This window comes from Chroicocephalus ridibundus, chromosome 2, assembly GCF_963924245.1.
Source record: "Chroicocephalus ridibundus chromosome 2, bChrRid1.1, whole genome shotgun sequence".
Classification (NCBI taxonomy): Eukaryota; Metazoa; Chordata; class Aves; order Charadriiformes; family Laridae; genus Chroicocephalus; species Chroicocephalus ridibundus.
Window position 1 is genome coordinate 154,187,509 of NC_086285.1, and position 288,358 is coordinate 154,475,866.

At 43.3% G+C, this 288,358-nt stretch overlaps 1 protein-coding gene across 5 annotated transcripts; it reads right to left on the reverse strand.

Annotated features, from left to right (window-relative positions):
* Positions 1–26,689: 26,689 nt before the first annotated feature.
* Positions 26,690–212,492, reverse strand: SAMD12 (sterile alpha motif domain containing 12). Of its 5 annotated transcripts, none has more exons than XM_063327445.1 (6): positions 212,347–212,492; positions 192,860–193,038; positions 159,526–159,655; positions 118,121–118,261; positions 107,545–107,616; positions 26,690–33,745 (listed from the first exon to the last, which is right to left on the reverse strand). In XM_063327445.1, the coding sequence occupies exons 1-6, from the start codon at positions 212,357–212,359 to the stop codon at positions 33,723–33,725; spliced, it is 558 nt and encodes a 185-aa protein (XP_063183515.1). In that variant the 5' UTR covers positions 212,360–212,492; the 3' UTR covers positions 26,690–33,722. The 5 variants fall into 5 exon arrangements, with proteins under 5 accessions (XP_063183515.1, XP_063183516.1, XP_063183512.1 ...); XM_063327442.1 differs by lacking the exon at positions 26,690–33,745 and adding an exon at positions 33,819–34,267 and having other exon boundaries at positions 159,556–159,655; XM_063327441.1 differs by lacking the exon at positions 26,690–33,745 and adding an exon at positions 33,825–34,267.
* Between the last annotated feature and the right edge of the window lie 75,866 nt (positions 212,493–288,358).

Sequence of the window (288,358 nt, forward strand, 5' to 3'; positions counted from 1 at the left end):
AAGAGCACATTACTGACAGTAAATGAGGTTCGATCTTGTAGCTGGAGCCAAGAGAAGACAATTCCCTTCCAAAATAATTTGATCGTAGGGAGGGCTGTTGAAGAAAGGGGGCCAAGGCTTGAGGCAGAAGAAAGGAGTTGGAAATAATAATACGAAAAAGTCAGATTCTGAGAAGAAAGTCATATTTATGGCCGGCATAGATTTGGGTCCAGGGGGCAGAAATTTTGGCCGATGACCCCAATAGTGGGGAAGCAGGATTAAATATTAATGTGTTAATTAACCCTGTAATCCTTCCCTGAAACATTTGTCACAGCCCACATACCAAAACCGGGATGCTGTTCAAGAAAAAAGAGGTCAGCTTCTTGAAAGGTGAACCAAGGCTGCTCGCAGAGGCACCTTCTGTCAGACGCAGGAAGGTGGAATCCCATTACCGTCTGCAAATTAAGCCTCTGGGGACCGGTTTCAAACAGCAAAGGAAGCCTGTGAGCTTTGCTGCCTGTGCCAAGGATGGTAGCTGTTGTGAGCAGGTTTTGAGGATGGGGTGCTGATGAGCCCGTGGCACGAAAGTGCTGCTCACCGCAATGGAGAAGTGTGGGAGGGAAGCGAAAGCTGTTGGGTTTCCAGCTGAATGGCCCTGCGCTTGAGGTACCCACGTTGCAGCCCACAGCGCAGCAGCAGCAACTACTTAAGCTTTACAGTATTTGGATCTGGTCACAAGCAGTTACGGGGTCATTTTAGAGCACAGAGAAATAAACCTCTGCAGATGGCCGCTACCAGTATTCCTGAGTTGTGGAATGATTGCTCCAGACGGATCTTGATCCTGTTGTGCCAGGCAAGACTTACTCAGGGAGACGTGTATGTGCCCCTAACTGGGGGAAGAGGGGCTATGGGTGATGGGTTGCCTTTTTGGAGACCGCCTTTCTAAATCAGCTATCTCACCTGCTGTTCATAACTTTCCTCCGTAACAGAATGAAATCAGCCTGAATGACGTGTCTCCAGCCCATTTCGTTGCTGCTGCTTGGGCCCTGTGGGCAACACGGCAGCCGGCAGGAATCACACAGCCTGCCATCGGCTCTCCGGCCGGAGAGTGATCCGCAGCCTGGGCAGGCGCTGGAGGCAAAGCATTCCAGAAATGGCAGCCTACCTTTCTCTGCAGTGATAAATCTGCCTGCATCTGCTAGGAGGCAGGTGGATGGTGGAGCACAAACCAGCATATAATAGAAATTCTGCCTGGAGAAAAGGAAGAATCGGCAGTGAAAGGGTATTTCAACATATCCACGTGGCACATACACGAGTCTCAAGCCCCAGGTTTGGTGCCTGCTAAGGGTCTGCAGGCTTGCAGGTGGCTTTTGACCCTGGTCCATTACCCTTTGCACTCTTCCAAATAATTTATATCTTCATATGGCTGGCAGTTGTCTGGGAATCTGTCCAAGGCCTCAAATGAAAGGCCAGGAGAGAGAATCGGTTTTCTATTTCTGGCTTTGCAACTTAACACCTGCCCAATCTGTGGTGAGTCACTGGGGGCCAGATTTTTAAAGAGGTGGATTAGTGTGGACTCCTCATTTTGGGTTTTTCTCTTGGTGTCCAGCTGTAGCTTTAGCATCATAGAGTAGTTTGTGTTGGAATGGACCTTTCAAGGTCATCTAGTCCAACTCCCGTGCAATGAGCAGGGACATCTTCCACTAGATCAGGTTGCTCAGAGCCCCGTCCAACCTGACGTTGAATGTTTCCAGGGATGGGGCATCTACCACCTCTCTGGGCAACCCGTGCCAGTGCCCCACCACCCTCATTGTAAAAAATTTCTTCCTTATATCCAGTCTAAATCTTCCCTCTTTAAAGCCATCGCCCCTTGTCCTATTGCAACAGGCCCTGCTAAAAAGTTTGTCCCCATCTTTCCTGTAGGCCCCTTTTAAGTATTGAAAGGCTGCAATAAGGTCTCCCTGGAGCCTTCTCTTCTCCAGGCTGAACAACCCAAATCTCTTGGCCTGTCCTCATAGCATAGGTGCTCCAGCCCTCTGATCATCTTCGTGGCCCTCCGCTGGACCTGCTTCAACAGGTCCATGTCTTTCCTGTGCTGAGGGCTCCAGAGGTGGATGCAGTACTGCAGGTGGGGTCTCACCAGAGATGGGTAGAGGGGCAGAATCACCTCCCTCAGCCTGCTGGCCATGATTCTTTTGATGCAGCCCAGGATACAGTTGGCTTTCTGGGCTGCGAGTGCGTATTGTTGGCTCATGTCCAGCTTTTCATCCACCAGTGCCCCCAAGTCCTTCTCAGCAGGGCTGCTTTCAATCCCTTCATCCCCCAGCCTGTATTGATGCCAGGGATTGCCCCGACCCACGTGCAGGACCCTTCATTTGGCCTTGTTGAACCTCATGAGGTTCACACAGGCCCACTTCTTGAGCTTGCCCAGGTCCCTCTGAATGGCGTCCCATCCCTCAGATGTGTCAACCGCACCACTGAGTTCGGTGTCGTCTGCAAACTTGCTGAGGGTGCACTTTAGATGCCTCCAAAGTTTAATTCCTCAGAGTTCCCTGCTCAGCTGCCACCTAACTCTGGAGGAGCATGAAGTCCATGGTACCTTCCACTTTTTTTATGTGAAAAAATTCCTACTGCTTTGCACTCTTGGATGCACCTTAGTTTGGATGATGTTGAATAATGTCCTTGACTGGGCATTCCTCCATCTACTTTGCCTACAGGGGTCAAGCCTGAACCTCAAAATGTGCTTCTTGGATTGAAATCCACACAAAACATAAAATAAAATGCTGTCACACGCTCACCTGTGCCTACCCCCCCCCTTTTTTTTTTTAATCTGGTAACTCTGTGCTTGAAGCGTTTGCCCAAGTAAGAGACTTAGAATCACCCCCGTGCCTTCCAGGAGAGCATCCTCCCAGAGTGCGTGGAGTGGGACTCCCCTCCTGAGACCAGCTTGGTTTTAGTAACTACCCGGGATAATCACTCTATTAGATTACCTGTGGGCCTCAGGTTTCCACCTAAGTGGGGTTGATAATGCTTTTCTGGCTAATAGGACAGCCCGAGAGCTGGTTTATCACCGTTGTCAAGTGTGCCATGATCCTAGGGAGAAAAGCAGCATAAAAACACAGTGCAGCTAAGATGTTTGGAAGGGCTTGGTGACAGGCACATGTGTAGTTCAAAAATGTTACCCTGTTGCTGAATTAGCTCAAACCACCATTCTTTGTGCTGGGGACATGCTTTTCTGTGGCTAAGTGCAACAAGGATGTCCAAAGAATCAAGCAAAACCTTGCAGAGCTGACGGCCTGGAGCTCCAGGCTTGGCTCTTTATTTACAAACGTGAACGAAGGCAGCCCGGTTTCCGCAGATGCCAAGTACCCGCAGATCCCACTTTGATTTGGGGTGATTATACGCAGATTGAAGAGAGAAGCGTTTAGCAGAAGTCCTCTCCTGAAGGCCGCGGGAGAGGAACCCACTCCTGTGTGATGTTTGCCCGCCTTCTGGTGGGAGCCGAGAAGATCCCCGGGAGGCAGTCGGTGCTCTCCTTTTATTCAGTAGTTGAAAGTGCCGGATTAAACTTTGGAAAGTGTTTTTTGAAGTCCACTCCCCAATCTGGAAGGATTTCAGGCTGGCTTACAAACTGTCTCTGCCTTCAAATAGCCCTTGCCCAGGCTTGTGTTGCTTTATCAAAAACAAAAGGAAGAGGGGAAAAAAGGAGGGAAAGGCAGAACAGACTTTGAAATAGTTGTTTGTGGAACGGTAACACTCTGTTAAAATTATTCTTCAGGCTGGAGCAAATTAAAGTGATCTTTGCTCCACAAATTAATACTAACACCGTGGTTGTTTATCATGTCTTGGTAATATCACATGGGAATAAAAATATCAACTCTTACCCGTTCAGATAGCTGAGATGTAACTGTTTGAGCTTCGGCATTGCAACAGCTGTTTCTCATGTCCTCGGAAATAATTGGTTGTTACAGAGGCTATTTAAATGTGAGAAAATCACTGCGGTTTTATGATTAGTTTATTTTTAAGGAAAAACATAACTGACCTTTGCTAATAAGGTAAGGGTTTCAGGTGGGATTGGAGGGAGAGCAGTGTAGGCACCTGATTTACCGTGACATTAAACAGATAGTAAAACCAGAGGCTTATAAATATTAAGATCTTAATCTCACAGTAGAGGTCTGCTGGGGGAAAGCCAGAGACAAATAGGGCTTTGCCTGAAACTCGCTGTAGGGTCGGGGCCCCGGCGTGCAGCGTTACAGAGCAGGATGGCTGCGCTGAGAGGGTATAAATACAAGCAGCTGGCTCTGGCAGTAGCATCGTAGGAGATTCATTAGGGAACTTAGGCACTCTGCGGCTATTTTTAGTGGGTAAATTCATAGAAGTCTCTCTTTGGGTGCAGCCTAATTCAGAAACACCTTAAATCCACAAACATCTAATGTGGTGGGATTGGGAGAGCTCCCTGGCTGCCTGAACCTCTGCTCTCAGGTGTGACCAACGTTGCAGACGGCTTGGGAGCCACCAGCGGCAAGGTGCCTGGCTCTCTCCTGGCTTGTCCTGCACAGAGCTGGCGGCCCAGTTCCCCACCTGCCTTTAACTTTTCCCTCGATCTCCCCCGGGAAGAGACTTGGCCACTCTGGGGAAGGGCCTCCGCTGATTTGCACCATCCCGCTGGGCAGGAGGGTCAGCAAAGTGGGAGGTGACATGGGACACGGGCAGCTGGCAGAGCGGCCGGGCAGAGGGCAGCATCCCCCCGGCAGCCCCGCAGAGGTGCTGCACCGTGGGTTAAATCTCCACCCCCGGTTTTGGGAAAGAGCTGGCAAAAGCCGCTCACTTTGCGAGTGAGTCCGTGGCCGGGAATCCCCAAGGAGGGGAAAGGGAGGCATTTAATGACTGCGCGCGGCACAACCCTGTCCCCGGTATTTCATAAGGGCTTTTTTAATTAGCGCTCTGCCTATCACCTCGCCTTGCGTGTCCTTGGCTTTTGCTGGCCGTTCCCTCCCCTCCTGCGCTGGATGGGGAGCGCGTGGTGGCTTGGTCTGCATGTGGCCAGCTGGGCTCTGGCCCATGGCGTCACTGGGACAAAGAGTCGGCTCGAAGGGCTCCTCGGACACCAGCCGCAGGACTCGTTCCCGCAGCGTGTGCTTTCTCTGCACGCTGCCTAATGAAAAGCGTTCTGCGGCAAAGGCAGGCTGGCGGAGGGAGCTGTAGCTCTTAGGCAGGTGTGATCCCCGAGAGTGCCGGCAGTCTGAGCAGAGCCTATTTATTGGTGCTTCTTCCTTCGAGGAGTAATAACTTCCAGATTTACTCCCTTTCTAACTGAGCATCTTTCAAAGTGGGTGTAGAACTATTTAAATAGCTCCTGTGGAGGTGGGATGAGAAATTGCTCTTATTCCATAGTCTGCAATCAGCACCAAACAAGCACTTTTCTCCGCTGCACACACAAACAGGCGAGCATCTGCCAGTAGCCTCGGCACTTTAGATCTGATTTTCTGCTCGCTGGTGTAAGACACAAGGAATTCCACTGACATCAACAGAGTTTCAACAGTGTAGTTTTTGTTTTATTTTATTTTCAGTCTGGTTACATCTCCATATTTCTTTTACCCCAGGGACTCCTCAGTGGCGGGAAACCCCGCTGCGGCACGTGGGCAGTGCAGACCTGCTGCAGCCCGTGCTGCCTGGCAGAGTTGGGCCATGGAATGGTTCTTCACAGCCCTTCACCTGGGTTTTGGAAGGGTCAAGGAACAGCTCTGTGAGCTGCTTCTTCCTGGGCACCAAAGGCATCCTCCTGCACCAGCGAGAGGAGCTTGCAGCGTTCCTGGAGGAGGTGGAGGCTGCGGATGTCCTGGAGTGCCCGCCTGGGACATCTGAAATTGGTCTCTCTGCTTTGCCAGCTCCCCTGCGGGAAGAGCCTCAAGCCCAGGGGCTGATTGCTGTAGCAGAACAGACCCTGATGAAGAGCAAATGCAAAAGAGCAGAAGGCCCCAAACTCATCCCTGCTTGGATGGAGCAGAAATGTGGTGGGCAGCAAAGAGGACAAACAAGCCCCAGGCCTTCAGAGGTGGTGGAGTCAGAGGAGAGCCAGCCTCTCTGGTGGCTTACAGAGAGAGCCCATGCCCGTACCAAAGGGAAGTGTGGCCACTCACTCTGGCAAATCCCAACAAAAGTTTGGGTTGTTGCTGAGTCAGTTCTGTAGATAGCAATGTGTGGTATTTTCGTGCACTGCTTTTTTTTTTTCTTTTGGTGCAAACATGGGTGGCAATCTGATTAGCTTATGATTCATGATTTGGCTAATGGCCTTACTTCCCCCAGTCCCCACCTGTTCAAATAACTACTACTGAAATATAGGCTGTTAACTTGAAATAACTTTTCCAACCCCTTTTGTAAATGAGCTCTGGAAGCTGCTTTGATTCTTGTCCACGGGCAGAAGTTGTAATAATTTAATATCAATGCTTTTAAAACCAACTCAACCTGGTGCAAAACTCTATGCGGGCATTTAGGGAGACACACGTTCAGTTCAAGCTGTTCCTGATAACTAACGCTGTGATCAGACATGCTGTTCTGGGAGAGCCTGGTTTCCAGCCCGTGCTGCTCGACACTCCTTCTTGCCAAAGGCCACCCCCTCCCCAGCTCTGCCGCGCAGAAGTACTGCTCCTCGCCCAGTCCCGACAGCAGGAGCCAGGTGAGAGAACCCTCCTGTCCAAGGAGTCTCATCTGATGGGGAATATTGTGCTGGAGCGGAGTGGGGAGAGGCTGCTCCATGCAGTTTGAGTGCCAGACCTCAGCAGAGCAGAGGGAAAGCCTGCATGGGCAGCCGCGGTGGGTTGGGGCTGGTGACTTGAGCAGGCTCAGCTACTGTGCCATCCACGAGCCTGACACCGCACCTTTGGTCACCCGGTCCCATGCCTACCACTCATCGCTGCAGTTAAACCAACCTGAGCGAGTCGCACCAGGGGCTCCCTTTGCTCCAATTTAAACAGATCAATCAGGCTCGGGGTCGCTTCCCAAAAGACCTAAGTTACGTAAGCAATACAGTGCAATCAAAAAAAAAAAAAAAAAGGAAAAAAAGGAAATACTGGTACTGAACTCTCCAGAGGATTGGTTTATTCCATTCCCCAACTGGCCAAGATATTGCAACGAAAAGTTCAGATAATTTTGAAGCACACGTGCATTTCAGCCTCTGTGCTTGCCTCTTCATGAAGACCATTGGACAAATCCTGACCTTGCCCAGTCCTCTTCTGACCTGCCTCAGTCCCTGCACAACCCTCAGCTGCTGCTTTGGTGCATTGTAGCGTGTTTAGCTCTCGCATCGTCCATTGCAACAGATGTCTAATCCTTCTCCTGTGGTGTAAATTCACCCTTCACCAGTGGCTGGTCGGGCTTTGCACACAGCGACTGTGCCATGGGCAGGATGCAGAGCCTCTGGACCTCCCAAAACCAGCCCAAAGGCAGCAGGAGGAGGAGCGGTTGTGTGACCATGCTGCTGCAGTCAGGATCCAGGTTTTGCACCAGGGGAGGTAGATGCTTTGCCTGTGGGTAAAAGCAGTAGGTTCACCAAGGAAGTGCCTCTCCATCGGTGGTGTGCTAATTTCACCCCTGGCAAACAGCGTTAATATAATACATCAAGCTGGCTGCATTAATAGCAAACCAAGGGAAAGGATTTGCTATACATGCTAGCTACTTTTCAAATGCAAATGTCTGTTTTAAATCAGATTAAGACAGAAGGAAGCTTAGAGAATGCCAATAATTAATACATGATACAGGAATAAACATCCAGGGCATCAAAAGGTAAAATGCAATCACAAAGATGAAAGTAACCCATCTTCTCCACGCAGCCTGCTCTGACGCATGGAGTAAGTGGGTGTGAGTCCCCATTCCCATTTCCATAGGTAGGTGGTGAGTGTAAACCCAAAGCAGCTGCTGAGGAAATAAGAAGAATCCTTAAGCTGGAGGTGGAGAATCCCTGGGCTGGGCTGGGCTCAGCTCGGCTCTCCAGGCTCCCCACATTTTGTGAGCCATTGCTGCTGCAGAGAGGGAGCCTTTAACAGTCACTGCTATTCATTGGCATGACCTCGGTCCCTTCACGGTGGGCACATCTAGCTTCTGTGGCTTTAAGTCAGTGAGAAAGGTGGTCTTCAGGATCCCCACTGAGCCGTGAGTGAACCTCAGAAATATTTTGCCCTGACCTCCCTGCCTCCTTTCCTGCACATGAAAAGAAGCCCAGCTTCTCCCCTCGCTTCCCCAGACCTGCATGTTGAGTTACAGTAGAGGTTACAGCAGGATGTGTCTCATCTACCTTGAATCTTAAAAGAAGAGAAATTGGAAACTTGAGGGAAGATGTTAAGAGGCTCTATCCCCCTTTCATATTTCTTACAATTCACACAGTGCTGGCAGTGAACCCCGGCAGTGCCCTGTGGTTTTATTTCCTTCTTCAGCTGATACTGAAATAGCAGCACTTTCTCCAGCTTTATTAAGCTTGCATAAGGCACCCAACTGTAGCAGGCCTTGAATATCGATTGTATCAGGAGATAAGCAGGCCTGACTCGCACACAGTCCATGCGTGCGGGAAGCGAGCTCCTCTGAAGGCAGATAAACATCGCTGTTAATGTTTGAAAGCTGCTGCTCAGTGGTGAGCTCCATCAGAGAAGCTATGCGGCTGCTGGTTTCGCTGACTGGTCTATGTACTGGTCCCTCCCGATTTGGAGGGTACTTATCTCACCAAGCGGTTCTTTATTTTCAGCCCTAGATACCAGGAAAGAAGCGGAAGTTTCTTCGCAGACCTCTTAGGCATTGTGTTGCTGACTTAAAGGTTTGCAAAGTGCCCCAAATCAGAACATAGGACTTAAAAGTCAAATCATAGAACCACAGAATTGTTTGGGTTGGGAGGGACCTCCAAAGATCACCTAGTCCAACCCCCTGCCATGGGCAGGGACACCTCCCACTAGACCAGGCTGCTCAAAAGCTCAAAGCCCCATCCAACCTGACCTTGAACGCTTCTAGGGATGGGACATCCACAACTTTCCTGGGCAACCTGTGCCAGTGTCTCACCACCGTCAGCGTAAAAATATTCTTCCTTATATCTAACCTAAATCTACTCTCTTTTAGTTTAAAACTGTTGCCCCTTGTTCTGTCTCTACAGGCTCTGGTAAAAAGTCCCTCTCTGTCTTTCTTATGAGCCCCCTTTAAGTACTGGAAGACCGCTATAAGGTCTCCCTGGAGTCTTCTCCAGGCTGAACAACCCCAGCTCTCTCAGCCTGTCCTCATAGGAGAGGTGCTCCAGCCCTCGGAACATTTTTGTGGCCCTCCTCTGGACCCGCTCCAACAGGTCCATGTCTTTCTTGTGCTGGAGGCCCCAGAGCTGGGTGCTGTACTCCAGGTGGGGTCTCATGAGGGCAGAGTAGAGGGACAGAATCACCTCCTGAATCACCTGCTGGCCACGCTTCTTCTTATGCAGCCCAGGTCACAATTCGTTTTGGTGCACTTTGCCAGCTTGTAGTCATTGCAAATTATTACAAACTGAACAGTAAGGATACTCTGGGCTCCTCTCTCCTGATTTATGATCATCTGCATATGGACAAAACCCTCTTGCTGGCCCTAGGAAGGCCAGGAACACACTCTTTTAAAAATAAACTGAAAAAATAATACGGTTCCCACAAGCCTCTTTCACCTTTTCTTTCTGATCTTCATTCAAACCCCACATTGGGCTGAAAGGAGCCCCAGGCTCAGCCACAGTGTAGACAGATGGACAGTGTGGGCAGCCAGCCCTTCCCACCTGACATGGCAGGGATGGAGGTTGCTGCCTCTGTCACCCGCTGATAAATCTGTGCTCGCTGCCGGCAGAAGCAAAGGCAGTTCCGGTCATTCTGGGAGAAAAGCCCGCTGGATACCAGAGTGGCCACGCCATCATAGAATCATAGAATCACAAACTCATTTAAGGTTGGAAAAGACCTTTAAGATCATCGACTCCAACTGTGAACCTGACACTGCCAAGTCCACCACTAAACCACGTCCCTAAGTGACACGTCTGCATGTCTTTCAAATACCTCTAGGGATGGTGCCTCAACAACTTCCCTGGGCAGACTGTTCCAATGCTTGACAACCCTTTCAGAGAAGAAATTTTTCCTAATATCCAATCTAAAGCTCCCCTGGCGCAAGTTGATGCCATTTCCTCGTGTCCTATCACTTGTTACTTGGGAGAAGAGACCAACACTCACCTGGCTGCACCCTCCTTTCAGGCAGTTGTAGAGAGCAATAAGGTCTCCCCTCAGCCTCCTTTTCTCCACGCTAAACAACCCCAGTTGTTGTTGGCCTTCTTGGCCACCTGGGCACACTGCTGGCTCATGGTGGTTGGACTCTTAACCACGCATAATGACAAAAATCCAGCCAGCCCTCCCTGCCTGATACTCTCCCAGCCAGTCGGTGGGATCAATCAGAGGGATTGAACAACAACCATCCAGTCCTTGTCCAACCCTTCCTCACTGCAGAGGACCCTGGCAAGTGTATAGATCCAGATGTGATGGTACCATCTGTGCTGTCTGGATTGCATGAAGAGGAGATGTCAGAGCCACCAGCAGCATTAATGTAACAGTACTCATGTTACTGCCTTCCTGGCAGCACTGATAGGTCTGAAGAGGCCATAGAAATCAGCAGTTGTCCTTCAGAAGACAAGCTGAGCCAGCAGAGAGGACGGTCCCCTGGATCTTCTGAGTGAGGAGTACACCTCAACCAGCGGTTATTTAGGCTTGACTATACCCCTGTTGACGATATCGAAGCCTTCTGTTAGGTTGCAGGCATCAGCATGGACTCTGATCTTTGGCTGCTGCCCAAAGAAAATTATTAATCACTCCGACAAGCACTATCCTAAGCAAGTCTAAACAAGTAGTGCTCCAGCTACTGCTTGTAATTTCAGGTAATATCAAAGTTATGAAAGGTCTGAATTTCCATCTTGCCCGCGGGACCCCTACGGTTCAGTGCTACTAATTAATGTAATCACTGGGACCAAATATTGTAGAAGTGCTTACCAGCCTGGATCATGGGGATGTCTGAGATGGAAATTACCCAGGGGCGGTGTTGAAACTAACGCTGCTTCTGAGACCTGCATATAGTTACTTTATATATGAACCAGAAGAGGGTTGCCTCCTCACAAGGTGTAGGTGATTACCATGAGCTGGACTAGATTACACGCAACTCTTTACCCATGTATGTGTGGGAGGAAATGACCTTTTGAGATATATCACAATTTTATCCTTGGTTTCAGCAGGATTAAAATCCCACTTGGGCAAATCCTTTTTTTTTTTTTTTTTTTTTTTCAGAAAAAAACGTGGCTTTTTTGCTGTGTTTTCCTGTAATTTTCATGACCGGATGGAGCAAGCTGAGTTTCACAACATTTTAGGTTCTGGTTGGGCTTCCATCACAGACAAAGGTGGTATTTGCAGGTTGAAGTACAGCCTTTGTTTACCTTAGTGGCGCATTTCCCAGCAACTTCAACCAGGAAAGAGTTTTGCCCGCGATGTCTTTCACTGGTGGGGGTTTTGTTCCCATGGTCAAGTGATAACCTTCCCCTTCACCTCCGTCCCTGCGGCGTAATGTGTTGCAGCATCCTTGCCCTTCTGCGGCCACAACAGCTCTGCTCCCTCTCATAAACAACCACTTGCTTTGGGTTGATTTCTGCTCTAAACAATATTTTTTCTTATAACTTCATTTTTATTTATTGCCTAAAATTCTAGATTAAATGCCATCTCCTAGCAACTGGTATATTTTTGTCCCCAGTCTGCTAACTTTCAGTGCTTGGATATTGCTCTCCGTTCATTTTGCTGTCTCAGACAGAAAATAAAACACTACTTTCCAGATCCCTAGTTGTATTTACATTTGTTTGTTATATTTCTAAACAGTCGAGTCAGTTAAACAGCTAACTTTATATCCACCTGTTTGTTGCCTCTATAGATGTGCTCCAGAGAAACAAAAATATACAGTGTAGTCCTCCTGCTTGGTGCGTCTTTGGAAGAGACACGGGACAGGAGCTGCCTCAGTGAGGGCACCCCACCTGAGACGTTTTGGGATAGGGCTCTTCTTCCTACTGTGCAAACCCTTGACATTTCTTGATGTGTCCAAAGAAACATCAAGAAATGTGCTTACTACCTCTGCAGACTAAACCACGTCTGTCCTCCCAGCAAGCCACGGCAAAAGCACGTGGTGAATCTCGAGAGGAGGACAGGGCTGAGTTATGCCCACAGGGAACCTTCCACGGTAGCAGGTGCCTGTCCTATGGAATGGGTGCAAGAAAGACCTCGCGTTAGAAAAGACCTGTTTCTTTTTGGCTTTTCAGCTCAGATTCTGCAACATGACTTTTAATTGTGCGTGTGGAGAGGTATTTGCAGCTTTTTATCTTCGTAGGTAGCACCGCAAAGAAGGGCTCGTGCGCCGAACCAGGTATCTCACCTGAAATTCTCAAAATCGCTAGGGACTTGTCTATGAATTTGTCTTCAAGGAGCATTAGCAAGTAGGGTTCATCTCGCCTAACTTTAGTTAGTCAGTCTTTATCTGAGCTTCCTCTGATGGTCGACAGAGGGAAACGGCAGCTTTTAGGGTGTGCTGCATCATTGTAGCTGCCTGTTTTAGACTGGGACGGAGAATCCCCGGGTAGAGCCTGTGAACAGACACTGCAGATATTTACTGCTCGTCAGGTGTATCCCACTAAAATAACGGGGCAGAATCCATCCTTAGACTCGCAATTTCTTGTTCTCAAAGCCGTGTCACTTTTCTGTCTGTGCAAACTTGACTTTAGCTATTTCTTCTGTTTGTGATGGTTATAAATTGAATTTACGTGTAATAAAAGATGCTGTCCACAAGCATAAAAGAACAACTGATGATTCATGACTTTTATTTCTGTAACTTCTCACTTCCAGAATGTCTATTTGACAAACTGTGAATCATATACTTTGGCCTGGATGGATATACTTAGCTCTGATTTGTACAGTGAGATGTAAATAATCGGTTAGTTAAATGAAAATTTTCTCCGTGAATTGCTGCCTCCCCTCTCTCCCCTTTCCCCTCCCTTCCTTCTGCTTTAACTCACCACTGCTCAAAGGCATGATCCTGTCGCCTGACAACGCAAAATCATGCCACACACTTACTCCAGCAGCAGCATTTCGTTCAGGACCATCGGTAGGTATGAAGACTGGAGCTGCCCATGACTTGCTGCAGAAACATGGTACCAGGACTAGTTATGAGCAATGTGGCATTTAATTTTACATCTCTGCTAAAAAAAGTACTTCCTGCCCCATGCTGCAACTGTGCTGGCTCGGAGAGAAGGACACTTGCGACATTCTTTAATACCACTTTGTTTTCTTGCACAAGCCCCCGCCAGGTACCGGCCAAAGCTCTGCTTTGACAGACGAGCTTGAAAGGGCAGATTTGCATCCTGCTAACTCTACAATTCATGAAATATCTGTGTAAGGAAGGATGTGTGCGAGTCATCCCCTGACGGCTGAGTGCAGCTGTAGATAGCCGTGATCACCCCACGAGAACATGAATTTTGTCTGATCTTGCTGAGCTGGTTGGGTCTTGCCTGCTACTTGCTATGGTCTCATTAACACCTACTGACAGATGTTTTCCTCTCGGTTTGGCCAGGGGTGCCGGCTTGTCAATAGGCAACGCTGAACGCAGACGTCTGTCAGCTTTTGGCAATTTTATGCAGTTTGGCTCTAGAAGGATTAAACCCTGCTCGGAACACAAAGTAAGGTAACTGTTGTGAATTCAGATGGAGACCCGTTGTGCAGTTGTGTATTCGGTTAGAAAATTCTGAGCACCGAGGCTTTGTAAAAGAGGGTATTTGTCATTTTTCGTACAGCAGAAGCAGTGAAGGCAGTAGATTGCTTCTGTTTTTCTCATGGAAAAACTGGCTGCTCATGGCCTGGATGAGCATACGATCTGCTGGATCGAGCACTGGCTGGATGGACAGTCCCAAAGAGTGGTGGTCAATGGAGTTAAATCCAGCTGGCGGCTGGTCACAAGTGGTGTTCCCCAGGGCTCAGTGTTGGGACCATTTCTGTTTAACGTCTTTATTGATGATCTTGATAAGGACATAGTATGTATCAGTAAGTTTGCAGATGACACCAACTTAAGCAGGAGTGTTGATCTGCATGAGGATAGGGAGGCTCTACAGAGACACTTGGATAGATTGGACCAATGGGCCAACGCTAACGGTATGAGCTTCAACAAGGCCAAGTGCCGGGTCCTGCACTTGGGCCACAACAACCCCATGCAGCGCTCCAGGCTTGGGGAAGTGTGGCTGGAGAGCTGCCTGCCAGAAAAGGACCTGGGGGTTCTAATGGACGAGCGGCTGAACATGAGCCAGCAGTGTGCCCAGGTGGCCAAGAAAGCCAATGGCATCCTGGCTTGTATTAGAAATAGTGTGACCAGCAGAAGGAGGGAGGTGATTGTCCCCCTGTACTCAGCACTGGTGAGGCCACACCTTGAGTCTTGTGTCCAGTTTTGGGCACCCCAATACGAGAGAGATATCGAGGTGCTGGAGCGAGTGCAGAGGAGGGCAACGAAGCTGGTGAAGGGCCTGGAGAATAAATCTTATGAGGAGCGATTGAAGGAGCTGGGACTGCTTAGTTTGAGGAAGAGGAGGCTGAGGGGAGACCTCATCGGTCTCTACAACTACTTGAAAGGACATCGTAGAGAGGTTGGTGCTGGTCTCTTCTCACAGGTAATTAGCGATAGAACAAGAGGGAATGGGTTCAAGCTGCAACAGGGTAGGTTTAGGCTGGACATTAGGAAAAAATTCTTCACAGAAAGAGTGGTCAGACACTGGGATAGGCTGCCCAGGGAGGTGGTGGAGTCACCATCCCTGGATGTGTTTAAGACTCGTTTAGACGTGGTATTAGGGGATATGGTGTAAGGGAGAACTTTGCAGAGTGGAGTTGATGGTTGGACTCGATGATCCCAAGGGTCTTTTCCAACCTACAGGATTCTATGATTCTATTCTGTGATTCTATGTGCATCCTTTCTCCTCACTTCCCTGTTACTCCAGACGAAGCACTTCTCGCACACATAGGGGAAGGAGCTCTTCTCTAGAAAGCAAAGTCTGGGATGGACTTTTCCATAGTCTGACTTTTCCTCCTATGCAGCCCAATCCCCCACTGTGGGAACTCCTGTTCCTTGCCTCAGTTTACCTTTATTTACAAAGAGTCCTGCAGTATTGGTCTCCTGCACTCAATTGTATAAAGCTGGGTTCTTTTAGAAAGGAGGAGGAGCTTTAAAATACAGGCTTTGTCTAGATGCAAACTGTACCGTGCTGTTGGATGTCTTGGAATGATACACAGGCATTTAATAATTCACATGACTGATTTCTACCTGCAACAGAATTCAGGTCTGTCACTAATAAACTGAATTGGGTTTGCGTGGCAAGGTTTCATTAGCATCAGAGCTACAAGGGTGGCTTCTGTGGGAAGGTGCTAGAAGCTTCCCCTGTGTCCAATAGAGCCAATGCCAGATGGCTCCAAGACGGACCTGCTGCTGGCCAAGGCTGAGCATAGCAGTGACAGTGCTAGCACCTCTGGGATAACAAATTTCAGAAGAGGGGGAAAAACCCCCTGCACAACAGCAGCCGGAGACAGCAGTGAGAATATGAGAGAGCAACAACTCTGCAGACACCAAGGTCAGTGGAGAAGGAGGGGGAGAAGGTGCTCCAGGTGCCAGAGCAGAGGCTCCCCTGCAGCCCATGGGGAAGACCATGGTGAGGCAGGCTGTCCCCCTGCAGCCCACGGAGGTCCATGGAGGAGCAGATATCCACCTGCAGCCCATGGAGGACCCTACAACAGAGCAGGTGGATGTACCCAAAGGAGAGTGTGACCCCGTGGGAAGCCCAGGCTGGAGCAGGCTCCTGGCAGGACCTGCGGCCCTGTGGAGAGAGAAGCCCATGCTGGAGCAGGTTTGCTGTCAGGGCTTGTCACCCCATGGGGGACCCACGCTGGAGCAGCCTGTTCCTGAAGGACTGCACCCCGTGGAAGGGTGCTGGAGCAGTTCGTGAGGAACCACGGCCCATGGGAAGGACTCACATTGGAGAAGTTTGTGGAGAACTGTCTCCCATGCGAAGGACCCCACTCCGGAGCAGGGGCAGAGTGTGAGGAGTCCTCCCCCTGAGGAGGAAGGAGTGTCAGAGTCAACGTGTGACGAACTGACCACAACCCCCATTCCTCATCCCCTTGCACCACTGGAGGGAGGAGGTAGAGAAGCTATGAGTGAAGCTGAGCCCGGGAAGAAGGGGGGCGGGGGGGAAGGTGTTTTAAGATTTGGTTTTATTTTTCATTACCCTACTCTGATTTTGATTGGTAATACTTTTATTTTCCCCCACGTCTAGTCTGTTTTGCCAATGATAGTAATCGGTGAGTGATCTCCCTGTCCTTACCTCAACCCAGGAGCCTTCATTATATTTTCTCTCCTCTGTCCAGCTGCGGAGGGAAGTGATAGAGCAGCTTTGCTGGGCACCTGGTGTCCAGCCAGGGTCAACCCACAACATATGCCTTGGCAGCGTTCCCTTGATCTTGATGCACCAGTCCGGGATTTGGTCTCAAACAGCTGAAGACTGCAGGTGATGTCCCTGCAGTAAACTGGAGAAGCACGAATAAATGTCTCACATGTCTGTGGCTTTATCACTTTTTAATGTTCCATCTGCCTAGGATTTACCTTTGTACTCATAAATCCTGTGACAGTCTTGAAGACCAAACCAAGCTGCCAGGAAGATAAGATGTGCCACGATCTTCCCTCCCAGTTCCTCTCTCTCCTCCCAAAAGGTGGGGTTTCTGGGTACATTTTTCCTGCTGTAAACCCTAAGCCATAGAGCCAGTGGCATGAAATGGTCACAGCTTAGAAGTATGTGTGGCTGAACCTAGTCTGATGGGTGCGGATGCTCCCAGCATCTTTTAATTTACCAGCACGGATGTATCTTCGGGGTCTCCCCATGGACTGGTGCTACACCACATGAGCCTTGTTCAGAAAAAAAAGGAGATTAAAAAAAAAAATTAGCAAAGTGGGCCACAAGAGGCAGGAGTGAGCTGGTACCAAATGCGATGAAGTGGCAGAGGTAGGGACCAGGCTGTGAGGGGCAGGACACGTGTTGATGGACAGGCAGAAGGAAGAGCCAGCGAGGCAGGCAAGGAGACGTAGGAATGGCAAAGTGATCTTTGCAGCAGCAATTTGAATGGACATGTGCCAGGAAAGATTTCATTTGTCAGGGGTGGAAGGAAGGATGTTGCGGTGAGACTTGAGACGATGTGATGTTTAGCTGAGTGGATGGAGGGGAAAGGCCGTATCTCGGCCATGGTATGAAGGAAGAGTCTGGAAGGCTTCAGCATAGCCTGGAAGTAATTGAGGGATGCCCTGTGGCCTCCGTCATGCACAAGGTCAGATTAGATAATCACGGTGGTCCCTCCTGAGTTTAGCTTCTATAAATCTGTGAAATAGGAGCTTTAAACCACGATGATGGGCTGAGTCCTTGGAGCATCACACTGAAAGCCCAGAGTATCCTGAGATATTGGCCTTTAATACTGCGATTTGGCGGTATAGGAAATCTATTTCAGGAGTTTTTTGGGTTTTTTTTTTTTAAGGTTTATTTCATCTACCTGTTTTTACAGGAAGAGTCTATAAAAAAACACTAATAAAATATTTAAAGCTCTCTAAATATCGCTAAAAGAGTCTTTTCATAACATATGTTGCATAAACAGCCTGCGTGCTGCAGGGATGTGATATACAGACCTCATCGCTTTGATAGTTTCATAGATTTCACAGCCAGAAGGCACCACCATGGTGGTTTCCTCTGCCCTCCTACATAATGCAGACCGTGGAGCTTCGCCCAGCAATTCCCACACCAATACATGAGCTACATTATGTAGAAAGGCATCCACGCTTAATTTAAAGATCTTTTTGGGTGATGGAGAATCTACCATATCCCATGTCATCTCCTCCCGTGGTTAATTACAAGGTCATTAAGGAGAAAAATGTGCCTCGTTTTCAACTTGATTTTTTTTTTTTTGAGACTCCAGTCTCTTCCTGGCTTATACGCCTTTGCTAGATTAAGTAATCCTCTGATACTGCATTCCTCCTCCATGTATAGATACTTATAGATCTTGATCAATTAATCTCTTTTACTCCTCTTTGATAATATAAATGGATTGTGCTCCTTTGGGTCACTGTAAGATATGCTTTCAATCAGTCTTATAGCCCTTCTCCCAAGCTTTCTCAGTTTTTCAACAGGATTTTTAAGCGTTGACAGCTGAACTGGACTATTTTTTGTCTCATTAATGTCAGATATAGAGCTAATATATTTCCCCTACCACTCAATATTCCCATTTATACATCCTAGGGTCATATTAGCCCCTTTAGCAAGACGATCACATGGGGAACTCGTACTCAATTGTTTATCCATTGTGACCTCTAAAGTAAACAGCGAAGAACAGCTTCCTGAGTATTCCCTCTATAAAAACTCCCATGGGATCACTCTGCATTTGCAACTCCTCTTCGGAGACCTGACATTTAACTGCCTCATAATCCATTTAAAATGTGCCATATTGATTTTTTACAGTGCTACCATTCAAAACAAAATGAATGGCAGAACGCAACTCCCAGAATAGCTCAGATGCTTCCCAAGCACCTATTTCCGTGGAGATACATGCCCACATTTTCTGTCTCACCAAGTTATAGGCTGGGCAGTGACTGGCTTGAGAGCATCCCTGAAGAAAAGGACTTGGGGGTGCTGGTAGACGAGAGGCTCAACATGAGCCGTCAGTGTGCACTAGCAGCCCAGAAAGCCAATTGTATCCTGGGCTGCATCAAGAGAAGTGTGGCCAGCAGGTCGAGGAAGGTGACTCTCCACCTCTATTCCACTTTCGTGAGACCCCACCTGGAGTACTGCGTCCAGTTCTGGAGCCCCTACTACAAGAAAGATATGGACATGCTGGAACGTGTCCAGAGAAGGGCCACGAGGATGATCAGAGGGCTGGAGCACCTCTCCTATGAGGACAGACTGAGGGAGATGGGGTTGTTCAGTCTGGAGAAAAGAAGGCTCCGAGGAGACCTTGTAGTGGCCTACCAGTATCTTAAGGGGGCCTACAAGAAAGCTGGTGAGGGACTTCTTAGGATGTCGGGTAATGGTAGGACTAGAGGGAATGAATTAAAACTAGAGATGGATCGATTCAGACTAGACGTTAGGAAGAAGTTCTTCACTATGAGGGTGGTAAGACACTGGAACAGGTTGCCCAGAGAGGTGGTGGAAGCCCCATGCCTGGAAATTTTTAAGGCCAGGCTGGACGGGGCTCTGAGCAACCTGATCTAGTGGGAGGTGTCCCTGCCCATGGCAGGGGGTTGGAACTACGTGATCTTTAAGGTCCCTTCTAACCCTAACAATTCTATGATTCTAAGTTGTAACCCAGGCAGCTCTGTGCCTTGGCCGGGAGCAAGTGAACGTGCAGCCACCCCACCTCCCGTTTCTGATGAAGGTTTTCTGCTTCTCCAAGTCTATAATGGGAAGCAAAGGAAATTGGAGCAAAAATGTCAGCTATGAGCTCCAAAACAATCAGAGAAGCTAAAACTGGTTTACAGCTAATGCTTTCTGAGATGGTAGAGCTGTTGGTTTTGTGCCTGGATGCCAATGCCTCTTGATGGCTTTCAGGGAATATTTTGAGACAATATCCTACACTCAGGGGGTCCCAAACTGGCACATGGAGAAGTATCAGTCTGAAATTCCCATATAAATGCCCCGCTGCTAGTTCTTGAAACCACACTGCTTTTAGAGTGGTTTTAATTTAAGTTTAATGGGGAGGGGTGTGTGACTGCTGACCCAAGAGACACACTCAAGCCTGGGGGTGGTCCTTGGTCCAACGCGTTTGAGTAATATTCCAGACAATCTTGGTTTTCCTGTTGGTTGCCACATCTCTCATGGGATTAGCAGAACACTGACCAAAAGGTCCATATTTTGGGACCTGTTATGGGACTAATAACGCAGAGAAAGAGGGGAAGCACAAAGAAAGCTTATTTTTCCCTACCTAATATTGGACAACTCGGGGAAGTGGCGGAGGGGGAGAAGAGCTACTTCCCCAGGGTGAAATGAGCAGCTGTTGTCTCCAGGTGGAATTAGGCACTGGGAACCCAGGCTCCTGCAATTCCTCATGTTTCTGACCAAGTTTTACCTCCCAAGAACTGCCAAAACCAGGCCGAGTCGGGGACACCAGGGACGTGTACAAAAGCAGCTAGCGTAACAGTATCCTTCATGCTCCGAGTTAAAGCTTAAACAAAGGCACAAATAACCCTGCATTTTCCCAAAAGTACTAAAATTTCTTGCTGTAGCAAAAACAGGCAGGGGCTTATCTGGCTGTCCTGCACGTGGGAGCATTTTCATTGTGCAAACACTTGCAGCTGCCCTTTTCACATGGGGCAACTTTTGTGGCTAAATAAAATTGTTAAAATGAATTAACCAGCTTAGTACAATGGTTCCCAATATTTTCCATAAAGCAATTTGCCTCCCACATAGCCTGCGTCTCCGTCCCGCCATGCAGCACGGAGGAGAGCCGCAGGGCCCCTCGGGCTGAGCATCCGGCGCTCGGCGCCGACCACGCTCTCCCGTCTCGCCCTGGAAAGTGCCGGAGCGGAGTGTTCGAGCGGAGACTTATGATGTGCCCTGGAGTGCTTCATTTCTCCGCAGTAAAAATCCCCAGTGAAGGGAAAACGTTTTTCCTAATCAGCCGACAGCTTTTGGTGGAGGCCAGAGATGACCACGCACACCCTCTCACCCTGGCCTCTGCAGCGGAGGGCTGAAGCTCTCAAGGCTTTGGCCAGTTAGCTATAAAATGTTGCCTCTTTTCAGCTTATAAGTGGGCTAAAAATATTTTTTTTTTCCTGTTTTAACCCCCTCATTTCAAGGCTCTTCTCCACCTAGCCCTAATACCCAGATGGTGCCCAGCAAAGACCAGATGAAAGCCTGGATATTGGAGATGGGCTGAAGCGTGATCCTCACCCTGACCCTAAAGGGTGTCACCCCTTTTATGCTCTCAGTCTCACTAATTGCTGGTATTTGTCACTGTATAGCACAGGAATTGGACTCTGGATAAGCGTGGTGGTGATTTTGGGTGAGAAGATGGGCCTGGTCCCTGCTGTCACCCTGGGCTCTGCCTCTGCACCTGGACCGGCCGCGTCAGTGGATGTGTCCCAGTTTCTCAGCTGACAGCCTGATGTATTGACTTAAATGAGCCTGGAATTACCCACAGCTACATGGCAGTAGGTTTCTACCTTGAAAAGGTAGAAAAAGAAGAGCTAAATTTGGTTCCAGTTGAAATGTAAAGTAATGATAATTAACAAAGTTAACTCTTTGCTTCCTGTTCAAGTCTTACCTGCAGAAAAATTGGTCTGAAAGAGATTTTGGTAGACAACCTGGCCCATCCTCCTGCCCTGACACAGGGTCAGGCTTGCTGATGGATGCTTGTTGAAGCTGTTCTCCATTGTTTTAAGCAGTCCCTACTGTTTCAGCATCCCTGTTCCTAGAAAGCTCTTCCTAGTGTCCAGTGTTCATCCTTCTTGCTGCCGTGTCAGCCCATCACTCCAGCACAGCCATGAGGAACAGATTAATCCCCACGTTGCCCTCGAACAAACCTGTAGCAGTTTGTCCTCTGCTTTACCTCCTCCTAAAGCCGGTGCCTTGGTGCTGTTTAGTTAAAGCAAAACTGCTTCACTTGAAAGTGTGTTTTTCACGTGCAGCAATTCAGTGTATTTCCCACGTGATGTTAACAACAGTAGAAGGCAAGAAATCCCGTCAGGTGCAGAAAAGCAAGGAGAAGGCAATGACAAGGCAGTGACATGAATGAGACAAAGGAGTGCACAAAAGCGGAATACACCTCAGACAAACTGAGTCCGGGCCGTTACGACACCTCACCCATGAATGTGTCACACCATGTGCTGAGATTCTGACAGATCTACGCCTGGGTGCCGCAAGAGCTGAACATCAGAGAAGCACGAGCTGTAGATGGCATCTTCTTGTCTCCCAAATAAAGCGTGGGGTTTTTTGTACCAAGATGCCTGTTCTGTTCAAATCAATCCCACTTGCAACACCATCTTCTTGGAAGACTTACAGTTTCTCTGTTGAGTTTCAAGGTTTAACCATGACAGGTAAATGTAGTTCCTGTTTTACAGACAAGGAGGTGGGACATGAAGAGATGATGTGAGGGAACTTGCTTTTTCAGATATAGCAGGTCAATGGTGGGATTGGGACCTTCACTTGGGTTTTCTAGGGTTGTACTTCATTCACTGGACTTCATTATGGACTAAGGACATTTGCTCTCATCACAAGGCTTTGCTCAAATGAGCACAGATCTGCTCGGATTACAAGTTCCCAGTTCAGGAATCCAATTTTTGGACATGGCACTGGAGCCCAAGGATTCAAGCAGCATGACCTGGGCCTGTAACCCACGATAGCTGGCCAGGGTAAGGCAAGCTCTGACAGACCCGCGGGACATACATGGATATAACATGAGATTATGCAAGTTGCATGAAGGACTAACTGTCACTGGAAGGAAAACAACCAAAAACCCCAAATTGCACAACCGGTTGCTCCACCGATGACTTGTGAGTAACACACTGCAACCCCATTGGTGAGATTTATAATGCAAAACCCATACGCACGCACGGGGAAGCTCCTTCTTCGCAGCCTCAGTAGCTATTTTCTCTGTCTCCAGGGAGGAGTTTTTCATTATCACAGTAGCTGCTGTTTCATTATAAAGCAGATCTGATTTAGGTGGCGTATTGTTTATAATGGAAATAATCTTAGTGTGCAGCATCCAGAGTAGTAATAATATGGTGCCACTGTAACCCCTGTGGGGACCCCGATGGTGAAAAGGACACGTGACATAGAAACTGTTTTCTTTACTTGTATGATTGGTCTCATTTCCTTCAGCCCGAGATGTAACGTGCACAGATTTGTACTACACCGGAGCTTTCCCTCCTAACATGTTCTTCTCACTGACAAAGTTTATGGAGTAGAAAGCTTTTTAAAGATATAAACAGAATTTAGCAAATTGCAGCCCAATCACAAGATGTTACAATCAATAACATGATTTATGATTTTTTTAGATGACAATTTATCTCGACTTTGTCAGTTATACTGCACACTATATAATTTCATTCTATTATTTTGTATTAAGCCCAATATTTTGTGTTTGACCAAAACATGTCATCAGTCTCTACCTTACAAATGCGAGAACATTCAGAATAATGGCTGAAAAGAAAAAAACCACACATATAGGGGAGAGCATAATACCATGCTGGAATTCCAGCATTAGTTTTTCTGAAAAGTACCTTATCTACTGACTTAAATTACTCTCATGCCATAAATGCTGAGAATAAATGGGGAGTGGGGTGGGAACGAGATGCCATGCACCATAAACAGTCTAGTACCTGCTCCTTTCGTGGTTTGGTCCCCTTAGAAGATGCTTCACTGCTTACAAGGGCATCCCTCAAGTTTAGAGAAATAAAGGCAACGAAAGTAGAATACTTCCTCGCAGCGTGCAGTGTCTGCTCGCAGTGGCACCGCACTAAATCCTGGTAAATGGAGCCAAGTCAGCGCAGTCGGTCTGGATTTACACCCAGACCCTGGCGAGAGGAACACAGCCCTTTTCTCGCTTAACACCTTCTGCTACCCTTACGGATATGCTGCATTTACGCAGCACCTGCACCGCCGTACAGCAAACCGCTGCACTGACCCGAAGTGTCTTCATCCTGGAGAAGAGAAGGCTCCATGGAGACCTTATAGCAGCCTTCCAGTAGCTAAAGGGGGCTACAGGAAGGATGGGGAGGGACTCTTTATCAGGGAGTGTAGCGATAGGACAAGGGGTAACGGTTTCAAACTGAAGGAGGGGAGATTTAGATTGGATATTAGGAAGAAATTCTTTACTGTGAGGGTGGTGAGGCACTGGAACAGGTTGCCCAGAGAAGCTGTGGATGCCCCATCCCTGGAAGTGTTCAAGGCCAGGCTGGATGGAGCTTTGAGGAACCCGGTCTAGTGGGAGGTGTCCCTGCCCATGGCAGGGGGGTTGGAACAAGATGATCTTTAAGGTCCCTTCCAACCCAAACCATTCTATGATCCTACCGCAGCTGGGGAGGAGACGTGTGGGCAGGTGAGAAGATTTGCCCACCTTCAGGTGCTGGAAACCCCCCAGATGAGACCGGTCAGAGCGTCAAAGGAGAGGGGTTGCTGGCAAAAACCTCTTGGTTTTATTTTTTTTTCTCCTGTTCCTGCAATGGATCAAGACCTGACCTTGTTTAAACCAAACAAAATGCTTTTACTGTATAATAAAAATTCCATGTTTTAATACATCGCCATGCACAAATGAAGTCAAACAATGCAGAGTACAAAATTGTCAAATATACAAAATGATAAAGCAGATATCCAAAGCTTCCAGAGATCATGCCCAAAGATACCAAAAATTTGACATTGATTTTAATTTCATCATTTAAAAGAATTCCTCCCTCCCACCCAGGTTTTAATTTTTGTTGACTTTTGAAAACAGAAGGAATTAAAGAGTAAATATAAAAACCGTAGGGTGTTATTAACAGTGATGGCCACTTCATATACTAAAAATTAGATTGCATGATAATTTCTGTTTTGGGAAAAAAGCACTGCTGTACAGATGAACACCTTGGACGCCTGGGGAAATGCAGTGTACATCAAACAAAAAGGCACACTTTTGTCTTATGCCACCTCATTTGGCTCCGTCTTTAAAAAGTTCAGCCACAGATGGACTGGGAATAACAGTGTGTTGCTTTTTAACCGTTAAGAGTGCTGGCATTTTCCTAGATTTTCAACCAAGTTAACCTTAAAAGGAGATCACTGACTTAGAGAGTTATTTCCTTAGTGAATGTAAACCAGAGCTGACTCCAAAGGCAGCTGGACCAGACACAACTTGCCGGCTTTGGGAGACCGTTTTGACCACACAGCACGGCCGTGGGCTTGCACTCAGCCTTTCTGCATCCAGCCCTCCTGCACCAGGCCACCAAATCCCAAGACCTTGATCCCAGCTTCCCGCTCGCTCCCCGTAGCTCGTGTCCATCATCAGCTGCCAGTGCTGACCCACAAGCACAGTGTGGCACCTGATTCTGTGCATGGGCTAATGATTTGGGGGCAACCTTTGGAGACAACTCAGGTGTGGCTATAATTGCAGCTGTCCGTTATCTGCTCTTCTCAAGGTTGGGTTCAACCAACCTTAAATTCAGCTCCCCAAAGTAGAGAAGCCCAAATTTAGAGCCCCCTTTTGCTGGTTAACGCTGCGTGGAGTCAGGCAGGCATCTGGATGGGGTTTTGAGCAACCTGGTCTGGTGGGAGGTGTCCCTGCCCATGGCAGGGGGTTGGAACTAGGTGATCTTTAAGGTCCCTTCCAACCCAAACCATTCTATGATTCTGTGATTACCCCCACTTGTGAAGAAGAAAGAATAATTGCAAGGCAGGTCCAGGTAACCACAGTCCCAAAAGGAAACTGAAAACAAAGCCCAGCACATCCCAAAGCACGGCCATGCCACTTTCACTTTCTGCAGTAACTGTGAGAAAGTTAAAAATAAGCCTCTTGCGCTCACCAAGTATCCCAGCAGCTTAGTGCAAAGCAAAAGGGTCTTCTCCTCAGAGCACACAGCCTCTTTGGGGAAATGTTGGCAATTCCCACTGCCAGAGCATTGCCCCGTGCGGTTCACCTGTATTTTAGGGGAAGCCCGGGAGACAGCAGTGACCCCAGCTGATGCTCTGAAACACGGGGTCTGATTCTGCAAGGTAATGTGTCTCTTGCAATGGCTTCGAGAGAACCCTCAGCAGGGCAGAGGACGCCTGGCTTTGTTTGCGTGTTCACCCAGCACGGCCCATTCCTCCCCCCGGTCACTGGTGTTGGGCTCAGGAGGAGAAGGCTGGGCTCTGGGTCTCACGCTGAGACGCTCTGCACAGGCTGAAAGCTCAGCTCCCTCTGTGCTTTCTCTATGGCCATTTAAGCTCCTTTCTACCTTTCTCAGGAGAAAAGCAGAGAAGCCTCTTGCATACAGGGGATGCAGATGAAGTGGTAAGAGGACTCCAAACATTTCTTTATCTGGACTGGCCTTGAGACCAGAGCTTGGCTCAGTAGGGAAAACCTCTGTCTAGATGTAAAACCGTGCTCTCAATAAACAAACCAACCAACCAACCAACCAACCAAGTCCCCAAATCATCTGATGGGGCAGACTGGGGTTTGTTTTTTTTTCCCTCTGTACAGCTTCTTATTGCTTACATGCAGTTGCACTGCAATATCGATCTCCCTGCTTTAAAAAAACCCTGTGTATCGCTATTTAATTTGGTGACTCATGATATTAAATAGATGAATTCAAGGCAAGTGCTTAATAGAAGTAACGTGATTAGAGATGTAACAACAGCTACAGGGGATTTTGTTTTTCTGAAAAAGTATTTAGATATATTTGGAATTAAAATCAGAAAGGAGCTTTTCAGCTCATTCTCAGACTAAGCCTGGAAGTGTTATAATAATGCTGGCAATCCTGCTTTTATGGCAGAAGCAGATGTTGTACAGCCATCTGCAGGTTCAGCTTCTTCTCCCGTCCAGCCTGACCCCCGACGCGCCTGTTAAGGACCACTCTCCTCCAGAGCGGCAAGGTGTCTCAGCAGCAGGAGGACACTCGAAAGCCATCACGCACCGAAGCCAGCGACTCCGCAGAATTTATTTGACGGGCGGCTGGCTTGTACCAACGTTCTTTAAACAATAAATCTAGACCAAACTCATTTTCTTAGGATTTCACACTGGATTAGAGCAAGAATCCCCAAAGATCTTTATCTTCTTAGCTACGGCCGTAGCCAGCTCCCTTCTTGTTTCGGCTTCTCGATGTCGATTCAATACCAATTTGCAGTAAGTATTGCTTTTATGGTTTCTCCTGTCTGTGTGAACTGTTTACTCTTCAAAACGCACATCCCAGCTCCTGCTGTTCCCCACCGCCCGATGAAGCCTGGCAGAAGGTTGCTCTGATGGTTGGCACTTGCCTGGCACCCATCGACAGCGGTTTTGTGAAATCCAAATCAGATGCCGAGCGCTCCTTTGCTTATGTCTAAGGTACAATGTTCAAACCTGTCAACGGTAATAGGGCCCAATCTCACAAAACCCCACCGCCGGGAGCAGCGCTCATTACTCTGGGTAGTCCCGCTGAAGTCATTTCAGTTCTAGGGCTTTATTAACCGGCTCCGATGGGGCTCGTCATGATAGCAGGAACAGTTTGCCGTCTTTGAAGCAAGGAGCTCGTGCACCGTGTCCAGCTGCACAGCGATACAATATAATTCTCAATCAGCGCCACAGCTTCTCTGCCAGTTGTTGAAGGCAGGAAAATCTGTTTCTTGCCAGCAAGATGCTACCTCCTTAATTAAGAGGCAAACCCACAGTTGTTATTCCTTGCTCAGACTACCCTTCCACTTGGCCCCATCATTTGAGTCCATCATTTTGTCTCAGGCTGTTATTAATGAAAGACAATGGACTCTCTCTATATGTTCAAGGGTTTGCGTTGTCCTTTCTAGTCTCATTTTCTTCCTTTAATTACGCGCAGAAGGACTTTGCAACTGCAAGCAGACCTACCGATGCTCAGACCAAATGCTGGCAAGCACAGCTCTGTTCATACACGCTGTTTAAATTAAGACCATTTTGTGTGAAAAAATGGATATAGGTTGCCCTGCCTTCCTGTACTATTGGAAACTTTAAGATATTTTTAATTCAGAAGTTTACATCTGATGATGTAGTCTAATCCTTGCATAATACACACCTAATAACCTCATCTAGTAATTGCCGCACCGAGCCTGGATTTCACTTTGAGGTAGAGTTTATCGACTTAGAAAAATACTCTGCATACATTTAAGGACTTTATGTGATGGAGAGCATGCCAGGTAACTAAGTAAGTTGTCTCCATGGGTAATTATCCTCCCTGTCGAGCATTTGCACTTAATTTCTAGCCTGAAATCAGTTTCCAACCAGTAGAGCACATCATTCCCTTTTCTTCTAAATAAAAGAGCTACCTGCCTTCAGACAGCACTTCCCTGCCCAGGTAGAAGATTGCGGTTGCAGACGGAGATCAAGTCATCTCTTCAAATTGCCTCTGATAAATTAATAGCTTGAGCTTCATTAGTCTGACACTATAATAAAGACCCGATTTCCTGCCCTTGACTGACACTGGGAGCTATTGAAAATAATCTTTCCAAGTTGCCGATAGCCTTTCTGAAAGATGGGCAGTGACCGAACAAACTGGCAGAGCGTGGCTATGGCCAGGTCCTACGTCCCAGCTGGCGAGAGTGTCTCGGGGGTAGATGTAGAATGCGCTATTTATCAGACCTTCACAGCCACTATATTATTCCAGATGTACTCCCCATGCCTCCAAGCAGGACTTGCTTCCATCTCTCCTGGATGTCTGACTTTGCCGTGCTCCCAGTTACCCTCTACCACTGACCTGCTCCATATCGTTATCTACCCCACCCCTGTTTTTGTCATCTCTGGCTGTTGCCAACTTTCTCTTTCCCTGGGAGGAATACTGAAACTAGAGCATACCTTGGGAGGAGCTGATTGGAAATAGTCTTGCCGATGATAATTTCATATTTACAGTTATTCCTTGTGATCGGTTTTAATCCACTTAATATGGACTATATTGATTTTGCATTGTGCTATTTTGTTCTTTATCAGAATCAAATGATTTATAGGAGGCTAAGTATAGTATGTCAGCAGAGTCTCTTTTATCAGTGACCCTTTGATATCACAAAAAATGATAGTGAGTTTATTTGGCATAATACATTTCTAGAAAAATACCTTGGAGTTTTATCAATTTGTAATTGCTTTAAAGATTGTGTCATATCAGCCTTTCTATGATTTTGCCTAAGACTGATAGGAAGCTAATAAACCTGTATTTTTTTGTATCAAATCACTACTTCTTTTCAATTCTTGGAGGTTTTGGGTGCAGCTTGAGGCTTCTTTTATGCTTTCTGGTTCAGAGGAGTCCTAGGTAAGTTTTCCTACGCTTTTGGATTCAGTTATCTGCTTCTGCAAATTTAAAAAATATGTTTGGAGAGTTGCTGCTTAGTATTACCCGTAATTACTGATGGAGTAGGAGGAATTACATTTTATTGTGCAATCTGACTCCCTCCTTCTACTTCTTTCAAACACCGAACAAGAACATTTGTTGGGTTTCGCATGTGCTGTGAGCGATCACTGTGCTGTGCCTGTCTAACATCAGACTTAGCTGGGCTACGACTGTATTTATTAGGATATATGTAAAGCCTTTGGTCTAACTAGCCCTAATCTATTGGCCACTGACTTCCCATACAGTTTTTTGGCTTCCCTCATCAAATATCTACTTTTCCTACTTGCTGATTTATCCTCATGAGCCTGCCTAATCACCCATACGTTATGCTGGTGGGGTTTTTTGCACTCCTGAATTTCACTATAGGAGGTTGCAGGTAAGACTGGAAATACTTTCCCCCTCACTCATCAATTTCAATTACACCAGAGGAGCTTTTCTTTTTAAATTAAAATCTTATTGACCACAGTCTATATATACCAGGGTCAATTGCAGCACAGTCCTGCAGTGGGGCCTTTCAAGGAGACTCTGACGGCGGAGATGTTAACCGTTAAAAGGGGACTGATGGGAAAGATGCAGGATTTTACTTTGCTTGCCTGAGACAATTTTGAATAATTGAAATCTTGGGACTTTGTGGCGGGTGGAGGGAGGTTAGTTTTAGTGATGACAAAAACCCACCCCAGGCCTGGCTCCGTTACTGGCATTAATCAACACATCTCTGGAGACTTTGATGGAGTAATGCCAACGCGGGTCTGCCAGGGGTCTGGCCTGGGGTCTTCCAAAAATTCAGGGCAAAACAAAACCAGAATTTTGTCATTTTTAATGGTTTGCTTTCCTCAACGACGCTGCAGCTGCTGACGAGTGACAACACTTACCCTGAGGAACAGACAGGGAGGGATGAACGCACCGGCAGAGCATCGCCATGCAGCTGGACGGGCAAAACCAAAGAGCTCGCGGAGCTTTTTCAGACTCCCCTCCTGGAAGGCTACATTTCCCTCAACAGAATAAATGGCGAGCGTTCAGGCACAGAAAGCCACGCAGAGGAAACAACCCAAGGAACAGAACAGCGCAAAGGATGCTTTCAGCTGTGGCGTGTTTTCCGGGGAGAGCAATTCCTTCAGGTTTCTAGTGCAGGACTTCTCAGGGTTCAAAGTGCTTGGGATGGCCGAGCCTCTGTCAGCGTTTCTTAGCGGGGGCTGATGCTGCAGCCTTTCTCGACACGAAGCAGCCGGGCGAGCGGGGGGCAGGAAGGGGGAGCGGGCACGGGAGGAAGGCTGCGGGTCTGCAGGCGGGGAACGGTGTCCTGATGGCAATGCTGTTTTGTTTCAGAAATAATAACTAGTGATCAATGGAACAGTAGCACTGGCCTTTGTGAATTTATCTGTCTCCACAGGGCTGGTAATTGCTGTTTTATGAAAATAGCGTTAGTCTCCTACTCTTTTGCACTGAACTAATGGCTCTGAGAGTATTTAAATTCACTTCCTTTGCCGGAATAACTTATTCGCTCCCTTTCATGTTGACTTGGTCTTTGGCACTCTCGACATAAATGATTTATTGACTAGAGATAAAGCATTCTTTCCCCTGAACTGTTCCTGCGACCCAGGCAAAAGCGGATGTGTCTGCTATTAATAAGGTGTTCGGCATAAAAAATGCAATAGACTTGATTGTCTGCACTCAATAGCCTTTCCGAGAACACAGTACCTGCCCCCATTCATAATAACAAAAATCTCTCCCACATGTTTATTTATATTAAAAAGTTTTCAGAAGAATACGCTGGGATCCAGATAGTTGTTCAGAAGATGTAGAACAATTTCATAAATATCCCTGAGGAAGCATGGCCTACTTTGGGAGAATAACAGTGATTAAAAAAATCCAAACACGATGAATAGTTAAATACAAGCCAAAAAGTACAGTTATTTCCTTACGGCTCCGGCAGACAATTACACACGTGAGGAGTGTCACGGGGCTCGGGGGAACTCTGCTTGCAGTTATCCACATGCACAGGCTGGCTGTAGGATGGAGACCTACACCAGCTTCAAGGGAGATTTGTCTGATAGGCACCTACAGCAGACTTCTCACCGAGTCTGGCTACACAAGGGTCTGGACTTGATTTTCACATTTCTCAGGGCCTATAACACTGCTTTTCTAGGTCACCGTAGCTAAAATCCTGGGAAGCTTTTAAAACAAACTGTTTTAACAGGAGAAGTGCACACATCTAAATTCATGCCCATATACTGGAAGATGTTCAAAACTAACATTGATACAAAAAATGCTTCTCGTGGCTCTCTGCCTAACTCAACTTCTTCTCATATGCTGTTTTAAGATCTCTGATGAACTCTTTATCATTCAAATTATTCTGGATTTTTTTACTGGGTAGTAAAATAAGAGAATCCCTTCTGCAGAAGTATAGCATTCTCCTTCATTTTGAAATAACTTATATCAAAGTTGGTGTTTTTTAATTGCTGGACCAACATGAAATTGATGTCAGTTGCCAGAGCGCATTTTTAAAACCTGTAGCAGAAAAAGAGCTGTAAAATTTGCTGAAGCTTACAGTGGACCTGTGCCATGCGCACGGCTGGGTCTCTTGGTATCAGATTCCAACCTGCAACCCTATGAAAAGCTCTAAAAAGTGCAAATGTTGCCATTGGCAATGATTCTTATGTCTGAAGAATTTTTACACCGATTAATTTAAAATTAGGGACCAGGATTTTCAGAAAGAGAACGTAGAAGCTTACTGCTTTTTAATTCCTGGGAGCTCCATTTGAGAACCCATGGAAAGACACAAACCATTAGAAATCACTAGCGACTTCTGAAAATCTTGGTCATCGACAAAAATAATTTGCTTCTGGACTGAATACTATAGAAGTATCCAACATGCTGAATCTGAGATGGGTGGAGAGCTGAAACCTAAGCCCATACCCATCTGAAAAAAATTATGCCCTACAGACAGTTATCTGTTTGTTGTAGAGGCACTCTCAGTGGCTGACCTTCCATTCTCTAGCAATGAACTGTACAATAGTTTTTAAGAACTATAACCCAGGAGCTTCCTCTAAAAAGGTCCCTTTGACTTGATGTAGCTGCACCTTCTCTCCATCGCTGCATCTTCACACCAGTTTGGCGTCTCACGCACAGTTTGGCATACATGTTAACATTGACTCTTTAGTACCTGTCTATCAGACTGGAGAGAGTGATGGTCTTTAAATAGACAACAAGCTACCTTTGATATTAAAGAAAGAAGGAACAAATAGGTAGTCCCCTCAGTGTGTTGATGGCATCAGTTCATCATAAAGAGTGTGTAAAGAAGGTCCTGACGTGAGGGACAGACGCTAATTCCACTGAGTCCCCATGGAAGAAACAGTACCACAGCCAGCTGTGATACAGCCAGTGATGAGGCCAGCCATTCAGAGACTGAACAAAAAACGATGCTCAGATTGAATGCAACAGTCTTGAGCCTGCTACAGTATATTGAAAGGCTTATTGGAACCATTTGCTTATTCCCAGTTCCTACCAAAATACTGTTTTGGATAGAAAGTGGAAAAAGTTAATGAAGAAGTCTGCCCTCTCCAAAGGGAGTGTCTTGCTCCTTAGAAGTGTAGTCTTACACTTTACCTTATTCAGAGAGTTTGGTTTGGACTACGATTCCCCAGTCCAGCCCAAAACATAGATGGTGGCCAGCATAAAGAACCTGAATTCTTCCAGTTTATTCTGGTTTTACCATAGACCAAACCCAGCGTCACAGACATCTCTGAGAAAGGCTCTCTCCCTTGCCTCTCCCTCGACGAGTAAGAAAACACATTGGCACACTAGAAACGAGAACCTTTGATATTTGGCGGACGAGAGGGAGAGCAGACACAGTGTCCTACACCTCATTCAACCTACCCTGTTCTTGGCTACCTCTGTGACAGCTGGTCTCTAAGTCTCGATAAAAGAAGTCACACCTCTGCCACGTGCAAATCTATCTACACAATCTACTGTGAATCGGTGAAGGTACGCTAGTAGTGGACTTCAGTTTGGATGCAGTCTCAGCACAAATACTGAAACGTATCCTCAATATTTTTAAAAAAAGACCATCGTATATATATGGACTGTGCTAGTTCTGTGCAGAAAGCACATATGAAGTGCTGATATTGTTTAACAGAATACCATTAGACGGCAAAACTAACATATACAAGACGTTTACATTCCTATTGGGGTGTAATATTGTGAACATATCCACTGAGATTGGAGAATTGCTGTAAGGTTTTCCTAAAACATCATGCCATCTGCATACATAATAAAAGAATCCAGTAGTTGCCATGCTAAAACAGGACTTCTAGTGAAGGGCATAGACAGTCCCCTAAAGGGAACTCAAAAGTTATGCACAGTGATGAAAACTGGAAGAAATTTTCCAGCTAAAGGTCTGTCAATGACCATTTTCAACAAATTAGCACTGGATATTATGCACCACATTTTTACTCCAGAGCAAACCAGGTCTCCCCAGAATGCATCAACTTGAGTGGGCTGATTTTACTTCAAGTTTGTCTTCAGTCCTCCATGGTCACCTTCGGGCAGTGCCATTTATTACGTTGTTTTTTTCATGAAGGAAAGTTCACTTTCATATCAAGTGGCAGGACAGCAGCTTTAGAGGCTGGAAACGTTTATGGAGAGCTCTCTGCCGGGGCTGTAAGAAACAAAACGGAAAACCAAAACCAGACAGTGAGTACAGAACAGAGAAAAGGAATTTTCACCGTTTTATTTTCAACTAAAATAAAAAAGTCAGGTTTGGGCTGAGTGAACGTACTGCTGCACAGGCAAACTACTCCTAGAATATATATCATGACCCTGGTACTTTCTTTAATCAGCTTTACTCATCAACCAAAAAACTCAGCACTTAATCAATTCCTTAGATAATCCAAAGTGCAGACGGGCAATCATTTGTATGATTTAACAAATCCTACATTCATTTTATTGCCTCATGTGGAAGCACTGCTTACCCTCCCTCTAGTCTGAGTCCCAGAGAGCAGGCTCCTTGGTTTGGTTAGGCCTACATTAACTACTGAAGACACGGTAGCCAAATGCAGGAAAGGCTCTGCCAAATGCCGAAGTAGGGGCTGATGTTCCCTTACCATTTCTGCTGGCCAAGATGGCAAGAGTTGGCCATCGCTGCATAGCAGATGTGAAAACAGCTCACTCCCTTCAGACTCTGTAAGACAATTAGTGGGTTGCAAGGAATGTCTCCTTCCCTGCTAAAAACAGTAAAGCACACTCAATTTGGGCCGCTATTCCTTGCCTGAAAGCCCTTGCAAAGCTGTAAGGTGATCACACCACAAAGGAAGAATATGTGAAAGCTTCTTGTAATTTCTACTCCCCTCCACTCTAACTCTTCTTTGAGATGCACAGCAAAAGGACAAGAGGTAATGGACACAAGATGCAACAAAAGAGATTCCAGTTAGATACAAGGAAAAGAAAATTCTTCCTAGTGAGGATGGTCAAATTTTGGAACAAGTTACCTGACCAGGTTGTGCGATCTCCACCTACAAAGACATTTGCAGCTCAACCAGACAAGGCCTGAACAACCTAACTGGGCCCTGCTTCGAGCACAGTTGAGTGGGATGATCTCCAGAGGTCCCTCCCAACCTAAATTTTACATTTTCTGATGGTGATTTGTGTTCCCTGTTCTGCCCTTCTGAACAGGAGACGAGTGCCCGCGCAGGACTGCTCACACTGAAGCGCATTCAGTCATTTTATTCAGTCTGTAGCCACGAAAAGGCATGTAAACCCATCACAGGCTTACGCTGGCCTCTGGAGCCAAGCAGCCGTGCAGAGGCAAGTTCACCCTGTTATTTCATCGTGTTTGGACACACCTTTGTTTCTCACAGAGCCCTCACCCATCACTAGTTTTACCGACCAGATCCCTGACCAGGGCAGCGCTGGGACGGGACTTATCAGGGTGGGCTTTGCACCCCTTCCAGCTGATGTCCTGCTTCTTGCATGAATGTACGTGTCTGTGTGTGTGGGAAGAGCTGGATCGTTGGGTTTTTGGGGCCAGATTCCAAATTGTGAAGCTAATGGGATACTGACGCTGCCAAGGCAGCGTTCACGTCAGCTGAAACTCAGGCTGGCACTGGATTTCTGCTTCTCACCCCTTCAAAATCACGCCCTGCGGGCTCTTCTCTGTGGAGTGCGTGCTGACTGTCTCTGCCAAGCTATCAGTTTGCCCATATTTGCCTCTCCCAACCCCAAACCCTTGCAGAAATGGACATGAAGGTCTGATCGAGCAGGGAAAGGATGGGATGTCAAACCAGCAGGTGCCGGAAGAATGCTGAATAAGATTTTTTTAAAAACCCAACACCCTGCCATGAGCATTTTATCTCTCAGTCTAAATATGGCCAATGAAACAGAGGAACAATAGAAAAAAACAGTCTCCTTAGCTATTTCCTTCCTTATGTGGGCATGTTTGCCTGATTATGGTGCTACTTTTGATTTCTGTTTTTACAGCTTGCTTGCTTTTGCTCTCAAGGTTCTCTAGTGCTATGATCCCACCACCACCTACCGTCATCTACTATATGAGAGACCCATGTCAGTAGTGGCCTGAGAAAGAGGCGTGTTTGGGACGCAGCAACTGTTTTATTCCATGGAAGAATGGATGGAAAGGTTTTGAGCCTTCAGCTGGTCTAGACGGATAACTGACCGCATCCCCCAGGACAGCAAAGAAAGCAGTGGTGATATTAAGCAGGTATGAGGATAAAGGGGAAATCTGGGGGAGGTTTTAAACTTGGAGAGAAGCAAACCTCACCTCAAAAGAGTTTGATCCCAGGTGAATTGGAGGATCTCTCCCATCTGTGTAGCATCAACAGAGATGAGCCTGTCTCACAAAGGAGAAACAGGACTTTTTTTTGAGGTTAAACAGCTCATCTGCCGCAAAGAAGGGAAAAGTTGAAAAGCTCTCCCAAGCAATGGAAAATACTTTGCCTAGCCACAGAGTTCCAGGACTAAAATAAAACGGGTAAACTCACTAATTATATCAGGTCAGGCCTCAGCATTGCACTCATGCTGAAATTCCCCAATCATCCACGTTGTCTAAAGCCATTGGCTTGTACCCGTTCTTAAGTTTGAAATGAGCCAGCTGGCCCTTCAGGCAGAAACCCATGAATGAGGAGAAATGGGAACTGGTCCCAACCTGAGCTCCATCCACTCTACAGAGGGAGCAGAACCCTTTTGAGCCATGCAGGACACCTAGCAGAGCCAGGCTGGACACAGCCGCTGACGCCTGCCAAGGGAATTCTCTTAAGCTCTGCATTTAGAGCAAGCAAACTGAGGATTTAGTGGTGATTTAGCACATTTTTTCTCTTCTCACTATGCCTTTTGAGGCCAGGGTTTTAGAAGAGCTTATTCTTCCTCGTTACCTATATAATTTTTGGTGCCCAGCTGGAAACTCCTCTAAGGACCCTGGTTTCTAACAGTATGTACCCAGCGCTTTCTGAAAGTAAGATTTTTTTTTTTAAAAGGTATCAGAAAGGAGCAGTCGTCTTTGAAAACCTTGCCTGAGACTGTAAGCTCTTGGAATGAAGACCGCCCTTTGCAGGGGGTTCGTGCGCTTACCAACACAGCGGCGCACAGATCTAATCTCACATGACATTTTCAAGAAGCTGCTGTAGAAAGGCAACAATCGCTTCAAAGCCAGAGGTGTATTGCATTTCTTTGAGTACCTGTATTGTGTGATTTTTTTTTTCGAACTGGGAAAGAGACATTTTTTTCAATCATTTTTAACACATGTTAATTCAGCTCAACCTAGCGGTATTTGTCACTTTTTCATAATGGAGGTATTCTGATAAAGGAAACAAGCATCTGTTACCTTTGCTAGGTTTCTTCTCCTGGGACTAATTTTATACTGTATTTCTAAGGTCAGGACATTTTAAACATAGGATTATTATGAAAAATGCCTATTTCCTACATTCATCTACCGACTATTCCTTGGAGTCTGGTGAAAAACTGCATTCAGCTACATTTACTAGTATTTTTCCTGCGTCAGAAAGGCCACGGGTACCTCACTTGATGCTTCTCATATCACTTGAGACATTATAATATGCTGTACATCATTGCAGACTTGTTGCATCTTGCTACTTACTAATTAGAGATATCGCTACCTTTGAAGAATTTTGTACACTGACAAAAAAAATGGCTGGCAGCCCATTTGTAGATTTACCCTTTTCTTTATTGTGCATTGAATTATTATCACTGAGGTGTGAGAGCATGAGGTGTCTCTGTGAGGCTCATGGAATCTAATGTAAAAACAGAATATCCACTTGGGGATCTTCTGATCCTGGTCAGTCACTGTGGTGGAAGGAGGAAGGAGGAATGGGTCCAGAGGAGGGCCACGAAGATGATCCGAGGGCTGGAGCACTCTCCTATGAGGACAGGCTGAGAGAGCTGGGGTTGTTCAGTCTGGAGAAGAGAAGGCTCCGAGAAGACCATATAGCAGCCTTCCAGTACCTAAAGGGGGTCTACAGGAGAGATGGGGAGGGACTTTTTATCAAGGAGTGTAGCGATAGGACGAGGGGTAATGGTTTTAAACTGAAAGAGGGGAGATTTAGATCAGATATTAGGAAGAAATTCTTCACTGTGAGGGTGGTGAGGCACTGACACAGGTTGCCCAGAGAAGCTGTGGATGCCCCATCCCTGGAGGTGTTCCAGGGCAGGCTGGATGGGGCTTTGAGCAGCCTGGTCTAGTGGGAGGTGTCCCTGCCCGTGGCAGGGGGTTGGAACTAGATGATCTTTGATGTCCCTTCCAGCCCAAACCGTTCTACGATTCTATGATTAAGAGGGGCTGGGAGATGCTGCCGTGGGTCAGCCTCGGCAGGGACAGGAACCATTTGCCCCAGGTCAGATGAGACTTAAGTTGTACCAGAATTTGGTTTCATTTTATCACAAAACCATCCCATTACAGTTCTGGGTGGAGAACAGCAGCAGTTATTTCAACCTCTAGGTGAATACAGCTATTGATGCATAACCTTATTACCTAACAGGTCGCTGATTAGCAGAGTCAACAGTGCCAGAGATCCAAGGTTACCTCAAACGATTGCACGCTTGTAGCTGGCTGGAGTCAGCACGGAGTAGGTGGGGAAGCAACGCTGGCCAGGCTGCTCCGTCCGCCTCCCAGCCGCCTCCTCTCGGAGCTGCCCCGGCTCGGACAGGAGCCAGCCAAGCCTCAGGGCTGCACAAAGCCAGCGAGCTGCCTCCCGGCACGTGTCACAGCCGAGCGGCCTGAGCTAAGCACTGACACATTAATCAATGGGCTGAACGCAACACCCAGCAGCGGAGAGAGAAAACAGAGATTGGGGATGGTTTTTGAGAAGACTGACGATTTTGGTTTGGTTCCCATTCGGTCATGCCTTGGTCTGGCTTGCCTGATCTTCCCCTCATTACTAAGACCTGGTATCTGATAGAGTCTTGAAGGTTATTTAATGTTGTTTGTCAAATGCAGGGTCAATACAGTAGAAAAATACTGTGGGGGAAAGGAAGGAAGTCTCTTCTTGCTTTTGATTTTTGAATTTGCTTGCCAAGTAGGAAACCAAGATTTTAGTTTTGGAGTAGCCTGACAGAAAAGGTGGATCTATGAGCACAAGATGTAGAGCGTCAGACACAATAATCCTAATCCCAAGCATACAATATTCATTAATGAGGCCATGCAAAATAATTATAAAAACTGAAAATATACAGAATTCAAAAATAAATGTTACTTTCCCTTCACCCCTACTTTTTTTAGGACACAGTTCAAACATATTTGTCATGACCTATGAAACACAATCATGAAACAAGACATTTTTTGTTCAAATGATCAGGGACATGGATGTATCATCACAAGACTCCAGGAGAAGAGTCTTTAAAACAAACAGCAGACAACATGTGATTTGCTATTACTGCAAGGAGGAATTCAGGGTTTCTTTTTTTGAAGACACTTTTTCTTCTTCTGGACAACTTGCTCCCACAACCAAGTACTCTTAATCCCCCTGGGTATAATTTTAATATCTGTTGATACCATCACCATAAATACGCTACTGAATAAATATTCCCATATGAGATCTAGGGGAGAGAATGACGTTAACATGCCATGAACTCCTCGGTGCTATTTACGTATTGCGACAGTGCTCGCTCCGAGAGGTCCCAGGTCCACACGAGGGCTTTGAGGCAGCAGCTGGCGTACAGCTTGTGCACAGCCTGCTCGAGCATGGCACTGTGCGTGGCGCTGCCTTACGCAGTGTGAAAGCCCTAATAAGCCGTCACGAGTACGTGGGTATGCGGGATCCTGGCTCGCTCGCAGACTCGCTGTCTGGATCAACGGCAAATCTCGTCTCAAGGAAGGCTTCAGGGTGGCCTTCACCAGGCAGTTTAGACAGGATGCTCAGTGCTTCCGGACAGATGATGAACATTCAACAAGGTCGGGCAAATCCTCTCCCCTGTATTCTGACTCAAGAGAAAACTCACTTCTTGCCTGTGATGCTGGGCTCCATACCTTGCATCAGGCAATTCTGCGATGAAACATTTCTGGGAGAATGGATGTCATGGCAGATGCTCTCAGCAGGTGACCTTCTGAAAAGCCAATTAGTCAGAGGTTATCACAGCTGCTCTGTGGAACACAGTTGGTTCACACAGAATGGGTTGAAAATGTAGTTGTCCAAAATGTGTTTCACTAAGCTATTCAATGCCCTCAAATAGTCAGATTAGCCAAGAGTCTCTTCATGAGTCATGCACAACTCCAGCTTCCCTACCAAAGCAAATCTCTCAGCGACTTTACTAGGTTAAACAAAATGAGGACACATGTCGATTCTGTGTACAGATGACTTATGCAGGAATTTTGGTTCCTTGCCCCTTCCTTCAAAATTCAGAATTCATGATGGACAACTCTCTAAAGGGCTTGAGCTCACACTCCAGCCTTGTTCTGAAAAATATCTTAAAAGCCTTTTAGCATCTTCTGAGCTTGATTTCACAGTGTTAATGTGGAAACCTCAGAATAAAAATCTGTCCCAAGAAATTATGTCTTTTTTATGCCTAAGCCTAACCAGCATGTGAAAATTTCCCGAGCTTAAAAGTTTGGTTCAAAAATCAGGCAAAATCCTAGGAGAGACTCTTTCTTCTTTCAAAGTGATTCATTCATTCATCCCTACTCAAGTCGCTTCATACATCCCACCACCTACCTGCTGCTGGAAACATACAAAGAAAAAAGAAAAACGCTTTTGCATTCAACAGATCATGATGATTTCCTTGAACTAACAAGCAGTATTTTGAAAACGTGCAGGCAACCACTTCCTTAGTGTCTATAGCTTCTTTCAAAGAATTCTCTCGATCTGCTGCACGCTTGCCCATCACTGTGAACAGTGAACCGGTTGTCCGCCAGCATCCTTCTCTGCAGACTGAAATCATAGAAAAATGAAAGATTTAACGGAATGTGGTGCTAAGGAGCCTGAGAGCCTGAGCTGGTGCTGTCTGAAACTGAAAATGCGGACGAGAGTGGTGACTTTATGCCTTATCATGCATATTTCTCACTGCCTGCCTGTAATCAGTTCTTGATCTCACAAGTCCTTGTGGCGTGCTCTGCAGGAAGTGAAAAAGGTTGTCACAGATGAATAGTCTTTCACACTCTCTGGCCCTGAATAGCCACTTGCACTACAACGCGAGCCTTTGCATATCTATTGCTTTCCTCTCCAGAGACTGGGTTTTAATATGAAGCACCAGGAACTGTGCAAACCGAGCGAACTTAAAAAAGACATGGCCTCAAGGGGTATTGTCAGCGTGCACATAAGGTGCTTAACCACACAGTGCCTGGTGGCCCGCAGTGGTTTGGTGGCTGCTCTGATCATCAGCTGGAACTTGTCCTTGCATTTCTTCTGCAGCATCTGCAGGACACTTTGAAGCCTGTCCCGTTCAGAAGCGTGCAGCAGCATTTGGGAATCAGCGCTGACCATTATATCACCCTATCCCTTGCTTGAGGATCTTCAGTGAAATATGCATTAAGTTAAGAAGCACAACCAGACAAAACCAAAGACTCCACTAGAAAAATCAAAGTATTATAGCAAAAGGGTTTGGAAACTCTCTGGAGCTACAACTCCCTCGCTGCTTATGCAGAGCTTATGCAGGATTAAGAGGTGGAACAAACTATCCACCTTTAGGGAGATATTCACTGTGAGGCTCCCTGAAATGAAAGTTTCCATTCTGTGAAGTGATTAACCAAGCAAAAAGGGAAATTATACCTACTAAAACCACCTAAAAGACCGCACATATGTGCCCACACATTTACCACAAAACAAAACAAAAACAGATCACGAAGACTACAAAATCAGCCCCCTCTCCCCCCCTTCATTAGTTGCACAAGCAACTTTATATAGCCCTTTGGAGGAATTAATTAATATATACTCTTTACCTGTATTATCACATCATGTTATCACTGTGTTTTCCCCAGGAGCACCAGACAGACAGAACCCAGAGAACGAGCATTTCGGTACCATTCGGTACTTGCTTTATCCTGGCAGTTCAGCGTGTGGCCCATCACCTTTTTTAATGCACAATGGTCAGCCCCCATCTGGAAAATCATTATTGCTATCCTCATGGACAGCGTCCAACCATTTCACAAACAAAATGCTTCAATTTCAAAATACGCCCGTGAGAAGACATCACCTTATTTTACAGTTCCTTGTTAGGCACAAAGAGAGGTACAAGGCTGTACTGGTGCTGTGTCTGTCCAGCTCCTGGCTCTGGCACCAACAGCTGCAGGCTGCCAGAGCTCTGCGGAGCTCCTGAATAACGTGGAAAACCCTACGGAGTTTGAGGAGACTTCTGGAAGCTGCATCTGCAAGGAGGTGTACAAACAGGACCCTAAAGATGCCAAAGTCTGGGTTTGACCATCTACGCCGACTTCTCAATATGCTTTTAGATTATGCCTTCTTCTAATCTGCCCCAAAGTCCAATTTTATCAGGACACTGACCCTTACTGATCACTCATCTGAAGGGGAAATCTGCTGAACTGTCAAAGTTACAATCCAGCACGGCCCTCCACAGCCACGGGGTTGTCTGTGGAAAAAGCAGTCACCATTTTATCCTTGTCAATCTGGTTGTGACCAGACCGAGGAACTCTTCCTAGGCATCCTCAAAAAGATCTACAGAAAAATTAGCATGGTGCATACACCACTACTGTTTTAAAAATCAAATCAAATCAAATAGAAGGCCCCTGGTCTAATTCTCCCAGCTGCAGGTACCAAGCTCCGGGAGAGTGCTGCAGCGAGGGAAGGTCCTGTCCAAGGCAGAGGTCCTCTTCCACCCCGTGACTGATGCTGTGACAAGGCAGGCAACAGAGAGTGCTCACTGCTCTGCAAATCAAGCTTCATGTCTCTGTCTGGGCAGCTGGAAAATGAACTACAGAGATCAAAATGAGTTACCACCTTTGAAGAGTTCCCTAGGTGATTATTAAGACTGTATCTTGATGTATACCCACCAGAGACCCTGGATACCAATAATACTGCCTCTGCAGAAGGGCTTGATAAATGAAGGGTGGGCTGATTGTATCGAAGAGGTTCTTAAGTCAGGCATGAAGTCCAAGGCCTGAAATTATGTGGGCTGTATTGACCACAGAGCCAAGCAAAGAAGTCATTCATGAAAACATGACAGGTATGAAACAAAGAATATCTAACCAGCATTCAGGAGGCATGAGATGTTCAGTCATTCAAGTTTTTGGGGAGTAATAATTAGCTCAGGACAGGAACTGTCTGATCAGTTGCAAATTCTGCTTTAGTCTCATTTGCTCCTTTCCTATTATATTAGTTTGGAGGCTATCCAAAGCACCTGCATATTTTTCTGTCTCTTTTTCCATCACGCACATGTTCCTGAAAATACAGTTCCACAGAAACGTACGTAAATGGTTTCAGACCCCAGTGGCTGTTCAGTATGCCGTGGAGGTGATGCTAGAGTTTGTTGCTGCCATCCCAAGCAAAATGTTGGGTAATGTTCCCCTCGGCCCAAACTAAGCAAGATGAACCATGCCTGCAATGTGTCGCAGGTGGGTGCCGTGGGGCAGCTTACAGGATCTGCTGGAGTACTCCACGTCTGCCTGGATGCCTGCAAACCCAGCTTTCCTACAAGGGAAGGCCGTGCCCGGGACGTTGACACACTCCTCATCCTCACCCTCACAGGCAGTCGTCCCCAGCCAGGCTGGGCACCCAGCGCGTGGGGCTGGGACGTGCTCTCAGGCACCGCAGTGGAGGGATACCCAGTGTAAATCAAGGACAGGACCGACGTACTTAGTGGCAGAAAATAATTCAATACCAGGTAGAAACTGACCTTTAAAAGTCAGACAGAAGGGCATCGCCACACTTTAAACAGAGGGGTTTGGGGCTAAATGTCACATCAGGAAAAAGACTTTCATTCATCATTCGGATTCTTTGCTTGCAGAACATACCAGTACGGACTGGTGGATGGAAGGTAGTGAATTATGCAGCAGAACAGCAACTCGGTGGTTAAGGTGAAGGCCTTATCTGCCATATCATAGACCACTAGACTTCCCTTTGCTGTCTAGTTAAATAAATACATAATTGTTCTACACAAAGTGGAACAGCAACAAAAAAAGATTTATAGCCTATCTCCTTCCCAGCAGGAAGCTTGTCTTTAAGGTTAGAGATGTAAATAAATAAGCTTGCATGGACTTCTGAGATGATTCCGTTGAACTTCTCCAGGTAGCTTGATTAAAGCTAGCTGAATATTTCCACACATAACTGCAGAGCGCAACCCAGACCTGATGCAGCTCACAGCCAGAGGTGGGACAGGAGAAGGCATCCCTGCCGGCGCCGAGCTGTGAGAAGTAACTCCCTCTGCAGAGCGCCAGCTCACGTGGCTCTGAGGGTTGTGTGGTGGTTGCACGGACAAACTCATTTCACCCATCCCAGACAGGCAAGCTAGTTATCCAGGCTCCTTCAACCAGCAGCGGAGAAAGACAAGGCCCTTGGAAGAGTGACCCACCTACTTACTTGTCGTATTGGATAAATGATTCTTTGGCAGCTCCTCTCCTCGCTGATTATCAAGCAAGCTGAATAATGAGCTCAGAGTAGGTATCCAGCAATTAAATGGCAAACAAGAGGTGACAGGAATTGCAACTTTATGCTTAATTTGGTTGTTACGAATTCCAATTAGCATGTGAAATGTAGGTACCACAATGTTCAGGATTAGCATGTTTAATGCTTACATTTCTACTGAAATCAAGAATGAAATAGATTCCAGTGAGGGATAAGAGCCCTAAATTCCTTTGAGGCCTTGGATATTGGAATTTGACAAGGAAATTACAAACTAAGTAATCTTCTTAGAAATTCACACACACAACTGAGATAATGAGATGCTTCCTGCAAACAATCCACAAAGTACTAAAGTTTTTTAGAGGAATTATTTACTCAGCACTATTGGTATAATTTTGCAGCTGGATAATTTATTGTGTCCATGCTGCCAAATTGTTTCGATTTGCCACTGATTTGCTTTTCATTTCCACTTGCAATATATGAACAAATCGACATCACAGTCAAGGATTTCACATGGGTAAGTAAAATTAGTGTAAACAAAAATAATGCTTTGTTTATTATTAAACACCTTTCATATTTTAGCTATGGTAGGCAATTAGGCCGGTAGGAATTTGCAACCGGAGAAATTCTACCATTTTATCTCAGGCCAAACAGTTTATCACAATTCATGCGCAGACAAACTTCTGTGCTTCAAAAATCAGGGGAAAATATCTAATGGGATATGGTATTTCTCTTCCAGTGCCAGAAAAGTATGAATCCCAATTAAGTTTTTGCTTCAAGGAAGGAAGGAAGGAAGTACCTCTGCCACTGGAGCATGAAACAGATTTTGGCTAGAAAGAAGATGGACAAGATTTTCAAAAAAACCCAAGTGATTTGCACACCAAAGTCTCATCAGAACTCAGCAAGACTTTGATTTCCAAGTTACTTGTGAAAATTTTCTCTGATGATTCCTACAAGTCTTTTAATATTTATCCTAAACAAGTGCTGACACATCATTCAAAAGCAGATCTGGGGCTGCAACAAGTTCTGGTAACCCCTCAAGACATTTCTAAAGCCTCACCCGTAAGAGATTCGAAACTTCTGGCATGTCCATATGTCTGAAATCTTCAGTCTGCATCACGCATTTGTCTATTTAGGATAATTAAGGGTATGCCTCCCTGAACACATTACTGCGAGGTAACCGGCGTCTGGATTTACAGCAGAACAGATGCTCCGCTTTATCTGTCCATGTGTGTGCCCTTACCCCGCGGTAGACGCCAGGCAGCTCAGGGCACGGTCACTGAAGAAGAGCATGCAACACGTGTTCAGCATTCACACTCCATCTTCCACTTGCCTCCCTGTAACTCGCTCAGGTAGCCACGCCGCCAGATTTGTTTTTCAAGCCCAGCCACTATCACAGACTGCCCAAGAATAAATACGGGCAGAACATCTTTCGCTAAGCCGTTTTTTAGCCTGTTCACTGTCACCTCCAACCCACCTTAAATGCTTTTGTATTTGGTATTCATCCCCACTTTGGCTGCACCAGGCTGGGTGCATCATGAATATATGGATGCTGGCTCTGGTTAGCTAGGAGGATCCGTGCCCTAGGGACCCGGAGAGGCTGTTTTTAAACATTGTACTGATAGAATCCCTAAATGGAAAAAGACAAAGCTATGACATTGCAGAGAATGCAAAACTAAACACCAGCCTGGTCAGAAAAGCAGTGTGAGACCTTCAGGACCTGCCACTTAGTTCACCCCAGTAATGAAGGGGTTTTCCCTGGAAGAGTCCCAGATTTCAGGACTCGAGGTTGGTCACAAAGGGTGTGGGAACTGAGAGAACTGTAAACACGTTGAATATCAATTTCTTCACGACATTGTCATTCAGCTTCTACTTTCAATTTTGAGATTACAAAGAGAAATGATCTCACCTCACTAGGGCGTAACTGCAACATGCTGCTACAGCTCAGGCCTCCCCGCTTTTTCCAGCTTTCTCTGGTTAGAGGCTCCCATGAGATTACTGTATCTGTGGCCCTAGCGGAGCATCCTGGAGACGTCTCAGTGATCGCTGGATCACAGCCTGCCAACAAGAACTTTTGTCTTCAACCTCTTGGCCCAGATTCCAGATCAGAAATTCATTCTAATGTCTCAGGAAATTACGTCTTCTGACATAGCTGAAAGGTGTTTCTTCATTGCACATGGATATCGTTCATAGCTATTACACAGGCCAGTGAGCACTCCTAAATCCACTGCTGTAAATCCACCCCAACCACCAGTCAGAAATTAAGGAAATCCATCCGTTCTGGATTTTCACCTTGCAGATACTACTGGCTTTATGTAGAAAGCAAAACAAACCACCAAAACAAACAAACAAACCCCCGATCCCTTTTTTGTTTCTGATTCAAAGTTGCAAGAATTTAACCGATAAATAACCTGTGATATCTCCGGTAAAAAGGTAAGTCAGGTAGATATATCAAATTTGGTATATAATAAAGCTGATTCAATAGTTCAGCCCTTCTCTCCTGGAAAGCAAGTTTTTTTCTTTCTGTTCTAGCTTCTTACGCTAAAGTATATGGTTTATGCAATGCTGGGATTCTGAATATCCTTCTCTATGCAAACTCCACACGGCATTTTGGGAATATTTTGGAGTATGGACATTCTGTGTCCCTTCAGGATGCCTAATGGGAGTCATTCTGTTCACCACCAAGCTAGCTTTCTCTTTGCACCTTCATGCAATGGAAAGAGATTCCCCTTCTGCCCGTGGGCTGAAGACCACGGCTCTGCTTCCAGCACGCATGCAATTCTGGGAGCATGATTCTGCGAAGACAGGCTGAGAGAGTTGGGGGTGTTCAGCCTGGAGAAGAGAAGGCTCCAGGGAGACCTTACAGCAGCCTTCCAGTACCTAAAGGGGGCCTACAGGAAAGGTGGAGAGGGACCTTTTACCAGGGCATGTAGTGATTGGACAAGGGGTAATGTGGGGTTCCACAAACTGGAAGGTTCCACAAATTTAGGAAGAAATTCTTTACTCTGAGGGTGGTGAGACATTGGAACAGGTTGCCCAGGGAAGTTGAGGATGCCCCATCCCTGGAGGTGCTCAAGGCCAGGCTGGATGGGGCTTTGAGCAGCCTGGTCTAGTGGGAGGTGTCCCTGCCCATGGCAGGGGGGTTGGAACTAGATGATCTTTGATGTCCCTTCCAACCCAAACCATTCTATGATTCTCTGATTCCATGTGATGAATCCCACAACCACGGTCCTCCAATCTTTCCTACGCTTCCTCCACTGCCCTGCTGCTGGGCTAATGCTGCTGCACAGTACAGCAGGCCTGTGAAATAAGACCCTGAGAAACACTAGACCAAAGCTTTAAACCAGTTAATTTCCCAGATCTGCTTCAGAGCTCCAGCAGAGCGAGAGCGGTGCCGGCAGGGAGCGGGGAGGAACGGCCACGGGCAGCCACAGGAGCCGCTTCCGCCAGCTCCACAATGGAAGGATTCATATCTTGTGTCTCCCCGAATGCTGACTATGGCTTCCCAAAGAACACTGATGTTTAACTTGATTTAGAAAGGTAATAAAGAATGAAGCCAGCAGCCTGCGAATGGACAGAATGGACAGACCGGAGTGTAGACAACAGGCACGGCTAATTCTGGTTTTAAATAACAATAGGGACGGCAGACCCACTGGCAACAGCCAGAGCTTTTCTTCAAATTATGCATTCTCCGACTTTCCTTTTGCTACTGGAGGGCCCAACTCTGCAAGCTATTTTTAGTAGCGTTACTTTGTCAGTGCCCAGCCATGAATCAGGGTCCCACTGTGCTATTCAAACACTTAACTAAAGGCTGGTTTCTGCCCAAAGACTTTGAAATCCAACTTACAAAAATCCCATAGGTCTAAATGGCAGAAAGAACTACATTAGCAGTACTTTCTTTTATTGTCTTTTATTACTTATTTTACTAAATATTATTTACTTCATTTGTGGCAATCAGAGGAGAATAATGAAAAAAATGTTTCCAAGTGGAAGACTGGAACAACTCTGCAGTACTGCTGGTGAAATAACAAACCACTTCAATGAAAGAAACTGTAAGCATTGAACAGCCCAAAATGGCTTCTGCAGAGCCACAGCAGTATTGTATGCAAATATATAATTTAGTTGTTTTTATGTAACCTGGCTATTTTGTAATCACAGAAGTAGGGATTAGACAAATGGGCATATGCCATTTGTAAAGAAACTACATGGGAAAAACAGGCACCGTAGCTACAGTCCTGATATTTAAATTTAGATACTCGATAAACACATTGTCAGCTAACAGCAAATTACTTGGCTTCATTAATGATACTGATTTGGAGTTAAAGTAGAAGATACAGAAATTAAAGTCTATATGCGTACCCGATCTTTTAAAACAAATGTTAATGAATGGTGATTGTCTTGCTTTTATCCAGTGCCGTTCACCCAGGCGTGCTCACAAACCAACGGCACAATCGCATACTCATTTGCCCATGAACAAAGGAGTTCACCGTGTCTATCACTAGACAGCCATCATCTCTGGTGTGACAACATGAAGTGCTCATAAGCATGCACAACACCACTTTAAAAATGCATTTTGCACAATAAATGCAAAATATAGACAGGATCTATGTCTAGAATATAGACAGGCTATGTGTCTACAATAACTCTGGCTAAAATGTCATGAGAAACATATATATATCACAAAAATCTATCGTGACAATATATATAAAATAATCACAGGAGATTACGACTAAATCCCTGCATTCTGCAGATCCAGCAACTCATCCACGCCACCATGCTGAGATATCATTTGCAACGACCTTTAAAGAAAATGACCCCTATTCCCAGAGAGCAGACTGCCTGCAGGACAAGTGTCTAGGAGACGAGCCCATGATTGAGTGGCTAATATCTTTACACAACTCCACCTGATGTAACATGAAAAACAGTACTGAGACCATGGTTTTACCCTGTGTCTGAGATTCTGCTTCCAAAACCTTTGTAGCAGCCTCTAAGAGGTTTTTGGAGAGCTTGATAACCTTCCCCGTTAAAGCCAAGGCTAAAACACTGTGCTCCTGACAGGCACAACTTAATTGGGTTTCTCCAAATAGTCTTTAAAATCTGTGGTAAGGATCTGGATCCATTCTGAAAACACATCAAGTCACCCACCAAAGATCAGGACAAAAGTATCATTGAAGGTGACAGCAGCTAATTGTTTCAAATATCCATTTCCCATCACACACATTGTGTTACTCATGTTATACAGCACATTCAACCCAAAGTCTACCTACCACGCTTGGTATTTTTGGGCTGCTGTACCAGCAAAGGTCTTGCAAATGAAAGTGTGGCCCAGATTCATCCAACTATTTTTAGACACCTTCTGCTGTTACCTACATTACGCCTGCAGTCTCGACACAGTCAGTACAGAGACAGTCACCTGCCTCCTGTCCCCAGCCCCAAACCTCAGCTCTCCTGGGACATCCTGACTGCTGGCCACAGTGGGAACACAGAGAAATCTAGGAGTTACCCGCGGGTAGACGGGACCTCAAAATTTGATTTAGTAATGCAGAAGACCAAGGTTTTCATTGATAGAATAGTCAGTTGGAGGGGACCTACAACAATCACCTGGTCCAACTGCCTGACCTGTCCAACTTGTTAACCTCAGCCAACAAGTGAGAAAACAAACTCTAAGCTGTGCTGCACCTACAGAGCTAAGGGGGGAAAAAAAGCAACAGAACTATTTTAGTTAACCAAGGCTGCCTGCACGGACCTGAATACACACAGGGAACAGATTTTTTGAGTAAGGCGGTGCCATTTTTACATACTGATGAGTAATAACACACTCTAAAAATGTTTTATAGGATCTGATTGTGAGAGACGGAATTAGTTTGGATACTTTGCCTTTTGAAGACCATGGCAACCACTAGAAAGGTGAAAAACAGTCTCCCTGGGTCATTTCTATGGAGGTTTCTGATAGTAGCTTGGCTGGTGCTCACTTCTCTGCATGGCAGCAGAATTACTGACTTTGCTGGGAACAGCCAAGGCTCCTTGTTTAATAACAAGTTATGACAAATCACTGTAATTCTAGTGCTGGCTACAAACTGCGTTAAAATCTTTATTTGAGATTTTAAGGACCAGAAAAAGGATTTGGAGGACTGGAATGGAAGTTGTCCCCTCTTGACCAGTTTTCCTGTTAGTTCCACACAGGTGCCTTGACTCTTGGGCTTCTCCTTTCTCTAAATAAAAATCTGTGAAGGTCTGACACCAGCTATCTGCCAGCTGTTAAATCTGTCTGTGACTGCACAGCAAATCACCTCGGTCTATTCTGACTGGCACTAACGGAGCTCTCATCACCCGGAAGCAACATTCATCTTAAACGGAGAGTAGCTCCCAATCCTTCTAGTCTTTGGGACTTCATGGTGTTTCCCCTCCACCCCGTAGCAGTTGCTGAATGTAAGAAAAGACCAAAACTGATGCACAGAGATGAGCGTGTGCATATACATACACTATGAATGAGGAATTAGCAACTTCTTCTCCAGAACCTCTTGGGGACCTAAAAGCATCACCTGTAACCCTGCTGCATCAGGGGTTAGCCAGTGGCTGGCTTCTAGTGTCATCAGACACTGTCTCCCCTTGTTACAGTTTTGGAACCGTCTGCAAACTTTCAGCCTTTTAATATCAAACGTGAAATCAAATTATATAAACAAGCAGTCTCTCAATCCAGGAGAAATATTACATTAAATTGCAAGATAGGATATTTAGATTGGGGCAGATCCCATTTGTACCTTTATTGTTTTTGAGGTTTATTCTCCAAAACAAAGGCCTTTTTAGTGCTGATGATTTGCCCCAGTTTGAGTCACTGATGGCCAAGATGAAAGGGCCAGAACCAGGACAAAAATACCTCAGCCCTTCTGAAGATGACACCTGGGCCTATGGAATGAACATTGTCACTCATACAGACAGGCAAATCTGCCCCGTGGGGATGAATCAGGAAAACACCCCTTCTTGACATCGATCTGTCTCTCTGGATATCAGGTTTTTGTCTTGCCTCTCTGTGTTGGCACTGATTACTGCATACACCCACCTTGTCAGCAGCTCCAAACAAAAATATTTTTTGCGATTGCAGTTCACCCTCTGTGTGCCACGATGTGTGCCAGACTTAGCCCTTAAAGTCTGCATTTAAGCATTTCTGTTTTGTCTCTCCTTATTCTGAGTAACACTTACGGGAAATGTGCTCTTTGATTTCAAGGTAAGACCAAAATGGACTCACAGTGATACTTAACCAGGGATGATTTCTCTAAAATCATACTGTTGTCTCCATAACTAGTCCCCGCAAGCCAAACCCTTTAAAAAAATACTTTTGGTTATTACTAGTGCACTTGAAGCCTGCTGCCAATTTTTGTGGGGTTTTTTTTTGCCATGTTTTTTCTCTTTAAATAATCCCAGCTCAAAACAAAACAAAAAAACCATGGTAGGTACCCACGGAGTGGTAAGGAAAAATGACTTATCTTCCGATTTGCAGAGATGCTCAACTGTGGCAGCCTCCTTTAGATTCAGGAGAAAGGAATTGAAAAAAAACAATCTTGGGTAGCTATAAAGGAGACCAAGCACAGAGGTATGTATATATATATATACGAAAAAAAAGACCAACAACAACGCAGTTCCATCATGTAAGTTATAACCTAAACACACGCAAGCAGACAAATTAAGCAGATGTATGCTCTGTGTATACATTAATGTTGGTGTTAGACCTCTAAAAAATAACTTCCCATTACACACTCCTTACGCAACTATAAATTTGGTTGGCATCTGCATGGCAATGGAAGGACTGTAGCAGCCAGTGGTATGAATTGTTGTTAAACTCTATTTAAAACAATTATATCTTTATGCTAGCTGAAATTCTTCACTGTTCGTAATCAGCTTTCAGCTCTAAAACCCAAGTCACCAGGATACATACACACAACTTACATTACACTGTAAGACTGCGGTTGTAAAAGAATATTAAGGAGGAACCCTTGCCAAAATAATACTAAATAATTCCTTTCTAGTTAAGATTAAAATTATGGCTAAGAGAGCAGAGGCTTGCTAATTCACTTTAATGATTGGGACATCCACTGCAAATTACTGAATTTTGCAACTAAGTGAGAAATGCGTTAAAAAAGCAAGTGTAATTTATCATAAAATGCACTTTGCTCATTTATTTTGACAACTGTTGTTTAAATTATTTATGCCTCTTCATCATGTACTAGTAAATGTACTGTAGTCTGTTTTGTAAAAATAGTCATTGGTGAGATTAGAGTAACGTAACATCCACTATTACCCTTTGCTTGGAGGTGAGTAGAAATCAGCATTTTGTGCCTTACCAATGCAAAACAGGGTTTCAGAAAAGGGGGGTTTTGGTGGTTCTTGGGTTTTGGTTTTTTTTGTTTAAACAATGCTGAAGCTACAGCAGCTCCCAACCGTTTCAAACATCTGGACTGAAACCTGAGTGAGACAAGTTGGGTGTTTTTACCTTGAAATTGAGGCCACTTATTTAAGTGCCTTATTTAAAGGCTTAAAAATGTGGTATTAGGATTTCCCCCTCCCCCGCCCCAAAATCTTCATCAGCACCCATGAACAAGGTTCTGAACCTGAACTCAAAGTCAGTAGGAGCTTTGCTTGAACAGGCTGATGAACATTAAGGAGTACCTACTGCTTTGAATTGACACATCTTCTTTAAAGGAAGAGAAATTTTGCCTTCTCCCTATTCCTACTTCAGGCCTACCTGGAGGAACAAAGGAGGAAGCCACACCTTCCTCTCCTGAGCTGTGGTTTGACTTTACAAACTTGGATCGCGGGCATGAAATTGAGGCGAGTAAGTGCAAACGAGGAAGGAGAAAAGTTACAGCAGATTTGGCTCTAGTCATTCCTGGAATCAAGTTATGTCAAGACTATGAAACGCTCAGGGTGTTGGCTGGAGTTGCATCACAGTCAACCTACGCTGATGAACACCATGTACTCAGGAAACGAGGCAGTTGGGCATCCCATGAGGATTAGCGCAGCAGGCTTGCCAGTGCATGTGCTTCCATCCCTTCTATCAAGTGTATTGCAACTCTGAAGAGGGAAAAAACACCCCAAAACTCAGCTCCCCACCTCCCCAGTAAGAGATTAGCTCTTGTGAAAGATGCTGGACTGACAGCCTCAATTAAGGACGAGAGGGGTTTTGGCATCATTAGCTAAGCAAGGAACATTACAGGAGACCTTTGGAAGGGAGCTGGAGGACTTCTTGAGACCTCTTTCCTCCATTACATACAGAAATTGGATCAACCAGAGCCTGACTTTACAACTGCATTCACCCCACCTAATTTACACCTTAATTAATGATGATTATTAATTACCCTTAATTACTTTAGATCCCTAAATTAATGACGGTGCTTCTCAATTAGAAGGGCGGTTATCTGTGGTATTCGGTGCCTCAGCAGATGCTATGAATCCAGGCCCTACAGTATTACCTTCTCACTTAAACACGCATGACCGAAGGTACTGAATATCCTTTCTGTGGATGGCTGAAAAAATGGCCTTGAAAATGCTTATTGTGAAATCAAAGCTATTCTCTCCTGAATCTAATAATTAGCAAGTGAGCTTTAAAACATGTTTAGGGCTTTAAAATCCCCCCCAAGCCCACGGGGCACGTGGCTCTGTGCCTCGGCGTCTGCAGGGGGAGAGAGACAAGCTCTCCGCGGGCCAGAGGGAAATTTCGGGCTCCAGGAAAGTAATAAGCTTTATACCTATTTCACAGGGTGGTTTTTTTTTGTTTGGTTTTTTTTTTTTTTTTTTTAAAGCAGAGTCATTAAACTGTAATTTAGGGGAAGAGGGGGAGAGGAAAAGTGGGAAAAAAGATTTACTGATAATCTCACCAGTCATGTGCGTTAGCTTCCTGTATGCTGACTCACCTTTAGCTGTTTAAACGTGTTTCCTTCAACATTTTCCTTGGGTGGTGGTTTTGTTGTTTCTTTTTTTATTGGCATAAACTTTTCTCTACTTAATATGGTGAGATGCAGGCAAAGACACTCAGGCCTTCGGCCTCCTCATTTTTTCCTCCCATTTTCTTCTGCCTCCTATCTATGGAAACTTAACTAGAGAGTTTCCCCTCAGACGTAGCCTGTCTGAAGGGCACCCGCAGGCAGACGAAGCAAGTCTGTACCATGCCCTGCGAGTGTTACAGCTCGTCCAGCACCATCTTTTCGTCTGGAAAGACACTTTCAGATAAACAGGTTTCCAAGCAGGAGAGTTAAAATTAGCGGCACAGCGTCCCCACAGCCGGAGGATGGCTGCGGGAAAGCCTGTGGTACGAACCAGTCGTATTTCCACGTCCAACTGAGAGCAGCCTCATGAATGTGCTGCTCAGACGTGACTCACATTTCTGTGCCATTTACAGCAAAAAAACCCATCAGCTAATCCTTCCCCTGCCTCTTCCTCTGCTCTCTTCAGATGCGCAAATGAATGCAACGCGGTGAATACTTTTCAGATAACTTACACCTCTTCTGGACGGGGTGAGACAGCTGTGGGTGTCTCGGAGCTGTTTGCTTCCCCAGGTGGGACTCCTCTGTGGGTCCCTCCTCCTCTGTCCTCCCTAGGAGGACCTGCACAGAGACTGAGTCTTCCCAAAACAGGGCTGTTCCTAGTGGGAGCGTTTGGACCACACTATCAGATTAGTCTTGGGCCACGGACTGATGTTTCCCTCCAGATTTAGCTGGAAACACCAAAAACCAAGCAGTTTTTCAGCCTGCGTGGGTTTGTAGCCCTCTAAGATCATCCATCCTCTGGAGGTGAAGGTCCCGTGAAGGTGGAGGTGAAGGTGAATGTCTGGAAGCCTGCTGACCACAGTTGGTCTTGTCTAAGTCACCTCTCACCAGCCCCTCGCAACAAGCCCCAGCTCCTGGAGGCTGCAGCCACTTTCCAAATCCCCACTTTGAACAATAAAAGGGCCACATCAACGTTGCCGGATCACGTGTGTGTGCATGGAGGGGGTTTTGCTCTTTTCATTCCCGGCTGGATCTCATTGAGATCAGGGTAAGATCATAGTACAGCGTCTCTGCAACACCCCAGGAGAATAAAACAAAAAATGCCGTCAACTACCATTAGCTAAACCGGGACTGTAGTGGTAGTTCTGTGCACATAACACAGCAAATTATTAGACACATTTCAACTATAAATAATAATAAACTCAAAGAAGCAAATCTTCTTAAGGTCTGCGAAACTCAATCTTAAAATTTTAGGTGCAGTTCTCTAGTTAAATTACAAAGCACTAAACCTAAAATTAACTTGCTCTGGGCAATCTTAAAATAGTAGATTGCTGGATCTAAGCTTATGGGTGTTCTCAGTTAACTGCTTCTGAAGAAATACAAAAGCGGTTTATTACATCTATAATTACAGCAAAACTTTGCCCTGTACTTTTCTCTCCTGGCTGGAGGAAACAAGTTTGGATGTATCATGTGCAAGCGAGCGCTGAATATCAAAAGGACGGGAAAGCTAACCGGGTCTGAGCTATCAGAGCTCTTGAGATAAGCCTGATACAGCCTTCTGCAGGATCGTGCAGGTCTGTCTCTTCTGCAAGATCACTTATAGGTGTGTACAAACAGGCACACATATGCATATGTATATGCACTTATACGTACACACACAATTACGTATGTACAGATAAACAATCCTGCAGAAAAGGAAACTTTCAGGGCACATTTAAAAATAGATGCCCGCGCACACACACACAATTACTTTCCTAAGTATTCTCCTTTTTCCATATTTCTACCCTCATTTTGCCTATCAATAGTTTTATTTTCGTATAAAACTCGAGACGCTGATCTTGACGATCAAATATACTGCCAGAGATCACAGAATATTGACAATATTGTCAGTCTTGGCAGAAGAGGAGAGTCAGACCCCCCTCCACGAAACCATGAGGCTGGGTGAAAAAATCAATATGAGAGATTGATCTGCTTTCTGATTTTTCAGTTGTTAGAGTCACATTTCCAAGCTGTTCTCTCCAGACCATGAAGGGCCAGAATCTTCTTTTTTATTGCTTAATGAAAGCTCAAAACTCATAATGTCACATGACTTCAAGAGCAGTAGCTTGTAGAGAAATACCAAATATTGTCACAGTCATGATAAACCTTACGATTGGCCACAGTTTTAAGATTTTGAGGGTTGAAATGCTACCTTTGGCAGCAAGTCATGCAGACAGACTTTTAAGCAAGGCATGAGTTGTAAAAAAATCTGGAAAATCATTTTTTTTATAAGAGAAAAGACAGAATATTGCTATTCTATAAAGAACTCCAATACAGCGTGGACATTTTGTAAACTTTTCTGCAGGGACTGCAGCAATCACAATTTATTTTTAAATTCACCTGCTTTAACGCTGTACATGTAGAAATATTTTCAGGTAGAGGACTTCTCCTGGAGGAAGCAATGCATCTGATATCCCAGGCTCTTCCACGGAATCAGATGTAGTTCCTGGTTCTTGATTGCATTTACCACTGTATTGCAACATTTTATGATTGAGTCAGTAAACTTACCAATATTTAAGCTGCTGTTCTGATTAGGGAGCTTAAAATATGTGGAGAGTAGTCGGGTTACTTTCAAAAGCACTTGGCTTAATTTTTCTTCCACTGTATTAAAGGAAAATGACTGATTCAGAGCAGTATCACAGCAATACTGGATATTTAGATCTAAAAAAATCCAAACCCTCCTATAATTCTATTTGCCCTCCACAGCTTTTTCTACTGTTTTCCAGCCTACTGCTTTTCTTGAACTTTTTCAAATTTCCTCTCATAAATTGACAGCTTGTACAAAAGATTGGCAATATGAGAACAGGAAAAGCCAAACCCACAGTTATGCAACCCAGAATTTACTAAAAATTTCAATACTTTTCAAAGACCAGCAGACACTTCTCTTTTAACAGAAGTGACTTTTATAGCCAATACTGACGACTGGCCAGTTGTGGAAAAGTACCGTGTTTCTCTCACAGACTATTTTAATATAGGAAGCAAATCCTGAAATATTAAAGAGGAAGTAAAACAATAACAAGTGAGACATATAAAGACTCTCCTTTCAAACTCTCATCTAGAGAATGAGTCATACGCTCATTTACAGCTAAGCTTGGATTAAGTCGCTAGCAGCGAGTCTGAAAGCAGAAAAATAAAAAAAAGAACTACAGTCCAAAGATGAACTTTCCGTGTCAGAGAAAAACCAGAAGGATTTCAAAATACGTTTCCTAGCGTTTGTTCTGGTGAGCAGACTGAAATAAGAAAAGAAAATGACGGAATTTTAGAAAACGTGAAAAATCTAATTATTAAAAATTCTTTGCTAAAACCTGTTTTATGATGACACAAAGGCCCTCTGTTCCCTGCAATGTGCCAGCTGCTATTCATTATTTTACGTGCAAAAAAATGCATTCAATCACCTGTTCTACAAACTGCAATTTTGGGGAAGTAAAAGACCGAAAAGCATTCAATGCAGAAGTTCAGACCCCTTCAGGACTCTGCAGCCTGTGCCAGCTCTGGCCAAAAAGGTCCAGTGATGTCTGACTCATACAGATCTCAGCCTAAGATAAATCTAAATTATCCCCTGCTTTTCAGCAAATGGAAATTAAGTTAATCAAAATGTATGTTAAAAACCATACAATTTCAAAACTTAAAGAAAATACCCAGTTGCTTACAGAAAATAAAGGAATTCTTTGCTTAAAGAAAAAACAGGGATTGCTTGACTCATTTAATCAAAAACTTGCAGAATAAGAAGAGCTTGATCCAAATACAAGATTGCACATTTGCACAAGAATAAACTTTTTGTAGCACCAAGGTATTTTCCCTTTCCTCGTTCCCCTGCATGTTACAGGCGCTGCAGGCGAGGTTACAGCCCGTTTGCCGAACCCACTCGCACAAACCGCTCCCAAGGTTTCTTGTTTTCACCAGATGGTGTTAGGGTGGGATCGCTGGTGAGCACCAAACCTGCCTATTTCTGTGCTGACTCTCTTCTGAAAGCTTTGCTGACAGCAACCCGCGAAAAGCGGAGCTGTGAAGTCGTGCCTCCTGTGCGTGAACTTGGTATTTCACAGCGTCAGTCAACTGTCTGGGAGAGATAGCCATCCCCCGTATGCTCCCCGTCTTCTTCCCCGAGCCCCTTCCAAACAGTTAAAAACAAGTCCCAACGCCAGCCAACATTTTTTTTTCAATGTACATTATCATGCCAAGAAATCTTGATTCTTTGGGTTTTGTGTAACACTTTAAAACAATATACAGAAACAGAGGTCCTAGGACAGTCAACAGCGCATCTATTTTTTTCCATTTACACTAGTCTCGATACATAAGGATTTATGACGGATTTTGTTTAAAGGAGACTCAACAGAAAAGACAACCAGCTTGTCAACACTGCGATGGACTTGGTGTGTAATTTTTGGTGTTTGTAAACAGAAGGTGACATATGAAAGAAATCTGATTTTAACAGAAATTACGTGGAACAGGCAAAAGTAAACGCTTTGATGCATCATGTTCCACCATCATCCTGGGCTACCTTGGAGCTAAGATGAAGGCGTACTGGGACTGCGAGTGATTTTGAGCCATTTTATCATGAGAGCTTCCTTAAGTAACAGGCATTCCTTCATTCCACTTTCAGATGTCAAACGACCGAGTGCATCTGAACAGTCTGCAAAAGGGACCTCTTTTAGCCCTGCCAAACAGTTTTCTTGGAGAGCAGATATTCTTAGAGAAACATTTGGCCCTACTACTATCTAACATCAATATTAAAATCTTTAATAGCATACAAGGTCTATGTATCTTAAACTCTTTAACAATAATGATCTTAAATGTTGAGCAGATGCTTATTCATAACCCTTTTGACTCCTTTTCTCCTTTTTTTTTTTGTAGGCTTCTCCTCTGCGTCGCAATTTGGTTCATCAGTTTTCAAAATTCAGTTAAGCTGAAAGCACACGACGGAAAACTTGCCTGCACTTGCTCGGTGCTGTTTTGCAGCGAAGGTTAAGAACAATGAGAGGTCTTTCATTGTACATACAACACCTTCGCTCACACTGAACTTGTCAGACTGCCTTCGAGCACTGGCTGCAAATGCCAGGAAAGCTGGAGCATTGAGATTGCAGTTTTTGGAAAAGCTGCGCAACATTTGGGCTTATCTGGGTATGAACATGTATCAGCCAAAAAATGTTCTTTAAGCTTTTTGAAAGAAAAAGCTTGCAGAAAACTGTGGCAAAAATTAGGTACCCAGTCACATTATTTTTGCATCTAGAAATGACCCAACATTAACAAGGATGGATCACTCCCACATTCCACCTCATGGAATGACACCCACAGACTTCCAGCACTTCCAGGCTTAAGCTTCTTAATCAGAAACTGGCATCTGGTTGTGGGAGCCAAACGTTAGCAGTTCAGCAAACTGGTTCCTGGTCTGCCAGTCCAGAGAACGACAAGGTTTAACCATAGCATGGGAAACAAGTGGATCCTTTAATTTTACTTCACATTCAATGTACTCTGTCCACTCCTCCTTAGGAAACAAACTTGAGCCCCAGTGAGTCTCACAACCTGTTGTCTCAATCTCGTTCTCATGAACTTCAGCAAAGGGAAGCACAAAGTCCTGCCTCTGGGGAGGAATAACCCCTGGCACCTGTACACGCCTCGGACAAATGTCTGCAAGGCAGCTTTGCAGAAAAGGCCCCGTGGCTGTTCAGCCTGGAGAAGGGAAGTCTCGGGGGGATCTTGTGCATGTGTCTAAACTCGTGATGGGGGGAAGCAGAGAAGATGGAGCCAGGGCTCTTTTGTGCAGTGCCCAGTTGACAGGTCAAGAGGCAATGGGCATGCATTTGGCATATAGGAAATTCCATTTAAAGATAAGAAGAGAGTTTTTTACTGTGATGGTGGTCAAACACTGGAAGAGGTTGCCTGAAGTGGTTCTGGAGCCTGTATGCTTGGAGATATTCAAAACCTGACCACGCGTGGCCCTGAACACCCTGCTCTAGAGGACTCTGCTTCGAGTAGGGAGCTTGGACTAGATAATCTCAAGAGGTCCCTTCCCACCTCAGCTATTCTCTTCTGTGATTGCTTCTTCCAGCAATGGCAATTAATTTAAGATTTGTAGCTGTACTTTACTAGAAAGCCTCTAATTTTCTGTGTAAAACAGGGTAATGTTTTAGGAATAAAGCAGAAATGCATTTAATGCCAATTCAACTCATAACGTACCCTACTGTGTGCTTATGCTTGGAGAGTTTCAAATCCTTATTCTTTACACATCATCCTTCAACTTCATCGTCTAGGGTGTGTAGGCATCCAACCATCCAACTCAGCGTCTTGTCCTCAACGTACAGATTTGAAACCGTTTAGCAGTGTCCTCAGAAAAACTTCAGAAACAGAGCTTACGGACCCTGTGAGACCCATAAGAGGCTTAGGATGAGATCTGATGGTCTGAGAGAAAAGATGATGAAAAGTCAGCATGCAAATGTGGAATACAATGACCAGAACAACAGCCCAGACCCAGCCCTATGCTTACAAATTTGTCTGAACAATTATCACACAGACATACTGGCAAATATTAACAGTTAAATGCTTTTTTTCCCCCCATGTGTGTATGTAGCTCCTCACTCTTCTGCAGCCTTATTCCTGTGCGCTCCAGGACCACCAAGTTTTAAAACAGACTGCAATTGTGAAAATCAATGAAATCCCACCTTGACCAGTGCATTTAAACATCTTTTCATGCACAGTAGAACTGTGTTTTGGCTTAAATTCTGAGTGAATGCTCAATAAATGAAATATTTTTTTTTTGAGCCCTGCCCTATTAATATTCAGGAAAAAGCATTTTCCATTTATAAATGCTTTTTTGCTAATTCACTTGCTTTAAACAGTGAGCAACCCATTTTGTATTTTTAATGTAAACTCAAACCCGCAGATCTTTACAACAGGGGCTACAAAGATGATCAATGGACTGGAACATCTCTCTTATGAGGAAAGGCTGGGAGACCTGGGTCTGTTTAGCCTGGAGAAGAGAAGACACAGAGGGGATCTCATCGATGCTTATAAATATCTAAAGGGCGGGTGTCAGGAGGATGGGACCAGGCTCTTTTCAGTGATGCCCAGAGACAGGACAAGGGGCAATGGGCACAAGCTGGAACACAGGAAATTCCATCTCAACACGAGGAAAAACTTCTTTACTTTGAGGGTGACAGAGCACTGGAACAGGCTGCCCAGAGAGGTGGTAGAGTCTCCTTCTCCAAACCCACCTGGGCATGTTCCTGTCCAGCCTGCTCCAGGTGACCTTGCTTTGGCAGGGGGTTGGACTAGATGATCTCCGAAGGTCCCTTCCAACCCCAACCATTCTGGGATTCTGTAACAGCACTGAAAGTGACTTTATAATTAAGTCCATCCCAAACTTAACTCATATTTAGAAATTTGTCTTTATGTGAAATCATCCTTAAACAGCAAATGGATTAAATTCCAGTATTTGAATATCATCTGAAAAACTAACTTTAAAAAAGTAACCTTAGTCCTAGTATTTGTGGTTAAAATAAAACCTGTTACTCCACAAGTTAATGAATGTGGCTGAACAGCTGCTACAGCCACTGCTGGAGGAAATGCAGCAATTTAATAAAGAGTAAAGTGATAATTATCCAGCATCCTGATTCATTTTAAGATATGGCATCTTCAAGCAACAGAACACACATATTCCCTTTAATTGATAACTGAAAACATTTCCTTAGGCTAACTAAATATCTAGTTGAATGAATTTTCATTAAAAAAAATATTGTGATATGATCCCCTGGGGAGAATGTTCTTCAATTATAAACACCCATGTTTCATTTTATATTCTCCTCTCATACCTTCTTGAGAAGCCCACATTAAGCTCATGCCATGAATCTCTTTGGAAGCAGACAATATTTACTATCATTCGTGCTTTTTCCAGATCAAGAATAAATAAGAAGGCATTCTCCACATCTGGCCAGCATCGCATGCTATGTACTTCCAGCACTACTAAAACACAAATCTACCCTCAACGACTTTCCTCCACAAACGGTATCAGCCATGTTTCATACTCCTCCCCAGTGAACATAGTTGTTCCTCACCTTCTGAAAAGCTGGTAGAGGGAATGCTCTCAGGAGATGACCTCCCATTATGCCACTGGCATAGACAAAAGAAAGCTGGCTGAGAGGAGAGCATTTATGGCAAATTAGAGTCATTGTTCATGTTCTGGCTTCATCCCTCAGGATTTCTTCCTGGGTGTAGAGGGAACGTAGCACCGGCAGAGGAACTAATCTGAACGACCTCTCCCAGCCTCATGTTACCTGTGTGTACTGTGTGTCAGTCCTTTCCACTGCCGCCTGACTTCTTAAATTCCTGTTCAGCTCTCTCAGTGACAGTATTTAGTCTCAGCTCTATCAATGCAGCTCTATAGATTTGCATCTAGATTACTAGATCCTGCTGATCTATTAATCCATATGCTGTCAACACACTGAAATTTATCCTCCAGCCTCCAACCACATCCCGCATTTTCTGCCTGCCACCTGCTCCTCTTCCACTCTTGCTGCCCAGCCATTCCCTACTGCACTCAAAACCTTGCTGTGGGGGCCATCATCTTCATATGCCTCCGACAGCTCTGCCCTCCTACGCCAGGCATCTCATCCCATCTCTGACTTTCTCCTTCTGACCTGTGAAAATTCCCTCAAAGAGATCTTTCAGCTTAGACACACTCCCTTCATCCCGGCTTCTTTGTTCCCTGGCAAGAGGCTCGTGGTCTGAACAGAGAGAGCTCCTACAATTACCCAGCTTCAGGTCTCTTTTTAGCATCAGCCATAACACCTATTGATCGTTACCGTTTGATAACAGCTAGGCAGACGGTAACCGCCGTTTCTCTGGATGCTGCTCCTGAGTAGGTCCCTGCACGTAGCAACTCCATGCCCAGGGCTCCGCTCTCCCTTCCCCAGCCCTCATTCCCCTGATTCCTTTCAGGCTGCAGGCTCTCTACAGCTGCCATTTACTACTGATTTGCCAGTCGTTGAAGCTGGGAGCCCTTGGTCTGGTACTGGCAGCACCTGTGCGGCAGCTAATCCTGCTGAAGAAGGGAAAGGATGGCTGACAGCTATGTGACACTTGTGCACTGTGGGGAGAACTGGAGGGAGAAGAGAAAGACACAATATGGGCCAGTTCAGAAGACGGCCAAGAAATCATAAGGTGAAGAAAGCAAAGCAGGAAGAAAATCTATCGTTGTCCTTTGTGATAACAAAATTTTTGCTGATTTGTTCTATAAACATTTGAACAATGGACTTTGGGAGCAAAGCCAAGCATTAAACTCGTAATACCCTCTGTGTTGATCTATGCCTGAGGTGAACTATATCACCATGGCTCAGTTTATAATGTAGGGCAGGAACATGCTATAAAATGCACCTGACCCACAATTACCCTGTGTTCAGTTTGGGGCTCCTCACTACAAGAAAAATATTTAGGTGCTGGAGCGCATCCAAAGACAGGCAACGAAGATAGTGAAGGTTCTAGAGCACAAGTCTTACAAGGAGCAGCTGAGGGAGACGGGGTTGTTCAGCCTGGAAAAAAGGAGTCTGAGGGGAGACCTTATCGCTCTCTACAACTACCTGAAAGGAGGGTGTAGAGAGGTGGGGGTCGGTCTCTTCTCCCAAGTAACAAGTGATAGAATGAGAGAAAATGGCCTCAAGTTGTGCCAGGGGAGGTTTCAATTGGATATTGGGAAAAACTTCTTCACCGAAAGGGCTGTCAAGCACTGGAACAGGCTGCCCAGGGAAGTGGTTAAGTTATCCCTGGAGTTATTTAAAAGACGTGTAGATGTGGCACTTAGGGACATGGTTTAGTGGTGGACTTGGCAGTGCAACGTTAATGGTTGGACTTGATGGTCTTAAGGGTCTTTTCCAACCTAAATGGTTCTATGACTATTCCGCTCTGATGGCCCACCTGAGGAGCCCACTGGAGTATCCCGTGATGCTCTGCTACTTTCTCTGTGTTTCAACTGAGGTGTTAGGGACTACTGAGAGGAGGGAACATGTGGGTCTTGCACCACTGTGGAGCTAAGTAGCCAGGTGCTGAGGTGCTGGGAAGCAGAACTGGATCCCACAGTATGGACACAGCATGGACACAACAAACATTATTAGTGGGCAGGGAGGTTCGTATCAATGGATCGCATAGCAGTAACATAAGCAAAATGGTAATTAACAGACAACCCCTGTTTACTCCAAGCTGCTTGTGCAGTTTTTAGATGTGCTCTTTGGGATGGACTTGATTAAAAAAATTCAGCAAAAATAAACCCACTAATATTTGCAAATCATCTATTCAAACCATAAAACCATTTAAAATCTAACAGTAGTCTTTGTTCTTCCCATACTCTTTGATATTCAGATGCTTTAATCTCTGTTATGAAGCCTCCTAGGACATCCCCTTACAGATTTAATTTCAATACCATGAGCATAGTTATTTACTAAATGTTTTCAGGCCATCATTCAATCCCCTTAGGACAGGTTTCATCTAGCCAAGAGCAGATGTCTACAGAGCAGAACGGCCAAAATGTTGACGGCTACCCTCTTTTCTTCCACAATGGAGAGCAACAGACAATTCTGGTGTGCAGCACATCTCATCTGGAGGTAGACACTTAAATTAGGCAAGATGTAGGTCACATCATTAGGTCTACAGTTAGGAGAGAAGAGCCCAAACTCACTCTTCAGCAGATCCAAGCTCAAACATCTTTCCCTGTCCCTTGGCCAAATATTCCCTATTGAGTAGGAGCCTCAGAAACCATCTACTAGGAAATATAGTGCAGGCAGGAAGAATTTAGGGTGTCTCAGTCTGGGCTTAAGTGTAACACACCACTAACCATGTAACACAAAAACTACAATAAAACACAGTCTCTTCAGCAAGTTTTTGTCAGAAATGTAGTGGCATTGTTGGAAACATTACAGTCACTGAGGCTTGTAATAGAAAAAAAAAGTTATTTTTAACAAGATCCTGGAACTACCAAATACCCTCCTGTCATCCCTTTTGCGTCAACTGACTGCAGAGACGTGACGAAGGGGAAAAAAGTGATGAACTTGTGCCTCTGGAATACAAGAGCGGATCCTTTAGGACACTTGTAACGACAGAGGTAGCGCTGCCACCCAGACCTGCTTGTTCAGCCGCCCTGCCCCACGGCAGCTGGCACCGGCAGCCCCACGGGGCGTCTGCTGCCCGCCCAGGGGAGCACAGCGCTGCCCGTCCTCACCCTCCCTCCCACAGCAGAATCCATCACGTTCCGGTCACGCCGCATATCCCTTCTCCAAAGGTTTTTCCGAGTGCGGGGAAGGAAGCTCTTAGTTCTGGGGACTGCCATTAATTTATATGCTGTAGGTGACTATTTTTATTATTAATCTTCCGCACTTGTGCCCAGCATGTCGGATGGGTGAATTTTAAATAAATTAAGTTTTGCATACTCACTCCCTTTGTGATTTTATTATGCAAATAATGCTCATCTTTTCACCTCTGAGACCATCCACATACTACAATTTCAAAGTCAGACTGATTTATAAAAATGCTGAGAAAGGCAGATCTTTTTTTAAGGACTCAATACAATAAGAACTGATTTCTGTTCCTTTGAAATCTGGAGGGTAAATGGGAGAGCCCATTGTTTTTGCATGGGTTTTTTTTTTCGGAATACAGAAGTTTAACTGTAATTTTTTTCTACGGTTATACTCTGTCATCTCCAGATTTCTGCAGGTCATCTTAAATCCCGCCTGCTCAACTGGCTGGGGGTATCTTATAATTTTCTGTGACACAGACTGAAGCTCTGAAAGCGCTATCATTTCCTGGGGTGGTTGGGGATGGATGAATTCCCAAGGTAAGGGGGCACAGGCTGGGGAGCGGGAGCGGCAGGACAATGCGGAGGACAAGAGGAATTGCTGGCAGCTTTCGGAGCATTCGGATTGCTCTCCAGAGGCTTCCCTGGAAATCGGCAGAGTTCGCAGCAGGATGTATTGAAAAGATATTGAGCACATAATCCTCAGCTCCTTCATAAACGCTGATCCACAGCTGGGTCACATCAGCTGCTGCAGAGCAGGAGCAGGAGTGACAGATGCTGCCAATACAGAAATATGTCGGCTTTGTTAAGCCTGAGGTTTTGCAGAGGCAGACACGGGCTGGTCCCACACCCCATGCTCATTTTTGACTCTGTGAGCCTGGGGCGGAGAGGGACTGCCCTGGCCACCCATTTTATCCACCGGTTCAAACAGCAGAACCAGTTTTATCAACATTTGGGGCCATATTGCCTAACCGCGGGCATTTATTAAAGGCTCTCAATGTATGCGTACTGATTATTTATCACTCGGAGCAAAGGTTGGTCGTTCTTGGCTAGCAAATGATGAATACTGCTCAGTGCTTTCTTGACCTTAGCCTCAAAGATTAAGTTAGTGAGCTGTCTTGGTGGACTGAATACAGTTCTGCCCTGCTGGAGTTGGTCCAGTTCCAATTCTAGAAACTCTTGGAGGACGTTTTAGTGTTTTATTGGTTCCACATACTTTTCCCTTTGAGCCTCCCTTTTTCAGCCAGACTAGGAAAGCCAGTAGTCCATGTTTCTGGTTAGGAGTCCTTTCTTCTTTATTGTCTTCAGTTAATACTTTATCTTATGTTCTTTAATGAGTGCCCTGTCACCCCTGTATTATGCAAGACTTCTTTGGTGCATCCAAACCAACCAGTAACTACCAAGCCCAAAGACACCCACTCTAATGATGAATCTAACAGATCAGATAGAGAAATAATTCAAAGGAATCATTAGCAATCTTAGCTTGCACAAGAAAAAAAATGAAACACAATAAAAAGTGTACTTATTTGATCTGTTCACATTTAGCATCAATTACAGAGATAGCGTGAAGTAGACAGATCTCAAATTTTAATTACCTTGAAATTTGCATAGTGGTTTACTAAATGCCTTTTTGTTTAAGTCTGTTTAATGCAATATTTAATTAAACCTCATTCTAGGTCAAAGTAATTTAATTAAAAAAACTTATTGCCTGTAGGTCCTACATAAACTGCGTTGAGCACACCTTGTGCTTGGAGATCGTATGATCACCTACAAAGTTGCTTCCTTGCTCAGGGACAAGCTGATTATTTAAAAACCTCTATTACTGGAAATGGGGAAACAGGGAAATGCTTTGCGATTGGTAAATCCCAACACAAAATCCAGTCGTCCCACAGGAAAGCGTTTCTGTGCAGAAGGGCCATCATGGTGTAAGCGGGATCCTGCACAGCAAGCCCAGCACACATCCCTCTCTGAGGGGCAACAGGGGGAGGGAGGGGATGCAGTATTTTGAGTTACACTCCAAAGGATTTTACTATAAAACACTGAAAAATTCCCAAACACACACATGCCTCTTCTGCCAGGATGCAGCTAACACAAACCCGGTAGCTTTAGGATATCTTTAGGTACCTCTACCTGGCCCAAAGCATGTAAAATTTGATGCCCAACAATCCAGTCGTAGCTTAAAATGTGACAGTACAAACAGTGCTCAGCCGAGGACCTGGGCAATCTTGCACAGATTAAAAACATATTTAAGTCTTGGCAGTATTTCCCTCTTACCCTTACAAGATTTTTCATTTCCAAATGAAAATTTGTCTAAGCTCATGACTATCTTGAGAGCCAGGGTCCATCCGCTGTGGGCTGTAACGCTTCAGGGGCTCTCCCGGCCCTGCCTCCCCTCCACTCAAAATGCTGCCCCAAAGACTATTTTCTGTTTCCTTGCTTTGATGATAACGGAGTCATATTGCAACAGCAGACTCAGAAATGCCTGAAGACTTTCAAGGTCCCTCCAAGCAGAGCATATCTTTAGCCATCATTTCTTATTTGTTACTGAGCTATTGATCCTAACTCTGCCAGGGACACCAGCCTCTGCTACCCAGACAAAAAAGTCTCCGAAGACAATTAGATTTTCTCCTGAGAGGCTCCCACTTCTGGGCAGAGTTTGTTCAAAACACGTGGGAGGCCACACCTTACTGTCTTCTTGAAGAATTCTAGAAGAAATCTAGAAAGATATTCCTTTAGCATGACGTCTCCAAAAATTTGACAAGATTTGTTGAGATCATGACTTATTTTAAGAGAGCTACTGTCTTACTTTTCTCCCATATTTATTTGTTGCATTTACCTGCCGCTTTCTGACATATTTAGCGTGCAATCTTTTGCCGTCTTTGCAGTCCATATTCATAAAGCAACAAGTGCAGCGAGGTGTTGGCCCACAAGGAGGGCTTCTGAAATGCTGTCGTAACACAAATAAGCACAAAGAAATAACAACAGCATGTGGAAAGGATTAATTTTACCCTCTGCTTTTCATCAGTAAGAAAAAGAGGACTCTAATAGCCAGACAGAAAGTAACTAGCGCTTATTGCAGTCGGAACACACGGACCAGTTAATATGCAAGGAAGAGATTTCACAGGATGCCTCGTGATGACCTTCACAGGGAATCAATCCGCATATCTGCAGATGAGCTTCATTCCTCACGATGACACCACAAAAGAGAGTCCAGGCTGAAGCACACTTAGGTCCCTTGATGTCTGACTTGCCTCAATCTTGGCTCCTTCACCACTGCTCCCTTTCCTGGGAGTGGGGACACAGGTGTCCCAAAAGGCCACTCAGCTCCACATCTGGATTCGTGCTCTTTGGTGCAAGATTGTTTAGCAGCATATGCTGAGGATATTTTCATGAAGTGGCATGCACTATCACACAAACCATCTCTCTTCTCTGTTTATCCAATTCTAAAACTACTTAAAATGCATGAAAGAAGGGAAAATACGCGCTCAATAAGGTAGAACAGGAAGTTTTGAAGAAACATGATTGCTGCTTGATTTTCAGAGGTGTGAAGCCCCCCAGAAGCTCTGCGCAGGCCTTGGCTCTCTCAAAATAAACCTTAAAGTATTTAATTCAGATTTTTTGACACCTGTGGGCACCTTGTAAAAATCAGGTTATCCCAGGGAACACGTGTACAAAAGGAGTCGCTGTTTTTTGTAGGCTACACGGCCATGTGCAGCTGCTTATTTAAGGCAAGCTTTGAACTGTGAATGAGATGTGCTGATAGAAAATGTTGCAATGTCGCGGCAAATTATGTAAACATCACACACAAGGAAGCACCCTCAAACAGTGCTCTTGTTTGTGTTCTCTCTAAGCTTCCATCAGCGTGGATTTTAACGAAACCAACATTGTTCGTCTTGTGTTGTTATTTGGAGAGAGAACCCAGCGGGCACTGTTCTTCTTCTCTGAACCATGTCCTAGATCTTTCTAGCTTAAACCCACCACCACCCACATCCACGGACATTTCTACTTTCACCTGCAAAAATTAACCCTTAACTCTGCCGTATGTTTCCAGATCTCAAGGCAATCAGTTACTAGGCAACCATCCCCTATTTTCCCTGTCTTACTTGTTTAATTGAAGCCTGCGCTAAATAACACCGCCAAAGAGGAAAGGCACTTGCCAACGGTGAATAGTTAGAGCGGTAACTCTCTAAGATGGGCAGAACTTTGGTATGAGGAGGGTGGCTAGAGGTTTGGTGCGAGGAGGATGGGTACAGGAAAGCAGCCCCCTCCCTAAAATGTTCTCTTATCACCAGCAAAATCTGCTAAACATACACAGAAAGACCTTTTGCCTATATGTCTTCTGAGCCCGCAACAGGAGCCCTGCGTGGAGACTAGGTCCATGCTGTCTGGTGACCTGCCCCAGGGAGCACTCAGTGCTCGTCTCCCGTCCACAACACCTGATGGAGCCCTCCGGGGATGGAGGAAACCACCAAACTGCCCTGGGCTTCCTCCAGGAAGAGACCTGGACCTGTTTCTCCATGGCCAGGACGTGCAGCTCATCTACCCTGTCTGCCTCAGGAACAACTGGGGATACAGAGCACCCTCGGGGAGTAAACTGAATTGACAGTGCTCCCTGTGTATATGGGTAAGCAACTCCAACACTAGAGTTTGGGCCCACCAGACCCAAAATGAGGTCAGTCCCATGGCAAATATTTTGGGACAGATTTTCAAGGAGACTCAATCCAGCACACACTGTTCCCACACCAATACCTTGCACGTGCAGCAGGTAGGTCTGGAAACAGAGCTGGAATTTTTGCACCAATTCCTGAAAGCCCAGATACGAAAGGTGCTACCTTTCAAAAAGTACAGGCCCTTCTGCTTTCTGCAGTGATGTTGCTCAAAGGAAGGTGGAAACATGGACCAGAAAGTCAGACCTTAGTAAGATGCTACAGTTCCATACTCTAAAATGGAACATGAACGAGCGCGCGTGCTTGTGTGCATGGAGAAGGTGAGAACATATTTGCATGATGCAAAATGTGCTAATGTGAACGATGAGTGTCTCCGTGCAAAAAAACTCCTAGTGCTTTGGCAGTCATTAATGATTAAAGTGACTGGTTTCTGGCTGGACCGACTCACTAAATCAGTTCTCTACACTGCTGTATCAGTCCCAAGAGAGAAGTTAGCAACTCACAAGAAGCTGGGGAGGAGAAGCTGCAGCAGCCTCCACCCAGATGGCCTTAAAACTGCTAGAGAAACATCTCAGAACTGAAGCCTATCTACTAAACGTTCCTGGTACTAGGTTAGGTGGAAAGTTGTGATGGGCACCTGCCTGCCCCCATAGACACATCTACAGTGCTAGGTGCAGAGCACTTGAAAGCAGCTGCTGCCTAGACCTGCTCCAGCACCAGCCTGGCCTCGCAGATGAATTTATGTAACATTCACAACAAAGGGAACAAAACATAAATCTGTGAGTTTTCTTATTTAAAGAATGGAGAATGAAAGATGTACTTGGTTTTTAGGAAGAGCGTTTAACCAGAGAAACAACTGACCTAAGTCTTGGGCAAGGGAGAAACAGTATCAAGCTTTTTCATAAAGAGAGATCTGTGGAGTAAGGACTTCTAAAGAAAGCTCTGCCTGGCTTCTCCAAATAACTCCTTACTCCCTGGAAGCCAAATTCTTGTCCAAGCAAATTCTGCTAGGCTGCAGATCCAGACCTTATAGGTTAGCTCCATCCCACCTAGTTGAAAGCATTTAAATTAATGCTTTCCTAAGCTTAGAACCTAATTACTTTATATTCAGAGGAGGAAGAATATTGTCTTGAATTTGAACTGCCCTCTGGAAGCCTATCATCTGAACTGGTGGCTTGAAAGGGGTTTTTGGTGGGAAAAACCCAGGCTGTACTATGTCATGGTTGCAGATTTCCAGCATTGAGGAAAGAAACATCGCTCCATCATACCTAATTTTCTCCTTTGTGGCAAGAGAGATTTCCTAAGAGATAAGAATGAAACATTTCACTCAAGATCTTCAAGAACCCAGACGTAGTTTGTGATACCTGAAATAGCAATACTGATACACTTGCTTTATATCTCATCCTGACTCGTGACACATATCTTCAAGATACCCCTGCCAGCCAGCTGATAAGACTTGGTCTAGAAGCTCCAAGTGACTAATTGGTAAGAATATATCTTAAAGAGAATGCTTTTAATTATGTGTGTTTGACGTCTTTATATACATTTTGTGAGATGATAAATACATTTTCACCAGGTTTCCACTGATGCCATATGGCAGCTCACAAAAAGCTGAACAAATTAGGTGTAATGAGGCTCATTAAAAAAAAAGGAAGATCTGCTATTAAAAGGACTTCTAGAATTTGCAAGATGACTTTCAGGTGGAGGAGATACCCCGTACCTCCCTCCTCTGGTATTTCTGGTAGATGTGCAGAAATGCCTCTGGCCCTGTCAGAGGTACCAGCGGACTTGGGAAGAGCAGCAGTCCTGGGAACACTTGAAACGCGAATAGAAGGCAGAACAGAAACACCTTTCACAAAATCAGATGCAAGCCAAATGTCCTTAAAAGTGGGTAAACGGAGAGAGATGCCAGCTGATGGACGTGGTAATACCGACATAGAATCAGGTAACAGCTTCAGATCGACGGATGACTAGTAAGTCAAAGGTACCAGGCCCGAAGTCCAGCTGCAGTAGTAGGGTGAAAGAGCCACGGGCAAGAAATGGGAAGAAGGTTCTGCTAAGGGTTGAGATGGGATAGTCTCTGCCTGTCCTCTTGTGGTGGGTTGACCCTGGCTGGACACCAGGTTCCCAGCAAAGCTGCTCTATCACTCCCCTCCGCAGCTGGACAGAGGAGAGAAAATATAATGAAAGGGGTCGAGATAAGGGAGAGATCATTCACCAATTATCGTCATGGGCAAAACCAGACCAGACTTGGGGAAAATAGTTTAATTTATTAACAATCAAATCAGAGTAGGATAATGAAAAATAAAAAATAAATCTTAAAACACCCCACCTGTCCTTCCTCCTGGGCTTAACTTTACTCCTGATTTTTAAACCTCCTCCCCCAGCAGCACAGGGGGACAGGGAATGGGGGTTGTGGTCAGTTCGTCACACATTGTCTCTGTTGCTCCTTCCTCCTCAGGGGGAGGACTCCTCACACTCCGCCCTGCTCCAGTGTGGGGTCCTTCCCATGGGAGACAGTTCTCCACAAACTTCCCCAACGTGAGTCCTTCCCATGGGCCGTGGTTCCTCACGAACTGCTCCAGCACCCTTTCACGGGGTGCAGTCCTTCAGGAACAGGCTGCTCCAGCGTGGGTCCCCCATGGGGTGACAAGCCCTGACAGCAAACCTGCTCCAGCGTGGGCTTCTCTCTCCACAGGGCCGCAGGTCCTGCCAGGAGCCTGCTCCAGCCTGGGCTTCCCACGGGCTCACACTCTCCTTTGGGCACATCCACCTGCTCTGTTGTGGGGTCCTCCATGGGCTGCAGGTGGATATCTGCTCCTCCATGGGCTGCAGGGGGACAGCCTGCCTCACCATGGTCTTCACTATGGGCTACAGGGGAGCCTCTGCCCTGGCGCCTGGAGCACCTTCTCCCCATCCTTCTCCACTGACCTTGGTGTCTGCAGAGTTGTTGCTCTCTCATATTCTCGCTCCTCTCTGGCTGCAGTTGCCAGTGCACAGGTTTCCCCCACCCCCCTTCTTAAATATGTTATCCCAGAGGCCCTACCACTGTTGCTGATGGGCTCGGCCTTGGCCAGCGGTGGGTCCGTCTTGGAGTGGGCTGGCATTGGCTCTATTGGACATAGGGGAAGCTTCTAGCAGCTTCTTACAGAAGCCACCCCTGTGGCTCCCCCTGCTACCAAAACCTTGTGACACAAACCCAATACACCTCTATTCCCTTGAGAGGGAAGAGGGGTCAGAATATGTCTTGCTCCAACAGAAAAAAAAAAACAAAGTATTGTGGATCAGTATTAAAGATTCACAAAGGGATCACCAGGCAGCCGTGAAAGCAGCAGCCACGGTTGCTTGAAGAGGTTCTTCAGGGTTGGTTCACAGTCCACCAAACACACAACCACCTCACCGCCAGACCGCGTGCATCTTGGGGGGCAGGGGAGAGGGGGAACCTCTGAAGAGGAGGTCAACCTCTGCCATAACAGCCGTTTCCCAGTTCAGTCCAGCAGCGTGACTGGGTATCCTCTGGAAACAGAAAGGGCAGCCACTGGAACCTACCAGAACTGCAGCAGTCCCTACAAATGTAACGTGATCCCTGCCATCCCTGTGTGACACCTGCAAACAACCAGACAGCGCTGCACCCCTTCCACCAGAGATGTCCAAGTACCTACAGTGGCACTAAGGATGCTTCCGTGTGACCCCAGGAGTTATAACACGGATGCAAGTACCTCAGGTTTCATTTGCACTGGGGCCACTCTCATTTGAGCTATGCTAGTTAGAGAAGAGCATCTCGAGCTAATTCCGCAGTGAAAATCTGTCTAGAGGTTTAGAGAAAACCCCAGCTGGTATTACTGTGGGACACATCCACTGCCTAATTATTGTTAGAGCTGTGGCTCAGAAAGATTAGGTGGTTTATTACAGTTGCTGTCAGAACCAGCTTTTCATGTGCGAGGGCATGCTGCTTCTCTGACCTGGCTGGAGGACAAGCCCAACGACAGCAACTCACCTGCTTCTGGATCAAGAGCAGTGTTTTTTAATTTATTTTTTTTTTAAATGGTGAGATTATTCAAGAAAAGGGACAAAACCGGATCAGCAGATCAAAGCGATCAACAACGACTCTGTTGACAATTATTCCAAAGTAGTCTATCACACTGAACCTAACCTTACCCTTATCAGTATGATAGTAAAATCTGGTACCAGCATGGCACTTAGACTTTCTTCATGTCATTACATTTCCATTTCCATCTAGTTTTAACAGATTTGCCAGTACCAACAACCATTGCATCTCTAACCTCTGGCCATTTCTGAAAGCTTAGTGCCTCCACCTAAACCCGTCACACTGCAAGGCTCCTCCGTAGGATCCCCGTTTTAGACATTAACATCTAAAACAATGTCTTCAATAGAAGCAGCAGATGCATGAGGCAGAAATAAAGACATACAGAGCAGGAAAGAGGGAGGACAGCACTGATTAAGTTTTGCCGTGTTACAGCTTGTTCTTCCAGAAAGGCTTTGCCATCAGCTGTTCCCCGAGCGCTGTGCATGTGTCTCTTCTGGCTGGCAAGCGCCGCGTTGTGTGTCAGACGCGGCACGGCTTCTCCTGGCTATTGCTCACTGATTGCAGACCCACTTCAGGGTCATTCAGCCTCTCGGCTCAACAGGATGCAGCATTTCACATTTATAAAAAAATCCTTCCTGGGGCCTATTACGTAAAGGACCCTACAACGAGAGGCATGATATACTAATTACGCTACAACAGCTGTGTATTTTCTCCCATCCCACGGAAAAGAGTGGTGCACTTCTCTAAAACCTCTAAGGATACAAAATGATATCTAACCAGTGGGGAAAAAAAGGGCCCCACCTCTTCTGGCCATACATCCTTAAAAGGTCCTTTCACAAGGAAAGGGCTGTTAGGCTGGGAAATGGAAATAAAGCACATTGGCTCAATCAGGTCACAAATGGGCCGATAATAATAATAATTAAAAAATGTACGAGAAATTATCAAAATAGCAGAGAAAAGCCAATTTCTGTACTTATTTATAGCCTGTTCAAATATCCAGAGGGAACCCTGTGTAGCTCTATTTTTAAATTCCCCAAGCTGGGGAGACGTTTATAAGATTTCACTGCCTCAATTGTATTTACCCTATTTTATGTTACCACAAAGAGGACTTAAAGCTGATAAAATACACTTCCAAAGAGCACATTAGTCTCCTTTTGGAGTGATGAGTTTCCATTAAGACTGACAGGTATTTTCCATAATTTCCCATGGGAGACTATCCCCAGACTCCTCTAAAAGGTTTTCAAACCCCACTGCTGCTGCCATTCACAAGGCACAAGCAAAACACCCCGCTCCTGCTGTCCAACTCCAAGCGCTCTTCAAAAACAAATGACAAATTCTCCAACAAATTGCTGCTGAATACAATTTGCCTGCCCTCCTTGATTTTGCTTATAAGGAAGAGTGTTTTGTTCGCATTACTCTTCCTGCCAAAAGCATATTACCACAAGCTAAAGGGGGAAATTACTTTGCGGGAGCCTTTAATTAAAAGAGGGTCGCATTTCATTGCCTTTTTTTCTCTGTGATAGACATTGCTGTCCCTCCCCTCCTCTTTCTCCATCTCCCAAAAAACAATCCGGAACAGGTTGGCATGATGGTCTTTTACCAAATCTACAGCATCGCTGAAATTCGCTCCTTTTATACGCTGGCAGGATGCAGCATTGCATAATGCTATAAATAACTGTTTTATTCATCGAGGGCCTACCTGGCACTGGCTACCACACGGCTCTTTCTAGCACTGTGCAATAATTACAAATTACAATTTTCTCACCAGTGTGTTTACTTAGCATTAAGAAATAATTGCAAGGAGCACAGTATCACAGTCTGGCTTTTTTTATTATTATTTTCTTGTCCCATTAATTGCATCTGAATTGTTCAAATTTTAATGTGCTGTTGAGAACAGAAATTAATTAAGAGCATCTTTTTCTATATTGTTAACTTTCCTCTGGACTAGGAAACTAGGTTTTCGTGCCTGCCGTGACTCTACATGAACGGCTACGCTCATTTTTTTTCTCCGAGGAGAGATAGCGTATGTGTGAGTGTGTGTTTTTTGGATGATTAGACTCTTTACCTCTGCTTCACATCTATCTTCACTTCTATCTAACTGACTGAAGTATCAGTCAGAAGCCTGTACCAGACATACCAGTGCTATTTGTGATCAGATATCTTACCGGGATCTGCCGCCTTGGCAGACCATTGCAAGATTTTAGGACCTTCTGCAGTAATTTCATTTTTTTTCCTGGAAACAGAATTTTCTCCTCTAAATGGAGCCCTTCTTCCTTTTGGGGCTGATACACATCTATGAAGCACATCTTGCTTTCCTTGCTTAAAAACTCCTGGATCAGCAGAAGCGTGCGCAACAGTAGGTGTTAAGGGTTTCTCTGACAGCGTGAGGCATTTGGATGGCACATTCGTAAGCTCATTTCAAAAGAAACTACGGGGGTTTTATTTTCACTGTTATACAGCACAAATTTATCACAATTGGAATAAAAGACTTAGCAAAAAAAAACATAAGCACCTCCTTGTCAAGAAACCATTATCTAAATAGCCTCTGAGATGTATCACAAGCACAAAACCACATTCTTTCCTAAGGAGATGCCTTTCAAAGCCAAGAGGTAAAAAAGGCAGGATAAAATACAGAGTTCAGAAAAAGATGACCCAAGGTCTATACGCTATAATTCAGCATACAGGAGCTCCCATCCAAAACATGGAAACACTGAGGAAAATTAAGTTAAATCACCCTAAGAACGGAGGCACTGTGTGGGAGGTTGTGTCCCTTAAACCTACAAGTGGATGTTTTCATTCAAGCAGAAAGTAGTCATAACTCACAACATTGCAATTTTCCTTAGAGGATTTTCTGTGCTTTATCACAGATGCATTGACTTAAAGCATTAACAGATTTGGCTTATCCTTCCCCTATGTATTTGTGTATATATGGCCCTGCTTGGCGACGACCGATTCCAAAGTTGAGCTCCAATTTAACATGGCGATTTGCGCCGTTGCTATAAATCTCTCTCACCCAAAAATAACTGCAGGAGGGGTGAGGGAAGGAGGGAAGTCCTGAGCACAGCCCATGCTGTAAAAGCATCTCCTGAGCTCCACTTTGAACTGCATTTTAGAAATACTTGAACCACCTGAAGCTTTAGTATCTCTGTAACAACTCTCTCAGGCATTTCTGTGAACGTGCCGGGTTACAGCCGGAGGGCTGTGCCGTCTTGGTCATCCTGGTAGGACAGAATTGCCATTGCAGGACAACAGAAGCTAAGGCTGTTTAAGAAACGACATTATAAAAGGCATTTTAAGAATCTGAGTTATAAAAGCTGTGGTTCTAGTGTAAAGAATGAGTCCATTAAAGAAAGTGTCGCTAGATGTTTCCATGTTTATTATGTGCTAGTAACTCTGGGCTGAATGTGCTCAATTTGTGAGTACAAAGACATTTTTCTTCTAACAGCCAATCTTAAAAACTCAAGCTGGGATCTGAGAGGTGGAGTAGGTTTTTCATTCTCATACCTCATTACCAGTAAATGTCAATTAATATATACTTGCTTATGTAGCTGCAACTGATCCTTATTATTCTATTTTTTAACCTTGAAACGGTTTGAATACGAGAACCAAAAAATGCAAACCAGGCTACGGAGTTTACACAAGGATGTCCCAGCGCCTGTACACCGTAACTCAGCATATGTGAGCACAAATCCAAAACATCTGACTACAGCCGTAAATGTTGCAAAACTAATAACCAAGATAAACGGTGAAGACACCACAGTTTAGAGCCAAACCCTCCCCAGATGACCGCATGGGTTGTTACTGTCCTCTGAACTCCTGCCAGGATCTTTTCAGGAACGAGCTGCTCGGGGCTCAATGCGTTATCCTAGACACAGTCGCAAAAAGCCAGATAGGAAGGCTATTACCTCCCTATATTATCATATAGTATCTCTGTCATCACTCCCCGGGTGGCAAGCATACAGTACCGTGAATTTATAGTTAACCTATGGTTTAAATGCTAGAAGGGCAGGAGTTTATCAAAATGGCTTTGAGCAACAACTTGCACTCCACCCACACGCGTTAGAAGCCACCAGACCGGCTTAGATGAACCCGACTTGGAGCGGCCGCCTCTCCCGGGGATCAAGGCTGGAACCAGTTTAAGTCAGTAGCCATTCTGTAATGAAATGAGATTTTTAGAAGACTAGCCTAAATTACAATTAGTTCACAATAATTAGCAAGGAACAACAACAACAAAAATAGCATTCATTCACTGAAAATGATTTTTAATGTTCTAATGACTGGTACATAATTATACCAGAGAAGGGCTATTTAAAAGAGGGGGGAAAAAAGATAACTTCAAAAGAAGAGAATTCATTTGGTGTTTATTTGCTTCAGGGTTCTAATTACACTGGAAACCAGCAACCCTCCTGACAGGATTACTGACACGGACGCAACTGCAGCTGCAAGGAACGCTGAGCACATCAGTTTTTTAGCACCATTAAAACAGTCCTCTATAAATACCAGATGCATCTATCTATCTATTACTCTCCCTTCTCAGCGCTTATTAACCGAGCAGTCGCAGAGCATATCACAAAAATGAAATGTGTAGCTGTGGCAGAACTGGCGCAGTAGAGCAAGTAATTTGTATCAGGCTGTATAAGAGTTTAAGTTTTATTATTAAGTATATGTCACAGATATACTAGCACCAGTTCATCTTTTTCCCCCTTATAGTTCAGATTTATACACTTATTAATAAACTGCAGACGGTCATTTCAACACCCTCATTTAGCAGAATAAGCCGGTCAAATCTGGTCAGAGTCGCGTGGACTCCATGTGGCAAGGCAGAGAGCCCTGGCAACTTTAATTGTTGCCGTCTAGAGGAGATTTATGATGCTATCCATCCCGGTCCTAGCTAATAAATCACATCTTCCTCCAGTCTTCAGCGGATAGGTTGGACGAAAAAGGCTGGTAGGTCTCATTAGTGCTCCCAAAAGTGGCGCAGAGGTAGGAGGGGAGCCACAAGGCTCGGCATTGCTTTTGCTTTTGCTTTTGCCCACCTGGAATTCTCAGAGAATTGCTCTACCTGATGGGGTTTGAAAACCATTAAGAGGAGGATTTTTCAGGACTAGAGGCCGGAGGGACTTGGAGCCAGCGTTCAGTTCTAGTCCCAGCACAGGTTTCCCACACAACCTAAAGCGTGGTGTTCAGTGCCTCTGCGCCTCATTCTTCAAGGAGCAACCCTCAGATGATGCTTCGTACCATTTGTCTTGGTTAGCAGATGAGTTCTTTAGGGCAGCCACTGCCTTCTACTATGCAGAGAATCACAGAACCATAGAATAACAGAATGGTTTGTATTGGAAGGGACCTTTGAAGGACATCTAGTCCAACCCCCCTGCAATGAGCAGGGACATCTTCAACTAGATCAGGTTGCTCAGAGCCCTGTCCAACCTGACCTTGAATGTTTACAGGGATGGGGCATCTACCACCTCTCTGGGCAACCTGTGCCAGTGTTTCACCATCCATTTTTTTGTAAAAAATTTCTTCCTTGTATCTAACCTAGATCTACCCTCTTTTAGTTTAAAACCATTACCCTTTTGTCCTACCATTACTTCTTGCCTGCACAGGCAGCCATTCTCACCAGGGGCTGGCAGGTACAACAGCAATACAGAACAAAAGCTAAAAGAGCTGGAAACCATATTCGGTTGTCAAGGTTTTGTATTCTGTCCCTCCCTTTCACTTTTCTAGAAAGCTAATAACAAAAATCAATGTCGTAGAGCAGTTTGGCATTTCTCAGGTCCAATCTAAACAGCATCAAGGAGAGGAAAGTAGTTGTTTTCTGGTCAGCATCACCTCTGTGCCTGGCAAGATCATGGAGCAGATCCTCCTGGAAACTCTGCTAAGGCACATGGAAAATAAAGAGGTGATTGGTGACAGACAACATGGCTTCACCAAAGGCAAATTGTGCCTGACAAATTTGGTGGCCTTCTATGATGTTGCCACAGCATTGGTAGATAAGGGGAGAGCAACTGATGTCATCTACCTGGACTTATGCAAAGCGTTTGACACTGGCCCGCACGACATCCTGGTCTCTAAATTGGAAAAGCATGGATTTGATGGATGGACCACTTGGTGGATAAGGAACTGGCTAGATGGCCACACTCAAAGGGTTGCAGTCAATGGCTCAATGTCCACATGGAAACTGGTGACGAGTGGCATTCCTCAGGGGTCAGTACTGGGACCAGTGCTGTTTAACATCTTTGTCGGTGACATGGACAGTGGGATTGAGTGCACCCTCAGCAAGTTTGCTGACAACACCAAGCTGTGTAGCACGGTTGACACGCTGGAGGGAAGGGATGCCATCCAGAGGGACCTTGACAGGCTTGAGAGGTGGGGCTGTGCGAACCTCATGAAGTTCAACCAGGCCAAGTGCAAGGTCCTGCACCTGGGTCACGGCAATCCCAGGCACAAATACAGGTTGCGCCGAGAATGGCTTGAGAGCAGCCCTGAGGAGAAGGACTTGGGGGTGTTGGTGGATGAGAAGCTCAACATGAGATGGCAATGTGCACTTGCAGCCCAGAGAGCAAACCGCATCCTGGGCTGCATCAAAAGAAGCGTGGCCAGCAGGTCAAGGGAGGTGATTCTGCCCCTCTGCTCTGCTCTCGTGAGACCCCACCAGCATTACTGTGTCCAGCTCTGGAGTCCCCAACATAAGAAGGACATGGATCTGTTGGAGCTGGTCCAGAGGAGGGCCATGAAGATGATTAGAGGGCTGGAGCACCTCTGCTATGAGGACAGGCTGAGAGAGTTGGGGTTGTTCAGCCTGGAGAAGAGATGGTTTCAGGAAGACCTTATAGCAGCCTTCCAGTACCTAAAGGGGGCCTACAGGAAGGATACGGAGGGACTCTTTATCAGGGAGTGCAGTGATAGGACAAGGGGTAACGGCCTCAAAATGAAAGAGGGTAGATTTAGATTGGATATTAGGAAGAAATTCTTTACTGTGAGGGTGGTGAGACACTGAAACATGTTGCCCAGGGAAGTGTGGATGCCCCATCCCTGGAAGTGTTCAAGGCCAGGCTGGACGGGGCTTTGAGCAGCCTGGTCTAGTGGGAGGTGTCCCTGCCCATGGCAGGGGGGTTGGAACAAGATGATCTTTAAGGTTCCTTCCAACCGGAACCATTCTGTGATTCCATGATTCTGTGATTTATCAAAACATTCAGGAGACAGGGAAACACCAAACTGGCAGTTTCATTAAGAGATCATCCTCTAATGGCAGAGAAATTAAAATTCTTACATTATACTCTTAATAACTGTATTATTTTAAGACCTGCAAGAGAGCGAGGGAGCCTGCACTTACAGCTACGCTGCCTGTGTCCTGAAGCCTGGCACGACAAACCAGATGGGGCACGATCAGCACACTGGTGAAGAAACGGTGAGTTCTGATGATTTTTCCTGTCATTATAGGGCAGCTCTGTAATGTATACAAATATATTGCTTGTCTAAGTCATGTGAAAACATATTTGCCTATTAGTAATGAAAACATTCCTCTACTCCTTATGCCAAGCACATTCCCAACACAAAACAAAAAGAAGGTCTGTGTGCTGGAGCATAATGTAGGGTACAGTGATCCAAGTTTAAATGAGCTGGCTCAAGAAAAGGAGCTACGGTAGCAGAGCACAAAGCTTTTCCTCCTACAGGTAGATGACTCCGAGCTCCCTGGCTGGATTATGTTCTTCCACACCATGCTGCAGAAGGCAGACGTACCCGAAAACAAGACAAACACAGCAGATGTAGAGACACAGGGAAACATTGAGACATCGGTCGGCAAGACAGCAAGCAGTCTGCACACTTCAGTAGCTCAAATGCTGGCAAACTTTCAGCCAGTGAGATACAGTCATCAGGTGGGATCTGAAGAAGGCTGTGGGGTGACTCTCCGGTAGCTCTCAGGAAGCTCTTCCCAAGGAATAAGATAGGTGATACCATCACTTAGGCCTGGGCGATGCGAGGTGGAACTGCAACAATGGGGCATGACCTTGCTAGTCCATAAAAGCTGCCAGGGCGGGAGGGAGCCTAAGAAGGGCTGGAATGAAAGAGAAGCAGCTTAGGTTTCATATGTACAGAAGAGTCAGGCCTGAAAAGGATTCCCAACAACTTTGTGCAGGGGGAGTTTCCCGAAGACTGCAGAAGTTCACTTCGCTTGTGCTTGCAGGCATCACAGAGGCAGGTTCATAAAGATGGTAACACTGGCCTGAAGTATCTGAAGTCTTCACTTACTTGAGTTGCACGTGTAACAGAAGAAGACGACCGTATCATATCTTTGTTAATGGCCTCATTAATGAAAAGGGAATGAGACTCAGTGCTGCAAAGCCTAATTGCTAGTTAATGCTTAAAACGGCAAATAGTACCTATTTCTTGAGCAGTCGGTCACATTAATCACCACGCTTACTCCTTCCTCGCATTTCCGAGACGATGTTCATCTTTCGAAGAGGAAGAGAGGGAATGAGAATGCTGCCTGTAGTCTCATAATAGCTTCAGTTGTGAAAAAGACACAGCTTCATGATTTCCAAAGTTGCTATTTTTGTACATGCTTGGAGAAAGCACAGTTTAACAAAACTTCACAATCAGCGATCCTCACAAAATGTTCGGCATGTATTTGCCAGTTCCTTACTAAGCTAATTCATTTTTTAAAAGCAGCTTAGCAGAGATAACCACTCAGATTTAGATTTGCATTCTTCTGTATCACATTCTGCAGTAGAAATGAAATACTTTGGAGATAAAAACAATCATATTGTTTCATTAGCCTGAAATATCTCAGATGGGGACAGCAATAAAAATAGATAGCTTTTAGATATGAGCACAGCAGAAAAACTGTGTTTCATAGTGAGAGTTCAGAATGACTCTGGCAAATAACCTACTCTCCTAACAGAAGAAGTGCAAGTAAGGTCAGGTCAGCACATCGACTGACTCGTTCAGCTGATGAAGGCCTTACTGCTCTTTGAGGTCTGTGTGTTTTGCATCCTAATACACGCAGTTTCAGTGCTTCCCAGTGGCTGCTTTATCTCATAAGGAAAAGCAAACACAGAGGCAAATGTTCCCTAAACTCTAAAGACAGAGCCAACCTTATGATGTACACTCATTATTTTCCCTGAAGGCAAGTCAAGCCGGATGCCATTCACGTGTAGATGTCTCAGAGTGTTCTTCCTCCTTCAAACTTCTGATGAGACATCTCTCCTGATAGGAAACATGTATGATTGTCCCCTTCTCCAAGTCATCATAAGATTTAAGTAAGGTTGTGCAAATTAGTGAGAGTCCCAAACCAGATTTTAATCAATGCTTGATTGACCTCCTAATGCACTCATCTCTTTGTAGAAAAGCTAAAAACTACTTTCATTAGAAAAAGAGGCATTTTTAAAACAAAAGCACTACCATATAAAGCAGGCAGGAAAACTCCAGACAAAATACTTCTTAATTCTTTTTCATCCTGGAAAGTTACTAAGACTTCACTACAATAGAACACCACAGCCTGGCAAAGGTTTTCAGCATGACCAGCAGAATAACCTGTGGCAGCCTAAAAAAGTCATCTCGTTGGTATTAACATGTGGGAGACAACTTAGAACTGAAAAAAGAACTAAAACAATATAAATGATATACTGAACTTCAACAGCCTTTCAGATTCAAATGTTATTCATGTACATTGCTGAGATTTATTTTTTAAACTTCTGAGGTACATCAGAAGTTATTTTGGGAAGAACTTAACTTGAGCTATGAGGCAGAAGCTGACATTCTGGGGTATCATCAGAAAGATTACAATGAGATGTTAAAGAGAAGAGCTATTCCCTCTAGGCCAACTGAAGCAGGAATGGCACATCCTCATCTCTCCAAGTCCACCACAAACCCTAAATCATACAACAGCACACTTCAATTATTCGCCTGCTTTCAGTGTGCTAAAAATAAGACTGACATCATAAACCAATTTTAACTAATATTATAAAGTTAAGTGCATGCCAGCATCAGTAAATGAAACGTAAAATTAATTGTGCTGCAAAAGAGGAAAGCCTTGTGAAAGAATTCACTGTAGTAGTAAACGGTGAGCACTTTGTATGCCCTCAAGCTTCACTGAAGTCATTAACACTTAGATGCCATGAAGGCCAGTTTCACAAAGTCTTCTTCAACATGAAGTTCATAATTTATTATCAGATAGACACCAAAGCCAGCTAGCTAGCCAAACCCCAAGACGCGCTGAAGTTCGCTTCTCATGATTTCAAGGGGCAGTATTTGGCCTCGCACTTGCAGAAGGGAGGCTGTTTGTAACTCAAGTTCTGACAGAACCCAACATTGTCTACTCCAGAGAGACAAACGGTATCATTTTCTGAAATAAATACAATTGTCATGTTCTCAAAACAGGTGATCATTAACCCAGAGAGCTGAAACTTGAACATGAAAGTAAGCAGATGAGGGGAATTTTTGAAAACTGGCACTCAACATATCAGCCTTCTACACATCCTCAAATCACTACTGCTTACTTTCCTGGCCAAACAAGATTTGACTGCTGTTAGCAATATACTCCCAGTGCAACTATGGGCGGGCAACTTGACTTCTATATGCTACCTTCATGCCTTAATTGCAACACTGTCAAGTGGAGTAAGTCTCTTTTGGTGATGACTGCATTAAGAAACAGGAGGTAGGCAGTTAAGGTTGGCAGGACAGCGCAGACAGGGAAGAAAAAGGCAACTGGTAACTTGCAAAAACCAGAGAAAACAAAGATGGTGTTGAAATCCATAGGAGAGAACACATCCTTCTACACTTTTTCCTCTTTAAAAGTCACTTTTTTCTTACAACTGCATTTTTAAGTGGTTAATGAAGCAATACAGGAGTACTGAATTTGATGCGCAATAGTTTTAGGACCAGAAGCTGAAAGCACAGAGATAACTTGTTCCGTGCTCCCCGAGGGCATGCAAAATGCAGGTCTGAGTGAGTCACTGGACAGGCAGGGGAGTTCTGGGACACAAATGGCCAATTTAACAAGCATGCTAATGTCCACTGAAGGGAATGACAATTAGAAGCGCAAGCTGTGTCTTAGGGATGAGATGAAGAGACAATGAGGAGATGCAGCTGTTTGGAAGGAAATGTGTTGAGCTGGGACCGCTTTGTATCTTGTATCTGTGCTCTCTACCACAGAGATCCTGACTCCGCTACAAAAATATTGACCATACTTTTGTGGAAGATGGCTTCAAACCAACCTAAATATCACATTAATACATTTTTGTATACAAAACACAGTCTTTGACCTGACTGTGTCTTGGTCCTATTTCGTGGAGGGGAATTCTGCCCAATACACAGGGATGAACACTAATGAGTATTAGTAAAATGCTGTGACTAGCTGCTGCTGGAAAACAAAGCAGCGTTAACAGCCTTGTTCCAAACACTGCTCTTAATCAAAGGAGGTTACACCAAATACCTATAACTATAGCAGAGTTTTAATGAGTAAGTGTAAGGAAAATAATTTTCAGAACATCTGTGGCCACACAGATGATGAAGACCGGGCTGGATGGGGCTTTGAGCAGCCTGCTCTAGTGGGAGGTGTCCCTGCCCATGGCAGAGGGTTGGACCTAGATGATCTTTAAGGTCCCTTCCAACCCCGACTATTCTATGATTCACTCTAAGATCACCAGTTCCTCAAACACTTAGACAGTGAGCAACTTTGCTCTGGTAAGGTCACACTTACTCTGCGGTCTTTACATGCCCAGGTTTTTGCATATGCATTCACGTTTGAAGAACTGGTTCCTAACACCGTACCACAGAACTCAGTCACCATCCATAATTTAACATGGCCATTTGAAATTTAATTTAATATGCAAAGCAAGGATCACATGAAGTGATAAACATTTAATGTTAGTGGAGTTGAAGGTGACACACGACCATAAAACGAAAACATATAAAGCAGTATTTGTTCTCCCTGCCATCCTCTGCTAGACAACTTGATAACAAAATGACACACATGTTATTTCCAGACTTAATCTGGATGCACAACAAAGCCTAAAATTTAAACTAACAGGCCCCAAGGATTTGGATCCAAGAATAGACTATGCCAAGAGAAAACAGTGAAATCTGATGATTACACTTTTCAGAAGAATGATCCCTCAAATGTGTCATGCCAAGATTATAAATGTAACCGAATATCCACAGAAGCTACAGGCAAAATTTAAAATAGAAACCAGCCTTAAATACAAGATTTTCAATCTAAGCCAAAGCTTAGGTTATTGTTCTTTAAAAACAATTTTGGTAGTTGTTTATTTTCAGTGTATTAGTCATTAACATGACACTGTCCAGTAGCTTCTTCTTGCTTACACCCAATTTAAAAGAAATAATAACAATAATGATAATAATAATTAAAAAGTCTTATACCTACTGGAAAACCAACTTTCTTTTCCTACCAGTTTTGACCTTTTCTGTTTGGGAGACATTGATTTTTTTTTTTTTTTACCGCCTGTGTTTCTAATGGAGCTTGAAATTAACACGGCTTTTTGTTTACCTCCTAATTTGTGCACCACCATCATCAGTGCTGTCAGCACAGCTCTGGGAATAGGGCTTGTTTACTGCTTCTGCATAACCAGCAGAAGGAGCATAGGAGCAGAAAATAGGTTTGGTTTAGTGTTTTTCCTTTATTTATTTTTTTTTGCCCGGGTCCTTTTATAGGCTATATATTAATGACTGGAGTGATAATGTGGTCCATTTTGTCAATATGACTTAAATGGAATGCAGAAAGACTTGAGCTGGCTCAGGGGTATCTTGAATTCCACTGGCACATATATAATAAAAAGTTGGCATTATTGTTGTGTCAGTCCAAAGCCTCTGCCAGCCTTTTGCACAGGGCGAGTTTCAGCGAGACCTACCCCCACCTGTCTAACATGGAATACCACCTAGAGAAGTCCCACAGCAACGCACTCCCCGAGTAGCTGCTTTGCCACAGCGTCCCAATCGCCACATCAAGACAGCCTCCAATATCACAGCCCCTGAAGTGGTACAGGAACAGTGTCATCTCCTCTGAGATGAATCAAACGCTCGGGATCGGTACACAGGCTTGCGTTCTTGCAGATCTGCAGCCTTACCATCTCTGTAAGAATAAGCTGATTTCTCCTGGTTGCCACCAAAGTGCATGGGCCAGGGGCTAGTGACATACAAATTAATTTGAGTAAGTGACCATCCCATTATCATGTCCTTCAGTTAACGGTATGGTTGCTACATGATATGTCCAATTAGTATTATAATAGGTCATTGTATAATTGACATTTCTGATATGCTATCAAACCATTAGTATTGTCAACTAAAAATAGTTCTATCCATTTTCCAGATATGACTATAAATTCTATGCACTGATTTTCCTTCAGTGCAAAGGGATTGACTACATCATCTGTGAAGCCTTGTATAACTGTTTTTCATTAGTGCTCAGCCTAGACTTTTTTTTCCTAGGAAGCTTTGTGGTCCAAGGTGCGAGAGAACAATTCTGTTCCCACACAGCCCCACGCCACGCCATCATTCACTCTTCTATGAATGCTGGCATAATCTACACAGGTAAGAAAACTACTTGCTCATAAAAATATTCTAACGGTTGCTTTATTTTGTTTTTTAAACCAGATCCACCTCTTCAAATACTATACCTGCAAAACCATGCAAGTTTGCTGATCTTCCTCAGCATAATCTCAATAATGTTTCTTGTTCCTCTCAGAAACGTACCCCTCTTCCCCAATTCAGTGTAACGTTCTACTGTGCTCCCCAGTTTCCTCCTGCTTTTAATATACCATTTGATGATTCTTAGAATTTAATGCTGCATTGATTCAATGCCTTTGATGATGTGCAACATATCTAACTATTAGTTATGCCTTAATAAAAATCCTGCTCCGTTCCTTGTGAAGGATCAAGAGCTGTGTTTTAGATACAGTGATGCAGGATGTGGAAAATCATACCTTACCTGCTCTGTCAACTGTGCTTCTCTGTCAAAATAATACCTTTTAGTTAACTCAAACGTACAGTGTATTCCAGTTGTTTCTTTTTCTGTATTCTCCTCACTCCCCAGATGACAATCTTGTTGATTTCTGCTTGTATCTTCATGCCTAAAGCCTTTTTCTCCTACAGAAGGTCATTAAGTTTCAGAGGGGTTGTTGTTTTTTTTTCTGCATGAAGCTACAGGAATGAGTTTGTCTCTCAGCACCGCCCTGTTAGCATCCCAGAGACTAAACAATTCTGCTTCCTCCAGAGACAGGAACTCAGAAAGGTCATCTCCTGACCCAACCAGACTGTGCACGTGCTCTCTGTATCCCCTAGGTTGTCTATGGGCTCAGCATAAATCATTACCAAGTAGCAGAAAGATGAAAGCTAATCTGAATTTTAATATACAACTTGCAGAAAAAAATAACCCAACACACCCCAAAACAAAACGCCACAACAAAACAAAGCCTGGGGAATTATTTATTCTTCAGCTGAAAAAACCTGTAAGGTATGAGCAGAAAAGAAACCCCAAACAATGCAATTCCAAGCCTCCTAAATTGACCCTAAGAGGAAGCATCATATCCAAGAAGGAGGAGAGGTTGACTGACCTTGGAAAGTGAGTTACTTGGCCTTTTGAGGAGAGTGGATGCCCTGGTGGCACCTTTGCAGTGGGGAGTCTTGTCTATTACTGGGCATGTTAGCAAAGCATACTCATTTCCTAAGCCGTCCAATCTGATTTTAACAATCTGTTTACTTCTGGCCTCAGCTACATAGAAGCAAGTGACAACAAAGACCACTAAGAGTCTCCTGAGCAATCCAGACTCAGTGGATTTTCTCAAAAATACTTTAAATAAAAGATACTTGGACCGCACCACAAGCACAGTAGGTCAATTTGGGACCTAACTGTGTCTCAGAGGAGAAATTTGCCCACAGAAGATTAGGAAAGGATTCTCTCCTCTTCCTCTCTAATCATATAGTGGGAACCATTAATAGTAAACATTTGTCATCTCTTTGCAAATGAAATAAAAGGGCATCTCCTATTCTAACGACTCTGTGGTTAACACAGATGCCTGGAGTGATGGGATGCGGTGCTTTTCATTGTAATTGCTATAGCGTTGTACAGCTGGTTAACCAGCTCCTTCGGGCCACTGCCGAAGGCTGAATCTTGGTCTAAATGGACCGTGGTCTGACTGGGAAAACCAATCTCACATGTAGCTTATCCCTGAAGTTCAAAAGCAGGTCTCTAAGCATATCTTATGCTCATAGGATTCAGATAAATTTAGAAGTATGCTGGAAGGACTTCCGCAAGTGTTTAGTAAAGGTTTACTAAACTAAGTTTGTTTACAACAGCATGCGAGTATTTACCAGGGCACAAAATCAAAGGATCTTAAAGGCGTAATCTTAAAATAATGAAAATTATTTAAGTTTGTATTCTTATCCACCGCTATTACAATAATTGTCTTATAAATAGATTCATGCATTTGTCTGTTTTCATTTCAATTTTTGTCAAAGACTGATGTACCAGAATGCTAATGTTATATAATTATATATTCTGTAAATTAAAGCAGCATGGCACACTGGTTGGGAATAGCACATTTCACACTTCATTACTTCTGCTGCAACTCAACCAATATTAAGCTCTGTATTTTCTGTTTCCAGTAGTCAAGGTTTCTTCAGTTGCTACTCTTTTTAAAAGCATTTCTGTTCCATTGGTCTTTGCTGCTTATCCACAAGCTATACCGTCCTCAGCGACGGACATGTGGGTGGCGATGGTGGAAATCTGGTGGTTTCCTCTAGTAACGAACAGAGATAACAACGGGAGTGAATAGTAGGTTTGGGAAACGTATATGGGTATCAAAGCGAGCACTGGAGAGGGGACAGAACTGTCACCAGCACACCAAAGTTAAGACTACATGTAACACGGCAACGTTACAGCCAATGGACCCAAAAGCCTGACTATTCTATTTTAAGCCACAGCACGCGTTCCAAATTCATCAGATTAGGATAAACACCATGTTGCAAGATTGCTATCAGGTTGTGAAATTGTTAGGTGAATTTTTAAATACGGATGATCATTCAAAGTGATCTGCAGAAACATGCACAAAGAATATGCGTGGTGAATTAGAGAGTCCTGAAATACTATTAACAACTATCTCCTGCTTTGATGCTTCTGAAAATGTAATTTGTACCGGCCCTTCAAACACACAATAACCACCAAGGAGTACGCATTTTTGCTAATATAGCTATAAAAAGATTAAACCAAGATGCATGGAAATCCATGTCTTACTGTAACTCTTAGATTAAACCAAGATGCACCAAAATCCATGTCTTACTGTACATCTTAGCACATTTCCATGCTGATTTGGAGACAGTTTTGATACCAGTAGTGAGAACAGGAGAGAATAACTGATTTATGTTGATTTGTGCTGCAGAAGGAAGTCATAGCACAGCATAGACTTCTCATTTGTCTCTCAAAATCCAGATTTGCTGAGTGCAAATCAATAACATTGTCAGAGTGGCTGAGGTATTCGACTGTAAACATAAAAGAGAGTTTAAAGAGTTGTGGGTCACCTTTAAAAGATAAAAATCTTTGAATTTCTTCATACAGGTTTAAGAATTTATGAATGATGGAACCAGCCATCTGTAAGACACCAGCTCTAACCATGTCACGAATGGGAGTGTTGGGAGATCGCAACGTTAATGTAGTAGCTTAAAGCTGCACGTGTGGCTTTTGCCGGCAGCAGCAGGAGTGCCCTGCTCTCCCGCTGATCACCTCGCGCGGCCCGTGAGCTTCCTATCATACGCCAGAGCAGAAGCAACCTCACAGATGTGAATCTTCCCCCCGTCCAGATCACAGACAGCTCTACTCAGAGCCTTTGGTTTCAGTTGGGCTTCTAACTAGCAAGCAGATTGTACGTAGCGAAATCTGCTGCTTTCAGAGTCACGTGCAACGTTCACGGACGGCACCAGCCGGCAGACCACAAGGTCCTTCTCTGTGAAGCTCTCTGTGGAGCACTCCACTCTTTTTTCACTTTACCTTTAAACTCATTCTGAAGGAGAGCCCCTTACTGAAGCTGTGGTTACACTACGCTAACAACAAACAGATTCCCCAGGGATACAGCTGTACACGGTTTCACAATGCTTCTGATATTTTGAAGGATCTGAACTCTTTTCAATACAATAAACAAAAAGCTGCCATCGCTGCAATGCCACGGCAGCTTCTGTTGAAACAACAGCTATCATCTCCGTGTGCTTACAAGCACTATGAAATACCAAGACCCACAATACCACCATATTTTATATATGGACCATCAAGGCAAATAAGGGTTAAGTTTCTGGTCTTGGTATCACCCGGGAAGCCCAGAGCAGAAACAGAGCCAAGATGTCCTGAATGGCAGTTCTACGCTGTAACCCCAAGCACATCCTTCCATAAAGGTACTTTATTTCAAGATGAACATTTTTCTTTCCAACGCGGCAGTTTGGCTTCTTTTTAAGACCTTTAATTATAGCTCAAATTATGTTCAATTTATTTTTCCATGGTTGGTTTTTTCCTGTCCAGGGCTCCACTGTTTTTTCCTCTCTCCAGAAACGCCAAATGCTTTAAAAATCTCTTTTGTTGTTAGCAAGCAGGAAAGGAGGAGAATTTCTTGAGAATGTCTCTCTCTTTCTCCACTGAGGAAACAAAACAGATGTTGTGCTCTCCTCAGGGAGAAGGATCCTATCACACAGCAGGTGTGAGCAAAGGCTGCTTTTGCATGTGGAAAGGAAAAGAGCACCATTAAAGGACCTTGCTGGAGAAGTAGCCCCAATGGCAAAGGCATCTGGGTTTGGAGCAAGAAAGAGAAGTTCATCCACCTAAAGAAAAGAAGGGGTACGGGGAAAGTAGTAGGGAAAACAACACCCTGCTTTGCATTGGCACGAGGAGTAAGGGCTACTGCCAACTTTCCCAATATTAAACTAGCGTTTCCCTTAAAGCAACAGCTCCGCAAACCAGGGAATGGCATGAAAATGTCTACTTTGGTTTTTTAAAAAGGTTTAATGCTTCAGCCTGAAACCAGGAATAGCCTAAAGACTCAAATTCCCCAAACGTCCAGAACAAAATGTGGGTTTCTTTTAAACCTCATTATTTCTGAAGGGGGTCAACCATGGATTTTTTAATACTTTAGGTTGAGATTACTGGGTAACTTTCACAACCTGCAAGATTTCCTAAGCTCTTCACTGCAACCTCAAAAGATAATTTTAAAAAATCTCCAGCATAATAAGAAACAATTACTTAAATATCATTTCACCTTTTGAAACACTTCCTTTGTGTATATGTGAACACACAGTTAAGGAATAATCCTGTTTGTGTTAACAGCACTAAATCTTAGACAACTCAGAGGCACTACAGAAGCATTTGCAAGAAAACACAGCCCATTGCATATGGCAATAATTACGCCGAAACTGGCATAGTGAGATCCAACCATTGACTCGATACTGGTCTCAGCGATGATGAAACAGTCACGCTCAGTCTGTATCACACCGGGAAAGAAAGGTCAGAGCAGCTTCCTCCATCTCCACAAAGACTGGTCTGCTAACTTAAAGAAAAGAAAAATTGTTTCCTTTGGAGTTTTATGGAGTTTTATTTTTTTGTCCTCTCACAGATCAAGGAGTATCTTTTCCTGCATGAACTAAGTCCTGTTTGCATAAATGTCAGCTCACTTTTAAGGACAGCCTTGCACTACAGGCAGCCAGCTTTATCTGCAGAGCTCGATTTAAAAAAGGAGACATCAAATGAGCTGGTCCCATTGATGCTTCCAAGATCAAACTTACGAAGCTCCAGGTGTTCATAGAAATTATTTATACTCAAACGCAGACCCTGATGCATCCCTAGATCCTCCAAACTTCTTCTGTCACCCTCCCCTGGCGTCTTTTTTCTTTTATGTGGGAATAATGCTACAGCAAACAAAACCCTGTTTGCTTGGGAATAAAAGAGCTACGATATTCAGGTACAAATTTACTTGTTTAGTTTAATTTTGATGGATGCATTTTTGACAAGTCCTTGGTGAGCCAAACTGGCTGTTTACACAGCGGGCTGGGGGTGCTGGAGGACAGGCAAGACTGCTGCATACCCGCATTTATAAACAGGCAACAGGCAAACGCTGCTCAAAATTGCTGAGAAGCGTTACCACATTGTATCATGAAACATCCTAGCTGTATAAAGGTGTGATATCGCCGCTGAGCGAGCAGGAAGTCAGTGGAGTGCAGCAGCAGAGGTGCAGGAGGAGAAATCAAAGCCAAAGCAACAGCAGTAGAGCTCTTCAGAAACAGCCAAACCCGTTGGTGCTGACACCACAGGATGCTAATCCATCAGATCATACACTGATGCACAGCAGAGCGCAGACGTCTGTTCTTTGGGTTAATTCTGGCAGAGCTGCACAGGAACATCTCAGGCCAGGGCACTGTCCCATCTGCACAAACTTTTTACCACAGGTAACTCTGTCAGAGTATGGCAAACAAACCCATCTTCCACCAAAGACTGGAAAAAAATAAAAAGAGAAATCTCTTTGTTTTGAGTTGCTTTTGACTGAGCAGTGAGGCCAGCCAGAGTTTGGAAGTGGAATTGCCTGGAATAACTACCAGCAATATTCTAAGAATCCAATTCAGTTTTTCATAGGAACACTATTCTAAACCAATGGAAAGTTAAAAACCTGATTGTTTTATTTTTCTGGCATTATGTTCTAACTGCAAATAGCAATTGTGGCCCCAGTGTCACTTTTCTGATCCAGCAGCAAGGGGACGAGGGTGCAGTCTGTGCACAGTGCCAGCGCTGCCGCTCTGCAGTGGCCAGGAGGGCAGCGGTTCAGTCTCCTTGTGTTGGTGGCAAGCCATGAAATCTCAGGAAAGCAGGTGACTTTGTCAGATCCTATAGAGCTATGCTTGGTAAGAACAGAAAAAGGATCCCAAGTCCACCGCTGTCTTTACAATCTACCTTTTTACTCGCTTTGCAGTGGAATGTAACCTGTTCTGCTGCACGCACGAACCTCTGGAAATAGTGTGGAACCAGGCTAGGTTTGCCTCCATTACCCAAATGCAGTCTGCAATTTCTGCTCTTGAGAAATAAACAGATTAATAAGTTTGGTCCATCAAACAATAAATAATTTGTGTGCACAAACAGATTCGATTCACAACAGCCCAACGGTGCATGCTACCAATGCGGCAAGGTGCCTGCTGTAAATGCAACGCGTTCCCCAGCTATAGGAGAGGAAAGGGATAGAGCTGCTGAAGGGTGATGTGAAATTAAAGAGGGAATGAAACGTGTGATCTTATTTAATCACACCTGGTGCTTCAATTTTTCAATAACAGCACCCTGCTAGACTGTGTCAAATCGGTTCTACAAAGAAAAAAATTATGGATGGAAAATGAATTAACTCTTTCATCCCTGCTGTTAATACGTTACACCAGTCAGAAACATCTTTAGCCGTGGCTGTTAAGAATTTTTTTTTCTCAGATGAAAGGTGCTCAGCACCTGGCTAAACGGAGCTCAGTGGATGATAGTGCTTCTGTGCCAGCGAGTGAGCGTGTGCCCTCCACACTGACAAAAGCCCGAGTCTTGAGCGTGTATAACCTATTATTATACACAAGAAATCTTCCTGGTCAGAATCAACTTGAAGGATTGCAGGGCCACACTGGGACCAGTCATTTCTATTTGTTTCCTTAGGTGGGTGGCACATATGTGCAGAGAGACAGAGAGAGGAAGCAGGAGAGCCGGGGACAGCAGAACGCGAAAGGGCAGAAAGCAGCTCTTCTCTTGCCTTGGACGCTCTGCTCAGCACAGATTTCCTGTAAGAAGAAAATTTATCCCAGCAATTACCTGGCTTCTGTTTTCTTTTGGGCTTTCCTTTTTTGAAGACTTTTTTTGTTGTTTGTTTTAAGTCTTATTTCGCAGTTTGGGTTTATATTAAATGTCAAACATAATTTGATTCTGCAGGCACTGCGTTGTGTGATTTCTACGTCCCATTGGCTAGCCAGACACCGTTTGTCAAACAGTGTGCCCTACGTACTAATAAATCACTTGTGGTAATAGACAGCAAGGTGCTCTATCTAATGTAAAATATGGTAATTGTGGTCAAATGTTCCATTCTTCAGAGAAAACAAAAAAAATAATCCTTCTACATGATTTCACTCAGCAGCCGAAAATAAAAAGCCAAGGTATAATTAGCTTACCATAACCATCTTAATATTAAATTCATAGAGAAGAAAATCAAACATGAAAAATAACTAGCAGGCTCCCATTCTGGTCTCCTCATTGAGGAGCGTCCCCAGTACGGCACTGGATAAAGAAAGATATCCAAGGCTACTGCCTGGATGAGCTGTGTGTTTGGAGAGTAGTTCATTTTTAGAGGGGAGTAATTTCTTTATGCAAGTGTTACCTATTTAAGAAATTGGTATTTATTAGGACAATATTATCTCACAAGATGTCTAGTTTTTACAGTACAGATTCAGCCAATTTACTGAAAAATGAAAGCATTAAAGCAAATACCTCAGAACAGTTTTAAGAACATCTTAGTCTCTTCATCATTACTTGTATAACTCATACTCGCAAAGAGATTATCACACCAAGGAGGTTTTTTTTTTTAATAAACAAAAAGGCACTGTAAAAGACCTCCATAAATAAAAGATGCTAACACTGCAACATAAGGGATTAATTTAAACCAGGGTTATTTAAACTGCTGAATATAATCACAGTTCAAATTAACAAAATTTATTCTTGTTTTGCATTTTTAATTTGTCTTTTCCTTTGGTGGCCAGAACCATAGATTGAACTGAAGTGGACATCTAAAAGATCATCTAGTCTACCCCTCCACTTGAGGCACAGACAAATATCCTCACAGGTGATTCTTACCTTTTGTTACACCTACAACCCTCCTCTACTTCATTCCCCCAAATATTACATTCTGATATGCTTTGGCTAAGTTTCTAATATCCCAATGAAACTTCCTTAGGTGCAAACTGAACTAATTACCTTCCATCTTACCTTTGGGTAGGTAGAGAGGGCATGGGTAAACACCACTACAAATCTATATTACAAATCCTTTAATGTATCTGAAAGATTGTGTCTCTTTTCCAACTTGATCCTTGCATTCTGGACCCAACTCCTTCCGTATTTCCACACTGGTCTTTTCTAAATCTCTGCTCACTCCTACAGCTCTCCTCCAGTTTGTCTATAGTGTTTTCATGGTGTGAAGCCTGCTCTGGACACTATCCCAGCAGAGCGACAGAGAGCCAAAAGAAAAGAATTAAGGATATCCTATGGCTTACACGCAAGACTCCCACTTACACTGAAGTCTGGTCTCTTCCCCATTCTCTCCCCCAGCTGTATCACAGTGCTGACTCATAGTCAGCTTGTGATATCCCAACACCACGTGCTCTCTCACAGTACCGTTACTTACTCAGATATCCCTCGTCTGCATTCATACGCTCGTTTTCCGTTCCTCGCTGCAGGCCTTCTTACTTACATTTGCTGAATTCCCATCTTACTCATTTCAACCATTTCTGCATTTTATCAAGATCACTTTGGACTCCAAGCCCACCCTCCACGACACCCAAAGCCTATGGGAGCCGACAGCCCCCCGCGTGCTGCGCTCTCCTGTCCATCGTCCAAGACACTAATGAAAACCAGGAGCAGCACCCGACCCGGGGCAGAATCTAACAGCGCTGCGCTGCAGGCTCCCTCCCCACCTGCCGAGCAAACAACCGCTATTCCTTGAACACAGTACTTCAACCAGCCCGGCACCTACCTTGCAGTGATTTCACCTAGATGATATTTCCCTTTTTACTTGTAAAACAACAACTGCCAAAAGCCTTACTAAAGACATACCTACTACTTCTATTCCATTCAGAAAGGAAATTAGAGAGGTTTGACACATTTTTCTCTTAACAAATCCACACCGGCTGTTTTTCTATCAGCTTATTATCTTCTAGGTGTTTACAAATTGATTAATCATTTTACCTTGAATCAAAGTTAAGCTGACAGGCTTCCTCATTTTAGTGTTTAAGTTTGCCCTTCCTTGTCCTTCAAAAGGTTTTAAAGATAAAAGCCACAGTTCGGGGATGGTCTCATCTGACTCCCAGGTACCCAGGGGTCAATGTAAAGAGACCCCGATGGCTTGACTACATCCATCTTCCCTCCATATATTTCACCGCTGCCCCCAATCCAGCTTGTGTTTTCCCCTCTATTTAAATTAATGTTACAAGCACATCATCACGATTAATCTGTTTGGGAAAACTGAATCCAAGAAAGGCTGGTGTTCATCCTCCTCTTTGTGACCGGCTTTCCCCTCCTTGTCCACAAATTAACAGAATTCTAATTTCCTTTATCTTTCCCTTAATTCTAAAGTCTTAAGAAACACAGATTTTAACACCGCTTGTAGTTGCAATTCATTAAACTAGGTGTTTGTGCTACTTTTAAATTTTTTCCCTTAGCAATGCATTCTCCTGTTCCCATTAGTTATAGTATTCCTGATTTTCAAGTAATTGCAGCAGTCCTGAAGTAGTTGTGATATTTTTTTGTTTTCTCCTTCAATGGGACAATCTGCTGCCGTGTCTGCAGTATCTTGTCTTTCAAAAAACTGTCAGTTCCCTTGAACTTTTTTTTCCCTCCTTTGCCAGGGAAAGGAGGGAAAATACCTATCCATTACCTATCCCTTCCAAAGTTCAAAGAAACTATCTCTTTTAAAGTCTTTTGACATTATTCAACTGCTTTTACTCATTCCTTTCTCTCCTTCAGAGCAGAAATTCTTTTGTGATCATTTTCACTCTCATTGCCTTCTGCCTTCAAATTCTCAACCTCTTCCTTCTGATGACTCAGAATAAAGCATAAAGTAAATGCCTTCACTAATTTCCTTTGCCCTCAGAAACACAAGTAACCCTTTTTAGATTTTAACTTTTATTAGACAGCCTAGACAAGATCCAGAGGTAGGCACCTGTTAAGCTTGTCACTCCAGAGAGGAGATCAGGATCTCCCAGTGAGATTCAACCTACACCCCAGCAGATGCCTAATGCAAATCACATACAACACCTCTAATGGTTCCTGTTTCCCTACAGCGACCCACAAAGGGAAGCTCTGGCAATTCGCCCCCACACTGGCATCTATCAGATCACAGAACCATGCAGGATGGAAGGCACCTTTGGAGGTCTCTAGTTCAACCTCCTGCTCGGAGCAGGGTTAGTGTTAGAGCAGGCTGCCCTGGGCCGTGTCCAGTCAAATTTGGAATATCTCCAAGGATGGAGATCCACACCTCTGGGCCCATTCCACTGCTTGACCACACTTTTTTCCCCCCTTGGATTTAGTTAGCATTTTCAGTATTGCAGGCTGTGCCTGGCACCTCTTGATCTGTCCCCGTGGATGTCTGAGAAGAACCTGGTTCTGTCTTTTCGGCACCCTCCCAAACAGCAGTCACAGACAGCAGTTAAGAGCCACCAAGCCTCACATTCTCCAGGCTGAACAAACCCAGCCCTCCGCCTCTTTTCCTACATCAGGTACTCCAGCCCCTGACCATCTTGGTGACCTATCCATTGACTTGCTCCAGTCTGTCAATGTCTTCCTTGTACTGAGCGCAAAACTGCACAGACTGCTCAAGATGTCACCTCGCTAGTGCCAAACGGAAGGGAACGATCAGTTCCCTTGACCTGCTGGCTACTCTGCTCCTTGTACGGCCCAGGATGTTGTCCTCCTTTGCAGCAAAGGCACGCTGTTTGTTTGCCTTCAAGTTGCTGTTTATCAAGACCCCGAGGTATTTTTCAGCCAAGTGCTCCCCAGTCAGTCAGTCAGTCCCCAGCCTGTACTGGTCCAGGGGTTTATTCCATCACAGATGCAGGATGCTGCATGTGTGTTTGTTGAACTTCCTAGGGTCTCTGTCAGCCCACTTCTCTAGTCTGTCCAGATCGCTTTGAGTGACAGTGCTGCCCTCCAGCACATCAAGTGCTGTCCCCAATTTGTCATCATCCCACAAACCTGCTGAGGGTGCACCCCGTCTCATCATCATGGTCACTAAAAAAAGGTATTTGGACAGTGTTGTGCCCTCTGTCAATCCCTTAGGGATGCTACGATGTTCTCCATCCACTTGTTGTCTCCTTATCCATTCCATAAATCAGCAATCTGGTTACAAGGACACCATGGGAGATCACGTCAAAGGTGTTTGGAAAATCAAGGTATACAACATGCACTGTTCCCTCCTTGTCCACACAGCCAGTTCTTTCATCACAGAAAGCAATCAGGGTGTTTTGCCCTTAGTAAATCCGCATTGGCTTCTCCCAGCTACCTCCTCGTCCTTTGTGTGCCTGGACCTCTACACCAGAAAAGACCCCTTGCTCCTCTGTGGCCTCCATACAACTGCTTTCTGCTAATAGTCCTTGATAGTTAAAATGCTCCTTACCCCTTGGACCTTTCCTACCAATGCTTCTCTTAACTATTCAAAAAATACAGAAGCTACTTGTCCTAAGCTTGCGGGCAGTAGACTCCAGATGTAATACTGAACTTGTCAGCTTGTTGACATAAATTTAAATATAGCATGTATCAATAAATATGGCATTTCTTTTTCAGTAAATACAACCCACACATGTTCGTTTACATGATCGGCACTTTTATGCACAACTCTTGACTGATTTTCATTCCTTATGTTCTCATTATATTTGGGCATGAGTAATGATAGACTATGCTAGGTAGTGGGTTTTTTTATTCATGATTCATGTTAAGTTTTAATTATAAAACAGACTTAGTGTAAAAAGTGAAATGTAATAAAAATGTTTAAGAACAGTATTTTCCAAATAAGCTACATAATCAAGGCAAAAATAAGCTTATCATTATACTTTTTAAGTAATCAGTCTCATTAAGCAAGGAAGCATTACCTTGGTGAACTGAACGCCAGTTCTGGTTGCCATATTTCTCAAGATCGCAGAACTGGTAGATCTTATCCTCTACTGCACAGATTTTGTTCATAGATTAAAAGAGGAAAACAAGCTTTTCAGCTTTTTTCTCTCCCAAGTGGTTTCTTACTTTTGAATGAACTAGTCACTGAATTGAAATAGCTGAACAAACATGAAAAAGATATTATCTCTGCACCTGCAGAAGTAAAAAAAGAGTTTAGGTCTTCAACAACAGGTGTTTAACCAGTGACTTTCACCAATTCTGTTGTCTGACTTCCTTTGCATTTCAGTAGCAAATACTCACTGCTATACATTGAAAAATATGAATTTAAATAATTGCAAGGAACCTGTAAGATCTAACTTTACTCTGCTGTCTGAAGTTCAAATAAATCCAATGTGCTTTTCTTTAACAAAGTAAATATGTAGCACAGTTTTAACTTAAAATCACCATTAATATTTCATACCCGGTTTGCAACTGTTGGAAATACGGCAGTATGTTAACACAATTTCTAGTTCTTTGATTTTTTTGAAGAGGAAGTAAAAAAACCAAAAAACACGACAGAGACTGTGCTGTAAAAAAAGATGCAGAAGCACTTGCTGCCTCATCCCCCAGAGAATCCAAGTGTGTGCTGGGGGGAAGAAACAGGAACGGGGTAGATGTGAATAAAATCAGCTTTTGATATTCAAAACTGTGTTGCAATAACGTTTGAGCAAACATGTTGCTGGCTTCAAAAAGCTTTTATTTCATGCTTCTGCAATTGTAACACAGGTTTTAAAATTTCAAGCTATTCAAGCTATAACATGTACACAATCTTGCTTCACTACTGCCAGTGTGGTTCACCCTGGCCTCTTTGCATTGAGTTTGACGTTTTTGCTGCCTATCTCAGACACAGCTCCGAACCAAAATGCTGGAGATGCGATACAGTGCTTTTAAAGTCCACAAGATCAGTTAGCACTTGTAACAGTTTATTTGTCTCTGTCTTCCCTTAATTTTAAATGAAAATGCCTCCTCATTTATACACAGCCTAAGTTTGACAATAAAGAGAATAGTTCTAAATAAGAACTAGAGATGCTAAAACCTTTACAACTGGGCATGGATTAATTTTATTTTGAGTTTGGCACGTCTGTCAAGCACCTAGATCTGATGTGCTGATAAAACAAGACAGCTTAAGGCAATAAACATGTCAGATCCATCTGTTCTTCAGGATATGGAGAAGAAAAGGAATTGCTCCCTGAGGTATTCTGTACACTTGAGACCGCTCTGGAGAGATTTCCCTCTGCTGCTGACAGCAGTTCAGCTCTACCAGCCCAAGCCAGTGGGCTTCCAACCTTGTTCCCCGTGTTCTGCCTGGGCACGCCATGCACCCTTGGCTTCCTCTCCCTTCTCTCCGCAGTCTGAGAATCGGTGGCTGGGATGGGGGTGCAACTATACTGGAAAGGCTTTGGCAAAGTCAGGAAACAAAACACAGACAGCAAGAGCGAAGCCCGTACTGAGTCCACCTAACCCAGGCTCCTGGCTCCAGCAGTGGCTCCCAGCAGCTGCAGTCATGCTGCTCTGCATCCAAGACCTGGTGAACACCCACTATGTCCTCCAGTTTCTTAGAGCTACAGCATCCCTTCTCATACTATTCCCCTGCTGCATCCAAAAACTCCTACTGTGAATACTCCAATCAGGGCAGCCTTCATATCTCTCACAAGCCGGTGGTTTAGGTGACTGAAGGCAACCCTGAACAGACAACAGCCGCTCCAGTATTTGCCACTCATTTGTCCAGGTCACCAAAAACCAGCTGAAGCCAATGTTGAACTACAACGCTAGCAGCTACCAAAGAGCCACCCGCTGTATGGCTCCAGATACGGACCACACCAACTGGAGCAGAACAAGCACAGAAAGAGCTGACAGGGCTGAGGTGTTCATGACAAGAATCATCTTCCAGCTGTGTTTTAACAAAAACCACGTTTGAGCACCTGCAGCCACATTCAAAGAGTTTGGCAGCCATTCAGGGGACGTGCTACTTTCTCACAGGAAGGTAGAATTCGAGTAAAGTTGGGGTTTTTTACAGGATCCATACAACTCAGTGACATTGGGCTGGCTACAGATCTTTAACTCAAGTTAACACCCACTCATTTCTCGCTTTTGACTGACAGGAGTAAAGAGGGAAGGAGGTCCCCAGCCTAAATGAACACAGGAGACGCAGATAACAAACCGAAAGCTCAGCTGCTTTCTGGAGTGAGCAGCACTCAGATTTGGCCATATGAAGGCAGGAAACAAGTATGCAAAAGGTCCTTTGTACCACATACTGGTCAAATATCCATGTTATCCAACCTATCTGAAAAGCAAACATCCAAGAAGACAGAGCTCACTGGAAAAGGTCCTGCTTTGCTCAGCCCTGCCAGATTAGCCCCAATTTTGAGAGGTCTTTAACTTTCTTTCAATTTCCTCCTAAATGTTTAAAGCTAACACTGAGCTGCCAGTGTTGAATCCAGGCTGTAACACTTCTACTGAAAATGACTTCCTCCAGCTCAAAACCACGCTGACTCTAACTTTGAAGCAAGACGGCCAAACTTCTCATTCTCTGAGGACTCCACGTGCCAGTCACACAAGACAGTAGGGCACTAATGCTACGAGAGGGGATGGAAAGGGACCATCTCTGCAGAAACGGTAGCCTCTGCCATGCAGTGCCAGATGGGGTTGGTCTTCCGATCACAGGTGGGGAGGTGGCACTAGGATGGGCAGGTGAATATGTATAAAATATGTATAAATCAACTTTGCCCTTCAGCTTCAGACAAAGCTGGGGCAGACCCATACTGTCTCATCCTTGCTAAGTACCAGGGGCGAAGGATTAAGCATGTCACTCACTATAGTTCAAGAAAGTCATGCATATTATCAGTTACTTGAAAAGGCTGGCAAAAGTTGTGAAGGAACAAAACAAGCAATCAGAGCTGAGGGTCTGATTACCGAAACCCAGAAATATCCTTTTGGAAAGCTGGCCTTATTTGCTGCAAATCAGTTTCAGCAGCCAATCTGAAGCTATCACACCAGCAGGATGTTATATGCAAGTTAATAAGCACTTACTATTGATGATTTCTGCAGTGGCTGTTTAATTTTTAATCATATCCTTAATTTACTGTTTACGTTTTTATCCAATTAGAGTGTGTACATGTGTATGTATCTATGTGATGGAGAGAACTTGGAAAACTGTTTATTCAGGAATACAATGCCCTGCTTTCTAAATGAGGAGATACATTTGTCTCCTGCTTGAATTTTTTTCACACAGGACTCTCATTTTTCAGGAGAATGCCATCTCAGGCTGCTGTGTTATGTTGCACCATTCTGCTGTTAGACATGGGCATCACTGACCTCTCTCTGCAATGCTGTACTCGGAGTTTGGAATTGAATGTCATTAAAATATCCAGTGCTAAGAAACAGGCAGTTTTACTGGTACTTTCCCAAACACAAATCCCAGCACCCTTTTTCATCTGTATATCAGACATTCAGGTAACACCCTGGGACACCCTCATCCTCCTCATCCCCATTTCAACCTTTCACTAGATTCCTATAGTCATAAAAACGGGATGCACTAAAGGGATGGAAGATGGATCATTTATTTTTAAGCACTGACAATTTTGCATGGCAATCAACAAGAAAGTTCTCAATTACAGAGGGAGAGTAAATAAACCAAAGAAGGATGGAGCTTCAAAGAGAGCTGGGAGATGATGGAAGGATAGAGATTAGAACATCTCAGAGTCCTAGAGATGAGCTAATCACAAATAAAATAATCTTCCATTCCTGCTATTACCTGACATACTGGTTGGTGTAATGCCAGTGATAAAAAAAAAAAATATCAAAAAAGCAAAGCCAGAAACGCACTCAGCAGAGGCATAATGTGGTTGACCTGCGTCCTGGCAGAGCTCTCGGAGGTGATCTGACACCCAGTGCAAATCCCTGTGCCTGCCGCCGGCCACAGGCTCAGCTGCACCTCCGATCAGGACAGGCAGTAACAGGACTGCACCCCCCACGGACACCGGCTGCTCTCCCACCAACAGGCAGAGGCTGCAGGGAAAAGGCACAGCCCTTTGTTTCCCCGGTGTAGCATCTCCTTCAAGGAGAGATGGTGGCAGGTACCTGAAGAGCTCCACAGCAGAGATTTAAAAGGAGGTGCCTGACCTTGGGGGGCTTGCTGCCTCCTCCTGCCGTGTTCGTGGCTTGGCACATGGACACTCCCATCCCACTGCGGCTGTATTCCCTGTATCCTTGCGAGCTATTCTGAAAAACCCAGACTGGCGTCCACTTTATTTTGCTCCCAGGAAAAAAAAAGAAAAAAAGCAAAAGACACAATTCTGTCCCTCTGCAAATATAACACCTCCAATTTCACTTCTTTTTTTCTACAGCAGAAGAAAGGTAAAGATAGGAAATGGATATGTTCATAGAAAAAATAAACATTTACAAGTTCTCATGAAAGGAAGAAACTAAAGGGCTATGGCTACAGATGCCTTAACAGCGACAGAACAGGTTGGATTAATGTGCTGAGGTAAAAGACTAACAAACAGAGAGGAGTAAACTGCTTTTAGATTAAACGCTCCAGGTTACAGCGCCCTTTTTCAGAAGCCCATTGCACTCTGTAGCCAAAGCGCTGGGCAGTCGGGCACACCTTCCCGCAGGAACCATTCCTAAAAACACAACTCCGGGGAACGTGTCTGCTGAGCACACGCAGCCCTGCACTCCAGGAACCGGACTCCTGTGTTTAAAACAAAAGCCGTCAGCATCAGCCAGGCAGCTCAAAGAGGCGGCTTCAGTTCTTGTTTTCCTCTTTGCCCCCAGGAGCAGGAACTCGCGGTGAGGAAGGAGGAGACTGTGTAATAAAAGGGAGACAGGAAGGTCTCCAGTAAGCTCCGAGTCCTAAAGATAGCAATGAAACTAGCACGAAGGGAAAGAGGAAACCACCCTCCCACATAAGAGGAAACCCCAAAATAAAACCTTTTGGCAGATGGTAAAAGGCTTTAGCATTTAACAAAACGAACGAGCTGCATGAGAATGTAAGAGAACTTTAAGGGAGATCTAGAAAGCCCCAACAGAAGACATATGAAGCAGCTTGTTTTTTCACTCTTCTCTGTTATTATTTCAAGTAATTTTTTGATAGGTTTTACCACTTTCTATTTAATTGAAACTATGCAGTTCATGGTTTTCAAGAGACTTAGACCTTCATTAACTGTACTAATCAATTACATGAAAGGGAAGAAGTTTTCAGTAACTTTTCTCAATTACAAAGCAAAAGCTGAGTTCTCAATGAGCATTTTGTCTGGGGCTCTCAGGCGGGTCCTGGCCTTCCTGTGTAAGACTGGACCCAGCTCCACAGAGGCAACAAAACCCACGATCACAAAATAATAATAATAATGGTTTAATATTTGTATCGGACTCAACCACATCCAGATGAAAGGAAGAACTCAGAGGACTAGGACCTGTCTAACAGCAGTTATTAAAGCACTCATGTCTGACAAAAATTGCCAAAGCACAGGTAAGTTATAACCTTATCCCAAGACAATATATAAAATGAGTCCTTGTCTGCTTCTGACTAAAGGACTATTTAAATTACAAGTAAGAAAAAGCCTCAAAACCTCTTAACCCAGAACTTGTAGTTCATTAATTTTAGCCTTTTTGGTTGGTGCTTTAATTCTACTACCACTGAGCAGTAGTTAGCTCAGTTAAAAAAATGTTCATAGAAAGTAATAGAATATGAAAGACAATCTTATCAATTGTAGTCAAAAAAAAAACCCAAAACAATTTAAGGGCATAGTATAACAAAATTTTGCTAACAGGTACATATAAAGGCAATAAAATTAATATACTAAGGCAGTGGAAGATTGGTGGCAAATTAAAAGTGGGTAATGTCACTTGTTATATGCTTCATGCTGAGATGCAAAAAATGGGAAAAGCTACTGCCTATTTTTCCTCTATTTAATTTTAGCGATCCCAAATTAGATGGCAAGTCCTCCAGCTGACAGAGGCAGGAACCTCTGGAGGACAATGTGTTGCACCTATCATGGGCATCTGTTTTAGAAGGGCACGGATTACCTTTGGAGGTGGCTGTCGTTCCTCATTCGGTATTTGAGGAATGAGAGCAATGAGTTCAACCAGACACCTAACTTTTAGCTGGCTAATGTAAGGTACAACAAAGACACCTCAAACTGCTTAACGCTAAAAGAAGTACACTGGTTTTTATCTCTGATTATGCCATTTTAGTAAAAAACATGAATAAAAAGAGCAAGATAAAGGCAAGTTTTGTGGGTTTCATTTTCAACAGTGATTATAAAATTAGGATTGTGAATAACATGGGCAGTGCACACCATTAAAAGAGATTTTGAGACCAAGTGAAAAATAGGCTTTATATAGAAAAACTTTATATAGAAAAAATTCTAAAGAGAATAAAATATCCAAATTGTATTTTTGATACAATAAAATTGGCAAGACATCACATTCTTCAATTTTAGAGAGGCCTATATTGGGCTAGAGAACAAAACACTTATGTTTATGTATTTGTTGTTTTAATTAAGTTACTAAAAAGGTTTATGGATTTGATCCAAAGGTCAGCAAAGTCATTGGTACCCTTCATTGATTAGAATGGGCTTTATAGTCTCATGCTGTAGAGGAAAAATGGGGTTGGTCCTGTTCTCATTTTAACTAGTTTCACATTTCGCTGAAATCAATGGAGCATTACTCCTTCATTTGCCCTCCCAGAACGAAGAGCAAAGTTGAGGTCTCAGATTTTCAAAGGAAGATAACTGGGATAAAACCAACCCATAGCTGGTGGTAAGACATAAATTTACATTCTTCTTAGTACACTAGCTACTTCTGTATTTGCTCACCATGCTAGAATTGATATAGTATGTGTCCATGATGACTACGGATCCAGTTTTAAGTCATCTAAAGGCTTTCCCAAAGACTCTAGCCAAATTAATTATGAGCAGCAGAAACTTAAAGAAGAGACTAGCTTTAGGTGCTCCTAATTCCTGGAGACATCCTTGATAAAAGCATTCCTCTCTTCTGGTCCCAGCACCTGTTTACATTCCTCACCCAAATACCCCGGGTTCTGATCATCTGGATCAAGAGAAATCACTGAAGAAATCAGTAAAACATATATTCTTAGACCAGAATTATCATGTGATCAGTTAAGCCATGTAGAGGTACAGTAAAATTCCAACAATGACATTCCCATTACCAGAGGGAACCAAAGAGATCTCAAGAACAGCAGTAATGGTATAATAAAGGAAAACATGAGTTGCTGACAAAGCAATGGTCAAAGCAATTTAGTGCTTACCACAGCAGCTGATATTTAAGAAGGGAGAAAGAAAACTTAACAAACAATTCTAGCAAGTAAATATCAGTAAACAATAATAATAGCTCATTAGGATTAGAAGAAAATAAAACACTATTTTCACGACAATAGCTGAAAAAAACTCTACACCTAAAGGAAACATTTACAGAAAAGGACAAAAAAAGCTCATAGATGTCTCATTTTATGAAGGTACATCCCAGCAAAAAGACATTCATTACCTTGATGGGCTGCAAGGGCTGGCTGCTTTTCTATGACCCTCAAAAAACCATGCTCCAGGTTTAAGTAGAGATCTACAAAAGTCAACAATATCAGTGGTTAGTGTCACAGTCAACAGCTGTAACAGAATGGATGGCAGCTGCACTGCTGGACACATGAAAATAATTCTTCAGCTTAAAGAAAGACGCATTCAGAAACTACACAGGTGACAACTGATTTGTCAGTGGAGCTTTAGAGGTAGGACTATCCCTCCCTTCCTCTTTCCTGTCCCTTTCAGCTGAAATATAGTTCGTTTGCTTCAAAGTCTTTAAAGTTTGGACCAAGAATTATAACTGCTGTGACACTGTGGGAGTGATCAGCATAGGGAATTTTCAAAAGTCTATCGGCATCCTTAATTGCCTGACATTTTTAAAAGCTGGTCCATTGTCTAAGACGATGCTGATTGCTCCTTCTGACATCCAAGACTCTTTGAATACGGCTGGACCACCTTGGCACCTAAGGACAGAAAATCACAAGGAAAGGCTGAAAAGTGTTTCACATAGCCACACGCTTTGGAACAAGGTAAAGAAATTCTTCACCAGACAACTGTAGGCTAATCATCCCTTAAATACTCAGGCTAAAGGAAAATCAAAAAAGAAAACTACAGCAGAAGATTTAATCTCTTGGCCCAACTTTAACAATGATCCTCAGTTACTCAGGAGTTCTTAAAGGAATGAAAGACACAAAAAAAAAAAACAGAGTAAGAAAGAAGGCTTTCCTCTTCATTTCTCAAGAAGACTGGAACGACCTAACACTTTAAAGAAAGAAGGAAATGTGATTACCATTCCCTCTCCACCTCTACCTCTGACATATGCTGAAGAGGAAAGAAACCAAAAACCATCCAGCTTGGAGGACTCTGGAGAGTAAATTTTAACAACAGAAGCTTTGCATTCTGCTCCCTGAACAAAGGCATAACCAGTTAGTAAGAACCTTCTCTTTTTGCTGTGCCAGACCTTTTCTTCTTTCAGGTCTTTCTCTCAAAACCCAGCTCCTGAAAGTCCTACACAACAGAGCGCGCTCAACACAAAAAAACAAGAACTGAACTCCAGAGTTTGACGGCTGAGGTTATTGACAGAAAGCCTCCCAACTGGTCTCAGTAAAGAATGAAGGAATGTGGCAAAATTACTCGTTTTAAGGCCCAGGTGTGGGAGTTGTTTCAACTCCATCTCACATCATCAAATGCCAGCTGATGGCAGCTGGGTGTCCCAGATGAACTGACTGGGAAGGTCTGAATCCTATTTCTAGTGGAGAGGACTCAAAACTCTAAGACCATGTCAATGCATATGCCTTCAGACTGCGCTCAATCTTGAAGGGGAACCTCGACATGACTTTTTGTTCACATGCAAAAGTCTCTAACTTGCTTATCCAAACAGCTCCTGAGGATGAGAGCTCTGTCCCTCTTGTAGAGTTGAATGAGATGCCAAGCAAGAATCCTGACGTTTTATACCAGGCTGTCTGGATACAAAATGATGTGCACGTTCCTGAGTCTGGCTATTTTCTAATCAGGTCGTCTTCACGTCAAAGTCATTGTACAAGCCAAATGTATGTAAACCAACTACTTTTCCAACGATGTGGATAAGCCTAACTGAGAATAAGCTCTAGGATGTGGACGAAACTTTAGTGCGGTTGAGGAGCTTCAGAACTGCGTGGTGTTGCCATGTACACACTTGCCTAAAACTCAACCCGTCACCGTTACACTGAGAAAAAAGTGACACTGACTCCATGCCCTTACAGGTACTAGCTGTGGAAAAACACTGAAGTTCTTACTGAGCTGCTCACCGCAGATTTTCTCAATGTATCTTTTCTCTGTATGGGTAACTTCTAATGTCAGGTGACTGGGAGGTGTTTTTACTGATAAAAACCTTAAAGGTAATACTATGCATAGCCGTATATACTTAAATGTTAGGATCACACAATACAGCTGTAGCTGAACTGCAAACAGAAAAATTGATTTATTTTAAAAGTAATAATTCCTCACCGCATTTCTGTTCATATTCATGTTAAAATCAAGGCTGCTGTACTCATGCTGTCATCTGTTGGAATTAGCACTTAAATAAAAAACCCCACAGGTGCTTTATGAGTACTTGGGCTTCACAGAGGAAAATCAGGTATTTTTTGAGAACTGTTCAGAATTTTGTTAGAGTTCAGAACTCCTTACATCAAGGACCACAAGATCATTGTTAATACACTTCAATTCATTATTTTATAAAGAATCAATTTCAATTAAAATCCATTCAAATAGTGACTGGAAAAATTCTATAATATTGATCTTAAGGGGGAACCAGCATAGTTAAAATTATTAATCATACTTGAGCATGTCATAAAACACTGGGCTAGTACCCATGCTTTATGATCCTGTCAAATAAAGCGTTTAAAAAACCCACCCTTTCCTTTGTGGAAGATGCCAGAGATCTGCATACTGCTTAGTAATAAAGAAACAGTTCATAACACTGCTGACTGCCTATGTATAACAAAGTAAATGAAGGTGCTCTATCATATGAAGCATAAAAGCCATTAAGAGTAAACTTTTATTTGAATAGAACCACATTCATTTTTAAAATTACATTACAGAAAGGCTTTTAAAGTATGCGAAAGAAAAAAAGAGAAGCTTTTAAATAAAACAGGTTCTTTTTACACAACTTAGAAACGCAACTTTACAAAGGCATAAAACGGACAGGGTTTTTCTCCCGCCTCCCTTAAATCTTTCCAGTAATTATAAATCTTTATTGCACAGGCCATAAACACTAGTAACAACAGGAAGAAAAATGCTTTTGAACCATTTGGCAAGATTCACCTTCATGGATTCAAAACAGCACAACTTTTTTTTTAACAACAATTTTATATTTTCAAAAAGGGTTTAAGTGACTTTCACATTTCTTAAAAGTGCCAATATGGAGAAACACTTTGTAAACAGAACGCATTTATACAGGCCGTCAGCAACACCAGGTTCATAAAATCAGAAAGATGATGCTACCAAAACCCATCTAAGTGAAGAGGGCAATTCATCCGGCTTTCAGACCAACTTATTTCAGCGTAGGAGTTTACATCTAGGCATAGCAAGTGCAAACTGATCTCACCTAAGTTTAGTTGTCCACCATGTAGACAAATACATCTGGCATCTATCCTGAGCTTCTGTGATAATCAATGGAAAGCAACAGGCACAATTCATCTGACATGTCTGAGGTGTGACTGGTATATCTGAAATACAGAGGACGTGCAGCTACTACGGCACGCGCATGACAGCAGGATTGCTTAGAGCCTCTGTGGAAGGCAGAAGATACCCAACTGAAGGCATGCCAAGTCAGGCTTTGGCGCTTTTGGCACCACTCAGGCTGCCGGTGACTATATTCTAGTTTGTAAAAAAAAACTTGTGAACAACTTGTTTCATGACAGAGTGAGACAGATACTCAATGGATACTAAAAGAATTAGGCAGGGAAGTACTCTTCCTAATGCAGCAATTCTGGAAGCTGGGGAGCCCAAAGGGATGGGACCACAGAGAGGGGACAGGGTTCTGGGCTCTGCCTAAACAGCATCTGCTACTGTCAGAGTACTGGGACAGAGGGATACTGGATCTGACTGAGAATAGCATTCCTTATCTTCTTCTTTCCAACGCCATCCACCCAGTCTGACCATAAATGTGTTAGCTGATGAAGACAGTCAGGTTTTGAACCAGAAGCCCAGCAGTGAAAATTTCTATGTACCTTCTAAGAGGTCAGAAGTACAGTTAGGGCTCCGACTGCCTCAATTCTTTTATAAAACAACTATCAACCCTAACTTTATTCCAAATCTGATTTCTGGAAAAATCTCATTAGAAATGACAAATATGTCACGTTGTAAATGGCACCATCTTACAATATGTAGGCTTGATTTATTTAAACTCTGTGTGAAAGACTGTACCTATTCCTGGAATCCCTTTTACCAGCCTGTTCTTTTCGGCTGGGTGAAAACAAGTGATTTCTACTGGCACTGATCACAAACAGCTGTTGTTAAATCACAGCCTCTGACTGCTCCAAACTTTCCTATTTAGTTGAAAGTCTTTCATGACTGGCTGCAGCACAAACAGCAATATTTTAATTTTTTTCTTAAACCTTAAGCAAAATTGTTTCTTCTCTTTCCAACTTACACATGGGTACATATATATGTGTGTGTGTGTGTGTATATGTAATATCTATTCATCACACATGTAAGACAGTTTGGGGTATGCATTAGCTCAGAAGGACTAAACTTTCCAGACCAAATTTTCCAGTAGACTGACTTCTGAGAATTTTGAAAAGCAGGAATGAAAAAAAATCAACATTAATATAATAATAATAAAACCAGACAACTGCAATCATGTCCTTGCAATCATACAAAACAGCCAATATTACATTCCCAGTAGACTGAGTTGCAATATTATTTATAGAAACACATAAAAATGCAAGCACATTGTAATATTATACAGCTAAAATCTTGCCGTAGAAGTTCATCAATACAAATTTCATAGTTGCATACGTGTTTCCTTATTCATACTCCAAACTAATATACTATGCATATTAAAGGACAATTCTGGGCTAAACCTATCCAGAGTGTGTTGCAATGAATTGTCCAGTGTATTGGAACTTATTTTACCTGTCAGTCGAATCACCCAGTTATTTGATATGAATATGTATTAGCATCACAGCAATAGCTAAAAGGTAACTAACAGAACTATAGTAATTCAATGGTCTACCAGGGACCATTGATTGCACTGCAAAGCACATTCTTCAGGTTAGAAACCAGCCACGTGAAATTCAAATAACTGATGCCATAGATGGAATTTGATATTTATCGTCACTGATGCATGTATTTTAAACATTTTATCTGCGCTCAGATACACACTCCACATACAATATTCTGCTTCAGCTAAAACAAATGAAACTACAGAGAACCCCTCAGTGCATACTTGTAACCTGAAAAAATTGATTTTCAGAAGTCTTAATAGTGCCTAAAGTCTGAAAAACCTCTCAGGAACAACCACAGCTTCTGACTCCAGAGCCTACGTCCTCTGTAAGTGCTGAAAATGTCCTTGACTGGGAGTGGGAAAAATACAACAAAGACTGCTCTTTTGTAGTCTAACGGATGGTAGCAAAGTCATTTTGCAGTCTTGGAAGAGCAGTGTTAACTACAAGTTCTACGATTCCTACAGTGGTACAGGAAAAAAGGACATACGATGGAAAGGACTAAAAGGGACATGGACGTATAGTGAAAATAAACCCATACCAAGAAGAAGCTTAAGATTTCTGTACTTATAATCAGGCAATTTAGCATGTTGAGTCCTGGAGCACAGTATCACTTATCCCTATGATAAGGGATAAAGGACTGCTTTTGGGTCATTTCTGTCAGTGTTTCCATGCTACACTTTCTGTTCAACTCCCAAGGTCTCTCAGAGATTTTGGAGCATACCAGGAGCACAGAGCAAAGGAAATCAGCTGGGAATTAAGTTTGCTGGAGCTCTTCTGAAATATCCAGTGTTTTTTTCTGTGCCTTGGATAGATGCCATGTATGCAGCATATGCAAGAAACATTTGCATAGCAATTTGTGCTATAAGAACAAAGGCCCTTCCTGACTAGCTGGAAGCTTCAGGGTTAGGGAAAACAAAAAGGTGAGATCAAGACAATGAAAACAAAAGAACGGGTGCCTGGTAAGAGGACAGTCAACATTTCAAATGCCACGCACGCCTCTGAACACCACCACAGGGACGTGAAACCGAGATTCCTCAAGTGTTACACACTTCCCCCGCCAGCTGCCTGGGAAGGCGAACACACTGCCTACCTGGAGCGCTCGCACAGGCAACATCTGCTGTTTTTTAGAGACAAGAAAAAGAGTATTTCTGGCGGAAGGAACTCATGATTCCTTGGGTGCCAAAACCTCAAGTCCAGAATGTACCCAGGAAAGAAAACAGTACATCCTGGAAGTATAACAGGATGACCTTCTATCACAAGCTTCAGTTGTTCTGACTTCTTTACAGGGTGGACAAAGAAATGTGCTGATCTGAAGCAATGCTTCTTCAAGGGACATGAAAGACAGCAGGCAATGGCAGTTCGGATACTACTGTATCCGTAAAGCCTACACAGCAGGGAGACAGCAACCTGCAGTCGTATTCTCTTAACTCCAAATATCTTCTAGTTCTGCGCTTTGCAAGGTCCCATGTTGTCAAATTTCCTGACCACTCAAGTCCCTTTTTAGGCAGGTGTGTAACTCCCAATCATTCATGCTGTGTACTAGAGCCACCCCAGCAGGGAAGGTCTTCATATGTGGGAATTCAGAAGATGGGAATCAGTCTAGTACTTCAAGGCTTTGATTATGGAAAATGACCACAAATCTCCTCACACGCAGTGATGTAAGCTGGAATGGCAGCGCCCAGGTTCCTCCCACAATTGGTCCATGGCTTTCTTATAAAAATACAACAAAGCAAGCCGCCCCCAGCCCCTCAACACGCAGCACACACAAATCTCCCTTCGCCCTGGCCTGGTGAACTTGGCAGTGTTAGGTTTGCGGTTGGACTTGATGCTCTTAAGGGACTTTTCCAACCTAAACGATTCTATGATTCTAAGAAGCAGACAAGGTGAACAGGAACTAACATCATGTTTCTGACAACCTGGGAGGGCTCAGTGCCAAACAGCTCAAATTTTGATCAAGCCTGACTTTACTCTAGTATTAAGAGGCTGATAAAGCTGTAAAAATCCTTATAACACATTTCAGCTGTGGGGGGTTTCACGGTCCTGGTTTACTCACGACATGGACCCTGAAGGCAATGTTTCTGTTATAAGGTTCCTCTAAAACCCAGTGAACGATCCATCACTAGAATACATGGCTTTTCTTCTTCCCTCAGAAGATGAGATACATCTTTGAAGGCCCTCTGGTTCCCTTCCTGGAAGAATACAGTGCTAGGATACTGTAACAGGTTTTCAATGGGACTATTTTGGAAATTGAAGGCAGGAAAAAAATTGTTCTTGTGGTTATCACTGGGCACGTACATTTATCAGTAGCTGAGCACCAGCATGAGCAGAAAACTTATTGAAGAAATACTTTCAACAGGTATCAACAGCTGTGATGATCTTCAATGAAGCATAAAGCCTTATTCTAACACATTTTGCTAGCAGGAGAAGGGTTTTTTTTGAAGAAAATTTGGCACATTCTGTGGCCTGGCAGTATATTTAAGCAGCATTTTGCCCTGTATGAAACTCACAGAGGAGCTTAGGAGGGGGCCCAACGTCATCTTAAACGCAGGTATCATTTAATCCCAACCCAAAAATGCTTCTTAAACTCAGCCCTATCAGCAGGTTGCTGTCTATGGATGCTTTGCTCAGAATCACACATGGCACAGTTCTACCACTTTGAGGACAGTCTCCTCTATGCTAGCCAAAAGCAGGACTCGCATTGAAAAATCTCAAAATAACTTCTCCTCTGTGTAGTTATGTAAGGCTTTTTTAAAGAAATGATCTTTCAACTCAGGCTTGCCGTGGTAACAGTACAATAATGGTGTTTCCAACAGTGTGCAGCTCTCCCCAAGAGACATTGGAAGATATTTTGTCAAATTAGTTCCTCAACATCACTAAGTCTGGGGAAAAAAGCACAGATCAGTAGTTGGGCCTGTGCCCTTCTATCCTAGTGGAGGTTGGAATAGCGTTTCTGCTGATAATAGCCTCAATCAGGCAGTTCTTACTCCAAAGAAAAGTCTTCCTAAAACTCAAGACAAGCCTTCAATTACACAATCACATACTATTCTGGCTTTAAGATCCCCTGAACAGACTGGATGGTGTGTCCTGAATGGAGAAGAATGAAACAGTTTTAAGCCATTTTCTGAAACAGGAGTAGAAAAGAATGCTAGTTCTCTGTTGAGTTTTTAAAATGAGGTTAACTTTCTCTGTGGACAACAGAACACAAAAACACTTAAAATATCTGATAAGTATTACATAATGCTTTTTTAAAACTTTCCCCGTTTGCTCCAGCTTCAATTGGGGTATGAAATAAAGTCAAGTGGAAGTCTTTTTACTGACATCAATGGGCTCTGAATTAGGACCTCATTGCTTCCAACCCAGCTTGTGTGCTAAATTAATTCAGAAAGGAGTTTTAATGGCTCTTTCACCTAACGATCTCCTGAGTTGTGCACTGAGAGACAGAGGGCTTTTTTTTCCCCTTTTTGGAGGACATTTTGGAGGACAGCAAAGCACAATGTAGCAACGGCTACGCTGTGACCTGCATTTCGCAAGCGGAATTTCCAAAAGGCAGAAACTGCTGGCATGCAAATGTGTTACTTTTCAGAGAAAAAACGTTCTCCAAATGTTCTCCAAAACAGAAAAGCACTTACAGAAAGCTATTCCGGTACCAACCTAGATTAGGAACGTATCAACCATAACAAGAATACGTGTGGACAGTTTGAAGAAGCTGGGCAAGGAGACAGAACCAGTTTCAGAGAACAACTGACCCACACACAGCTTTACACGCTGCGCTGTAGTTGAGAAATTGTATCTTAACCAGAGTGCTTGCAAACAAGCACTTGCAACAGACACACACTGCGACTTGGTGTAAATGAGGCGATAAGGGATAGGAATACTGCTGTCACCCTACCACTCGCTGTCCCCCTGCTCTGGGATCACACCATCACCACAGCTCTGCTGCACGGGGCGATGTTTTATGGACTGTTGTGCTGCCCCGTAACTTCAGCTCTATTTAAGAAGGACGGAGTGGAGCTGAAGTGCAGCGCCATGGCCAGCACCACTGTGGGGGAAGGCAGCAGGAGCTGCAGAGCACCATTTTTGGTAAGCTTGTGCTGGCTTTCATAAAGCATATGATGGCATGCCTTTATATGATCAGAGTAAATAACAAAGTTCTCTCTACATGGCAGAGAGAGGCTGCATTAAACAGTCATCCATATGTCTATCACTAGCCTGTCCTTCACAGTCCAGCATGTGTTTATTTATCCTCTTCCCAAAGTCCAAAATTGTATCCTCAGCTGCATGGGCAAGGAATAAATCTCAAAGGATGCTGCCCTGAATTCCTTGAAATGTCAGTCGCCACTGTCTGACTGATCATGACTCATCCACCAGTTGATGTGTCCAGAGGGGAAACAGAGAGAAATAACGAAGGAGAAGCCTGGAAACACATAGTCCTCAATGCCAAATACAGGTTTATGGAGAAATCAGCGATCAACTGACACAAATTTATAGCTAGTGGGTCTTCATTGTCCCATATCAATAAATTCCCAACTTCTGTAAGCAGACCTAAAACAGTGATGGTTGGTGACCAGAACTTCGCAGTCTGGCAGTCTCTCAAGTACCACTCCAGATGTAGGGGAAGAGACAACCCAGACAACACTGAAGAAAAGGACGTAGGAATAATGGATGAAAGGATGAATGGATGAAGGGAAAAGGAAGAGCTCTAAACATCTGGGGAAGACACCGATGCTTCAGCATGTGCACCGCTTTTGACATATCACAAGATGAGGTGAGGTCATATTCACAGGTCATGGCAAAATGAAGGAGGCCTAAAGCTCCTCATCACAATCCGCGTGACACTAAGCCTGAAAAAACAATTCAGTTGAGACATTGGCTCTTTCAGATAAAATGCAGCTTACTCTTCTAATCAGAGAGCTTTTCCCCAAACACAGTGAGCAAGTCTTAATCAGGAACACAATGTCATGTGTGAAGGACATTTTGTTAAAAATACACTGCATGTACTGAAGAAGTCTATTTTTTTCATACGATGTGACATATAACAGGCACTGAACCAAAACACCGCAGAAGTATGTGGTTTATACTATCTCACTGGACTACCAAGCAACATTTGACGCTGAGAAAGTATTGCAAATACATAGCAGAGGATGTCACCATAATGAGTGCTTTTCTTCCGTGTTACCACAGCTGTTAAAAAACGTTAATATAGAGCTAATATCACAAGTCATTATAAAACATCTTAACCTCATTTGGAAAATATGTACGAGCTCTGTTGTTACTCTTTCTTCCCTGTCTTCTAATCAAGATCTCCATATTGAGCCCAGTTTTGCGTTTTCTTAGCAGCATAAATTAGAAGCAACTCTATTCAAGTCAATAAAATTACTCCAACATAAAAAAAGGAATCAGCCATCTGCAAAAAACAGAGTCTAACAGGTAATTTTCCACTGACAGCTCCTACCATAAAACAGGTTACAGAGATTACTCTTTTATCCAACACTGAAAGTAAACAATTAATGCAAAATGTACAATGTCTGTAAAGACAGCATGTTCACTACTTGTGCCCTTTATATGTAATTATTTTCATCCTAGTAAGCAGACAGTTAAGTAAGACTACCATCAAGCTGTAGATGGAGCCTATTCATCATGCAAAACAGGCAGCTGAACATCTCTATTTATTTATGCAGTATTTTACCTTTTGTTCCCAGCTTGGAAAGCATGTGGAATCTATGAGGCATTTTCACGCATCATTTCTTGCAGGAGAACGTCAAGTCACCTTTTATGCCCTCAGGCAAACTTCTTCTACCTGATCTCAATAACTGCCCATATCAAAATTATTTTTCATACCTTGTGTAAGCAGCTGGAGGTTTCGGACTTCTTCTCTCACCTTCAGCTGAAGGACTTGCTGCAGAATGTGCTGTCTCAGGCTTTCCTGGGCAATGCCCATTCGTTCAAGCTTTTTGTCAGTAAGTCTCAGCAAAGCACGGCCTGGATGCAAAAGTCAAAAAGAAAAATCACCCAGGGATATCCACTAAAGTGATATTCTCACTCTAACAGGCTAATTTGCTACACTAAAAATTCTCAGACCTGAAATACCTCAGTCTGAGAAGATACTGTTTCATTGGTTAGGTATTTCCTTACTGTCAGACATCTGTGTTCCACTCCTCCCTTTTCTTTTGATTTTATATATTGTTCTGATGCTTTGTGAGACATTTAAGCATGTAAAATAGGTATCTTGTGCCATTTAGGCAACAAATTGCTGTTCTTGAATGCCAGCTGGTCTCCCAGAAGTGGGACAACCCCCACAAGTCTACAATTGGTCCAGGTGTCTAAATAGACCCTCGTCTATTCTCAAGCATCTAAATTACTTCTAGAAACCACAAGTGAAAGTGAATTTGACCAATTTAATCAATTTAAGATATACTGAGGATGAATATTGTTGCAATTCAGACGTGTCTATAGTGTAAGAGCACCTTTTCTCAGGAGGACCTGTACTTTGTGGTCCAGCCTTTCAAATCCCTCTCAACAGCAACCTATCACAGCAAAACAGAAGAGCCAGAGATTTCCCTTCGCATGAGCAGTTATATCTAAACCATCCCTGGAAAAGATGTTTGCCCAATTATAAAAGAACATTTGCCCAACTATAAGGAGTCTATGGTCTTTGCAGGCAATTACTCCCAGTTCGTGACTTATCTTTACCATTAGGGTAATGTTGAACCACAGTCCCACACAGATCGTATATACTAAAAAAAAATCAAACAATCCACAATCCCCAGACTGTGCTAGTGGAACTCTGACTCCATCTTTTGGGCATCTCTATGCTATAAGTAAGCAGGAGGAAGGCAGCACACTGGCTGAGCCAACATTAAGGAAGTATTTGGACCGAGGAGACAACCAAAGCATCAAGCAGAGCTTTACCTTATGAAGAAACCCAAAACTTAAGTTTCTTTGGTCGTCACCACTGCTGTGAGCTAGAACAGGGAGAAGTGCCCTGCAGCCCTCTACTGACCCTTGATTCCCAACATATACATTTGCTGTCCAAAGGTGCCCTGACCAATACTGGCAAATCACACTGGAGCTACATTGATACTACCTTGGAAAATGGGATGTTGTTTGTAACACTTTTTTAAAAACAGACTCAACTTTTTACCTCCTCTAGTCCTGACTGTAAGTGCTTTTTAATAATTAAAAATCTCTTCTTTGATTTCTCAGGCTTTATTAGGAAACCAGAAGATAACAGTGACGAGCAAGTTACTCCCTCTGCAACACCGCAGCCTCTGTGCTACCATTACTGTGGCTTTTGGATGAATGGTACAATTGAGCTCATCATAAAGCGTTACTCAACACAGCAAGATAAGGGTCTTATTCAATCTCTTTCCTTCCAAAACAGCAACGAGTACAGAATTTTTATTATTATTTTAATTAAAAATTTTAAGATAAATGCCAAGTATTTAAAGGGGTGCATAATATTTGCCCCAAACCAAGCAGTTAGCGGTGGACTCTTCACTAACTGCTTGATTTCACTCACAAGCAGTTCTGTGAAGCGGTTGGTGGGATCTTGATATGATGTAATGTAAAATACTGGGATATTACTATTAACAAAGCAAGATGTTATTGATCAGATAAAAAATGACAGGGTTCATGAGTTTTCTGCCCTTCCATGTCTCTCAAGCATTACATGCTACACAGGATGACCTTTTGATTAGGAAAACTTTCTTTGAAATCATAAACAAGAATAATTCTATGGGTTAATGTAATAACAAAATATGGAAATTAGTCTCTTACAGATCAATGCCAGCTGTCCAATTCCCCTGGTGATACAGATAGTAGTAATGACTTCAATTTTTATATCATCTTATCACACTAAAACATCTTAAAGCAATTTATAAAGGATATGCAGCAATCTGGTCTGTAATGTCAATCTAGCAACTGAAAGCAAACAAAAACTAAACAAGTCATCATTTTAAAGAGCGCCAACACACATGTCATCTTAGGGCAGGGAATCAGCAACAGTAATAAGAAAGGACAGACAGAGGCCATGCATTTCATCCAGTGCCCTCCACCTCTTTTTGGCCATGGATATAGTCATTACTCTTTACTTCCTCTGGGCAGCTCCTTATTTCATATTCAAATCGGTTTTCTACCCCAGTCACCGCCTGTGGAAGTCGAGTGTGCACAAGAGATGTCTCTTTTCAACTCCTGGCATGCCAGGTCCTCTGCAGCTTAGGCTCAAAGCACAATGCCATTGGAAAAAATTGTCTTTGACTCATACTATCTGCAGCAGCTTGCACGAGTTGCCTTAAATTAACCCTTTCTTGCACCAAATCCAATGTGACACGTTGAGGCAGTGATGAGGCGAGAAGGCAAACATCCAAATGTGGCATTCCAAGAATGCAGTAAGTGACCTGAACTAAAGCAAATTCAATCCTCCCCATACTTTCTTCCCCCTCAACACTCAGAACAACAACATCCCAGTCAGAACTGGAATAATTATCTACTCTGGTACTAAGTCACGCCTTTGAAAAGATATTGCTAATGCCTGGATCCTCACCAAAGCCAATTAGTTACTAAGGCCAAGGTCCTGACAATCAGCTAATGACTTCGGATGCTTCACGGTCTTGCTTCCTGTACTGTACATATCTGAAAGAGTTATCAGTTGGTGCTAAGAACTCTCTAAGGGTTATTTGAACATTGAAACCAGTTGTCCAGAGAGGTTGTGGAGTCTCTGTCTTTGGAAACATTCAAAACCTAACTAACAATGTCCTGAGCAACCTGCTGTAGTTGCCCCTGCTTTGAGTAGGGGGTTGGACTAGGTGATCTCCAGAGGTGCCTTCCAGCATCAGCTGTTCTGTGATTCTGTGAAACAACCTGCATTAAGGAGCTCAAGACAAAGATCTATTTTCTTTGAAAAAGAGAAGATTAACGAAGGAAATGAATAAGCATACACAGAAGATGGTCATTTTGGCAAGCATCATGCTTAAAACAGAGAGACAGCTATACAGTAAAAACTGGGGACAGATTTTTCTTTTTCAGAGAGTCCTGGATAGACTATATTATCTAGAGCAGAACATGTAACACAGGTAAAATTTTCTAAGAGTGTACGCTGATCTTTGCCAGGACACAAGTAAAAGAACTGTACCTACATCTCAGGAAAATTTCCCAACCCTACAGAACTGACACTCCCTCTTAGATGTAGCAGCTACATGCATAAAAGAGACCAGGAGAATTTTTTCAAAAGCACCTTGACCATCAGAACCATAAAGACCGCAGTCACAAACACCCAGGCCTTGGCTTTAGCTAATTGCAAGGCTGGAAACCGAATGCTTTAAAAAAATCCCCCCAACTCCCTAAATATCTGTATGCATCTTTTAGCACCTAAACCCCAGCCCTCTTATACTCAGGACAGATCAGCCGTGGAACGTTCTGAGACACCCCGAGGCCAGACACAGGCTATAAAATACTTTCCAGCTTAATAATGGATTGATGGCCTAATTTTTTCTAATATGACTTAGCTGCTGCAGATCGCATTTGATCAAGCTGGGATTAGATGAAAATTTGAATGGAGGGAGAAACATTGCATGCCACAGAACATTAATATGAGTGTAAGCATTGGTCCGATGAGGTTGGCATTGGCCCTAGAGCAAGGAATGTGGCACAGCCTGATGCACCTAATCAGAAATGCTCGTAGCTCTCTGCACTGCTATAGCCTACTGCTCTTCTCCCCGAGCCTGTGAAGCCGTGCCAACTGCCAGTTCACAGACAGACACCCAGAGGGACACCATGGGAGAAGCCTTGAAAGTACTCTTATAATGAAGGTGAATGAATAGGTAAGAAAGGACTTATTAAATGCGTAGAAAAAACTGATGAAATACAGGTAAGTGAGAGCAGATAGTTAGTAAAAGGCTGGTCTCACGCAAAACCCTGAAGAAAACTAAGACTAATTTAAAGTTGATGAAAATGATAAACCACTAGTGGGAACAAATGATGTGTGCAAAATATGGCCAAGAAAGGTGATCCTGTCTCCTGGGTACAATATGATAGGTATACCTGAATATCAAGACAAGAAATTCAGTTCACCTACCATGGGGCACCGAATCTAGAAAAGAAAGAACAGGGTGGAGAACACAAGGACATTAAAAATTGCCCTAATGCCAGATCAACAGCTCACCCAGCCCTGTATTCAGAGTGGCAGTAGGAGAGACATTTTGGGAGAGCTACTGGGAGGCCAACTTTCTGAAGTCATTCCTTTGCATCGTGCCAGCATCCAGAGCCGTTATACTAGGGTTATTAGAGAGTACAGCATTTTTAGCACCTACTTATTTTCCTGATGTCCATAAATTTGTCTTTTTGATCTTCCTGGTACCGTCTGCCTCTGCAGCCTCCTGGGGTAGCAAATTCCAGAAGCTCCCTGCCCATTTTTGTCTGTTTTATATTAATTTCTTACTAATTGCTTCAAGTGTTCTCTAGTTCTTGCATTGCAGTATTTGGTTAACAGTTCTGTTATCTGTTGCTTCCATGATTTGTAAACTTCAGCCTTTTAATCATATTTCTGGATGGATCCAGCTGACAAACCTAGAAAAACAGGACCATGGGATTCACTAAGCCCCTAAATTATGCAAGATGAAAACTTTTTCAAGTTTATACTTAAATGGTGCAAACACCATTTTAGATTGTTCTTGACACGAAAGGATATTCTTACTTAATTGACAGTAATGTGCTTCTCTAGTTTCGGGGTAGAACAGTTTCATAATTCTAGTTCACTGGATTTTTCTACTTCAAATAGTCTGATCACAGCTTTCCTCTTGCTTATATAGGCTGATTGTTGGCTTCTTTTCACTTCAATGCTTAAAAACAAGCCTCCTAGGACTTATCAAGTAAGAAATTTCCATGACAGAGACACAGACATTAATATCATTGTTCAGGTGCTGGTGAGACACAAGTATAACATTCTCATCATGTACTCAGGCAAGAAGAATTCAAACAAGAATAGGCAAAGAGAGAGGCTATGACTACATAGTGAGGAATGGTGAAATTATGAGAGGAGGTGAGAAAGGAATAGTCACTTACAGAATGAAAACGGCCTCACAAGGGTAGTGAAAGGAGATGAACGTCGGGCAAAGAGAAGAACTACTAAACTAAGGAACTATGTTGAAAAGAGAACAAATGGATATGAATACAATTGAGGACGCTGGGTTCAGAAACATCTTGTAAAAGAAGCACAAACCAGAAAAATGATCAAATTTTCAGAGCAAACTTCATGACGCTGTTCTTGCTAGCCCATCAGATCTACAATCCTAGATTTTCTGCTTTCCACATGAGAATTCATGAGCACGTCTGTCCTTCTCATGCCAATCTCATCACCAGTCAACCAGACACATCAGCCACTTTGTCATCAATGCCTTGTAGCAAATCTACAGCTTTTCTTGCAAAAGAGTTGGATCTGGCTCATCTTACAAATCATTTTAGCCATAAGACTGGTGCAGACTCTTGGTAAACTGCAGCTTGCATTACCACCCTCTTTGCCCCACTTCAGCTATCTAATATCTCACTAATCAGAGAAGACTCACTTGCTTCAAAAATAAAAATGCATTCGTTTTTCATGAGACCCACCATAGCAGTAAATGCTTTATTGATCTACCTTCTAGCATTATAGCAGCTGCCAGCCTAGGAGGAGAATTAGCTCCCAGAATTGCTATTGGTAGCTGGCTGGTACTCCAACACGATGAACAACTCTCAACTGGGGACCAACTTAGACAGATAGGAGACACGAGGGACACTGGTACGGAAATAAAGCAGAGGGAACAACAGTTTCTAATGATAGGGACCAGAAGGAGCAAAGAAGACTATTTAACTTTGATGAATATCAGAGATCTCCAACTGAGGAAGTTCTCGAACATCAGAGCCAGCATTCTTGTGCTTTCTCATCCTGTTAACAAATGCAGCAAACCTCCATGGAGCTGTAGGAATTACTTTCTGGTTAAGTCACAGGAATGGGAGAGGGCCATGACTCCAGTATGTCTCCAGTGGAAGCACAGGAAAGCACAGCAAGGCATTTGCTTATCTATCAAATTAGCTGTGGACACGCCTTTATTTGTTAACATCATCACAGAAGAATAAGATGATTTTCTGGCTCTTTCTCATTCATTATTTCCTGGATCTGGATGAGACCAGCTCTACAGTAAAGTTCCTAAAAGAAAACACGGTCATACCGGTCAATTAATGTCTGATCAAACTCAAAAAAACAGCTATGTAAACAAAGGCACTTTTTGAACATTATCTGCATCCTTTGTCTTCACATTGTGCCTGTTTATAGTTCTGACAAGAAGAAGTGATGACTGTTCTTACTGCTGCCAATAAATCTACAATAAAATCAGTTTATTTCCATAAACCCCCTCTCAGGTCACAGTTCTCTTGCACCTTTCTGCCCTTCCTCCACACTTCTGAACCACAAGCATGAACAGGATATGAAAGAAAAGGCAACCTTTAACTTAGCTGCATTTTCAAATACAAAATTAGCAACAACCAAGACATTACTTTTTTTCTAAATTTGTCTGGTTTTGACAAACTTATTGTGTGTTTTTGACAAATTTATTAAGTTGTCAGTAATATATCTGTGAAGCTATTTAACTTGGCATAGGTATTTAATTTGGCAGAATTTCCTCTCACCTTAGCACTGCCTTTCCCAATTCTCTCCATATTCCATCAAATAATGCTGTCATTTTCTGTTCTCTCAATTCTGACACAGGCCTTTGAGCTATGTATGTCCCACGCAACAATGGTCTCCGAAAATGCACCAAGTTAGGGGATGTCTTTCTGGCACTCAGTTTTACCCTGGCTCTTCCCAAGCACCTCTTCCAGGTAGCAACCCCCAGCTGCTTCTCCCCAGCCACTACTACCTTTGGAGCTCTACGCCCTGCTACACAGGCTCAAGCGTGTCCATCTGCTCAGTCACAACGATGTTGGATTTATCCTATTGAAAGAAAACAATAAACCTGCACTAATGGTGAAGTCATGTAAAAATACTAAAAAACAGTGAGTTAACAGAGCATTGATCCTGAATATTCATTTTAGGGACTGTGGTGGACTTGGCAGTGCTAGGTTAACAGTTGGACTTGATGATCTTAAAGGTCTTTTCCAACGTAAACAATTCTATGACTCTATGATTCTAAATCCACTACTAAACCATGTCCCTCAGCACCACGTCTACCCATCTTTTAAATACCTCCAGGGATGGTGACTCAACCACTTCCCTGGGCAGACTGTTCCAAGGCTTGATAACCCTTTCAGAGAAGAAATTTTTCCTTATATCCAATATAAACGTCCCTTGTTACAACTTGAGGCCGTTTCCTCTTGTCCTGTCATCTGTTACTTGGGAGAAGAGATGGACCCCCACCTGGCTACAACCTCCTTTCAGGTAGTTGTAGAGAGCGATAAGGTCTCCCCTCAGCCTCCTTTTCTCCAGGCTAAACAACCCCAGCTCCCTCAGCTGCTCCTAATAAGACTTGTTCTCCAGAACCCTCATACGCTTCGTCGCCCTTCTCTGGACTCGCTCCAGAATCTCAGTGTCTCTCTTGTCTTGAGATTGGGCTTCACCAGTCTTGAGTACAGACGTACAATGTCTTCCTTAGTGCTGCTGGCCACAGTAGTTCTGATACAGGCCGGGATGCTGTTGGCCTTCTTGGCCACCTGGGCACACTGCTGGCTCATATCCAGCCAGCAGTCGACCACCACCCCCAGGTGCAGGGCAGCTCTCCAGCCACTCTTCCCCAAGCCTGTAGCACTGCATGGGGTTGTTGTGACTTGGCCTTGTTGAACGATGAGCCTCGGCCCATCGATCCAGGCTGTCCTGATCCCTTTGTAGAGCCTTCCTACCCTCAAGCAGATCAACACTCCTGCCCAACCGGGTGTAATCTGCAAACTTACTGAGGGTGCACTCGATCCCCTCATCCAGGTCATTGATACAGATATTAGACAGAACTGTTACAGATAAGTAGCAGCCTTAGTAACCAAATTTTGAACTAATTACTCCAGTGTCTAATGATTTACAAATATATTCCAAAATAACTTCATTCTAAGACAGTATTGGTTCTATACAGTGAAGGGAAGGGGTTAATGAGAAATTGTGCATCGTGATTACTGTAAGTGGTTCAGTAAGTAATTTACTGTACTGATGGGAACTATATTGATTCCTTACAGGTCTTGAGTAAAAGACTGTTAGACAGTCCTGTTTTTCAGCTGAACATATTCAGGACCTGATGATTTTAATAGGAGGAAATAGTAATAACTTGAATTCCCCTCTGAAATATAAATTCAGGCACAAATCATATTACGCCACTTTTCAAATGTACTGTAAAATGTGAGACAACCATTTTTAGTGCTCTCAGGAAGGACCCGATAGGACCCACAAAGTAAATTAAGGATAAATGTAAACCTTTAGCAGGCAGTCTATAAATCCACATTGCTTGTTGTATATACATTTGCCAACCTCCTTCCTGGCCATACAAAATTATATATTATCTACAGCTATATATAACGATATAAAGACATATAATAATGGACTTCTATTATATTGCACATCGTATTTTTTAAGAAACAAAATCCAGGACTATTGCTTACTGGTATCTGTGTGCTAGATTTATGTTCCCTCTGTTCAAATAAACAACCTCAAGGTCTTTTTTATTTGTGATGGAGGGAGAGAATCCGTCAACACCTTTGATTTTGTCCACCATCAGCAGGACACACAGTTCTTCAATTCCTAGTTAATCTAATGTTGCTCAGTGTGCAACCCATTATGCATTACATATCCCATTTCTTTATTAATTAAAAAAAAAAATCACATTACATCATGCCTGCTGGCAAAACCCCTTTTAATTTATTCAGGAGTAAACACACATTCATATATTACAATGCACAGCTTCTACACAGAACAGATTAGGAAAGAGAAAGCCAATTTGGAAAGCATTAGAATCGACTGAACTCTTTACAGCAAACTCAAACAAGAGCCTTTCCTGTAACTCCTAATGGTGGACCTTACAAAAATCAGTTTTCTTCCACAACAAAAGGCTCATTTATTAACACAAGAAAAATAACCACACACGCATGCACACAAAAAACCCCAGCGCTCATTCTTGATGTGCCCAACTCAATTGGAACTGGGAAGTCCTTGAAATCACACAGAAGACTGTCTTACCTTCTGACATTTCTAAAGCAAAAGGGGTTCTGCAGTTCTGCCTCAAAATAGAACCGGTTTGTGCATCCAGCGAAGGGGGCGAGCCCCAGGAAGTACCCATGTGAATTCAAAAAAAGCTGCCATTCAATTGAGTAACAACCCCTGCTCCTATCACACACAAATGTACTCACTGAGCAATTTGAACTGCACCAGTATGAAACACTCCCGTGGCTGAATACCAGGCTCTGGGAGCCTGCCTCCCCCATCCAAGGGGCAGAAATTGTCAGTAAATATTGCTGCTCGCTCTTATTTGCTACTAATCAATCCAATCAATAACCCAAAGGTGCTATGCCACAAAATACACGCCAAGGTCACAGTACTTCAGTATGCAGTATATGGAAGGATGAGGAAAGACAAATCAGTTATATGCAATATATTTCATGTTTTTGCAATGACTCAGAAGGCGATGCTGGGGACCACCTCACTCGTTCTGCGATGCTGAGGAAGGCTGTCCCTTCTTCCTCTTGATTGCTCTAACCACCACACAGCATTCAGGCAAAAAACTACATAAAGAAGTATTTGGAACATGCTTAATTAATTTTCTGAGTTTCTTTAATGCCAAACTTGTGGGAAGCAAGGGGGACCAACATAACATGACCAGATAGCTTACTGTACTGCATTACGAAAGCTCTGTGAGCCATCATAGGTTTCACTGGAGCAGAATTTGAGAACTTACATTTTCTACTAAGATCTTGCAATAACGGCTTTCTTTTTTTTAAAAAGAGCAAAATTAAAATTTTATTAAATATTAAAATTAGCTTTCACATCCCAGTGCTGAGGTACATAGAGTACTACAACATTTCCCAATCTCTACCCCTACCTCCCTCCTGCTCCACATCCTTATCTCCAAGCAGCTTTCAGTGGTGACTTCTTCCATGCCTGTGCCAGCTTTACCCTTCGTTTTTTAATAAAAAATGAAATTGAGAAAGGTTTTGTGTTAATATTCATGATGTTAATAATTCATGTTAATAAAAATGGAAAATTAAAAGCAGCATGCTCATAGGTTAAGCACCGTAGACTGCTTCAACTCTCCTAACCTCAAGGAAGAATCAGCCACATCTCTCCTGATGCACTTTTTGCTCTACCATTTCTCTTTGAGGGCTTTAACTGGAAGCTTGGCACCTGTCAGGCTGCACACACCACCTCTGATGGGCCCTAAACTTACAGTTTATGCTGCCCATTTTATAACCTATTGTAATAAAATAATAATGTAACAAAATTTTCCTACTGTAAGAGTCACCTCTACTCAATTATATGCGCAGTTCCGCAGATGCAGGCACTAATCTGTTGCGACATTGCTGGTGCAGTAATGCAACAAACTTTGCAGAGCTCCTCTGCATTTCTTCCAACTTTTGTTCCCGTAGCTGTAAGGAGAATCAGGACATAAGGATTTTATTCTGCTGGCTTTTTCTCCTTACGTTCAACCAGTTGTGGGAACACAGCCATTTTGGATCAGAAATAAAACAGATACCGAAGCAATGACATATTTTACCTAACTTGTAAGTAAATGGTCTCTGTAACAGAATCCAGACCATATTTTTTGAAATTCTGCTACTGATACTCCATGCATTTGACTCAACAAGACTTCCACCATGCATACAGAAGCAGGACCAATAATAATAATAATAATATATAAGCCTAATGTCCAGGAGCCTTACCAGAGGCTGCAGCCTGCACTGCAGTCCAAACGGAACATGGAGCCCAGATCCCCGCTTGGGCTTTGGGTCTCACTCTCCCAAAGAAACATAAAAGTTCATTTTCCCAACAAGGAACAGAACAGGAGGAAGACGTTGTGTGGCCTTTTTCCATAAAAATAACTATAATAGGTAGGAGCAAGGGAGCTCTCCCAAAAAGAGGGAGAACCTCATCTCCAAACTTGCAGGGGAACGTGCCGAAGCCCAGCTCCTCCTCCGAGCCAGGGGCCCCCAAGACTCCCGAGAAAAGGCTGCACTGACCTTGCAGCACCGTACGTGAGATGCAAGGGCACAAACCTCTGCCAACTTCCAGCCTGTTTCCAACAGCAGACACAGGGAACCCACTCCAGCCTTCGGGGGGAGCATCCCAGCGGCGGCGGTGGCGTTACACAGCCCTCCCTTCCCTGCATGCCAGGGAAAGCACAGGCAGGTGGTTATCTTGGAGGCAGGATTTGAAAGTCCTCAAGATGAGGGGGAAGCCAGACTTATTTTTCCCTTCTGCTCTTCTGCTCAGATGGGACAATTTGGGGCACGCGTAAAGAAGCAACACCAGGAACCGAGGTAAATTTCACAGCTAAAATAAAACGGGAAATAGGATGTTCAGGCACCTCCAGGCTTTTTCAGCAACCACAGAAGGGACTGTTCTGGATGATAATTCAGGAGTTCAGCTTGCAATCCAGAGCATTGCACCCAGGTCCTGCGTTAGGCGTAACAGGATCTGTGCGTTGCTCGCTCTCTGGCAGCTCAGCAGCAGATGCCTAGAAAGGAGCTTGGGAGCAAAGCAAGAATGTAACAGCACTTTCCCAAAATACTCTCTCAGCCTCCAAAAGCTTGTAGTTTAGGGACTAACTAACAAAAATAGAGCTGGCTAGTTTGAGCTACAGCTGAGCCTAAGGTCAGGGGATGGCTTCCAGTGACTATAGCAATACTTAGAGCCGCTTGCAAGAGGAACCTCACCAACATCTTAAAACGGCAGAACAATTCTCCCATTCCCAATGTGATTTGATCTAGCGGGAAGAGGCAAAACAAGAAACAAGTGCTGCAAGGTAAACCTAAACTAACTAAAATGAGAAATGAGTTCAGTAATGAGGCTAATCCATAACCAGAGCCATCTAACAGTGAAACGGGCAAGTCCCAGGTCTTCGCTGTCTTCAAATGAAGTTTTTGTAAAAGACAGTTCAGAGGAGCTCAGGTTATAGGGGTGAGGGAGGCAGCAGTACTGGCGGAGTTCTTTACCTCTGCATGACATCCAGCATTCCAAAAAGTCTTGGAAAAAGGTGTGGGAAAGGAAGAGGAAGAAAAAGAAATGTAGATAAACCAAAAAAGTACTAGTAAACTCCCAAGCCTCAGAAAATAGGGTGGGGTTTTTTGCTTTATATTACATTGTCTTTCTGATAGCTTCAGTGGGTTTTCCTTCCACTGTAAATTAAACTTTTTCCCTCTCAGAGAGCCTGCATCACTTCAGAATAGCAGAAAAGCACCATATTATTTATGACTCTTCAGCTACATCTTGTTTTTAAGAAAGAGTATTTAGAGAGGACACATTTGAAAACATGACATGATCCACCTTTAAGTCTTTTTGTTAAAGAGGCGCTGAGTTGAACAAACACTAATCAACCAATAAAATCAGATTAGAGAAAAAGCAACAACTGTGGATAGCGAATGTATTATAACCCTTATCAACAATTTGTATATAATAATTTATACAAAAGAAGAAGACTGGAAAGTATCATCACAGAGATTACCTATGGTAATACTGAAGACTAGCTCTCTAAGTGGACCGAAAGAGCAGATGACACACTGTTTAAGCACAGTGCTTTTACTTACAGAATATGCATTAGGTATCAGTGACACACTGGTTAAGTCTAGGGCCAGATACTTTCCTGGTGCAAAGAGTGACTATTCTCATTCAATGAAGATGCATCCATTCACATCAGAGCTCAGACCCAAATACACAAAATCATTTTTCCACCGATTTAGACGCACACAGCAAACAAAGAAAAGAAATACATCATTTTCAGCCTGGCAAAACTTTCCTAAACCACAAGAGTCTAGAGAAAGAGAATGTTTTCTGGGCGTTAACACTGAGCCACAAATTTAATTATTAGAACTGGAGAATCATAGAGTAGTTTGGGTTGGAAGGGACCTTCAAAGAACATCTAGTCCAACCCCCCTGCAATGAGCAGGGACATCTTCCACTAGATCAGGTTGCTCAGAGCCCCGTCCAACCTGACCTTGAATGTTTCCAGGGATGGGGCATCTACCACCTCTCTGGGCAACTTGTGCCACTGTTTCACCACCCTCATCATAAAAAAATTCTTCCTTATATCTAGTCTAAATCTACCCTCCTTTAGTTTAAAAGCATTACCCTTGTCTTGTCACTATGGGCCCTGGTAAAAAGTCTCTTTCCATCTTTCTTGTAAGCCCCTTTCATTATTGAAAGGCTGCAGTTAAGGTCTCCCCAGAGCCTTCTCCAGGTTGAAGAACCCCAACGTTCATCACAGAAGTGTTCCATCCCTCTGATCATTTTTGTGACCCTCCTCTGGATCCGCTCCAACAGGTCCATGTCTTTCCTGTGCTGAGGGCTCCAGAGCTGCACGCAGTACTCCAGGTGGGGTCTCACCAGAGCAGAGCAGAGGGGCAGAATCACCTCCCTCGACCTGCTGGCCACACTGCTTTTGATGCAGCCCAGGGTACGGTTGGCCTTCTGGGCTGCGCGCACACATTGTCGGCTAATGTCGGCTTTTGATCCACCAGTACTCCCAAGTCCTTCTCAGCAGGGCTACTCTCAATCCCTCTATCACCTTTCTAGAGGAAGACCCCTTAATTCCTGTGAGGTATTTCACTGGTGTTTCCAGTCAAGTACTACATTGTTTATATTCATGTCCATTCATTAGCTTGGACTCAGTCTTCCACACAAAAGCCAAATCATTTCAGGGTTAGTTTCAAACATAGTTTTGGTTATGCACAAAACACAACTTCTTGTGTCTACATAATAAATAAACATTTAGGTTTAACACTCTTCCCTGGCTTGTAGGCTCATGTCTTGTGAAACTCCAGCAAACAATAATATTCATGTAGCAAGATCTGAATAGCAGCAATACAAACGCAAAAAGTGACAACAGATACTAAGAAATTATTTACTTCACCTGCCAGTGTATAATTAAAATTCTGAAACAAATATCCTGATCTGTAAATACTTTTTGCTCAATTCACTTATATTTCTTCTGTAATGTTCTCCTATGAGTCCTCTTCACGATACACATTTTGCTTGGTTTTCCTCACCAGTGTTTTACTGTTTTCTTCCTACTGGAACAAGCTATTTTCTGCAGTTTTCTCAGACTGCAAAGCTTCCCTGATTAAGGAAAATGTTGTGCACCACGTGAGCACTGACAGTATGAACTCCTGTCAATACCCCAGAAGTAAATCAGCTGGATGGTAAGTAGGATCACAGCTGTCTATAGATTGAAGTATCAACTACAAATCCTTCAGCCCAGTTGCATAAGAAGTTGATCTAAATCAAGTTATTTCTAGCCTGCTCCCATGCAATTTTCTGATGACCTTTGAAGACAGGCAGGCCAAGATTCTTTCTGCAACATACAGCGAGCCATGGACACTCCCAGACATGTCCTCAGGACCTTGTATCTGCTCTCAGCAGCCAGGAGCTACTTAAATGATAAGGAGGAGATCGCATAAGGTCCATTCGTAGTGGTGTAGGAAACATTTTTGTTATTCAGCTAGCAAGAAAACGACCTGGGGTCCTGGCGGATACCAAGTTGAACATAAACCAGCAATGTGTCCTTGCAGCAAAGAAAGCTAACAGCCTCCTGGGCTGCAGTAGGGCAGAACGATTCCAGCAGGTTGAAGGAGGTCATCCTTGCCCTCTACTTGACCCTGATGAAGCCACATCTCGAATACTGTGGCCAGTTCTGGGATCCTCAGTACAAGAGAGACATGGACATACTGGAGCAAGTCCAGCAAAGGGCCATGAAGACAATTAATGGATTGGAGCATCTGTCAGATAGGAAAGGCTGAGAGAGCTGAGACTGCTCAGCCAGCAGAAGAGAAGGCTCAGCGGGGAGCTTTTCAATGTGTGTGAATACCTGATAGAAGGAGTAAAGAGGCAATGGGCACAAACCGAAGCACAGGAAGTTACATTTAAACTTAAAGAATCATTTTTATTATGAGTGTGCTAGAATACTAGAACATAGTTCAGAAAAGTTGCAGAGTTTCCACTCTTGGAGATACCTAAAACTGTCGGGACACAGCCCTGGACAATATGCTCTAGCTGACGGTGCTTTGAGCAGGGGGCTGGACAAGATAACCTCCAGAGCTGCCTTCCCACTTCAGTGACTCTCTGATTCTATTCCATGAAGATACGGAGCAGCAAATCTGTCTGCCTGAACTTCAAGAGTTAGCAAGGTCACAATTAGCAGCTACTGAACACGAGAGTCTTACATAATTTGTATATCAATATATTCAATTGAAATGTGCAAACCAAGGAGACAGGTGAAAAAGTACCTAGCTACTTGGAATCTGCCACAAAATTGTTCATATACTAGTGTACACGGCTTGCAGTATCCTTCAGTAGGACACTGTATTTCTCTAAAGGAAATGCTATGACCAGGAAGGGTAGAAAGGCAGAAGGATGGGGGCTATTAAGCATGTAAAACGTGGTTTCTTTCAGCCCTTTGAAACTCACCTGATGTCCCACGCTCTGAAAACAGGGCTGCAGCTGGTTCCAAGTATGTGCAGTCTCCACTGCTATGCATTCCAGTAAATTAACCAGTGCCACCATTGTCCAGGCCCTGGAACTCGTTGTTTCTACTACCAAATCACCCCAGCAGTTCCTGGGATGATTCTGGCCTGGGCCACTTAACACTTCCCCAGAAACTCCCAGGTATGGTTCAGGAATGAGCAGAGACTGGGGGCTGTTCCCCATAGATAGTGTGAATACAGCCATCCTGTCCTGAAGAGGAGAAGCCGTAAGCAGCACGGGCACAAGCTGTTCCTTACTAATTAGCCTCAGTACCAAAAGATGTTTGAGGAAACATCACTGACACCAACATGGCAACATTACAGAGCCACAAGTTCTGTTGGCAAAACCCAGCCAGCTCTACTAACATAGTACGTCTGCGACATAAGAGTCTGTTCAATCGTAAAAACCAAGAGGACTTCCAGGTTTCATTATCTCTTCCTGAAAAGTAAAAGCATAAGCTGGTTTCTCAGAAATCAGAGATTCAGAGGTGAGACAAAATTATTTCCTCCCTTGTGAATTCTATGTGTCTATTGGCACAAGTCAGAGCAGTTGGAAAAGATTTCCTCCGCTGTTTCTTACCTGTTCTAAACTACTAAATAACTTAGTTCTCTCTCAACAGTGGAAATAAGGAAAAGCAATGGGAAGGATATGTTTGGTTAAGTTTTTAATGACTACGACAATTTTATTTAGATTATTTTCACTTCTAGGCATATGAAGGATTCTGCTGTTTTCAAACCTGTCTCAGCTCTTACTTATGCCACATGAGAAAGATGTTCCAATGTTTCCAAACACTGGTAATGAGGAGGAGAAAGAGAAGAGGTGCAAATGACTGGACACTGTGTTTGAGGAAAGCAACACCACATCTCTCCAAGGAATGCTGTTTCTGTGAAGTCCTGTAAGAGACAATGTGTGAAAAATCCCCAAAAGCAGTAATCTCAAATCCAGTTTTGGATTACTTCTGAAGGGCAACATGCTACATATCACATTGCACAAGTCAGAAGAGCTGTCAAGGATTTTTACACACATGTTCTGCCTGGTTCACAGGGACCATTCGTTATAGTTGTAGGGTATGTCTGTGTCTGTTCACTTGCATTTCTTGGGCACACCCTTAATGCATTCTGCAATCCTGACCTCTGAGCCAGTACTGCTTCTGAAGGTCATACTGTCAGGTCACACAGAAAAAATGCTAACGAAGATTGGTCTCCTCCCACCTGCAAGTACAATGAGACTGATGGCCTAGGCTCCACAGGAACAGCTTTAAAGCAAGGGAATAAGAGCAGGCAAGAAAGAGAGGAAGACTGACAAAAATCTGATACTTCTCACGATAGTTACCAGGTTTTGGTCTTTACCTACCGACAATAATCAATGGGATAAGGTATCATTTCAGACTTGGGATGAACACCACGTGAAAAAAATAAACCACCTTCCTACAACTCTGCAGACTGAACACCTTCTGCAAAGTAACTTGCCCAGTATGGGAAAGCACCTTCTTATTGCTAGCCAAGAGTCTCCTGCTGTTGCAGAGTGGCTGGGTAGTAGCAGAGCTGTTACAGGACTGCTGTAACAGAAGCATGCACAGATATCAAGAAGACTACTCTGCTGTCACAAAGGTGGTTGATATGAAGACAGTTACTAATGGTTTGTACTGTTGGGGTTCCCGGATGGTACAAAGCTGTTAACAAGAACCATTCTTATTGCCACTTCCCACTTTAAGTTTTGAGATTCTCCATAGATACTTTCATCGGGCTTCAACCCACTGTACTGAACATTGTGAATGGTTTACCTGGAGAGGTGATGGAAGAGGTTAGAAAGAGCCACAAAGCCAGGATTTTAGAAAGGTCCTATACTTACATTCACACACATTTGCATCCACAGATAGAGGAGCATCTCCTGAGACGAGTCCTGATTTGCAGCACTGTGGAATTGCCAGCCACTCAGTGCCCTCCTCAAGCTTGCAAAACCTTTCACTAAACACTTGCCTAGAAAAGAGAATCAATTCAAGTCTGCCTCAAGAAGTCCCAGAACAATTGGGAGAAACAGCTTTTAGAGAGCTGAAGGATAGACCAGCACCCAGCTAACCAGCCTCTTAACATGGAAATGTTTCTTGCTACAACTGACTTCTGCAACGCAATCAAGCGCTTTCTGAAAGCAAGAGAGACCTGCACTTCAATATGGAGTATCAGATAATCTCAGTTACATGAAACAGCCTCTGTGAAACAAAGTGATTTAAGAAAGAGAAATAGAGAGATTCGTAACAAATCCAGCAGCAGTTTGTGTGAAATGCATGCTCTTAGATAAGAAATTTTATTTGTGTGATAAAGTAAAATATTGCCCCATATACACTTACCTACTTGAGTGTGAACTCATGCAAAGTGTTACTCTAAACTGAGGTATTCATGCTTTCATCTGTATTTTATATCTTCAATTTTAATAAGCTGTTTATTACAAAGTTATTTTCACATAGCCCTTGTTCTGAATTTGTTATAAGGCCTGCCTGGCCTTACGCAGTAGTGCTTCAATGCAGAAAGAGAGGAGTATAAAGCCATCAAATGACAAATGCAATGAAATTTTGGGATATTATTTATTATTTTTAATAATAAAACCTCAATAGTATACGAAGATGAAAGTTGATCACATTAAAGCATTTTTATTGTAGAGTCATAAGGCTGTGCAAAGCTAGAACAGCATTTGCTTAAGGAGGATAAATTGCTTCTCTACCAGCTAAGTTTCTCTCTGTCTTCTCACACTGATACTACAATGAAAATAAAACACAGGTTATCTCTGGTGCCTTTCTTCAAACTCCTTTAGTCAGGTGATACCGTTATTTTTTATTCTTTATTCTTATTTTTGGATTGTGGTACAAACCCACACAAGTGGAAAGACAAATAAGTATAATTTTTCCTGAGCTTTCTTATCACCCTAAAAGAGGAATAAAGAATTTGCGTCATCTCTAACTGCTACATTCAGTCCAGCAGCGGTGTGGCAGGAAGGCAGCAAGTACATTATTTCGCCATCTATTAAGTTCTATTTCTATATAGTCTTAAACACCTACAGGAATTGGAAACATGATCGGTAGAGGTGGAGATCTATGGTCCAGATTTCTCTTGTTTTAACTTGGACTCATTGGAGATTTCCATAAGCCTGCCTGGTTCGGTGGGTTAGCAGCACACGGGTTTGGGTATGAGTTGTATTACTCACACCACCGCAAGTTTTGAAAGCAATGCGGCACACCTAACAAGATTCGCAGAAGATTTTTAAGTTCCAGCATCACACCCCTCATCGTATTGTGGAGAGGCAATAGTCGATACAACATAGTTTGACCACAGCTATTTTGTTTTACAAAGGCACTGGAGAGATTCCTGGTTGTCCCCTTACTTGGAACCTGCCCTGACTTCTGCTTTAATAGCTGTGTTAAGCTACTGCCTGACAGCTGGCAAAGATAAAGCTCCCCTCTCCAGGGGTCAATTACACTGAGCATTTCCAGTACATGACCACAATACAGTCGCCTGAGGCATGACTGGGGAGTAATCGGGACAAAGATATGTGATCTCCCCACAAACTAAAATTGCACAGGATGGTAACAGGCACACACCAATATTTAAAACTAGAGATGAAATCCTGCCTGGATGCCCCTGGAGCAGGAGAGAACATATCAGTCGGCAAAGAGATACTGTGTTCCTGGCTGTATGAGTCATAAGGAACTACTTAGAAAACTTAGTATGCTTGCAAGAACTGCAAGAGGACACAAGGGCATCCATGCCTACTTTGTTGAGGGCAAATCCAACCCACTTCTAAGTTAACCCACTTCCAATGTGGTTTGACAACCAGATGACATACAAAGTTTACGGACAGAAGGCATGTTAGTGCAAAACAACTTGAAGTCAAGTCAAACTAATCTGTTGTCCGTGTTGGGCCACTGCAGTTGCAATCAGTTCCAGGGCCTTTCAACAACCTCCCACAGAGGACAATTACATGACTGGTCACTGTGGTTTACATAAAACAAAAAAATTTCAATATTCCACCTATGATTCTCGTCCAAGGTCAAATTTGGCAACTTCACTTTTCTGCATTCAGAGAAAGCCATAAATTATTGAAAAAAAGCAAGATTCATTTCTTTTTAAACTCACGTATCAGTCTAGAATTAGCAAGTCCTCAAATTCTTGGGAAAGCTGTTTCATCATTTTGATATGTTTTTGAGAGATACTATCAAAAGATACTGCTTCCCACAGTCTCTCACTACCAATTATAATTGCAGGTTTGTACAAGTGAGTGTTTCAGACTACGATTGTTTATACTATTCTTTTACTGTGGGTAATTCATCGAGGTACAGAACAGATCCAGCACATCAGAGCTCTTGCCACACAAAAGTGTTAATGGCACTGCAGTTTACAGCATTTTTTTTCTGCCAGATGGATGATCATATTGGTATAACAGTTCCCAGCAATTTTTGCAAGTCAGCAATAGACTGTGCAAGATTTAGTGGATGCTGTTTAGCTAGAGCTTGCTTACATAGAGAGTATGCAAATACTTGCTTACTACTGATGGATTCACTCAGATGGGATATAAAAAATCATATTCTACTTTGCCTTAAATTTTCAAGACTACAACAACCAAGATGAGATGAAGTTTCTATCTTTTCCTGTAAGTTGTATTCTGACATCTGGCATTCCAGAACAAGTAATAAATGCTCAGATACTGTAATTGTTATTTTACTGACAACTAACTAGCTCTCTAATAAAGGGGAAAAACAAACAAACAAAGAGTCAGTCCTGAAGCACACCTGGTGAAAATAAACAGTCTGTCAGGGAAACGAAAGCCAGGCGTCATTCATCAAATGCAACAAAATAAAAAGGCTCTGTGAGTTCTTCAGAAGTGGTGTCTCCGAAGGTCAGAACTGTATTGCAGCACTGGGTATCTGTAAGTAAATACTACAAGTTTTTCAAAGCAGACTTCCATCAATGTTGATAGAAATATCTGAAACTGGGGTTGTTCAACCTGGAGAAGAGAAGGCTCTGGAGAGACCTAATTGCAGCCTTCCGGTACATAAAGGGGGTGTACAGGAAAGATGGGGACAACCCTTTTGTCTTGTTGCAATAGGACAAAGTGCAATGGCTTTAAACTAAAAGAGGGTAGATTTAGACTAGATATAACGAAGAAATTTTTTGCGATGAGGGTGGTGAGGCACTGGAACAGGTTGCCCAGAGAGGAGATAGATACCCCATCCCTGGAAGCGTTCAAGGTCAGGCTGGACGGGGCTCTGAGCAACCTGGTCTAGTGGAAGACGTCCCTGCTCATTGCAGGGGGTGTTGGACTAAACGACCGTGAAAGGTCCCTTCCAACCCAAACTATGCCATGATTCAAACACCACAAGTCTGGATCATGTACGAAAACTAAAACAGACTCCCACGGGCATATATTGTGGTCATTTAGGTTGCATTTTCCTGACGTGAAAGTATTTGTGCCATCAAGTAAGCCAGAGAATTCATTTTTAAACTAAAATATTAAATAAGTACCAGTAAAAACTACAAGCTCAAGAGGCACACAGTTTTCTACTTTATCAACCTGGTGGTTTGTGTGTGTGTTTTGTGGGTTTTTTTAAATATCCTTATTACTCCCTCTCACATCTTAAAATGTTCATCTTTTCTAGTACAAAACCCAACACCATCACAGAGCACACAAAAAGTCAATATTAAAGCTGCACTGCTCAGATCTCTGAAATCTGGAAATGTCAGCTTTCAGGTTGCATGAGCACTCTTATCTCTGTCCTTTACTCATACATATTACCACAGAGACTTCACCTACGTGTTCATATAGTGGCTGCTCAAACACGAGTTATCCTGTCTTGTGGAAGACCACGAACAACAAACTGTTGGTAGGCAGAAGGGTATTAGGAGGAAATATTGCTTGTCCTGTACTCACGCTCCTCCCTAAGCACTACTTTTGGACAAAGGGAGGATTCTAGGCTAGATACATCTTTGGCCTGAACGTAGCTCACTCCTAACCACAGCTACTTCACTGCTTTAAAGATGTATATAGAATATATTTGAAAACCATGTGTACTGTGGTTCCATGAGAAATCTGAGAATCCCTGAAAATTATTACAACACATTGAAACTGCATAGACAACATATTATTTGTAAGAAATGAAACTTACTGATAATTATTTTCTATATAAGGAATTATAGTGTATTCTTCTAGTTCAACAAATTCATTTTTAAACAAAGCAGTAAGAGAAGAAAATGAAAGCTTCCATAAAGGTACACTCTTGATTCACAGAATAGCAGCAGCCCCTCTAAACAGACATTCCCTTTACACAGAGAAATGTGCAATGCAGCCAATAGAGAGACTCACAACAATTAGGCACTGCACATATTCCTAACAAAGGAGAACAAATACATGTTTCGGTACACACATACAGCACAGGTGTTGATAACTATGATTATAGCCGCTTGACACCTTTCATAACCATCAAGTGTTGCTGAACCACAATCACTGAGGCTGAAAAATTCCATGTCAGTTATTTTTCATCAGACTGATTTTTGGTAGGCTAATTGTTGTTGCCAAAATTTCAATGGTTTTCAATACGAGGTCAAGGAAAATACTTGCAGTTCAGTTAAAAGAATTAAATAACTATTGGGAGGAAGAAAAAAAACCCACGGTTTCTAGTTGGAAAGTACAACTTAAGTTTAAGCCTTTGTGCCAACAGCTGTCTTCATGAAGGTCAACCTAAATTTGTTAATGTTAGAACCTTTAAAGCATTTCAGTCTGCAACCACTTAACAGACCCACTCGAAAAGTCATTTCAAGAGACTGTGCATGCTCCAACCCCAGGCTAAGGGACAGAGTCATCCAAGCCAGGTAGTGCCTTTGTGGAGCCGGGTACAAGAAGAGAAGAAAACTGTTCCTCCTGTACTTCTAAAGGTTTCCACTACTGGAAAAGAAGACTGTTCAAATGGAGGACCAAAAATCTGAAAACAGAAGAAACAAAAATTTTGAAAAGACTAAGACGAAGGCAAGAAAATGATGGTCCCAGTTACATGTGACCAAAACAGAGCCTGAATTTGCAGTCTTTCGAATGGACATTCACCAGTACCTGAAAAAGAAGACTCTGAAGACTTCCTCTGCTGTCAGCCAGTTGCTGGCAAAATGAAGCCCTCATTGTCCTCCAGTGACTGGTCCCTGTAGAAGATTAGAAACTATGGCACACATCTGTGATCGCCATAAGCAGTCAGGGATAGCTCCACTGCATTCAGCTTTGGTGACGAGCAATGTGGGAGTCAATGCAGTTCAACACCGTGAGCCAAAGCTGCAGTCTGTGGGTGCATACACATTGAAATATGCACTCCTCCACTGCAGTATCACAGACCGTTCCCTCATAAGGCTCTACCTCGCTCGTGTCCCAGAGAAAAGACTGCTCATGGATACTCCACGCAATCTTTCATCTAGCCTGAGAGCTGTGCTCAGGCAAAGCTGTGTCTGCCTGCAGCAGTGCAGATCTACAAATTATGAAAGAGATAGATAGTAAAGGTGCAGGAAATCAGACTCAGACGATCCAGTGTCAGTATTTCTCTTTGTACCATTCACACAGTAGTTTAAGATTTAGCCTTGTCAAAAAAAAGTCTTGTACAGTTCTACAGCCAGTGTATTCTTTCCACCTGAGTAGGTAGCTGTTTCTGCGTTTGTTAAAGAAAATTCATGCACCAAGAGAAAAATCTCCTGGAAGCCTACAGTCCTTGAATTACTTTTCTGAATGGACACCAGAGAACACCTGAACTTCACAGTCTGAATCCTTCAAGAGCTTTCGCAAAATCTCAGACCCTGAGATTAGGTAGTCTGTTTAAACCTAAAGAAGCTGTAAGCACAGAAAAAACAAAACAATGGCATTTGCAGAAGTAGAATATACTCTTGCCTAAAAATGGGACAAGGACAGCCAGCGTGAACCCTCCTTTCCTTTAGATTGATTTGATGTCCACAGCTTTAAGTCCCATCCCAGCAACACAGCATTGGATCAGGAAACCTTATGGTACTACTTTATGCAGCATATGGAGGTCACAGATAGCTCCACAGTTAAAATCCTTCAATTGATCTGATCCAGGCTACATCAACTGATGGCCACACATTTCTGAATCGGAAAAAATACTTGAGGTGTTATGCCTTTGGAGTAAATGGTCTTCAAATAGTTATTTTCATTACCATTTTTGTGACAGTGCAAGAGCCACTTCTGATGTTGCAAATGTAAGGAAATGCACAGTATGACATAAGAATTAGATACCCACCCTATAGTGCTTTTTACAGCAATTCCCAGGCAACAGCTCTAGAAATCAGAGTCTCCTACCAGGCTGTAGGTTTTGGTACCTGTCCAGCAAGAGAGCATCATATGCAGCTTCACCAAGAAAAGTTTATCTGATCTAGAAAGAATGTGTAAATAGACATGGAAACCAGATGGTATTAATAGGCTATGTGGGGAATCTTGTAGAGGAATTATACCTAAGAAGAGAATTAAAGGAATGGCGGGTATGTAAGCATGCATCAGCATCCCACTGGACTCATGAGAAATGTGTAATAGATTGTTTACAGACGTCATCTTTGCATATGTCACATTTGGTACATTTGTAAAATTCAAGTCACGGGGGAATTCTAAAAGAAGACAGAGGAGGACTTTAAATCTCAGAGTTCGCCTTTCTGTATTACGCGAGTCTAGCCTAACATGCTGCCTGCTCAAACACAGGAAAATATAATAGATTCAAACCCTAGGAGAGCTGTCAGAAAAATACACATTACACATATAAATTACTAAGTGGTTTTACCACGTAGTTTCCTAAGTACAAGTATCTACCCAAATGTGATGTTTACAACAGGGGTACCTGTTGTAAACTCATTCGAGCTCACATCCAGCTCGAAGTGGGAATACAAAGGTAAGTTACCCTTATATGAAATGTTTTACCCCAGACCTAGTCAGACATACTGACTGAGCAAGTAGGAAAAGCCACTTGTAGAGCACAAGAACAGCTGGGTAACTGGCAGATTATTTTCTCTGTAGTTTTGCTAATTAGTTTCTCCTGCTATGTGGGGTGCCTAGTTCAAGGCTCATTTGAGCCTCCCAGGCGCCTTGGCTTCTGAAGGCCTACGTTACAAGAAGTAGAAAAAGAAAAATGCAGATACAAGTCACCCCCTACCCAAATTCACACAAGGAGGTTGTAGAGTATAGCAGCATCCAGAGATTGCAGATGTTTCTGCTAAAGGACCACTGTGACCAGGCAGCCTGAGTGCTGCATGTACCACATATTTTTCCACCCACCTTTCTCACCTTTTAAAAACTCAACTCCGTCAGCGTCTACCCTTTTCCTAGTAAGCGCTTGCACTGCTGAATGACCTGCAAAGCCAGGATTCATTTTCCGATTACTGAATCACTCAAGTTTCCAATTTCAGCTTTTGAACACAAGCTGTTGTCCTGCTAAATCCCCATACCCAGTTATCAAGTCACCTATCAACCTTCCTTTCAGCAGCTTCATCTCCTGTAACATGACAACACAAGGCTCATCTTCCAGGCTTGGGAAAAGGCTGGGCTCCGCCTTTCATCTACTTCTACGCTATTCTTAGAATTAAAACATCACAATTGGACACAGTATCCTAGTAGGAGACTTAAGCGACCTGACCTGTGTATGTTACAACAGTCCCTGCTATTCAATACAACTTTCATAACCAGAGATTACGTTAGTCCCATTAGCTTTGCGTTTAGAGTACACGTAACGTGGCCACCTACAGCAACTCCCAACTCATTCTCTTCTTTGCCAGCCTGCTTTCCAAGGGAGAAGAGGCCATACCTGCGGGATGAAGGGATTTCTCATATATTGCACTACATTTGGCTACAATGAAGCAAATTTCGTCAGAACCATTTAACTAGATTATTTATACCACACTTGTACCATTAACCTGTCCTGCTAATTGTTTGCTACCACATCAACCGCAACACGTAGGCAACCAACACAGGACGTCTGAACAATGCTGCACAACCAGCTGAACCAGGGGACACCACTAAAGGCCCCTTTCATTAATGTCTCCCTGCTGCGTACGGGCATCTGTCAATGAACCAACCTGACTCCAGCATGCAGCATACGGAATTAAAAGGCACATCTTTAATTAAGATGTCATGTGATCCTAAGCTGTATACTTTGGGGGCAAAAAATGATACTGTATTCCACATGGTAGCTATTAACTACTAAACTTGTACCCTTGCCAATGGAAAAGAAAAAAAAACTACAGAAAGAAAAAAAGTACCAGGTTAGTTTGACAGGCTGGGCATCAAGATGACTGGTATTAACTATACAATGCAGTTCTTTGTCAACAGAAACACAAATTAACCGTTCCATTATTTTGGCAGAATTGGCAAGAGGCTAACAGGTCTGTAGCTCCTTGTATTGAGTGTAACGAAAAGAAAAAAAAACTCAGAACATCATTTTTTAACAGAAAGAAGCTTTCTCCAGGAGACTGACTTGGAATGAGTCAGACTGATACGGGTCTGAATATGGCTAAACGTGACATAAAAAAGGACTGTACACATCTGTGAATGGCAAATTCAGAAGTAGATTAGTTTAGGATAAAGGTTACAGGTGACATCCATCACAATCAAGCTGTCTTTTTTTTGTTTTTGATAAGCCAATATATGACAAGCTTTATCTACATGTGTATAACATCCATAAACCAATGGACACAAGCATTTTAGCACTGCAATTTAACTAGCACTTGACAGCGGATTGGATTGCAGTACTTCATAGATTTGATATGCTCATAAGAGATTGTCACATTCCTGGCATTTCTCCAGACAGTGTTTATACCTAACAACAGCAACAAAAAATTAGAACACGTAACAAACATTTCCTTATAGGCCATTTGGGATTATTCCACATTTGGCACTGTTTTTTGAATAACATTATTAATCCATCTTCAGGTTTTGAAGATGGATTGTTAGATTTGTTATATTTAGATCAAGAACATGTACTGCACGATAAAATCTACACAACCTATACATAACAAACATTAAAAAGTGTACATTCAAAATGCTAGTCAAGAAAACCTTGACTAAAGAGAACATCTGCACCAATATTCAAAACCCAACTGGACACGGTCCTGGACAATCTGTTCTAGCCGACCCTGCCTGAGCAGGGGGGTTGGACTAGATGATCTCAAAAGGGCCCTTCCAACCTAAATAACTCCAGGATTTGGTGATTTTGATATGCGAACAGGTAAGTAATTTCAATTCTGCAATTCACTGCACCTAACAGAACCTGCAGAGAAAGTGACTGGGGTTTATACACATAAACTCGTTTGGGGGATCAAATGGTTGTGTAAAAGACCTCCCTCTAATCGCAGCACAATGTCACCAGGCCCTGTGCAACGCAGGTGCCCTGTCAGTACAGTTGACAGGGCTGGGATTACATTGACGGCTTGTCTCAAATACATGGCATGCTGACAAAAGAGACACATTTCCTCCAGGGTATCATTGTTGGGCATTTCACAAAACAGAACAAAACCTCAAATTCCCCTTGGGGGAGCATTCAGCATTTTTTTAGTCAGTGATTAAGAAGCAACATTTTTGTCTGTGGGACTTGGAGGCTTCTCTTACCAACGTGGTGGGCAGGAATTCCTCTGCGTTCCAAGCAGAGCTACTGGGGAACAGGCTGAGGTCTGCACAGCCTGATGGGTTGCAGGCTCTTGAGGTTCTGAAGACTTCTGTGGGATAGCTCATGTTCTGACATGATTTGGGGGTTTCTTTTGGGGTTTTTTATTTGGGTTTGTGTGGGTTTTTTTAATCCTTCAACCCTGCTTCTGCTGGAAATATGCAGCAATGTAGTACTGAAAGACTAAAATCCACAGCGGACTGTAATAGCGGCCACTGAAGTTCCGTAAGAGCAGAGCACCTGATTTTCAGCACCAACACAGCTCTCAAATGTATGCATTCATGTACTGGATTATGTTAGATAGTAGCTGTAGTTAATAATAAGCCGTTAGAACAGGAGTCCCCCAAGTTTTATCTGAGGTTAACCACTTAATGCTGATTGCTGTATAACAGAGTTTGCCTCTGATAAGTACTTTGGGGCTCAGAAAGGTTAATGAAACCTCAGGGGATGGAAGACTATTTTGTTGGGTTTTTTTAAGGAGTCATGCCTTTAGCACACCTTGTTAAGAAGGTTCATGGATTAATCTGCATGTTCACGTTTCAGACCAAAGTGGCTTATTAAGATCCTGCTATTTTTTGTCTCTAGGCTCACATTTGTAAGTATAGAGTTTCTGTTCACAGATAACAAAATCAATTAAAAGATGCAAGTATCTCACAGTGGATTCCTCTTTTTGAGTAGCAAGCAATTCTCTGGCTGCACACAGAAGGACAGAAAGCCTTCTCCTGCATCAGTTAAGTGTTGATCACCACCAGGATCTGAGGAATCAGATAAACCCTTCACAGGGCGTGGAGATCCTTGTTGGGTGAAGGGCTGAAAATCAATTCCTGAATGCAGTAAGGGCTTGAACAGAAGCCAGCAGCTTTTTTTTTTTCTTCCTTTTTTTTTTTTTTTTTCCTGTTCCGGGAGCTCCTTCCACTGTATTCAGAAGAAAATGCTGGAGCTAGATCCTTCAATCTCCGCTAAAAGAGCCAGGTATTTGCGACCTCCCTCCACTGCGCATTCTACAATAACAAGGATAAAGCTCAGTGTCAAGTGCACTGTACTGGACCCTGTCAGACTTCCAACCTGTTCAATTAACTATATCAAATCAAATAATAATTTTCACTGGAGCACTGGGGGGCACTTCTTTTTTTACTGAAGGCTATTCCCTTGGCAAATCTTGACTTTCAAAGGCCAGCTGTTTCAGCACTTGAGTAGTTAAAAAAAAAAAAAAGCAGCTTCGGATTTTATTTTTATTATAATACAGGGGAGGTAGGGAAGAGAGGAGGGCTTTCCCCTTCAGTCTTTTTGCTCTCTGTAAAAGGTGGTATTTCCAAAACCGGAATCGTTTTCAGAGAGGGACACGAAAAAATTACGAGCTGACAAGGTGATTCGAAGAGACTGAAAGCTAGGGGTAAGGGCTGGCTTGTCCCTGATTACCCAGGCGCCGGTGCCGTGCCGGGATGAAGCCTCCCGCAGCACGGCGGAGGGGCTGCCGCCGTCACGGCCGGGCTGGCGAGCGGGCTGCCGGCCGCGTTAGCCTGTGTGCCGGCTCCCCCCCGAGGGGACGCGCGGTACTGCACCCCCAAAACGCGCCTCGGCCGCCACACACGGGTAAAAAAACCCCACGCTTTTCCCAAGTGCGTTCCCAATTTTTTCTAAGCACCGACCCGGCGACACCCGGGAAGTGCTGGTGAGCGCAGGCGGCTGTTGGCCTTGGCTGAGCAGCAGCGGGGAGCTGGGGGTGCGGGCACCGGCACAGGGAGAGCCCGGCTCCGGCTGGCAACGCCGTGGGGCCGGCCACGGGGTCCCGGGTCTCGGCAGAAAGCAGCGGAGAACACGGGGCCGCCGCAGAGGGCAACATTTAGGATATGAGTTAACCCATTCGTCAGACGGGTGCAAGAGTGGATTTGCTGTCTACATATATCCTAAAAAATGAGAGGCTGTGAAGAAGCTGGAATCACAGCAAAATCGACAGAGGGTGTCTGGCTTGGGAAGAATCGCAGGGGATTAGACAATGGCGAGAGTCGGAGGTGAGAGAAGGAGCACAAGGAATTGCAGACCGATCGGATGAGAGGTATTAAATACGCTCTCGCTTGTTCGTGTCACAAAACAGAAGTCAAACTCTTGGCTGTGGCTTCCGCCAGGTTCAGATTTCAGGCGAGCTTCCTTCTGCATTTCATCATTAGGTTAGTTGTGTTATTAGACCGGGGAAAACTGCCAAATAATTATAAGATTACACTAAGACTAAATCCCCATATCATGAATAGCACACGCTGGCAAGCAACAAGCTGAAATAAAAAGAATCAGCTCTAGCTCCTCACTGATATCACAAACACACACCCACTAAGCAGCAAATTAATTCACTTCTTCAAAGTGAAAAACTGTAAGGTCCTCTAACAACTCCTCCGCTTAATCACTGAAGTTTTCCCCTTCTCAGTTTTCCTTACCTACAACTAAGCCATAAAATTGACTTCGTGTCCGCACAGCAAAGATGTCAAGTACTCCTTCCCAGACAGACAGTAATCTGCACGAGTAATCTGAAAGGAGACCCTCCAATACCTCCCATTTTTGTCCCGGTTCCCACCAGAATGGGAACCAGAACTTCTGAAGCGCTGCAGTGAAGCCTGACTTGGTGGGAAATGAGAAGCCAGCAGTTTAACCTGCTTTAAACTGCTAACCAGCAGTTTAACCGAGCTGAAAAAATAAGTTCCAGACTCAACAGACACAGCAGAAGTTTTAAAAAAGCAACACAGAATTACAGCTTAATGAGACTTTGGTCAGGGCATACTACTTGGAATCAGCACAATTCATAGAAGGCCTAAATATTCAATGGCCAGTTCTAAACTAAGGACCTCGTCCTTTGAACAGGAAGACTCCAGACTCTTATGCACCATACTGAAGTAGTTTATCAGTATTAATCAAGTGGGGGGGGGGGGAAGGAAACAAAGAAGTGCCATCAGGGTTAACAATGCAACATCCTATGGCTTCAAGCTATTCCTTGGAGGTCTCCAAGTAAAAGCAGTGCTTCACCCTGCCTCGCTTTTATAAATACATCAACGAAAAGAAAGCCAGGGAGAATCTCCATCCCGTACTGGATGTGGGGGGGAAAGTTGCAACCAAGGACGAGGAGAAGGCTGAGATACCTAATGCCTTCTTTGCCTCCGTCTTCAATAGTCAGACCAGCTATCCCCAGGGTGCTCAGCCTCCTGAGCTGGAAGATAAGGATGGAGAGCAGAACAACCCACCCATAATCCAGGAGGAAGTAGTCAATGATCTGCTTCTGCACCTAGATGCACATAAGTCTATGGGGCCGGATGGGATTCACCCAAGAGTACTCAGGGAGCTGGCGGGAGAGCTCACCAAGCCTCTCTCCATCATTTATCAACAATCCTGGTCAACAGGGCAGGTGCCAATTGACTGGAGGGTGGCTAATGTGATGCCCATCTACAAGAAGGGTCGGAAGGAGGATCCGGGGAACTACAGGCCTGTCAGCCTGACCTCGGTACCAGGAAAGATCATGGAGAGGATCATCTTGAGTGAGCTCTCACGGCAAGTGCAGGGCAGCCAAGGGATCAGGGCCAGCCAGCATGGGTTTAGGAAAGGGAGGTCCTGCTTAACCAATCTGATCTCTTTCTATGACCATGTGACCCACCTTCTGGATGCGGGGAAGGCTGTGGACGTTGTCTGTCTGGACTTTGGTAAGGCCTTTGACACCATCCCCCACAGCATTCTCCTGGAGAAGCTGGCGAATCATGGCATAGACAAGTGTACTCTTCGCTGGGTTAAAAACTGGCTGGATGGCCGTGCCCAGAGAGTTGTGATTAATGGGGTGAAATCTTCTTGGTGGCCGGTCACCAGTGGTGTCCCTCAGGGCTCAGTTTTGGGGCCAGTTTTGTTTAAAATCTTTATCAATGATCTGGATGAGGGGATTGAGTGCACCCTCATTAAGTTTGCAGACGACACCAAACTAGGTGGGAGTGTTGCTCTGCTTGAGGGCAGGAAGGCTCTACAGAGGGACCTGGACAGGCTGGATCGATGGGCCAAGGCCAACTGTATGAGGGTTAATAAGGCCGAGTGCCGGGTCCTGCATTTCGGTCACAACAACCCCAAGCAACACTACAGGCTTGGGGAAGAGTGGCTGGAAAGCTGCCCAGCAGAAAAGGACCTGGGGATGCTGGTGGACGGCCAGCTGAACATGAGCCAGCAGTGTGCCCAGGTGGCCAAGACGGCCAACAGCATCCTGGTTTGTATCAGGAATAGCGTGGCCAGCAGGAGCAGGGAGGTGATGGTGCCTCTGTACTTGGCACTGGTGAGGCCTCACCTCGAGTACTGTGTTCAGTTCTGGGCCCCTCTGTACAAGAGGGACATGGAAGTGCTGGAGCGGGTCCAGAGGAGAGCCACCAGGCTGGTGAGGGGTCTGGAGACCAGGTCATATGAGGAGAGGCTGAGGGAGCTGGGCATGTTTAGCTTGGAGAAGAGGAGGCTGAGGGGAGACCTCATTGCCCTCTACAACTACCTGAAAGGCGGCTGTAGAGAGGTGGGTGTTGGCCTCTTCTCCCAGGTTAATAATGACAGGACCAGAGGAAATGGTCTGAAGTTGTGGCAGGGGAGGTTTAGGTTAGATATTAGGAAGAATGACTTTAGTGAAAGAGTGGTCAGGCACTGGAACAGCCTGCCCAGGGAGGAGGTTGAGTCACCATCCCTAGAGGTATTTAAGAAATGTCTATATGTGGCACTTCAGGGCATGCTCTAGTGGCAGAGATTGTAGGTTGTTTGGTTGGAATTGATGATCTCAAAGGTCCTTTCCAACCATGAAGATTCTATGATTCTATAATGGGATCACACAGGCCAGTGATCGATCAAGGAACACGGTAAAGCAATAATGTAATCACTAGCAATAGGTGATGGTTCCAAAAACCTGTAGAAAATTCCTGAGAAGTAAAATGAGAGCACAGAGCTTCAATATTTGGCAAAGTGTTAGAACTGTTAATAAAGTAATCAATACCCTTGTAAAGTGGCTGAAGAAAAAATATTTGATAAAAAGCACGCTTTGTCAAGAACATGTGAAGAGTTGCAAAAGAAAAGAAGGTGGACAAAGGCAACAGGGTAAACATAAAAGCAGTATATTCATAACATCTTTTGTTAGCTATATTAAGTCCACTAAATTAATCTGCTTGGAGGCATCCCTCGCCCCTCCCTTGATTACTTCAGCAATTCACTCTCTTACCCTTGGTCTTACAAATCCCACTTAAGCTGGATGCCTGAGTCACCTTAGATAGATAGGGTAAGCACCCAAAGGCTAAATCAGTAGCTCCTAAGCTTTTTGGCTCTGTCAGTGGATCACAATCACTGTTCAGGAGTTCTTGCAGGCACACTACGCAGCCTTATCAGCAAACTAGGAAATATTACAAAGCTTTACAATATGGCTTGAGAATTCCTGAAACAGGCTTTGCTCAGACATTTGATAGTTTTCCATATCTTACCCTAATTCACATTTTTAGCTCCCCTCTGAGTAGAAAACAGAAATTGACTTTGAAACTGGCTGCCAGGGTGAGAGGTTCTGGGGGTGAGTTTTACATGATACTGATGCGAATCAGTGTTTTGTAGAGAATACCGCGGATCAGGTTTACAAAGACTGTACAACAAGGATCTTTTCAAGGAGAAAGGTAAAAGATGAGATGATCTCTAGTTAGTAAAAGTTGACTAAAATAAATAGAACAAGATTAAATTAAAAATGCAAAAACCCCTTGTGTTAGAGGGAAGGAATAATCCAATTATCATTGCATGTAATTATGAAACATTAATTCCCCAACATCTGACAGCACTTGAGGGGTAAGTACTGAGGAGCAAGTAAACACTGCTTCAAACGAAGAGCAATATACCTTTTTCTCCTGTCACCGAAATACTCACACAGGACAGAAGAACTTATCTAAGCTGAGTTGACAGGGAATTTCAAATCTGAAACTGAAGGACAGGAGTTACACTTTTCAGTTCAAAGATGATTTGGATTCTGTGTTATACATCAGGTAGGAGGAAAAGCTACAGCAAATCTGGCTACCATGGCTTTTACTGAATTCTTATACAGTAACAGAGTAAAGAAAAAGGCAGCTGGAGTGCAATTCACTTCCGAGTATGCTGTAGAGCAATCGTTTATTGAAACCACGAGAGATCTTCCAGGTAGTTACAAGTGGAGAGAGCACACCAAGGAAAAGCAACAAGACCCACGAAATATCCAATAAGACAGGAAACAGTGTAAAACATTCATCAGCTACTTGCGCAGCAGATCTCACAGCCGATAATGGCGCAGGAAACTGTTCATTCTGGATTTAGTAGCTATAGAAGCAATAACATTAATATGTCATTGGCAAGCAAGGCCAAAAATGCCTCAATCGCCCTTCAGCAAGTTCCCTTTCCTAGTAAACAGAACAGATGATAATATCACTTCCTCCACGCGGGATTTTATGTAACAAATAATGGCATTAGACACTCCCCACAGGTTTGCACACAGAAGAGAAGATAGCACCACTTTAGGACTAATCAACTCGATTTCTTCGTACTCATATAGGGCCCAGTTCTCCTACGGACAAGCAGCAAGTTGGTTCAGCAAGACTTGGTCACGGCAGCTGGTTAGAAAAAGTTCTGCTGTTCCAGATTAAAAAAAGACTCTCATAAAAAAAGATGTCTTTCTGCCATAATGCTCCACAGATTCTTTTTCACAGAAAAGCCAATTTATCAGAAAATAATCAACTTGTTAATACTTAAGTTACAACTTCCTTGAATTGTTCAAGTGCCTCATTGTCCCCTTTTCAACTGCAGGTGAGCCTTCCTGGTCACACCAGATTCTTTCCTGAGCTATTACGGTTTGGCCTCCTGTTGTGTGAGTTCGCTATATATTGCATGAGCTATAACCTGACTGAAAAGGAAAAAACCCAGGAACCATTGCTGAGATAGGAGAGAAGATTACTTTCATGTAAAATTTTCTTTATCGGTAAGAGGTTGAATAATGAAAAAAAGATTTCCATTTTCTAACTCTTTGGCTCATCCAACTTTCAATTCTATGCTATATAAACACAGGGTTACATTAATATATTCCTGATATTATTTTCCATGCAAAAAGAACAGTTGCCACATATTATGCAAACAGGAGCCTTATCCCAACGCCCATCACTCTTTGATGTGTTCCACATGTTAAAAATTTGAGAGCAGGCAAGTATGAAACAGGGAAAACTCTTTAGTCCCTCACATTTTCCAACACGAGCATCACAGCTCAACAAAGAATGCTGCAAATAAGTCTGACCTTATCCAGGCAGAAGACTAAAAGCTCTCTCCAAAGCAAAGCAGTGATTTTATTTTTTTAAACCACAGACAGATGTAGTCAGGATTGATCTGACAGCCCATGAACCAATATTGCTGTTAAGACCTCAAAGAAAGAGCAGGGAAAAGTGGCGCAAATAAGGACCGTGGGCATGGCTGGCTTAAGCTTTGCAGCACGGAGAAGGGAAGGGCTCCACAGAGATGGCTGGAGATGGAAATTGCTTTTACAACACCACTACCAGATGAACACTGCTTGGGAGGAGAGATCTGTTGTGCTCAAGAGCACTGTCACATGCAAAACAAGGAAGATAACTAACGTTTTATCAGAAATACCCTCCATTTGGACACAATGAAGGTTCTTTTTGCCTCTACAAAAAAACTCTTCTGTGAATAAACTAGATGCTTTCTGAGATATACGACAGTGCTGTGGAACGCTCAAAACTTGCTACTGGTTTGGGACCAAAGAGAGAAAAAAGTGGCAAGCAAAACTTTAATAATGCTTTCAAGGAGGCTAAAGTACTTCCTACAACACCTTGCCCTTACCCAGGACCTTCTTCACTTGGTACCAGTCCTACACCTGATCATGAAAATAGTCCTCTACCAATAACAACCTAGAGGGTAGGCTGTGACCAGTTTATAAGGGACAATAAAACAATGGCCAATAAAATAAGCTAAGAAAAGGTGCTGGTTTGTGTAGTCTTCTGCACTGTAACGACAGTAGGATTTGTGAGAAGACTCTGGAGGGCCAGGAGTCAGGTAATAGAGCCAGGGAAGCATCGGGGAGAACACCTATTGAGGTCACCTTACAGAACACCTCATTTTACTTCTTGCATCAGGCCTCACATCAGGTGTGCTGTGTCACTGTCATGAGAGATATTTTGGGTCAATGCCATCCATGGGTCAGCTCATCCATAATGGAAGGATGAAGGGTAACAAAGCTGGAGGGATCAGGAAGTGAGCAGAAGTTGTTCCAAATGAAACGGACCTGTTAACAGGAAGATTCATCTGGCTCAAACAACGTCTTTTATACACAAAGCACAACACATTTAACAACACTGGTATCTTTGTCTCTGTTGTACAAACACCAAAACATATACAGGGAGGATGAACACAATCAGGACATCGCAACATGGTGAATAAAGCCACCTGGTTTTGGTCACCCTTCCTGCCCCAGAGGTAGGAATGAAACCCAGGCCTCCTGCACTCCACTGCACAACTTTCATCCCCCTCGTGCTGCTGTGGTTGCAGCACAAAACTCAGCTGAGTTCCGTGAAACAAAGAGCATAATTAAACTATATATGTTCCGGAAATTGGAAAGCTATCTGGAAATGCTTTGGTAAGAAAAAAGAAGCCCAAGCCCTTTCTCCATATGGAGAGAGTAACTTAGACCCTGAGAATTCAGTGTGCTTCCTACAAATATCAGAATAACCTGAAACAGAGCCAAGATTTCTCCAAATTCCAGGGTAGTATCCCAAACCACGAGACCATCCCTTCACCAACATGCTAAATAACTTGAGCATTTCATCTGATATGACAAGCCCCTAACATTTGCAAATATATTACTGAAGTGAAAAAAAAAATCAATTCAGATTTTAGAAGCAAGATTTTATATGAATTTCATACAAATATGTGTCAATTTAGCTGATTTGCTGATTTAATGCAAGCATCTTTAGAGGTTATAGAATTAGCCAGATTTTAAGGCTATTTGCAGCAGGTTTTCAGTAGCAGTTCATATTTCATTTTCCGAGATCCCATTTGGTATTTAATGAATATTCATAAGTTCTGGGCCCTTCTAAAACTAAAAAGAGGTTTTCTTGAGTCCTGTTCCTTTCCTCCTTAAAAGTTTAATTTAAAAAGGCTGGAGTCCTTTCAAGTACCTCCTATCACATTCCTTCACTTGGACCAAGGTACCTCTTGGGTATTACTTTGACAGAATGAGGTTTGTTTAATGATCACAGCATTAAAACCTCATGCTCTGAAGACGTGCATTAGCACACTGGGGAACACGGCGTAAAAACAAGAGGTGAAGCAGAGTTTCTTTCCTTCCTTCCTTTCTTTCAACAAATCACACATCAATAAGCAGTTACTTAGACATCTTCTTTATTAGTTTGTCAATGGACCACTTTCCCCCAAATGGTTAATCCTTAGTCATTCTACACGCGGTCTTGCTCCTGTTAACACTGAGACACAACAAGAATCTTCATTTGTTTAAATGAATGTTTAAATGGTAGAGGATAAGACTGTCAAAGAACAGCTCATCTCTCAAGAACTCCCTAGTCTTTTAGAAGTATTGCTGCCTGGCAAATTCAGAACTACAAATGCACACTGAAAGCAAGGTCCATTTCTCAGGTTTGCCCACTAGATTATACTGGTAAAAAAGGAGTATAAAAAAAATGGCCAGTCAGAGCAACTTTCTATGTCCCCTCACAATGGTGTAAAAGCCAACACCAGTTGTGGAGCCTCCAGTGACAAGGCTCTACCATTACATTGGTTTCTTGGTTGTTCAGGCCACTGTCATCTTTGTTCCCCCTTTTTATGGTCTTATTTTTCCTACCACTGCTAAATCCTATCAGTTGCCTTTAGATCTCGCTCAGTATTAGTCCTTCAATTTCTTTTGGTTCTGGCTCTGGGTCCAACACCGTGAAAATGACCTTTGAGCTGTTGCTGAATAACTCAACCAAATACTCCACTCCCTGAAGTTAAGGATTTTGTGTATAAAAAAAGTCTCCCAGTTTCTTACTAGATCTTTCCATATTTAATTCTCGCTAACTGGCTGCAAAATGCATTTCACTGGTTCTGAGGTATTCAGTAAGTACTCAGCAAATCATAGGACCACAGAAGCATTCAGGTTGGAAGGGACCTCAGCAGATTTCTAGCGCAACCACCTGCTCAAAGCAGGGTCAGCTATGAGATCGGATCAGGTTTCTCAAGGTTTTATCTAGCTGGGGCTTGAAACCTTCCCAAGACAGAGGCTGCGCAACCTCTCTAAGCAACCTGTTCCAATGCCCAACTGTCCTCATGGGAAAAAAGTTTCTCCTTATGTTCAGCCTCAGCCTCTTGTTTCAAGTCTGATGCCTCTCATACATGAAGGATCTTGGCTCCATCTTTTTGATACCTTCCTTCTGCACACTGGGGGCTGCTGCTAGTTCCCCCCATCCCACCCCAGCAAGCTGCCTCTTCCCCAGGCTGAACAACCCCAGCTTCCTCCATCCCCTGCTCACAGGGCAAGTGCTCCAGCCCTGGGAATCTTGGTGGCCCTCACCTGAACTTGCACTGGAGTGCAGGTTCCAGCACTGGATAGCCAAGAACTGGAGTCTAAAAAGTGCAGAGTAAAGGGGAATAATGACCATCCTTGATCAGCTCACTAAGCTTCTGTTAATACTGCCCATGATTCTGTTAGCATTCTTTCCTGCTAAGGCACAATACTGGTTCATTTAATCTTCCTGACTATCAAGACCACAGGTCCTCTTCACCAAAGGCGCTCCCCAGCCAGCCAGCCCCAGGCTGAATAGGGTACAAGGTGCTCGGCCTCCCCAGCTGCAGAACTGCTCATTTGTCCTCGCTGAATTTCATAAGGTTCCTGTTAACGTATTCCTCCAGCCTATGTCTGGTCCCAATGCCCAGGTCCCTACGAATGGCAGCCTTAAGTCTATTGACTGTTACCCCTAAGTTGGTGTCATCTGCAAATGTGCTGAGAGTACACTCTGTCCCATGGCATCCTCAAGATCACTGTTAATATGAAGATCTTTTTTCTTACTAGGCAAATAACCAGATTAAGCATTTTTTTCTTATACATCTGCAGCTGCTCTTTGTCAGGAGTAGTAAAAAGGTATAAAATCTCCACAAAGGAATGGACATTTTGGGTTGCCGTTTTCTCCCCAACTCAATAAACTGTAATCAGCAACTAATAGCCCAAAGTAAAATGCCACACTCTTCAACACCTATGGTTAACAACTGCTAGATATGTTTGCCCAAGACTATTTTCCTGGCTTATGACCATGCCTTAGATTTTATCTTCAAATAAAGTTTAAATATCCTTTTCATGTCAGTTTCTTCTTTTCCATCGTATTTTTCCATATCAAAGCAGCCTGTAAAGTCACTTTAATTCCTGAAAAATTTTCAACAATCACATCACTTTTCCATAGCCATATCTGGCTTACGCCACCTTGGCTTAATCATCACATTAGTTTCCATGGCTCTTTCATGCTCTACTTTTCTCTGAGCCACAAATCCACTGTTCTATCCCCTTATTAGATTTCAAATAATCAGAGTCACAGGGACCAACAGCACTGGAAATATCCTCCTGAGTTATTGATTTCACTCATAATATTATCACAATATACTTTCATAAAATCTGTACAAATATTGATCGTGTTTCTTCTTTTCTTTGGTAGTTACTGAATTGAAGTTATTTTCTTTCCTGCAGACTTACTTTCTAACACTTGCACTAATATTTTCCTTATACCTCTTTTGTGTAAAGTAAGAAAGATTGATCCAGATTCTTCTTTTTCATAGAGGTCTATAAAGTTTGAAGTTTTGCACATCTGCAATGAAACTACAAGGTTTCCATCTATGTTTATGTTGAAATGAAAATAACTTTTTCTTCCTTTCATCTTCATCTCACAGTGCCTTAATTCTAAAAAGAGACAATTTGATAGTAAAATGGTACTAGAAAAAATTAAAAAATAGCTTCATTTTTTTCTGGTAGCGCTCTGGATACAGTCAGCTGTGTACACATGGGTGGAGACACAGACTGCATTCCTACGGACTGCATTCAACACATGATGACTTAGAGGAAATGGGCACAATGGTCATGTACTAACACTCAACGCTTACCAAACCCATACAAACCACCTGTAAGTGTGTATGCGTATTCATGGCTACACAGTAAACAAATATCTGTATTTTAGCTTGCCGTGTTTGCAATCATTCGTACATTATCAGAAAGGAAAGAACGGCAACAGGAATCAATGGAAAATCTGAAACACCACAAGTACCCATATACAAACAGATACTGATTGAAACATGCATTAGTTATTGTTAAGACTGAGATTTGTATGTGAAACTCAAATCTTTGCTTGATACTGAATGGCTGAATGCCAATTCCTAGTTTTGTATACCACCACTTCAGAGAACAAATTAGTGTTCCACATTAAACTTTTTACAGATTAATTACTGTCTGGCATATGAGTAAAAATGCTATTTAACTCCAAAGTCACATCTGTCTTTATATTGATCCAGTTACTCTACCAAACTGATGTCCCTTCAAAGTGTCCAGCTAAAATAGAATGAATCATAGAATCATTGGGAGTCAGAAGGGACCTTAAAGATCACCTAGTTCCAACCCTCCTGCCATGGGCAGGGACACCTCCCACTAGACCAGGCTGCTCAAAGCCCCATCCAGCCTGGCCTTGAACACTTCCACGGATGGGGCATCCACAGCTTCTCTGGGCAACCTGTTCCAGTGTCTCACCACCCCCACAGGAAAGAATTTCTTCCTAATATCTAATCTAAATCTCCCTTCTTTCAGTTTAAAACCGTTACCCCTCGTCCCATCGCTACACTCCCTGATAAAGAGTCCCTCCCCAGCTTTCCTGTAGGCCCCCTTTAGGTACTGGAAGGCCTCCCCAGACCCTTCACTTCTCCAGGCTGAACCGCCCCAGCTCTCTCAGCCTGTCTTACCACTACAGCAAACTGAATAGGAGTTAACAAGTCAAGCAGATCAACAAAACAACTTCTAAAATAAAATACTTCTACAATGATGTGTTTTAATATATTCTTCTTCTAAGACAAGACAGCGCGTGTTGAAGGTCTGGAGGTTCTGCGGCTATTTTGGGGGACAAACCATGATAGAACAAATAAATATTTTTCAGACTAGACAAGGAAAGTATGTGCAGGTGGGAAGCCCCCTATCCAACAGAGAAAAGACTGCAAGAAAGAACGACTGTACTTGAGCTACACTTGGGGCAGAAGTCAGTTTCATTGGCTGAAATAATAGTTTAGATTGATACTAGGAAATTACCAACTTTAAGGATCATAAAATACTGGAATGGAGAGATGTAAAAATCTCCTCCATTGCAAGTTTTCCAGAACAAAGTTAGACAAACATCTGTCAGAAATGAACTTGCTGTATTGATGCTGCTTCAGCCCTAGGGAAGGGCTCAATTGGGTTTGCTTCCCATCCTACATGTTAAGGACTCTAAGTTCAATTAAAAAAAAAAGGCAAAAAAGAATATGAACACAAGGTGAAACATCTCAATGAAACAAACTAATTTACACTTTTCCTCACAGGACATTTCTTTAAGTTTGGGGTATTTTTTTTATTTATTTGGAACGAACAAGATGCGGCCCTTACCCACATGCAGACTGGCTTCTTTCCTCATTGTATTAACGATGAATAATCTGAAATTTAGCTTTTAGACAGATGGGGAAATCACTTACCACATCCTATGAAAGCTGGTGTATTTCCCCGGCTGTAAACCTTGCAACTCTCTAGTCATACAATCAACAAAAAGCCCTCAGTGCACAGACACAACAAAGTAAAACCATTTGCCACATTTTAAGTAAGTAAAATATTTCTGATAGTGCATACTTTACCAGTTATGTCATGCTGTTTGAATGACTCACTGTAGATTTGATACTGATTAGGGCAATGTTTCTTCAGCCATTTGCAGACATCCTGCTGGGTCCATAACGCCACAGGCTTGGTCAGCTTCACAGTCCCGGACTAGAAATACAGAATGAAGAACAGAAATGATGTTAAGTCAGCACACAAGTTTCAGAAATATTAATCTCTGATATCCATATAGGATATTAAAATAATAAATGCAAGATAAGAGCTGCTCTGACTGGCAGATATCAAATAATCACCAGCAGATTACACAAGACGCAGCTCTTCAAATATATCATGGAGGAATCCCACACAGTGAGAGGTTCTTTAACATTATTTTGCATTACATACAAGTTCCTTGCATCACAGAAATATATTGCACCATGGCTTGCTTGAATAACAGTTTAAAGAGTGACCAGCTCTGACTGCCCCCCAAGGGCAATAGTTGCAGCCTTTGAAGCCAAATTCACAAGAGGGATGTACGTTTGTGTCCCAGTTTGGATATGACCATGGAAGACCAGGAGTATCCTCAGGACAGGCACGTTCCTCAACTACAATTAGAAAAGATCTTGCAATAAAGCCCTTTAGTGCAAACAAGCTTAAAGACTGGTTCTGCCTGGGAAAAGGAGACTACACACCAATAGACATGGAGCTGGTGGTATCAGTTCACAGAGAGCATTTCAGCTGACATCATTCCTAGTTTGAGTGATGTTTTTAGTTTTTCTGCTTCCTTTTTACCTTTAACCCTCCTACAATCACCATTATGTGAAATAATTACGACTCCTGCTTACAACAGTCACTTCTTTATAAATAAATAAAAAATACTTCAATACTGTTCAATACTTTCCTGAAAAATCAGTTTTGTAATAGATTATCTGAACAGATTATTGGTTTATACATAAAACATTCATAAATTAAGTCAACTGCATTATCATATGTATAAAGTCACATTTCATTTCATCAAAAAATTCACCTTTGCATATACACTTTTTTTAACCATATAAAAATGCTGAGTTCTAGATGACCTGAACTGCAGGGATTTAAAGCATCTTGTCAAAGTACACAAAACAACAACAACAAAAAATATATTCAAAGCGATTTTATCTTTATTTTGCAACACAGTCTGCCCAGGAGACTAAGAAAATCTTAAATAGATGGGCAGTTATTACCAACAATAAATGTTAAACATTGGACGTTGCTGATATAAGTGGGTGTGAACACAAAGGCATTGATTTACTTCATGATTTTGTCAAAAAACTGAGTCCATGAAATAAAATCATAGTATCTTTGTTCCCACGCTGTGGATCCAGAATACCTGTCCCCCAGCTCTTTGCCAGTGTAGAAGGTTCAAGAGAAGTTTTTCTGCACAAATTTGAGGTGAAGGAGAATGTCATCTCAACCGTTCCTCCCCATTAGGCCTCATGGTGGATTCCCTCGACATTGCCAGCCAGGGTTTATCCCAGCATTTGTGCAGATGCGCATTGTCAGACAGACCTTTTCAAAGTTGCTTTGAAATTTTTCAATACTGGAAGCCCAAAAGACCAAAGCAGTTTTACACTAGGGCTTTGCACGTCCTATTAAGTTCATAAACTACATCATGCAAAGGTATTAAGTTAGTGATAGGGAATACGGCAGAGCTAAAATTCTAACAGGCAAACATGTTTTGAATTTCTCATGTCTGATTTCCCCATCTCTTTTTCATTGCATGGGTAGAAGTTAAAGAAACAGCAGGACAGTTATAGTTGAATATATAATACAGTGCGCATCCCTTAGCTCAGCCTTTTTTGTTTTGAACAAAAATACACTCACGAGACACATGAATCCTATTTCAAACACACGAATAAGCACCATCCACACTTAGAGGTATCACAATAATGCACAAAACTCCCAAAGAATTGATTCGCATCTTTTGCTGCCACCCACCAACCTGCAGCAGGCAGCAGCCTCACAGACCGACCTGACATCCACAAAAAAAGGTGGCGATGGTTCCCTATAACCAGGACAGCGCTTGCTCTACCACTGTCCTTTCCGAGCAGCTGGTCAGTCTTCTGCAGATACAGAGACCTGCTCTGGACAGTGCATAGGTCTGGAGAAAGGACAACCTCTGCAGGGACAGCAAGCGCCCTGTAACTGTTCCTCATGCAACCAGGAAGATCAAAGGCCCCTCTTTGAACTTCTCTAGCCTACTTGTTACTGCAATTTGAGTCAAAGAAGAGACTGAATTTCAATGAAGAGCCCAATACCATGGTATCAGTTAGCTGATTTTTATTACACGCCTATATAAATGCGTGTCCTTCACAAACACATCAAAGAAAAAAAAAAAAAAAAGTAAAAATAGCCATATAACACAAGCAGTCTCTCTGATTCCACAGAAATCCCTGAACAACAGGGTCAAGACTTCAATGCGTATCTTTAAATTTAAGCAGCAACTCATATAAAGATATTTCTTAGGCAATGTAATTTTTGAAGAATAGAAGAAAGTCTGTCAGCCCTTGAAACATAAATTGTTAATGGTTTTTCATGTACATCATAAAAATACTTAAAAATATTTGTATACAGATATATAGAGAGATAGCTATAGATTTACAAACTATTTATTCCTAGCTGAAAGCACACATGTAGTGCCAATGTTTGTTTTAACTAAACGGTTGCTCTTTTCAGTTCAGCAACTATTCTCCTTATAAAAGCTTTAAGCACCATCATGCTAAATATCTGAAGAACAAGTTTATCAGCACATACAGTACAAATTTAACATTTCCCTCTGTGCCTGTCGAACGGAAAGACAGTTTCAAATGTAGCTATTATGCTGGGCAACATACAGATCGCTATGCACCAAACATACGAGCTGATTTTTTACTGTCCAATGTTCAGAATTATGATTGAAACATGTTTGACTTAAACTTATAACTGCAGTCCAAAGGGGACATTTTTATATTGACACCATCAAGCATTGTGTTTAATTTTCCAATTCATAAGGACTCGATGAGTTACAGGAATACAGGGTTTTTAAAGCAATAGCTATAAACAGTATAATGTTGTCACTCTCACTTTTGGAACATCATACCCAAAATATTTTCCAACCAGATGCTCTAAACGAAAGGCTATTAGAAAAATATGCTTCCCTCCCACAAAATTCATTTGTTAGTTTCTTCCCTGCTCAAAAGCTAGATCTTAGACTAAAAAAATTCCCAGTAAACCAAGGAAAATTACCCTTACCATAAACAAACCTACCAAATGAGTCCCCTGCCACTAACTATATATAAACTACCTAGACAAGTGGAAAATATATTATGTTTTACTTTCTTTCTGTCAATCAGCTCAGTCAAACTATAGGCCTAAACCAATTAAAATAAAATAATATATACATAAAAGTCCAGCCTTCCCTTTCATTTCCCTGACATAAACTCATCCTAAGATCACCCTTTGCTGGCAACACTTTGATAGGTTTAATCCTGCCAAAGTCTACGCCAACTCATGTGCCAGCTATAGATCTAAGGAGAATAAAAGTCTTCAGTATTCTGATCTTTTCTTGTATATTTGAAGGAATACCTGTTTCTTCAGTATTTTGTGTCAAACACTTTCTTCTAAATTGCCTAACACCACTTTTTGGTATGCGTATCTCAAACTATAAAAATGACTTCTAAGAACAAGAAAAAATCAGCATATTTAAGACGTGACACAACTTCATGCTTTGTCCCATGGTGCAGAGAAGACAATACTTAGAATCTCCAACTCAAGAATAAATAAACAAATCAAACTTACAGCCTGCGCACTACTAGAGAGTGTATTTCAGTGTTCAGAATAGCATGAGCAACCAAGCCCTGCTCTTCCTAAGCAATGAAGTACAAGTTATCTCTTCAGCCTTCCAGGTGCAGGGGACCAAGCCTGCCAATTTTGAAGGTCAATTTACTCACCAGAATTTCTTTGTCTTTATTTATTGTATTTTATTCCAGAAAAGAAAGAAAGGCTTCTGTATTTTGAGTGATGGAGGATTCAATCTTATTATTAAAACTACATACTATGAGCCAAGCTATTTAAAAGAGCTTCTCCAACCCAAACATTTTGTGCATTTAGAAATCTGCTCAGATTACAAAATCCGGGGACTGTGGCAATCAAGGTCCTCAGTCAAACAGGGCTGCAGGTCTGCTGGAAGAAGGCTGTCTGATACCATTTGTAACATCCAATTTGCCAACATACTGATCCTGACATATAGGCAAAGTCAATGCATATTTACATTCAAATTTATCCCACGTCAGACCCTGCAGTTTCTGCCTGCAAAAAAAATTGTATGAAACAGAGATGGATAAAAGAGGCACTGCTCAAAGCATTAGGGCAGATCGTGCTCCAACACACATCACAAGAGATTCTGTTCCGGAGTTTACAGTTTAACTAGAAAAAGACAAAGCAGGACCAATTTTATTACGGCCGTGTTGGTCAAAGGACGTAAGCAAGGCAAGGCTGCAAGCAGAAGCACCGTCATTTATTAGACCAGCAGCATGCAGCTCTGCCAGCTGTGTTTCAGACACAAAGAAATCTTCACACAGAGCAGACGTGGAGTACAACTGCTCAGTGTTGAACCACGATGCTAACCCAGTTCGGCACTTCGAGAGAAAAGGGGGCTGATAGCTGTGAGGGGAGGTACGGGAAGAGCAAAGGAAAGAAGTAATAAGGTCACTGTCATCTAGTAGGGACAGAGAGAGTGAGATGGGTGGCTGTCACCCCTAAAATAATGCAGAGTCAGCTGGAGCAGGAAACATTAAAACCTGTCAGGAAGCCATTGATGGGCCTGTGATCAGAGAGAGACTGGGATGAAAGAAATGGTACCACTTCATGTGTGAAGCTGAGAAGGAAATATTTGTGAAATAAAACATAATGGCTTCTGCAAGCAATCTGTAAAGGGCCGATGATATATTTAAAAATTAGAAAAATAAAATGTTATGTGTATCTGATATAGATACATATATCAGAGAACTTACGCTACACAGCTCCAAAAGCTATCTAAGTTATTATCAAATCTTTCAGGCTGCTCCAGAAGCAAGACTAACAGCATCATCTTCATCGACTATGACAAGAAGCAGCAGGAGCAGCAATGCCCAGTACGAATTTCAAAAGCATGAATTTTTTCAAACATGCTTGGCTTATATTTCTAAAACTGAGAAAATAAGAATCTTTTTCATATATTCCAAATTACTTCTCCAATAATAAACTGCCTATATAGAATTCAGAATCAATGACTAACATAAAAGATGGTTTCAATTCTGTAAAGAACAGAAGAAATGAGCCAGGTTTGTGAATGTGTTTTTATATAATATCTTAAAATATTCAAGACTCTGGAAAGGACACATTTTGGTTTAGAAATACACTTTCTCAGATAGTCATACTTACAGATCTTTCCAGCAAAGACTAAAGAAAATTACAGTAATAAGCAGACACCCCATAAAACCACTGAAACCTCCGCTGTGTTGGATTCCCATCTGTGTTATTGAGAATTTTAACACTAAGAAAAGATGAAAATGACTAACCAAAGGAAATGTGTTTATTTACAAAACCAAAAAAAAAAGGAAAATACTGTAAGACACATTCTCTTTTGTGTTGATAAAAGACTGAATGTTTCAAACTTCAATTGGATCAGAAATTCAAACAATCACTTTTTTTTACTTAAGTAAAATTTTTTACTTAAATCATTGTGAAAAACAAAAAATCAGTATGGAAAATAATATATTTTTTAAAAAAAAGTCATTGCAATTTAGTTTAAAGCACACTTTCAAGGCCAAATTTGCACCAACTTTGCTTTAGCCAAGACATAAACCCTAATGCCATGCAGGAAGGATTCAAACAGAGACACTACAGCAGCTATCATGCAAGTCATACACCTCTGACTGATCAACACACAATGTCCACTTTGAATGAAAACTACAGGGACACAGGAGACTCTCAAATTGTGCTTGACGCATGGTCAGCTAGCACCTTGCCTTCCCTGAGTTGCAAGCTTGTATCTCATTCTTGCAGCCCCAAACTTACTTGCTCCACAAGGTGCAAAATGCAACTGGTTTGCCTTATCTATGACCCCCCTGAGCATGGCAGAGTCTCATATAATGATGCTATGGGCAAGACCTGGAGGCTGTGCAGCTCCCAGGGCACTCACAGCAAGCTGCTGGAATCGTCTCCCAACCTGCATCTGAGCCCTTCCCCATCATTCCCATGTATGTTGTCCTACATGTAGTCCCTCCTTCCCTGGTCCAGTCTGCTGGCACATGGCCACACCATGCTGCCTGACATCAGGGTCCACATACGGGTTCCCACAAAAGACAAGACCAGTTACAAATACATGCAAGAGGGACTTATTTCCCACCACCCGTTGGCAGAAGGATCAGAGTAGAGCTATAATACCTTCTGGTTCACCTAAATCCACATTCTCAGAATATATTGGCTTTTTAAGAGAAGCAACTCAGTGCAGCTAGCTCACTGTGTCTTGCAGGAGCACAAATGAAGTCAAGATAAGGTACCCGAGGCCCCGGGTGAACCACGTCCTCACTGACTCTGAGCTAGTTCAAACACACCTGAAGCCCAAGGAGAGACGCAAACCAGACCCACAGAGAGATCACTGCCCCCTCAATCCAGCCACTGAACAGATGGGGACGGTCCTCTGGCATCAGCAGGGAGAGAGAAGGGAACAGAGTTAATGAGGGAGATGAGGACACCTGAGCAGCACCAGCTTAGGGCTCTGAGCACAAGGTGAACAGGGCTGAGTCAGTCCTCTCCAGGAAGGGGAAGCCTTATCCAAGCAGGGTAAACACTGGAGACTGGTAGGGAAGTCATGGAAGGTGCAGGAGAAGTGGAAAAGGTCCTGTAAAGTAGATTTGCTATTCCAATCTTCCCACTTTCTGGAGGAAAAGGAGAGGAACAAATGTCACTTCTACGAGGGCCTCCGTCCTCAATTAGCAGCAGCGGTCCGCAGCCTCCTGTCTCTCTCACAGAGTCTCTTCACCCTTTCACAACCCCAAGGGCCAAGTCAGCCACCGGCTCCTTTTTGTTTCCTCCAGCAGGCTGCTGCACATTGCTGTCCCTACCAAGAGATTGCTCTGGCAGTGCTTAAAGCCAGCTCTGCACAAGCAGAAACTTCTGCCCCAGGGTCCCAAATCACCGTAGCACCACCACTTGTTCAAAGACCGACAAACAAAGAGGGAGGTTTTACCTGGCTTTCGAGCAATACTGGGAATGAACCAATCTAGTACCTTCTGTACCGGTGCCACAAGCTTAGATGTACTACAAACAAACTGCAAAGGGGGAAAAAGGAAACAATTATTAAAAATAACGAGATTGATCTGGAAAGTAAGAAGTTGTTAGAGGGAGTTAACTCCCTCTTAAGGCTGTCACGGGTATAACCATCAACAGGAAAGGATAAAGTTGTCCAAACAAATATCACTGAGCATTATCCTTATCAGGATAAAGACAGTATCCAAACAAGCAAGGATAAACAGGGTGACTCATTTCCTGTGAGAGTACTCACTTTCAATGAGATATTGCACTCTGAAAGCAAGAATCATGACTGGCAGATGCCGGTGTTGAGATAAATGGCAGTGGCACTATCAGCAAACTATGAAGAACTGAAATGTCAGGGCGAGAACGGAGAAGACAGAGCACTCCTCAGCACTGTTGAGAAGCTTGCCTGACATCATTCTAATTGCAATCAAAAATCCTGAAAGCCACAACTGGGACAGACAGGCAAACGACGCTTAGAATAAAACCACAACAAGGACCAGGAACGCAACCAATTTTAGGTTTTGACAGCCAAATCCAAATCAAAGAAAGAGTGTTATGTTTTAAAATTCACTTCATCTAAAAACATTGCATTTTTAATCTTGCCAAACTAAAGATCCATTTTACACAGTGCAGAAGATTCCTTCCAGTCCAAAAATTAAATATTTGCTTTTGGATATTTGCAGAGAAAATGCAGAGAGGGAGAGCTGCTCTATCCAGCTGAGGTTTCCTACTTCACAAGATACATCAATTGTTTGATACCTCTCCACTGATGTGGTTTTGATTCCCCTTCTCTACCTGAGACAATTCAAACCTGTCCAAGTCTGGGCTCTACCCATCACTATCTTATATCACAGATAGAGTCTTCACAAGTAAATACAAATCCTCCTACTTTTACAAAGAGAAAGCGACTCTGTATCCTGCCTAGATCTGGAGAACAGACGATTTCTGTTCACACAGCAGGTGCCCTACTAGCATGCCTTGTGCAGCTATGAAGATAAAAGGTTCCTCCTTGAACTTCTCTAGCCTGCTTGTTACCACTATTGAGTCAAAGAAGAAACAGAATTCATTTCAATTAACAGTCCTGTGTTAACAGCAACTTACAAGTAAATAACTAAATTTTATTAAAAGCACATGTTCTTTATTGCACTTAACCATCCACTACAACAAGAATAGAAATTCGAGACATTCATCCTTGGCATGGCGCTCATAACTTGCAGTTTAGTTCATCTTTTATCCTGTCTTAAGGACTAAGTACTACACTCACTACAAAGAAGACTGATGGCATGAGTCTTCATCACAGAATACTCCATTCAGACAGGTAATAGGCACAGGAGAGTGTCCCATCTTGGTGAAAGCTGGAAGTTCAGATCCATTCAGGTACACATACGAAAGCAAACAGGAATATCTAATAATCAGGGAATCACAGAATCATAGAATCTTCATGGTTGGAAAGGACCTTTGAGATCATCGAGTCCAACCAGACACACAAAAAAAACAAACCCAAAAAACCTCAAACAAACCACAGTCTCTGTCACTAGAGCATGCCCTGAAGTGCCAAAACTACACGTTTCTTAAATACCTCTAGGGATGGTGACTCAACCACCTCCCTGGGCAGGCTGTTCCAGTGCCTGACCACTCTTTCAGTAAAATAATTCTTCCTAATATCTAACCTAAACCTCCCCTGCTGCAGCTTCAGACCATTTCCTCTGGTCCTGTCATTATTCACCTGGGAGAAGAGGCCAACACCCACCTCTCTACAGCCGCCTTTCAGGTAGTTGTAGAGGGCAATGAGGTCTCCCCTCAGCCTCCTCTTCTCCAAGCTAAACATGCCCAGCTCCCTCAGCCCCTCCTCATATGACCTGGTCTCCAGACCCCTCACCAGCCTGGTGGCTCTCCTCTGGACACGCTCCAGCACTTCCATGTCCCTCTTGTACAGAGGGGCCCAGAACTGAACACAGTTCTCAAGGTGAGGCCTCACCAGTGCCAAGTACAGAGGCACGATCACCTCCCTGCTCCTGCTGGCCACGCTCTTCCTGATACAAACCAGGATGCTGTTGGCCTTCTTGGCCACCTGGGCACACTGCTGGCTCATGTTAAGCTGGCCGTCCACCGGCACCCCCAGGTCCTTTTCTGCTGGGCAGCTTTCCAGCCACTCTTCCCCAAGCCTGTAGCGTTGCTTGGGGTTGTTGTGACCGAAATGCAGGACCCAGCACTTGGCCTTATTAAGCCTCATACAGTTGGCCTTAGCCCATCGATCCAGCCTGTCCAGGTCCCTCTGTAGAGCCTTCCTACCCTTAAGCAGATCTACACTCCCACCCAGTTTGGTGTCGTCTGCAAACTTACTGAGGGTGCACTCAATCCCCTCATCCAGATCATTGATAAAGATATTAAACAAAACTGGCCCCAAAACTGAGCCCTGAGGGACACCACTGGTGACCGGCCGCCAAGAGGATTTCACCCCATTAATCACAACTCTCTGGGCACGGCCATCCAGCCAGTTTTTAACCCAGCGAAGAGTACACTTGTCTATGCCATGATTCGCCAGCTTCTCCAGGAGAATGCTGTGGGGGACAGTGTCAAAGGCCTTACCAAAGTCCAGACAGACAACGTCCACAGCCTTCCCCACATCCAGAAGGCGGGTCACATGGTCATAGACAGAGATCAGGTTGGTTAAGCAGGACCTCCCTTGCCTAAACCCATGCTGGCTGGCCCTGATCCCTTGGCTGCCCTGCACTTGCCATGAGAGCTCACTCAAGATGATCCTCTCCATGATCTTTCCTGGTACCGAGGTCAGGCTGACAGGCCTGTAGTTCCCCGGATCCTCCTTCCGACCCTTCTTGTAGATGGGCATCACATTAGCCACCCTCCAGTCATCTGGTACCTGCCCTGTTGACCAGGATTGTTGATAAATGATGGAGAGAGGTTTGGTGAGCTCTCCCGCCAGCTCCCTGAGTACTCTTGCGTGAATCCCATCCGGCCCCATAGACTTATGTGCATCTAGGTGCAGAAGCAGATCATTGACTACTTCCTCCTGGATTACGGGTGGGTTGTTCTGCTCTCCATCCTTATCTTCCAGCTCAGGAGGCTTAGCACCCTGGGGATAGCTGGTCTGACTATTGAAGACGGAGGCAAAGAAGGCATTCAGTATCTCAGCCTTCTCCTCGTCCTTGGTTACAACTTTCCCCCCAGCATCCAGTAAGGGATGGAGATTCTCCCTGGCTTTCTTTTTGTTGATGTATTTATAAAAGCTTTTTTTGTTGTTCTTAATGTTAGTGGCCAAGTTGAGCTCCATCTCGGCTTTTGCCTTCCTAATCTTCTCTCTGTATAACCTAATGAGATCTCTGTGCTCCTCCTGAGTTGCCCGTCCCTTCTTCCAAAGGTGTTAAACCCTCCTTTTATTCCTACATCCCATCAGAAGTTCCTTATTCATCCAGACTGGCCATTTTCTCCGCCCTTTAAACTTGTGACACTTGGGGACAGCCTGCTCCTGGGCCTTTAAGATTTCCTTCTTGAAGAGCGTCCAGCCTTCCTGGACCCCTTTGCCCTTCAGGACTATCTCCCAAGGGACTCTCTCAACCAGTGTCCTGAACAAGCCAAAGTCTGCCCTCCGGAAGTCCAAGGTGGAGGTTTTGCTAACCCCCCTCCTTACATCACTATGAATTGAAAACTTGACCACTTCATGATCACTAAACCCAAGATGACCTCTGATCACCACATCTCCCACTAGTCCTTCTCTGTTTGTGAGCAGTAGATCTAGCGAGGCACCTCCCCTGGTAGGCTCACCTACCAGTTGTGTCAGGAAGTTATCTTCCATGCACTCGAGGAACCTCCTAGCCTGCCTGCTCTCTGCTGTGTTATATTTCCAGCAGATACCCGGCAGGTTGAAGTCCCCAACCAGAACAAGGGCTGGCGATTGCAAGACTTCAGCCAGCCGCTTATAGAATACCTCATCCGTCTCCTCATCCTGGCCAGGTGGTCTGTAGCATACTCCCAGCACAACATCTCCCTTATTTCCCTTCCCCTTCATCCTTACCCATAAACACTCGACTTTATCATCACTGGAATCTAGCTCTATACAATCCAAACACTCCCTAATGTACAGAGCCACACCCCCACCTCTCCTCCCTTGCCTATCCCTTCTGAAGAGCTTATAGCCATTCATCGCAGCATTCCAGTCGTGACAGTCATCCCACCACGTTTCCATGATGGCAACTACATCATAGCTGTCCTGCTGCACAATGGCTTCCAGCTCATCCCATTTGTTGCCCACGCTACGTGCATTCGTGTAGATGCACTTGAGCTGGGCTACCGATTTCACCCCCATCCTTGGCCCTTTATCCCTAGGCTCATTACTAGTGGGCCTGGTTTTATCCCCTTCCCCCTTCGATTCTAGTTTAAAGCCCTGTCCATGAGCCTTGCTAACTCTTGGCCTAATACCCTTTTCCCCTTTTGGGATAGGGTTTTCCCATTCTTAGCGAGCACTAAGACAGTGATGAAATGTAGCTCCTCCTTTTCCAGCAGTTTGGCCTGAAGTAGAGCAATTGAAATTGCACTTTTGAGGAAGTTCAGTATTTGCCAAAAATATTTCCTCCAGGTCTAGATTAAAATAAAAATTAAAAAAATAACGCCACCCAAAACCTACATATACTACAAAACTGACAATTACAAAGGAGTCTCCATTCCCACTTTTTTTTCTTGTTAAACCAATCCTGGCACCTCTGGAAGTTGCATCTTAGGCAGTTACATCTACAGTTGAACTAAACCAAGCCTGCTTATTAGGAATTCCATTAAAATAAATACAAATCAGGCGTATAAGGTTCACTGATTTTCTTGGAATTTCTCACATACTTATTTAAAGATGGTCATATAGAAGAATTTAGCTAAAATACAATCTGTAGCAGTAACAAAATCAACTGGCCAGACGAGACTGGAAAAATGTTTAATTTGCATGAAAATATAAATAATACACTGAAATTTTGTTGCTCTTTAATTACAGAACAGTAAACAGCAAAAGACGAGAGCTAAAAACGTAAAGATCTGAAGGACAGCACAGCACAAAGTTCTGATTTTATACTTGCAAATTCTTTAATAAAAGTTAAAAAGAAGTCGGTCAGCCTGTATTTGTTTTGTAGGTCATGAAAATCTTTCTGACTCATAAGCACATCTATTTGGTGATGCTTTATCTGCAATTCTTCAGTCACTTAATTGTATTCTTTCCAAAACAGCTCAATCATCAATAGTTAGCAATAAGAATCACAAAACAGGCTGCCTTGAAATAAGAAGAACTAGACAGGACCATGACTGTTTTAAATGTAGCTGGTTCATATTCAATTATCCATAGTAACATGGATATGAACTGAAATGTCTCAATTAAAAATTATTACGTGTAACTTAATGATAGAATTTTCTAAGGCTTATAAAAATTAATTTTCTTTACTAGGAACACTACTATAATACTAATAGGTCTTTATTTAATGGAAGGGGGGAAAAAAAGAGGTTGTACAGAGGTCTTTCCTCTGGTCTTCCCAGAGATTTCAGGTAATACTAGTAGCAAAACATAAATGTATATCTAAAATCCCAAGTCCATCTCCTTACAAATTGAATTTAAAAAAAAATAAAAATCTTCCCTGTGTTTCTAAATGTTCAGGATATTCTAATAAAAAGGTTATTCAAATACAAATAAGCGTAATCTTAGAAACATGTACCTAACAGTGTCAGTGGGAGTTACATGCTTTTTGGTGACACGCTTTTTAAAGAAAAACATATCTATGGCATAATATTGCTTTTGCCAAGGCAGTGTAGCTTTCTCTGGGGGAGTTGTCATCAATGATACCGTCGGATTTTTTTTATACTTGGAATTTACTGGTGGAGTTACCCTGACATAATAAATCTGTCCAGCAGAGACCACACCTCGATCCTTCCATTTCTAATTACAGTATTCTGCCAAGAAGATGCTTGACGTGTCACAACCTAGGGTTTGAGAAGTAGCTGTGTATTTTTTTTAATAGCTGCTATATGTCAGAGGTGAAGGGTACAGTCTGGCTTTTGATCTTAAAGACATGGACAGTGAAGCATTTCTATGTAAGAAGAACTATAAAAGAAACTGTTACTTCAGCGTTAGCAGGTAGTGAGGTTAATTCTGTCATTAGCTCAACAACAGTACATTTGTACAAGGAGAACATCTAACATCCTGAGAGGATCTTAATCCCTATTAAATAATGACAGGTTGCTTTCTTACAAGGTTTACTCCTTCCGAGTGAATCACATTTTTGGCACTTTGTTTCCAGCAGATGTGCCAATTAAGAAGCTTGTACTGTAAGAAGTAGTATAACCTTTCCATGCCAACTTTCAGTCTTTATGGATAGGCTCATTCATATGCAGAAGGCAAGTGCAGCAGCCAAGGCATTTCATACCCCAACAGCAATCAAAGTTTTCTAGATATCTTTGCCAGTTGACTCTTAACTATGTTCTCTTGAGCCAAATACATTTTGAGGAGAACAACTTTATAGCCAGATGTGTGCAGGGTATGAATAAGAAAAGGTCTCTGAGCCTCGGCTGACAGGTCAACCTCTTGCTTCCCAGTAAGACATTGAATCCACTTCCAGCAAAGGCGAGAGAAAAAAGGCAAATGTTGGTAGAAGAGGCAGATTAGCGCAGACATCTGATTCATGCAATAGTGTTGCTGTGCCTCTGTAGAAGGTCATAATGGATTTATCGATTTAAATAAATATCTAGAAAGCAGATACACTACTTATTTTTCAAAAAAAGCAGGGCACTTCTGACATCAATGTAATTTCTTGCTAATTACTTTTGAGAAACTAGTCTTCTCTTCCTAATAAGGGAATTCCTGTATTCTCTCATCATCCCTATGAAGTCCTATATTCATAAGAAGAGCTTAAGCACTACAATACCCTTTTATCCCCTCAAAGCAAAAAGCCTCAAACCGAGATTCATGAAGGCCAACCCCTCCTGGCTAGGAAGCACTCTAAGCTAGCCAAGAAGAAGATACAGAAAAAGCCACAGAGCACAAGTCCCACATTCACATCACGGCCAGCCCAGGACAAAGGGAGACATCTCTTCTCACTCACAGGAAACATCTCTTCTTGTAGTTCAGCAAATAAACTTGAAAGCAAAAGAAAGGTCAGAAGCTTGCTCATATTTTATAAGGAAACAGAAGGATGTAGCAGCAGCACCATCTCTGATCAAAAACCTGACGATTTGGAGCTATAAAGGCCACATAGATGGAACTCGGCGGACCAGGTTCAAGGGGTGGCAGGGGGGTAGGGGGAGGAAGGCAGAGGTTAATATTGTTGCCATGGTCTGAAGGTATCTCCTAGATAAGGCCATTCATGGGAAAATGGGACTTTCCCTGGAACATCCTGGCAGGCACCACAGGGAGGCTAAGCAGAGAGGAATGCCAGTCAAGTGAAGTTTTGCATCTTCAGTTCCAGGTACCATTTGTAAATCCAGCCCAAAATGTCCCAGCAACATCCTCCTGGGGAGGGCGGCTGCGAGATGTCCCTAGAAATTTGGAGTTGAGATTTTCAACAAAAATATTATGCCAGCCTGACTTCAATATAAGGAACTTGGGTCCTAAGAAGATGAATGTGAAAGAAGGGCTGAGAGAAGGTAAATTAAGCATTGTGAGGAACGATATTCATCTGCTGTAACGTGTTGAGTACACACAATATATATCCTTTCTGGAGAGAGATCTGTGAAGGGCTCTCTAAATCCATGTGCTGGGAAGACAAACTGTCCCTAAATAAGAAGTAGAAATATTTTAATTACATTTTTAAAAGGAACCCAGTTCTCTTCTCTTTCTTGGATCATTTGCTCGCAGTTTAAGATTACATGAAAAATTCACGCTAATCCTTCAGTTTCTGTTTGCAGAAAGACCAGTAGTGTCAGGCAGCAAACAGCAGGCAGTTCTCAAGATTCACTCCAGGGGTAAATTCATCTCAGAAGCCAAAATTTAACTCTTGGTTAAGTAGCTGATGTTCTATACACAGAGCACTGCATAAAGACGCACATAACTTTAAGCATCTCCAGTTCCCCATTAGGTCTGCCATGCTGTTCTGCTGCCCAGATCAGAGCTTTCGTCTCAACAGCAGCCTTTGGCAAGTGATATTTTTAAACAATTAACACCTTTAACTTTTTTCCTCCAGAGCTGGCAAATTTTCTGAATAATAAAAAATGCAGGCAGGTCCAATAATACTTCAATCACATTACTAAGGAAATCTTCATTTTTATGAAGCTTTTTATATCCATCCAACTACTGAGGACTCCAGGTAAAACTCACAATTACATTGATTCATTTAAGTCCTTTTTAAGAAGCATTACATTTAAAAATAAACTAATTCCTATCTATCCAGAAACAGCAGGTAAAACTGCAAAGTTAATACGCAAAAGAAAACTTTAGAACTGCAAATGACTTGCCAAATCTGCTTTGCAGTTTTATTTTACACCACGTTATTGCAGCTTTTTACAGGTCAGTTGCCAAACTGAGTTAGTCTGCTATATTTTCTCCAGTCCACACTGTTTGTTCAAGGTTTTTATACTGGAAGGTTCTGAATTTGTCCAAGTTCAAAACAATACAGGTTCACAAGCAAAAGAAGTTGTTGAAAAAATTCAAGGATGAAGGATGTTTCAAAGGAACCTAGTCAACGCTTCTTTTTTTTTTTTCTTTTTTTCTGGCAGTCCCTCAAAAGCCTCCGTTTTCTAATCTCCCAGACATCAGAATTCAGAGAAATGAACTGTTAAGGAATGTTACCAGACCTTTTACATGAAAACACAGTCAAACACAGGCAGCATGAGTAAATAGCTGATATAAAGAGCACCATCTACTGACAGGCAGCATTTTGACAGACCTAGACAGTTTTGCAAGACACTGCGTGGGGCTTCCAGATAATCTAGCTTTTAAGGAATTCAGCTTTCTCTTGGAAACGTGCAGTACTTTTCACATTTTCTTTCTCAGCTGCCCTGTCTCTTCTTCACCCTTTGAGCTGTCCTTGTGCTCACGGCTCACGAGACAGCCCACTCGCTCCCAGCCGCAGCAGCGCAGCTCCAGCGGTCAGCCCCCCGTCTTCCCATTTCCATTTCACTTTGTCAGGGACGCTTTCCACATGGAGCTGCTCACCACCTGTACATAACTGCTACGCTACCATTTTACAATAATAAATTAACATTTCAGTACCACCTGTTTATGAGGAGGTTTCCAAAGCCTCCTTAGTCAACAAGGCTTTTCTACTGAAGTGGAAGACTTTGTGCTGTCCCTAGACGAGATGCCATCACCTCGTGATTACTGAAAGCTTCACGGTTTACTTCATGAGATTAAATACCTTTCTATGTTCTCACGGAAGAGATTACATGGACGTGGAGGTTTCTTCCTCGCTTTTATCCTACTGCTGTGTTATTTCTTTGAACACAGTACCTTTTATTATTTTACTACACAAAAATATTAGCAGATGCAGATAAGAAAAAGGCTGTTTCCTGACAGATGAGAAAATACTGTCAATATCCACAAATGGTTCTGATGCTATTCTCTTGGCTAGTATAAGCAGAAATAACCTTTAGGGATGCTATTTAACATCTTGATCACTTCTCAACCCAGGCATAATACACAGTAGAAATGCACTGAACTATTATGGCATGTTGTTTGAAAGTACTTGCTAGCACTATCGCAATTACTTACTATGTAAGATTTGTGTTGCAACACAATAGGAGCTAGATTATTTTTTATATATGTTTGGGGAGAATAAAAATAGGAAATTAGAATAACTTTTCTAACAAATTGGTCAAAATTCACTGGTCCTACAGGCCTTAAGGGCTAAAGGCCATAAGAACCACTTGCGATAATTAATCTCAAAAGTGAAAGCAGAGAAGAAATATTCACATATGGTTTTTGCTTTGTGTTGCTTCACTGATTAAAACATCAATAATACAACTAAAGCTTATCACTTATGTTTTTATATTTCACATATATTCCAAAGGTCAATGAAACTCAATTTACTCTTTTTATACAGTAAATTTTTTATACAGTAAATTATGCCTTTGTCAATCTATTTGATTAAATAATCCTAACAGGATTAGAAGAGAAACAACCGATACAGACTTTGCTAAGGGAGAGGTTGTAGTCAATCTGTTTATACATGTGGCAGATTATACCCATTAATAAAATTATGAGAGGAACTTTCTAATAGGTAAGAAAGTTTCAACCTCTACCTTGTTTTACAGCCGTACTTGCTTGCGTCAGCACCGAAGTTTTATTCTTCTAGTGTATTTGCATACAGCAGCAACAATTTTCTGGTTTTACCTCTTCCTTAATTCCCAAATTTATAAATACAGTGGGATGTTCAGACTCATCCTAGAAATTATTCTTCCTTTGCACTATATTTCATCTTCTGCAGTCAAATTCCCTTTTGCTGCACATATTCTACTACTTTACCTGATCTCCATCATCCACCTACTATCCTTGCAGCCTATGCCTTCCTCGGCTTTTTCTTTTAATCCTTTGAGCTCAATCATATACCCCAGGCTACAAGATGGATAATTTCACTGCTCCCCATTCTATTGTTCATGTAATTATAGCACTGGACGCAGAGGGCTGCTACATTTCTCTGAACAAAAAAAAATGTTTGCAATCTCCTGTTTCACTGTAAGATCTCCCAATTCTCATCTCTTATACATTAGGACAAAGTGAAGCATTTGGTAAAGCTGCTGAAGTAGTGTAAAATTAAAACACATTTGCTTATTAAGGTTACTACTCTTTTAGATTGGAACTCCCGTTCCTCCTAATCTGATTCAGTTTCCCCCAGCTCGATTTAGACTGCACTTCCACAGACTGTTCTCTCAGCAGCAAAAGCAGCAAAGCAATCCTTTCCCTAACTGCTGCCAGCATGGCAAAGTGATTAAAATAAGACAAATTAACAAGGAAATGCTGCCAAAGGGGACAGTTCTCATTGGTTGCTCTTGACCAACTAGTACAGAGTACTCTATCACTAATAAAAGCCAGAGTGAGATAATTCAGGTGAATGATAAATTGATCATCAACTCACTGAAGTCAACGAACTGAGCAGTCAACTCAATAAAATGAGAGAAAGTAGGGGTTGGGGACTGAAACGTGCTGCAGGAAATAAACCACTAAGTGGGATGCTCCATCATCAGCTCAGTTCAGCAAGGACACGCTTGTACTTCCACTCCATCCTGCCCCCTCTCCAACCTGGTAGAAGCCTTTGTAAAATCCTCAAGGGAACCAGGTTTGTGGAAAAATAAAAAAGGGGAGGGGTGGCAAAACAACCCACAAACCCAAAACAAAAACCTAACCATGGGAGAGGGATATCGGAAGAAGACGACGATGAACATGCAGGTAAGAGTTAAGTAAGAATTTAAAAATTTAATCAACAATGACCCGGTTTTATTTGCCATCATTGTGCCATGTGTACATGAGCTCATTTAGTTTCCAAGTTCAGTTTCATCTGTTTAGTTTATTTTGTGTTTTTAGAATCATTTGCAATTTGCATTAAATACTTTAGAGCACAACAATAGGATGTGCTCTGATGTGTTTTTTCCCCCCCCAGATGTCTGGCCAGTTCATGTAACCCGACTACATTCTACAGTATTCTTTTTGGAATCAAAAACTAAGACAACTTCCTTTCCAATTATTCTTCTTTTTGGCTTTCATCAGCATTTTTGTCTCCTTTGGAACCTGGAAACCAGGGCGGGGGACAAAAAGTCAGCAGGAAAAAAAAATAAAAAAGAAAGGTAATATCTTTTATTTTTTCTTCATGGCAAAAGACAGAAGGGGCAATTTGGACTAATGGACACATACAACTAATTGAATTTCATCTGAATTTGAGAGCTGAATCAACATGCTGAACACTTACCTGATCTGAGCGTTTCATTTGGCACAGTTCTTTATTGTTTTCTCCCCTTCAAAAATACTGTTTAAAAATAAAACCCTTCCAATACTAAATTATTTCAACAGAGAGTAAGGGAACATGAAACAACAGCTATGGCAAACAAAGCTGATAATTATTCAGGCAAAAAAACTTTTCCAAAATAATCTGCTACCAGTTAGTATGGACAATTAACTATAGTTTGCAAACCATAAAGTAGCCTTCCCTCGAGAAAAAGAAAACAGCAGTGACAGTTTAATAAGCATGAACCTTAACAAGCACTTCAGATTCTTCTTCTACAGTCAACAATCAAGGTTTCAGGAAAGCTCAGTACATGGAATAACACTCTCGGTTTTCCTCATCAACTTCACAAATCACTGTCTAATGCTGAAGTGTTGACAATTAAGCTATTTGTTCTTTAGGACAAACCTAAAAAAAAGCAAAAATTCTGAGTCACCAAAATAGAAGTATGTTTGAGACAGTCTTATATCTGAAGGAGAATGTACAATTGTCATAGTCTTTATCTCCAGAAAAAGTTTTATATTTCATCTGCAAGGACACTGATTATTTAAAAATACATCTTCAATCCTATACACAAGCTTTATTTAGATAAAAGACTATCACCAGCATAGGTATGCTGCAGTTCAGTCACATTCGTGTTTTCATAATGAAAACACATTCACAAAATCCTTCACAATCTAAAGTGTACTGCTAAGATTGAAAGCAATCAGCCTTGAATGAAAGACGAATTAATAGGAGTTCTAAAACCATTAGATACAGACTCTATTGTCATGCTTTTGTTTAAAGCAAGGATAAAAAGGCAAAAAATGTAGAGGGTGTCTAGGTCAGCAAAGTCATCAGTAGTTGATGGATGCACTTACAGACATTAGAGAAAAAAGGAAAATAGGCAGAACATAATACCCACTTATGAGATTCTCTATGTTAAGGATAGAAAAAAGGCCTCAAGATATGCAGTAACTCTACCTTCTTCAGAGCTGAAGGTTTTCTATTTTTAGATATGCATGTCAAGGACACATTTAACTCTAGACGTGCAGCTTGATGCGTCACTACAATATTCATTCCTAGACATTGGTAGAATTAGAGATGTTCATTCTACCAAGGACATCTTCTGAGAACAGCCCCTACCAGTAATAACTACGATCTCTGGGTGAGGAGGTAGGAGGTAAGGAAAATGGAAGAACTGATGCTCCAGACCATGTTAATGACTGCTAGCAGTTGTGTGTCAACCTCCAGGTAGGCAGGAAATGCAATGTTTATGTTGTAAGAAATGGTCAATTTAACATCTTCCTATAACCAAAAGCCTCACCCCCTCTCCCCAACAGCCTGGCTGCATGCTCTAGCTGCTTCTACCGTTGCACCTCTTGAAGTTGTAAGAAGGGTCACATCTGTGAGCTGCTGTGGGACTCACGTTGAGCTTCTCCTGCTGCACACTCTCAGTCAGACTAGAGGGAAGCCCTAAATAGATTCTGCTGGTTATTCAATCAGAATCAGGCATAGGTGGGCTTTAGTAGCACTGCACCACAGGGACCAGGATCAGCATCTCCCATTTCAGGCAAAAGTTCGCCAAGCAAGATTGAATACAACATCAGTCTTGTATTCAGGTTGTAGCTAATTCTTTGACTCTAGTGAACTCTTTGGTCTCTGTAGAGGGAGAGGTGAAAAGATACAGGTTTACCATGACACAGGGGTAACAAGATCAATTTGGGAGGTGAAGTGAAGACTGAACTGGTCGGCGGATATGTGTCGGTCTGTAGGGTCTCACAGGGCTGGTAGACCAAAGATGACAGCTGGCATACTTAGAGAACGGGAAAACATCACAAGTTTGCATGAACAGAACAAGAGACAGTTCAAAAGCTACAATAAGTAAATTAGCCTAAAAACAGAAGGTAATCTCTTTTCTCGTCTTAAACTGCGGACTTGTTGAAGAAATTGGATTCATGTTGCTTAATCTCTTCAAGGGAAATTACTTGTGATGTTTGATGCCGCTATCGCCAACAGCATTTGTGTTTTCCAAGTGCCAAAGGCCTCACCTGCACATTAACACTGACACCTCTCAAATTCAAAGAAACATACTGTTGTACTGCTTCCTCCCTCCCTCTGCTCTCCCATTGCAAACTTACAACACTTCTTTTAGTTTAAGAGTCTGTCATACTTGGGTATCATTCTTAGTTTTGAACTAACTCTGAAAATGCCCAGAGTGGTTAACGACAAAATAAAAGCACCCTTGTCAACATAACTAGAAGTACAGAAGTACCAGAAGTAGGACACGGGCACTTAAAGCCATCCCCAGGCTGAATCATTATATCAAAGGTTCACTTAATGGCATCACAGCCAAGGAAACCCCACGCTACTTACAGATCAGTTGGTCAAAAAAATTAAAGAGGGAAAGGGAAGAATTGTCTCTCATTAAACACTACATTCTCCTTACCTTCTGCTTGCCCCACTGATAACACACAGCATCATAGAAAATGTCTGCTTTAACACTAGGGAGTTGTTTCCCTGCTCCCTGCAGTGGCACATCAGCTGCACAGTAATCTGCAGCTGACTGTGGAATAGAGATAAAACAGAAACACTTCTGACTGAAGTCCACATTCAGAAATAGCTAAAAAGAACTAGTATTTGCAAAGTGTGAAATGAAAGCATACTGAAAAGCCTCCTTGATTTCAGAAATCATTATTGTTGGCATTTTTGCAGTGCCTAGACGCCCTAAATGAGACAAGATATTCCTCAGAGACAAGCACCATGCACACTCTATCTAGTCCCCGTCCACCAAACGCTTCCAATCAAAATCAGAAGCATGACACAGACAAAGCAGCAGTGGAGGCCTTCATCACTACCCACCATGGAAAAGAGCTGGAGAATCTGTCCCATGGAGAGGAACAGGAACAGGCAGCAAACGAGCTGCTGCATTTGTTATTCTCGGGCAGCCTGACCAAGCCAACGTTTCCCAGTTTTCAGGGACACAGTGCAGAGGTTTTGGACTGTCAATTTTACATACATACACATGCAAAAGACAATATTTTGGTAGCAAATTTGTTCCAAATCTCAGTTTGCTACTCAAACCACCATTTTAACAGGTCCTAATTATCATAACTCTTCTACAGCTGGAAAAACTGAGCCACAGAGCAAGAACTTCACTTCTAGTAAAGTGTGCCTGGCTTCTGAAGTCCAAGACCAATTAAAAGAAAGGGGGAAAATGAAACACACACACACACCAATCATTTCCTTTTAATCCGTAAAACAGACTTTTTTTTCAGATTAAGCAGTCTTTGTTTGCCAAAAGATCATCTTGGACATAGCCGTATACATGGGACTAGTCTATCCTAAGTGTTCAAAGTATGATTTGAGGTAAATGCAGTTTCTGAAATAGTCTCCTAATGCAAGGTTTCACCTCCATCAGTCATTAATAATCATTTCAACATCAAACGCAGAGGCCGGCTAGCTAGTAAGGCAGAGGACAGAACTGAGTTTGAGATCCAAATACCTAAACTCAAGTGTCAATGCGGTCCCCAAAGCCTTGACAGATTCATCTGAGCGTTGCTCTCTTCAGATGGAGTCTGATCCCGTTCTACGCTCTTCTGAACGTGCTGACTAGATCTCCACCAAATGTAATAGGAGTTTAGACACCTAGCTTACACATAGACACTTAAATTAAGTTGCCCTCATCAGCAAACTCAATTCCAGCCATGGTAACTGAGAGAAAGACAGACTCCACTCTGCCCCAGGCCACCCTTTTCCAGACTCTCCTAATGAAATCCTTTTTCCTCCTTAGCACACCTCTGCACTGAGGGAAAGCTTGACAGGTCGATAACACAAGAAACACCCTTCAGACATTATCAAGGCTATTACAGTCCCACACCCCTTTTGTGATTGTGACACATTTCACTCCCAGTGCTCAGCAATTATATTTTTTCAAAATGGAAAAGAAAAAAGTTCCCACTTGTCGAGAGAAAGGTAGACTACAGCAACTGCTAATCAGTTTTGTCAGAAGTGCCCAGCAAACACATGTGGCAGATTAATGAAATTATTGTTGTAACTCAGATGAGATGCACTATTTGCAGAACCTGCAGTGCCAGCAGTGGAGCATCAAACTGCTTTCCCGTTTTAAATGCTAAATTGGTTGTATAATACATTTTGTAATCCCTCTAATCACAATGCTACTATTTTCTTTACCGGCTGATTCTATACTTTTCCTTCCCTATCAAGGCAGCTATGTCATTAAAATACTGCTTTATTTTTGCAGCAATCTCGATGAAGCCTTTAAAGTAGCTTCAAAGTGAAAGCAGAGGGTTTGGATGGCTTTGTGGAGGAGCTTTGGAACGAGGCAAGCAGCAGAACTGGCACTATAAGTACATTATGCATCCACACGCTGTATGGAATTGCTTTTTCCTCTAAAAGCCGCTCCATCTTTTTATCTATATTTCTTTTTCCCCAAAGAGAAGTAGTTCTTTTCAATAATGTGTCTGTGTCTACATGTGTCTGTAGTATTAGACATCCCACTTATTTCTAGAGTACTACCACGGCTTTTACTGCTTATGTTTGCTAATACGTGCTGCAATTGCTGCTCCTCTTCACACTAGTGTAATGGGAAAGAACACGAATTTCACATTGATAGCTTTCACGGGGCAACAGGAGCCAGATCAGACTACGTTTCTCTCCTTATGCTCCCTCAGCTGCCTCTCTGTCACCATCTGCTCTCACCTGTCCTAGACGAGGACCGCTCTCGCTCCCTGCAGCACAAGCCACCGCTCTGCTGTGCGTTTGTGCAGCCCCAGGCACACGCAGGGTCACGCTGCACCGCTTCCCGTGGGCCAGCACCTTCCCATCCCCCACTGTGTGCATGCCACCACTGAAAATGTTTTCATCCTTGATTTTTTGGTGAAAAGTCCAACTGCAAAAAGCCCAACAAACAGAAATTTCTCTTCCTGTTATCACCTGATGGACTGGAGTCACAGAAAGGGCATGCTTGTACAGGTGAATTTCATAAAGAATCCCTTTAAATAGTTTGGAAGGTCAATCAACTGTGGTCTTAGTGAGCAAACTTCATCTGTTCTACTTAAACCCATCTAAAGAGTATCAGTCTGAGCTAATTACTTTGACTTCCTATGGGGAGAAAGAAGAGAAGCAACAGGAAAATAATCCCACCTTGTGACGGGGGGTGAAAGAGAAGGAAATGAATACTGGTCCTTTGCCAGATGCCCTTCTTTTCCCCTCACTGTCCTGGGCAGAGCACAACAAACTAACTCAGGCACGATCTCCCACTTCCACGTGGCTGCTGTCAGGGCAGATGATATTTCAGAATCCCCAGGCATGCAGTCGGGGCAAACAGGATGAACAGGAGAAGCCAGATCTTTTACGCTGAATGTAGAAACCACGCTGCAAAAATGTGGGCCTTCATATTACGCTATTTATAACAGCAATGGATGATACAGCAATGGGGAAAAACACGCTACAGCAAGAATACACTTGGATTCTGAATCAGGCATTTGTCCTCCGGTGATAAACTGGCTTACGGGACCCCAACGGAGAGAGAGGTTTCTTGTTTTTCTGGCTCATGACAAATTCCGAACTGAGCAGCTATATTCTGCACTACAGGTAGGGTTATTCCAGCACTTCATTAACAACAGTAGAACCCCAGAGCGATAAACAAAACATCAGCTTCAACTGCTTGGGATGTACAGGGTCCCACAGAACTCCTGTTTCACTGCTCAGGATAGAAGGTTTGGTCACTGCACTGTTCTGAAACTTCAGACTTCAGCCAGAGGTCACAAGCATGAATGACAGGCTGAGAGAGGCAAAGACAGAAACGCATCAAACATTTCAGCCACCAATTTAGACACCTGAAAGCAAGACAACATGCATACTTCTAACTGCAACACACGAAAGAAAACGTCTCTTGAAAATGAAGACAGTAGATGAAGATGATATTGCATATTACTAATAGTCACAGAATGAGACATTAGAAAGGCATGTTACCCTGAAGTGTAATTATTTTAGCTATTTGATATCAACAATTACCAAATATTTTTAAATCCACTTCAGACATATGGTACACCCAGATTCTGTACCTATTTTTGCTACTCATAAAAAAGACCCAGTGCAGTAAGTGGTGTTTGTCACTATTGTAGTCAAAGAGTGGGGAGAGAAAAAAAAAGAATTAAAAAAAATAATAAATCACACTCATATTGGCTTTCATTGTGGTGATCTGATCATAGAACAGAATCATAGAACTGTTCAGGTTGGAAAAGACCTTTAAGATCATTAAGTCCAACTGTTAACACTGCCAAGTCCACCACTAAACCATGTCCCCCAGCACCAGATCTACACCTTTTAAACACCTCCAGGGATGGTGACTCGACCACTCCTGATGTATGTGAACGTTGGTAATCTGTTAACTACTTCTACACAAAAATCAACTAAGAAAAGCAAACTTTCTGTCAGTAAAGTAACATTTCACCATCCAGGATCTGCACCTCCACTGGGATAACATGCAGAGGTCTGTAATTCAAACATCCTCCCACCCTCCGCAAAATTTTAAACCAATACCTGGGGGAGCGGAACAGCCCAGCTGGGGTTATGCTGAGCCTTCGCTTCAACAGGAAGTTGTTGAAGTTTCAGAAGAGTGGGATAGTTGGAAAACAAAGCAAAATGGTAAAACCTCATTGCCCCAGCTCAGTGGCCGTTGGTGTTTCTCAATCATAGAATCATAGAATGTGTTGGGTTGGAAGGGACCTTTAAAGGCCATCTAGTCCAACCCCCCTGCAGTAAGCAGGGACATCTTCAACTAGATCAAGTTGCTCAGAGCCTCATCCAGCCTGGCCTTTAACGTCTCCAGGGATGGGGCCTCCACCACCTCTCTGGGCAACGTGTGCCAGTGTCTCACCACCCTCATTGTAAAGAACTTCTTCCTAATGTCTGATCTAAACCTACCCTGCTCTCGTTTAAAGCCATTGCCCCTCGTCCTATCACTACATGCCCTTGCAAACAGCCCCTCCCCAGCTTTCTTACAGGCCCCCTTCGGGTACTGGAAGGCTGCTATAAAGTCTCCCCGGAGCCTTCCCTTCTCCAGGCTGAACAACCCCAACTCTCTCAGCCTGTCCTCATAGGAGAGGTGCTCCAACTCTTTGATCATCTTCGTGACACTCCTCTGGACCCACTCCAACAGGTCCATGTCCTTCTTGTGCTGAGGGCTCCAGAGCTGGACGCAGTACTCCAGGTGGGGTCTCACAAGAGCAGAGTAGAGCAGATTTGCAATCAATTGCAAAAAAATTCTTCTAGAAAATTACTTTTACTATTCTCTTGTCAGAAGGAACAGAGAACAGTACCAGAATATTTCTATTTTTTAAAATAACTGACAAGACACTTTTATATTTCTAAGAGGAATTCTATAACGCCCTTATTACTCAGAAGCCTCACTCTTCTGTGCTTGGACATTTCATCACACACTTACACACACACCAAATACTTCCCCGGCAGAGCAGAACTCCCCAGGAAGCCAGAGGAGATGCTTCCACACCAATCGGTCCTGAACGGGGCTCAGTAAGCCGAGATAAATTCTCATCCTCTTGTTATCAAGTTCAGTCAGCCCTTCAGTGTTGTTCGATGAAATTTAAAAAAAAAGTATTTTTTTTTAAGAAAGCACAATTAAGCAAAAGAATTAATGAGCTACAGTGCAACAAAGAAATATAGTCTACTGGTGTTTATATAGCACTTCTCAACAGAAGGCAAGATAAAAAACTTCTCACTTCTTTTACCAGTTTCTTTTCATAGTTTTCATGAACATTTAAAAGGACTGTTAATTTGTGTCTGAGTCCGATAAAAAAACTGCCATTGCTAACACAAGATAAAAAGTCTAACTGTAGTGGTTGCCATTAAAAAGCCTTTATTATTTGCTACCACATAATGAGACAAAGCACGTCACCAGATATGCACGCCTTATTTAAGAATCAAAACTACCTGAATAAATAATCTTCTAATAAGTGAAAGACCAGATTTGGGTCCCACGCTCACAATGAACAGGACTTTACGAATGCAGCATGTGGGAAGCCTTGATAAAAGTTAATATTTCTGTAAGAGATGATTTTCTGAATTCTGTTAGGAAAGTCACCTTCTGTTAAAGCCTATACTCAGAGAAGTACAGGACTTCAAAAGTACAGAATCATAGGACAGCAGGTTGGAAGGGACCTCAAGGATCATCTGGTCCAACCTTTCTTGGCAAAAGCACGATCTGGACAAGATGGCCCAGCTACCTGTCCAGCTGAATCTTAAAAATGTCCAATGTTGGGGAATCCACCACTTCCCTGGGGAGAACATTCCAATGGCTGATTGTTCTCAATGTGAAAAATTTTCCTCTTGTGTCCAGTCGGAATCTCCCCAGAAGTAATTTGTACCCATTACCCCTCATCTTTTCCATGTGACTCCTTGCAAAAAGGGAGTCCCCATCTTTGTAGCCACCCTTTAAATATGCGAACATAGTGATAAGGTCTCCCCCCAAGCCTTCCTTTCTCAAGGCTGAACAAATCCAGTTCTCTCAGCCTTCTCTCATATGGCAGGCTTCCCAGTTCTTTGGTCATCTCTGGACCCTCTCCAGCCTGTCCTCATCTTTTTTGTGTAGCGGGGACCAAAACTGAACACAGTATTCCAGGTGTGACCTGACAAGCGCTGAGTAGAGTGGGATGATGACTTCTTTGTCTCTGCTGGTGATGGCCTTCTCGATGCAACCCAGCATCCTGTTGCCTTTCTTTGACGCAGCAGCACACTATTCTCTCATATTGAGCTTGTTGTCCACCATGAATCCCAGGTCCCTTTCCACAGAGCTGCTCCCCAAATGGGTAGATCCCAGCCTGTGCTGCACTCCTGGGTTATATTTTCCCAGGAGCAAGACCTTACACTTGTCCTCGTTGAACTTCATAATGTCCTTATTAGCCCACTCTTACAGCCTATCGCGGTCTTCCTGCAGGGTGGCCTTCCCTTCCAAAGTGTCCACTTCCCCACTCAGTCTGGTGTCATCAACAAACTTCATCAGGGTACGCTTGATCCTATTATCCAGATCACTTATGAAGATATTAAACAGCGTTGGGCCCAGTATCAAACCCTGGGGGATCCCACTTGTGACAGGTTGCCAGTTTGAAGAGGAGCTATTTACCACCACGCTCTGGGTGCAGCCTGTGAGCCAGTTCGCTACCCACCACACAGATCGCTTGTCTGGACCATAACGGCTGAGTTTCTCTAGGAGGAGGCTGTGGGGAACTGTGTCAAAAGCCTCGGAGAAATCCAGGTAGACCATGTTCACTGCTCACCCCTCATCAACCGAGCAGGTTACATTGCCATAGAAGGGGGCCAGGTTTGTCAAGTGTGATTTGCCCTTGGTGAATCTGTGCTGGCTTTTCACAATTATGTGCTTCATTTGACTTGTGATAGCCCCCCAGGTGGATTCATTCCATAACTTTCCCAGGGACTGAAGACTGATGGGCCTGTAATTTCTTGGATCCTCCTTTAAGCCCTTCTTATAGATGAGGATGACATTAGTCTTCTTCCAGTCTTCTGGGACATCACCCATTCTCCACAACTTTTCAAAGATTATGGAGATGCATCAGGGCACACTGATTTGTAGCAGTCAAGCTCCTGTAATAGTTGGCATACCAACTCTTCCTTCACTGACAGTGGGTTGTGGTTGCATCAACCTGGATTTTTGTTCCCAAGACCTGGGGCGCAACAGCACTGGTAAAGACAGAGGTGAAGAAAGGGTTGACAATCTCTGTCTTTTCTGTGCTGTTGGTGACTAATTAATCTCTCCTGTTTAACAGCAGGCCAATTATTTGCCTTCTGTGTCTGCTCATTCCTTATGTAGAGTAAAACTTCTATTTTTTTTTTTTAATAGAACTCTGCTCCAACTCCAAATGTCCTAACTCATTGTGTTTATCTAGAGATAACTATGATACGAAAACCAAACAGACCAGACATAAGAGCCAGAAGTAGCATTTTAATGAAAAAAAAAAAGAATTTCAGAAAAAAAAATAAGAATTTCAGAAAAAAAAAAGAATTTCAGAAAAAAAAAGAATTTCAGAAAAAAAAAGAATTTCAGAAAAAAAAAGAATTTCAGAAAAAAAAAGAATTTCAGAAAAAAAAAGAATTTCAGAAAAAAAAAAGAATTTCAGAAAAAAAAAAGAATTTCAGAAAAAAAAAAGAATTTCAGAAAAAAAAAAGAATTTCAGAAAACTGACACAACAGAAATGTTAAAGAAATAATATATATTAAAAATATATATTAAAACCATCCTTGCTTTCTCCAATGAAGTTTTCTGCTCTGTACAAGTGTCCGTCCAACTGCCTGGATTTTCTATTTATTTTTTGTATATACCATGAATACATGGCCAATAGTATGAGGTACAACAAGGCCAAGAGCCAGGTCCTGCGCTTGGGTCACAACAACCCCAAGCTACGCTACAGGCTTGGGGAAGAGTGGCTGGAAAGCTGCCCCACAGAAAAGGACCTGGGGGTGTTGGTCAACTGCCAGCTGAATATGAGCCAGCAGTGTGCCCAGGTGGCCAAGAAGGCCAACAGCATCCTGGCCTGTATCAGGAATAGTGTGGCCAGCAGGACTAGGGAAGTGATCATCCTGTACTCGGCACTGGTGAGGCCCCACCTGGAGTACTGTGTCCAGTTCTGGGCCCCTCACTACAAGACAGACATTGGAGGTGCTGGAGCGGGTCCAGAGAAGGGCAATGAAGCTGGTGAGGGGTCTACACAACAAGTCTTACGAGGAGTGGCTGAGGGAGCTGGGGTTGTTTAGCCTGGAGAAAAGGCTGAGGGGAGACCTTATCGCTCTCTACAACTACCTGAAAGGAGGTTGTAGCCAGGTGGGGATCGGTCTCTTGTCCCAAGTAATAAGACAAGAGGAAATAGCCTCAAGTAAACCAGGAGAGGTTTAGATTAGATATTAGGAAAAAATTTTTTACACTGAAAAGATTATCAAGCATTGGAACAGGCTGCCCAGGGAAGTGGTTGAGGCACCATCCCTGGAGGTATTTAAAAGACAGGTATTCATAGTGCTTAGCGATATGGTTTAGTGATGGTTTTTGTCAGAGTTAGGTTGATGGTTGGACTAGATGATCTGAAAGGTCCCTACCAACCTAGACGATTCTATGATTCTGTGATTCCAATACTGAAAAATCAATTACTGGCCAAAAAGCATGTATATTGATATACATAGACACTTTAATATATAAAACAAAAATCAAAGTATTTTTATACTTCATGTAATTTTCTTAATTTGCATTATATCCTGTACATTATCAGAGTCTCACTGCATTACGCACATCAGTTTAGATATGGAAAATCTTCACCTTTTCTGGACTTGCTCACATTTGTAACAAGGTGGTTCCTTAGGGAACCAGCCGAGGGAGACTAAGATCATTGTTCCATTTTCCCTTAAAATTCTACCTCAGTCAGCCTATAAATTTAGATTGCATACTCATCAAGAACTTCTAAATGAATGATCCTTCACTCACGCTACACTTTCTGCTGTCTGCATCCCAAATATAGAAACAAACACTTGTATTCCCCTATTCACCTTAGAGTAGCTGCATAAAAAGGAACTTTTAAATCTATCTGTAGCCCACGAGTTACTACTGTTCTGCAAGTCCATAGCTGAGGACAGAAAAGAACATACTTCATTAGAAAGGAGATTTTGTGTGTTTCTTTGGACAGCAAAACCTTAAAGCAGCCAGGATTTTAAAGTGCTGGAATTCGTCCCAATGATGACAAATGCTGAAAGCAGAGAAGATGGTCTATAAGGCATATTAAATTGCATTCAATACATTGCATTGCTTTGTGCAATGTAAATCTCACTACTGTGGATATAAGGTACGCGTTGGTAATATTTGAATACATACGATTGCAAAGAAACCTTTTTAAAAACAACTGAGCAATGAGGAAATATAAAACAAATACATCTGTCCATGATGTTTTATTTACTGTACTTTCCTCTATTCCCGCTTATCTTCCCACTGTACAGATATGTTTGCATGGAGAAAGTTTCATAATGACTGCTTAATTCAACTTTTAAAGCCACACAAGCTACAAACCCAACTCTGTATTCACATTTTAGAGGACAACGCAACACGATTTTTAAATTTAAGGCAGAGCAAGCCAGAAAAGACAGGCCGCCTCAGGCTATAACGTATGAAGCCAGATGAAAACTATCACTAAGTTAATACAACATGTAAAAAACAAAGTTACTAACAAGGCAGCAATACATTCAGAAAAACAACCCACTTCATTAGCTTGATGCTACCATACAAAGCTTACTCCATCAAGGAAAACATTTAGTGGTGGTTTGTTTGGTTTTAAATCTGAAGCATGCCCAACTTTCTAAATTAAGCTACTGCAATCAGATGTAGGAAACCAACAGCTGATTTGAATTCTTTGAGAGCACCATGCTTCCCCTCTTCTCCAGCAGGGACAGCCTTGGAAATGGTTTGCTATTCATCAGTCCAACAAGTACAGCTCAGACAGTGGAAACAGGCTCCATTACATTAAATCACTAAGGTATTTCACCTTGATTTTCCACTAGGATAAGTCTTTTGCAAGCAAAGACAAGCTTGATCTGCTTGCGTTCCATGTCAGCTACACATGAGCCCATTCTCAATTGGAAGCCCCATTGCGTCATTTAGCTTCTTCACGTCCAAGCTTGTAAGATCTCCTCTGAGCTTAACACACCTCCTTAGCTTTCAGTACGGGGCAGATTTTCATCTGGTGATGTTGAAACAGAGGCAGGGTTACCTTGCTTTTGTCTGCAAAAAGCTGGGTAAATGCATTATTAGCTGCGCTTCGACTCAAAGCCCATCCAAAATGTGGTAGTCTTGTTACCATATGGATGATTCAAAGCAATAAGCACAAACCTGTTCTCCAAGGCTTCAAGAGAAATCAACAACTTGCTTGATAATTGGCCACAAAACAGACTGCAAGTAGCAGTGATTTTGATCAATGCCAACGTGTACTGGATCTAGTTCAGTGACTTAAGACAGAATGAAATCAGTTTAAATTGTACTCATTTAAAACTAGATATTTTAGATAAAAATCAGAATGGAGAATTCATACCAAACATTCATTGTCAAGGCTACTGCTCAAAATGTTTAATGCTCTTTTATTCTAAAAGTGAAACACATCACAACTGTATGCATATTATCTGGTAGATTTATTGTACTGAGGACAGTAAGAAACGTTCTTATTTGTTCAGTCACTGAATTAATTGTTACTGCCTTTTTTAGATCTTTAAAGGAAAAAGGATACTCATTTTATTTGCTCTATTAATTCCTAAAGTGTCTGATTCAGTAAAAACTCAATTTTCCACTCTGCAGAAATCACCCTCAAAATGCTAGATTTAGGCCTTTAAAGATCAAAAAGACTGATAAGGCTTTTAAAGAATCTCTCCCTTTTTTTTTTTTTAACATTCTCTTATTTTTCATTCTAGTTAAAAACTTACCTAATATGATAAATTATTATCCTATACCCGAAGTGTCTGGAGCACACACATTCACATACACTTGGTAGTCATGTCTGCTGCACACAAACAAGAAATAGCAGCTTATGAATGGGAACAGACACTTCATTTGTCTTTAGAAATTCACCTCTGAAGTATGTTTATTCACTGATATACCAGACACGGAAGAACTAACCTGGTATTTTACCTAAAATTATTTAGGAGTTTACCAAACTCAGTCACCCATATAAAAATCCATATATTCATATATCCATAGAACCTTTCACTTCCTTTACCTACCACAGGAAAAAATAAACAAGCAAACAAAAAACACTCAAGAACAACATATTTATTCCCATTCTGGTTGTTACCCAAGTCATTTGGAAAAAAAGTCTCCACAGTGCCTGAAAAAGGCAGATCCCATTATTTTAATTACCTTCATCTAGAGAAAAATAAAACAGTGCAACGTCCAAGATGTGTGGTGGGTAAAACTCCACGGCAATGCCTTGCTGCTGTAACACCCACTTCCTCAGGCTGTTACTTTTGCACCTTTGGATGTCTTTAACAGGATGATAAATGCTTTTTAAGCAGTAGCCAGGACTTCAAGGAGTGTGGGTTCTTTAAGACTCACCAAAATAAATAAGAACCCAGTCCTACCTACCTTAGATATTTCTGGCTCCACTTGTTGCCTCTTGGGTGTCTCTTTTGACTCAGGCGGTTTTGGAGCACTAGTGTTCTTAACAGAGGGCGATTCAACTCCTTCACCTTCAAGTTGCAGATTAATACCTTCTGTGGGGACAGGGTGATCAATACCATTTGGATTCAGATTGCAATGGATAGCTGGGGAAAAAAATATGAGAAAGAGCTTAGGAAAGAAGAACCCAACGTTACAAACATTTATCACAAAGTACTAAGAAGTGCCACAAGGTAACCAGAGCTATGTCAGATCACGGCAAATGAACTGTCTGTACCTTGACGTGGATTCAGGGCGAGATATTCGAGAAAGAAAATGAGAGGCAATGCAGCACTGTATAAGGCTATTTAGTGCAGGCTACTATGTTGAACTGTGCTCTACTGTATTCATTACAGCATCCAAGACCCTCAACCTACAGCTTTTACTAGGGTAGAACAATATATCCCATGTATTTATCATTCAACCATACCTTTTTTCTTTTCTAGGCAAGCGAGTTAAAGTTTTTCTATTACATTTTCAATTACTACAACATTCTAGGCCCTAAACTATGTAGGACAAGTAAGCTGTGCGCAGCGAGTCAGCAAGTCGGTCTCTGCAGAGAGTAATGACTTACCCAGCTGATTATCTCTCCTTCAGCACTTTGTACCACTGCAAATTACCACCTACACCATCCTAATAAGCAAGAGGGATGTACTCTCTAGGAGCATATAATGAGGTGTGGACTAATGACAGCAGAACAAGGAAAGCAGATGGAGGGAAAAAAAAAATAAAACAAATGCAAACCATACCACAGAAATGCACATTTAGAACTACTGCAGTAGTTTAATTGTTTTCTGTCCAAAGTTTCACATTTACAAAGAGAGTAGCCCTAACAACCTTCGTGGCACGTGTAGCAATTTTAAAAGTTGTGGATCCTGAGGCAACTTCCCCTTCATGCAACTATCCGATTTTTGCATTCATGCTCCTGGGTAACTGCTACTTTTAGCATTACTCATGATTAATGGTCCCAACTTCCCCTGTACGCAAAAGAACTTTGCTCAGATACTGTGGTGCAGTGTTTGACAGACCTGAATAGAAACCCAAAACACAATATAAAGCCAAAATAAAAGCTGCCCTTTTACTCTTGCTTGGCTTTGAAGCAAAGGGTGGGGAGCAGGGGAAGGAATCAGAACTGCCAGTTTCTACCAGCTACGGATCAGCCCTTGAAAGACTCTCATCGGAAACAGGCTCAAGCTGTTGGAGAAGGCAAAGGGTCCTTCAACTACAGCACCTTTTGAAAATCCATTCACCTTAAATCTGAGGGTCTTAATTGGAAACTTGGAGCCTAAATTGCAGCAATTCCTTGGTGCAGAATAAAAGCAGAGGCCAAAAAGTTGGCCTTTTCTCCTTGGGGTTTTTAAAAACATTGAAATATTTATAAAAGGTAAGTGAACTGTCCAAGCACTACAATACCTACATCTGCAAGCTAGGGATGGAAATACCTGCTATCTTCAAGTCAAAGGAACGTTATGAAGGATAATTCATTAACAACACTGAGTGACGGAAAGCAGTAATGAATTGCAACATGTTTTATTACAAATTGCAGCCGTTTTGTATAGAAGAACAGAAAAATATGTCACCAGCCCACAGAAAACTAGTAAATGAAACTAAAAATGGGAAGGGAACTAAATTTCAGTCTCCCTATGAATAGCTGTAGGGGATTAGTCCTGGAATGCTTTTACAAGTATGTAAAAGAGACAGAGACCCCTCTCCAAATAGTCAATTCTTTAGCAGACAGCATGAGAGGAGGAGGCATCACTAGACTACATCATGTCCAGAGCTGAGCCCTGCAGGGACCTGCTTCTGGGGAAGGGAACAGAAGAGGCGAATGATGCAGAGCTTCTGGAGGTGAGGCAGGGTTTCTACCAGCTACCCCAGGGACTACCACAGGAGGAGGATTTCCACCTAAAAATCCTTTCTTTCTCAAAAGGGATCCTCCATCTGCTTAGGCCTTGCATAGGGAGTTGTGGTTTTGCTTTAAAAGCACTGAAAACCCTCTGACAGATTTTTTGAGAGCTCCTGGGTTTCCCCTTTTGTTTCTCAAACACAAAAGCATTTTTTATTTTAATAGGGGAAAAAGTACATGAGGAAAAGGGGTCTGTAGCGGTCTGTGTGGCTGTTGTTCTTATCTGTCATCTTTCTGTCTCATTTTAGTAGGGCAAGCTCTGCAATTTCTTCCTGATACCTAGAGAGCTGCTACAGAGCCTTCTTTCCCAAACCAACTCTAAGGAGCTTTTTCCTAAGTCTTGCTGCAGCACTTCTTGCAAGTCTCTTTCTTCCCTGGTTCAAACCAATTCTGTAGGTTGGCTGAAGGCAATGCAAAACCAAATCCCAACGTTCTGGCATTGCATCTCACTGGTGCAGAGGGAAAAAAATAGATGACTGTCTTCAAGTCAGTCCTTTTCTCCAACTGGTTTTCCCAGACACACAACTGAGTCAATCCAAAACATAAATACTTAAATCTTAATAACGTTAGTAGAAGCCTTTCCTAACTTTTGAGTCCTTTATTTCTAGGTATATTCCATACCTACCACTTCCTGGATGCTGCTTTTTTCATGTACAAGACTGCAATGGAATTGAACTTGAACACACCTGCTGCTTGATTTTTCCCTTGCAGGACCTCCTTCTGTGTCAGAGAAAATGCAAAATCTTTTTTACTTCTGCAGTGAAGCTCACAGGCTTCACCTGTTCTGGCTGTATGGCCGTTATGGGGAAGTATCCAGAGCCTAACAAGCTGTTATGATGAAGGGAGTCTTTAGGGCTTTTAAGCTCCCATGGGAGGTTTCAAAGAGATATTATTTTGTGGTTTATACATACATCAGTGTGTCTTAAGACACAAAGAAATTCTCTCTCCCCCCTGGATCATATCCAGCTATCATTATCTATCTCCTCTTGATCATATTTACCTACCTGAAAAAACAAGTAATTACTAATGACTACTTTACTTATCTGTCAGACCACAAAAAAAGATGGATGTGATCCACCAAGAGAGACTTTTTTGCAGCCTAATGAGGATGGAAACTGTTCTGCTGGTAGCCAGACTAACTCCCTCCTTCACAAAAAAATGAGAGATGTTCTAAAACACCTGTAAAAGTACCCCCAGCACACCCCTGCTCCAGCAAGTGAAAGACACTTGTGATGGAAGGCAGTCCATAAAAATCCCTCCAACTGTCTTCTGCGAGGATCTTGCCTAGCTGAACAGAAAGACTTCTGCATACACCTTTACAACATTAACACACCTGAGCAGCATCCAGAAACAGGCAGGTTTGGGCTGTCAGACCCCTTCCAGTGCTCAATAGAGAGAAATCACAAAGCACAGTGGGACTTAACACCGCCTGGAAGAACAATGCCAGCAGCGAGCTTCCTGTGGAGTGCGCCTCCTCCCTTCCCAGTGCCCCCAGACAATACAGGAGGGTGGTAGGGGATGGTAGGAAAGCCTTCTGGGTCAGCATTGATTTACTATGCATTACAGGGAGCAAATGATTCAGATTTCTGGTAACGTGGCAGCATAAGCATCAGCTGGATGGCTCAAAAAAGAAATAAACCACACGTTAAGATGCTGCTTGACTCTTAGCCCATCATTCTTTCAGAAGTAATGAATGTTAGTGCTGTTTCAGCAATGCTTTATACTGGGCTCCTTCAGGACACAAAAGAGAAAAAATTGGAGAGGCTGCTAGCAATTACATAAACACCCATTAGCTTTTTATTGAAGAGAGGCAACAGGTGGAAAGAAACACAGGCTGCTTCAGGAAAGACTTTTCCAAAGTTGCTGACATTGGGGGTGGGGGGAACAACTTTTTTCATTTCCTAGGGGTAGAGGGAGAAGGAAAGAGTTCATCTCTCTTCTTCACCCTCATCACAGTCTTGGCTTACCTGGACTGAACCTGTTCCTTAAGAAAGACAAACCTAGAACGAGAGCCTCAGCACGGGGAGGGGCAGGAGGATAAAAAGCAGAGGTGAGGGTAAGTATCTCAGTCACTTGGCAAAGCTAATCTTTGTCGTGAGCCATCTTCAGGTAAACAGCTCTATTGTTTTCCCCTAATGCTGCCTCCAACTCTCAGCTACACAGAGGGTAATAAGGAAAGAATATTTGCTTGCATGGGTCTGTTATTTCCTGTTACCACACAGGAATACATATTTCCATCTCTGTGGCAGACAGAGGTGGAGCTCTTGCTTCCTTTTAAATGTCAATATAAACCATAATTGCTCCCTTTCAAGATTTTTTTAAAAGCAGGGAAAGAGGTCCAGATTTTGTCAACAACATATTCTCTTCTTAAATCAGCACCTTATATAATTTTAGGTAGATAAGACCAGCTCTAAACTCGGAATCAACTATGCAAAACTACGGAGGCCAGGGGGCTGACAGCACCCAGGGTTAAGGTCCTGTAGAACTGAGTCTAAGCAGCTCTTACAAAAGAATCACAAATCACCAACATTATCACACCCCAACTGCTCTGACCCTCTTAGCTCACTTTCCTTAAATCTCTTCAGGACTTAAACGGCATTCATCTGGAAAAGATTCTACCTACAAAGCAGTTTCTTGCTAAAATACTTGTTCAGGCTCTTACTTCTCATTACCCTAGTATTAGCTAATGCTAGCTCACCCCACCCTCTGCATTCAAACCATTTTCCCACACCACTGCTTTGCCAATACCCCTACTGTCTCAGCACCTCTTCACTCTACCAAATTAAATCCATCTCATCATTCCCAGACTTTAGCAGTCCATCAAGACACCAAACCTTACCTCCAAATCAGCTGACAGTCTCAGCCTAATACCACTAGATATCAACGGCATCATTAGATTTTGAAACAGCACCTCTTCCATACCATCTCATTATTCATATATCATCCATATGTCTCAGTAATACAACTCTTCATCCAGTTGCAGCATTTACATTTTTCTTTCGCTGCTGAAAACCCCACCTAAGAGTTGATTAATGCCATGTCTCTCTTCATGCTTCCCAACAATTGTCACTTAAATTGGACTGAAAGCTTTCTGTGGTGGGAATTTGTTTTCTTTTGGGGAGGGAGGGTGGATGTTCTGTACAGCTCTGACTGCACAGCAACAAGCACATGAAAAATGGTGCTGGCAAACATAATAACACAGATCCACAGATTACATTTATGAAACAAACTATTATTTAAAACAAAGGTTCCTAAGTGCTCTTGTACTCCTAGCTCAATAGCAGAGCTGAATCTGCAGGAAAATATCCACTTTTCCATGAACATTAAAGAAAAGACTGCTGAGATCTGCCAAGTTATGAGAGTCAAAAGCTCTGTGAGAAAATAGTAAGTGGAGCACCCAAAATGGAAAAATGACCATGTCTGTCCTAAAAAACTTGGGAAGGAACAAAATTAATGCAATACAGAGCGTATTTTTTCCACATGCTAGAACACAAACCCAAGTCCTGTCCATGTAGACAGAGCAAGAGAATTTGTTGTCCTGCAGAAGCTGACACGTGTGAGCTGAGATCTGTGCCCACGCAGATCCCTTACAGCATGCATATGCAGCTCAAAAAGAAAGCTCGCAGGGCAACGTGAATGCTCTGCTCCCCTCACTACCTCCCTCCCATAGACGCCTGCCTCCCAGATGGCAAGCAGCCAAGAGACAGCTTGTCTGAGCACGCTTGATGGTACACAAGAGTCACCAAGAGCCATAGTAAGTTACTGGCATCTGGGGGCAAGCCTTGCCTTTTACTAGAGGGTACTTTGCGAATCCTTCTTGAGAAAAGCCTGAAGGCACTCTTCAAAACGCAGCCTTGATATATCCAAAGTTTCGGATGGGCAGATGGAAGGTCTTTGTCTCTCCATCTGTAGGCTCAAGGCTTAGCAGATCAAACCTATGATCAAACGCTACCTCTGTGCTCTCTACTGCCTGCCGTGTCAAACGTTTCATAACTACTTGTTTCAGTGGGAATACTGCTGGCTGCTTGAAATTTTAAGCAGATCAATTAAGGCTACATTAAAGCATATTTGGCAAGTACTTGAGTTACATGCAATAACAATTGCTCTATTCTGAAAAGCGATCGAGTAAAAATAGCATCTTCTTACTCATCTGCCCTGTTCTGTGTGCATCACAGTCATATGCTAGCTTTTGCTATTCAGAGACAAAACGCAGGCATGGGAGATACCCATCCAACCTCTAACAATGCATAGAAAACTTTCATGTGTCAAATACTGGTAAACATGCAAGCTCCATTTTATGTATGCAGGCCACAGACTTAGCTGCACAATACTAGGAGGTAAATCCATGCAATTCACCTGCTACTCCAAGCATAAAATGCCATATTGTTTAAAAATACAGACAGAAGTTAGTCCATAGAGATGGAACATTAACAAACTCAGGCTGGACATAGCAGGGACCTTATAAAAAGGATCCAGATATCTTTTCAATCTCCTCAAGTCCTCATAAAGGTTATGAAGATTTAACAGGTCTTTCCCGGAAAGGAGATCCTGCAAAACCTTTGGACAGCAGCTCTCACTGGAACTATTCCTTCCATTTCTGCCGAGTTCTTGTCAAAAGCCAACCAAATCTCCAACCACACAAAACTCTGCAGTCAGCTCTTTCAGTCGGGCTTCCAGGTGCTGTATTTCAAGACCAAGTAGTCAAACAACATCCCTGGGGCTTTTTCCTTGCCATCGTTCACAATCCACTTTAACTGGGCTGATCAGATTCAGGGAGACATTCACATTGAGAGCACTGAGATCTCGTTCCAGACTGAGATGGCTGCTGACACTGACCAAACGACCAAGAAGGATCCGTACTGCAAAGCCCTTCCTGTACTTCCAGAAGCTCGTTCTTCATTAGTTACTCTGAATATCCCTAGAAAATGTGGGATTATTTCAAAGATTATGTCTGACCTGAGCAGTTAGTACCACCTCTACAATACTAAAAAAAACAGATTAAAAACAGCTAATAAAGATGACCTTAATATGTACCATAAAATGTGGGATTACTTTGACTACTTATCTGGCAGAAAGTTTTTCCACAGTAATCTGTTTCTGTAACTCCTATGGATGGTCTATCTGCCTCATCAACCAGTTTCTAGCTTTGAGAAACTGTCTGGCTTTTGCCTATAGGAATTACTTCTCCATATAGGCCTATCTTCAGCTAATGTAAATCAGCACAGTTCCCCCAACCCATCACTTTGGACCAGCCAAAACTGCAAAGTTTCACGTGAGCCCAACCTGCTGCTTATGTTGCTACCTCATAAATACTGCTGGCAACCCGCTGAGGAAGTACCTTCAAGATTTTGCCCAGTCTGTTTCTTGAATCTGCCTATCTAATGGCCACCACATTAGCAGCATTCGCACAGAGCAAAGCAGCCCACCAAATCAGTCAGGACCTGTTCTACTTCAGTAGAGATAACATGAATTTACCAGAAACCTCCCCTAAGGTCTCAAGTCCTTAGTCTCAAAGCACTTAGCTGAAGTTACACTGGTGTCTAGCTATCTGCTTCTGTTGGTCAGTAACAAAAATTAAGTGATTACAAATAGGCTGTGCCAAAAGCCAAGCCAGTGCTGAGCTGTGAGGTTCTTTGTAAACTGCTACTGATGAGCTGAACCGATAGGTTTGAGTTCAAAGCTCAGATAGAAATAGACAGCAAGGCCTGGCAGACACAGCAGCACACTGCTGTACCATCAGGTTCCTCCAGAGAGCTGCTTGTCTTTCTAGCCTCTCTTTATCACAACTATTCATCATCTACTGGATTAATCAATTTAACAAACAATAAACTTCTTATAACATATGAATTTTACAATCAAGAGTGTTCAAGCGTGGGACATGCCCTCCAGCTGGGAGGTATCGTGAAGGGCAAGATAAGAGACAGCTCTGCAGCAAGGAAGTGAGCATTGAACCAGGTCAGGATGGGCAGGGAGGGCAGAGCAGAGGGGAGACGGGTGTAGGAAGAGGATACAGGCAGAAGGGGATAAAGCATTTATAGGAGGGATGTTCATTTTAGCTTCTAACTGTAAATTATGGGGCTTTTACCTTTTTTACCCCTTCAGAATTATCATCAGCAAGACAAAATTCAAAGTAACTGCGCTCCTGCTGCGGCTATCTCTGGATCTCCCTAGATGGGCAACTGGGTAGCCATCCCACAGTACCAAGCCAATTACTACTACAAGCCATTGGCTGTCTCCAGAAACAATGAAAAAGCACCCAAAACTAAAGCCAAACACAGAAAGAGAAAAAATGTGAGACAATCTACTACACTCCACATACATCTCTTACACACACCTCAGCTGTTGGAGGCAGCTGATGATAGCAAGCCTTGTTTAGCATCAGAAGTATATCCAGAAACCAGAATGAGTAACTTAGGAATTTCATTCAGAATCAAACTAAACTCATAATTTGGTTGAACGCTATGCAAATCTTGAGTGAACAGAGAGAACAAAGACTCCTTAGTTGTCTACAGGACAGAAACACTAAGCCCAGAATAAGAAGTCCTCTTCTTGTATGGGTTAAGTTTGCTTTTTAAGATCCTCACCCCACCAGGATACTTACTCACTTAAGTTTACTCAGCTAAGGAATTTACTTGTGCATTTTTGACAGTTTTCCTACTGGAAACTACTTAGTTTATGTATGGCAATATCCACTTGCCATCCCTTATCTCACAGACTTTAACAAACGCAGTAAACATAAAAGACAGTTTCTGTTACACCTGCTCTTCAGGAGACAGATGCACGTTATCACTATGCTACATAGACTTTGGAGCCTCAGCAATGCAGGTTCTGCCTTTGTTACAGCAACAGGATTTCTTGCTAAAAAGCAGGCACAGTGACTGGACAGCCAAATTATTTCTGAAGCATTTTCTCATTCTGTTTTAATAAATGTACAGTTGGTACAAGCAGCTCTTGAACTCACAGTGGCAAGAGAGAGGCTCATTGAAAAGAGGACCAATTCAGTCAGTAAGTAAGGCAAGTCTACCACAAATCCTGCACAGGTACAAAGGAAGAGGAGAATACTGGCAAAGAAGGGGACTAGCGAGCTATGCAATTATCTCAGAGCAAAATGGATCTTAGTGAACAAGGTAATAAAGGTCAGTTAAGTTACATCATCATATGTATACAGGAACATAATTTGAGCAATGGATTTGAGCAGTACAAAATAGTCATTTGTTTTGCAAACTAATTTCATCCTCTGTTAATAAGAAGGCTTGTGCAAGCATCTACAAAACTTCTGAAAAATGAAATCAAGTTTGTGAGATGCACAGACTTGCAACCAAAGAGGGTGCTACAGGAGATAAGTAAGAAAAAAAAAAATAATCAATGAGTAGACAGAGAGGAAGAGACCTAAAATAACGCGCTCTCTGAAGGAAAAGTATCCAGCATACACTGCAATTGTCAGTCACCAACTGACTTAGGCAAACTCCAGACTAGGTACCACTGTTGCCCTCTGAGGATTTCACAGTGAATATGGAGAGGAAGTAGACAGAAAAGATAAAGAACACATCAGGGTAAGAAACAAGTCTTCATTATTCCACTATTCCTGGAAGAAACTTGTCTTGCAATCACTGCTGAGAAGATTAGCTAGTCACGGTTCACCACAAATTATACTTCCAAGAATGCCTCATCTCAGGTCCTAATAGCACTACTATTCAATTCTATCATCAACGAACATTACATCAGAAATCTTTTCTAAATACTAGTAAGCCTACCCAGCATACAAAGAATGGCTCAGACACACACAAGTTAATTCTTTACTATGGCATCAGAGGTGCACTGTCCCAGACCTCTGCCTTCGCCCTACTCATGAAAGCTGGCGTCCGCTGAACACGTGGCACAGAGATGGCTGCAATTCAGCTGTGGATCCAGGCTCTCTTTCTTGTCCCATGAATGATGCACAAAGTCACCAAAATGCAAAGGAAAATACATTTATTCATTCTCACTAGCATAACTAGTTTGCAACCTGGCAGCTGACTTGTTTTCAGCCCTGGCTTTCTCTCAACTGCCTAAAAGCTACCTGCTTTATCATTGTTCAAGGCTACGCCTTCCCTTGCACGTTTGACTGAAGAGCCTGGAAATGCCTTCTGTCCTTCCCCCAGTAAAATTCTTCACCTCCTACTGCTTACTCATACCACTGTATCCTACTCACTCTAGTACCCCAGCTGATTTGTGTAGCGACAAACTATTAGCTGAGAGCATGCAATTATTTTGCTAGAAGAAAATCCAGGAGAAAGCTTCTATTTACACACATTACAATTCTTCTTTCTTTATGTTTCTGAAACAGCATTATTAAAAGTCTCTTTCTTGCTTTTACTAGGTTATTTGCAGCGAAGAAAATCAACTCAACTAAAATCCCCTCAGGGTGGGGGGGAAGCACAAAAACAGGGCAGAGGAGAGCAAATGAGTGGGGGAATGGAGAGAAGTAATGATTTGAATGTTCAGCTGAACAATATGAGCTAGCAAGGTTCCACGTTATATGGAGACAAACATGACTGCACTAAATACAGGCTACAATTCACCCCAAATGCCTTCCTAATGCCCTTTTCCTGTTCAGTCACATACTCCCTGCAAGCATATCAGATCCTGTAATGGAATGCAGAGTTCGCTTCAGTCCCCCTGCCCACCTGCTTGCTTCATCCAGGCGCAGCACATATTAGGGTCAATTCTTGCTGTTCCAAGTGATGAACCTGCTCTTTGATGCCAAGTTTAGCTCATGCTGCACACAGAACATGCAGCTAATGACAGCAACTCCCTCATCATTCTCTTTGTAGTCCTTCTGCCACAGGACACATCTCCAGAGAGAAAGACCACCCTACGCAAAGGTGAGGAAACATACAACCTAGCCGAGGCAGAAGCCACTAAGGGTGAGATCTGTAAATCTGATCTGCTTCGGGCTCTCCTGAAGGTCTCTCTCAGACCACATTTCACCTCATTTATGCAGGGCAATACTGTAGTTTCCAGCCCTACCTGCTGTGGGGAGCTGGCATTTTCTAGAGTGGCATTTCTACAGCTGCAGCCTAATGCTGGGCCCCTTCTTCTCCCCCAGTCCCATTGACCTGACATAGCAGACAGTTCCTCCTACAGAACAGTATCAGTTCTTATATGTTGGGGAAAAGAGAGCTGCTATCGTACATCATGACCCTGTCTGTTAACATTTTTATAGCTCAGTGCCCAATTCCCTCTCCTCTCTGTGTTTCTAGGTTGCCCTGGCCAATTTCTCCTCTCAGTTACTTGATGCAAATCAACCTGTTGTGGTGAGTGGAATTGTTCTGGATGCACGCAAGATGGGCCAGACTTTGTTACAAAAGTGATCAGGCTGGATCAGACTAAAAGTCTAGCCCTTTATGCCGCTGCTTAAGGAAACAGTGTGAGAGCAGGGCATACACGAATTGATCCTCCCTTGGCAGGCCAGGAATGACCCAAGGTTAAAAGCTGCACGTGGGGAACTGTGTGTTATTTAAAAAAAAGGAAATAGTTTTTCTTATTTTAAGCACAAAACCCTACAGCTTCATTGTTCTGCCTTGTGAACTAGTTCCTTTTTCACCTTCTCCAAACCACTCCTCAATGTCAAAGGGTTCTCTTCATGGTCATCTCTTTTCCAAGCTAAAGAATCCAAATCTTTGTAACCTGCCCTCACAGAACATACCACATCTCTGACTGCCCTCTCCTGTATTCCTTCCAGTCCTGTGCCTTTTTTGGGGTGTGGTGAGCAAAACCGCAGGGAGCATTCAAAATACAAGAGCAATATGCAGTGATACAGAAACAAAGATGTTTCTTGCCTTCTTTTGAGCTCTTCCTGATGGTTCCTGAAATCCTATTTGCTCTTTTGACCACCACCAACCAGACTGTTTCAAAAGACTTCAAAATTACTCCATTTTCTGGCCATTTTCCTCCACCTTTGCCTTTGGCATCTTCCAGAACTACTCCCTCAACATTCTCTGCATGCTTTGAGCAAATAATTGAGGGCTGAGTTGTTCAACTGTTAATCTGCAAGGGTAAATACCTGTATCCATTCAAAGGCAACAGCTTTCATGAGAAATAACCCACAATAGCATTGCTTAGTCACAACCTCCAAGTATCTTCTGTGGACAGACAGGGGAGTCCTTGCCTCAGAAATCATATAGTTTGGACAAAAAAGAAAGACACCAGAGAGATGGGACAGAGCATGAGAGGATAAAGCTGTCTCAGCCAGGACAGCAGAGAAAATTGGCACCAGAACCACACAGAGTATCCCCAGCAAACCCAGAAACTCAATACTGAGTGTGCTGAGCAGTAGCCCTCCAACAGCTTTACTACCTCTGTAAATTAGCTGTAGTACTTTCAGAGTCCAATGGGCAAAACAAAAACTTATGGTGCTATCCATAAGTTATTGGATGGCGGGCGTGCTTGAGGGTAGGTTGGCTCTGCAGAGGGATCTGGACAGGCTGGACCGATGGGCTGAGACCAATGATATGAGGTTCAACAAGGCCAAGTGCCGGGTCCTGCACTTGGGTCACAACAACCCCATGCAGCGCTACAGGATTGGGGCAGAGTGGCTCGAAAGCAGCCCGACAGAAAAGGACTTGGGAGTGTTGGTTGATAGCCAGCTGAATATGAGCCAGCAGTGTGCCCAGGTGGCCAAGAAGGCCAACAGCATCCTAGCCTGTATCAGGAATAGTGTGGTGAGCCGGACTAGGGAAGTGATCATCCCCCTGTACTCGGCACTGGTGAGGCCCCACCTCGAGTACTGCGTTCAGTTTTGGGCCCCTCGCTACAAGAGGGACATTGAGGTGTCGGAGCGTGTCCCGAGAAGGGCTACAAAGCTGGTGAGGGGCCTGGAGGACAAACCTTATGAGGAACGACTGAGGGAGCTGGGGTTGTTTAGCCTGGAGAAGAGGAGGCTGAGGGGAGACCTTATCACCCTCTACAACTACCTGAAAGGAGGTTGTAGAGAGATGGGGGCTGACCTCTTCTCCCTGGTGACAAGTGATAGGACGAGGGGAAACAGGTTCAAGTTACGTCAGGGGAGGTTTAGATTAGATATTAGGAAACATTTTTTCACTGAAAGGGTTATTAAACATTGGATTAGGCTGCCCAGGGAGGTGGTGGATTCACCATCCCTGGAGGTGTTTAAAAAAAAGGGTAGATGGGGCACTTAGGGACATGGTTTAGAAGTGGCTCTTGTCAGGGTAGGCTAAAGGTTGGACTCGATGATCTTAAAGGTCCCTTCCAACCTCAACAATTCTATGATTCTATGATTCTATCCAAACACCTAGGTCTGGACTTACTGGCAAGCCAGCACAGATGATGTTTGGGACAGAAACCTCTCTGTGGTTATCAGCTGAACAACCTGCACCAATCTGCAACTCTGACACCACCTGACTACGCTGCCTTACTCTGAGCTTCTCACTGCTGCTCTCCTGCCATAACCCTTGTGACACAGCAATACTGGGAATGGAAAGCACAAGACTGGCTACAAACAGCTTGCCTTGGCCTGGTACACTGAGTTGTAAATGAGAAGAACAAAGCTACATGACCTCCTTGGATGTTACCTGCCATGCTTGGACATCTCAAGAAAAAAAAAAAAAACAACAAAACTCTCAAGAATTCTATTTTATATTTTCCATTTAAGCAGTAAACATGGGATCTTGCTTCACTACAGACGTTGTCAGTAACTTCCAGTAGTATGTTAGAAAATGTACTTAATGTCTAACTCTCATCATTTGCTCACTTGCCTTCTCTTCTTGGTGGACAAAGCACATGAACATTCAAAGCACCCTTGCACACGCATCACCACCACCTGACAAGTTTTATCCTTATGATTTTATTTGATTGCATTGAAACAGCCAATTTGTGCTAATCAATATCCTCCTGGAGCTTCTGAGTCTTCCAGGTATTTTAAAAGGTAAGGCCAAATACTTATGGAATTGTATCTAAATTGGCTGACCTGAAAGCACTTCTAAGTTTCCAGGTACGCTCTTATCCTACAATCAAATTTCACCCAAGGGAAACGCAGCGACACACCAAGTCTATACTGTATGTTGATTCCTGCCTAATATGTGTTCATTTCTGAAAGCAGGGAGGGGAAAATGACCATACAACCTGCAAGCGTATCGACTCCCCACTCAGTCTAAATACACCCAATGAGACTTCAGTACAAAACATTCTTTGTTGCCACAGCTTCATTTTGGGGTCTCCAGTTCCCACAGTGGAATGCACCTTCTGAACTTCAGCTCCCAGTCTCCCTGTAAGATGCCTGAGGAGCACAGTGTGGCTGTTCAAAATGAGAACTTGCAGTGCAAAACAGACTCCTGGCCTTAGATAGCTGCATTATTCCTTGGGAGAGGGATGATTGGCTATCTATCTTGTTAAAGACAGATGCAATAAACTGTGATGGAGCAGACTTTTTCAGATGTAGCAACCTAGCTAGGAAAGTTCTATGTAGTGGTTCAAAGCAGGGGAGGACACGCTGCCACCAAGCTGTATGCACACTAGCAGGGAGGTGGAGGGTGGTGGTGGTGTGTCAAGAAAGCCCCATCTTCTGAAGTTGTGCTGTTGCTGAGCAATAAAGAAGGGTATAGATGCTACAGCTCAACAGGAAGACTCACACATGAATGTAGATGGGAGAAGATCTACATTCCAGTCTGGAAAATCATGATTGCTGATGCATTTTTGCAATAAATGGTCACTAAATAACATACAGAACTGGTACCAAGACCAAAGGCTAGAGTTCAGGTCTTACTTCTCTCTATCCTATGTGCACCTCCACCACTGGTCTTATCCATCTCCTCTGCTATGACCCAATGTGACAGTTTCAACTAGAGCGGTAGATGCGTATCTCAGCCCTGCTTACAACTGACATCTTTTTCTTAGCTACATGTCGGAGTCCCTCAAGCTAAGGGTTGGAAACTACTAAAGAAAACAAGGGCATTGATGGAAGCACATGCTAGTTTTGAATGACAGAGTTTGTTACTTCTTTGCTCCACAGGCAATTAAGTGTGCTGAAAACCCATCTATTAGATCACATCCCCTGGAAACGTAGATGTGGAGACATCTAGTCTGAGCCTGGAGTGGGTGTAGGAATAAGACAAAGTTGAGTAACTGAGTATCTGTCAAAAGAGTTGTACTTTTGGGCACACCCTGGAACAGCATGATAGGTACCTACACTGGACCTGCTTCAAAGCTCTCCTTCGGATGGTCTTGAATTCGCTTTAACATTCATCACTCAGTTTAACATTCTATGAGGTCACCGCATCTCAAGTCTTTGAGGAAACACATTCAATATCTGCTGGAGTTCGTTAGGCACTGAAGGCTTTCCACCCAGGTGGATCTCGTTGCTGAAATTCAGATCGCTTTGACAGAAGTTGGTTACACGCTACAAATAACTTCAGTCTTCCAGCAGTTAACCTTGACACCACACCCCAGAATGCCCTAATGTCCTTTGAGTCTCTGGTCCCCTTGAGGATTACCAAGGGGTAAAGCCAGAGTCATTGTCATTTTATGCCAGCAAGACTCCACTTCTTAGTAAAAACTATTCTCAGTAGGCAGATCCAGAGCGTCAGTAGCATGAGCCCCCTACAGAAGAGCCACAGGACAGTAGAATTTTACATTAACTTTCAGGAAGAGACTAGCAACAACTGTACGTATGCACTTTCCAAAGCCTATACACAGAAGGAAAGGCCTTAGACTAAACTTCACTAAACACTTACTATGAAAGAACTCCATGATATAATTAGCGCTTTTTTGCTCATGAATCTCAAAGACACCACAGGTCAAGGCGGCAGGGGATCCGACAGAACTGTGTGGGATTACCCGCAGGCATACATTATCTGGTGGGTGCTGTCAGTCTCTCACTTTCTTGTGCAATAAACACTGAGGGGGAAGAAATCATCATTTCTCTTCCCCTTTACCTCTGCTGCACAAGAGCAAAAAGAAAAAAAATAAATTTCACAACACTGTTGCAGAGATCAAAAGCCTTTTTCTACTGGCTCTGACCTAGTTCTTTCATTCTTACTAGAGAAAAAAAAAAAAAAAACAACACTTAAAGGAACATTGTCAAAACTGTTAGGTCTAAAAATAGACTTACCTTGGCAGTGCTCCCATCTAGATGGGCTCATATTAAGGAGTGCAAACTCATTTTCCCCATACACACACCAATCCTTTCATCAACCTGGAAGCACTGGTACTATGCAGCCCAAAGGACCTCCAAGGTCCACATAATCTCTTTTGGGACACTCAGGTATTGATTATATATAGCTGGCAAGGAACTGTAGTATCCTCCAAATTCCTATTCTGCATTTGCAAATCCATTGCTATCAGCTATCCCAGTAAAAAATTTGGTATATTTTCCTCAAGTAAACTGCTGGACAATTGTTGCCATAACTAAACTCCAGCACTCCATGCTATAACACCATTAAAAAGAATCAAGTTTGAGGAATAAAGTGAGATCAGAATTTTTCAAAGATTCTCCATAAACTAGAATTAACAAAATATTTTCACTTTGGTCACACAGAGCATTTCAGAAAAGAGAAACAAAGAGTCCCCGGGTTCGTGGCCGAGGCTGACAAACGGATAGCTTCCACAGAACAATAGCCGTGGCAGAGCTGGTGGGGCACCGGATGTTGGCTCTGGCCAGGAACTTCCATGCTCCAGGATCTGTGGTTCCCTTGTGCCCCAGGGACCTCTCCACTCCCTGCCAGTTGCATCCCAGAGCCAGCCACTTGTGAGTTCACAAAAGAAGCCAGTTGTCCCAGCCATCCACGAGCATTGCTACACTCTATAAAAAGATCCGAAGACCCAGGAAGACCATCCTAGCCAAGGTCCCAGCCACCACCACAGAGACTAGAAGGCCAGACAACCTCAGCTTAAACCTGGTTTTCAGGGCTTTCCTTATTTCCTAGCTTCCAGTGATGATGTACAGTAGATTATGCTCTCAAGATCCCAAGCAGCAAACCAGGAAAGTGTTTTTTTTCCAATGAAAACAACAACAACAAAAAAATCAAACAACTAGGAAAAAAAAAAAATCAAAACAGTCTGTGTTTCCTGAGTCCAAGACATTTTGAGTTCAGCAAATTGGTATTTTTCTACAAAACTATCAATTTAGAAGGTTCCACAGCAACTTTACTTTTGACTAGAGTATAATCTGCACACCATGGGGATCAAAGCCATGAGGGACATGTAACCTCTCAGCTTCCCAAACAGAAGCTGTAATGCCACACGTTACCTGCCAAAAGTCACAGTTCATGAAAAGAAGACGACTCACGCCCAGGCCTCGAATACGGCAGAAGATGCATTAAGATAAAAGCATGCTTTTAAGCACAGTCACACAAAGAAACATAGTTCCAACAGAAAATGATGGATAAGAAAAGGCCTTAAATGTGCATGCACTACACTCATACAAAGCAGTCACAGCCACATGGCTAATCGCACTGAAGATGTAAGTAGTCATCTTGCTGTGCTAGTGTGAGGGTGATAGAATTATGCAAAGGCAAGGAAGTTGAGGGAGAAAAACCCAAAATGGGAGGAAAGCAGAACATACAGACAAGAATGCCTGTTCTGAGAGACCGCAGCAGGGATGCAACCTGGGGGAAGGAAGTGGGAAGAAGGAGTTAAAGAAAAAAAATCCCTTCTCAGGAGAAGGGAAAGTCACTGCTTCCCAAAGCTTTAGCAGAGCTTTCCTTCATTAATATTTACAAAGCTTTTAGAGATTCTCAGATGGAAGGCACTGCAGATATGACAGATATTATTACAGACCTGAAAAGATCTAGCAAACAGACTGAGAAGGACTTCACGTGAATAAAGGAGGATGACATGAGAGAGCACACTGAAATAGGGGTTGCTGCTGGCATATGAACCATCTGGTGCATGGCAGTCCATTTCATTTACTTACTTACCCACTACTGGGCATGCATGCCCGCTTCACGTTGTTCAGTTTTCACCACCGAAGAAGCAATGCTTTTATTAACAACCACTACCTTCCTTCTTTACATCAATAGTTTTCAAAACTGCCATTCAGTAAAGCAGCCTATGCATAAGAAATCTGTTTGACTCATCGTGAGGCTTACGGCTTAGGATGGACAGCTTTGGACACACACAAACACCTTTTGAGACATAGTGGGTTTGTTTACCTTAAATTGAGTTTGCTTAGGAAGCTGTTTTTCAGGGATGTTAAGCTGCCCACTGCCTTCAGTAAGCCCAAGGTTTTGCTGGACTACTGCTTGCGCCGCTCACTTGGGTACTCAGCAAAAGACAGCTTCAGCATGATTTTCAGCAATAAAGTAAGTGGTCTTTGATGGAACTGTAGATCTCAGCATACCTGAGAAACAAAGCTCAAGGCTGTCTCAAGATGAGCACCCCCAAAAAACCCCAACATACCCCACATTAAGCACAGGTCAGGGGTCAGATGGCTAGTTTTCACACCATGGACTTCTGAAATTTTCCCAAGGGCACAGAAGAAAGCAAGATGGGACCCAAACACCAGGATTCCCAGTGCCTTGCTCTACAGTGATAGAAAACCTGGTCTAGTGGGAGGTGTTCCTGTCCATGGCAGGGAGGCGGAACTAGATGATCTTTAAGGACCATTCCAACCTAAACCATTCTATGATTCTATGAAAACAGAATGAATTTTGGAAGCCGACAGCAAGAAAAGGGATTTGCCATTTCCTATACACCTACTCACATCTCTCCTCCAACTTCCTGAAAGCCCCACGGAAAGGGAACACACAGCCAGTGCCACACTGCCGCAGGAGCCCAGCATCTATTGGAAGACCTCAGCAAAACATCCACCTTTCCAGTTCTTGGTAGGCACCACCTGAGTCACCAGGCGCTTCCCCAGGAGCGGGCACCTGGCGAACCTCTCAGAGGTTCTCGGTGGGCACCTCACGAACACCTCGCAGCTCCGGGGCACCTCGGCGCTTGGGCTTCTGCATCTCCTACGGGGCGGAGGGGCAGAGGGCTCCCCGGCAGCTGTTTGAGCTTCGTGGGTATCGCGGCCTCGGGGCGCTTCGGGGATCGGGGCGGCACCGAGGGATGGCGGCGCCCCAGCTCCAGCGGCGGCGGGGCGGAGATGGCGCCCGGCCGGCTGAGCGGGACCGCCGGGGACACTTCGGCGGGAGGCGGCGCAGGTCCGGCCGCCCCGGCCGGGAGAGGCGGCACCTCCGGGCCCGCCGGGAAGTTGCCGGACTGAAGCCTCCGGCTGCCGCAAGCGGCTCGGGCAGAGCCCCCGCAGCCCCCCACGGGCGAGAGTCCCCGGCCCCGCACCACCTGGCCCGGGGGCGGCCGGGCCGAGGGGGGCGGCCGGGCGCTCCGCTGGCGAGGCCGGCGCGGCGGGCGGCACAGCGGCCCCGCTCCGCCTCACCGGCGGGCACAGCTCCCCCCCCTCCCCGCCCCGGGGCCAAGCCGGGCCGGCCCCGCCGCGGCGCAGGTGAGTGCCCGGGGGGGAGGAGACAAGGACGGCGGGGGCGGCGGGCAGGGGACGCGGAGCCCTTACCTTCCACCGCCATCCTCCCGGCCTCGCATAGTGCGCCGGCCGCCGACCCGGCCCCGGCCCCGCCGCCGGCGCTGCCCCGGCCGCCCCCCCCCGCCCGCGCGCGCGGGCTGGGCTCATCTGCAGCCGCCGCGATCAACCTGCCGCGCGGCCGCTGACAGGCGGGCGGGGCCGCGCGCCCGCCCCACCGCACCCTGGGAAATGTAGTCCCGGCCCGGCGCCGGCGGCCAGGCCCCGGCCCGCTCTCACCGGGGGAAGCGCGGCGCCCGCAGGGGCACCGGCCGCCCCCACCGCCGGAGAGGCCCGGCGGGACACTGCGGGGACTTGGCGGCGTCGGAAGGCTTCGCGTTTAGCTGCGGGGCAGGCGGCGTGGGTTGGGCTGTGGGAGGCTGGAGGGATGGTAACCACCTCAAGGTGTGGGAGGGACGGGGCTGAGCGGGTACCCTGCCCACAGAAAACGCCGTTTCTCAGGTGCACAGGGTGTTGCTCAGTCCCTGCGACTACCAGCCTGATGGCTCCAGGGGACTCGGGTGTCAGCCTGTCCTGCCGCTCTCCCCAGGGCGGCCGGAGGTTTTCCGCAGGGAAGGAGGAAGACGCACAAGGAGCATCAGGAACCCCGTCAGCGCCTCACCCCGGAGTGCGGCCCAATGCCTTTCTCTGTTCTCTATCTTTGTCCTGTCCAATCTGACAGATTGTCCAAAAAATCCCGAAAATGGAGGCAAGTAGGGACACAGTGACGGAGCCTTTACTTTAAGTCCTCGCAAATCTTACACCAAACAACCTGACACCCTCAAGATCTGTCCTAAAATGATTGATGTCCAAAAAACAGTTACATGTTTGTATCCTTTTCAGTTTCATTATGAGATGTCAAAAAAGATTTTGAAGATTTTTCTCCGTAAAAAATACTGATTTTTTTTTGTTTTACACAGAATCACAAAATCACAGAATGGTTTGGGTTAGAAGGGACCTTAAGGATCACCTAGTTCCAACCCCCCTGCCATGGGCAGGGACACCTCCCACTAGACCAGGTTGCACAAAGCCCCATCCAGCCTGGCCTTGAACACCTCCAGGGATGGGGCATCCACAACTTCCCTGGGCAACCTGTTCCAGTGTCTCACCACCCTCAGAGTAAAGAATTTCTTCCTGATATCCATTCTAAATCTACCCTCTTTCATTTTGAGGCCGTTACCCCTTGTCCTATCATAACACATTTTACATGTATCAACCAATATTAACCTACTCAGAAAGAGTCCATGAGTTCCTTCACTCACCACAGTTATATCATTACTAAAATTGAGAGGAACAGCAGAGGAACCGGGTATACAACTACAGAGAGGGCATGAAAACATTTTCACATGTTCTTTTTGTTTGTCAGCGGTGGTTATTGCGGCTAAGAAGTGTTGTTCATGAGAGGTTATTTTTGCAAAACAAATCTCCATGAGTTCAAATTAGAGTGCAAGCACATACAATAAGCAAATGAATAAGGTCTTCATAAACCCCAGGAATTTTGACATATCTGAAGTAATTAAAATAAATTGGGGTCTTCATTATTTATTTCATGAAGGAAAACCAGACCCTGTACAGAACGGCCTTAAAGCCCAACTCTTTCCTGAAGCCTTCTATTACCGACTTTGCCCTGAAGACCTCACTTGTTCTTTGCTCTCATATGCATTTGAACTATTAGCCTTTGTGTTGCGTATGAGTCAAGATACAAGCTCCCTGGAGCAGCAGCCTTGTCTTTCACATGTTTACAAAGTGGTAGGCAAACTCACAGTCTATTATAACGATTGAGAGGGTATGCTGGTATTCCCAAGCACAATGCAATCACACAGCTGATTCCATATGCTGGGTGAAATGGGCTGGTCCTCACATACTTTCTGTCAGTCATGAAAATAGGGTGTTCCTAGATTTCACAGATTTCAAATATATGTAATACACACATACAACCTTCAGCAGTGTGTTCTCAACATCACTACATAAACTTTTGTGATTTTGATGACATTTTGATTAAGCTGATGTGTTCAATTAATCATTAATCATTTATTTGGTCATGACAATATTTGGAGGTATGTTAGAGTAATTACCTGGCGAACACATTTGTGAAGCAGTGCTTTCTCAGTTAGAATGATTTAGAAGCCACAGAGAGAAGAAATCAAACTCAGAGTTCAAGTGGCATGGATGTGGAGAGCTGGAGTCCTATCCCCATTAGTATGCTGAATTTCTGACTGGTAACTATATTCCAGCTGTGGGCCCTGAGGACATCCCCAGTGAGTACAATTTTACAAAGCCCTTTGAACAGCCCTGTAGTTTTTAATTACGACTTTGTGCCTGCTGAAGAACAGCAAAATTATGGCTGTGACTAGATAGCAAATAGGCCATGACAGATGTTAAAAAGGTGTAGTGTTTGATACCTAATGTTACATGATAGGTAGTGAAACCTAGTATTTAACAGTATCTGAAAACATCAGAAACTTCTCAAATTCTGGTCAAGACTAGGCAAATTGGAATGTAATGTATGTCACTCATTAGAGAAAAGAGGCTGTAAATTGATTCAATTAATCTATGGTAAAGTACAATCTGTTTTGAGCAGAGCTTTCAAAAACATCAGTGAGAGCGAGCTAACTTTCTAAAAACACCCTGCTAAATTATAGAGTAGAAAAAGACCATCTTCCTCTGCTCAGAAAGAGCTATCTCATCACGCTTGCTTGCCTTCGTGCTTCTCTTTTTACCTTGCCTCTCTCCAGATAGGTTTCTTCTAAACTTGCTCTTAAAAGTGTAGCAAACTCCCTTTAAACAGACTGGGTTTGTCACAGCCAAAGTCAATTTGCTGTGTGCTTTGCCCTAGGTCAGCAGATGAAATAGGCAATACTGACCAGAAGCTCCTTAGCCATTCGAATTATTTCTAGGTAGGACTTCTGCCAGCTAACGTTAGATGAAAGTACATCCTTCTACAGCGTAGCTCTACTAGAAGAGTTCTGAAGTCTAAACAAGATGTTGTGCTTGTATACTTCACTATCATCCATCATCATTTTCCCCTTTTTATTCTCCTTTTTACCTTAGAGAAATTCAACAGTCATTAAGCTCTATGCAGCCCTTTGTGCTCTTAAGTCTTTCTGTAAAACAGTCAAATTCTCACTCATCTTCACCTGATGACATTGTTACCAAGGTACTTCTGCCGTACTCTTGTGACCCAGGATTTTCAAACATGGTTAATTATTTTGGGTGCCCAAACACATACATGGAGCCATCTTTCCGGGACAGTGGAAGAAACATCTTAGAATAATTGACCTCAAGTCAGGCACCAAGTGTCTCCAGTGGCGAGCAGCATCACAGCCACGACTGCACATTTTTGGCTGTGATTCGCTTAGCTGAATGGGCCTCTGCTGTGATGGTGAAATGAAAACCATTCGAAGTTTGTCATCAAATGCAAGTGTGACAGAAATAGCCCTATCACAGGACCATCCCACCTGCCTAACGACTCAGTATCCAGACTTTTACATTCCCTTGTGTATTGCTGGGAATCAGTACATTGAAATGAGTGTATTTTTCAAAGGTAACTGATGATTTGTGCATTTAGATTGGGGGAAGGTGTGGGAGGAGCGTGCATAGGACTATACAGACTTGATATTGATGGGGAAGAAGAAGTGGGGTTTTCCACTTCGGTACCTCTGCCGTTACTGAGATCTGGAGGAGGAAGAAAGAAGGGTTGTACGGTGGTTCAGGAACACTTTCAGCACACGCCCAAGGCCATGAGGTGCACTGTAATGAAAAACAAGGAAGTTTCAGCAGAAATTTTATGGACACTACAGCGTAGGAGGTAGCTGGAAGTTCAGGTGTGAAAGCTGTAAGTAGAGAATTCCTGTCCGATTCCCCTCCCTTAGTCAGAGGCAGCCACGTGACTGGAAAAACAGCCTCAGGGATACTGGATGCTAGATCTGGAGTAAGAGGAGGAGGGTGGGGAGTTTCTATGCATTCTCGTTTTTGCTGTAGAAAGTGGCATTTCCTGAGAAGAAGACCTACTGAGTCTCACGCAAATACCTGAAAGGTGTGGGGAGAAATGCATTGGGAATTTTTTCCAATATCCAAACGTATGTTATTAATGTTCTGCAGGGGTCTGATTTTAAAAGGAAAAGGTGCTCTGTAATTCAACTAAGCATATACTGAAAAAAGGGGAGAAACCGAGTTTAAGTCCCATGCTCTGATCCATTGAAACAGATTCTTATGCTTGTGTGGATCCAATCCTACCACCACAAAATGAAACAAGGTACGCTATGTGTTGAAAAGTAAATACTAATATTCAGAAGCAGTTTTTGGGGGGCTGAGAATGACTTCAGAAGAGCTATTAGTCAGGGAGGCTGTAGTCTGCCCCAAAATATTATAAATGTATTTAGAATATATGTAATATGATTTCAACAGTATGCCATTAAGGCACTGAAAAGCAGGTTTTAATAGTGTAGTAGTGTAATTGTGTAATTAATTTTCCTTGTCTATACTATTGCTGAAGTATACTTTGAGTATTGTTTATCTAACACACCTATATTCCCTTGTTGTCAAAAATATCTTGCATGATAATCCATAATCATAGAATCATAGGATCGTTTAGGTTGGAAGGGACCTTTAATATCATGGAGTTCAACCATCAGCCTAGCACTGCCAAGTCCACCACTAAACCATGTCCCTAAGCACCACATCTACACGTCTTTTTAAATACCAGCTACCCTGGGCTAGCACTGCTATCTGAAGCAGTGGTTTACCTTCCTGCTCTTTACTGCTATCATTAGCCTCAAGCAGCCTTCCTTTTTACTTAAAAAAAAAATCTGGCACAAAGCCTGTTGAGTGTTACCCCCATCAGTTACCTGCTCTCATTCACCGGTGACTGCCCAAACACAAGGGGTAGCACAAGGAACTGGGCAGTATGAGGTGGGAATAAGCAAGTGAGGGTAGTGTCACTGGTGCAGAACTTGGCTGTTTCAGTGATAGCCTCAGATGAGTTTTTAATGGAGATCTGAGAGCAGTGAATAAGATTTAGGGTTTCCTGAAAAATGGTTGGGTCCCTTTTCTTCAGAGAAAAGTAAAACATTGAGTGCCCGCCTTACTCTTGATTGGAGGGAGTGAATCACTGAGCCTTACGGCATAAGCATTCCTCATAGGAAATGAAAGAACCATACCTAATAGAGGATGTATATGTAAACAGACCTGGAGAAACAGTCTACCATAGTAGGTCCATGTGACCAGTTGGCAAACAGTTGGGTAACTTGTTTAAACAATCCTGACTTCTGCTATTATTTACTGAACTGCAACTTGCTGTGGGCTGGAACAATTTAATGCTCTCAGTAACCCGCAATCCTGGAATCACAGAGTCATTGGGGCTGGAAGGCAGCCCTAGGGATCATCTAGTCCAACCCCCTGCTCAGAGCAGGGGCAATGAGAGCAAGTTGCTCAGCGTCGTGTTCAGTCATGTTTGAATACAAAGGGTGGAGACTTCACAATCTCTCTGGGCAACCTGCTCCAGTGATTGGTGACTTCTCATAGTTTCTTTTTCCATCTAAATGGAATTTCCTGTTATTTCAGTTTGTGGCCATTGCCTTGTTTCTTTTCACTGGGCACTGCTGAGAAGAGTCTGGCTCCATCTTCTTTACTCCCCTGCATTGGGTATTTATACACATTGATGAGATCCCCCGAGCCTTTTCTTCTGTAAGCTGAACAGGCCCAGCTCTCTCTGACTCTCATAGAATCATAGAATCATTTAGGTTGGAAAAGACCCTTGGGATCATCAAGTCCAACCATCATCTCCACTCTACAAAGTTCTCCTTTACACCATATCCCTTAACACCACATCTAAACGAGTCTTAAACACATCCAGGGATGGTGACTCCACCACCTCCCTGGGCAGCCTATCCCAGTGTCTAACCACTCTTTCTGTGAAGAATTTTTTCCTAATGTCCAGCCTAAACCTACCCTGCTGCAGCTTGAAGCCATTCCCTCTTGTTCTATCGCTAATTACCTGTGAGAAGAGACCAGCACCAACCTCTCTACGATGTCCTTTCAAGTAGTTGTAGAGAGCGATGAGGTCTCCCCTCAGCCTCCTTTTCCTCAAACAACTTCTTTCCTCTCCTTGTATGAAAGATACTCTGATCCCTTAATCATCTTCGTGGCCCTTCAATGGACACACTCCAGTATGTCCATGTTCTCCAGTTTGTCTAGTTTCCTCTGAATAGCAGTACAACCATCCAGTATATCATCCACTCCTCCCAGTTTTGTGTTATCAACACTCTTGCTGAGGGTGCACACTGTCCCGTCATCCCAGTAGGTAATTAATGAAGATGACAGAACAGTATCGAACTCAGTATCAACCCCTGGGGTAGACCACTGACTTCCAAATGGACTTTGTGCTGCTGATCGCAACCCTTTGAGCCCAGCGTATCAGCCAGTTTTCAGTCCCCCTCACCAACCACTTACTGAGTCTGTATTTCATCAGTTTTTCTAAGAAAGTGTTATGGGACACAGTGTTGAAAGCCTTGCTTGTCCATCAAGCTAGTAATTTCATTGTAGAAGGCTCTCAGGTTAGACAGGCATGGTTTCCCTTGTGTAAATCCATTTTGACTATGGATTCCATCCCAATGGCATTCCCATGCTAAATATGGAAAATGGTTTCCAGGATTAGTTGCTCCATCACCTTCACAGAGATCAAGGCAAGGCTGATTGGCCTGTAGCTCTCCAGGTCCTCCTTGCACTTCTTGAAGTGACATTTGCTCTGTTCCAGTCATCAGGAATCTTCCAAGATTACCATGACCTTTCAAAGGTAGTTGTTGAGAGTCACCTTGCAATGGTGTCAGCCAGCTCCCTCATCACTTGCTGGGTGCATCCGATCAGTTCCTGTAGGTTTATATATGTCCAGTTTGTTTAGATGTTCCCTAACCTGATCCGCATCCATCAAGGGTACGTCTTCCCTGACCCAGACTTTCCCACTGTTCTCAGGGGCCTGGGATTCCTCAAGGCTGATCTTACCTCTATAGAGGAAGTGATGGGTTTTTGCATTTCCTTTGTCACTAGGGCCCCCATCCAATTCTCCAGTGGGGCCGCATTTTCCCTAGTCTTCCTATTGCTGCTGATGTAACTGTAGAAGCTCTTCTTGTTGCCCTTCATGTCCTCCACCAGACACATCTCCAGGTGGGGTTTGGCTTTCCTAACACCTTCCCTGCAAGCTTGGACCATGTCTCTGTATTCCTCCCAGTTATAACAAATTTCTTCTCCACTGTTTGGCGGCTCCTGGGCCTCTGGATACTGGTCTGCTGTGGAGCTAAGTCAACTCTGCTTCTGTAGGGTCCTTATTTTGGCACTTCTATGCTGATTTTTACTGGCCGAGCATTCAGACCCCTCCTGCTACACTCACACATTAGACATAGTGTGTGCTCTGATGTTTGCATTGTGCAGCCTCAGTGTGCTCAGATTTGGGTAACACACATGCATGCAGCTTTTCCTGATGGGCAGCTAGAAACCTTTACAATTATGCAAAATAGATTTTAAATTCATATTGGTAGCTTTTGTTACAGGTGTAAATAACATCTGAGAAACAAAGTCTCAGAGAGCATTACCATAGCTCTTCTGGGTCTCCCCAGAGAGAAATACATGAACCCGTGCAGTGTGGGACATGGGCATCTAAACAGAGCCCATCTAGAACGTGATCTGTGTATGCACAGTAGGGCTGCTACATCCTGAGCATAGTGCACTTACAACCAGAATATTTAATTTGAACAGTCACAGTGGCCCTATCATGCTTGGGCAAAATTATTGGGCAAATAGAAAAAAAGGAAATATCTGGGGAATTCCTGGTGTAGAGAAGCTCCAGCCATGGGGAATCTGGAACATAGAGTTTGGGATTTGACCTTTAACAACAGTACTGTTTGTCACTTACCTCAGTGCCAGTAGGATGAAGCTATAAGTGATAATCGATACTGCGTAGACTTCAGTGTAATAACATACCTAGTGTGATCCTCTGAAGGTCAGAGCTAAAAAAATTACTTGTCTCTTTCTTTAAAAGTCTTTTATGTGCTGGATTTGGATGGAAGCAATTGTGTTATTGCAGATAATAATAACTTGAGAATGATCAGAGTTGATAATGTCTTAGCTTGATGACCTTTACCTGCTTATGAATGACTCAGAACAGCATTGAAAAATTCAAGTGGTTGGCGGTGATTTGTGAGCATTTATTAAGGCAAATCGGATAATTGCCTTTAACATCACAGATGGCTTGTATTTTCTAAAGTGCTTTTATTTCGGTGCAATAAGATGACTCAGAAACTCAGTGGGATATCATGACCCTGATTTTTCATTGCCTCACACCTCATATAGTGAAAATTCCCAGTGCAGAGGAGGTGTAGGTCCAGAATTGAAGGATTTGGCGCTGTTACTATGCAAACATCAACTGTTATCAGCAATGCAAAGCATCACAGCTCTATCCCCTTTCTTATGTTACTGTTCCCCACCAGTGTTATATATTAAGATCATTCCACACAGCATTGCTTTATGTTTCCCCTTTGTATTTTGCATGTCTTTGCTACCCAGAGAGACAAGGGAATTGCTAGTGACCCAACAGAACATTAAATTGTCCCTGGCATCCAGGAAAGAACACCTATTCCACATTCCTAAAAGCCTTCCACTTATTTCTGAGCAGGTTGTTTTGTTTTGCTTTTTAATAGAAAGGGAATTCCACATGTATTCCAAGCACAAGAATTCAGAGCGCTGCTCCATATGGGCAAACGTAACGTCTGCTATTTCTTGGCAGAGGAGCAGCAGCATAGGTCTGCTTCCTCTTGGCAAGGAGCAGGAAGGGTAGGATTCATCTCACTGAACTTTATCTAGCAAAGCATCGAGCACTCAATAAGACTACATTTCCTAGAAGCCACCAAGGGGAGGAAAAGCAGCATTTGTTGAAGCTGCTTGTCATCCTCTCTCCTGACAGCAGCACTAGCCCAGATGACCAGCGAGCTTAAACAGGTGACTCATAGGGAACTAGGTTTGCAAAGAGAAATCCTACTCTCACTGCCCACTTGTTATATTTTCATTTGTCCTTGAACACAAATGCTCACACTTGTGGGCACCTATGTCTCTGGAGCTTCAGCCTTAAAACTAAGGTTATTTCCCAGGAAGCTTCTCCTGCCACAATGTGGAACTCAACAGAGCTTAAGAGACAGTGAAAACTACAGCATTGCAAAACTATAGTGTTTCTGCAATGGGGCATCGTTGTATGCCAAGAAACACCACTCCAGAAAGAGCATTACCCAGAGAATCTGACATACATCTCTGCTGGAGTTATGACAGAGAACCAATAGTTTCTCTCGCTGACATTTTCAGTACCATACAGTGATCTCCAGTGGGGCTAACAACAGAGCTTACAGCCTAGTACAGACCTCTACCATGTAATCTAAGGGACTAGAAGCACTGACAGGAGGCAAGATTGTAAATTGCAAATGAACAACGGGATATAAGCATGCACAGGTTTTATCTATGCAAATACATAGCTCGAGCTGCTGGTGCAGTGGGGATACATCAGCTGGAGTGACAACAAGTAATTATCGGCTCTGTCCAGCCACTCTGCTAATCTAATCACTCAGCACTGCTAATCAAATCACTCCAGTAGCTGGAGTGGTGTTTCCCTGAATGCCGGCACTCGCTAAAACTGAGCTAAGCGCAAATGAAGTCATTCAGGTGTATTAACTGAAAATAATGATTGCAAACGAAGACAAGCTTTGGGAGTGCCAAGTTCTCAGTTCCTACTTTCTCACACCCACAAGCATCATTCCAGGAAAGCGAATGGCATTATTTTGGATTAAGTTGGGGTAGAAGCAAGGAGAAGATCCGACTGCAATATCCAGCATGACTCGGTTGACCCACAGCTCAGGAAAACAGAAATCTCTGTCCACACTGGCTGAAGTGGCTGTGCATGGGTCTTGATGCCAAGGCCGAGGGTTGGTAACAGACTGCTAAGGGTAGTTAATCAACCTGAATAATGCCCTGTGATACTTATTTGCCTGGCCTAGCAGGAGAAAACACCAGTTTGGGAACAGCACATAGCTACATGCCCAGCTAAAGGATTACTGCTGCAAGGGTGAGAAAAGGGATGTGAGAAATATTGGTTTCTAGGGGCAGTGCACCTTTCCCACTGTCGCCCAACAGCAGAAGCAACAAGCCCAGCTCACCAGGACTCTTCTGAGCTTTCACTTCAGCTCTGGCCCCGTTTCATGTTTCCCTGTGGCCAAAGAAGCCCGCTGTCTCTCTCTCTGTCCCCATGGTTATATGGAGAACAGGGTCTGTTTGGGGACAGGGTGCTCATCTTTGCAAGTGGCTTTGCCTGAGCTGCTGAGAAGCCTTAGGGAAAAGAAGAGAAGAGTTAAAAAGAAGGAAACCACGGAAGTCAGCAGTGCCAGACAGCATTGCAGGCTGAGTACGTTACTTAAGTGCCCTTGCAGACATTATGCAGTTGTGCCAAACTGGGTGTAGATGTCCCCAAGTGCCCGGCTCTGATACGTTGCAATGGAGAAGCTCTGAAACATGCAGTAAGCCCAGAAATGCAAGTGATGTTTGTGACTCTGGCGTGTAGATGTTCCAGCATCAATTCAGCTGTCTAAACACAAGTGTCTGGTGCCCTTTGAGATTCTTTCAGTGACATCTCTGACAGGACAGGCCTTGCGGTGGACTTTTCCATCACAGTCTGGCTTCCTACCCACCAGTGGGAGCTGGTGCGACTGTCCTCTTGGGCTCTGGGACAGAGACTACACCCAGCAGTTGTGTACTTCTGTTTGTTGTCCCAGCTGCGTGGAAATGTCTGCCAGGAATAACAGAGACCGGGGAACGGCTCAACCCTCTCCTCCTCAGCCCTGTGTGGAAGGTGGAGGTAGCCTTCAGCCTTGTCAGCCTGCACTCCACCCCACGTGCGTCTCTGAAGAGCTGGAGGCCACGCTCATCCCCTGCGCCGGGGCAGTAAAAGTGCATTCAGTGTGGCCACGCATCGGCAAAACCTGCTGGGGGTCACGGTGCACACGGGCACAGTTCTGACCCACGCTCAGCCCCGAGGAATACATTGTGAGTGCAGGTTTGCAGACCAGGAATGAACTGCAGTCAGCCATGGGAATGCTATTGGTTCAACCCACACATCTCAAGGAACTGTAGCCTGAGCTGGTGTGACTGGTGTGACTGCCGAGGGCAGTAAGCAGCCGAGCTCTGAGCCTAATGGCTTTCACAGCATTATTTCTCCAAGGTAGCAGGCAAAACTAGTCTTCTACTGTGTGTCTTACAGGTAAGAAATCTGTGCTTTCTCCTAAGATTCCTACTGTAGGTTATATTGAAGAATATAAGTTGTAATGAGTTCATTATTTTCAACACACAGGAAGAAAACAAAGCACAATGTTTTTGTTAGGCTTTTATTTTTACATTTTATTCCTTTTTCTACTAGTTTGAACACATCTGTTTTGTAAAGTTGTAGCATCAGAAATCTGAGTTGTTATGTGACAGAACTACAGATTCCAAGTACGACTTTTTCACCCTTTTCCCAAACAACAACAAAAGCAATACACACCAGCCTTGTAAGGGTTTTAATTTGTCTACTTTTTCTCTCTACTACTCCAAAAGATCTTTTCGAAGAGTTTTCTTTTAATTGAGTCTGGAAACCATCCACATTTAATGAGAACTTACCGACACCTAATTGCCATCTGCCTCCTTCAGTTTCTCTCATAAGACTGCTCCACTTTTCCTTTGTGCTCTGAACTGCTCCTCTCTTGCTGCTGCTGTTTTTAGTTCGAGTGAATTCTTAAGTCATCTTAGCGTAAGTTTTAAGTCCTTAATTCTGCATTTCACCTCTACCTATTCCAGAACTACTCTAAAAAGTCTTTAGAGGTAAATTCTTATTAGCTGCAGAATGTAGACACAAGTTTCCCACCACAACATGGATGATGCTTGCCAGCGTGCCTCTTTTACAGCAGTGTCTTTTCTTATCTGATGACACGTATCAGAAAGGCAAAGCAGTACATGGCAATATGGTGTGAGAAAAGTACTATAAATCTCACAAACATGGAAAGACGCAGTATCTCCTGCAAAATGAAATCTACTCTTTTGCTGAGAGCCTGCGCAATGATGTGCCTTTAATAAGGCCTCCAAACGAGCAATCAATACTGCTTTGTGGTAGCCTTCTGCCCTGTGCTGAGTTCACCCCATGTCAGAAGCAAGGAGTCTTTCACTGACTGTGGGCTGAATAGGTCTTTCAAAAATGTTTGGCAAGCCACATCTTAACATGTTCTTACTGTGATGCCATAAAAGGGTTTATAGAAAGTCTCCAGTGAAGATTTTCCTGTTTTCCTTCAGTTAGTAGTTTCTTTCAAAATTCTACTGATGTTTTCAGGTTCCCTGGTTTGTTTGAAGGTAAGCTTCCAGTGATGCCCCTGCATCGTGCTTTTCTCCCTTAAGAAGACGTTCAAATCCTAGGACGGTGAATTGCAATCCTTGGTCAGATATTGATGCTCTCAGATTTTCTTCCTGGCTGAAAAAAATAGAGAGAAAAGTGAGCTATAGTAGCAGGTGCAACTTGTGACATTAGTGCTATTTCTGGGCATTTCCTACCAGGAGGGAAGCAGAGCAACACATAAATGGTGTGTGAGCTGATGGGCCCATCATGTCAACCAGCCATGCTTCGGTAAGGCACGGAAGTGCAGTGTATTGGTCACTGTTACCTTCTTAGGAATTCTGTAAGTAATTGAATATTTCATATTATTTCAAACTAGAGCATCTAATACACACTCCATTGTCAGGTTTTTCTTCTGAAAATGAGTTGAAGTTTTGCATAAGCCAATTGTACATAATTTGCCTATCATTTTAATAGAATAACAAAATAGTGAGTAACTTACACTGCACAACTGCATTTGGAAAAAATTCATTTGCAAACTCAGATTAAGATGCTTAGGATTGTTAGGCCATCTTGTTGCCGGAAAGCCACTTAAGATTTGTTGAATCAGATGTGATGAGGAATCTCTTTAAAATAATTGCACTAACCATTCCAGTACTCCTGACAATTGCTTGTTATTCTGCAGCCACCTAGTGAAGATAAAGACTGGTGAAACATGTGTCCTGTGTTCAGTTTCTGATCTGCTTTTTATGTCAGTAAAGATTTGAATTTATGCCTGTAAATTGAAGTTATCTCACTGACCATTAGGCATTTTATGTCTCTGCTCATTTGAATCCTTCTGTTGTTCATAGAACAAAATAATTTGTATGCTGTTTGCATCTATAGCTTGAAGGGTAGTTTCTCTGTTTTTATGTACAAGAGTCTTTCAACAGCAATATACTCTCTCTTGGTTTTATTAAGTGTTCTTGCCTCAAATATAGTGGCCTTACTATTATCCCAAAGGGCATAAGTAAGCAGAGCTTTGACTTCATAGTCTGAGGCATCAGGAATCAGAGCTGCAGTAGCACAAGATGAAATAAGGTAGGTGTTGTGCTACTTATGATCCAGGATTTCACAGTTTCTGCGGGTTTCTGCAAGGTCTGCCCAGGGCAGGCTTGAGATTCTCTGCAGTGGTGCTGATCCACACCTCAAGTAGAGAGAAGCACAAAGTTTCTTTAACAATACACAAGAAATAAGCCTATGAAATAAACAGTATGCCTGTCATTTTTCTGGCAGTTCTAAACTTTGATACCTGCAAGCTATTTCTTTCTAAGACCCAGGTTAGATTATGGTCCTACTGGAAAAATTATATTCCTAAGAAAAGATGACTCTTTCCATCTGAACTGTCATCTGGCAAAGTTCAGCTTCTGTCCTGCTGAGTTGATGCAGTATAAGATGATCTGTGCCTCTACTACTTGTGCTTCTGTATTCTTTTCTAATAAAGTGAAGAAATAAAATAAAATAAAATAAATTAAAAATAAAATAAATTAAAAATAAAATAAAATAAAATAAAATAAAATAAAAATTCCAAGCAATACTGGATTTTGGACTAGTTATTGAAAAACATGGATACCATTTCTGAGAAGCATTCAAACAATTGTCCAAAAAGGCTCTGCAATTAATTAGATTCAAAATCTTGTCTATGGACAAAAAGGAAACACGCCTTATATGTAAAGTCAAGAATTTAGTGTTTTTAAAATTGAAATCTTAATAGATTCATCCATCAATCACTATTGGCTCAAATTTAAGTATCGCAGAAAAAGAAAAAAAGAATAATAAAAAATGAATATTTTATACAGAAAGGAAGTGTCAATAATAATAATAATAATAATAATAATAATAATAATAATAATAATAATAATAATAATAATAATACTTTTTAAATTGTTATTTTAAATAACAATTAAGCAAAAGATAAGTGAAAGTAAAATAAATAAGGCACAGCCACCTGCTCAGAAGAACAATTGCCATCACAGCTAAACCAGGTGAAAGCAAAGCTCCAGGCAGGACAAGGCAGGCTCTGGCAGAGCCAGTGTGACAAGCCTTTCTCCTGAATGACAATACTCTAGTACTGCCCTGGGGAGTTGCAAAGCTCCATCCTTGGAGATTTTCAAGACCCAACAGGGCCCTGAACAACCCAATCTGAATTCAGTGTTGACCCTGCTTTCAGCAGGCGGCTGGAGTAGAAACCCCCAAAGTCTCTTCCAGCCCACATGGTTCTGTGACACTTTACTGACACAAACTCATATAGACACATTTAAAATGTAAAAGTTTATTCCCTGTAATAAATGCTGGGAGGAGTCTGTTATGCCCAGGCAATAGATATTGGTGTTACTCATTCAGTCCAGAGTATATTTCTGTACAACAGAGTTTCACGAATACCCCTCCTAGCCCTGCTAGCCCCACGGACTTGAACCCTGTTGGTCACAAAGGCCTCACCTGGTGCTCTATGACTTTGTTCTCACTGACTTTGTCAACGACTTTGTTGTCATTGCAGATCATATGTTGTCATTCAGAAGATTAAGTTTCTCCTAAAAAATCACACAAGTTTCTGTGATTGATATCTCTTGCTGTAAATGATAGTGGAAGTAACTTCTGTTACGTGGGATCAGATTAAGCTGAATTTTAACTCTGTGCACAAATCCTTCGGCAGAGTTTCCTTCATCAGTGACTCCCATAATAAATGTCTGGACTCTGCACTGCATTAAGATCTGATGGTAATGAAGCCCAGTTCCCATTATGTATTTGCATATTTATTGTAGCAGTACTGGACGTGTGTGCTTTTCTAGTAGAGAGTTCTGCAGGTACACAAATCATACCCATAGTCACATCTATATGCAAACAACCATCTCAGGAATTTCATCTTCAGGTAACAAACTACACATAAGCTGTACAAGTCTTAAAACATTGCAAGTAAGCAGTCTTATGTTATGGAAAGTAAAAAAATCTGCATCCAACAGTACTTAAATAGACTTCTTGTCTCCCTAGTGGCACAACAGAAACACTGACAGTCAACGGTGTTGTGTCTTCGCTGTATTTGAGGTTGCTTCTGTCCAAATGCCAAACAGTAACACTGGCACTTCAGGGAACTATCATTTGGGTGGTGCACACTGATGTGTGTCACCCAAATGTGCCACCACTGTTTTTTTGCAGTGTTCCTATCCAACTTTCCTCACAAAAACATCAAGCCGTATAAAGAGGATTCTGTGGGACACCAGCAGCACCCTGGTTCCTGCTGCACCTCTGCCTTTCCCGGAGTTTGGGGGTTGTGTTTGCAGTACTGTAATTTTCTCTTGGCCATACTTTAAGCCATGTTTGTAGTGCTCCTACAGCTCAAACAGCGTAAGCTGTACATCACCTACTTGCTTACTTCTGCTGTCACCAGCTCGGTCTGAATGGCAATGTCTCTGCCCTTCTTTAATGTCAGATCTTGTTCAAGCAGTGTGTTCATGCTGCAGTTCTCTGCAGCAAGGTTTAGATGTTCTCCTACAAGCAGGTCTCTCAGTGTTTCACCTGCCATGTTTGCAAACTCACCTGAGACCAGCGCTTGCCATGAAGCAGCAATGCACAAAGCAGCCGGTTCTCTAAAAGCAAAAGGGCTTGGAGCCTCTTCCCCCCATTCCAGCTTAGCGCATAAGCAGAACGGGTCTTTTTCTCTGTTGCAAGATTATTGTAAGTATCAGTTTTTCAAATGTTCAGGAATTCAAGGTTTTCACAGCTTTTGGAGGAATGGTGCAGATGGGTTTTTGGTTTTTTTGGTGTGTGTATGGTTGGACTCGATGATCTCAAAGGTCCTTTCCAACCATGAAGATTCTATGATTCCATGATTCTATGATTTGCACTGATGTTCTTTTTGCTAAATGGTTGAGCACCTTGACAGAAGGTAAATCCAGGTTTTACAGTGCTTATTCTAGATGCACAAAAGTACTGACGTAACGTGGCTCCAGTAATTGCACAACAGAAGGAGTCTGACACCAAGCCCGCAGAGGGAGGGCAGCCAGGAGAAGGGGGTCTGTACTTCCCTCCCTGCCCAGGGGTGCCTGGTCAGTGCCTTCCACAGCAGGGCAACACCAACTGCACCTTTCCAAGGGATGCTAAGTGCATATAGTCCACCACATATAATAGGAACTGCTGGGCTGTCTTCTCCTTGTAGATTATCTGATTTATATGTCCGATGGCAGCTATTAGAAAGCTACAGTGAAAGGTGAAATAACGTAGGCTTTGATCCTCCTGCAAGAGGAGACTTGGCTCTCTGCACGAAGCTGCATGAGCCTAGACAACATTTACTTCCACCCTTTCGATCTGAAGGATGCTGTGCTGCTCTTAGTGAAGACAGCTTTCCCCAATCACTGTGAAGGGCTCTCATTTGCTGTTCTTTCACATCCTCAGTCTTCCTCCAGAAAGGAGGAAAGGACAGAAATACCAGGAATGTAGAACCACTAAGGACTTACTGGGCTGCGATATCTGTGGGAGGCATTTGACAGTGGGGGTTATGGAGCATCTTTTCATCTTGCTGCTTGGAGAATGAGGGAGAAGTGGAAAAGGGGGAAGCATTTCTATGAATCCCCTTGACAAATTCTATGGCAGGGTGCAGACATTGCTTACTCATTGCTTAGCAGAGAGATGATAAAGGTCAAGAAACGCAGAGGTAGGACTGTAGAATTTGAGAGCAGGTGTGGTTGACTGGACAAGACTGGCTGGGGAACAGGGAAATATAAGTCCCTGTTTGACCTCTGGCAATTCTTTTTGCTAATGTTTCTATTTACATTTACTGCTGGATTGTTGCCAGTCCCTCAGTGAATTGCTGTCAAGGAGCTGTATGACATCACTCTGCATCAATATATGGTATTTTTAGTATGTTTGGATATAGTTCACTTTTTCAGCTATGCATCAAAAATCTAAGTCTGTTGGCCTTATCTAGAAATGACAGAGTTGGCTTTTTTGTTTTGTTTTTTAAAGACAGCCATCTGTCTATCTCAAGCCTATTCAGAGTCCCCACAGGCGAAGTATTTTTAACTATTTCAATTATAGTTGTATCAACTGTTCTGTAATTATTGCCTTGTAGCTTTTCCCTGCTGCATCAACACCCCTTTTGTAGCCTCTTTTTAGAGAAATCATGATCTTGTTCCTGTCACCCACAGGAAGAACTCTCCATGTGTTATTTGCTGAGGAGCAAAACTAAGTGTTTGTAAAGCTATATCTTCAAGTGGTGCTTCTACCTACTGGTGTCTAAGTATCCTGTCCAAGTAAAAGGCATAAGCACATTTCTTCCTCAGCAAACTTTCTCTTTTGTTATAAATCAGCAAAAAGCATCATATGTTTTGTATTCATAGTCCCTGTGAATCTATTTAATTCATTCTAGTTTTCTCTGAATATTTAAATTAAGAAACTGAAATATGAGTGAATTAAAGATAAGTCAGGTAAGACGACCTGCTGCTGATGGCCCTGACTCCACGTAATAAAGTATTCTCAATTAGGTAAGTAACCTGAGGATTTTATTTAGTGTTCATCACTTTTTATGTCTATATTTCTATATAGCCTGTGCAGTGTTTTCCACAAATGTTTAATAACTACATTTAATACCATATAATTGGACTCTGAAGTCACATGTGATTAAGTCTTCCATCTCTGTCTCAGCAAATACTACATTTTCCTACCTAGACCATATAAATTTGAAGACTGAAAGTCATCTGACACAATCTAGCGTCTAATTTCCATTCCTCTTTCACTCAAGGCAATGCATACACTGTCTTATTCAAGATAACACAGTTTTCAGGAAGGCTAATATCTCTTTCTCTAACTCTGAATAAAAATTGCATTGGGAATACTCTGTGGCAACATTTGTAATGAGAAGTGAATTTTTGGAGTAGAAATAATTTTAATTACATTTGCTTTTCTCCAGAGACTCAGATTGTCCTGTCTTTGAAATAATCTAATATATTTTGCACCATAGGGCTCTGAATATATTTCGCTATGTTATTAAGACCGTTATTTAGTTGAATACTGCAGTAACTGTGAGCTGGATTGGCCCATTGCCTGCAGAAGCTAATAAGATACAGAACCAGGCAAGTATTGCAAAGTTGCTTTCACAGACTTCTCTGTAAATCTCCCCCTTTAGGCTTATGGATTTACATGAATATGGGATTGGCAGAGCATGTGACATCCTGCTGATAAAAGGAATGTAAGACTCAGAGAAACTCTGTGCTCCTGAATTCTCCAGCAAAAATTTGCATGAACTCCTAGGGAAAGAGAAGTTCACCTCCTTCTACTGTGGGTAGAAGACGACCTATTCTATAGAATAGGTGTTTGTAAAACCCAAGCATTCATTTGCTGGAATAAATATTTATGAGTATAAAATATTACAGGAGGGCAAAGACACTGCATTTTGTCCATCTGGTTGGTCCTGAAATACTGCCAACGCGTATTAGCAATTTCTAAGATAAGTAAGACTCGGACATCTGTCCTCTCAATTGTCTACCTCAATAACAATGCCATGAGCATTGTGACCAGTTTTGTTAACCTTTCTAATATTGTTTCTCTCGCTAATCATACCAGCAAGTATCTGCGTGGGTATAGCCTACAGTAGTAATTAAAGCTGTGAAGCTGCTTGGCATGCAACTAGTCTCACTGGTACCCATCTCACAGCACCCATCTGGCATGTGACTGTGGGGTTCATGCTAAGAGCATTGATAGTTACAGGTTTGGGGGCAAAGAACAACTGGAGTGTGTCCAGAAATAGAGAATGGAAGGTGCCTACTGCGGCAAGCACTTCTACTAGATCTCCTGGTGATACACTATAATCTTCTGTGGCTATTCTTTATGTATACTTGCAGCATAGCAAAGGCTGACTTCCGTCCATCAAGAAAAACCTTCTGCATTAAAATATGGGTAGCTTTCCAGGATACACAGGACACCTGCATAACTTTAGGAGGCTGAACACCCTGTTCATTCTCCATGTTCCAGTAAGAGAGGAGTTCAAATGCAGTATCTGAGCTTCTTATTTTGTCACATCTGATTTTTCAGAGAACCAGGAGCTCCTACAGCTTTAGGATGAGAACACGAGGCTTAAACTTAATGGCTTTTCTACAGTCTAGCACTTCCACACAGAGAATGCTTCTCCTTAAAAAAACACAGTCATGTCATTGCTGGTCTCTCTCATCCCCCAAAACCATGTGCCAGTGATACCTATACATTTATGTATGATATCTATAGAAGTGGATGGAGATTGTGCTCTTTTTCAGGCAAGAGGCTTTTTCTGTCAATACACAGTTCTTCCATCTGCCTATGGTGCTTGTCTGGGGAATCTTTAAGAAGTTGGACCCTCTCTAAAGTGTGCCTTGGATTGTGAGATCAGTCATGTTCTGCACTTAGGATGTGTATCAAATGTCTTTTGTACAGTGTCTTTAGAAGCCATAATTGTCGAATGGCTCTTGAACATAGTTACATGAAAAGAAAGGGTATTAGAGGAACACAACTCAAGCTATTTCTGGAATGGCAGCCAACCCACCCACCCATTCCCCTTGCTACTGTCCAAACATCTGTACAATTGCAGAATCGTGGGATAAAGAAACAAATAATAATGAAGACGCACATGGGTCACTCAGTTCTGTTTCGTCCAGTTGGGGAAACCATGGAATAACTGTTTCTAATCTACACCAGGCTATACCCTAAAGTATAAGAATGTATACCAGCATCTTAAAACAAACTCCAACTCCATTAGATGAATGAAAAGTTCCACTATAATGGGCGATAGGAAAAATAGAAGAATTCAAGGACCTCATCAATGTCCCTGGAAGGAAAGTATTAAATAAAACTCTTAAATTATGCCAGGAAGTGGTTTACTACATTGTGTTACAGAAAGGACAGAAGAAAGAGCAATACCTCAAATTCCCCAGACCACCAGTGTGACCCCAAATCTGGTAGTTGTTTTAACACTGAAGAGGGGAACAGGGTATACCGATCAATCACCTAAGAATTTAATGACTCTAGAGCCACCACTATGTTCCATTTGCAATTTACATTCTCTTAGGTTGTTCAACATCCAGAGTTTCATAAAAATATGAAATATTCTTCTTTCTCACTCATTCCATCTCAGAAGTTGAATTATATTTATCAAGGATAACATTTTCCTTTCTCCTACTAAGAATGATCCTCCTCCCCTACCACCTCTCTGGGAAAATAGGTTCAGACTCTATATCTTGTCACTTTTTTTTTTTTTAAAAACTCTGCCTGAATTTAATTTCTGGGATGTCTAAAACTCGTCTGCTGAATTTCTAGGCTAATAAATACTCATTATTGATTTATAGCATTTGATTTTAGGACAGCATTATTATTTCACCTAAACGTTTCTGCTCCCTTTTTAACAATTTCCCCTGAATATGAGGAACTGTCAGTCCCCTCCAAACCTTCATTTGCCTAGGCTAAATAAACCGCGATCTTTCAATTTTTCCACATAAAATGGATACTCCATTTTCCAAAGACTTCCGTGTTCTTATTCCAATTTGATTTTGTTTTCTTTGAACATAGGTGAGCAGAACAGAACACGACATTCCAAAGTATTTCAGTGTCTTGTGCAAAAAGTTTTTCTTGTGGTGACCCTCTACTTTCTTGCTGTTGGTAATATGTCTCAACTTTGTGTCATCTGCAAATTTCATTAGCAAATAGTTTCATTCAGCCTCCTTGGCCACTAATATATTAAGCAGCATAGGTCCCAGTACTTGTCATTAAGGCAGTAACCACTGTCATTCTCACAACTCTTTTTAAAACATGATTTAGGACAAATTTTTCCTTAAACAGCTCTCTATCCACTTCCGATTAATCTCTAATATGTTCAACTTAAATAATTATTTCCTATAAAGCGTTGTAAGAAATGCTTAATTTAAATCTATCTAGATTATATCCGCTGCATGACCTTTGTGTAGGAAATCACTGATTTTATTACCAAAAAAAAGTTATTACATTAGTCTGTCATGAGCTCTCTTTGATAAAACCATGCTGCAATTTAGTCTGCTTTCTATTGCCTCTCTGTTCTTACTTATGCGTTCTTCCAAAATCTGTTCTAAAATTTTGCAGAGAGTCAAAGTCACGTCAAAAGGCCTAGTGTTGCTCAGAATAACTTTTTCCTCCTTCTCTGAAGTTAGGTACCACATTTACAACCTTCTAGACAACATTTACAGTTTCACTAAGCCCCTCCTACTGCCATTTCACGTTCCAGTTCTTTTGATGGTCTGGAATAGGAATTTCCTACATCCTGGATTTTATTACATTAAATGGTCTACGTTTTGTTTCCATCATGGAAATTGGAAGCCCTAATGCTCTAACTTAATTACAGATTTGCATTTGTTCATGTTGCAATTTAACATGAAGAACTCAACCTATCCATAGTTATCTTTATAGCCATTGCTTCTGCGAGAGCTTCACACCCGCTGAAACAGAGTCCAAATCACCACCACTTCCTATTGATTCATTGACCATTTAGTAAATAAATCGCTATTCCACCCTGTTCAGACCTTTACTGCTAGAAGTTTCCAAACAATTGATGTTGGGAAATTCAAGAATTATATGATCTTATACAATTTGCACTGATAGTTATTTCACCTGTTATTTTGTAAAGAGTATAATCCACATTGCTGTCAAAAGCTGCATTTTCATAAGTCCCTTTTACGATACTTACAGTGCTTCCTTTACCATAGTGATTTTCCCAAAGACATTCTGGTTTAACAATAGCATTTCACCTTTATTTTTTTACAGTCAAAATGTCACTAATTTTACAGAACTTTCCTAGCCCTGCAGCTGCTACAAGCCTGGTTTAGACTGTTGTACATAGTCTTTAATTTAATTTTGTAGCACACACGACAAAAGGAAATTGGGCACTAATTTCTTACTAAGTCCTCATTTTCTGAGGCTTTAACATAAATGTTGGTTTTTGTTTGGCATAAAATGCAATCATCTAGGATTTCTGTGATAAAATACCATGTATTTTCTATTAGAATTTTGTTACAGGTTTTATAAACTCTATTCATTATTCATTCTCACACAGTTTTTTTCCTATTTTGGGGTATGTAACTTTCTCCAGTAACAAATGGTTTCAGTTGGAGGAGTCATTTTAATTGATACTCATGTAGCTCTGAGCAAATCAAAGGATCAACTTTGATTGTGGGTTTTGTGATAGAGATACCAACCTAGTAAAAAATGGCCTGAACCGTTCTCATGTTTCATGCATGATGTCAGTAAATCCTTATGCAGGAAGGAAATTCAGCCATGTTATCATCTAGTATGAACTTAGGTGCATAATGAAGATTTCCAAGGAAAACCTTATCCCAAGCACCCAACAAAGTGACTTGATTTTCAGAAGGCCTTCGCTCTCAGCAGCTTGCCGGAGGGCCAGCGTGCATGCAAAAGGGAGGGTCTTTACCCATGAACTGTACCATCTCAAATCTTCATTTCAGGTGTTCAATAATTTTCACTGGTGGCTTAAACTGTATTAAAGAATGTATTTAATAAAACCCCAAAGGCGGAAATGATGATTCAGCCCCTCTCTGTGAGCAGTGACAGCGGATTTCAATTCATGACATACAGAAGACATATATTTTATCTATCGATAATTCTCTGATCCCTCCACATTTTGAACTCCCTCTGCTGTCCTAAACGTGCTTGTCGTTGAATATTTCCACGTAAGAATGGGAAACATGATTTCAGGTACTACTCAGCTTTCCCACAGCAATTCATCCAGCCCCAAGTTTTTTCCCCTTTGCCATCTCTTTGCCTGCCTGAGTGCTGAACTGTGCATCGTGTCCAGTCACCCAGCTGCAAAATGCCCAGCACCTCCTGGCCTCTCAGCCACATACCTGGCGTGTCTCCCTCAAGGAAACTGGGAAGGACAATATTGACCTTTCCAATGACTGGAGTGTTGGAATTGAAGGATACAGGCTTTTTAGGAAAGACAGGCAGGGCAGATGAGGAGGGGGTGTCACCCTGTGTGTCAATGACCAGCTGGAGTGCATGGAACTCTGCCTGGGGGTGGATGAGCATATGGGTCAGGATTAAAGGGAAGGCAGGGACAGGTGACATTACAGTGGGGGTCTGCTATAGGCCACCCAACCAGGAAGAGCGAGCGGATGAGGCCCTCTATAGACAGATAGGAGCAGCCTCATGTTCACAAGCCCTCGTCCTCATGGGGGACTTCAACCACTCCGGTATTTGTTGGAGGGACAACACAGCAGGGCATAAGCAATCCAGGAGGTTCCCGGCATGTGTTGATGATAACTTCTCCAAATGATAGAGGAGCCAATGAGGAGAGGTGCCATGCTGGACCTTGTTCTCACCAACAAGGAGGGGCTAGTGAGGAATGTGAAGGTCAAGGGCAGCCTTGACTGCAGTGACCATGAAATGGTGGAGTTCAAGATCCTTAGAGCAGCAAGGAGGGTGTACAGCAAGCTCACTACCCTGGACTTCAGGAGAGCAAACTTTGGCCTCTTCAGGGATCTGCTTGGTAGAGTACCATGGGATAAAGCCCTGCAGAGAAGAGGGGCCCAAGAAAGTTGGTTCATATTCAAGGATGCTCCAAGCTCAGGAGCAATCCATCCCAACAAAGAGGAAGTCAGGCAAAAATGCCAGGAGACCTGCATGGATGCTCCTGGAAAAACTCAAATACAAAAAGGAAGGCTACAGAGGGTGGAAGCAAGGGCAGGTAGCCTGGGCAGAATACAGAGAAATTGTCCAAGAAGCCAGGGATCCTGTTAGGAAGCTAAAGCCCTGGTAGAATTTAATCTGGCCAGGTATGTCAAGGGCAACAAGAAGAGCTTCTGCAGATATGTCAGTGATAAAAGGAAGACTAGGCAAAAAGTGGGCCCTCTCTGGAAGGAAATGGTAGACCTGGTCATCCGTGATATGGAGAAGGCTGAGGTACTGAATGACTTTTTCTCCTCAGTCTTCACTGGCAAGTGCTCTAACCACACCGCCCAAGTCGCAGAAGACAAAGGCAGGGACTGGAAGAATGAGAGTTCAAGAATCAATTTTCAACTTCAAATTCCCTAAGAAAAAAAAAAAAAGGTGTGGACATGAAAACACAGTGACCTAAGGACCTATATTCTAGATGTCTTCTTTCTTATGCTTCCCTGTGAACCAGGCTCCTTGGCTGAGCCTTGCCTGTCCATCACTGGTCTCTTTCCCTCTGAGCCTCACAGCCGGGCCATTGGCAGGCCAGGGTGGCCCAGTGTGGCCCAAATGTGCTCAGCCTGTCTGCAGGGACAACTCCAAATACAGCCTGAGTGCTGGGTCACAAACCAAAATCTTCTCAGTCCTTGGAGATTAGGATGCAGTAGTGAGTGTTTGTGTGTGTTTCTGTATGTGTGTGGGTTAGATCTGTTGTTTGTTCATTATTTTTCAGCTGAGTATTAGAAATACTTGAGATTAATTTGTCTGCGATTGCAGCAAGATTGAAATTACTTCTCATTATTAAACAACATTGCTGGATGTCCACAAGAATCCTGTGTTGTCTGTCTTTCCTACATCAATAATAATAGCTATTTTCTCTGGCTATGACTATTACATGTCAAATCTAATCTTCAATCCCCTTTGCTTATTCTGTCAATATTTTTTGCTGCTCCTTTAAAATAATATAGAAATGCTTTTCAGCATGCTACTTGGCTGCTACCTTTTGCAGGCAGAGTTAATATCTCCTTGGTGTTTTCCATTAATCCCACAGTAGTAGAGTTTCATTCCTTTCATTTGTAAAATTTTCTTTCTTTCTGCATAACTGTGTGAATAATCTGCATTGCAAATCATTATTTCTAAATTATGCATCTTTGCTGTAAGAGATGATCTTCTGCAAGTGTTTTTCTAGTGGCTGGTTTATTCAAAAAGATTTCCTGAGCTTTCTCCTCCGACTCCTCCCACATGTCATCCTCAATCAGAAACATCTCAGGAAGGTGGAAGGATATTAGCCAAAGGGAAAATCCCTGTTCTCATTAGGCATAATAGCTCCATGGCCAAAAGATTCAACAACAGGAGGCTGGCTTTTAGGGCACAGGCCCTCATTCAATTACCCCCTCATGAAGCACATCACATGAGCATCCCTGCAGCTGAGCGTTGCCCTCGTTGGCAGCACTTGTAAGACCCGGACCACTCTGACCACGGCTCTGCAATGCACTCATCCTTCAAAGTAGGGCAAGCTTTATCCCAGCCTTTTGGTTTGCCAATGTAGAGCCAATTACAGGATCAGGAAACCATGCTAGCATCTAAGTATGATTTTAGGAGGTCTTAAAAACTAGCCTTAATTTTATATGCCTTTAAAATATTGGAGCACTATCTTCAATAGCAGTGGCATAGCTAGAATCAAGAACACATTAACACTATCCCAAATCGACACATCCTACCAAAAAAGTCCTAAGAAAGAAAGTAAAAAATTCAAAAAGAAACAAAAAATTATTAACTTCCCTTGAAAAAATAAGCAAGTGGCTACCTGTAGTCTGGTGACAACTGAGCTGGTGACAACTCAAAGAATCAGAATACAGTTGTCTGAGGCACCATGAAAGAAGAGCTGAGTATGCCCACGCATGTTCCGATGCCACGTCTTAGTGCATGGTCTAACTCCATCGGAGCTCAGTGACAGTTTTTGACAAGCAGGAATGAGGAAGAAGGTCCTAATGGCTTATCAGAACCATTAAGAAAATTGGATAGGTGGAACCAGTGCCTCAGAGCAAAATGACATATCACTGTATGACTCCTGAGATTGCCAACACTACTCATTTATTAAAGATGCAGCACTCCTGTTACAGCTCGTAAAGCACTTGCTAGCACTGTCCATTGCAGGAAAATCACCACTAAATTCCTTAATTCTCATTCTGTTCTGCTAATGAGGATCCTGTGTGTTTCTACGTCTGGGGTCCCTAATTAACCGAACACTTAAACCACCTAAGGGAAAATTATCTTCTTTGAGAGGGAAAGATGCAATCAAGGACAAAAAGGTCCCATCACTTTGGCTATCTTCTTCTTTAAGTGTTAATAGAAAAGAAAAAGGAATATAAATAGAATGTCATTTTGCTTTAATTAAGACAAATGAAAATAATTGTGTATTGTGTTTCCACTTGTGACACCTAGTTGGATGCTTGAAGTACAATTAAATTGAGGTCAGACAATTTCAGAAGTGAAGACTCTTGGCGCCTGTGCTGAGCTGAAGACAGCCGTCTATAATAATGATCATCTGATACTATTTTATTTACCGTCTTTGCATTCTGTACTTCTACACTTCTTTTTCTTTTTTGGCTTGAATTTTTACATATTTATCCCATTTTTAATTCTCAGCTAGCATTCATGTAGTAGTTTCGTTTTGGTTTTTTTTCTGCTTCCTTTTCCCTTGCTTTCTATAGACTCTTTTCCTTCTTTGCCTGTTCCACCTTTCTTTTTGCCTGTCTCACATGCATCTGTGAAAGACCACGGGGGAGACCTTGTGAATAATCAGATCTGACTTTCATAAAAATATTTGGATGCAATGTCAGGTGATGCTGAATAATGATTGCGCTCCTTTTTGCATGGCCTTTGGAAGAGATCAAGCAATGCAAAGGATTTGACTTTGACCTTGCTACCTGAATAGTAATGATTCCATGTAGTTATTGCTTGTCCTAAGAGTCATGCAAAATGCATGTGCCAGACTCTATTCGCACTCACTGTTCAGTAGCTGTTTGGGTATAATTTATTCTTGAGATGACAGAATGCAGTTTACAACTTGTATCCTGTATACCTAATGAGACAATTATTCCAGGAGACTCTGAACTATTCAGCAAAATTGACACAGAGCAAGCAGAAAGACCCTGCTGGAAATGAAGACTGAGTTTGTTTAACCCAAGGGGCTCCTGGTTAGGCTGTCATTTGCTTGCACGTAACTTCCATTTGTGGTCTCACAAAGATGATTCAAGCCATGTTTCCCAAGGCTGTTCAGAAGATCATAGAATCATAGAATAGTTTGGGTTGGAAGGGACCTTTAAAGGCCATCTAGTCCAACCCCCCTGGCAATGAGCAGGGACATCTTCAACCAGATCAGGTTGCTCAGAGCCCCGTCCAACCTGACCTTGAATGTAGGAAAGTAATGGTGAGTAAAGTGAGAAGGGCTGAGGGGAGAGGGATGGGTCTTTCTTTCCAACTGGCACAGTGAGAGTGGTGTCTAGCAAAGGAGGGAGACAGCCAAGAGACAACATGCAAGTCGGAAGCAGAGATGTCTCGATGTCTTCCAAAGCACTGTGATATAGTATGTATATTTAACACATTATTTTTAGTTTACAAATGTTTGTTGACAGGAGTGACAAATAGAATGCGCATATGGGAGTGAGGAGCAGGAACGAAACATTCCGTCTCCACTTGAAATAGTCTCCTTGTAATCCAAACAAACACACACCTGCAAATTCCTCGCAAGTCAGCCAGCTGAAGGTCAGAAGATGACTCACTTTGCGCTCGGCTGGAACACCCACTAAGGTAAGCCTGTGTGGACATGGTGTTTCGTGCAATGCCATGGGATGTTGAGTAGCTGGGAGTAGCGATGTTGCAATGCAGCATTTTTAAGCAAGGACTTTCTCCCTTCCAAGCAACTGAAAAAATCTGCCTGCAGAGTTATTTTTAAAAAAAGGATAAATGCAGTTCAACATGGGCTGGAAAGGAGGGAGAATTTAAACAGAACTGCAGGTCTGGATGTGGTGTTTACTGCTTTGACTGAACTTCTCAGGGTCTACTCAGTAATTCTGTGGGTCAAATTCTGGGTGGCAGCCCTTACTCAGGAAACACTCCTGATGAGGTCAGCACAGGTTTTGACCATAAAAACCAAGTATCATATGTTAATAATATCAAATCATGTATATTAGCCTTTAGACAGCCAGCTTCCAAGATGTGCCTAGCTGGCGTTTCTGCATGGAAGTGTAACTGGAGAATAAATCACAATATGTGATACCACAAGTCGCTATTGGGTGCAGAACCCTATGCATGTGGAAAAGTATAGCACAAAAACATAGCAGTAAAAACTAAGAAGGGACCCATAGCTCTATATCTTTGTCCTTTTTTATTATAATTTAAATATACTTACTCAGTTTCAAAGGATAATAGTAGTCTGTAATTACTCTTAAAATGACATATATTTTTAGTAGGTTTGAATTATTCAGAACGTCAGAATATTTTGAGGACACATTATTCAGTGAGCGGGCATGTCAGCGCTGGGCGTTTGGGTAAGAGTAGGGTGAGACGTGCTTTGTCACCGCTCTCCATGGGGTGCAGAGCTGGGCCAGGACATATCACAGAGCAGGAGCCAACATCAGTCTGTCATTGAGGCTTCAGAGGGGACATGAAATCCTGGCTGTTATCATCCCAAGTCTGCTCCTCTGGCTAACAGTTCTGCCTGGATGGCCAGCAGTCATGAAGTACTTACGTCATGCCCAAGTGTTGGAGAGCATGTTGAACCTGTCTTTCATTTTTTACAAAACCCTGAATTTAAATCCATGCTAGCTTTCGCATTGCCTCAGTGAGGACATGGATATTGCCAAGTTTTTTAAGAGAATGACACTATGTAGACTGGGGCATAGTCATATACCTTCTTGAATATGTTCTTTGATTTTGTTGGTGCTGATATGCTCTTCAGAGCAGAGGGAGGAGGGAGATGGTGTTGTCATTGGTACTTTTTGCTGGAAATGAACTTAAACCTAGGCTGAAGTTGGGAGCTGGTGCTCTACTGGTCCTTTTTTTTCTTCAGAAGCATACAGAAGAGTAGAAAATACTTTTTTTTCCTTTCCTTTTCTGATGTTTAATTTTGTTCCCATGGTGACAGCTGCTTTGTAAATATCTGAGAGAGATGCTCTGTGCTGTGAGGAGAAATATTTTCAAAATGCACAAGATTCAGAAAGGAGCCCTGCTCTTTTTGTCCCTTCTGCACAGACACAATGCCTCAGAAATTGAGTCCAAGGTTATAAAGAACATATATTTGTCAATTTTAATTGCATTTTCTGTGTTGTTTCTGACTGGATTTGAAAGTCCTGATCAGAGGATTGTATTAAAGAAAACAAGATCTGGCTAAGCAAAACTGAGGTTCCAAATTTGATCTTGTCTGCATGGTGAAAAAAAAGTAACCAAAAGAAATCAAAAAAGGGGTAAGACTCTAACAAAAAAGAAATCCTGTATCATTTCCCTAAATCGAATATTGTTATATCTGTATTTTGGAACTGGAATAAAAATGTGATCCTTCACTTCTGTTTCTGCAACAAGGGTGCACAAGACACGGGGACAAAGAGCAAATCCGCTCCAGTTGTCTAATTGGACTGAGTCGTTGCTGAATGACAGCCTGACCTAAATGGAACTGAAGGATTTTCATCAACCTTTCATCCTTTTGTGTTTTCTAAAGTTAATCTTCCTTCCTTTGTGCTGCGCTCACTAGGCTGCAGCTGAGAGAACAAGAGGTAGAGCTGAACTCGGAGCATCTTTCCATGTCCAGCTGATAAGGAGGTGGTTTGCTTCAGGCTGGAACTAAATGACCTATTCATAATAAATGTTTTTCAATTAATTTCATCTTTTCTTTTGCACATCAGTTTATCATGAAGAGACTGGGTTTTATAAATACATTCCTCATCTAATGTCATTTGATGAATACTTCAAGAGAAAATAAAGTAACTGCCTTTGTATTGCTTGAAAACTGTCACTTGAAGGCTATTTGCCACTCGTTCTTGATGGCTGCTGCAAATAGGAATAAGCAGACGGACGTATTGGGACCACTCTGCAGTTGTCCCCTGGAGGATACAGAGCAGCGAGTAGCATCTACTTTGGAAGAGAGCCTTTGAGTTTTGGTCACTACAGCCAAGTTGGTTCAAGTTTTCTCTACACTCCAAACTAGTGATGGACCATGCACCCACCCTGTTGCATTTTACATGTATATGGTAGAACGCAATACCGTTAGAGCAAATGTTGGAGCAAGGCTGCGTTTTGCCTCTCCATTTCCCTGGGATGGCCGCCCTTCTCCCTTTTTCCAACACGGTGCCAAAGTGGAGACATTAAATGCATAAGTTGGAGGGATAAAATGCTCTAGATCACAACCCAACCCACCAGTCCAATTAGATCTGCTGCAAAGAGGCAGAGCATCAAGAGAAGGGAGATCTGAGGATCCTCAACCCTCATCCAAAAGAGTTTCGTGGGATATGAAACATTGCTGGAGGGGGCTGCAGCATTCACAAAATATACGGAGTATCATTTAGCTGCAGGCTTGAATTACATGCAATAATAGGTTGTTTTGTACCAGTTAAACAGATGCAATGAAAAATAGCAACAGAAGAGCAAAAATCCCGAAAACGTGATGCAGCGAGTCTTGGTTTGCTGTGTTGGGCCATGGATTTCCCCCGTTATCCGCTCCGTTCTGCAGACGTTCTGCTGCTTCCTCCCAGTCGCCACTGCTCGGATTAAAAGCCCGAGCTCTGTGACATATGGCTGCTCCGATGGCAGTGGATCTCTGGGCTTGTTTCCAGCGCACTATAGCTCCAATTTACCAGAATGGCACTTATAGATGTCCAGCTAAAATGTCCGGTTTTATCAGGGAAAATGCTTTCCCAATGGTACTGTTTGCTACTGAATAGAATCCAGGAATCATTTTGCCTGTTATGACTTTTATATTCATAAAGAATGCAGACATGAAATACTTAATGCAATGTCCTAATTAATGCAAATATGCCAAAAAACCTTTATTTTCCAGAGAAAATTATATTACACTGTTACATTTCCACATTTTGTGGCTGCATATTTTATATACTGTAACCATGGTTACTGTGTCATTAAAGTCTATTCAGAGGGAGTTGGGCATAGCATAGAGCTATCACAGAGAATGATTGCTTTTGTAAATTTAAAAGAAGCTCTGCAGCTAATTAGTGTGAGTTTGTGTAAATTGGACCAATGGAGAGCACGAAATTTGGAACAAATTATTGTAGAGTCTGAAGCAAATGGAGAACGTTTTTATTTGATTTAGGAACTTGCCTTCTGCATCACAAGCCTCTTAAACTTTTAACTGCGTAAGGCTGAAGGCACACGCTGGCGTACCGCTGACAGCAGGAATGCAGGTAGCCCTTGCTGAGAAGGGCGGTGAATGGTCTTAAATGGGAAGTACTGGTGACGGGCAGAAAGCTGAGGAAAGGGCATGGCATGCCTGGGGTGTACTGATTTTGCGTCGTTTGGAAATTTTAGAAGCAAATTCAGCTGCTTGGGAATTTTTCAAGCTGTCTCTTGCGTACCAATTAAGTAGATTGCTTCACGTGGCACTCTATGTATTTGGAGAGTGAGGCACTCTCTTCTCTCCTTTACTGCCCAGCACTGCAGTAGCAGATACAAAGTAGGATCCTGCAATCACACGTTCCCTTAATCTTTTTTCAACCACTGATATCCTCATCAGAAAACATCATGCCCACAGACACGTGGATGCCTAGTGGTCTTTATATTGTATGAGAAGCCCAACATGACAGCTAATTATCTTCCTACTCTGGATGTTACAAATCACTTTTCCAGCATGCCCCCCAAATTTCGATAGTTGCATGATTTTCGGCATCCTTATATATTAATAAGAGTTTCCCCTTCATCACTGTCCCTCTGTGCGGAGCGAATACAGATGTGTGTTGTGTTTCATCAGCCTTTGAAACATCTGCATGGGCTGCCGCCAGTGGCAGGTTTGAGTGACTGCAGAGAAGCGAGGGTGCGTGGTGTGACAGCTTCCAGCAGCAAAGCAGTTAATGGCCTGTCCTTGTCCTGTCCCTGCCCGGGTACTGCCACACACCCTCCATCTGCCAACAGCCAGGGGCAGCGATTGACAACTCTGCTTTTGGCAAATTTTCTGAGTTTCATCTCTTGTAATATTTGGCAGATATTAACCACTAAGAGCTAAATGCTCCTCATGGACTCAGAAAATCTAACACGGTCCTGATCCGAGCTGATGCTTGCTTTGCATTGTGTTGCTTCTGTAACACTGGGATACACATTTGGCTTTTTGCGGGCATTTTGACTTTTCCAGGGTCTCAGAGAATAATCAGAAAATCTACAGCGTCTTCTCCAGCTGCTGGGAAGCACGAACTACACCAGACCCAGCAAAAGTACCCTGTCCCCAGTCACTCACCTTCCCCATACTTTGCTGCTTGAATCCCAAAACAGGAGCTGTGAAAGGAACCACATTGGCCCCAGCAGGCAACATACATCCACAAATGTACGAAGCAAAAAACTTAATATAAAATCTTGAGCAGTATCTAATAATCCTGTCTCTTCACCATTATCCAAGGTGATTCCTAAAAGCAGCTCTGCACAGCCTGGCTATCGGTACCCAGCATGATAGCCTTGGCCAGAGAAGATGCAAAATCAGGGTTTCCCACTGACCACTGCCCGTTTGGCCAGTCACAGTCTGGTGCAAACAGCCCTCAGACAAACAGCTGCTAAAGCAGAGGGGAAAAAAACCCCACCGGCTAGCGCTAAAAACCACTTAGTCTTGCATAGTCTTTTCATACAAGCATATGTATAACAAATAATTAGGCTGGTTTGATTGCAGGACTATTAATTGAATAAATAAGACGAGTAACACGGTGCAGGACTGTGTGTGTGAGTCCATTTTCCCCGACCTGATCACCAACAGAGCTGCAATTTTGAGGTTCAGGCTCTCTGCCAACCTTTTCTCCACTAAGTGTTCTTTTCTTTTTTTTTTCTGCATCTGTTCACTTACCAAATTTATCTGCAGGATACCTGAACCCTTACCTAGGATAACACCCTGGCAGAAGGTAGGCAATGGCATGGTGTAGTACCACATCGTTATGGAGCAATGCTATGATGAAGTATCTAGGCAGCATGTCAGGAACATTGTATTTATCTTTCTGTGGTATTTTTGCATCATTTTGGGAAAGGCCAAGTCTGCCTGTGATGTGATGTTATCAGAGAACGTTTCAACACCTATTTTGCACTCAGAGAGTTAACACTGGGAGAGACAAGCACTTCAACCCCAACATCACCAGCAGCAGGTGATCCTGACCCTCCTCGTTTGTGGTAGTTCAGCAAAACCGGGCTCCAGCCTTGCTTAGACGGTGTGGGCATCACCCATGCCCTTAGGCTGGGCTCTGTTTCCCTCTCTTGTATCGCTCCCTGGCAGAGTATAAACTCCTCACCGCTAATTCAGTGTGGAAACACACTCCATCTCAGTTAAAAGCCTTAGAAGCATACACAAGACACACATTTGTGTGGGGGAAAAGAGAAAAACTGCCCTCCTGGCAAATGCAGTAAGAACATAATCCTCCACGTGACGGCGGCTTGTAGCAGGCACAATGCAACAAAACTCTGGAGCACTCCACTTGCTACCTCAGCCTGCTGCTTTTGTTCATGGCTTCTGCTAAATCCGCGTCACAGTCACCATTAAATTAGTAAACGCTCATTTCAGAGAAACCCTTGCAGATTTTTTTTAACATTTCCAAAAATAAAGCATGACCAGAGGGTTCCTGTTATGTAAGATAAATATTTTATTATCTTCCACATTACTGATTTGGGGGAAAAAAAGAATCTAGACATAATTTTGCCCTCTTTCATTAGATAGCCTTGAAAAATATGATGGCATATTGCATCTCCTGCATAACCATGGAATATTGCATTACGTATACCTAACCCTTTGCCAAGTTGATGTTCTAAAAGACAGGAAAAATGAAAGTCTATATCTTACAACAACTCCTATTGCTTTTTATCTAAAACTAATTGTGCCTGGCAATGTATTCTTTTTATTTTTTCTTTCATATGTCAACAATACAAAATTGTAATTTTTTTCTAGACCCATCATTCTGTATCACAGAGCTGTAAAAATTAAATTCCAAGTCCTGTGGGTCTTGGTACACCCAGGTGAAGTGCTGTGCCACGAGAGCTCTGCTGGGGTTTGCCAGGTTGCTGCAAAGATGCAGCTGCTCGCGTGGGACTCCCAGTCTTTGAGCGCATGCAATTAGCGACGTTGCCACAGTCCCTGGATGACCTAACAGGGTGGGCGTCTCCGTGCTTTTCTTAATTTGACGGTTCTCCGTTCCAGACTCACCATGTTGTTTGTATACAAGCATGCTTGTGCCTCAGGCAAGGACATAGGGCTAATCTGGGAGGGCTGAGGGGAGAAGGAGGAGGAACCCAGGTGCCCAAGGTACCTTTGCATGGACCCAAGCTCTCGTTCATGCAGTTCAGACAGGTTTGGTGCTGATGAGGGCACAGACGGCACAGCACAGCCTGCGGGCAGCCAGTGGCTTCTCTGGTTTTCCTCCCCACTGTGTGAAAGCTTTGGGAAGCAGCCGCCAAACAGGGTTTTGCAGCTTATTCTTAGCCTCAGACTACAGAAATGACCTGTGCGTTAGTGGGCAAACTGTCATCTTTGCAAACATACCAGGCTTAATCAATAGAAGCAAGGGTAACAAGCAGGACACCATTACCTCTGGCTGCAAGAGACACATTGTCCAGGAATCAGCAAAAGATAAGGCCAGTGGATAGCTAGCCTCTCACAGCACCTTCTTCCTCAAATCTTCTGTGGCTGTACTTTGGACAACTGCTTTACTTCTACAGGTTTTCCAGTTGAGTGGTAGTCCTCTCCTGAGTGCCGGGGCCTCTATCTGTGCATTGGGCAGCCGCACAAAATGCTCACACAACAGGCCAGGCACATCCATCAAGAGCCACCACGCATCCAGAAATCCCCAGTGCATCCACAGCACCAGCATTCAGCGCATGTGCTGCCAGGTCGACCTTCTCTAAAAGGCACAGGATACTTGGCACATGTGCTGTTTGGTCACATGCAAAAGACTCTGGAGGTCTCAAACGTCAGGGACTAGACTGAGGAACCCCTAACCAGGTTATGCAGCGGTCCAGCCTGGGGCTTGCTCTGGAAAGAGCCGCGGGCGGGGGGAGAGAGGGTATCACTGCAAAGTCAGCAACGTCAAAGAAAAGGTTCCAAGTTGTATAGGAAAACATACTTCTTATTAAAACACTTCGTGTACATAACAGGGAATCACCCAACACCGTCCTTCCTTGTTCAAGCACTACTTGAGGTTATGTCAGCCTGGCATAATGAAGCTCTCCACTTAGTAGATATCAAGACTATTTAAGGTTTGTGATAACATTTACAGTTGACTTCATTTTTATTTTAATTACGTGCCAGAGATACCAGTAATATTTTGGTATTCTTGCCAAAGAAAAGCTTTTAATATTTACAGACAGACTTTGAACATGCCAGCTGGCTGATGCTAAGAGTTTGAGTTCTCTTCAAAACAAAATTATTAGAGTCATTTACGTAAGTCTCATTGACAGTTTACTTTAGCTTTTATTTCCAAAACATCAACATTAGCATCTATGATTTATTTTGCAGTCTTCTGTGGGGAAAAGGAAAGCCCTCAGCTCTGTATTCATATTAACATTTATATAAATCAGCCAGTAATCACTTAAATCTAAGAGCTGCGTGCCACATTTTAAACAAGATGCAGTTAAACTACCAGGCACAAAGCCAGTAGATTGGGCCATCCAGGAAACGTACACAGTAGGCCACCAACCGCAAGCCAATATTCCAAAAAGCTTTGGTCCATGGGTTAGGCAATGCTAGGTCCCATGAAACATTTTTGTTGCGAAATTTCATCTGTTGCTATTAAATCCCCACTTCTTTTCCCAGAAGGATTAAATGTTATGGCATAGCTGCTTTTCTCCTGCTCCTTTTTACCAACTTGTAGCCCCAAATCCTGGTCGTCCTTCAGGCTTTTCACAAAAGCAAGCATTTTACCCCTGACTCCGTGCCTGGGCTTCCTCACCTGTGCTGTGACACTTCGTGCCTTTAATCTCCTATTCCTCACTTTACTTCAGACAATTGTCCTGCAAAATTACAACACGCACGTTGTTCGTATTTTGAGTGGACATCAGTTTTGAACGGTGGCATGAGCTTGTGTGGGTTCTGCTAATCACAAAAATCTGTCTGTCATTTAAGACAGCTCTAAGAAAGGAAGCTGCTGTTTTGCTCTACCTGTGTTACTGCCACATTCAACACAGTTGTTTCAAGAATTGTTTGGATTGTTTGTTTGCAGACTGCTGTGCATGATTCTGCTTTAAGAGGAGAGTCATGGGCAGGCAGAAGGAAGGTGGTTGTTCCTTGTGCCTGGCAGCTGCCCAGAGGTGAAGCCAACCCTCCATCATGATGGGGAGATGGTGCCCCCACAGGGAATGATGGATATGGTCCAGTGAGAGAAGCCGCCAGACCACATGGTCTTTTGGTGGATTTCTTTCTCTGCATCTTCATGGTGCTCTAGATGAGTAGCTCCCACTGTAGTCCTGCAGAGGGACTATATGTTTTGCACAGCAAACATAGTGCCATGGGGTCCAGCTCACCCTACAGGAGTTTGGCCAAGCTCTCCCTCCCAGTCAGGACCCTGTTCGTGCCACCAGCTGAGCAGGGTTGTCCACATTGCCATTAACAACTGCTCAGCTGCACCTGGGGAGTAAGGAGGCTTTGGCTCCTTTTCACCAGGATTGTGTGAGACGTATTGGTGGAGCACAAACAACTGACACCCCCTGCCCAAGAACAGCACAGGATAAGGCAATTTGCATCTTTCTCGGGGGCTGTGAGGAGGCTAATGCTGGTTAGAGTAGACCAGAAGCAACACTAAGTCACGTCTGTCCCTTAACCCTTTGAAGCATACAGTGCAACCAGGGTACATTTGTACAGCAACCTGCCCTGGAGCAGCCTCTGCTCCTTGGGCTCCTGCAAAGGTGGCTCTGAGCTAGCAGACATTCAGTCCCCCGAACAGGGAGAAATCCCTCAGTCACCACAGCGGAGAGATACGTGAATCTTTAGAGGTGGGAAGGGTGTTGGTGAACAAAGTAATACAAAGAGAAGGAAACAGTTACACCAGGCTGTGTCCATGGTGGTAGGACAAGTGTTAGGAGAGCCATGTGCTTCACATCTCAGAGCCTACAGCCTACCTGATCCCACCGATGACCACCTCTAATGGGGACAGGACAGTCTCAGCTCTGGTACGGGCTCCGTGATGCATGCAGACAATTTTGAGTTACAACTCTTTTCTGAATAGCTACGCCACAGTGGAGTCCTAGCTAACTCTTTGTCTTCCCCACCTTCCTCAAGAAAAAAAGTGGATCTGAAGATCCCTTGCATTCCCACACTGAGGAGACCTCTGAGAGATGCTGTAATTCTGATAACAGCTTTTAGGACCTTTCTCTACAAAGATTACTGCTTGCTTTATGTATCTTGCTGAAAGTTCAGGGCACTGTGTACCTTAGTACCATCAGATCTCTTCAAATACAAAGGCATATATTTAGGGCATTAATTTGTATTTCTTCATTACAGTTTGCACTGGCAATTCCTAAAGAGAAATGGTGATTGAACCCTGACTTAATAAGTGAAAAAAATAGTCATGTTCCTTTAGCATCAAAAAATCTTTTGAATGCGTGTCTAGAATGACTTGTAAAGACTCTAAACAGAATTTCTTCACCACTTAGCAACTACTATTGCCGATGCCTTGCGGAAATATCTGTAAATTTTATTAAAGGAAGAAAAGCAGAGAAAAGGTGGAGGAGGAAGCTGTATGTGAAAACATTCTTTCCCTGATCCATATCTGAATGTTCCCAGTCAACAAGCTCTCAAGTCTGCACTTGAGCTGTGAATCAAAAGCAGCAGCCAATGTGTATTCTCTTGTCAAGCTCATTCCAGACTGATGCATAACAGCTGTGTACTACCCAAGGTCATTTCAAAGGTGTTTACTTTGACTGCAAACTAAATTCATCTCTCTTCACTCAGAGATAAAGTCGGTAATATTTGTAAACCAAACATCGTAAGGCAAAGGTCTGACTTGAAGCTGATGCTCATGTTGGATCTGGGAGCATGAAACAGCTGCCTAACAGTGATATCTCCCTGGAGATGCTGGCCATGGCTATAAAACGAAGGCCAAGTTCAGAGGCAAGGCCTTGGGAAATGTCTTGGGGGCAAGCTAGTGATACCTCCCTGGTCAACACTAGAGCCTCTTCAAGGTCTGCCCTGCCGGCCCACGGGTGGCACTCAGTGCCTGGCCTGACGCCTTCACCTATCTCTTCTGGCCTGGCTTCATGTCACTGCCCATGAGCAGACCCATCCATGGCCCCTCCCTAGAAGAGAGAGCCCTGACACTGCCTGGTGCCAAGGCAAATGAGACCTGAAGCAGCCTGAAATCAGTCTTGAATGGAGTCTTTCATAAGCTGGATCTGAGAATGCCCTCAGCTTTGGCAGCCCCTGACAGCAGCCAGCAGGTCCTAGCTGGAGCACCTCAGTTTCTTAGGTGGCGCAGTCTTGTTCTATGCTTCTGACACACTGTTTGCAAAAGGTGTCTCACAACCCATGGTGGCTATTAGCTGGTCAAAGTATATGCACCATGTCCCTACAGGCTGGAAAGACTCGGGGGTATGGAAATGAGAGGGTGCAGAGACTGGCACAGGCAGCTGGTGAAACAGGAGACCAACTCGGGCCAGTACCAGTGCATACTACGCACCTAATCTGGGGCAAACACAACGCTCGGGTTTTATCTGAACCTGTCTTTGTCCTGCGTATTTGCTTTATTTTCTTTTGTCCTTGTGTGCTACATAATACGAATTCTACGTTGTTCAATCCTGTTGAATTTTTGGCGTGCATTCACAGTGTTACCGGGACACCGTGCACGGCTCCTTCAGCAGGCAAATATTTTTCCAAATTGCTTGAACTTTCATCTGCTGGTTCTGTGATGATAGTGATAATGAATTAAAAAGAGAGTAGCATGCCCTGTGTAAATAAGGACAGTCATCTTCAAATCATAGCATATATCCAAAATGATAACATTTTTATGTTTTTGCAACATGAAAACAAAAGAGCATCAAACTTACCTTAATGCTGCTAATGGAAGACAAAATGAGTACTTTGTAGTTAACTACCAGGTTCTTGACATTTCTGACCAAATACAGTACAGGATTTCATTTCCACTGTGGTACTGCAGCTGCTAGCATTTGCCTGTGTCTAATCAAGCAAGAAAGTTAACCTTGAATACCAAACACAAAATCTATAAACTAAGAGCTAGAACTAACTTGATTCCCTGAAGGTCACAGAATTTAAATAGAATGGAGCAAACCCATCTGAAAAGAAAACGTTCTGCATTATTCCAGGCATATAGCCATATGTCTTTGATACAGGATTTTTAACTTGCTGATTAACCCTTTCTAGAAAATTGTTTTAAGTAGCAAAAGCTTTGAGCCAAATCTGTCTGTGCTTATTCGGGATTTAATCAAGCCAGGCCAGCACCCCGGGGCGAGGATGTCATTGGACCTGAGCAGCAGGGAAGAAGAGAAATGAGAGTCTTTCCTCCCGCCTTGCGTGAGCACAGAGGTTAACGTAATCCAATTCCTTGTGCTCCAGTAAATGGCGAAGAGGAGGCAGAAAAGAGCCGGCTCTGCAGCGCGGGGGAGGCCAGAGTGGATTCTCCTTGACCGAAGGGAGCGTGGAGGCCCAGCTCACTGCGTGGATGGAGTGTCGGGCTCGCTGGGTTTGCCCCATGCCTATAGGAAGAGGCCACCTCTCCTCCTTCCCACCCTGCCCACAGCAGTACTCACAGCCACAGTCCATCATCCCAAGTGCAGCAGTGGGAATTGTGACGGAGAAAAGACTGCCGACTCAGGTCTTCTGAGATTCACAATATAAGATTCAAAGGGTATGTTTAGCCGCCCTATCATTACTTTTTACAGAATCTCATTTACAGACCAAATATTTACTGTTCCTTTTCATAAAAATTTGAGGGCATTTGAGATCCTGTGCTCTGGTTTGCAGCAACCTGTTCTGTTAGGAGCATATATCCTTTAATTACAGAGCAGGTAATACTCAGCCACTGATAACACATTACAGGGCCCAGGTTCAGGTCTAGATGGTGACGTCTGTGTCTAATTTTAGATGTCTCAGCTCCCATGGAGCTCCCATGGTCAATGGAGCTCTGGGTCTCAGTTCAGGTTCCTGAACATCAGGGTCTAGGGGTGTCTAATGGAGCATCTGAGACATCCAGATGGGGCTGGCGGATGTGACCTGATGCCTGAACACTCTGAAGAGGCAGCTGGGTTTTCTCTGGGCTTCTAAAATGTCACTGGACCACTGCAGCGGGCCTCCCCCTGCCTTTCTCACAGGCAGTGCCGGGGGCTTCAGAGAAAAGCACAGTCTTTGTCAGGCAGCTGCTTCAATCTTCCACCTCGGCCATGCTGAATGGAAGAGGGGAACTTCTCTCTTAACCCACTTAGCAATCAATTTAACACCCTCAAATATAATGTTTTGTGGCCCATTGAATTTTCTCCTTGGAGCTGTAACTGCTGGCCTTGCTTATATTCCCAGGTAGAGTGTCTCATCTTCCACTGAAGCCTCCTGCGCTACTTGTCGCAATTTCATCTCACAGGCAGCTCCCCAGTGAGCCTTGTGCTCAAAACATAATCCCTGGAATTTGTTATAATGCTGTTGTCATAGGGGAATATGAAACCAGAGTCCAAGTTAATTAGAAGCGCGACTGTTAGGATCCTGGGCATTGGCAAGGAGTTGTATCCATGTGTGAAGTCAGTGGATCAACAGCTACAGATGAGACCGGGTCTCACAGACTGACCCAATGCCCCCCATTCAGCATGCTCTTCTGTTTCCAGTCTTCATTACCAGCCTCTCTACCTGGGAACATAACTGTACATAGAGCTAATGGAAATATTTCACAGGAATTTTTCCGTTTTAAAATCAGTTTCTTTTTTTTTTTATGCCTGATGGGACCATGTTTTGGCCCTTTTTTTTTGTTTGTTTTGTTTTCAAAAGAAGCTGCTTTGAACAAAAACATGATTTTATTTATTTAGATTGCTTTCTTCTCCTCCCTGTGACACTCTTTGTTGGAGTCCACCTATGCACAGCTCTTTCTGTATGCAAAATTCGTCAGATAATTGCTTTAATTTTTATTCCCATAGAAAGAAACCATATTTTATGACAATCTGGCGCAGAACATTGTCTTTTCTGATGACCTCAAATTTCTTAGGGCAACAGTGGAAGAAGCTAAAGAACAATTTGTCTCTCCATGTGGGTCAGTTAACACTTCAGAGACCTGAATACTCTGTCTCTCTATTTTTGCTAGCCCCCTTGTGCTGGCAAGATCCCTCCCACTGTTTGTCCCATCCCCTACCAGGGGTTACCCACCTAGTTTGGCCCTTTTCAGAATAAAATGGCAATCTTTCAGACAAAATGGGCCATACAAGAATGGGACATAACTTCCCGGTCATGCTCGAGACAGTCTTTTTCACTTAAAGTCACTGTAATTTTGATGGGCATTTCTTTGGGTGATATCCTTTCAAGAAGTATTCTGGGACTGGGAGCATCCTGGTGGATTGTGGGTTCATTGTCTCAGGAATTTTCGTCCTGTCAGAGGGAGGGAGCATCAGGAAACCCAGTGGTGAACACTTACAGCATAACCTGCCAAGGGGAAAGTTTGTCTTATTATTATTAATCAGGGATTGTCTGCGCCTGCAGCAGGGAGGTTCTGTATTACCTGCAATTTTTTTTCCACACCATTTGATTTAGTCTTATCCTTATAGTATGTAATCTTTCTTTTAATGCCACTAAACTCTTGACCTCAATATTTTGTAAAAATGAGTTTCATAGCTTAATTATACATCGTGAAAGACAAGATACTGATAGATATTTTCTCTTTTTCTTTTGGTTAAGAGTGTTCCTTGCTGTCTTGAGTGTGCATGAACATTAGAAAATAATCTCTTAAGCGACCGTTTCTCAAAATTTATGCCAATGCTCATTACTTGGTATCTCCAAATTTCATCTCTGTGTTCATTAGAAAGTGTCCAGACACTGTAGTATCACAGCAGAGAAAACATACCACCTCCCCACGTAGCATCGCTTCACGTCTACTAAGACTTTTGAAATTATAGAATCATAGAATCATAGAATCATAGAATTGTTGAGGTTGGAAGGGACCTTTAAGATCATCGAGTCCAACCTTTAGCCTACCCTGACAAGAGCCACTTCTAAACCATGTCCCTCAGTGCCCCATCTACCCTTTTTTTAAACACCTCCAGAGATGGTGAATCCACCACCTCCCTGGGCAGCCTATTCCAATGTTTAATAACCCTTTCAGTGAAAAAATGTCTCCTAATATCTAATCTAAACCTCCCCTGACGTAACTTGAACCCATTTCCCCTCGTCCTATCACTTGTCACCAGGGAGAAGAGGTCAGCCCCCATCTCTCTACAACCTCCTTTCAGGTAGTTGTAGAGGGTGATAAGGTCTCCCCTCAGCCTCCTCTTCTCCAGGCTAAACAACCCCAGCTCCCTCAGTCGTTCCTCATAAGGTTTGTCCTCCAGACCCCTCACCAGCTTTGTAGCCCTTCTCGGGACACTCTCCAACACCTCAGTGTCCCTCTTGTAGCGAGGGGCCCAAAACTGAACGCAGTACTCGAGGTGGGGCCTCACCAGTGCTGAGTACAGGGGGATGATCAGTTCCCTAGTCCGGCTCACCACACTATTCCTGATACAGGCTAGGATGCTGTTGGTCTTCTTGGCCACCTGGGCACACTGCTGGCTCCTATTCAGCCGGCTATCAACCAACACCCCCAGGTCCTTTTCTGCCGGGCTGCTTTCGAGCCACTCTGCCCCAATCCTGTAGCGCTGCATGGGGTTGTTGTGACCCAAGTGCAGGACCCGGCACTTGGCCTTGTGGAACCTCATACCATTGGTCTCAGCCCATCAGTCCAGCCTGTCCAGATCCCTCTGCAGAGCCAACCTACCCTCAAGCAGATCAACACGCCTGCCCAGTTTAGTGTCATCTGCGAACTTACTGAGGGTGCATTCGATCCCTTCATCCAGATCATTGATAAAGATATTAAAGAGAACCGGCCCCAGCACCGAGCCCTGGGGGACACCACTTGTGACCGGACACCAAGTGGATTGAACTCCATTTACCACCACTCTCTGGGCACGGCCATCCAGCCAGTTTTTTACCCAGCGAAGAGTACACCTGTCCAGGCCATGAGCAGCCAGTTTCTCCAGGAGAATGCTGTGGGGAAACAGTGTCAAAAGCTTTGCAAAAATCCAAGTAGATAACATCCACAGCTTTTCCCTCATCCACTAAGTGGGTCACCTTATCATAGAAGGATATTAGGTTTGATAGGCATGACCTGCCCTTCATGAACCCATGCTGACTGGGCCTGATCACCCTGTTCTCCTGCATGTGCTGTGTAATGGCACTGAGGAGGATCTGTTCGATGACCTTCCCAGGCACCGAGGTCAGACTGACTGGCCTGTAGTTCCCCGGATCCTCCTTCCGGCCCTTCAGCCAGCCTTGACTGAAGTGTTAATTGCTCAGACCCTGGCTTCCTCAAATCTAGTTAAAATTATTCTTCCTCTAACCTTCCCACAACTATTGTAACATTTATTCACATTTATAAAAGATGTTAGAGCAAAGATAGGTTGTTAAACCAAAACTGAAGAAGAAAATTGACAAATTGGGTTGTCAGTGGCACTTTCTATCCTGTACCATTTGAGTTCCATGTGGTTTGTGGTATAAACAAATTTTAATTGAGTGACAGACTGTTATTTTGGTACTGAAAAATCTTCTCCCAATTTGTGAGAGAAAATGCTCCGGTAATTCTTATTAAAATCAGTCTACAAACCACCAAGGCCAGAGGCCGTTTTTGATTGCATTTTTAGAATAGCCATCTGGACTTCCTCTGGAGATTTGAGCTTGTGCATGGTCTCTATTTTTTATAGTCACTTTGTAGAAGCACACCCTGTCCAGAAAATCCAAGACCTCAGGTGCAGCTGAGCTAATGAATTATATGGAGTGATGTGCTTTGAGGGGTCTCTTAGGAAACCCTTGTTAAAATTCTACCACCAGCCCGGAGGCAGGAGGGATAACATTCTTCCTTTACTGAGGTCCACCAGATTCCTGCTAAATCAACCCTGCCAGAGTTGACTCATCCCTCGTGCTCCTAAAAAATATCTGAAGGAGAAATTGTTTTCCTTTGTAATTACTTGCTCTACTTAGACCAGACCTGGAGCTTACCATGTGCAGATATCATGTATTTGTTTTGGGATAGTCTTGTTATTGACCAGTATCGGCAGCACAGCGCTTGCAGAGCAGAAGTGTGCAGAAGTCATTTAGTGATATTATTAATCACGTTAGCATCTGAAGCAGTCTCCCATCCCAGTGATTTTGTATTGGGAATAGGAAGATAATAAGTATTTTGTCAAGGGGATAATTAGCCAGAAGGTGGCCTCTTCTGTCAGTACAGGACTGATGCCAAGGACCATTCACATCAAGGAAAAAAATCCCATGGGGTCTAGAAAGCCTGGAGCAGGTGCCTGTTGACCCTCAGAAAGACAGCAAGTGCACCCATGGAAATGGCACACCATGGGTGGGGCACTCCGTGTCATCCTCATCCCAGCAGCTGCGCGAGGTTTTTAACTCACCACAAATGCAAAGATATTTGAATTAGGTTAGCCTCAATGCAGAGGGTTAAACTAGCTTAATTACTTTATTTTTTACACATTTGCTGCAGGCTGAAAGTCCATGTGCTGACAGTACTTGTGGGTATGAGATATTATTTTGACAACAGTGACTTTGAGCTCAAGAAGATCTTCAGAAATCTCCAATGTCTTCCTTAAGTGGGGAGTCTCAGGCTGATTAGAGAGGTGTATATGCAAAAGACGAAGTGTCACAACAGTGAGAATCATAGAATCAAAGAATCATTTAGGTTGGAAAAGACCAATGGGATCATCAAGTCCAAACATCAACCCCACCCTACAAAGTTCTCCCCTACACCATATCCCCTAATACCACATCTAAACGACTCAAACACATTCAGGGATGGTGACTCCACCACCTCCCTGGGCAGCCTATCCTAGTGTCTGACCACTCTTTCTGGGAAGAATTTTTTCCTAATGGCCAGTCTAAACCTACCCTGTTGCAGCTTGAACCCATTCCTTCTTGTTCTATCACTAATTACCTGTGAGAAGAGACCAGCACCGACCTCTCTACAATGTCCTTTCAAGTAGTTGTAGAGAGTGATGAGGTCTCCCCTCAGCCTCCTCTTCCTCAAACTAAGCAGTCCCAGCTCCTTCAATCGCTCCTCATAAGATTTATTCTCCAGGCCCTTCGCCAGCTTTGTTGCCCTCCTCTGCACTCGCTCCAGCACTTTGATATCTCTCTCGTATTGAGGTGCCCAAAACTGGCAAGAAATGTCTCACCATTTTGATCCTCTGCATCAGGGAAGCTGGAAGGGTAAGCCTGTATTATTTCTTCATTTTAGATTTTCATGACATGGTATCAAAGTCAGTTTGAAACCACTGATTCTCTTACTCTTTTTTTTTTCCATTTTTTTCTCTCCTGCATTTACAAGAGATGTTTTAGATCTCCGGTCTTTCCCTTTCTGCTGTTGTCAGCTCTCTCCTCAAGTGTCTCCTGTCCTTTAAGTTCTGACAGGCTGAATCCCAGCTTCGGTTAGCCAGGGATTAGTATTAGCCAGACCGCCTCCGTTGCGTACTGATGACCTGAAAGAAGGCATGTGCATAGACGGGATATAGCTTTCTGGTGGTATAAAGCTGGCTGCCGGACTGTCAACACAAATGAGGAAATAACTATGCCCAGAAGGTGCTGAATGGAGTACCAGCCAAGGGAAGAGCAGAAGTACAAAGAGGAAATTGAGCAAGAGCAGAAATGATAGGTTAAAACCTAGGGTAAGCAAACAGGGTGGAAAGATCGGGAGATTTGGATGCAGATTGGCAAGGAAAGCCCCATTTTTGAGGAAGGAATCCAGAAACCCAAGGGAGTTGCTTGGGCACTGGATGCTTGGGCTGGGAAGAGCCCAGAAGCCCAGAATAGGATTGACAGCATTGGACAGAGGAGGAAGGAGGAGGAGAGACCACAAGCTAGCCAACAGGAACAACACTGAGAACACCATGTCCAACATCGCGCTTCCTCTGTGGAATTAAACACCTCCCTTCTGCCCTGGGACAGAGGACTGGCATCTGCGGTCAGAACTGCTGCCTGCACGTCGGCAGCTGTGGGTCCTGGGCATGAATGCTGGAACACGCTGTTGGTTAACAAAACAATTTTGTCCAAGCCAACTCGAAACCCAATATTTCATTTTCATTTTTGCTCAATAGAAAAACAATTCTATTTTCTAAGGAAGTTGGTATTTTCACCATAAAATGCCTCTATTTTGCCAAGAAAATATTTGTATCATTCCAACTGGAAGTTGCCACCCTGCTAGGGCCCAAGTTGTAATAACAAACTCTTATCTGCCAGGTTATAGATCTGTTAGGTCACAGCTACAAATAAATACAGATTTCAACTCGGTATTTTTCTTGAGAATCAAATCCTCTGACACAGTCCTTTCCTACAGCGCTTGACAATTTTCAGGTGGAAGACAAGAGTGAGTCATAACTCAGCTCTCGCTTGTATGACAGACACCTAGTTTTGAATATCTAGGTTAACCTACATTAGGATGGACAACAAAGGGCAACATATATTACCATAACCTGGCTGGCTTCACATTCCTTCAGTGTCCAGGTGTGTTATCTTTTGAGACACAGCAGGGTTTTCACAGTGAGCTGAGAAGGTCTATATTACTATATTACCAGGTTATTAATTGTGGTAAATCCATCTTGAATTAAAGCGTACCCAAACCGGGGTCAGCAAGTTTTGCATGCTTCACTGGAGAAAATTAATGGCTGAGGCCAACACAGGTGAGAGCCCGGATTCCGTGAGCAGTGAAGGGTGTGCGTGAGGAGCAGACTCATGGATGTGAGGCGCGTTTCTAGAAATCTAAATTCCACATTTCATAACACTAAAGGAACATTTGATCTAGTTGCATGAGTCTTTACAGTAGCATTTTGCAAATAATCTGCAGGTCACAGTTATTTTTCAGGGCTGTAGGTGAATGTAGTGCTGCACAGCTTTAGAGGGCTCCGTGCACATTGTAGTTCCACCATGTTTCCTGGGCCATAGTTGCTGCTGGTTTAAATCCGTGCCCCCCATGCTTTCCTGACGTGTCACGCTCTATAGATACTGACTTAAAGCTATGTCATATCAAATAAAGGACAAATAACTTGTTCAAGTTCATATTTAATCAAACAAAATAAATTAGCTATAAACTGGCTATTTTGGATAGGTAATAATATCACCGTTTTTTCTCCTTCACTATTGACATTAAAAGGAATTATATTTTTTAAAGAATTTCCTCCAAACTGCTGCATTCATTATTGATTTTCTTTCTACAGTTGTTTAAACATCGATATTTTTCTAACCAACCACTTCATGAAAATGCAGTTTACCAGAAGTTATTTTTATCTTACTATTCTTAAGTAATTTATTTTATATCTCAATTGCATGGAAAGGTAAAGAGTTCAGGGAGAAAAAAAGTCAAATATCTGCGTTCTTGAATGTCTAACCTTTAAGATTTGAATTAGTTAAGATGTCTTTTACTTCTCTGTTGTTTTCTCTTCCCTATTGATATGAATAACACAGACTCGGATTTACTGCAGGTTATTTTGAAATGAAGAGTAATGAGTGTTTGTTCAAGAGAAGACAATGTCCAAAATTCATTCTACAACAGCCAAATGTTAACAAAGGCATTTCTAAAATGGTTGGTTCCTGCCCTTCCCCGGGCTTCAGACTAACCTTTTGCACAAATGTTTTGCTGGGTGTTCCTCTGTACAGCGAAGACATTATTCCCGAAGAACTTTTTCCTCTGTACTCTGCAGTTACATATTGACATTTAGAATTACAAGTACTAATTATCACAACTGATTTTCCTCTGGGAGTTAATATAAATGATAGCAGCAAAAAAAAATTGCAGTTGTGTCTCAGCGTTGCAGTCACTCTATCACAGAGCTATCTTAATAAACCTTTTAATTATGGACAAGCTGTCAGGTTGCTTAATGCTTCCAAGTGGTCAAAAATGCAGTGTTCGGCTTCAGGATGGCTCCTCTCCTTCCTCCTGGATCCCCCCCTCACCCTGGCAGGAGACACCACCCAAAGCTGCCTCACCTCTGGCAGCTCCAGGCATGGTCCACTACAGCTTGTGGTCAGCTTTATCATAGGTATTGAAAGATGCAATACATCCAGCTTAGATTAAACTCTTTGGGTCAATGTAGGTGCTATGTGCATATGGGGACTCCTGGGAATCAGGATTAAGGCAATGAGGAAGGTTCAAATAGTGCTATCTGTAGCCATTCACAATAAACTCGGTAGACTACCCCAACACAAAAGGGAAGAAAGGGAAGAGGCAGAGAAACGTTTTCTTGAGGAAACATGCAACCAGGACGTAAAGCAGGAATATCGTTGTCCCCACAGGACAATATTAAAAGATCCTCAGTAATGAAGAAATTTGAATTAGTTGATGGCACCCGATGTTGAGAAACAAGAAGGCTCAGTTTCCCAGAAGTCAGTGGCAGTTTTGTTCTTTTCCTCAGGAGAGTGGTGTTTTCTCCTCAAAATTGGTCCTACAGGGAGCTGTAGAGAGTCTTCTTGAATGAAGCAATGAAGTCATGGTGCACCCAACAGAAGCGAGCAGTGTGTTACTGCCCCTACCCTCAACCTATGCCCGCAGCCTTGGGCGGACTGCGGCAAAGTTGACAAAAGCTGGACTAACGTAACACGAAATTCTCTTCATAACAAGAAATAATTGATCTAGTTCTCTCCAAGGAGAAAGTCTAGGTTAATTCACCCTGCTTATCACTTGGATAATGCCTTCTTATAAAAGATTTCAGAATGACACATTTTGAAAGAGAAGAATAACCTTTTGGCTTCAATCTTTTTACATCTATTTGGATAGTTTCCCACTTTCATATTCCTAGGGGTGCAGATCCACTGAAGGCAGGGATATGACTGATAGGACTCGGAGTGCAGACAAGAAACGGTCATTTTAACCACACTACTGAAGCTGGAAAGGGTCAAACTGGGAACACGCAGTTAGGTAGTAACACTGTTCGTACTCTGCCAGCCCTAACCCATTATTGTGCTAGCTGTACCAGTAATGGCTAAATACTTAGTTATTTATAAAAAGAGAAAAAGAAAAGAAAAAAAAAAAAGGCAAGCTTTTACATGCCAGCTTTAATTTCTGTTACTGGGAAGGAATGTCCTACCAAGAGTTCAGCCTTTGTCCCAAGCTCTCGGTTTCACCTCTGCTGCCTTGTTTGATTTACAAGAGATTCACAACATGCTTTTATCTCAAAGTATGGTGGAAGGATTACAGAGACTCTGATGAAGAGCAAGATCATTACAGATGGTCTGAAACCACCATTCATATATTTTCCAAAAGGTGCTTGGAGGGAACATTAATAAAAAGAGGGGATTGAAAGTGGAGGTTTGGGTTCGTCTTCTCTATGCAGAAGGATCTGTAGGGTAAGGTCTCAGAAGTGAATAGTTAAGTGGTTTTAAGATATCAGTTAATCATTGTTAAGAGTCTTTAAAATCTCAGTGGGATATTTTAGCACTCATCTACATACTTTTTTTGTGTGCAGCTTTAATTAATTTAATCTGAAATCAACCTAGTTAAAAGAGTGCAATTCCCAGGAGCGTGCACCATTACTCCAATAAAGCGAGTCACCTCCGCTGGCATAAGGCAGTTTTATATGCCCTTCTTGGAAACAGTTAAACTTTGTCGCAAACACTCAGTGTGTAAGTAACTGGAGAAAACTGGCTTGCAAAGCAGAATCAGCCTTTGCGCTTAGCATGGATTTGAAAAGGAAGACCTCTGGCCACAACACAGAGATTGTCTCTGCCTAGATAACAGGAGTTATTGGCAGACCTGACCCAAAAAAATGGCCAAAGAGACAGATGTAAGCAATTCACTTCTCTTGAAATGTGGATGTGGATGTCATTCAAATCTTCTTTTTTGGCTATTTTCAAATACATTTTCCCTCTATTTTTAATAACTTCTGTGCTATTTCACATTGGTGGTTCCAGAGAAATCAGAGTCCTGGAGATGTGCTAAGGGAAGAGCTTCTGAGACCACATCCCTAACTCAGGACTCAGACAAATAAGTGACTTCTCATGGGTTAAGGAATTAATGAATGAATTCCCAATGGTTTAAAAGTACACATGCAAAGTGATGTGCATGTCTTCTACTGAGGTTTAAGTTGAAATGCTTTATCTCATGTTTGCTATGGACTAAGGACATGCATACATCTAGCCATCAACACTCATTATGCTGTAAATTGTTAGACCGCTGCTGTGCCTCAGCCCTCAGCCTCTGACAATGAGGTTAGAAAATATGCTCATGTCTACCTGAAATGCACACATATTGACTTCACATATTGCCACTGCAAATCTCATAAAGTAGCTGTCATTGGGAATTACCATCAAACGGGGTCTTTCTTGTGGTAAAAAGTAATGTTTATAGGGCAAAGAAGATAATTTCTTAAGCCGCGTCTTTTCAAATCAATTGACTTTTATTAAAATCAAGTGAAAGCAGTATGTCGAGAAGAAGAAATTAGGGAATGGTTGCAAGAGTGCTGGAAAGCAGGAAAAGAGAGCAGTGCAAGTTTTCAGTGTGAATTCTCAAAAAAAGGGCCAATATGGTCATAGATGTGTCTAGATATGTCATCACGGGAGTCATGGGTCTTCAGATTTTCCTCTGTTCATAGTCTTCCTGATCGGACTGGAACTGGAATATATTTGTACAGATCAAGTCTTCACATTTCAGAGGGGATGTTGAAAAATTGGAGAAGATATCGGAAAGAATAAAAATTGCCAAAGCCCTAGAGACATTCCTTACTGTGACAACTGTAATAGGCTCAGTCAGTTTAGCTAATAAAAAAAAAAGACTGAGAAAATATGTGATTGAGTTTCTACCAACTGGTTAAAAAAAAGAAAAAAAAAAAAGACAGAACTGATGATAAAGCCAGACAAATGGAAATTAGGAATCAGTAATAAAAATTTAACCGAGAGGGTAATTAGTCCTTGGAACAAATTGCCAGGAGAAGTTATGGATCCTTCACCTCTTGATCCTTCTTGAAGGGCTTCCTTTTCTCAGTGAACTCAGTATGAAGATAATGGTGAAATCCATCAGGAAATAATCTGAATCTTTTTCCCCTGAAACTTTATGGATGCGTGGTGGAGAGAAGCTGAAAGTGAGAGCCAAAGAGAAGTATTTGCAGCAAAGCAGGTCACACCAGGCCACTGGCACTGGAACGGTGGTATTATTTCTCCAGCAGTTTTCCAACACGAACAAACAGCTGAGATTATCTCATGCTGCTCCATCCCCTCCAATGATCCACTCTCACCTTGGCCAGCCACTCGGGTCACAGATGCTGATTGCTGTAGGAGAGAATATTTATGGCCCACAGAGACAGCTTTGTGGGGCTAGTGGGAGACTGCATGCTCTCAACCAAGGTCCAGGCACTGATGAATGACTGTTTTGGGAAGATGAGCCCCACAATTTCTTCTGGAGAGGAGGCTTAAGCTTTTGGAAGAACTCATCTTCTTGCCAAAGATGATAAACCCAACAGAGAGCAAGGGATGTTTTCTGCAGGGGGAGGCAAACTGCAGTGTCCACTGTGGATGTCTCACTCAAATCTAAATTATTGGTACTTAAGATGCTGCAGGTTTGCAGGCAAAGCTCTGAAATCAGCTTGAAGCCACCTGCAAGAGCAAACAAGAGCTGGGCAGCATAAACTGTGGGTATGTCGGTGGGTGTGAATACAGCACTGAGCTTGGCCTGGGGGACCAGTGGGACCAGGGTGGCTCACGCAGCAGAGAAGTCACGGCAAGGAAGGCTCAGCACCCCTTTGTCTCAGCAGCTCGCAGGGACTGGAGCTGGGATGCTGGAGATGGCTGTGCCAGCGTCATGCTCGGAGTGGGACCTCCACCGCCATTGCCCCTCAGGATAACATGCAGGGCGCAGGCTGTTCCATTGCCCATTACAATTGCGGACAGCCAGCCTTGCCAGGGGGTGGGAGGGGAGATCTGCTGCCCACCCACACCATGGGAGGTGTGGGGCGGTGGTGGGCGATTGCAGGCAATGGCAGGTGCATGTTGTGGGGCAATGGTGGGCGATGGCAGGTGATGGTGGGTACTTGTCGCAGCACGATGGAGGGTGATGGTGGGCACATGTCGCAGGGCGATGGTGGGTGTTGTCAGGTGGTGTTGGACGCACATTGTGGGGCCACAGTGGGTGATGTCAGCTGCACATTGCAGGGCGATGGCAGGCGATGGCGGGCGATGGTGGGAATAGCAGGCACATGTTGTGAGGCGATGGTGGGTGATGGCAGGTGATGGCGGGTGCACGTTGTGGCACGATGGTGGATGAAGTCAGGCACTTGTCATGGGGCGATGTCAGGTGATGTTGGGCACAGGTTGTGGGGTGAAGGTGGGTGATGTCAGGCAATGCTGGGTGCTTGTCGCAGGGCCGTGGTGGTGCCCGGCTCCTCCACGCTGCTCCCCGGCCCAGCAGATGGCACTCACATCGCACGCTCTCACCGTGCATCGCCCCACGCCGCGGGACACGGCCCGCAGAAACCTCGGCCATCCCGCCCGGCAACTGCCCACGGAGCATCCCTGTCGCCACCGGGGCAACAAGCAAGACAGCTCGCTTCCCAGACTTGTTTTTCCCCGGTGCTGAGAGCCACGGCTGTTTGCAGCTTCACCCAGATGATCGACTTTCCTGCAAGGCATACACTTTCAGTGTCCCGGCCCTCCACCAGCTGCCAAAATGCCGGTCTCCGCTCTCAGAGCTCCACAGCTCTACTACAGCTGTACTCTTGGGGTGTAGGCATGGCCAACCTGGCCGGGCAGGCTCGAGGTCGGTTGCCTCAAGGGAGGCCCCCGTCATCTGGGGGGAAATTTCTCCCTGCTGTGTTGCAATCCTCTTGCTGGGAAAGGGGAACAAACCTTCGCAGCCTTGAACACCCACCCTCCTGTGCAAAACAGCCCCGGGGCTGCAGCCGCCTCCTGTGTTGCAGAGGAGGAGGCTGCAGAGCAGCACGCAGGATGGCGGAGACTTTCAGGCTTTGAAATCAAGCTGATAAAGTCACTTCTGTCCCACACCCAAAAAAACCCCACTTTAATTAGAGCTATCAGTGAGTTTTGTTTTATTTCCAACCAAGTAGCAAGAAGGTGTCGTACAGTCTCTTCCCTGCACAAAGATGGGCACACGTGGCAATCTCAATAATTAGGGTAACCTCTTGTGTGCCGTCCTTGATTCTGGCTTGCTTTCCAGTCCGTTCTCACTCCACTTATTGGCCCTTTCTCACTGCTGGATGTCACCTGCACAGAGGTCCACAGCGTGGCTGATTAGTTTCTCTTAAATTCCTCCATGCTTTTCCCTATCCTGACCCCATGCCTCTCTAAGTATCTGCAAAACTACTCCTTCATCCTCTGATCAAGCCTCATTTTCCTTAAAAGCTCTTATTTTTCCAAACACTTATGAAAAGCTTGACAGTACATAGACTGATGGTACCTCGAGATGTTTTGCCAGTCACACTAACTACTATTTTCATATTCTTTCCTTGCACTTCCCATGTGTCTGGATCTATCTGTTTTCTATTGTCGAAAATTTCATTTATAAGCTCTTTGGGACAACAATATCGTAGACATATCCCTGTTTCACGTTTGTACACATTTAACACAGTGGGGTTGTGGTCCCTGAGCAGCATTTTTGGGGCTACAGCAACAACAATGGTTGTTATCGATACTATGCTACCCAATACTATAAACTTGCCTGATGCTTCTAATTATAAATCCTTATTCTGGTTATTTATAACTTTGTGAATTTTATGCTGGGTGTCTGCCTCTGCTTAGATTTTTTTTGGAAAGTTTCAGCAAAAATGGTTATGCTGTTTCCCAGAAAAAAGATTAGGAAAAAAGACATTGTTTTGCCAATGTGAGTGAATTGGTTGTAAGAATTCTTTTTTGGAAATGCTAGCTTCTCCATGCTTTGACTTGAAGGTTGGCAGACTGGAGGCATCCTGGTGCCAGACACATAAGCGTTTGCCCATATTTGGCTGGGTTTTAAACCCTATTCATTAGTAATATGGTAGAGTTTGGCAGATAAATTCCTCAAAATTCCTGCCTGTCCTGAGCATGTGCTACCTTTTCCACGCCAACTGCATCCATCATCTCCACAGAGTGAATTGAGCCTTCTGCATCCTTACCAACCCAGGATTTCCTTGCAGATGCTTTTTAAAGTAGCAGCAAGCCAGAGCATGATTCGTGCCTCGTGTGCCCACACACCACCAGATCAACAGAGAGCAAGAAACCATCTAACTTGTGTCCAGGCAAGAAAAGACTGAGATTTCAGATGTGTGGACAGAGAGGACCAAGAGGCTGTGCTGAAAAAGCATAGGAGCTTCTAGGTTTTGTCAAAAAAGAAAATAAAGGGAGAAGCTAGTTGGACACAGAGACCATAATCTAAAATCAGTAAGGAAGAACACGGGCAATACGAAAAAGTGAGACTGGCAAAAGTAGAGCAGAACAAAGGCAGGGATGAAAAAACTCATGCTGACTAGATGAAAAACCACAAGGAAAGATGAGACCAAGGATATATGTCACCTTTATACGCTGTTGGGATGAGGAGGTAGTAACAAAGGAGACCAGATTGGATGAGAAGCCAGTCTGGATGAAGAGAGACTGAGGAGGGAGAGATGACTGAGCAGCCCGAGAGTTATCTATGGGAATTAGTGAGAACTGATTGGAAGAACAGAGAGATTGAAATGAAGACCCCCATGTGGGAAATAAGCAGGCTCACTAGATAGAGAACTGATTTGGAGAGGCTGGATGTGGAGGCAGGATTGTGTATGTGGAAGAAAAGAAGAACAAGGAAATTGGGGACAAAAAGCAGAAACAGGGGGGTCTGTGGACGGGAAGAGAAAGTTTAGTGTTATGTGGAATAATGTTTGAGTATGGGACTTCCTATGCAGACAGACAGGAAAGAGAAGCTTTGAGATAAGAAAGGACTACAGGGAATAAAGCGAAAAATGTCATGAATGTGTCAAGGGAGAAAAGAAAAATAAGAAAAGAAAGACTTGTGAATCAGCACACAGGATCTGTGACCATCAAGACTTGAAATTACACCCAGTTGCTGAGACTTGCTACTTGTCTGCATCTACAAAGTATCTGGGAAGTTTACTTTCAGGCTGTGTCTCATGTTCCCTTAGAAAGCTGGTGCGCCCAAAAGGTGACGGTCCGGTGTTACTTTCTCAGGGTAGAAATTCCAGCCCTGTCAATGACCTCTCTATGCTGTCAATATGATTCCACATGGAGGAACTGCTGAGAGGATTTTGTTGGCTTTTCGAAAAAAACCCAAACCCTCCATACAAAGAAAACTAGCTGCAAGACAGGCTCTCAGACATTAAGAAGCATTAAAATTACACATACTGACTGTAATCTTAATGTAATGTCCACCTGCATAGCTGCACGCAGAATGTCTCTATTTGGAATTTGCTTTCTTACTTTCATTTCCAAGACTCAACCAGATACAGATGTATATATACAGGTCATAAGGAACTTTGGGCTATAGATAATTAAAAAGTGAATAAGCATGGAAGAATAATTTTACTGAGCACTAGCTTATACTGTCCATTATAGAACACAGTAGTGTGTGATGTTATACCTGTATTTAGAAGTTCACATAGAAGTACTGTAAGAGTGAAGAAATCTTCGGAAAGTACCTGTGATAACAACTTTCAGTTCCAGTGTTTCTTTGGGGAGAGGAGATTAGCAGGATAGTCCAGAGTCAATTTGTATTCCTCTGTTAATTTATATCCTCTTGATTCTGGCTTAGCTTTTGTTTGAAGACACTGGACAGATTAGGGAGGAACATGGACTTTGGTGCATCCAATTCACTGGTGACTTTCAGCTTCTACATCACTGTCATTTCTGATATGAATGATGAGTGATGGACCACTTTGATGAGCTTAAGCTCTGGCTGAGATCTCACCATTCATGCCAGACAGGATGAAATGGGTAGGGAAGGCAGCCAGAAGAGCTGGCAGAATTTATACCAGCACTCCTCCGTGAGAAAGCATAACTGATACTTGTAGGATGGAGTAACACAGCATTCAGCACATTCCAGTTCTGTACCTGGACTCTCCAGGAGCAACTCTGTCCAAGAGCAATTTTTCTGCTCATGTCAAGGCAAATATGACCTTTTCTGCTAGATGTAAACCTGTCACAATCATCAACTTGTTGGCCACACAAAATTAGGTTGTTGTAACATTCCTCTGATATGGAATCATAAATAAGCTGAAGGTTATGAAGAATGCTGAGGCCCATTGAACGGAGGTATATACTAAAGGCTTACGAGCTAAGTGCTGAACCAGAGTGTAGGTCCATCCTTACACTCTATTTCTCTATACTCTGCTTTTTTCTTGATTTTTCTTTCTATGTCTTCGATTTACAGACTTTTCCCATGACTCTTCCAAGCTGAGGGGCTCTAAAGATTCCTTAGTGAGAGATCAGAACATGCATGTCGATCTGCTTGCTTCTTAAACTCATGGGCATAGACTTTTTTTATATTCTGAGACATTTCTTTCATGCCTCACAGACATCTTTATTCATCTGCTGTTTGTGGACTAGAGTTCCCAAAAGAAGCATTTCAGAATGGGAGAAAGGAGGATCTAGCCCAGGCCTTGCTTCTAGCAATGGTACCATGTTCTTCCTTATGGTTTAGGAAGAAATATTTCTGGTTTCTCACTGGATGTGAAAGCAAAACACGCAGCCTCATCTTGCCCTGCTTGGCCTTCCTGAAAGACCTGAGGATTCTTGTCCTAAAAGAAGCAGGAATGACCTGTGTAATAAGAAGATAAGTTTTATGAGCAACTGTGTGACAGAAAGGAAATTTAAGAAGCCTATAACCATGATGAAAAGTGGTGGAGACACTAGGGGTTTCAAGTACTGTATGGAAACATGAACTGCAAACTTGGCTTGCTAAGCAAAGACTGGGCCAGCTTTTGCTTTGCCATGTTACATGGGCGCCAGGTTAGATGGCTACCAGACCTTCAACAAACCTCCCCAGTTTCTCTTCTTCCAGTGTTCACAAGAGCTCCCCAGCCTGGATGCAGGGGATGCCTCCAGTACACGGACTCCTTGTCACGGGAAAGATAACGGCAGCAACCTGGAGCCAGAAACGTGCTGCTCAGTGAGCACAAAGACACTGGAGGTGGCAGAGCTGGTAGCTGCGGGGTAGCACTGCCACCACCTCACTGCTCCCTACATGCCCCCACAGGCTGCTCGGCAGCTTACAGGACCAGAGATCAGCAGTAGTTGGTGACACCTGGAAGAGGCTGCAGCCCCTTATCTTGTGTCTCTGGCTGCTGCATCTCCAGCAGCAAGTGAGACTGGCTGTGCATCTTATGTTTGAGTCTTTTTGGACGCACCCCAGCAGCAAACTCATTACTGCAGTCCCAGAGCAAAAACCTTTCGGGAGAATTTAGGTAAAAGAAGTAATTTCACTCAAAGTCCTTTGCAACGTATAATACATGCAAAGTTAAAATTTGATCATTTTGGTGGTGTAACAAGAAGTTATGACAGGAATGGTGACAGGAGATGTAGCTGAAGGTGCCTGTCCTTTTTGACCTGCTTGACATGTGATGATTGCTTGGATCCCAACCATCATTAGTCATATGGCAGCAACCCCATCCTCACCAGCATTTTTTTTGTCATTCCACCAGAAGATGGTCATTGATTGTTTTCTTCACATGTGGACTTCATAATAATGGCTGTCTTTTTCCTCAGAAAGCTGGATTACTGGCCTGAGATTTTTCTGTAAATTCTTTAGGGTCACATTGAAAGACCCCTGTACTTATCTGAAAGAGTGTGGGATGTCCTAGTGGTTACAACACAGGGCAAAGAAGGGTCCTTAAAGGGACAAATGGGTATGGGACAACAAGCACCAGCAATATTTGGGCAGTTTTAGACATTCAAAGATTAAAAAGATGGTTTAGCTGATGAAAAATAGCCTGTCAGTAGTCCCAAACTCTTTTTCTCTGTATTTGAGTAACAAACAATGTCATCAGAACACAGGAAATCAGAGGACTTAAAATTCACAAGTTAAAAGCATATACAAATGACACAAAGCTCATATTTACATGGTGCAAGAGAATACTGATGCCTCGTGGATATTGAGGTAACTCTCTGTCCATGAAAAATACAGCAGGCCAGGGGCCTTTATTTTCTTATGGGAGGGTACAGACCTATTCGTTATGCAACTTAGACCTAGGAAGTGGTATAGGGTTGGTTTTGGCTTCTTTGACATGGTTTTGGATAAGATTTTGGTATGTGGGCTTAAACGGAGCTCAGATTGCAAGCTTTAAGAATTCATCATTTTTAGTGGCTTGCAAAAGTGGTCCAAAAATGAAATCCTGTGGGACAAGTGATGTTTGAAGAAACGCCGCAATTAAAAATGAAATAGGGAACATGAAGTAGCTATTGGAAAATGTGGTTCATTTTATAATATGATTGAATAATAGAACAAACACTTACGAACCCGCAACTAAGCCTGAAAGTGTGGGACACGGTTTTAGATAGAAATAATATACAGCCAACTGCTTCAGAAATAAGTGAAGTGCTGTAATTGGTGAGGTCCTGAAATGCATGTGCTGCCAGTTTTTAAATGCACTAGGCAAACTTGAATTTGTATTTGTTTTGACTCAATCCCCTGAAATAAATTTGGATCAGATATTTAAAATCCAATTATGCTATCTGCCATATTTCGAATGCTAAAATAAACCCCCCAAAAGGAAATAAGGTCTCCTTACTTCTTTCAAGTGGGTATTAGTGCTGGGAACAACCGAAGAACACTATCATCTTGGTATCCTCTCGGTTAACACGATGGTTTCACTTCACTTTTGACTCCCACTGAAGCAATGGTATATTGGAAAAAAAACACAGGAACTCCTTTCTCCCCAGTAAAAATATACATGATGCTCATTAAAACCCAAATGGGTTGCCAATGCACCCACATGCTTTACGGTTTGTGTTGTGTTTTGTGAGTGAAAACTTTTCAAGCATTTGAAATTGAAAAAAAGCAAATTCTAATTTTTATTTTTTCTTTTTTAGTAGTGGAACTGAAGAAAAAACAAAGGACTGGGGCAAATTTTCCATGGTAAGCCTACTGTCCCCTAGGTTGAAGTAAGACAAAATTTATCGTGTACTTTGCTTCTTCTTTGGGACCAGTGGTTCTCGTATGCTTTGATAATACTGGAAATAGGAATGCATGGGGGAAAAAAGGCAGGTGTTTCATCCCTTGCCTTTCTTTTTTTTTTCTTTCTCTTTTTTCAGCTTTGCATTCAGGGGAATTGAGTGATGGTTCTCGGGAGCTTTTGAGCACGGGTGTGAAGAGGAGAGCAGGGGACGCACACTAAAACCAGCCAGATACACAACTGAAGTGCAACTCCCAAAGGAGCATCACATCCATTGCACTCCGCTGGCTTGGCAGGGAGGCCTGGAGGAGCTCTGGGGTGTGAAACTATAAGCTATTCTGTTTATCCTTCCCAGTGTACTTGGGAGTATTTTGCTGTCGTCTGAGCATTCATCTCATATGAGAAGTAATTTTCCATGGGGTGAAAAAAATACTGATAGCTAGTTCAGTGTATGAATGGTAGAGGTTTCACTCAGACTAAGAGGAGCTCCTGCTATAGTACTGCATTGCATCGGTTGCTTCAGCTTTCCCTTAATTCTGTACTGGGAGCGCAACAAAGGATTTTCCAAAATTTTTAGTTAATGTTTTCCTTTAACTTGGGCTCAGCAGGAGCATCATCTCGTAGCAACAATTTGCCAGTTCTCACAATCCACTCTATAATGGCATTGATGGCAGTCTGGAAAAATGTGAGGTACCTCTGGGTTTAAGTGCTTGTATCCGATGGATCTGTCTGGCCCCCGTTCTGCTGCTGTTTGCTTTCCCCGCTTGGCTTTGTGGTGATCTTTCTGTGGATGGAGCCCCAGGCTGAGAGCACCTTGCTTGGTCGAGATCCTACCCCACCCTCTAGGTAAATAATGATCTCACCCCAAGGTCTCCTGTGATTAATTTGGTGGGAGTGAAATTCTCCCACCTTCTTAGGACTAAGAGCCTGAAATGTTTTCTTTCATGGATCCAGTTGCACCGACGAATTCATCCCTAGCTCCTGCCTGCTCCAGCCTGGCCTGCGTCCACAAGCCATACTGCGTGTCAGGGCTGTAAAACTTCCTTTCTTTCCTGGCATTTCTAATCAGGCTCCTCCCCAGCTCCAAGAAATCCGGGCTTGAAGAGACAAATGGACTCCACTTCCCTTTGGCTGCTAATCTCACTGCTGGAGCTCTTCCTGCTTTCCTCTTTCTTTGTTGCCCCTATGACCTGTGGGGCTTTTGCATCTTGTACTGTTCAGCTGGGGTCTTAGATGTCAAACAAGAGACCATCGTTAGTATTCTGTTATGCCTAAAACATCATCATGCCCTTTATTTGCCCTGTTCTGGGTACTGTAAACTGTAGTGTGGAGAGCAAATACCTTTCCTAATATTTCTAAAGGTCGAAATAAACAATGAAAAGAAGGTTGGAAAGGCTGTCATCTTCTCCCAGACTTTCTACTCTGAAATGATGAATTATTTCTTGTGTTTATTCCATTAGAAATCTGAGCAGAGATTTTCTGCAGCCTTCTCCCAACACCTCACAATCCAATGCTTGAGGCATGTCGTCTAAGGTCTGGGCCACCCACACCACCATCCCAGCTGCCCCAACACTACTTTCATGTCATCTCCATTCATATATCAGCAGTCTTTCTCTTAAAGAGATTATTCTTCTGCAAACTTGGTCTTAGTCCCCCTGAAACCAAATGACTCCAGAACTACATTTATTTGAACCTTTTGTATATGCGTAAGGATCAACCTTATGGCATTTTTTTGCTATGTCTCTTAATTCTGAATGGACATGCAAGAAAAACACTGCACCAGTGCTGGCAGCCTGTAATTCCAGATAGCCCCCTTTATGTCACCACTTCCGTCCAGATTTTTGTCATTGTTGGACAGAAGCACAAGGAGCGGGTTGTCTCATCATTTGACCTTCCACATCTCCTGTGACAGTAATTTTCATCTGACCCACATCTAAACATGTGGGTTGGCATCCAGCTAATTTTATGCAAAAATCTGAAAATTCCTCAAAGGAACTTCATTTCCTTTGGAGCTGAGCCAATAAAGCCTCTCCCTCCGTTTGTCATGGTCGTCTTGAGTGCTCAGATCGTTTCCTTGCCATTTCCAGAATGGGCAGAGGAAGGAAGGAAGGAAGGAAGGAAGGAAGGAAGGAAGGAAGGAAGGAAGGAAGGAAGGAAGGAAGGAAGGAGGAATGGAAGGAAGTAGGAAGGGAGTTTGATCAAACGGTAACATAATGCAAGCAATAATTCTTCAGGATATTGACCCACTTCTGGCAATTTTTATGGAGCAAGAGTTGGCCCCTGCTAGCTGGCTGCGTTCGGATGTTTTGAGGAGATGTTTAACCTCTCATGGCTTGAAATCTTTTACGAAGAGTGAAGGAGTTTTCTACAGTACTTCACTAGGCTTATCTGCCCAGATAGTGTTGAGAGTGAACATGCCTGATTTTAAAGGTAGCGCTTAAGTGGTTGTGGGTTTAACAACCTCACAGCTTTGAAGAAGCCTGCTGCATAGAAGTACCTATGTCATACACATGTATTTCCTACCTTCCTATTTTTTAAACTTACTTTGCTTCAAATACCTAGAAGGATCAATTCCCATGTTCTCAAACTTATTTTAATATTGATACTATTTTTTACCCAGGTAAAAGTGAAGGCTCTTCCTGATCGTTAAGAAGAGTAAAAAATATAGGCATGCATTTAAAACCCCAGGAGCTTTCAAGTAATATTAAATCACACGTTTAATAAACTTGTGATTTCTCTCAGCTGATGTCATTATCTGAGGACTGTCTTACCCAAGCAACTAACTAGAAACATTTAAAAAACAAAGAGTTTGTGCACTCTGACTCACTTTTTTTCTGAAGTTCTTAGGATATGCTGCAAATGTGAACTTCCACCATGCTATCACACCATCACCTGGGCATTTTACGGCATCCATTTCACAAAAGGGCATTGACACAAGGGAAGTGTAAGTGAGTGACTTGCCTGGTAACAGTGAAATCCTTTTTGTGTGTGTGGGGGGGAGGGTGTGTGTAAAAGTACAATTAATTTATTTCACTGTTGGTAAAATAATTAATCACATACTTTATATTAAAGTCATTGCTTACTTTAAAGGGATTACTTTTATCTTTGCACTCACGTAGCTGCCTGAGTGGTTAGCAGGATCGGGCTTCCATCCACAGTGTAAATCCCTTAGGAGAGGGTCGTACAGCGTTCTCACCTCGCACTCGCTTGGCACGGCAGAAACAATGGCTGGGCCCCAGCGAAAGGCTCCTGACTTCTCATTTTTGACTGCATGTGAGATTTCCCCCTCTCCACAGAGACCAGGAATACTATGGAAGTGAGGAGCGAGGGATCCATCAGGAATGCCGTGTGTCATAAACATGGCCAGCGCTCCTGGCACGGCTGGCGGCCCTCATTCTAGGGATTGAAACAAAATATTTCTTCATCACTTCTGAATTTTAGAGCAAATACAGAACAAGAGCACGGTCTCTCCAAACCTCAGACAATTTACTTTGGCTACCAATACACCCACAGAAAGAGTTTTGCGATTTATATATTTATCCTTTCCTTACTTAGTATTGATTCTAAATAAAGAAGAAACCATGCTTGACGGGAAACCTATGAGTAAGGACATATGAATTAAAGAGTTTGTTTTATCTACCCACTTTACTTTTACTGCTGCCAAAGAAGAAGTTTTCTTCTTTGTAGTAAAAGTAATGGTGTTCTTCACATAATCACTATGATATAGATTAAGTAGAAGCTTCTTTTTCAGGTATTTAGTACTGAAAAACTATTAAATTATTTTTTCCTACTCCATTATTCATATTTCATTAATACTATCAAATATTCCAACGAGAAACATTTACTGACAAGCATTCATAAAATTCACCTTTCTTGTTTGCTTATCACTACAATCTGTCATTTACCCATCTACTATATTTAGTTTAATTTTGTCAGATTTTATGTCTGCAGCAGAAACAAAAAGGAGATACTTCTGTGACAGCGAGTGCCATGGAGGAAGTTCAGTCACCTGAATAGGCAACACTCTTATGTTTATGAAGTTCTAATAACTGTATTTTACATCCATATATTTCTATCACTAATTCAGAGGTAAAATGCAGCCATTTTTCCTCAATGGATAAGTTTAAAACAATATTTTTGTTATGTCTGTGGAAAACTATAATAACCTTGAACCAGCACTCCAGATGCAGGTTGCACTATATAATTAGGTACTCTAGATAAACATTACTGTAGAAGTTAGAACTGAATGAACTTTTAAGGAATGGAAAGAAAGGGAATTATGATCTGGTGGTAAGAATACACTTCGGGTGATGGTCATGTAACAATGTTTTCCTGACGATAGTTTTACCAATTTGTTTTGGTAAATAAGAAAATACGCTTGGAAAAAGAATTAGGACCTTTTTTTTAATGCATGCTCACTCCTTGTTTTCAAATTTCAACACGATACATATTACTGCAAGACGGGAAGAAAAAGCAAGTCAGCCCCTAAGCATTCTTTCAGTTTTCAACTTCCTTAGGAATCGCACAGTTTAGCTTCACTGATATAATGTCAACATTTGCCACTGTTTTGCTTTATAGAATTGGCCACCAGGCTTATGTGGAACCTGATGATATGGCTAATGGGAAGAAAAGTAAAAATATTCCACAGAGAAAACAAACCACCACAGGAAGATGTTAGCTGGATGCAGAACTGGCAGTACTTTTTATACATGCCAAGGTATCTATTCTCCGTCCAGGGGTATGAAATATGTGTGGCTGCTTCTGTGCTGCTGTGGCTTTGGGGCCCAGGTGATAAACTTGCTCATCTAGGCAACAGAGAGCAATATAATGTGATGCTGCTCCATGCAAGTAACAAGGGCTAGAATTATTGCCGTGGCATTGCCAGTCGCATGGGCACACTTGCGTTGAGGCCAAAAAACCCTGCTGAAGTCAATCCTGCTGATTTCCAGAGGGTTTGGAGGAGGCCTCATGGTTAAACAGTGCTCAGTGGCAGATCTGTGCCGCACAGATGAATGGTCCTTCCATGTGTCCGGCCCAAATAAATAAAGAGGTAATTTTTTCATTCCTTGGTGTGAGTCTATAAAGTTGAAACTCAATTTAAAAAATGATGGATTATTTCCTCCTATGCCAAAATAAGGCTGCCTTAATGGCAGCTCTGAACTGGCGCGTCATGTTGATAATAAGGCTTCACTGGTACTAATGGAGGGCATCTACTCCTCACCAGTTCTCATGCTCTGCATACCATTTTCCTTACTCATGCCGTCATTGTAGTTCTGGGAAAGTGGCCCATACCTAAATTAGACATGAAGGAAATGGGTGCCTGCAATAAAAATAAGACTGTAAAAGGAGAGAAGCTTTAAAGTTAAAAAAAAAAGGGGAAAAAAAAAAGGACAACGCTTGTGGATTAGACAGAGGTATTCTCACTAAACTTGAGCAGCAATTTCTGAGCAGGATTTCTGAAGTGGATATGAAACTTCGAGTTTAGCTTATGTGAACTGTTGTGTGAGAGCTGGTTCATGGAATAAATGTAGAAGGCACACATACTGAATTCAGTTTTGGTGGATAAGGATGGATGTTTAAGTCAGTTGACTCCAGTGTGTAAACATGTACTGGTTCAATCAAGACATTGAATGGCCTATATGATACCCCAGGTCCCTAAATTAATGAAATCAAAAGGATATGTTTATGGTTGAGTGTAATTTCAAGATGTTTTTCCAGGAGAAGAGCAGTGAAGTTAGGGGCACAGCACACAGCTGGGAGTGACCACCTGCCTATCACGAAAGCTGGAATAATTTACCCAGCCAGCAGCAGAGACACACAAAAGCAGGTACTTTAGCTATAGAAATGACTATAGCAATCACCAAAGCTACATTGTTGCTTTCCCCTTCTTGTGCAGTAAGTAGCCTGGATAATCTAACATCTCTCAGGTGCCCCACAGTGCTGGCTTTATTGCTTTTTTTTTTTTCCCTTTTTTCCTTTTTTTTTCCTAGTCAGATTACTTGGAAATGGATCCCTGAACCTTGATGTATATGGTCCTTACTTGATGATACATAACGGCATTCTGAAATCATCTCTTCTGTTTTTTCCCTTGGAGCAGCAATTGTCATCCATCAGGGCCCAAATTTGCTTTAAACCCTATCACACCACTGCCAGGAGAAACAGCAAAAAAATATCATAGGTTTGGAGAACCTCAAAATCATTTTCAGAGTCTTGCCACAGTGACAGGAGCCTTTAATGTTCATTCCACCCTTAACCCTGTGCCTCTCTGCGTCATGATTCCCTTCAAAGGAAGCGATAAAAAGGAAAGTATAGAAATTGCCTTTAGATCAAAAAGCAACTTGAGAATCTTAATTTCTCCCGCGGGAAATCCTTCATTTTCAAGACAGGCTCATCTGTCAAAATAAACTACGGTGGCATTTAAATACTCTTCCTTAGTAATTATGTTTCACTTTCTGCAGTTTTGTAATTAGTTGTTATTTCTAATATGCAGTGGCTGCAAAACTCCCCGTGCTCATAACTCACGGCTGAGGTCTTGAGACAGGACGTTTCTTTGTGCGGAGAGGAATCACAAGTGCTTCTGTCTTTCTAAATCATAGGTTTGGTGAGCCGGGAGCAGCAATTTGTCAGCGACTGGAATAGTACAACCTGAAGGTGAGTTGCAGAAAAGGTGATCCGGAAAACACAATTTACATTAGTGTTCAAAAAAGCCCTTCATAATTTTTTAATAGGCACTCCAAATACCCACAGTGCGAACAGTTGGAGTACAAGTATCCATGGGGCAAGAAGCAAAGTCTTGGCAAAGACTTTAGAATTGGTTACACAAGAAGAGGTCTGTTCCTTAGCACAGAAAAGAAATGAATCGCGGTGTAAAGCCAGGGGTATCTCAGGCACTGACGATCTGTGGGAGGAAGCAGGCAGGCAGCTAATTAAAGTCTGATGATGACTAAGGTGTTTTCAGTAATAAAAACTACGGAAGCTTGTGAGATGCTAGATGGATTTATACACGCTGGATATTTCCCACATGATTAACTCGTGTAAACATATTGATGTCGATGTGCTTTAAACAGAAACACCTTCTCCAGTATGTATAAGAACCAGAAACTGCCAGGATTTCTTACGGAAAAGCTCAAGGACATTGTGACATCCTCCTTGATGATCTGAAGAGGAGACCTGTGCCTTTACAGCTGCAGATACTGCAGATCCTGCAAAACCTGCGTGCCTGAAAGACCAGGAGCACACCTGGGTCTCTTGCACAAGAGTACGTCCCCAGCTGCAGAGCTGGAAGGAAATGCCTGGTGGGGCAGAGGGATACCCTGTGCGGGTGGCTGCCGGCATGCACCACACCACCTGGGCTTACCCATGGCATCCCCGCAATGGCACCAAAAGCGGAATCATCGTGGCAAACAGAGAAACCCAAAGAGCCACAGTGTTTGCCTGCAACTTCACTGTGCAAGTTGCGACGCCACAGGAAGGTCAAGCAAACTGGATGCCCGTTTGGCTGCCTGCCTACTCACTCAGGTAGAGACCCATCACCTCAACCTCAAACTTCAATGCCACATTTAGCTGGTGTCAACGGGAAACAGCCTCTGACAGTGAGGAGGCATTGCAGAAGGAGGCTATATATAGGTGTGTACTCAGAAATGGTGTGTACTTTTGGAGGGCGAGTTCAAGGAACCGGGATAAAAGTTTCCACCAAGCTCAGAGGAAATGGGGAAGCCTGCAAACCAGTCTGAGTCAGGCCTTCAGGGAAGCCTTGGGGATGCAGCCCGTCTGGAGGCTCACCTCACTTTTCTTGCTCCATTGTTGTTGTCAGAAGAAGGTTTTTCTCCACAAGAGGTGGCCCTGGAGCAGGCGGCTCTGCCTGAGCCCTGGCTGTCAGGGAGCCCAGGGCAGCCACAGGCCTCTTGCTGCCCAAGGCATCCTGCTACGAGTTCTGCTTCCACTGTCTCTCCTTTCCCCATAGCCCTTTGACTACCAACACTTTTGGTATGATCACCCATCTCCTTTCCACCACTCAGTGATCTATTTCACAGGAGTTTCCATTTCACAGATTTCCAGTTTGCATTGTGTCGCTTGACTGGAGTTTCACTCAACTGGCAATGCAGCCTGTGCAGGGCACTTATTAAAGAAACCTTCACTAACTCCTTCCCTGCTGTTCTCATGAAAAACAGCAGAATGTGAAATATAAACCCCTTTTTAGGCTTCATAAGTATAATGCTTAAGCAGCGGTAAAGCATCGAGAACATCTGAAATCACTGAAGAAGCTAAAGAAAACAGCCAGGACTTGTTTTCCTTCATAGATACCAATACATTTTCATTTACTTCTTTCTATTAACTGGGTTTCCTTGACTGTGTCCACAGCGATCTCAATTGTAATTATGTAGCAGTTAACCTGTTCCCCATGCCTAACATAACCCATAATTAGTTGTCTCGCGTCCACAGTTTATGACTCAACTCTGTGTGGTTTTTCTATATCAAAGGCTTGGTTACCAGATATTTTTTTTTCTTTACCACAGTACTTGTGCCTGCACTGGCAGAGGGCAGCAAAACCTGAGCACATCTGTTTTGTTTGAGGACAAAACCACCAGAAAACCAGACAGTTTTATGAAGATCTTACTTGGGTGCTTTCCAAATACTACACAATCTTGTAGGGGAAAATGTTTTCTTGAGGAACGACCCATATATTTGTATATCCAAGTCGTCACTTGGACATAGAAGTAAAACCTTCTCAAACCAAATGCTATCTTTGTGCCTTATCTGAAGACAAGGGAGACAGAAATAAACATCTTGGGATGGGGATGAGCTATTCTTCTCCGTTGACAGGCAAGAATTTTATATAATGAATTCATAAACCTCTACATTAATTATGTTTTGCTATCTCTTAGGGCTCCTCATGTGGATGGATAAGATCATTGTGTATGAGAAAACAGATTACTTTGATAAATAGATAGCTTTGCTGAATAAAAATGAACATTTTAATAAATGTTTAGGCGAGTTTTCCATTTAATTAATTTTGCAGTGACACGTGGGTAGAAAAGGTGTGCATAAACCAAACAGGCCGTTTAGAGCACACAGCCATTCTATTCAAGAATGGTGAGATGAGAACAGTTGAAAGAAGTTCTGTAAATGTTAGTTAGCTACACGGCCTGTGTATGAAGGTAAGCTTTCTGAGCACCCGGGACACTGTGTGCTCAGCTCAGCTGCTCCATCTGAGAGGCGCCTGCAGCAGCAGGGCAGTGTCATCGGCGCTGAACTATGTCCTCTCCACCAGACTGGAACAGATAATGCTGGGAAAGTTTCACATTGTTTATCTTTGCAGGAGAGATGTATTTTCCCTTGTTAAATCACAGCTGGGGACGTTATCTCAAAGCTGTGATGTAGCCAGTGCCGAGTAGCCCCCATTAACGAGTCTTGTGGTTAAGGGAACAGAGCAGTTATAAAGCTCTGGTATCAGATAAGAAAGAAAAGTGCCCTGGGAAGCACTTGGTTTTTTTCCAAACGAGCTGGCAGTTTATTTGCGATTTATTTGTTGAAGTCTCTGATTTGACTATCAAGGCTGTATATTTTTGCTCAAGGAGATGATAAGCAGAGTCTGATGTACGCCTTCACTGCTTTTACAGAATGGGCAGCCTGTCTTTCCCCGTTTTTCCATTTCTTGAGTATAGTTCTTCTGGCAACAGAGCAATGAATACAAAGTCCCTTGTATATTTTTCCTGGCAGCGAGGAATAAATGATGTACTAATGCTTTGGCTCTTGAAGGATTATTAATTAACACACATGAATAACTGAATTGTACTTCAGTAGAGGGGGAAAATATCATGGCAGATGATTCAGTTAATGTGGCTGAAATTGTCTTACCCCAAAATATTTATTAGAATTTTAACCCTCATGAACTTTATGTGAGTTTAACCAGATCAGAGCCAGGACCATAGAACTCCAATTCTTCCAGCTTTTAGCTACGCTTTAGTAGGACCCACGCAGCAGCAGTGGTCCAGAGGGGAGGAGTTATTCAAGAGCAAAACCTACTGCACATTCCAGATCCCTTTGCAATGAGGGAGGGAGGGAGACAGCAAGCTGACCAGACTTGCATCAAAGTTAATATTAGCCAGAAGGACGGACCCTTTGAGTTTGAAATATGGCCAGGTTCTGACAGAAAGCTACAGGCAAACTCCTGAGTGCTGCACGTAACAGAATGAGCAACAGTAAAATCAGCCACGATTCTCATTTCTCTTGAAGAAGCTACTGGTATTTTTTCAGTCAGTTTCAATATCTATTTTAATAATACCACTCAGTTGCTTTTATATTTAAAATGTGAAGTGAGGGATTGCTGGTGCTATGACTTTTCCCATCTCAGCAAAAAGGGGTGTTTACTGTCATTCTCTCTCATCGTATGGCAATGCAAGGCATCTGTGTATGTGTAAAGGACCGTGTACCTTTTCAGAAATAAAAATAGAAAAAGGACTTTCTCCTGTACAAATTTTGCAACTGTAGCTTTTAAAGAAGTACCTAGTTCTACCTGTCTCCCGGTTGGCAAAACTGAAAGCAGGACTTTACATTAAAGTAATGACAGCAGGAGTTCAAATGTCATTATCATATAATTTTAGATCATCCCTCTAATATCTGCTGTGTTGATTCCTACTGGCTAAAATAAATGTTGTTTATATCCAGGGGAAAACCTATGACAAATCTGACATGACTTGTAGAACTTCTTTCCAAGGGAAGATTTTTCTTGTAAGGTTTTCTGTTTGTTAGATCATCAGATATTTTACAAACAGAACAAAACCAAACAAAAACCAGGACCCATAATTTTTCAATTGGAAAAGGCTAAAAAATCAAACCAGCCCAGAAATGGTAAGAAAATATTTCAGACATACAGGCAACTAGAAGGCAGAAATTACTGGAGGTTCATGGGTTTTTACATAAAGTAGAGGAGCATGAATAAGACCAATAAACTATAAATTAAAAAGACACATTAACGTGAGAGATTGTGGGCAGTAGAACTTAGGCTCTAAGAGGGTTTTTTTTGCTAAAATAGAGTTTGATGTAAGCTTGGAGGATGCATTTTAGCAGCTGTGTTTTCAGCCTTTTGCAGATGGCATTTGACCACGGGCGTGGGTTTCATTCCTTTGCAGTCATGGAAATGAAAGACAAGGGACAGTTATGAGTTCATAAGTATGCGTTGCATACCTAACCTAAGTCATTTTGTGCCTTTTATGTGGGTCAGTTTTCTTACGGGGAAATGGAAATAACATCTGCTTTCTTCACAGGATTGTCGTGCATTTTATATATAAGAACACCTTTACAGTCTTCATATGGGGGGCACTTGAGAGTAAAAGTGTAGCTAGAAAGACAAATGTTATGAATTGGATCCAACTCACCTAACTTGGGCAACTAACCTGTGGCTAAATTTTGGAATCTAATACATTTTATGTGACAACATTCCCTGTACAGTAAATGGAAAGAAGCAGGGTTTTGAAGGCCCCTTGGATGGAGGTCTTCCTTGCTTAAAATTGTCCATCTATATCAGATGGAAGAATTTTCTTCTGCAAGCCTTCCAAGGCATCTCCTTTAATTAATGGACAATTTAGATGCTTAAGGGATAGCTTTTTTAGGTGCTAAAATTGTAGAACAATTTCAAGGTTTCCAAGTTGGGCAGGAACTACAGCTCAATGTCCAAGTGGCGAGCAGTGACAAGTGGCAATACTCTTTAACATCTTTGTCGTTGACATGGACAGTGGGATCAAGCGCACCCTCAGAAAGTTTGCCAACAACACCAAGCTGTGTGGAGCAGTTCGACATGCGGGAGGGAAGGGTTGCCATCCAGAGGGACCTTGACAGGCTTGAGAGGTGGGCCTGTGCAAACCTCATGAAGTTCAACAAGGCCAAGTGCAAGGTCCTGTCAACCGCATGCTGGGCTGCATAAGAAGAAGCATGGCCAGCAGGTTGAGGGAGGTGATTCTGTCCTTCACTCTGCTCTCATGAGACTCCACCTGGAGTACTGCACCCAGATCTGAGGCATCCAGCACAAGGAAGACATGGACCTGTTCAAGTGGGTCCAGAGGAGGGCCACAAAAATGATCAGAGGGCTGGAGCGCTTGTCCTGTGAGGACAGACTGAGAGAGGTGGGGTTATTCAGCCTGGAGAAGAGAAGACTCCAGGGAGACCTTATAGTGGCCTGCCAGTACTTGAAGGGGGCCTGCAGGAAAGATGAGGATGGGCTCTTTAATAGGGAGTAGACCGATAGGACGAGGGGTAATCATTTTAAACTGAAAGAGGGGAGACTGAGATTAGATATTAGGAAGAAATTCTTTACTGTGAGCATGGTGAGACACTGGAACAGGTTGCCCAGAGAAGCTGTGGATGCCCCATCCGTGGAAGTGTTCAAGGCCAGGCTGGATGGGGCTTTAAGAAACCTGGTCTAGTGGGAGGTGTCCCTGCCCATGGCAGGGGGGTTGGAACTAGGTGATCTTTGAGGTTCCTTCCAACTCTAACCATTCTATGATTCTATGATTCTACCCAGTGTTTTCACACTTACAAAGAGAACTGCAAAGTCTTTGAACGTTTGTCTGTGAGTTGGGCTGATCACAGCACAGAAACGACAAGCAATAACACCTGGAGTATTTTTTTCTGATTTCAAAGACCTGAAGTGAAAATTTTTCATTTGAATATTCAAAGAAAAGCTTGAAAAAAGAGCAGCCTGTTTTATTTCATCATTGAACTCTTCATTTCATAGGTGGCTGCTGCAATAAGTAAACCCTCCCTGTAATTGTGGTAGTGCACAGTCACTGCTCTCTCAAGCTGGTTGGCTCATCTGAGATGGGAGTCAAAGCATGCTGCCTGTTATAGCATTTAATCCCAATAGTTTAGAACCACAGTCTTATAAGCATATAATTCATCTCAGTTCCCTATGAAAATTTTAAGGATTTTCATGGTCATCCGAGTTTTCAAAGATGAACTTTTCAGGCCACCAGAAGCTTACGTGAACACCCTTTTGTGCACTTCCTTTCCATATTTTCCACCTCCCAGATTAGATACCTTCTGCAAGGAACTACTGTTCCTTGTTGTAGAGGTCAATACCATCCAACTTCTCACTTAGCCCTCTATTTAGAGGTCTATGTTGGCCGTGCTGTGATGCAACTTTATTATAATAATGATGCATTCTAATTTATGGGCATCCGCTCCTGAAGGATACTGGGCGTCTTAACAAAAACAACTGAAAACTAAATGACAATAAACAAAGGAAAAAGGCCTATAAAAAGAAAGCTTGGAGCCGAGAGCTTAAAATCCCTGCACAACAAAACAGGAAAGGAAATGAGAAAGTCAGAAGCCTTGCCTGCAAATGTGTTCTGGCACAGGCAGGAGACAGCGCATTCCCAAGGCAAGGGAGGAGACCATCTCTTTTGACTATCCAAGTGGAACAGACAATGACCAACAGCATCAGCCTGAATTGCCAAGAAAGGACGCAGAGCTGCTGGAATTGGCTTCTCTTAACCTCGGAACAAGGAAATTCATTGGAATAGCCACACTATTCTTGAAGTTATGTTGTCTCTCTCCACTTCTCTGAAAAGGTTCACTGAAAAAGTCTCTTCCGCTATGGGTTTCCTTCCATTTGTTTGAAGAGATGGCACCTGATCTCTCACATGGCCATGATGGCCCTACAGCATTTGAGCTTAAAATTGCTAGCTTTGGAGAGTAACTAACTATACCATACATGCATACATATAACTAACTACACTACCCATATATAACTAACTATACTGTATATATACTAACTACATCAGAACCCAAAGGATTAATAGTTTTACGAAAAATGCAGAAGGCATGTTAACTTAGCGTTATTTTTGTCTCTTCAGCAGCCTCCTTTTTACCAGTCTTATTATTTCTGTGCCTCAAGTGGCTGGTCTGTGAAGTGAGGATACTGATGGAAAATACCACAGCCGTGCTACAGCTCCCCTTGTTCGCTTACCTCTGCCTGCAGCAAATCCTAGTCTCAGCACGGATATCTGCCTTGCGGCACACTAACCACGGCTGGTCTGCCGGAGTCCCTTCCACCACCTTTTGGGGTACATTGGTTTTCCTCGGTCTATTCAGATTTGGACAAAGCCCTTGACTGGAGGTTTTGTCCCCTGCTTTGAAGGACCTAATAGCAATTAAAAAAAAAAGTCCGCTAAAACAACTTTAAAAAATGGGGCTTTTGGTTTTTCAGTCTGTAATTACAGCATCAGTTCCCTTTTATGCTTCTAAATTACAGAGAAGCAAGCTGCCCTGTTTTCTGATGTTTTATTATTTTAAATTACCCAGTGGCTTTGTGGGGAAAGAGTAACTGAATATTTTTGGTGGTGTTACATAGGCGACGCCTTCCCCATTAGCTCTTGTGATTCTTCCTCACTCCCTAAGGTTCGCTTCAGGGGGAATGGAAATTAATTTGCTTCAAGAGAAATGGTAATAAAGAATGTCCCCTTTTTGTGGTTTAGTCAGCTTGAAACAAACTCTTAAAAATGTGCACATCATTTTTAACAGAGGCTTTGCGTTAACCAGGATTAAGCAGGCTCTATTCTTGCTTCAAAACATAATTTTCCGGGTAGTCTTGCAGCATGATTGGCGCGGACCTTGGCGCAAGGAATGAAACGGGGGCCTCAGGGCAGCCAGCCACAAATGTCACCCCCACCTACCCCTCCCGGCTGGTCCCAGCTTGGCACCCATGTGCCCCAGCACACCGGCCTTGGTCCAGATGCGTCATGCAGTCAGGCACTGCCGACTCTGCTGGATCCAGCCATAGCCTGAAGGAACACGTTGGGATGTTTTTAGAGGTTACAAGGGTCACTGATACGTCTTATGACAAAGTTCGGCCATGTTTCAACTTTCCCTGGAGATGTTGCCTTCTGCTATTATTTTCCCTCCATCTCTCCAGTGTCTCTTAGACATCTTTCAGGTTTTTCCCCTTACACGAGGGATGTGGGTTTCAGCTGATTGCCCGTGACAGACCATCTCACAGTTTGACCCAGCACTCCAAGTCATTGGACCACCACAGAAGGGCTGGGTAGCAGAAGTTGGGTTGGCGATGAGACAGTGAAAAAAATTCACAGTGCCTTTGCGTTTACATACTTAATTACTGCATCCAGAAAATGTCCCACCTGAGGATCTGCAGGCTGCTGGTAGAGCACATGACAGGTTCCCTGAGCATCCATCTCACTGGTTCACCAGATTGGGCAGAGCTGGACATTAAACACAAATCTGCTCAAACGTGTGCTCGTGCTGCCTGCCCATCTTATTGAACCACTGTTCTCTGCCATGCATTTCCTAATTTATAAAGCCATTTCTCTACAGGCCCTTGTAACCAACAGGTCGTATATGATGTTGCTCAAATGCAATCATGGGTCTGTAGCCATGAAATTGTGCCTATTCATGATTTTTTTTTGCCAGCACGGGAAATGAGCAACATAGACTTGTCAAATGAAGAGCTGTCTCAATTTACTGCTTGGTTCAAAGAAAACATGAAGCGTTTCAGAGATTCTAATTTCTAAAGAATTTCTACAATAACTTGTGGATTCATATTTATTTATGGATCTGTAACTGTTTTCATCCATTTGGTTTTTACCCAAGCTGTTCTGCTGTACCTGTAAGATGATCCAGCCAGACCACTGACTGTAATAAGGTCTAGGATTGTCTTTGGACCCCAGACTTGCCAGATGGCAAACACGAACACTTTCCACTACTTTCAGATTTTAATTTTTTTGGGCTATAACACACATTTGAATTTACTAAAACTACTAACTTGCTGATTTACGGTCAGGCCTCCTTATTCTGCTAATTTTCTTTTGAATCTAAATTTATTTTTCTTTACTTTATTGTACACAGTTTACAACAGTAAGTGTAGATATAGAGACTCTAAGTCTCTAAGTCCTGCTTCCTCCCAGAACTAACTTAATATTGTTTTGTTTCAGCCTTATAGAAGCAATGCTGGATGAAAACTAATCCAATCATTGTTACACACAGGTCAGGAAAATCTCATAGGCTGTGGAATTCCATTTTTTCTGGGATTATTAGAATTGTATTATGAACGATATTGCACTGTGTTGAATCATATATTATTTGTAATGTGCTTTTGATTGCCTGTATGACCAGATATGTGGTTGGGCTAGTTTCATATATTTTGTTGTTGTGGAGTGGAACAATAAAATGTGAAAGAAGCAATCATTCTCTATGGTATCTTTAATAAAATTTGATTTTTCCTTTGAGATCCTCAAGGAAAAATCACTATTCTCTGTCCATCTGGCTTGCTACAGCAAAAAAACAAATCCCAAACACCTTCAGGTCATTATGGTCCATTGTTGCAACACTGGGATTAAATTTTGGTCCAAATAGCAATTCTTCAGTCCTTTGTAGAAAACAAGAAATAAGAGAGGGGTTTTACAGCTGTAGGTAGGGGGAACGTCT

What these genes read in the sequence shown, in the direction of transcription:
- SAMD12 (XM_063327441.1), bottom strand. An exon ending in TGGAGCCAGAAATATCTAAG is followed by an intron (nt 159,656 to 192,859) that starts GTAGGTAGGACT and finishes CTGTATTTCTAG; the next exon opens with TCCGGGACTGTGAAGCTGAC. An exon ending in CCTCCAGCTGCTTACACAAG is followed by an intron (nt 107,617 to 118,120) that starts GTATGAAAAATA and finishes TGACTTTTGTAG; the next exon opens with ATCTCTACTTAAACCTGGAG.